Source organism: Bufo bufo, chromosome 6, assembly GCF_905171765.1.
Source record: "Bufo bufo chromosome 6, aBufBuf1.1, whole genome shotgun sequence".
Taxonomy (NCBI): Eukaryota; Metazoa; Chordata; class Amphibia; order Anura; family Bufonidae; genus Bufo; species Bufo bufo.
In genome coordinates this window covers 269,923,964-270,140,392 of record NC_053394.1, presented here as the reverse complement: position 1 = coordinate 270,140,392, position 216,429 = coordinate 269,923,964, and the positions used below count along the sequence as shown (strand labels likewise).

General features: G+C 45.4%; 1 protein-coding gene across 1 annotated transcript; it reads left to right on the top strand.

Annotated features, from left to right (window-relative positions):
* The first annotated feature begins 40,000 nt into the window (after positions 1–40,000).
* On the top strand, positions 40,001–170,076 carry LOC121003667 (peroxisomal N(1)-acetyl-spermine/spermidine oxidase-like). Its single transcript, XM_040435533.1, has 7 exons — positions 40,001–40,260; positions 92,421–92,904; positions 114,423–114,616; positions 143,734–143,989; positions 145,198–145,310; positions 162,700–162,857; positions 169,331–170,076. The coding sequence occupies exons 1-7, from the start codon at positions 40,005–40,007 to the stop codon at positions 169,478–169,480; spliced, it is 1,611 nt and encodes a 536-aa protein (XP_040291467.1). The 5' UTR covers positions 40,001–40,004; the 3' UTR covers positions 169,481–170,076.
* The last annotated feature ends 46,353 nt before the right edge of the window (positions 170,077–216,429 follow it).

The following is a 216,429-nucleotide window of genomic DNA, read 5'->3' as shown; positions in this document are numbered from 1 at the left end:
TAAAAAGTGGTCTGGTCATTAAGGGGGCTTAAGCTAGGGGGGCTGAGGTGGTTAAACTACTGTGGCACAAGAGCTCAGGAATTCTGCTGTAGTTATCAGTAAGGGCCCTAGTGATGGGACCCCCATTGATCAAACTTTTATTGTCTAGACTATTTTGTGGTTAGGTAATAAAGAATAAAAAAAAAAGAACAGAGGGGTGCATCTTTGTGCAATGTCTGTAGAACTGTCACAAATTATACTGAATCAGTTGTTCTAACTATTAGGCACAATGCTAATGTGAACCTTGGTTTATGAAGGTGTGGTTGCCTGCTCCTGCACCTCCTTGATTGATCTCCTGTCGCCCCTGTGAGTGAAGCCAGGGATTAATAGAATTTACAGCTTCAATTTTACTGGTTGTATTACAGAAAGAGATCATACATATTTGCCTGTGATCTTTGATCGCTAACTTCAAAGGAGGTTTACATTATGTAAATGTAATACTTTGTACATTTCTACTTTATTAAAAAGGTGAACAAACATCCTACAGTACTAAGTTTATGTAACAAATTTACTGATGCTTTGACATTTGTTGTAATATTCTTTACTAAAAAGGCTTGGCGCATCTAGGAGATTGATGGCATATTTCTAGGGTATGCCATCAATATCAGATAGGTGAGGGTCCCACCTCTGGGACCTGCTTCTATCTCCAGAACAGGGCCCCCAAAGTGAAGTAGAGTACAGCACTTAGGTGGTGTGCTCTCTATTTGTTATTATTGGCATTCCAAAAATAGCTTAGCAAGCACGCTCTGCTGTTTTCTGAAGTCCCCTAGCAATAAATGGAGAGCACATCATGCAAGTGTGAAAGTGTGACCACCTCTTCAATCGCCGCTATAGGACTGCAAAAAATAGCCAAGCTGGCACTCGTCTATTTTTGGAACTCGCAAAGCAGTGAACAGATGGTGGCCACTAGTGTTGAGCGAATCAAAGCATCTGAAGTGGAATTCGACCAGAAGTTCAGGAAAAATTTGATTCGCCACAAATCCGAATTTCCTTGCACTTTGTGGTAATGAATTGTTTTTTCTCTAAAATGGCTTTTTGTTGCATGTGTTACAAAGTGAAAGTAAGAAGCCCAGGAACGCGATATGACTCATAATGCTGTGCAGGCAGCCAATCCCTGTGATGTCAAAACCCTATAAAAGCCTCATCCCGCTTATGCACTTGGTACAGTGTTGCAGAAAACTATTAATAGAAGAATATTGGAAACTGAGAGTTTTTTTTTAACCTTTTTTTTTAAACCTTTTTTTGCTTCCGAGGGCCATTTTGATATTTGAAAAATCGTTTGGGGGCCGTACAAAATTCTCAGGTTAAAAATTAACCTGCAACTGGGCTACTTCCGAAATATTGGGCATACAAGGGAGTTTCCAATTTCTGGCTATGACCTTCCGGGAGGCAGTGAGGATGTGGGCAACCGCCCATCTGAATTCAGAAGGGATGTCCTCTATTCCTATACTTAATATAGCTAATTCTGGGGTTAGTGGTATAATCAGACCCGTCACCGCCTCAATCAGATCTGAGACTCTGCTCCATAAAGTTAATAAGGATGGGCAATACCACCACATGTGGGAAGGGGAACCTCTGCTTCCACATAAGCGCCAGCATAGGGGAGAGTATGTAGGAGAAAAGTGTGCTATTCTATCCGGGGTCAGGTAGCATCTCATTTGTATCTTTCGGTTTTGCTCAGCGTGGATCATGCACTTGGAGGCGGTTACTGCCCAGTGCAGAGCAGTTAGCCATCTTCCCAGAGGGAATTCTCTACCTAGTTCTTGTTCCCATCTATTCATGTACAGGTATGTGGGTTTAATCGTAATCTCAGTCGGCAGAATAGCTAAGTAGATTATGGATAAGCTAGAGGTTGAAGGGACGCTATCCCCAAAGAGAGAGTTCAGTTTACAAGGCCTATGATTCTGAAGCCCAAGAGATAGTAGATAGTGTTTAACCCTTAGGGTCCCAGAGGTTTTTGCGTTTTCATTTTTCTTTCCTATTTCCCTTGAGCCATAACTTTTTTTTATATTTCTGGTCACATAGCTGTATGAGGGTTTATTTTTTGCGGGACAGGTTGTAAATTCTAATACCACCATTAATTATGGCATAAAATGTAGTGGGAAGCGGTAAAAAAAAACGGGAAAAAAATGCAATTCCTCCACCGTTTTACAGGTTTGTTGCCACGGCGTTTTGTTTACAGCAAAACTGATCCATGTCCTTCATTCTCTGGGTCAGATTACAACGATACCCCATATGTATAGGTTGTTTATGTCTAAATAGTGTAGAATTTTTTTTTAACTTTGATACATTTTTTATTTTTTTTATTACATCACCATATTCTGACCCCCATAACTTTTTTATTCTTATGTCTCCTGAGCTGTTTAGGGGCTCATTTTTTGCAGAACAATCTGTAGTTTTTATTGATACTATTTTGGAGTGTGCATGACCTTTTGATCACATTTTATTACATTTTTTGGGGTAAGAGAAGCAATGGAAAATCAGCCATTTTGACCCTTTTTTCCGTTACGCCATTCGCCGTATTGGATTTTTTTTTCTATTTTAATAGTATGGGCGTTTTCAGTCGCGGTGATACCCATGATGTTTATATTTATTGTTATTTAGGTATTTATTTTTTAATTATACGGAAAGGGGGGTGATTTAAACTTTTATATTTAAAAAAAATTTATATATTTTTTAACATTTGTTTCTTATTTTTTGTGATGATTTTGTGGCTCATATATGAGCCTATAAATTATGTTTTTTAATTTTGTTCTTTTAGGGTTTTTTTAAATGCCATTTAAACTCAGTATTGCTCATTTCTTATCCTGGTGTTCAGCACAACTACCGATGCCCCATTGGCCACACGGGGCTTTGGTAGGAAGCCAGGATTTTGCGCATTTACACATTGCTCCAGCGCCGTACATGTACAGCACTGGTAACGATTGGGTTGATCTGGAGGTATTGGTAAAATACCATGTTAGGGAGGTCAAAAATAGAGTTTAAAGACTCAAAGTCAAGGAGTCTCCCATCCTTATATAAGCAGCTCATGGTTGAGATACCCTTTTCTACCTAAATGGAAAGAGATGTTAGGGATTAGATGTTCTAATGCCACGATTGGGAGGTCCATTCCCCGCAGCTCCAGACAGTTGCTAGTTTGTAAGAGGTATTTCCATGCAAAGATGGAGGCATGCATTGTGTCCAAAAAAGGTGAATTCGGATTACCTAAGACGTGAGCTGCCAAGAATGTCTTCAGGAATTTCCTCTTCACAAAATGTTCCTCTGGATCCATTTTTGCAGGCTAGCAAGTAGCCAGCATTCCCTAACCTGATCTCCTAGACTAGCAATGTAAAGGTTTGGGACCCCCAGTCCACCTTTCCTCAAGGGAGGATATAAGGTAGAGGCATTGACTCTAGGACGTTTGGCTGGGTTGTTATGGAAACCTGAAGTAAAACTGTGTGTATGTGGAGACTAAGGGCCTGCGAGCTTCTATTGGCTGATAATGGACATGTGACCATGTGTATGGCATTTGGGAAATGAAGAGAAAGACTTGCAGGCTTGTATTGGCTAAGTGACCCCCCACAAGATTTGTTTCCAGGTAGCAAGGGATGTGTATACCAAGTTTCTTTGAAATTGATGGTTGCGTTTTTGAGTGATCGCGGAACATACATACACATATATATATATATATATATATATATATATAGAGAGAGAGAGAGATTCTCAGTTTTTTGGCAATTAAAGTAAACTCTGAGGGGTCCAGGAGGGATTTCCCCAGCTTCAACTTTCCCTGCCTATTCCATTGTCCCTTCCTCACTTTCACAGTAGGTGACAAGATGCTAAAACTTTCAGTTCTGCTCTTCTCCGTTACTACAGGCTTATGGCGCCAGACTCAGGGATGGGAGGGGCTTTACATTGTGAGAAGCACTGCATACATCTGGCGGTCTGACAATTAGGAGCAGCACTTGTACACTTCTACAGAGGCCATCACATCTCGCGGTGCTTCTACAAACACAGCGAGAAGTGATGTGACGGCTTGGCTTCTGTAGAAGCACTGCTATTGGCAGACCGCTGGATATAGGTAGCGCTTCTTACAGTGTGTGGGGGCCGGATGGAATGACCCAGCGGACCGTATATGGCCCGCGGGCCAGAGGTTTGCCACCCCCTCTGTAGGGAGAAAGCAGGGACACTGCAGTTTGAGTGTGCTGTGTGCATCTTGTTGAACTGCTGCCACACTCATAGTTAATCTGTTACTTTATACATAGACTTATTGTGCCGCAGTATAAAAGGACGGTCTAATATATCGTTGTGTACATCTTGTTCAACTGCTGCCACAATCACCATTAGTCTCTTATTTCTACTGTATATAGAATTATTGTGCCGCAGTACTAAAGGGCAGTCTAATATATCGCTGTGTATATCTTGTTCAACTGCTGACCCAATCCCCTTTAATCTCTTATTTTATATATACAATTACTGTACCGCAGTATTAAAGGGCGGTCTAATATATCGCCGACTGCATCTTGTTGAACTGCTAATACATTTGCAGTTAATCTGTTACATTACTGGTACAGTTACTGTACACTATAGCCAACAGACAGTTGCCTGGGCCCTCCAAAGGAATGGGCAGTGGCAAAAATGTTGCTGTACCCAGCACAAGTAGCAGCAGAAGAAGGGGGGTTGGTAGCAGCCACAGCAACAGGCCAGAGCTGCCACTGTCATCCAGCAGTCGTGTTTTGACCAACAATCCAGCTTTACTAGAATGACTCGCCCTTCAACATCATCTCTGACCACATATATACAGTACAAAGCCAGAAATCAGTGGGTTCCTCTGACACCAGGCTTAGTTGGCATGGCCCAGGAACTGCCTCTATGTTCTCACCTGTCCTGAACCTGCCTCTTGCTTATGCTGCTGCTTCTGTTAGCCAAGTAATGATTGTCGCTGCCTCGGCTCCTCATTTCAGCAAGGATTAGCTTTGTGGGGACAGTCAGCAGTTACAGGCCAGCCCAGACTTGGAAGAGGGGTCCGCTGTGGACTTCTATAGGCGTTCAACTACCGATGATGACAGTCGGATGCGAGCACATGTTGCGAGAGGTCAGGGACATGCGCATGAGACAGGTGAGGGTGACAAGTGACGACCAAACAGATGTAGGTAATGATGTAGCCAATCGCATGTGGGAGCCAGGTGAAAAGGGGTTATAATCGTCAAGGGGCGAGGGTGGCAGTGTCCCCAAGAGACAGCATGATAGAAGTGAGACAGCAGGCTGATAGCAGTGTGAGATCTGCATCCAAACGTGGGAGGGGTACACTGTCTGCTAATTGGAATACTACCTGTGAGGAACACACTAGCAGTGCACAGGTTCATAAAAGCAATGGCGGGAAGGCCTTACGCAGTATTGGAGGGAAAGTACCATGCCAGTGTGAGAATTTTTCACCAATGTGTGGGCAGAAGGTATGGCACAGCCGGGTGCTTTTTTTAGACCTTCTGAAAGGGATGCAAAAATGGATTACTGTAGACATTCAGTGTAGTCAGTTGTTCGCTGCATAGAAGCACCATCGCCCATCCTCAGGAAGTTCTGACCAAGGGGACCCTCTGCGCTCATGCTCCATTGCCATGACTGGTGGGGGTGGGGGGGAGGTCAGGAGAAGCACCAGCTCCATTTGCAGTAACTTCAGTCGAGCCTATGATGAGCAGTTTTCTTCAGACACCTACTGAAGAAACCACCTAGAGGCAGCAGGACATGCAGCATAACCTCAACCAGCAGGTAGTGGCATACTTGGACTGCACCCTGTCACCCATGATCAAAGATCCTCTGGACTACTAGGCATGCAAACTTGAAGTGTAGCCGCAACTGGTTGAGTTTGCCATGGACATGCTTTCCTGCCTAGCCAGTAGTGTGACATCAGATCAAGTGTTCAGTATGGCAGGGGAGGATTTCCAGACGCCGGTGCCTGATGCAACAGAATAGATCATTCTGCCACTACTGATCATACTGTAGTTTGCAGCCACACCTGAATATTCTGCAAAATGGGACGTTACCTCTCGCCACGTCCTGCTTCCACTATTCTGATGCTGATGCCTCTACTGCCATTCCTACAATGGAGCTTCTTGGCCTACATGTACATGTTAAATTTTTAAAAGAGTATGCATGCACTAGGCCTTGCTATCACACTGCTGTTTATTTTTCAATTTTTCTTATCCGTCAGAAGAGCAGGAAAAAAAAAGATCCTGTATTTTGAGCACCTGTAAGGCCTCTTTCACATGGTCAGTATTTGGTAAGTATTTGTAAGCCAAAAGCAGGAGTTGGTCCAAAACACAGAAGAGATGCAAATATTTATCTCTGTTTTGGACCCACTCCTAATTTTTGACTCACAAATACTGATTCAAAATACTGACTGTGTGCAGGACTTTTTTTTTTTTCCTTGTTAACAAAACATTGCAGACTATTGAGCATAAGGCCTCTTTCACACGGTCCGCATTAGGTCAGTATTTTGCATCAATATTTGATCAAAATTTGTAAGCCAAAAGCAGGAATGGGTTCTATACACAGATGAGATGCAAGTAATTTCAATACATTTTATCTTTGTGGGGGATTCAATCAGCACAACCCTATATGCAGGTGCACATCGCTATGTCGAAATACATTTACAAAGAAAAAGACACAAATGCAATAGCACTCTGCAACCAGCATTCTGCCCTGCCTCTATGCTGGATGAGGCATTGGTGTACATTTTGGCCAAAGCGTAATAAGCCACTCACCACGTCAAGGTCGTCTCTATGGAGTGGTCCCTAACACTAGTTCCTACCTGTTTGTGGACCATGACAGCCACACAAAGTCCAGGGAATGCAGGTGCAGCATGCACGCCAAGCACACTCTGCTTTTAACCACGTCCGGTGCCATTACAGCTTTCATCGGATCCAGGGATGCAAGTACCAACATGCATGCTGAGCCCACTATATACTTCTCCTGGAGCCAAATGGCTACTGGTAGGTGCTATATATGCAGACTCAGTTTTATACTGACTTTAAAACCAGCCTCCAGGACAGATTGACTGGTCAGGTGTGCATGACTGCATGGAGATCGCCACGCCTCCAATATATACTACAAAGAAAAAATGTGGGGGATTCAATCAGCACAACCCTATATGCAGGTGCACATCGCTATGGCGAAATACATATACAAAGAAAAAGACACAAATGCAATAGCACTCTGCAACCAGCATTCTGCCCTGCCTCTATGCTGGATGAGGCATTGGTGTACATTTTGGCCAAAGCGTAATAAGCCACTAACCACTTTGTAGTATATATTGGAGGCGTGGCGATCTCCATGCAGTCATGCACACCTGACTAGTCAATCTGTCCTGGAGGCTGGTTTTAAAGTCAGTATAAAACTGAGTCTGCATATTTATAGCACCTACCAGTAGCCATTTGGCTCCAGGAGAAGTATATAGTGGGCTCAGCATGCATGTTGGTACTTGCATCCCTGGATCCGATGAAAGCTGTAATGGCACCGGACGGGGTTAAAAGCAGAGTGTGTTTGGCGTGCATGCTGCACCTGCATTCCCTGGACTTTGTGTGGCTGTCATGGCCCACAAACAGGTAGGAACTAGTGTTAGGGACCACTCCATAGAGGCGATCTTGACGTGGTGAGTGGCTTATTACGCTTTGGCCAAAATGTACACCAATGCCTCATCCAGCATAGAGGCAGGGCAGAATGCTGGTTGCAGAGTGCTATTGCATTTGTGTCTTTTTCTTTGTACAGTCGTGGCCAAAAGTTTTGAGAATTAGATAAATATTGGAAAAGTTGCTGCTTAAGTTTTTATAATAGCAATTTGCATATACTCCAGAATGTTATGAAGAGTGATCAGATGAATTGTATAGTCCTTCTTTGCCATGAAAATTAACTTAATCCAAAAAAAACCTTTCCACTGCATTTCATTGCTGTCATTAAAGGACCTGCTGAGATCATTTCAGTAATCGTCTTGTTAACTCAGGTGAGAATGTTGACTAGCACAAGGCTGGAGATCATTATGTCAGGCTGATTGGGTTAAAATGGCAGACTTGACATGTTAAAAGGAGGGTGATGCTTGAAATCATTGTTCTTCAATTGTTAACCATGGTGACCTGCAAAGAAACGCGTGCAGCCATCATTGCGTTGCATCAAAATGGCTTCACAGGCAAGGATATTTTGGCTACTAAGATTGCACCTCAATCAACAATTTATAGGATCATCAAGAACTTCAAGGAAAGAGGTTCAATTCTTGTTAAGAAGGCTTTAGGGCGTCCAAGAAAGTCCAGCAAGCGCCAGGATCGTTCAGCTGCGGGATCGGAGTGCCACTAGTGCAGAGCTTGCTCAGGAATGGCAGCAGGCAGGTGTGAGCGCATCTTCACGCACAGTGAGGCGAAGACTTTTGGAAGATGGCCTGGTGTCAAGAAGGCCAGCAAAGAAGCCACTTCCGGAGAAGAAAAGGTGAGCGCTACCATCAGTCCTGTGTCATGCCAACAGTAAAGCATCCTGAGACCATTCATGTGTGGGGTTGCTTCTCATCCAAGGGAGTGGGCTCACTCACAATTTTGCCCAAAAACACAGCTATGAATAAAGAATGGTACCAAAACACCCTCCAACAGCAACTTCATCCAACAACAGTTTGGTGAAGAACAATGCATTTTCCAGCACGATGGAGCACCGTGCCATAAGGCAAAAGTGATAACTAAGTGGCTCGGGGACCAAAACGTTGACATTTTGAGTCCATGGCCTGGAAACTCCCCAGATCTTAATCCCATTGAGAACTTGTGGTCAATCCTCAAGAGGCGGGTGGACAAACAAAAACCCACTAATTCTGTCAAACTCCAAGAAGTGATTATGAAAGAATGGGTTGCTATCAGTCAGGAATTGGCCCAGAAGTTGATTGAGAGCATGCCCAGTCGAATTGCAGAGGTCGTGAAAAAGAAGGGCCAACACTGCAAATACTGACTCTTTGCATAAATGTCATGTAATTGTCGATAAAAGCCTTTGAAACGTATGAAGTGCGTGTAATTATATTTCACTACATCACAGAAACAACTGAAACAAAGATCTAAAAGCAGTTTAGCAGCAAACTTTGTGAAAACTAATATTTGTGTCATTCTCAAAACTTTTGGCCACGACTGTACATTTTATCTTTGTTTTGGACCAACTCCTGGTTTTGGCTAGCAAATACTGATCAAATGCCGACCATCTGAAAGAGGCTTTATGGATACTGAAAATACAGGCTTTATTTTTTTCTTCCGATGGATCAAAAGAACGGAAAGATAAACAGTGATCTGAACCCGCTTCTGCCACACCTCCCCACTCTGTTATGGGGCCAGCATTGTCACTGTTACTGCTGCTGTCATACTCCCCACTCTGTCATGGACCACTGCAATGTTAAGTCCACGGCGATAAATTAGACCTGACGTCAACATTGACCTGTAATACTGACGCACAGTAAATCTACAGCTAGCAGAAGTGATTAAAAAGCAAGTGTTTGGAATGCCACAACATGCATTAAATATGCTACTTTATTGGCGCTGCCTCCATTTCTTTATTTTGTTCCACATGGGCTGAAGGGTGCTGTATTCTTTTTTTTTTTTGTTTAACAAAAGGGATTAGCTATGAATCTTGGTGCACCTGTAATACTGACGGCACAGTACCTATAAAATGGATTAAACCTAAATGTGGGTGCACTAGAACATAATAACCCGCAGGAAAAGGAATGAGGACACTGTCCATGTGTTAAGGGTAGGCACAGGTACGCTTAATTTCAGTCCTACCTATCTCTGTGCAGCCTAGCAGCTTGTAATGTATTAGAGGTGGATGGCCTGTTTTGAGTCTTAGTCTATAAAGACCTTAAATCTCACAGTCTGCTATATGTGGTGTAATTCACACACAGCACCAGGACATCCATACAGCATGCAGCCCCTCAATAACAGCTACACGTTCGAGTGCACACTAAGCTGCCTCAATCTCCACCCCCACTCATGCGTAACTGCACTGGGACTAGGTTTCAGACCGCATTCACACTTGAATTCAGACCAGCTATTGAGCTGCCTTGAACATACATGCACCCTGCCTACAGAACCGTATCCTAAACAGAGATCAACGGCTCAACGCGTTTCTACGTGACATGTTATGCCCCCTGTCATCAGGAGCAAAGGTCTGTCTATTAGATAAGCTGTAAAGGGAAAAGTGCCCCACACTATTGCGTGTTAAGGCTCCGGCACCTTGGGGGAGGTGGGTGCTGGTGCCACCGCGAATCAGAGATGAGCGCATCATCTGACATCCGCCCACTGACCCGTCTAGCACCCAGGTAAGCTATGACACTCCCTAAAGATTGTGCACAAAGCGCTACTGTATGGGGGAATCGAAAACTGCGGCGATATGTCACTCGCCTAGTGCCGATGTGGATACAGGTATCGACCCATCAGGGGAAATAAGTCAGAAATATTACAACATATATCGAACCACTGTGCCGAGGACAGCTCTGACAGTTATCCAACAACCCTCCTCAGATGTCATCTGACCAAATATACTATAAAACCCCGATTTCGCCTCCCTGTGGTCGATATTTAGTCACAGGGAGGGAAGGGGAGGAGGCAACAGTCATATTTTAGATCACTTCTGTATGTGCATATAGACCATAGTTAGAAAAAGTGGCTATTGGGGTATTAACCCCCACTTGCCTGCGTGGATTAAATATTAAATGAAGCAGGCATATGAGATGGCTTCATTCAAACCCTTCGTATGGACAGTTTGCAACTTAAAGATCCACATTGCTTCCTTGCGGAGTAGGAGTGTGTCAATATCTCCGCCGCGAATCGATCTATTAATTAATACGATCCCTTGAACCCACAGAACATCAGGGTTTCCATCATGCACGTCCCGCACATGACGTGCCACGGTTGTGTCCCGCAAATTACGAATATCGGATAGATGTTCCCCTATTTTCCTCCTTAACTCACGGTTGGTCTTGCCTACATACTGTAGGCCACACTTGCAGGTAATAAGATATACCACGCCCACTGAGGTACACCTAATAAAGGAACGAATGCTGAACCGATCACCAGTAGAATGACTGGTGAAGGAATCTCCTGTCATGATGCTACCGCATATTATGCAGGAGCCACAGGGGAAAGTTATTTTAGTGTATTTTTTAACCATGTACCAGACGTGGGACGTGTATACAAGCTGTGCGCCAAACGGTCACGCAAATTGGAGCTGCGCCGATACGTGATAGAGGGACGGTCTGGTATAGATGACCCAATATCTGTACCAGACTGAAGAATTTACCAGTGATTCTGCAGGATCTCACGGACCTGTTGATGAGCTTTATCAAATGTGGCTATAATCCGAGGGGTAGAGTCAACTTTGGTCCTGATGTTTGGGACCAATAGTTGACTACGATTGGCACTCATTGCATGTTGATATGCCTTTTTCAATGTGTGCTGTGGGTACCCCCGATTTACAAATCTTAATCTTAAGTCAGATGCAGCTGCTTTGAACTCACCTAACTCAGAGCAATTCCTCCTGGCCCTGAGGTACTGCCCTTTCGGGATACCACTTTTCAGGGCCACGGATTGTCTACTGTCCCAATGCAGGAGGCTGTTAGTGGACGTTTGCTTTCTGAAAAGTTTTGTGGTGATTCTCCTGTCCATACCTATCGAGATAGTAAGATCCAGAAAGGCAATCTGGCTCTCCTGCACCTCTGATGTAAAAAATAGGTCCAGTTGATTAATGTTCAAGGATGCCACAAACTGAGTGAAGCTCTCTCTTGTGCCCTTCCACAGTACCAGCACGTCATCTATATATCTAATCCATAGTTGGATACAGGATGTATACTGCTCCATCGTATCAGCAAACATGACCTCCTTCTCCCACCAGCCGAAGTAGAGGTTTGCGAAAGTGGGGGCACAGGGGCTGCCCATCACAACCCCCCTGAGCTGGTGGTAGATGCGCTGGTCAAAGAGAAAGATGTTCCGTGTGAGGACAAATCTCAAAAGTTGCATTAGGAAGGTGTTATGGCGGTGACAATGTTCTCCACTCTGTTGGAGGAAGGCCTCGACAGCCTCACACCCAAATTCATGGGGTATAGAGGTGTACAGGGCCTCCACATACAAACTTGCCAGCCATACGCCCTCCTCACAGTAAATGCCATCTAGCCGCTGCAGCACATCCATAGTATCCCAGGCATAGGATGGCAGGCTCACTACAAATGGGAGCAAGATTGTGTCCACATATGTACTGATATTTGCAGTGAGGCTGCAAATGCCCGAGACAATGGGTCTGCCCTTCAGTTGAGTTCCCTGTTTATGTAGCTTGGGCAGACTATAAAACATGGCAAGGACCGGGAACTTAGGTGACAGGTATTCTAGTTATGCCTTGCTAATAAGTCTGTCCTCATATGCACTATTGAGTAGTGTCAGAAGTTGGGCCCTGTAGACAGGTGTAGGGTCCGTGGCAAGGACGGTATAGGTGTTCCTATTTTCCAGCAGTTTAAGGCACATCGTGCAGTATTTACCATGGTCCATGACCACGCTATTACCGCCTTTATCTGAGGGCTTAATGACAATACTGGTGTCCTGCTCTAACTCCTCCAATGACACCCTCTCCTCGTGGCTCCCATTGTCATTCCCCATGGATTGCACTTCAAGTTTCTAAAGATCCCGGGTTACCACATTGAGGAAGGTGTCAATTGGATTTTAGATGTATTCTTTAGGTCCGTGAACAGACCATCACCTATATTCCTGTCTCCTTCTTCGGATAGACCAACCAGAAGATGTAAGTCCTGTAGGTCCTCTACATCAATCCCAAGCTCCTGACACTTCCGTTTATCATGAATACTAAAAAACTTTTTCCACTAAAGTCTACGCACATACAACTGTAGATCTTTGATCCAGTTAAAGAAATTAAACTTCTGTAGAAGCACAAAGGACAAACCCTTCATAAAAACCCTTATCTGGGAAGGAGAAAGGTCACGTTTGGACAGATTAACCACCTGGAGTTCCTCTATTTGGGACCCTTCTTGTGGCGTAATAGGTAGTCGGATACCGGGGGGGGGGGGGGGGTCTGGTCTTAAAAAAAAAACACCCCCGGGATCTCCTACTTAATCTACCTCCCTGTCTAGATCCCCGCTATCTCTGGGGCCTTCTACTGGAACTTCCTCGTCCACGTAACGAAACGCTGCCCCGCTCTACATCAGTGTCACACTCAGAGGAGGACAATTCAATGTCCACCTCAGAAGTGACCTGATGTTTAGGGCCAAAGTCAAGTACCCTGCCTTTCTTAGGCCCCCTGCACACGATCAGGATTGCGTGCGGATTTTCCGCGCGGATTTGCGTGCGGAAAATCCGCACCGTAGGTCATGTCCATTGTATTCTATGAGAATTTGAAATTCTCAATGCACACGATGCGGATTTTTTCCGCGCGGATTTTGACCTGCGGTGCGGATTTTAAAATCCGCGACATGTCAATTAATTTTTTTTTTCCTGACCGGATTTTCTTCATTCACTTAGTGAAATCCGCATGCGGAAAATCCGCACCGAATCCGCACCAAATCCGCACGCAAATCCGTATGCAAATCCGCACCAATTAATGCGGATTGACCGCACGGATTTGCCTGCGAACACCTGCGGATTTCAGTGCGGATTCTCCGCACATGAATCCTGATCGTGTGCATGTAGCCTTAAAGTCACTAGTATCGCTATTAAATTGGAATGTTTCCTTTCTTTGATTTGAGACGTGAAACGCTCAATATTTTGTTGAAATAACGCTTCCTTTTTCGCAAAGTCGGTATGCTCACTGAATTTTTTTGCCTGCGTAATACACTCCTTTGGCTCAATTTCGCTCACTGCTAATAGCCTCCTCTCCTCCTTAAGTAACAACCGCATTAAGCGGAGAGAACCTTCAATGGACTCTTGTTCCCATTTTTTTAGAAAATCATTAGAGCGTACACGTGCTGCTGGGAGGATCGGACTTCTCAGTCCTCTTGCCCAGAGGGGCAGAGGGGAGAACATTGTCGCCGCCATAACACCTTCCTAATGCAACTTTTGAGATTTATCCTGACACGGAATATTTCTTTTTGACCAACGCATCTACCACCAGCTCAGGGGAGTTGCGATGGGCAGCCCCTGTGCCCCCCCTTTTCGATGATCCAGATATTGGGTCATCTATACCAGACCGTCCCTCCATCACGTATCGGCGCAGCTCCAATTTGTGTGACCGTTTGGCGCACAGCTTGTATACACGTCCTACGTCTGGTACATGGTTAAAAAATACACTAAATTAACTTTCCCCTGTGGCTCCTGCATAATATGCGGTAGCATCATGACAGGAGATTCCTTCACCAGTCATTCTACTGGTGATAGGTTCAGCATTCATTCCTTTATTAGGTGTACCTCAGTGGCCGTGGTATATCTTATTACCTGCACGTGTGGCCTGCAGTATGTAGGCAAGACCAAATGTGAGTTAAGTAGGAGAATAGGGGAACATCTATCCGATATTCGTAATTTGCGGGACACAACCGTGGCATGTCATGGGATGATGGGAACCCTGATGTTCCTCGGGTTTAAGGGATCGTATTGATTAAGAGATCCATTTGTGGAGGAGATATTGACACACTCCTACTCCACAAAGATGCAATGTGGATCTTTAAGTTGCAAACTGTCCATCCGAAGGGTTTGAATGAAGCCATCTCATATGCCTGCTTCATTTAATATTTAATCTACGCAGGCAAGTGGGGGTTTAATACCCCAATAGCCACTTTTTCTAACTATGTTCTATATGCACATACAGAAGTGATCTAAAATATGACTGTATCCACATCGGTACTAGGCGAGTGACATTTCGCCGCAGTTTTCGATTCCCCTATACAGTAGCGCTTTGTGCGCAATCTTTAGGGAGTGTCATAGCTCACCTGGGTGCTCGACGGGTCAGTGGGCGGATGTCAGATGACGCACTCTTCTCTGAGTCGCTGTGGCACCAGCACACACCTCCCCCAATGCGGGACTTTTGTGATATCTTTTTGGCATTCATTAGTCCGGGCACGGCCGTCATAGCGCCGGAGCCTTAACACGCAATAGTGTGGGGCACTTTTCCCTTCACAGGTTACCTAATAGAGAGACCTTTGCTCCTGATGACATGTAGAAACGCATTGAGCCGTTTATCTCTGTTTAGGACACTGTTCTGTAGGCAGGGTGCATTTATGTTCAAGGCAGCTCAATAGCTGGTCGGAATGCGGTCTGAAATCTAGTCCCAGTGCGGTTACGCATGAGTGGGGTTGCAGATTGAGGCAGCTTAGCGTACACTCGAACGTGTAGCTGTTATTGAAGGGCTGCATGCTGTATGGATGTCCTGGTGCTGTGTGTGAATTACACCACATATAGCAGACTGTGAGATTTGAGGTCTTTATAGACTAAGACTCAAAACAGGCCATCCACCTCTAATACATTACAAGCTGCTACGCTGCACAGAGATAGGTAGGACTGCAATTAAGCGCACCTGTGCCTACCCTTAACACATGGACAGTGTCCTCATTCCTTTTCCTGCGGGTCATTAGTATCAACGTGCTAGCAGGATTAGGATTTAGTCGAGACTGTTTTAGATGTAGCGGGTCAATACTTATCCTTGACTACATCAGCCCAGTCTGGTGCCTGAAAGTCACGAAAGTGATACACAGAATTTTTCCCATTTTAACCAGTTATTAATAAATACTTTATTATTTTCTTTTAAATACTTTCTTCAGGCAGTGTGATATGTATATTCTTAAGTGAACGTACACCCTAGTATCTTTACCGTGTGCGACAATTGCACTAGAACATAATGCACACTGTGATATACCCTCCCTGCAGTCTAAGTTCCTAGCTTTCACACTGAGATTGGGCCACCAAGTGGTATGACTGTGATTAGGCATAGTGGTATACGTGATTTATTGCAATTTGTGCCAAATTAATTCATAATTAATCAAATTTCTTGTTAAAGTTTCGCCAAATCTGCCAAATTTAATTTTTCAAAACTTCACTCATCTCTAGTGGTCACACATGTGTGGAGTACTCTTTGTTTATTAGGGGGACCACATTCTGAACTATCTGACATATCTGACCTAGGCTAGCGATATGCCATCATTGTCCCAACCTCATGTCTTTTCAACAACCTCTGGATGAACAGGAGTGCAACATCTGTACTAATTGATACTCACCTACTGATGATCTGACAGCCAGTGCAAGAGATTTCTTCCACTAGTTTAAGAATCAGTTGACCATAGGTGACATGTTTGAAAAGGCAGAAATGCTCTAGGAAAAAATTCCTTTCCTCTATTTTGTCAGTTGGTCACTTCTCTTTCAGTAGTTTCAGAAGTGGAAATGTCAGAGGAATTATATTGTTTTACATGAGGACAAGACAAATCCCTTAACGACCCAGGACGAGAATGCTCATCCTAAATTGCCGCCACTTAGCGCTAGAGGATGAGCCTTCTCGTCCTGCAGTCGTCGTCCCCCCCACCCCTCCCCCGCGTGCGGTCCCGCGATCAGCGGCAGAGATCCGGCTGTTACTGACAGCCAGATCCCTGCTGCATCCACCAGCATCGGCAATAACGTTGATGCCGGTGGATTTACCCCTCATATACCGCGGTCAGCGCTGACCGCGGCATATGGGAGGTTTGCGCTCCCTCACCTCATCCATCGGTCCCCGCACTACTGTGCCGGGGACTCGATGGTTGCCATGGCAGCCCCAAGCCATTCCAAGGCTTGGGGCCTGGCATGTACGGAGGCCTAAGAGGCCCAGCCCCCAGGCTGGGTCTCCTAGGCAACTTTTAGCGTCTTACAGTGTAAGACACTAAAAGTTCAATACAGCACAATACAGATGTATCGTGCTGCATTGAAACAGGGATCAGACCCTGTAATGTTGAAGTCCCAGAGTGGGACAAATAATAAAGTGAAAAAAAAAAAGTTAATAAAGCGTCCTTTTCCAAAAATAAAGTAAAAAAGACCTGTAAAAAATAGGGAAACGACATATAGACATATTAGGTATTGTCGTGTCCGTATCGACCAGCTCTATAAACATATCACATGACCTAACCCCTCAGATGAACACCGTAAAAAATAAAAACTGTGCTAAATAAAAAAAAAAATTGTCACCTTACATCACAAAAAGTACAACAGCAAGCGATCAAAAAGGCGTACACCCACCAAAATAGTACCAATCTAACCGTCACCTCATCCCGCAAAAAATGAGCCCCTACCTGACACAATCGCCTAAAAAAAATATATATATATGGCTCAGAATATGGAGACACTAAAACATCATTTTTTTGGTTTTAAGAAGCTGTTATTGTGTAAAACTTACATAAATAAAAAAAATAATTATACATATTAGGTATTGCCGTGTCCGTATCGACCGGCTCTATAAAAATATCACATGACCTAACCCCTCAGATGAACACCGTAAAAAAAAAAAAAAAAATGTTAAACTGTGCTAAATAAACCATTTTTTGTCACCTTACATCACAAAAAGTGTAATAGCAAGCGATCAAAAAGTCATATGCACCTTAAAATAGTGGCAATCAAACCATCATCTCATCCCGCAAAAAATGAGACCCTACCTAAGACAATCGCCCAAAAACTGAAAAAACTATGGCTCTCAGACTATGGAGACACTAAAACATGATTTTTTTTTTTGTTTCAAAAATGAAATCATTGTGTAAAACTTACATAAATAAATAAAAAGTATACATATTAGGTATCGCCGCGTCCGTGACAACCTGCTCTATAAAAATACCACCTGATCTAACCTGTCAGATGAATGTTGTAAATAACAAAAAAAAAAAAAAAAAACAATGCCAAAATAGCTATTTCTTGTTACCTTGCCTCACAAAAAGTGTAATATAGAGCAACCAAAAATCATATGTACCCTAAACTAGTACCAACAAAACTTCCACTCTATCCCGTAGTTTATAAAATGGGGTCACTTTTTTGGAGTTTCTACTCTAGGGGTGCATCAGGGGGGCTTCAAATGGGACATGGTGTCCAAAAAACCAGTCCACAAAATCTGCCTTCCAAAAACCGTATGGCATTCCTTTCCTTCTGCGCCCTGCCGTGTGCCTGTAAAGCAGTTTATGACCACATATGGGGTGTTTCTGTAAACTATAGAATCAGGGTCATAAATATTGAGTTTTGTTTGGCTGTTAACTCTTGCTTTGTAACTGGAAAAAAAATAATTTAAATGGAAAATCTGCCAAAAAAATGACATTTTGAAATTGTATCTCTATTTTCCATTAATTCTTGTGGAACACCTAAAGGGTTAACGACGTTTGTAAAATCAGTTTTGAATACCTTGAGGGGTGTAGTTTTTAGAATGGGGTCATTTTTGGGTGGTTTCTATTATGTAAGCTTCACAAAGTGACTTCAGACATGAACTGGTCCTTAAAAAGTTGGTTTTTGAAAATTTCTGAGAAATTTCAAGATTTACTTCTAAACTTCTAAGCCTTGTAACGTCTCCCAAAAATAAAATGTCATTCCCAAAATGACCCTAACATGAAGTAGACATATGGGAAATTTAAAGTAATAACTATTTTTGTAGGTAATAATATGTATTATAGAAAAAGGGGAAATTGAAACTTGGAAATTTGCAAATTTTTCCAAATTTTTGGCAAATTTGGTATTTTTTTACAAATAAAAATGAATTTTTTTGACTCCGTTTTACCAGTGTCATGAAGTACAGTCGTGGCCAAAAGTTTTGAGAATGACACAAATATTAGTTTTCACAAAGTTTGCTGCTAAACTGCTTTTAGATCTTTGTTTCAGTTGTTTCTGTGATGTAGTGAAATATAATTACACGCACTTTATACGTTTCAAAGGCTTTTATCGACAATTACATGACATTTATGCAAAGAGTCAGTATTTGCAGTGTTGGCCCTTCTTTTTCACGACCTCTGCAATTCGACTGGGCATGCTCTCAGTCAACTTCTGGGCCAATTCCTGACTGATAGCAACCCATTCTTTCATAATCACTTCTTGGAGTTTGTCAGAATTAGTGGGTTTTTGTTTGTCCCCCCGCCTCATGAGGATTGACCACAAGTTCTCAATGGGATTAAGATCTGGGGAGTTTCCAGGCCATGGACCCAAAATGTCAACGTTTTGGTCCCCGAGCCACTTAGTTATCACTTTTGCCTTATGGCACGGTGCTCCATCGTGCTGGAAAATGCATTGTTCTTCACCAAACTGTTGTTGGATAGTTGGAAGAAGTTGCTGTTGGAGGGTGTTTTGGTACCAATTTTTTATTCATGGCTGTGTTTTTGGGCAAAATTGTGAGTGAGCCCACTCCCTTGGATGAAAAGCAACCCCACACATGAATGGTCTCAGGATGCTTTACTGTTGGCATGACACAGGACTGATGGTAGCGCTCACCTTTTCTCCTCCGGACAAGCCTTTTTCCAGATGCCCCAAACAAACGGAAAGAGACTTCATCAGAGAATATGACTTTGCCCCAGTCCTCAGCAGTCCATTCATCATACTTTCTGCAGAAGATCAAGCTGTCCATGATGTTTTTTTTGGAGAGAAGTGGCTTCTTTGCTGCCCTTCTTGACACCAGGCCATCTTCCAAAAGTCTTTGCCTCACTGTGCGTGCAGATGCGCTCACACCTGCCTGCTGCCATTCCTGAGCAAGCTCTGCACTGGTGGCACTCCGATCCCGCAGCTGAATCCTCTTTAGGAGACGATCCTGGCGCTTGCTGGACTTTCTTGGAAGCCTTCTTAACAAGAATTGAACCTCTTTCCTTGAAGTTCTTGATGATCCTATAAATTGTTGATTGAGGTACAATCTTAGTAGCCACAATATCCTTGCCTGTGAAGTCATTTTTATGCAACGCAATGATGGCTGCACGCGTTTCTTGGCAGGTCACCATGGTTAACAATGGAAGAACAATGATTTCAAGCATCACCCTCCTTTTAACATGTCAAGTCTGCCATTTTAACCCAATCAGCCTGACATAATGATCTCCAGCCTTGTGCTCGTCAACATTCTCACCTGAGTTAACAAGACGATTACTGAAATGATCTCAGCAGGTCCTTTAATGACAGCAATGAAATGCAGTGGAAAGTTTTTTTTGGGATTAAGTTAATTTTCACGGCAAAGGACTATGCAATTCATCTGATCACTCTTCATAACATTCTGGAGTATATGCAAACTGCTATTATAAAAACTTAAGCAGCAACTTTTCCTATTTCCAATATTTATCTAATTCTCAAAACTTTTGGCCACGACTGTACAATATGTGACGAAAAAACAATCTCAGAATGGCCTGGATAAGTCAAAGCGTTTTAAAGTTATCACCACATAAAGTGACACTGGTCAGATTTGCCATGGCCTGGTCCTGAAGGTGAAAATGAGCCCGGTCCTTAAGGGGTTAAGGATACATTCTAGCTTGTTACTTAACTAAAACTTAGTGGCAGCAATAAATATGATAAAATAACAAAAGAATTGATACTTCACACTTTTTCCCCCTGCTGCTTCCAGGTCATGTTTTGTTCCTCCCCACCTCCCCCTCCTGGCTGCACACCATGTCACTGCTGCAGCCAATCACTGCTCTCAACAATGATGTCCAATGTACTGTTGAAGCCAGCAATCGGCTGCATGGTCCGCTGTGTGCATGGAACATCGCTGCTGCACCCAGTAAGAGGATGTGAAGACTGCAGGACCAAGGCGTGTTGCTAGAAGTGGCAGGGGAGAATCGGATCCTTTTATTTCCTGCTGCTGCCCAAATTTTAATTAACTCTTACAACTCATAGTAACATTGTTTAGAAGGCTGAAAAAATGTGTGCATCTAGCTCAGCCTGTTATCACACAAGACATGACAATGTTTTTCGTTTTTTCATCTGCACATTTAAAAACCCATTTTTTATTTATTTATTTTTGTTGTTGACATAGACCATGAGTGCTTGCTTTTGTAGAATGAGTTGTACATTTTAATGACATCATTTTGAGATAAATCTAATGTATTATATAACTCTTTACATTTGGCCTCATGCACACGACCGTTTTTTTATGCGGTCCGCAAAACGGATTTCCGTTGTTCCGTGATCCAGTGACCGTTTTTTCTTCCGTGGGTCTTCTTTGATTTTTGGAGGATCCACGGACATGAAGGAAAAAGTCGTTTTGGTGTCCGCCTGGCCATGCGGAGCCAAACGGATCCGTCCTGACTTACAATGCAAGTCAATGGGGACGAATCCGTTTGACGTTGACACAATATGGGGCAATTGCAAACGGATCCGTCCCTCATTGACTTTCAATGTAAAGTCAGGAGTCCCTATTAATATACCATCAGATCAGAGGTTTCTCCAATCCGATGGTATATTTTAACTTGAAGCGTCCCCATCACCATGGGAACGCCTCTATGTTAGAATATACCATTGGATTTGAGTTGGATCGTGAAACTCAGATCCGACAGTATATTCTAACACAGAGGCGTTCCCATGGTGATGGGGACGCTTCAAGTTAGAATATACTAAAAGAACTGTGTACATGACTGCCCCCTGCTGCCTGGCAGCACCCGATCTCTTACAGAGGGCTGTGATCATGGCCCCCTGTAAGAGATCGGGTGCTGCCAGGCAGCAGGGGGCAGACCCCCCCTCCCTCCCCTGTATTTAACTCATTGGTGGCCAGTGCGGCCCCCCCTCCCTCCCCTGTATTTAACTCATTGGTGGCCAGTGCGGCCTCCCCTCTCCCCCCCCTAATTAAAATGACGGACCCCCCATCATTGGTGGCAGCGGAGAGTTCCGATCGAAGTCCCAGTTTAATCGCTGGGGCTCCGATCGGTTACCATGGCAGCCAAGACGCTACTGCAGTCCTGGCTGCCATTGTTACTTAGCAATTTTAGAAGCATTATACTTACCTGCGATGTCTGTGACCAGCCGGGCGCTCCTCCTACTGGTAAGTGAAAGGTCTGTGCTATGAGCAATGCGCCACACAGACCTTTCACTTACCAGTAGGAGGAGCGCCCGGCCGGTCACAGACATCGCAGATAAGTATAATGCTTCTAAAATTGCTAAGTAACCATGGCAGCCAGGACTGCAGTAGCATCCTGGTTTCCATGGTTACCGATCGGAGCCCCAGCGATTAAACTGGGACTCCGATCGGAACTCTCCGCTGCCACCAATGATGAGGGGGTGGGGGGCGATTTTAATTAGGGGGGGGAGGGGAGGCCGCACACTGGCCACCAATGAATTAAATACAGGGGAGGGAGGGGGCCGCACTGGCCACCAATGAGTTAAATACAGGGGAGGGAGGGGGGCCGCACTGGCCACCAATGAGTTAAATACAGGGGAGGGAGGGGGTGCAGCACTGGCCACCAATGAATTTAAAACTGGGGAGGGAGGGGGGTCTGCCCCCTCCTGCCTGGCAGCACCTGATCTCTTACAGGGGGCTATGATACGCACAATTAACCTCTCAGGTGCGGCACCTGAGGGGTTAATTGTGCGGATCACAGCCCCCTGTAAGAGATCGGGTGCTGCCAGGCAGCAGGGGGCAGTCATGTACACAGTTCTTAGTATATTCTAACTTGAAGCGTCCCCATCACTATGGGAACGCCTCTGTGTTAGAATATACTGTCGGATCTGAGTTTTCACGAAGTGTAAACTCAGATCTAAAAAGCTTTCATGCAGACGGATCCGTCTGTGTGAAAGTAGCCTACGGACGCGGATGACAATCTTGTGTGCATCTGTGTTTTTCCACGGACCCATTGACTTTAATGGGTCCGTGAACCATTGTCCGTCAAAAAAATAGGACAGGTCCTATTTTTTTGACGGACAGGAAACACGGATCACGGATGCGGCTGCCAAATGGTGCATTTTCCGATTTTTCCACGGACCCATTGAAATTCAATGGGTCCGCGAAAAAAAAAACGTAAAACGGAACCACGGACGCGGATGCACACAACGGTCGTGTGCATGAGGCCTTTATAGGGGGTGACAGCAAGAAAAAAAAACATCAATACCACCAATGTTTTTTGGGGTTTTGACATTATGGTGTGTCAATGCAATTATACCAATATCAGATTTATACTCTTTTTGTACTTCTGCACAATAGAAATTCTTTTGTGTTGCTGTATTCAAAGATGAAGAGCATTTTGTTTTTTCCATCAATGGAGCTGTATGAGGACTTGTTTTTTGTGGGGCCAAAGTTTTTGTAGTTGTAGTTTTCATTAGTGCCATTTTGTGGTAAATACAACTTTTCTATCATTTTTTATTGAACATTCGGGGGATTTTGGCCTCTTCATTGCTGTATATCAGTTACAAATAAATATAATGGGGGTCATTTATTATCCAGAAATATGCCTATATTAGGCGTATTTCTGGCGCAGAATGCGGCACAAAGGTTATTCTCCGCTCACAGAAGGTCTAAAAAAAAGTGGGCGTGGTGTGGGCGGTGAAGAGGAGGGGCCAGAAGGCCCATCTCATTCATCATTTTCTACTACTGTTTTAGGCGTAGAAAATGGTCTAAATGTAAGACCGCAAGGAAGCTGGCTTACCTTTAGGGTGCGCTGGATGCACCGAAGTTATGTAGAGGCCAACGGCTCTTCATAACTTCGGCAGATCCATCGCCAGATATAGGTGTTATTAAGGCCAGTGTCTTAAACACCTGTGTTAGATGACTATGACCATTCAACCCTGCCAGTTCTCTAGCCAGCTCCATCACAGTGTAATAATAATATGATGATAAAGCCTAACTACCTACTTTCAGTGACTTACTATTACGGCAAAGTGGCTTAATGGGGTAATTAAACATGTCAAGAAGATTGTGGAAATGTATGAGAAGTGTGAAAATCCAGCATTCTTGTTGGAAACCTGACAGATCCGATTACAGTGAATAGGGATCCCTTGGCAACAGCAGTGTCCAGCTATGCAGGATACAGCAATTCCGGTATTCTTTTCTTCTCCCGATGCCCTTAGGGTACTTTCACACTAGCATTAAAGTTTTCCAGTATTGAGTTCCATCACAGGGGCTCAATACCAGAAAAAAACGCTTCAGTTTTATCCTAATGCATTCTGAATGGAGAGCATTCCGTTCAGTATGTCATCAGGATGTCTTCAGTTCAGTCCCTCTTATGGTACTTGGCCGGAGAAAATACTGCAGCATGCTGCGGTATTTTCTCCAGCCAAAATTCCGGAACACTTGCCGGAATGCCGGATCCGGCATTCATTTTTATTGAAATGTATTAATGCCGGATCCGGTTTTCTGGTCTGTGCATGCGCAGACCTTTAAAAATGCAAAAAAAATAAATACCGGATTTGTTTTTCCCGATGAGACTGATCCTGTATTTCAATGCATTTGTCAGCCGGATCCGGATCCAGAAACAAATGCTATCCGTTTGCATATGGATTTCCAGATCCGGCAGGCAGTTCCGGCAAGTGTGAAAGTACCCTAATGCAAATTTAGACAAAGCCTCAATAAGGACTCTTTATTTTGCTTCCCTTTCAAGAACACGTTACCTGTTAAAAATTGCCACGATCACCCAAAATACTTGATAATCTAGTAAAAGCATCACTGATGCAAACGCCAAATCATTGCAACTGGGTCGCAGATTATGCTGTTTAATCAATCTCTCTTTTAGGGAAAGTCCCAAACTAGGGGACTTCACCTTGTTGTCTGTCGGTTTCAAATTGATTAATGGGTTTTTCTCCATGCCAGGGGGTGCAGCCTAAGCATCAAAGACCAAGAAATTTTACAGGTTAATGGATTTCTGTAAATTTCATATCTTGTTTATTTCAGCAGTTCTTCCTACTTGCAAAATATAGGTTCCTCATAAATGATAGTTGTGAAACAGATTGAAGAAAACAACAGACTATATTACTAAAGGAAACATATCTGGAGGAATTAGATAAAAATGGATATCTATTAAGCACAGCTGTGTTCAATAAGACCAATTTTTTTCACAACAGGAATTTGCTGCTCAAAAACAATGAATATGTATGGGGACAGGTGATTGCTTGTCCCCAAAAAGAGGAGGTGAGTACTGCCAGTAAATTTAACTCTCACCTCCTTTGACAAGCAGACCATTATCAGGAAATTGCCTGCTGAGGGGGCCTTAAAGAACAGACAAGAGTTAGGGTCTATTCACACATCCGTGTGTGTTTTGCGGATCCGCGGATGCGCAAAACACGGACAGCGGCAATGTGCGTTCCGCATTTTGCAGACCGCACATTGCCGGCACTAAGAGAATATGCCTATTCTTGTCAGCTATTGCGGACAAGAATAGGAAATGTTCTATTTTTTTTAGGATCGGAATTGCGGATCCGGAAGTGCGGGTCCGCAATTCCGGATCGGGGCCGCACGTCGTGCGGCCCCATAGAAATGAATGGGTCCGCGATTCCGTTCCGCAAAATGCGGAATGGAATTGCGTATGTGTGAATGGAGCCTTACAAGGTCTTCCAGACCTAAAGACCATTATGGAGCAGGACTGGGAAACCCAGGAAAGAAAACTTGACATCCGGTTTCTGGCTCAAATCAATGTATCTCCTGGATTATAATAAAATGCAGCAAAAGATGTTAGCTAAAAAAAAAAATATATATATATATATATATATATAAACATAAGGCTAATTTCATATAAGTGTGTTCAGTACAGGAAACCTGCTCCATGTGACGCCCACTTTCCTGGAGTGAACACTGCTCTTCTAATCGTTAATTTCTAACGATAATTTGTTTTCCCTTAGTCCTAACAGCAGCACAGATGGGGTTAACTGCCCCTGTGGACTGGTAGGACCGGCGGAATTTTAATGAGCCCAAGAGCCAATAAACGATCTTCAGCTCCCTGAAAGGGAGGAGATCACCCCCCAGCCCACCGTGTTTTTAACAAGCATAATGTATTTAGGGTGGGATATTTGTGTGCTGCTGTTAGGACTAAGGGAAAACAAATTATCGTTAGAAATTAACGATTCCCTTACGTCCTACCAGCAGCACAGATGGGGAGATAGCAAGAAGAATCCCCTAGGGAGGGTCCTCATGCCTGGCAGAACTAAGAACAGTCTGCCCAAAAGCCGAAAACTCTGCCATCCTAGCATCTATCCTATAATGGGAGATGAAGGTTGACTCAGAGCTCCAGGAGGCCGCCTTACAGATCAACTCTAAGGGGAGGAGTCTTCTCTCCGCAACCGAGGTGGAGACCGCCCTAGTAGAATGGGCTCTCACAAACTCAGGAGGATCTAAGAATTGGGAGACGAAAGCTTCCATAATGGCCTCCTTGATCCAGCGACTAATGGTAGCTTTAGACGCTTTACGGCCTTTAGACTTACCGGCAAACAGGATAAGAAGATTCTCATCTATCCTGAACTCTCTAGATCTATCCACATAGATCTGGAGGCATCTTGAAATATCCAGCGGGTCTCTAGCTGGAGTATCAGAGGAGGAGGCTGTAAACAAAACTGGTAAAGAGATTACCTGATTGATATTCTGGAAAGTAGGCACCTTAGGCCTGAAGTAGGGTAAAAACTTCAGGAGTACTCTATCCTGTAGGAAAATAATGTACGGGTGAATTGCAGAGAAAGCCTGCAATTCAGAAATTCTTTTGGCTGAAGCTATAGCCAGAAGAAAGACCATCTTTAAAGTAAAAAATTTGAAATTTACCTCCTCCAAGGGCTCCGAAGGGGGGAGATGCTAGCCCCCTGAGCACTACTGAAAGATCCCACTGGGGGATAGGTTTCAGTATAGTAGGCTTTAGTCTTTCAGCTCCCTTCAGGAAGCGTTTAATGAGTGGGTCCCGAGAATGTGGCCTGTTGAGACAGGCCGAGATGGCATAAACCTGTACCTTCAAGGTAGCTGGAGATAGGCCTCTATCTAATCCATCTTGAAGAAATTGATGTATCGCAGGAAGGGGCGGATCTGCGGACGCCACCTGTCTGGAATCACACCATGCCACGAAGATTCTCATGATCCTGGAGTAGGCCTTCTTTGTAGACTCTGCTCGGGAATGCGACAAAGTTCTCAGGACCGACTCGGAAAGCCCTTCTATGTTGGGAAGGGACTGATCAACCTCCAGGCTGTCAGGTTGAACCTGTGCAGATCTGGGCAGAGGTGAGTGTCCCACGACACCAGGGTCTGCTCCGGGGGGAGTCTCCAGTATTGTCCCCGACTCATCTGAATGAGCTGGGTAAACCAGGATCTTCTGGGCCAAAACGGTATGATGGCTATTACCGAGGCCTGATCCTGCCGGATTTTCATCAATACCCTCGGTATCATGGAAAACGGAGGGAAGATGTAAGCCAGCCTGAACCTCCACGGTATTGACAGAGCATCTATCGCCAGGGGGTTGTCTTCCCTGTAGAGGGAACAGAACCTCAGCACCTTGGCGTTGAACCTGGTTGCCATGAGATCCACTTCTGGCATACCCCATCTGTGAACTAGCTGCCTGAAGATCTCCGGATGCAGAGACCACTCCATGGTCGGTATTCCTCGACTTAAGCGGTCCGCTATCATATTGAGGGAGCCTCGAATATGAATGGCAGATAGATGGGAAAGGTTCGTCTCTGCCCACCGAAGAATTCCCCCGATCTCTGACAGAAGGGGCAATGATCTTGTGCCTCCCTGTTTGTTTATATAGAGAACTGCAGTCATATTGTCTGACTGGACTTTCACTGCTTTGCCCCGAATCTGAGGGGCAAAGTGAAGGAGGGCTAGCCGGATAGCTCGCATCTCGCAAAGATTGGAAGAAAGACGCCGCTCCAGAGGAGACCAAGATCCCTGTATTGGGGATCCGTCCAGGTGAGCGCCCCAGCCTACAAGGGACGCGTCTGTAGTCAATATGACCCAAGCTGGTTGGGTCATAGACTTCCCTGGTGGTAGCTGAAACCACCATCTGAGGGAATTCCGGGTTTGACCGGACAGGGAGCACAGGGAATCTAGCCCCGCAGGGCTGCCGTTCCATAAGTGTAAGACCTCCGACTGAAGAGGACGGAGGTGCCATAGCGCCCAAGGGACTGCATCCGCAGCCGCTGACATGAGCCCCAGCATCTTCATGAGAGTCCGGATAGAGACTCGACGAGGGACATAAAGGACCTTTGCCAGGTCCTGAATCTGCGCTCTCCTTTCTGGAGTCAACCGGAGGGACATCTCCACAGAGTCGACCACGAATCCTAAGTAATGGATTGAAGTCGATGGGCTCACATTCGACTTCTGCCAGTTGATAATCCAGCCTAGGCGGAAGAGAAAAGAGATTGCGACCTGAAGATGGTGGGTAAGGATCGGAACTGAAGAGGCTATGAAAAGCCAATCGTCCAGATAAGGAATAATAGTCAGTCCTTGAAGTCTCAAAGCTGCCACCACCGACACCACCACCTTGGTGAAGATAAGGGGGGCAGAAGAGATTCCGAAGGGAAGCGCGGCGAACTGAAAGTGCCTGCGAACCCCTGAAATCTGGACCGCGATCCTGAGGAGTTTCCGGGACGCAGAATGGATCGGAATGTGAAGATACGCATCCTTGAGGTCCAGAGTAGCCATGACGTCCCCAGGGTTGAGGATATGGCTGACTGACCTTATGGTTTCCATGCGAAACCTTGTTTTCCTTATAAATCGATTGAGAAATCTCAAGTCGATGATCATCCGGAGATCTCCCGTCTTTTTGGGAACCAGGAACACTGGTGAATAAATCCCTAGGCCCCTCTCCCCTGCCGGCACCTCCTCTAGGGCTCCCTTGGAAATATAGTCCTGAATGTAAGATTCTAGGACCACTTGTTTGGCAGACCCGAAGTTTTGTGTGGCGATGAATCTCTCTGGGGGGAGAGAGATAAGATCTACCCGGTACCCGAGGGAAACTATGTCCTGGACCCAGGGGTCTTCAATCAACCGGCTCCAAGAGTCTTTGAAATGGGTAAGACGACCCCCCACGGGAATCTGGGGGAGGGGTACGGGAAAATCTAGGGGAGATACTGCAGGGGCAGCAGGGCTTATCCAAGAGCCTCGAAGAGGCCCATAGTCAGGAGGGTTTTGCCTCCCTGGTGGGTTTGCGGGAGCGTCTCGAATATTTACGAGATGGTCCCCCCCAATCTCTGCGCCTAGACTGCTGCCCTGGACGACCTCCGCCTTTCTTCTCCTGCCTGGGGCGTCCCCGAAAGGGCTGCTGGGGGAGGCTCTTCCCCTTTTTATCGGAGAGCCCCTCCATTATCTTGTCCAATTCGGACCCGAATAGCCTATCCGGTTCGAAGGGGAGCCCACAAAGATTGAACTTGGACGCGTTATCAGCGATCCAAGGTTTCAGCCAGAGTGGTCTGCGGGCAGCTGAAACTAGGGCCATAGTTTTGGCGGCCAGCTTCAGCTGCATCTGGGTAGAATCGACCAGAAAGTCCATGGCCAGATTGGCCGACTTGAAGGCTGCCAGGATATCATCTCTTGATACGCTCTGATCGACGTCCGTCTGGATTCGGTTAACCTCCTCACGTCCGCCCATAGCATATAAACGTCCTATGGGTGGACGTCTATTTCTGACAGCACGTTTTAAAACGTCCTGTCAGAAATAGCAGCTGCACGCTAATCGTGCAGCTGCTGATCGGGTTGCCCGCTGTCAGTGACAGCAGTGCAACCCTAAGACAAGGCAGGGACAGTGCCCAGGTGTCCCTGCCTTGACGATCGCTGCAGACACAGCGCTCACCGAGCGCTGTGTCTGCAGAGCAGGAAGCGCTGTGCGCTTCCTGTTCCGGCCCGGCGGTCATGTGACCGCCGTGACCGGAGAGTGCAGGGGCTGTGTGAGGTCTCTCAGAGACCTCGATCAGCCCTGCTCTGAGGCTGTACAGCGCAGGATTGCTGCTGTACAGCCTCTATAGGGGTGCATTTGTCCTGTAACTGGGGCTACTATGTCAGCCCCAGTTACAGGAGAAATCAACAGTGTAAAAAAAAAAAAAAAGTGAAGTAAATGTCCCCCAGAGGTCTTGTATGACCTTATGGGGGACGAAAAGTGTAAAATAAAATAAAAATAAAATAAAGGGTTGAAAAAATAAAATAAAAAAAAGTTTCACATGTAAAAAAAAAAAAATCCCAAGTAAGGAATAAAAAAAAAAAATTAAAATAGAAAAAATAAAATAAAATAGACATATTTAGTATTGCCGCGTCCGTAAAAACCAGCTCTATAAAAATATCACATGACCTAACCCCTCGGGTGAACACCGTAAAAAAAAAAAAAAAAAAACTGTGTCAAAACAAGCAATTTTTGTCACCTTGCATCACAAAAGGTGCAACACCAAGTGATCAAAAACGCGTATGTCCCACAAAATGGTACCAATAAAACCGTCACCTCATCCCACAAAAAATGAGCCCCTACATAAGAAAATCTCTCAAAAAATAAAAAAACTATAGCTCTTAGAACATGGAGACACTAAAACATCATTTTTTTGGTTTCAAAAATGCTATTATTGTGTTAAAGTGAAACAAATAAAAAAAAGTATACATATTAGGTATTGCCGCGTCCGTAAAAACCAGCTCTATAAAAATATCACATGACCTAACCCCTCGGGTGAACACCGTAAAAAAAAAAAAAAAAAAACTGTGTCAAAACAAGCAATTTTTGTCACCTTGCATCACAAAAGGTGCAACACCAAGTGATCAAAAATGCGTATGTCCCACAAAATGGTACCAATAAAACCGTCACCTCATCCCGCAAAAAATGAGCCCCTACATAAGAAAATCTCTCAAAAAATAAAAAAACTATAGCTCTCAGAACATGGACACATTAAAACATAATTTTTTGGTTTCAAAAATGCTATTATTGTGTAAAACTTTAATAAATGAGAAAAAGTATACATATTAGGTATCGCCACGTCCGTAACAATCTGCTCTATAAAAATGTCACTTGACTGAACCCCTCAGGTGAACGCTGTAAAAATAAATAAATAGAAACTGTGCTAAAACAACCAATTTTTTGGTCACCTTGCCCCACAAAGTGTTATAATGAATGATCAAAAAATCATATGTACCCAAAAATAGTACTAATTAAACTGGCACCTTATCCCCTAGTTTCCAAAATGGGGTCACTTCTTGGGAGTTTCTACTGTAAGGGTGCATCAGGGGGCTTCAAATGGGACATGGCATCTAAAAACCATGTGGAGTTCCTTTCCTTCTGCGCCCTGCCGTGTGCCCATACAGCAGTTTATGACCACATGTGGGGTGTTTCTGTAAACCGCAGAATCTGGGTAATAAATATTGAGTTTTGTTTGGCTGTTAACCATCGATGTGTTAAAGAAAAAAATTGATTAAAATGGAAAATCTGCCAAAAAAGTGAAATTTAAAAATTTGATCTCCATTTTCCTTTAATTCTTGTGGAACGCCTAAAGGGTTAACAAAGTTTGTAAAATCGGTTTTGAATACCTTGAGGGGTGTAGTTTCTACAATGGGGTCATTTATGGGGGTATCCACTATGTAGGCCCCACAAAGTGACTTCAGACCTAAACTGGTCCTTATAAAGTGGGTTTTGGCAATTTTCTTAAAAATTTGAAGAATTGCTTCTAAACTTCTAAGCCTTCTAACGTCCTAAAAAAATAAAATGACATTTCCAAAATGATGCCAACATAAAGTAGACATATGGGAAATGTTAAATAATAAATATTTTATGAGGTATCACTTTCTGTTTTAAAAGCAGAGAAATTGAAATTTAGAAAATTGCGAATTTTTCAAATTTTTGGGTAAATTTGGGATTTTTTCATAAATAAAGGTGAAATATTTTGACTCAAATTTATGACTATCATGAAGTACAATGTGTCACGAGAAAACAATCTCTGAATGACTTGGATAAATAAAGGCGTTCCAAAGTTATTACCACATAAAGTGAGATATGTCAGTTTTGCAAAATTTGGCCTGGTCAGGAAGGGGGCAAAGGGCCCAGATGGGAAGTGGTTAAGCTTAGAGCGTAAATAGGCGGCTACCTCAGTGGCCGCAATAGAAGTTGATGCGGAGGCAGCAGCCGCCACGTAACTCCTCCTAAGGGTGCACTCTGCCCTCCGGTCTAGAGGGTCCTGCAGACTAGACCCATCGTCTGCAGGAACTAGAGTGCGCCGGGACAACTTGGCTATAGCCATGTCCACCTTGGGAACGGAACCCCACGATTCCACCAAGGGTTTAGCCATCGGGTACATCAGTTTGAATTTTTTAGTGAGAACTGGACCTTTCTCAGGCTTTCTCCATTCCGTGCGCATCACGGAGAGAAGGGTCTCATCCGCTCTAAAGACACGCTGTGTCCGTCCGGCGGGATCGGAGGACTCCCCCATGTCAACATCATGGTCCCCCGACCTGATGGACTTGAGTAACTTCTGCGTCTTTTCTGGAGGGAAAAAGCAAGAAGTAGATTCTTCTTCCTCAGAAGAAGAAGACCCCGGAGAACAGGGGGTAGGTCTTTCGACCGGTGCGACCACCTCCATGGGAGTCTGAGAGGGTCCTGGTATCCTCTCATTTAGCAGCCGCACCACTCCCTTAATGGAGTCATCCACGTATGTCTTCGTCCACTGAAACATTTCTTGCATCGTGGGTTCCGTGGATGCCGTGCGACAACTCTCACATCTAGAGTACGGACAGCTGTCGTCTAAGGGGGTGTTACATTCGTAACACGCCAGATGCTTCCTCTTGGCCCCAGCTTTACGCTGATCCGGATCCTTAGGGGAAGCCATAGTCTGTAATTAGAAAGAACACAGGTCATAACACCTACAATTTTACCTGGAGGTGGTGAAACAAAACCTTATGGGGGCCCACCAGCACTAGCAGAAAATAGAGCTGTAAAAGAGGAAACCACAATCCCAAGCCAAGCAATACTAAATATCTCAAGGCACAGGGGACTCTGGAGCTAGCTTGTGAAAGCGACGCAACCAGAGCACTGACTGACAGGCTCTGGGCGCTTAAGAGGAGGAAGCCCCGCCCCCTGTAACTAGCCCAGAGGGATAACAGAGCCTAAACAGGCTCAGCAAGCCCTAATTGTCTCCCCCACCTAATCCTGGATCCCAGGGTGACATGGGGAGAAAGTTTTAATAGAAGTAGTGAGGTTTAAACCCTCACGGCATCGCTATGGAAAAACCGGAAGTGACGTAGCGCACCTAGTGCGCGTCACTTCCGGAGATGGCGGCGCCCATAGCGCCGCACACATGCGGCGAAAGAAGGACGGGATACCGCAGCACTTGAGTGGAAGAAGAGGGAAGGGAACACCCCCCTCCCCGACAGTACCCCAGCGGCACCCGACGGCCATAGCGCCGCTCACATGCGGCGAGGGAGGACGGATACCACAGCTGGGTTCAAAGAAGAGGGGAGGGGACACCCCTCACCCCGACGGTACCCCAAATAGAAACGCCGACCAGCCTATAATAAAGGCAAATGAGAGGCCATGGAGGGCAAACTTTAGATTCAAAGAAAAATAGAGCCCCTAGCACTCTTCAGCTCCCTGAGGGGGAGCGACACCGCCAGTCCACCTGTCCAGAGGACAGAAAAAAACACGGTGGGCTGGGGGGTGATCTCCTCCCTTTCAGGGAGCTGAAGATCGTTTATTGGTTCTTGGGCTCATTAAAATTCCGCCGGTCCTACCAGTCCACAGGGGCAGTTAACCCCATCTGTGCTGCTGGTAGGACGTAAGGGAACCTGTATTTAGACTATCGTATTGAATTTTCATGACCACTAACCTATAGCATTATCACATACATGATAGCTAGAATGCTAAAAAATATTACTGGTGGCTTTATAATAATATATTATAAGTAGTAATATGTATACTACCTTTCTAAGCATATTGCAATGTGGTAAGGCTACAGTAAGCAGTATATATGATATGTACATGCTAGGACCCAGCTCTGCCCTCAGCATGCTGATGTCTAGCCCTGTTAATCAAGGGGAGGGGGGAAGTGTGCAGAGCACAGGGCTGTTACAAAGTAGTGCTCCAAGGATTCAGCCCTGCTCTGCTACTCCAACTTGCTCATTTGCATATTGTGGGGGGTTAGCTCTTTTTCGGCCTCTGTCCACAGGTAACACACTCCCCCCTTACTGACACCTTCCCACCGGAAGGTCCTTATTATCCGCATGACTGTCCCACACATCTATCATTTGCGGCGCAGTTTCCAGTCCTGGTGTCTCAACACCTCCCGATTCGGCAGATAGCAACTGCCGCCGATTCACACCAGAGTTCACGGCTTCTGAAGCCCCAGGGCACTGGTCAGCAACCTGCCCAGTCTCCAGAACCGTGCTCACTGTCACTTTGTCTTTTACACAAGAAAAAACCGGAACAGTCTTACAGAAAGACGTCACTGGTTCGGCAGTCTCAGGCGATGAGGGAGAGCCAGGAGAGTCCTTCTCCTGGACATTAGGAACCTCCCGCCTTTGATTCCTGGTTACCTGACTTCTGACCATAGGACAATCGGGTTCAGACTTTGTGACTTGATGGCATCTCCAACAGAGCTCTCTTTGTTGCAGGACAGCTGTCTGCCGTCGTGGTTGGTTGCACCTAGCACCCGCATCACGGCTCCTCCGGATATCCTCTCTAGGACTCTGTACACCTGAGCCGTAAACACTTGAACTCTTAAAAGCCGCACTGCTCTCCGCCTCCTTTTCTTCCCGACAGTTGCCCTTGGCGACGGCACACATCACCTTTTCAACTGGTTTTCCAGCCGCATCACCGACACTTTGGACTTTTACAAATTGTCCACTCAGCTTTGCAGGTTTTTTCTCCAGGGCCCACTGCAATAGCGCCCTCAAAGCATCAGCACAGCTGTTACCCTGGGAAACGCTTTGGGTTAGGAGTTCTCTTTGTCTTTCATACTCCTCCATGAGTTTTTCATGCTCCTGCTGCCACTTCAGGTGCCTTTGGTTAGCCTCCAGATTGGCCTGCCTCAGCTACTCGGTGAGATCCTCCATCAACCCCATATCAACAGACAACCAGGCACCAGATAAATTTTCAGCAACAAGTCCCCTTTAAAACAGAGACCCGGCCTCCAGGTGTCTCACTCTCAAGAGACAATTTCAGCATTCACAGTCTCTTTTGCATCTCAGACATTACAGTTTCTTTCCCAGGGCTGCTGCCCCTTTAAATCCACACAGCAATTTCCTTTGCAACACAGCAGAATTCAGCAGCACCTGCTCTTGCCGTTGCCCCTAGCAACCAGTTGTCTCCTTTCAGCAGGGACGCTTGCCCGCATCCGACACCAATTGTGGGGGGGGGTTGCTCTTTTTCGGGGTTTGCAGCCACACACGTCTTCACGGACACAAAGTTTTAAGGTCCAAACATTGCTTTTATTTGGCACCTCAGCAAAAACAAAACATAATACAAAACAAACACCTGCCCGGCTGGGCTCTAACTAAACATGTAATAACCTGACTCACCTAAAGTATACCTCACAGTTCACACACTGTTTCAGGTGCGGCTTTCTTAGCCAGCAGTGATGGCAAGTTCGCCGTGTTCGCCCGCGAACACATGCGGGCTGCCATCTTAAAGTCCGGCGATGCACAGGTAAGTCCTTGTCTATGTCATGCGCCGCGAGCCGGTCTGAAACAAATGCGGTCACCGGGAGCAGGCCGTTCCGAGAACAGCCTGATGAAGGCCCCCGGTGGCTGTTCTCGGAACTGCCTGCTCCCGGTGACCGCATTTGTTTCAGACTGGCTCGTGGCGCAGGCACAGGTAAGGACTTACCTGTGCATCGCCAGACTTGTGATTTAAGATGGCAGCCCGGATGTGTTTGTGTTCGCGGGTGAACGCGGCGAAGTGGCCATCACTGTTAGCCAGTAGTCCAGCTCACTTCCAGGCTGTAACAAAGTCAGTCTAGGCCAGGCATGCTCAACCTGTGGCCCTCCAGCTGTTGCAAAACTACAACTCCCAGCATGCCCGAACACTCTACCGCAGGGCATTGTGGGAGTTGTAATTTTATAACAGCTGGAGGGCCGCAGGTTGGGCATGCCTGGTCTAGGCTATCTCCCAGCCTCTTGGTCCCTCAGCCTTGCCCAGCTGAGACCACATTCACGGAGCCTCCAGGCCTCTGTCCACAGGTAACACACTCCCCCCTTACTGACACCTTGGGAGGTGCTTTATGCCAGCCTGAGTACCTCCAGCTGGTCTCACCTGTGGTGGAATAGGGGTGTGGATCACACTATCCACCTCTTCCTTGCCTCTAACCTGTGTGAGATCTGTCACTGTCCCACAATATGAATAAAAAGACAGCTGTTTAGCCAGGGGCGTAGCTATAGGGGTTGCAGAGGTAGCAGTCGCTACCGGGCCCAGGAGCCCGAGGGGGGCCAAAGACCCTTGTGCTGCATAAGAAGACACCAGTATTATAGAAAGTGCATGCTGGTCAAGTTACACCTCTGACTGGACGTTTCAATTTTTGCCTCAGGCAGCATGAAGGCTATGTGCCTCCCTGCCCCTGGCCACAAAGCACTGAGGAAAGGGGGGCCCAAGCTGAGCTCTTGCACCAGGGCCCATGAGCATTTAGCTACGCCCCTGTGTTTAGCATATAGATATAAGAAAGGTATTGTCAGAATCAGAATGGTGAGCCCTACCTGGCAGTTTACCTGGTTTAATAGGGTTAATTATGCTGACAGAGCCTCTTTAAAGATGTGACATGTTCTTTCTTGGTGCACTGTCCAGACAGAAGTTGCTGTTAGCCCATGGTTGGTGTCCATACAAGGTTTAGCTACATTCCGTGGTGCTACACCATGAGTGGGTCCACACCATTAAAACTGAAGAAACACGGCAGAAACTACAGCCAAAATCTGTGTCAAAATCCACCGTGTGAACATAGCCTAAGGTTGGTGTCACACAAAAGTTTTTTGTGGCAGTGTTTGATGCAATTTTTGAGTCATATCAAAAGTGAGTTAGAAGGAAGTGAAGAATATAAAGGAAGGTCTTATATAGGTGCATCTCCGAATATCATTGAAAAGCTAATTTATTTCAGCAATTTAACTCAAAAAGTGAAACTCCTATGAATTATATAACACACAGAATGATCTATTTGAATTTAAGCGTTTATTTTTTTTAATGTTGAGGATTATGGCTTACAGCTAATGAAAACCAAAAGTTATCTCAGAAAATTAGAATATTATACAAGGCCAATTAAAAATTTGCATGAATTACTTCATCAATGCAGAGTGGCATGGAGGTGATCAGCCTGTGGCACTGCTGAGGTGTTATGGAAGCCCAGGTTGCATTGATGGCGGCCATCAGCTCATATGCATTGTTGGGTCTGGTGTCCCTCATCTTCCAATTGATAGTACCCCATAGTTTCTCTATGGGGTTTAGGTCAGGTAAGTTTGCTGGCCATTCAAGCACAGTGGTACGATGGTTATTAAATCAGGTATTGGTACTTTTGGCAGTGTGGGCAGGTGCCAAGTATTGCTGGAAAATGAAATCAGCATCTCCATAAAGGTTGAAGAGAGAAGAATGAAGGTCATTAAAATTTCCTGGTAGATGGCTGCAAAAAATCTGCACAGTGGACCAACACCGCCAGATGACATGGATCCCCAAACCATCAATGACTGTGAAAACTTTACATTGGACCTCAAGCAAATTGGATTATGTGCCTCTTCACTCTTCCTCCAGACTCTGGGACCTTGATTTAAAAATGAAATGCAAAATTTACTTTCTGAAAACAGAACTTTGGACCACTGAGCAATAGACCAGTCCTTTTTCTTCTTAGCCCAGGTAAGATGCTTCTGATGTTTCTGGGTCATGAGTGGCTTGACACAAGAAATGCAACAGGTCCTGGATACGTCTGTGTAGTGGCTCCTGAAGCACAGACTCCAGCCACAGTCCACACCTTTTGAATCTCCCCCCAATTCTTGAATGGTCTTCTCTCGACAATCCTTTCAAGGTTTTGGCTATCTCATTTGCTTGTGCAGCTTTTTCTGCCACACATTTTACATCCACTCAAATTTCTTTTAATATGCTTGGATACAGTGGCGCACCGACAGGGGTGGTCAAGCGGGTCTGGACCCCCCCTAGAACAACCAGTGAATAATTTTTATTTTTTTTTAATCCCTCAGGGCCGCACCGCCAATCACCAGGCGACGTGGCCCTGGTTCTAGTTGCCGGCGGCGGTGGGGGGGCAGTAGGAGATGAGCGCCTCCATTGTGGAAGCGCTCATCTCCATATTCATTTGTATCGCCGTCCTCAAGACAGCGATACAGATAGCTGTGCTGCGGCGGGTCAGGGAAGGGAGAGGCGTCTCCCTTCCCTGTTCTTCTGATAGGCCACAGGCACTAATGCGCCACCTGAGCCGGGCAGCACACAGCGGGAGACACATCGCATCACTGCTGATGAAGGTTGTAAGTATTAGTGGTTTTTTTGTTTTGATTTTTTTTTGGGGGGGGGAGAGCTGGCACTATGGGGGCATCTGGTATTTCTTACAGCCCCATTTTTTTGGGGGTGGCACTCTGGGGGCATTTATTTCTTGCCCATTTTGGGGGAGCACTATGGGGGCATTTCTTACTGGCACATTATGGGGGGGCACCATGGGGGAGAGGAGCACTATGGTGGCATCTGGGGACTCTAAAGGGGCTTTTTTTTTATTGGCACATTATGGGGGGAACTATAGGGGAGAGCGGCACTATGGTTCATCTGGTGGCACTAAAGAGGCATTATTTGGGGGCACTATGGGGAAGTGGGGGCTCTAAAGGGGCCTTTTTCATTGGTACATTATGGGGGCACTATGGCATCTGGTGGCACTAAGGGGGCATTTTTTACTGGCACATTATGGGAGGTACTATAGGGGAGAGCGGCACTATGGGGCATCTGGTGGCACTATTGGGGCACTATGGGGAAGTGGGGGCTCTAAAGGGGCCTTTTTTATTGGCACATTATGGGGGCACTATGGAATCTGGTGGCACTAAGGGGGCATTTTTTACTGGCACATTATGGGAGGCACTATAGGGGAGAGGGGCACTATGGGCATTATTTGGGGGCACTATGTTTATTGTATAATGTGAAGCAGGCAGTGCAGCCAGGACAGACCCTCCCCTCTCTGTATGATGTGTAGAGACAGGCCCCAACAATAGAATTTCAGCTGTACAGTGTTTGTTGGGAGTGACCTATTATATAGGGGCTTTTAATAATAGGCGGGGCTAAACATTTTGCGCAGCGCATTTTTACACTGCTACAGGGCTTTTAGAAATGGCCAGACAAAAGTATCGGCACAGCACGTTTCGCGTCCCCGCATTTTTAAATATGAAGGGGGCTTTGAAAAATGGACGAGCAAAAGAATTGGCACAGCGCGCTACACGTGCCACATTTTTTTTACCTTTCAGACCCCCATAGACAAAATTCCTGGGTGCTCCACTGCTTGGATACAACACTCTCTGAACAGCTAGCTTCTTTAGCTGGCTTACCATCCTTGTGGACGGTGTTAATAACTTCAGGACAACTGTCAAGTCAGCATTCTTCCTCATGATTGTGTAGCCTACTGAACCAGACTGAGGGACCATTTAAAGGCTTAGGAAACCTATGCAGGTATTTTGTGTTGATTAGCTAATTAGGATGTGACTTCATTACTCTACAATATTGAACTTTTTCACAATATTACACATTTTTGAGATTAGAATAGATCTCCCTGTATGAAATGAATCTATATAATATATGGGTTTCACTTTTTTTTAACTGAAATACATTTTCAATGATATTCTGTACTTCTCCTTCTTGCTGGATCCACTCCTAGCTTTGGCTCCAAAAATGATGAAATAAGACACCATCCCAATAGGATGAAATAAACCACATGCAGTTTGATGGCTTAAAAAAGACCAAATGTATGTGTGTAGGGCCCCTTAGAATGAGGCTTCTGCATAAGATGCCAAAATCATAAAAGGATCTGGAATCTGTTTACAACTTAAAACTTGGATGTTTTTTATACATTGTGCAGATGTGAAAACATAATTGCTTCCAAAACCCAGACATAAATGTGAGATAAAGCAAGCAGGGACACTCTGCACATCTCCCCTGCATCTTCTACTTTGGTCGCCACTTTCAAGGAAGAAGAAGAATGGTCATCAACATGCAGACGGGGCTGGCTACCAGACTCCTCCTCCTTGCCATCCTGCCGCTTGTGGTACTCTCCGATACCAAGCACGGCTCTACTGACTCGGAAGAACTGAAACCTTTGGGTCCTCAGGTTCCAGTCGTGGTAATTATCGGTGCTGGAATCTCTGGTATTGCAGCAGCAGAGAAGCTGCACAAACATGGCTTCCAAAATATAAAAGTCCTGGAGGCTACTGGGAGAACCGGAGGCCGGATCCGCACAGAGAGTTTCGGTAATTCTTTTCTGATATGTCTTTTATGGTGCAGTAATGGCAGGGGTTTCATCTCTTGGATAGTACAAAGTGTGGGATGTGACACCCGAGCCTGGATTCCTCTTGCTTTGAAAGAACAGCAAATGGACTTTGTTACATAGGACTACAGATGACATGTTTTACATTATCTGTACTCAGAGAGTTACCACTGTTTTATCTGTGATATTACATAGCTAGTTAACACAGTGTTATCTGTGGTGTTACATAGGACTGCAGGTGACATCTACTACATTATCTGTACTCAGATAGTTACCACTGTGTTATCTGTGATATTACATAGCTATCAGGCAGCCAGAGAGACAGACGTAGTCTTACTAGAAGCATGTCACCAAGCGAAGACGTGTCTCTCATTCTCCGAGGTGTTCTCCGGCGGGACATCCCTCACCCCTCGCTGGCCACGAGGGGTGAGGTGTCACCCTATGAGGGTGGAGCTAGTAAATATTTGCGCTACATGTGCGCGTCACTTTGTGAGATCCACATCAGATCTTGGTACTGCTGGAAGATGGGACGCTGTCATTCCCAGCACTGATGCTGAACCCCTAGAGTCAGCTGTTGCCGGGGAACCTCATTTGTCATGTCTCCTGACTTGGACATGTGGTGGGAGGTTCCTTCCTCTGCACACTCTCAGCCCTCACCTGTGCTACCCTGGTCTGATGGTGGAGATTGGGTATGGCCTCAGCAGTGTTGTAACAGTGGCTGCTGTACGCCGCTGTTCTCCCTTTTACCGCCGCGGTCAGGGCTGGTGCAAGGATTTTTGCCACCCTAGGCAAAAGCTAATTTTGCCGCCCCTTGACTCCGCCCATTGACCACACCCTTTTACCCGCCCCTTTTTGAGCCACCTATTGCATGCAACATTTAACTATGGTTGCGTACCCTGTGCCAGTCTGACTATGGTCATGTATATATAATATCCAGCCATTGTCTGCCACCTAGTACCATCCCAGTGATGCCAATCACTCTGCGCTGTTCAGCAGGTTGGCACACCAAACACGAGCAGTGCCACCTATTCACTGCCAGGCGCCATTCAGCCACTGTCTGAAATCCTGTGCCACCAGGGCAACATAAAACAGTATGCTGCCTTGTGCCCTCTGCCAGTCTGGCACTGTCCTGCAACCTGTACCATTCATAGCCCTTTAGACAGTCTGTGCCACCTATTAGGCTCCATGTGCCACTGCTGGGCACCCTGTGCCAGTCAGAATCTATGGCCCTAGGCAAGCAGCAGGTGTGCCCTGACCCTTGTACACAAGTGTGTGTCACCCTGCTGTCAGTCACTGTAGTGCAGCCTCTGACACCCTAGTGCAGGTTGTCAGAGTGCGGTTGCCAGGGGTGCTCACCAGGTTCTGCTCCTCGCTATGCTCCAGGTCCACATTGCCAAGGATTTTTGTCAACACAAGCGAATCTACATTTTGGCGCCCCCCCATCATTTCACATTTCTGCCCCTCATGATTCATGTCCATTTCTTGCCCCCCCCCCCCATCATTTCACATTTTCTGCCCCTCATGATTCATGTCCATTTCTTGCCCCCCCCCATGTGCTAATATCATAGTCAGTATCATGTGCCTCTCTCCTCCCCCCCTCAATGTGCCAGTATCATGGCGCCAATAGCCCCCCCTCCCCCGTGGCAGTAAAGTAACAAAAAAAGAAAAAAAACCTTTCAGAAAAGTTTCTCCTGGGATTTGAACTCACAACCTTTCACACCAGAGGCAAGGCATTTACCCACACAGCTATGAGAGCAGTATAACCAGTTACAAAAAAAAAAAAGTAACAGTGTGGTATTTAGAGTAAATCATTTTTATTGGTATTTTCAATGGTTGGCAAATTGAGCCATAGTTCGCAAAATTGGAAAGCATAACAATATACGCCTATACAATAGGCCTGTTGATGAGACAGTTGGATACATCAATGGTTTGCATAGTACATAAGTAAGGTCCGCAACATTTGGACCATAACATCAAAAGGTAAAAAGGTAAATAGGGGGGGAGGGAAGACCGGGGAGGGAAAGAGGGGGTAGCGAGGTAGTCCAATCACAGTTTGTCTTAGTTCAAAGGGCCCTTTCTGCTTTGCTTATGTTACTACGCTCTAATTTTAATCTAGGCCTGGGGATCTTCTATTGCTCAGGGTGAGTAATTAGAGTTATTGAGCCATGGGCTCCAAGTGAGTAGCCTAGACTTCAGGGGAAGAATCGTGGAAGGTACTAAGCTTTCATATCTACAAGACTTGTTAACCTCTAGAATAACCTCTGCTATGGTTGGTGAAACTGTTTGTTTCCAGTAGCGTGTGATAACCAATTTAGCACTAAGTAGGATGTGCCCAACTAGGTTCCTGCATTCCGGGGGGATATTGTGTATGCTTAAAAACAAAAGAGCCAGTTCAGGGCGGGGGTCAACAACCTGGGAGGTTATTCCCGTGATCAGGTCAAAAACACTGCGCCAGTAGGGGGTAATTACGGGGCATGTCCATAAGATATGGAGTAATGAGCCTCTAGCCCTGCATTCCCTCCAGCAGTTGGGGGAGGATGAAGGGTAGATCCTGCTCAGTGTCTGTGGAGTGAAGTACCAATGCAAGAGGGTCTTCAGCCCTGCTTCATAATGGGAGACACTTTTGAAATTGGAGGTTAGGAATCTAATAGCTTGAGACCAATGCTCATCTAGAAAGGTTTCCCCCAATTCTGTTTCCCATTTTTTGATGGGTGAAGTTTTGGCAAAAGTGGCTTTTTCCCCCAGAACATCATACACATAACGCGTAGTATGTTTTTTAAAAAGGGACGGGGACTGGAACAGTCTCCATATATCGGAGTTTATTGATGGTGGATTTTGCGTAATCTTAGCAATAAAATGTCTGATTCTAAGGAAGTTATAGAATTCTGTATGCGGCAACGTGAACAGGCGATAAATAGAATCAAAGGGGAGAAGACAGCCATTTGACATGATCTGGGAGACAGAAGTAATCCCTCTCTCCCGCCAGACCGCCAAGTTAATGTCAGGGATGGTTACTTCTATTGTTCCTATAGTGGCTTGTGGGAGAAGGGTGGCTACCGTATCCTTCTGTATTTTATGTATAGAAGACCACAGGCTACTAACTAGTCTTATCGTCAGTAAGTCTCCACTTGGCTGAGATGGGTTCCACAACAGATGGATCAGGTAATCCTTCAATGAAGCTCGTTTTATAGTGTGTTGTTCAATCTGGATCCAGGCCTTTTTGTCATCCGGGGACCACCATTCTCGGGCAAAGGAGAGTGCTATTGCTTGAAAATAATCTCTAATGTCTGGGAGGCCTAGTCCGCCAACTTGCTTCTTTTTGGATAATAATGTCCGTGTTACTCTAGGTTTGGTCAGACCCCAAATGTATTTACCCAGGGTCATCTGTGCTTTTTTTAAAAATGTTATAGGGATCGGGATTGGGAGGGCTCGAAATATGTAAATACATTTGGGAAGGGTCATCATTTGAAATTATGCCACTCTACCCACCCAGGATAAAGCCTTCATAGAAAAGCTGCTAAGGTCTTTCAGCATGGTATCGAGAAGGGGAGATAATTTCTACTATAAAGCAAGGAACAAGGAGAGGTTATCTTAACACCTAAGTATGGGATCTCTGAAGTTTGCCAGTCTAAGTCCTGGGAGGATTTCAAGGAGGCAACCTCAGCTGGCGGAATATTGATAGGTAAAGCCTGAGACTTGGCGCTATTGATTTTATAGTCGGAAAGAGACCCATAGTGTGAGATAGTAGCTTGAGCAGCGCCTAACGAGTTACTGGGGTTGGTTAACGTGAGAATGATGTCATCCGCATAGAGTGTGATCTTATGGGATCTACTTCCTATTTCCATTCCGGTTATTAAAGGTGAGTTTCTTATGGATTGTGCTAGGGGTTCCAATGCCAGGATAAACAATAAGGGGGACAGGGGGCAGCCCTGCCTGGTTCCATTGGTAATTTTAAACGGATCTGACACCACACCATTAACCCAGACTTTCGCGGATGGAGAGGAATATAAGCTATGGATAGTCTGCAGAATCTGCCCTGAGAAACCCATCTGGCGGAGAGTAGAGAATGTGTAATCCCAATGCAGGCGGTCAAATGCCTTTTCCGCATCTAGTGTGATCGCGAGCATTGGGAGGTTATGTATTTCGGCATAGTTAAATAAGTCCACAATCCGTCTAGTGTTGTCAGACACTAGTCGACCATTCACGAACCCAGTTTGGTCAGGGTGAATCAGAGAGGGGAGGAGTGGAGCTAATCTATTGGCAATAATTTTGGCAAAAATTTTTATGTCAGAATTAAGCAGCGAGATGGGACGGAAGTTCTGGGGAACATCCGGGGTTTTGCCTGGTTTCGGGATAGTGACTATTAGTGCTTCCAACATGTCTGGGGGAAAAGGATGACCGTCTTGCACTAACTTAAACATTTCAAGCATGTAAGGAGCAAGAATACTTTGGAAGTGGCGAAAGTATTCATTAGAGAGTCCATCAGGACCTGGGGATTTACCCATCTGAAGGGATTTGATAACCTTATTAATTTCAGCGAGTGAGAATTGTGCGTTGAGGGACTGTAATTGTGTCTGAGAGAGAACAGGGAGATACGCCTGAGTGAGGAAGTTTTCCACCAAGATAGAGTAATCACAAGGAAGGGGAGTAGTCTCCTTCAAATTGTAAAGCGACTGGTAATACAATTTAAATTGGTTAGCAATCTCTCGGGGGTCCGTCAGTTTTGCTTTATTCTCGGAGTGTAACAGATGTGGAATCTTAGATTTTGATTGTTGAGTTTTTAGTTGTTGCGCTAAGAGTCTGCCAGATTTATTGCTTTGGTAATAGTATTTGGAACGAAGCCTCAAGAGAGACTTATGATAGTTTTGGAGAAGTAGGCTACTAAGCTTATTACGTGCCTCTCTAAGCTCATTGGAACACTGATAGGTTGGAGCCTGCTTATTAGTTGTCTCCAGTCTAGCGATGTATTCCAAGGTCACTCTGGAGCGCCCGGGGAGCCGCACGGACGGTAAGTACACTGCTCCCCCGCTCCCCGCTACACTTACCATGGCTGTCAGGACTTTAGCGTCCCGGCAGCCATGGTAACCACTCTGAAAAAGCTAAATGTCGGCTCCGGCAATGCGCCGAAACGACGTTTAGCTTAAGGCCGGATCCGGATCATTGCCTTTCAATGGGCATTAATTCCGGATCCGGCCTTGCGGCAAGTGTTCCGGATTTTTGGCCGGAGCAAAAAGCGCAGCATGCTGCGGTATTTTCTCCGGCCAACAAACGTTCCGTACCGGAACTGAAGACATCCTGATGCATCCTGAACGGATTACTCTCCATTCAGAATGCATTAGGATAATCCTGATCAGGATTCTTCCGGCATAGAGCCCCGACGACGGAACTCTATGCCGGAAGACAATAACGCAGGTGTGAAAGAGCCCTAAGTATAAACTCTGCTAGTTCAGCGCCCGAACATAAAACACAGGGAGTCCCAATGTGATGAACAAAGCTATTCAGCTCCATTGCAGAAGTTCCTATTTATTAGGCATCGGGGGTCAGCCCTCCAAAGTAAGTGGAGCATCAGAAGCTATGGTGGTGGGGTCAGCTCCCACGTTGCTAGAGGACAGTGGAATCTGCCAGAGGTGCAGTAATTGCTTCCCTTCTTCCAGGGTCTTGATGGCGTTCGTTTGTCCATTCTTGCGGACGAGGATTTTTAGAGGATAGCCCCATTTGTATGGGAAGTCATTATCGCTGAGGGCTGTTGTGATAGGCTGAAGTGCTCTGCGTCGACGGAGGGTGACCATGGAGAGGTCTGTGAATAGTTTAATCTTCTGATACGGAGCAGGTAATGCAGTCTTATTCCTTGCTGCAGCCATAATTGCTTCTTTGGTATGAAAGAAATGAATACGCGCTAGAGTATCACGCGGAATATTAGGGCCAAGGTGTGGAGGTTTAGGAAGCCTGTGGGCTCTATCAATGATCATATCAGGGATTGGGATCTGTGGCAGGAGAGCCCTTATTAGCCCTTTCAGATACGTTTGCAGATCCTGTGGGGCCACATCTTCAGGGATACCCCTAAATTTTACATTGTTCCGTCTGGAACGGTCTTCCAGGTCCGCCATTTTCCATTTAATAGCCTCCAGCTCATCAGCCATGGCGTTATGGGCATGAATTATGGTGTTTTGTGATGCGGCAAATTCGCCCATTTTCACCTCTACATGCTGCACTTTATCCTCTGTGGTTTGCAGCCTGGCAGATAGGGGGTTAATCAGTCCTGCTATGTCTGCCTCCAGGGAAGATTTCAGGGCAAGAAGCATATTCTTAAGAGAGTCCTCAGTGACTGGCTTATCTGAGGTAGGGAGTAATTGGAAGGGATCCAGGGGTGTAGTGATGTGCGGGGTGTACTCACTCAGCTGCCGTTGGTCACTGGGATGTATCGGTTGCTGGCGTTGGAGGCTGAGCGGCTGCTCTTTCTGCACCAGGGAGCGGGCGCCATCTTGGATCCCCTGTGTAGTGTGCCGCGAAACTCTGGCTTCCTCTGGAGTCGGTGGAAGCGATGGGGGAGACACATGCATGCAGGTCAGTGCTGCCTGGTAGGACCGGTGGGGAGGGTGAGCGGGCTGTGAGCGCTGGTGACATTGTGCTAATGGGGGATCCTAGTGCCGGCCTGTCTGTTCCGTCGGCGCCATCTTTAGCCCGTCCGCAGTCAAAGTAGTTTTCAAGATTCCCATCTTGTAACTTCTGCAGGTGCTTCCTCGTTTTCCCCATTGTGACTGCAGAGGAGTAGAGCATCTGGGAAGGTGGGAGAATGATGTTTTGCGGTGGCTAGAGACGAGCAGGCCAGATTGCAGTCGCTGAAGGTGCAGGAGCTCTTCACTCAAGCGGCCATCTCGTTCGGCAGCCTAGCCACCCCCAACAGTGTGGTATTTAAAAAAAAAAAAACACATTCTGAAAAGTTTCTCCTGGGTTTCAAACTCACAACCTTTCACGTCAGAGGCAAGGCATTTACCCACACAGCTATGAAAGCTGTATAGCTAATTGCTTAAAAAAAAAAAAATATATAAGACTTCTACTGCAGATAACTTTGATAGTGTACAGCCATACACATGACAGCTGCCCCAGTACACTGTGCATCGATGTAGCAGAGCTGGGTGTGTTGGGGCAGCTGTCATGTGTATGGATGTACACTATATAAGTTACCTACAGTAGAAGTTTGTTTGTTTGTTTGTTTGTTTATTTGTTTATTTATTTATATTTTTTAAAGCAATTAGCTATGCAGCTTTCATAGCTGTGTGGGTAAATGCCTTGCCTCTGATGTGAAAGGTTGTGAGTTCAAATCCCAGGAGAAACTTTTCTGAAAGACAGGCTAGGGTCTCGTAGCTGTGTGTCAGCTGTGTGCCGCTCGCTGAACAAACTCATGCTCGCACTCGGCCGGCAAGTACAGGAGTCAAGTAGGGGGCAGGCGGCGGCCAGGTGATACTGCTTGGGATTCGGACTCCAGAGTGTCGGCACCCCCAGGCAGAGCGCGCTCTACGCCCTACTCTGCTTATGGGGGGCGCCGTGCTCAACCGCGATCCTTCCGTCCACCTCTGCAGTCTTGGGCTCTGTCGCTGTAGTGCTGAGGATTCCGCTCCACAGTTTCCACTCAGCCCTGGCCACAACATGCTTGCTGCTGGTTTTGTTTTACAATAGGGACGGCCACTAAAATACTTTGCTATACAACAGTGCACAGTTCTGTTTGCGTCAATGTTCATGTGTACATGGTGATCATGGGCACCACAGCTGTCTCATGACCAAGCTGTCTCGTGACTGCAACCCCAGAATTGAAAAAATCCAACTCTACTGGTTATTTTATTTTCATATTTGTTATATGACCAAGTGGGTGGGGGAGTTGTATGGCGAGTGTGGGTGATCTTGACTAGTTGCAGGAGAGGGGGTTGTGGGAAAGTAGCTGTGGGGGCCTCTGTTCAAAAATGTGCTATGGGACCGTCATTTTTAGTTACCCCCCTGGATGTGTTATTCATTTGATATCTAATCCATGCGCAATTTACACTGGGCCTGAAGGGTTACTTTAGGTTTACACATTTTAATGTTGCTTTAATGACTTTTTTTTTAAGCATGCATTTGTTCTTGGAAAAAAGCTAGCTCCAGATGTTAGCTGAAAATCCTCATGGGAATGAGCCGCAGTTACATACATGCTTTTTTTTATAGTGCCGTTTTTAGTGCCCATAGTGTAGCAATATAGTCTCAATATTCTTCTCTAAAGGTAACAAAAATAGCTAAAAAAAAAAAAGGAAACATGCAATCCAGGAAACATGCTATATGTGACGTCTGCTTTCCCGGAGTGAACACTGCTCCTCTAACCTGTACTGACAGCGTCATAATGACTTATCATGCCATGAGTAGGTTACAGTAGACTCGCTGTCAGGTAATAAGTTGCAGCATCTAAAGTCATTATGATGCTGTGAGTTCAGGCCAGAGAAGCACTGAAATTAGAAATTAGACTATGGCCTCTTTCACACGAGCGTTGCGGGAAAATGTGCGGGTGCGTTGCGGGAACACCCACGATTTTTCTGCGCGAGTGCAAAACATTGTAATGCGTTTTGCACTCGCGTGAGAAAAATCGCGCATGTTTGGTACCCAAACCCGAACTTCTTCACAGAAGTTCGGGCTTGGGATCGGTGTTCTGTAGATTGTATTATTTTCCCTTATAACATGGTTATAAGGGAAAATAATAGCATTCTGAATACAGAATGCATAGTAAAACAGCGCTGGAGGGGTTAAAAAAATAAATAAAATTTAACTCACCTTAGTCCACTTGATCGCGTAGCACGGCATCTCCTTCTGTCTCCTTTGTTGAACAGGACCTATGGTGAGCATTAATTACAGAAACAGGACCCTTGATGAGGTCACTCCGGTCATCACATGATCCATCACCATGGTAAAAGATCATGTGACGTACCATGTGATGACCGGAGTGACGTCATCAAAGGTCCTGTTCCTGTAATTAATGCTCATTTAATGCTGAGTTAATTTTTTTAACCCCTCCAGCGCTGTTTTACTATGCATTCTGTATTCAGAATGCTATTATTTTCCCTTATAACCATGTTATAAGGGAAAATAATAATGATCGGGTCTCCATCCCGATCGTCTCCTAGCAACCGTGCGTGAAAATCGCACCGCATCCGCACTTGCTTCCGGATGCTTGCGATTTTCACGCAACCCCATTCACTTCTATTGGGCCTGCGTTGCATGAAAAACGCAGAATATAGAGCATGCTGCGATTTTCACGCAACGCATAAGTGATGCGTGAAAATCACTGCTTATGTGAACAGCCCCCTAGAAATGAATGGGTCGGTATTCAGTGCGGGTGCAATGCGTTCACCTCACGCATCGCATCCGCGCGGAATACTCGCCCGTGTGAAAGGGGCCTATGGGTTTAAAAGTGCAACGTTGCCAAGAGAGGACATGTTCTTTCTTGGCACACTGTCTAGACGGAAGCTGCTGGAAGCCCATGGCTGGTGTCCATTCACGGTTTAGCTACATTCAGTGGTGCTACACTCTGAGCAGGTCCACGTCATTGAAACTGAAAAAATACGGCAGAAACCACAGCCAAAATTTGTGTCAAAATCCATTGTGTGAAGATAGCCTAAGGCTAGGGCTACACCACAACAATAAGTCGCGCAACAAAAAGGGGACTTGTGTCGCATTCTTGTTGCACTGTTGTCATGCAACATTTATTTTAATGATAGTCTATGATGTCACACTGCAACATGATAGTCGCGCAAAAATCCAACTTGGGTGGATTTTTTGCGACTGTCATATCGCAGTAGTAGCATGTTTCAGTGTGACACCAGAGACCAGGGGTGCAGAACCTGCAACCCGGGGCCACATGCGGCCCTCAATACCATTCTATGAGGCCCCCAGCCATCTGGTAGCAGACATGTATGTCTATGTCTTGTGGCTGCTCACATGAATCTTTTATGTATTGTCCCATTAGATGGGAGTACTAGAAGTGTAACTAGACATTTATAGTAACTAGAAGTGTAACTAGACATAAAAATAGTATTTTACTTGATAATACCCCTTTAAAGTTTATTTTTGGCCCTTGGAATTGGTTCAGGTTGACAATGTGGCCTCAACCAAAAAAGGTTGTGCACCCCTGCTATAGACTATCATTACGATAAAAGTCATGCAACATTTATGTCATGCCACACATGTTGCCTGTGTCAGGCGACTTGTTGACGAAAAGTTGTGCAACATTTTTTATAATACTAGTCAATGGTGTCGCACTGTGACATATTGTGACTGCCACAAAAATATCCAAGTTGGATTTTTGTGCGACTGTCACAGTCGCAGTATTTTGCTGCGCGACACCATTGACTGTCATTTCAAAAAATGTCATGTGACATTGGTGCAACGCAGTGTAGTTGTTCCCTTTCTTTTGCTTCACTTATTGTCGCATGATGTTTTTTGTGCGACTTATTGTTGCATGGTGTTTGAGCTGCAGGCAGCATGTTATAGAGTAGGAGGAGCTAAGCCGATATGATATATAGATTTGTTGGAAAATATTTAGCAAAACTTGTACCGGTAATTTATAGATTTAAATGTGTGCTCATTCTGGGCTTTGAAGTTAGAGGCGGTCCTATCAGTGATGACAGCCTTTCCCTCTATGATGGTGAATTCAGAGATACAGTACCTTGGAAAAGTATTCATCCCCCTTGCCTTTTTTCGTATTTTGGTGCCTCACAACCTGGAATTAACATGGATTTGCATCATTTAATTTACAGAACATGTCCACAACTTTGAAGATGATTTTTTATTTATTGTGAAGCAAACAACAAATAGGACAAAATAACAGAAAAAGTCAATGTGCATAACTATTCACCCCTCTAAATCAATACGTTGCAGAGCCACCTTTTGCAGAAATCACAGACTTTGGATAAGTCTCTATGAGTTTGCCACATCTTACCACTGGGATTTTTGCCCATTCCTCCTTGCATCAAGTTGGATGTTTGCGCTTGTGAACAGAAATCTTTAAGTCTGACCACAGATTTTCTATTGGATTGAGATCTGGGCTTTGACTAGGCCATTTCAACACATTTACATGTTTCCCCTTAAACCACTCAAGTGTTGCTTTAGCAGTGTGTTTGGGGTCATTGTCCTGCTGGAAGGTGAACCTCCGTCTTAGCCTCAAATCACGCACAGAGTGGTGCAGGTTCTGCTCAAGAATATCCCTGTATTTAGCATCATCCATCTTTCCCTCAACTCTGACCAGATTCCCAGTCCCGGCTGCTGAAAAACATCCTCACAGTATGATGCTGCCACCACCATGTTTCACTGTGGGGATGGTGCTCTTTGGGTGATGTGATGTGTTGGGTTTGCGCCAGACATAGCGTTTTCTTTGGCCGAAAAGTTCAATTTTAGTCTCATCAGACCAGAGCACCTTCCTCCATACATTTTGGGAGACTCCCAAAATGCAAACTCACAACGTGCCTTTTTGTTTTTAGCTGAAAGTAATGGCTTTCTTCTGGCCACTCTGCTATAAAGCCCAACTCTATGGAGCGTACGGCTTATTGTCGTCCCCTGTACAGATACTCCAGTCTCTGATGTGGAACTCTGCAGCTCCTCCAGGGTTACCTTAGGTCTCTGTGCTGCCTCTCTGATTAATGCCCTCCTTGCCCGGTCCGTGAGTTTTGGTGGGCGGCCGTCTCTTGGCAGGTTTGCTGTTGTGCCATGTTCTTTCTATTTGGTTATAATAGATTTAATGGTGCTCCTGGGGATCATCAAAGATTTGGATATTTTTTTATAACCTAACCCTGACTTGTACTTCTCAACAACATTGACCCTTACTTGTTTGGAGAGTTCCTTGGTCTTCATGGCAGTGTTTGGTTAGTGATGCCTCTTGCTTAGGTGTTGCAGCCTCTGGGGCCTTTCAAAAAAAAGGTGTGTATATGTAATAACAGATCATGTGACCCTTGGATTGCACACAGGTGGACATCATTTCACTAATTATGTGACTTCTAAAGGTAATTGGTTGCACCAGAGCTTTTTATGGGCTTCCTAACAAAGGGGGTGAATACATACGCAGATGCCAATCTTTTGTTTTCTATTTCTAAACAATAGTTTTATTTATATATTTTCCTCATTTCACTTCACTAACTTAGACTATTGTGTTCTGATCCATCACATAAAATTCAGATTAACAAAACATTGAACTTAAGGCTGTAATGTTCCAAAATACGAAAAAAGTCAAGGGGGGTGAATACTTTTGCAAAGCACTGTAACTGTCAGTCACTGATAGGACCACCTCCTTGACTTCAGTGCCCAAAATGAGCATCATAGGGGCTGTTTACCCAGCTTGGGCCCCCTCCCTCTATTTTCCCCTGACCAATCGCCCTTCTTTGTTCGGTCTCTTAGTTATTTTTTTCTGGTAGAAATGAAAGAAAAATATACCACATCATTGTGGATGTCTCGTACACACCAGGTCACTGAACAGCCATTCACTGGCATCAGCAGTTCACAGCACATGACTAATAAAAGCCAGTGGTTGGCTACAGCAGTGACCTGTGGTGAATGGGAATTCATTGCTCTGGGGAGAACTGGAACATGATTCTGGTAGCGGCAGGGGAGAAAAGTAGTAAGTATTGTATAACAGTATTTTTTTTTTAGACCATTTACTGCTGGTGATCCATTTCTAACTTGAAAAAACCCTTTAATTTTTAACATATACATGCACATATACAGTAAACACACGCACACTTTTCCATATACAGAGGCACACTCATACAGTCATGTCCATAAATATTGGGACATTGACCCAATTCTAAAATTTTTTGGCTATATACACAACCACAATGGATTTGAAATGAAACAAACAAGGTGTACTTTAACTGCAGACTGTCAGCTTTAAATTGAGGGTATTTACATCCAAATCAGGTAAACGGTGTAGGAATTTTAACAGTTTGCATATGTGCCTCCCACTTGTTAAGGGACCAAAAGTAATGGGACAGAATAATAATCATAAATCAAACTTTCACTTTTTAATACTTGCTTGCAAATCCTTTGCAGTCAATCACAGCCTGAAGTCTGGAACGCATAGACATCACAAGACGCTGGGTTTCATCCCTGGTGATGCTCTGCCAGGCCTCTACTGCAACTGTCTTCAGTTCCTGCTTGTTCTTGGGGCATTTTTCCTTCAGTTTTGTCTTCAGCAAGTGAAATGCATGCTCAATCGGATTTAGGTCAGGTGATTGACTTGGCCATTGCATAACATTCCACTTAATTACCTTAAAAAACTATTTGGTTGCTTTTGCAGTATGCTTTGGGTCATTGTCTATCTGCACTGTGAAGCACCGTCCAATGAGTTCTGAAGCATTTGGCTGAATATGAGCAGATAATATTGCCCGAAACACTCCAGAATTCATCCTGCTGCTTTTGTCAGCAGTCACATCATCAATAAATAAAATAGAACCAGTTCCATTGGCAGCCATACATGCCCACGCCATGACACTACCACCACCATGCTTCACTGATGAGGTGGTATGCTTAGGATCATGAGCAGTTCCTTTCCTTCTCCATACTCTTCTCTTCCCATCACTCTGGTACAAGTTGTTCTTGGTCTCATCTGTCCATAGGATGTTGTTCCAGAACTGTGAAGGTTTTTTAGATGTCGTTTGGCAAACTCTAATCTGGCCTTCCTGTTTTTGAGGCTCACTAATGGTTTACATCTTGTGGTGAACCCTCTGTATTCACTCTGGTGAAGTCTTCTCTTGATTGTTGACTTTGACACACATACACCTACCTCCTGGAGAATGTTCTTGATCTGGCCAACTGTTGTGAAGGGTGTTTTCTTCACCAGGGAAAGAATTCTTTGGTCATCCACCACAGTTGTTTTCCGTGGTCTTCTGGTTCTTTTGGTGTTTCTGAGCTCACCGGTGCATTCCTTCTTTTTAAATTGTTCCAAACTGTTGTTTTGGCCACGCCTAATGTTTTTGCTATCTCTCTGATGGGTTTGTTTTGTTTTTTCAGCCTAATGATGGTTTGCTTCACTGATGGTGACAGCTCTTTGGATCTCATCTTGAGAGTTGACAGCAACAAATTCCAAATGCAAATAGCACACTTGAAATGAACTCTGGACCTTTTATCTGCTCATTGTAATTGGGATAATGAGGGAATAACACGCACCTGGCCGTGGAAAAGCTGAGAAGCCAATTGTCCCATTACTTTTGGTCCCTTAACAAGCGGGAGGCACATATGCAAACTGTTGTAATTCCTACACCGTTCACCTGATTTGGAAGTAAATACCCTCAAATTAAAGCTGACAGTCTGGAGTTAAAGCACATCTTGTTTGTTTCATTTCAAATCCATTGTGGTGGTGTATAGAGCCAAAAATGTTAGAATTGTGTCGATGTCCCAATATTTATGGACCTGACTGTATGTACATACATTTCACAAAATACTTACTCAGGGGCATACTTTTACATTCATACATTTCACATACATACAATACAAAAGGTGGTGGTGGGTGCCTGTATGTGAGGAGTGATCTGAAGACAAGTGTGAAAGAGGCAATTGTGGGTGAAGATAGTGAAGATGTGGAAACCTTATAGGTGGAAGTTCAAAGGGATATAAACACTGAAAATATAATACTTGGTGTAATCTATAGACCCCCGAACATCACAAAAGGGATAGAAACGCAACTGTATAACCAAATTGAACGGGCTGGTACAGTGGTCATAATGGGAGATTTTAACTTCCCAGACATTGACTGGGGTCATGGTTCTGCCTCAACCGCAAAGGGGAGAAAATTCCTCAACTTGCTGCAGGACCACTTTATGGGCCGGTTTGTAGAAGCTCCCAATAGGGGCGATGCTCTGTTGAATCTGGTAATTTCTAATGATGCAGAGCTTGTTGGTAATGTTACTGTTCGAGAAACACTAGGTAATAGTGACCAAAATATAATTATATTCCCCTAAACTATAAAAAGCAAACTCTGTCAGGCAGAGCAAAGACACTGAATTTCAAAAAGGCTAATTTCCCTGGGTTGAGGACAGCATTTCAGGGCATAGACTGAGAACAGCTACTGTCACATAATAATAATACTGAGGATAAATGGGAGAGCTTCAAATCCACATTGAGTAATTGCACTAAAAAATGTATCCCTTTAGGTAACAAGTATAAACGGCTAAAATTAAACCCCCCATGGCTTACAGCTACTGTAAAAAAAGCAATAAAAGACAAAAAGAGGGCATTTAAAAAATACTAATCTGAGGGGTCAGCTGTAGCATTAGAAGATTACAAAGGGCTTAATAAAATCTGCGAAATGTAGATAAAATTAGCAAAGATACAAAGCGAACAGCAGGTAGCAAAAGAAAGCAAAACAAATCCCCAAAAGTTTTTTAAATATTTAAATGCTAAAAAACCTAGGTCTGAGCAGGTAGGTCCCCTAAATAATGGTAAAGGGGGGAGAAGGGGGGGTAGTCACTGAAGATTAGGAAAAGGCAGAGTTCCTAAATAGTTTTTTTAGCTCTGTATATACAAAAGAAGAGAAAGGAGCTGATATCTGTGGCGCCGGGGCTGTTAGTACATCCAGTGATATACTCAATTAGCTAACTGTAGATATGGTCCAAGAGAAGTTAAATAGGGTAAATGTGAACAAAGCTCCGGGTCCAGATGGATTACACCCAAGAGTGCTTAAAGAGCTCAGTTCAGTCATTGCTGTGCCCCTGTTTATAATTTTTAAGGATTCTCTAGGGACTGGTACAGTGCCAAGTGATTGGCGCAAGGCAAACGTGGTGCCCATATTCAAAAAAGGATCAAGTTCCTCCACAGGTAATTATAGACCAGTTAGTTTAACTTCTGTTGTGGGAAAAATGTTTAAAGGATTAATAAGGGACTATATGCAGGAGTATGTGACTATGAATAATATTATAAGTGATAACCAGCATGGGTTTACCAAGGACAAAAGTTGTCAGACTAACCTGATTTGTTTTATAAGGTGGTGAGTAGTAGCCTGGACAGAGGGGCGGCTGTGGATGTAGTGTTTTTGGATTTTACAAAGGCTTTTGATACTCTCCCTCATAGACGCTTGGAAAGTATAGTTTGGCTTGGAAAGTATAGTTTGTAATTGGATTGCAAACTGGCTGAAGGATCATGTCCAGAGAGTTGTGGTTAATGATTCCTATTCAGAATGGTCCCAGGTTATAAGTGGTGTACCGCAAGATTCAGTGCTGGGCCCTTTATTATTTAATGTATTTATTAATGATATTGAGGACTGGATTAATAGCACCATATCTATTTTTGCAGATGACACTAAGCTGTGTAGAACTGTACAGTCTATGGAAGATGTCCACACACTACAAGCTGACTTGAACACTCTGAGTGATTGGGCATCAACTTGGCAAATGAGGTTCAATGTGGACAAATGTAAAGTTATGCATCTTGGTAGTAATAATCTCTGTGCTTCATATGTTCTAGGTGATGTAGCACTGGGAGAGTCACTTATAGAGAAGGATTTGGATGTCCTTGTGGATGGTAGATTAAATTACAGCATACAATGTCAATCAGCTGCTTCTAAGGCCACCAGGATATTGTCATCCATTAAACGAGGCATGGACTCGCGGGACAGGGATGTAATACTACCACTTTACAAAGCGCTGGTGTGGCCTCATCTGGAATATGCAGTCCAGTTCTGGGCACCAGTACATAGAAAGGATGCACTGCAGCTGGAAAAAGTACAGAGGAGAGCGACTAAACTGATAAGGAGCATGGAGGGTCTTAGTTATGAAGAAAGATTAAAAGAATTTAATTTATTTAGTCTTGAGAAGAGACGTCTAAGGGGGGACATGATTAACCTATGCAAATATATAAATGGGCCATACAAAAAATACGGTGAAAAACTGTAAAATGTAAAATGAGCTCAAAAGACAGGGGGGCACTGCCTCTGACTGAAGAAGAAAAAGTTCAGTCTCCAGAAGCGTCAAAGCTTCTTTACTGTAAGAACTGTGAATCTGTGGAATAGACTTTCTCAGGACGTGTTCACAGCAGGAACAGTGGACAGTTTCAAAAAGGGTTTAGACGAATTCTTAAAAGTAAAAAACATTAATGCTTATGAAAACGTGTAGAAATCTGAGTATCACTTCCTTCTGGGATTCGCGTCCCCTCGTTTCCCTTAGTTGAACTTGATGGACGCAGGGGCGTAGCTATAGGGGGTGCAGAGATAGCAGTCGCTACCGGGCCCAGGAGCCTGAGGGAGCCCAAAAACCCTTGTGCCACATAAGACACTGGCATTATAGAAAGTGCATGCTGGTCTATTTACACCTCTGGCTAGAGGGAAGGTGTTAGGTCAAGAATTTGGCATGAGGGGGTGCCCTTTCAATGTTTTCCTCTGGCAGCAGGAAGGCTATGTGCTACCCTGCCCCTTGCCAACAAGCACTAAGGGAATGGGGGCCCAAGCTGAACTCTTGCACCAGGGCCCGTGAGCCTTTAGCTACGCCCCTGGATGGACGTATGTCTTTTTTCAACCGTATTAACTATGTAACATTCACATACATACATACATACATAGGGGCATATTTTTACACACACACATTTCACATACATACATACATACATACATACATACACAAGGGCATACTTTTACATACATACATCTCACATGCATAAATACACAGGGGCATACTTAGGCTAGTTTTATACTAGTGTTAAAATCGTCCGGCAGAGGAACACCCTGCTGGAGTTCATTATACCCAGCATAGCCAGAAAGGACCAAAGAACTGCCAGACCCCATTGACAATAATGGTACCCGGCAGGGATCCAGACTGTTTCCTGCATTAGTGCTGAGACTTGGACAAAGAAATACTGGTGTTTGGAGTCATATTCAGCAGTTGGCTTGTCCACAAGGTACAGAAGTATTTGGTCTCCTGTTATTTTCTCCCTTTTATTTTATTCTTTTGCCATGTGTCATTTTATTTTGTCTCTTTTTTTGTGGATTTTTATAAGCGTGGTTCTGTTTTGTATTAAAGTTTATGTGTCACTTTTTGTTGTATGTATTATTTTTTTTATTAAATGATTGTGTTTAATAATAAAAAAGATGGTTGAGCAAAGAGGCACCTACAATTGATAAATAGGTAGATAAGGTGAATCAGATGTGCAGGTTGAAGAGCTGGCTGGGTGAGAAGAGAGGAAACATAAAATCTTGTAGGTATAGAGCGCCTGGAAAACATATCGCGGATTGATACCCACCTAGGTAGTTATATATCCTGGGATCAGGGATTTCTTTCCCCCAGCGAAGATCGGGGAAGCGTTCTATGCACTTAATGAGCCTGAGTCTGTACTAGGCTTCCACGCTCATTTACCTGTATAATACAGCTCAGGCCATCAGGTGGCAGCACTGAACTGTAATATACCTGTTTCTGTATAGAATAATGGAGCAAATTCTATATCTATTTTATTAATTCTCTTTTTTTGGGGTCCAATTGGGGACATAAAAAAAAAAATATTAAAAAAGTAAAAAAAACAACAAAAAAACACACACACACATATATATATATATACACACATATATATATATTTATATATATATTCAATTCACCCCCCTTTCCCCAAAATCAACAAAAAATTTCATGGCATCACCGCTTGCCAAAACGCTCATACTGTTAAAATCTAAAAAAACTTATTTCATACGGTGAATGACGTAATGGGAAAAAAAATGGCCGCTTAGCTGTTTTTTCATCACTTTACTTCCCAAGAAAAATTTAATAAAACTTGATCAAAAAGTCATACACTCCTCAAAATGGTATTAGCAAAAACTACAGATCACCCCCCCCCCCCCAAAAAAAAATAAACATGAGCCTTCACATCTCTGTAGACATAACTATATAACAGTTATGGGTGTCAAAATGCAGCGATGACCAGAAAAAAAAAGTTTATTTTTGTTCAGCATTAAAACACAAGAAAAACTAAACAAGTGTGGTATCGCTAGAATCGTACTGACCCGGAGAATGAAGAGCACAAGTCAGTTTTACCGCATAGTGAATGCCCTGAAAAACAAAACCCATAAAACTGTGGTGGAATTGAGTTTATTTTTCCAATTCCACTCCATTTAGAATTTTTTTGCAACTTCCCTCTACACTTTACACCATATTAAATGGTGGCCATAGAAAGTACAACTTGTTCCACAAAAAACAAACCCTCATGCAGCCATGTGAATGAAAAAATAAAAAAGTTATGGCTTCAGGAAGGCAGGGAACGAAAATGCAAAAACAGAAAATCGCTGCATTAAGATAGGGTTAAACACTTTAATGTTCAGTCCTTGTAGCTCCCATAACCTCTAGATCAGTGGTTCTCAACCTTTCTAAAGCCGTGACCCCTTAATACAGTTCCTCATGTTGTGGTGACCCCCAACCATTAAATTTTTTTGCTTGCTACGTCATAACTAATTTTGCTACTGTTATGATGACCTACCAAAAACACGCACAGACACCAATGCACCAAATGTTAATTCAAATACACAAGTATTCATTCACAACCACAGAACTTTAGCATAAATACAAAATATTTGTAAACCAAAAAAAAAACTTTAAAATAAATAATAAACAACAAATACCCCCTAAAAAATAAATCAGTGGTGCGCACAGTACCCCTCAAATAAATAACTCAGTGGTGCTCACAGTACCCCCCCCAAAAAAAATAAAAAAAAATATATCTGTGGTGCTTCAAGTCCCCCCCAAATAAATAAATCAGAAGTGCTCAGGGTCCCCCAAATAAATAAATCAGCGGGGCTTCAGGTCTCCCCCAAATAAATAAATCGGCGGTGCTCAGGGTACCCCCAAATAAATAAATCAGTGGTGCATCAGGTTTCCCCCAAATAAATAAATCAATGGTGCTCAGGGTCCCCCAAATAAATAAATCAGAAGTGCTCAGGGTCCCCCAAATAAATAAATCAGCGGGGCTTCAGGTCTCCCCCAAATAAATAAATCAGCGGTGCTCAGGGTACCCCCAAATAAATAAATCAGTGGTGCATCAGGTTTCCCCCAAATAAATAAATCAATGGTGCTCAGGGTCCCCCAAATAAATAAATCAGAAGTGCTCAGGGTCCCCCAAATAAATAAATCAGCGGTGCTTCAGGCCCCCCCCCCCAATAAATAAATAAATCAATGGTGCTCAGGGTCCCCCAAATAATTAAATAAATCAGAAGTGCTCAGGGTCCCCCAAATAAATAAATCAGCGGTGCTTCATGTCCCCCCAAATAAATTAAGCCTTGCTCAGCCAAATAATTAAAATAAAATTAGCCAGGCTCAATTAAATCATTGGTGGCAGTGGTGCTCAGCGGCGGTGTCATTAACGAAAAAACTCGGACCTCAGCAGACAGGCGGCCCGACTTACCCGTCCAGACGTCAGGCTCCTTCAAGCACAGGCAGTGATAGGACATCACTTCCTGTGCGCGAGGATAAGGGGCCGCTGCCGTTGTGCGGGCGACCCACAATAGGAAGCCTCAGGCGACCCCCCGGAAAGGGCCGATCGACCCCCAAAGGGGTCGCTACCCCTAGGTTGAGAACCGCTGCTCTAGATCCTCAAAGAGTGATGCCTTCAAGCAGTGTGTGTATTTGCACATTAACAGATTGGCATTAATCAGCAGTGTGTATTTGGGGCGTATGGACTGTGGTTTATGCTCGATTTGCAGCCTGAAGTGGAAAGTGTATGCAGCACTGAGTGAGTGGAGACAGAACAATCCCTTAGGCCCCTTTCACACGGGCGTTGCGGGAAAATGTGCGGGTGCGTTACGGGAACACCCACGATTTTTCCGCGCGAGTGCAAAACATTGTAATGCGTCTTGCACTCGCGTGAGAAAAATCACGCATGTTTGGTACCCAAACCCGAACTTCTTAACAGAAGTTCAGGCTTGGGATCGGTGTTCTGTAGATAGTATTATTTTCCCTTATAACATGGTTATAAGGGAAAATAATAGCATTCTGAATACAGAATGCATAGTAAAATAGCGCTGGAGGGGTTAAAAAAATAATAATAATAATTTAACTCACCTTAGTCCACTTGATCGCGGCCCGGCATCTCCTTCTGTCTCCTTTGAACAGGACCTATGGTGAGCATTCATTACAGGAACAGGACCTTTGATGACATCACTCCGGTCATCACATGATCCATCACCATGGTAAAAGATCATGTGATGACCGGAGTGACGTCATCAAAGGTCCTGTTCCTGTAATGAATGCCCACCACAGGTCCTGTTCAGCAAAGGAGACAGAAGGAGATGCCGGGCCGCGATCAAGTGGACTAAGGGGAGTTAAATTATTTTAAAAAAAATTTAACCCCTCCAGCGCTGTTTTACTATGCATTCTTTATTCAGAATGCTATTATTTTCCCTTATAACCATGTTATAAGGGAAAATAATAATGATCGGGTCTCCATCCTGATCGTCTCCTAGCAACCGTGCGTGAAAATCGCACCGCATCCGCACTTCTATGGGGCCTGCGTTGCGTGAAAAACGCAGAATATAGAGCATGCTGCGATTTTCACGCAACGCACAAGTGATGCGTGAAAATCACCGCTCATGTGAACAGCCCCATAGAAATGAATGGGTCGGTATTCAGTGCGGGTGCAATGCGTTCACCTCACGCATCGCTCCGCGCGGAATACTCGCCCGTGTGAAAGGGGCCTAATAGTCGTAGCCCTGTGATTAGTATTTCTGGCATTAATTAATTATTGTGGCCTTAATTTGTCAGTTTAGGTGCAATTTTGTGGGTTACATGAGCTCTGATGGGGTCCTAATTTGCAGTCATCTGTTTTTTATTATCAGATTCCTGTTCATTCAGATAATTTTTCCAATAAACATTGTTACACCTCATCTTTCCTCTTTACAAGGTAAATGTGTTAGATGTATTAATGATGTGTAAAGCTATAAGAAACATATCAGAGGCCCACGTATGAACACAATCACCACTGGTGAACCTTCACAGACATATTGAGATTGTGCTAGCATTAATGTTACCCTTCACAGTGCACATAATATAAATTGTAATAATATAATTCCCACTAAGTATATATGCTTTTTACAGGTTCCTAGGATGTGGAATATAAATACCCAAATCAAAGACAGCTAGGTTTAGAAACTGTTGAATATGTAAAATATTTTAGTTTCAGCAAACTAAAATAAAATGGTGTCTGTCCTTTCAAAAACATCTGAAATATCACAGGGGCATATCAGAAGCTTTGATCGATGGGGCTTTAAGTGCTGAGACCACCACCAATCACTGGTGGTCTTGGTACTGCTGTCACTCTTCAGTGTGCGAGGGAAATACCACACTGAGCATAGGAGGGAAGGGGGAAACAGGGAATCAGGCCTGAGAACTAGGGAAGGAAGATGGACACCTCCTAGTGAAATCCTAACTAAAATCCTGACTGACTACCAGTATGAACAGACCCCAAAGATAGGTGAGTTCATACGCAGGAATACCTAGAGTCCTATATAGCCCTATAGGACCCTGGTACTAATGGCAGGGACGAGACTACCTCTTTCTCCAAAAGGAAGGATGAACAGGAGTCTACTTCAGGCCTAATACAAACAATAGGGAAATGCAACACACAGAACCCAAACAAAATACAAAAGGGAAGGGAAAGACTTAACTTCAAAGAGGCTATGGAAGCACCAGGAACTCAGCTGACATCCAACCACAAACAATCCACAGGCAAAGAAGCTATAAACCGCATAGCCTAGTGGAAGAAGCAACTATAAATAAGGAAGGTTAAATAACCACATAAGCAACAACTGGAGGCAAGGGGTGTGGCCATTTCCAGAAACCTATTGATCCACAAGGAAAACCTGTCAGATCAAACCACGTGTTGCCAGTCTCACAGATCTCCTGCCACTCACTGTCGCTGGAACGTCTGCATGTCTCAGTACGTCCGTGACAACTGCCCAGTAGAGGTGACCGAATGGCGGTGCTGGATCAGAAGGGGCTCAAGAAGGTGACAAAAAAAAAAAAAGCTTATGTAAGCTTTATAGAGCCTCTGTCAGCATGCTCAACTATAATACACCAGCCATACTGCCTGGTAGTGTTGATCATGCTGATTATAATGATACCGTTATTTTTGTCCGTATATTAAACAGCTTGCAGAGCTGTGTTTTCATGCATATGTTAATGAGCAAGTTCGAGCACCAGGGGGCAGGCCTGAATCCTTGGGCACTGCTTTTGTAAAGTCCCTGTACTCTGTACACTCCCCTCTTCTCCTGATTCACAATGCTATAGCCGTACTTTGTTGAAAATAGTGGTTTTCTATACTTAGAGAGCTAATACATATTACTGGTTTCTAAACAGGCACAATATATGTCTGTGACAAAACCAGTAATATGTATTAACTTTCTAAGCATAAGAAAAATCACTATTCTCCACACGGTAGGACTATAGCCTGAGGTAAATGTTCTGTTTTCCATATTGAGGGTCTCGGGTTTAAAACCCCAAAGAGACTTGTATATTTTGTCTCCAGTTAATGTCTCCCTCATTATACCTATAATAAAAGTTAATAGAAATTAAAATCTTATGTATATGGCAATGTAGCCTGATGACAGTAATGCTGTACTTCCTAGGCTGTAAGTAGTGTAAATGATATCATGCTATGACACAACCCTGTCAATCAAGGGGATGGGGGGAGCGTGCAGAGCATCACCGAAGCAGTGCTCCAAAGATTCAGTCCTGCCCCTGGTGCTCCAACTTGCTCATTTCATTTGCATATGAATAATAAAACTCAGATACAGTTGTGTTCAAAATTATTCAACCCCCACTGAAATTGAGTGTTTTGGCCAGTTTGACATCGATTTTGATCATTTCAGTCATCTTGTTTACAATTAAATCAAAGAGGCACTTGTAAGTCAGACAAATATAACATAACATTTATAATGAAATAACCACAAATGTATTTTCTGTGCTCACATCATTATCAGTTTTATTCAACCCCCAAGTGACATTCAATCTTAGTACTTAGTACAACATCCTTTTCCAGTTATAACAGCTTTTAAACGTGAAGCATAGCTTGACACAAGTGTCTTGCAGCGATCTACGGGTATCTTCGCCCATTCTTCATGGGCAAAAGCCTCCAGTTCAGTTACATTCTTAGGCTTGCGCGCTGCAACTGCTTTCTTTAAGTCCCACCAGAGGTCCTCAATCGGATTTAAAGAGGACCTTTCACCGATTCTTACCCTATGAACTAACTATACAGATATGTAGAGCGGCGCCCGGGGATCTCACTGCATTTACTATTATCCCCGGGCGCCGCTCCGTTCTCCTGCTATGCCCTCCGGTATCTCCGCTCACTAAGTTATAGTAGGCGGAGATACCAGTCCCTAAGTTATGGTAGGCGGAGTCTGCCCTAGCGCTGGCCAATCGCAGCGCAGAGCTCACAGCCTGGGAGGTTATTTTCTCCCAGGCTGTGAGCTCTGCAATGCGATTGGCCAGCGCTAGGGCAGACTCCGCCTACCATAACTTAGGGAACGGAGATACCGGAGGGCATAGCAGGAGAACGGAGCTGCGCCCGGGGATAATAGTAAGTGCAGAGAGATCCCCGGGCGCCGCTCCACATGTCTGTATACTTAGTTCATAGGGTAAGAATCGGTGAAAGGTCCTCTTTAAGTCTGGTGACTGCGATGGCCACTTCAAAATGTTCCAGCCTTTAATCTGCAACCATGCTCTAGTGGACTTGGAGGTATGCTTGGGATCATTGTCCCGTTGAAAGGTCCAACGTCTCCCAAGCCTCAGGTTTGTGACGGACTGCATCACATTTTCATCCAATATCTCCTGGTACCGAAGAGAATTCATGGTACCTTGCACACGCTGAAGCTTCCCTGTACCTGTAGAAGCAAAACAGCCCAAAGCATGATTGACCCCCCACCATGCTTCACAGTAGGCAAGGTGTTCTTTTCTTCATAGGCCTTGTTCTTCCTCCTCCAAACATAGCGTTGATCCATGGGCCCAAACAGTTCTAATTTTGTTTCATCAGTCCACAGAACACTATCCCAAAACTTTTGTGGTTTGTCCACATGACTTTTGGCATACTGCAGTCGACTCTTCTTATTCTTTGGAGACAGCAAGGGGGTGCGCCTGGGAGTTCTGGCATGGAGGCCTTCATTACGCAGTGTGCGCCTTATTGTCTGAGCTGAAACATCAGTACCCACATCTGACAAATCTTTTTTCAGTTCCTCAGCAGTCACACGGGGACTTTTCTCCACTTTGCGCTTCAGGTAGCGCACAGCAGTCGAAGTCAGCATCTTCTTTCTGCCACGACCAGGTAGAGTTTCAACAGTGCCCTTTGCCTTGAATTTGCGAATGATGCTTCCTGGTCTCTTGGTATGTTTAACATCTTTGCAATCTTCCTATAGCCATTGCCCTTGCTGTGAAGAGAAATAACCTCTTCTCTTGTCTTCCTGGACCATTCTCTTGACTTCACCATGTTTGTAAACACACCAGTAAATGTCTAGAAGGAGCTGAGTATCACAGTCCTTTTAAATCTGCCTAATTGGTGCTTATTATGCTTGATTGCTGCTCCTTGACATCCACCGGTGTTTTTAATACCTGATCGAAAACACTTGAATGAACCTCTGTTCTTAAGAGTGGTAGTCTTTAAGGGGTTGAATAATTGTGTCAATGAAGAAATCACAAAAAAAACTTTTAATACTGTATTACAAAAACAATTGATGTCATTTTAGTTGCATTTGGTTCTTTAAAAAGTCCTTGTAAGATTTCATTCTGAACACAATTACAAATGTACACTAAATTCCCTAAAACCCTTTACAGCATTGGGGGTTGAATAATTTTGAACACAACTGTATCACTGCAGCTGTTTACCAAATAAACTAAAGAAAAGGGTAATTTTAATCAGTATGATCAACCCTACCAGGCAGTATGCTTGGTTTAATAGGGTTGATCAATCTTAACCCCTTCCCGACTGCAATCCGTTTATATACGTGCTATTTGCACATGCCCCGTGCAGATAGCACGTGTATAGACGTCAGGCAGCTCTTTAATCCAAATGCTGCAAAACGCTTGGATTAAAGCTCCTGCCCCTGCCCTGCCGCTGTCACGGTGCAGTAATGCCGGCAAGGATCCAATCAGAGTGGTCCCTTGCCGGCAATCGATCCGATTGGTTAGTCTGTGCAGACTAACCAATCGGATCGCGGCAGTGAAAAAATGCCTGTTCCAGGCTCTGATCTGCGCTCTGCAGATCAGAGCCTGAAATCAGGTAGTGTCCTCGTGCCCCCCGATCTGTGCCCCCTTCCTGTACGCCTCCAAGCCCCCCCTTGTCCCCGCCTGCCCCTGATGCAGTTCCCCCCGCCCCTATCCATATTCATGAAGCCTGCCCCTGATGCGGTCCGCCCCCTCCCCGTCCCATACATTCATCCTGCCCCCATTTGTGCCGCCTCAATGCTGGCCGTACCTTCAGCCCTCCCCCTTTCCAGCGCTGCCCCCTGCCCTCTGCCCTCTGATGCGGAGCAGTCTCCCTGCTGTGTTTGATGGTGGCGGCTCCATTCCTGAGCCGCCGCCATCAGCCTCGAGTGTCAGCTCTATGCTGACACTATGCTGTAACCCCTTAGATGCCGCGGTAGCGGCATCCATGGGGTTAATAGAGGTAGGGGGCTCCCTCTCTCAACCATCGGGGCTGCCGCTCTGCGAGGCGTCCGCTGTTGCCACCTACAGGACATCTGATAGTATTATACTTTGCAATGCAAGAGCATTGCAAAGTATAGTACAGCCATCAGCCCCACTGGACCTTCAAGATCCAAGAGGGACTTGACAACAAAAAAAAAGTGAAAATAAAAAAAGTAAAAACAAAAAAATAAATAAAAATGTAAATTAAAAAAATAAATTGCCTTTTCCTATAAAAAATGAAAAAAATAAATTACACATATTAGGTATCACCGCGTTCATAACGACCGTCTCTATAAATATATCACATGATAGACCCCGTCCGATAAACACCATAGAAAAATAAAATAAAAACTGTGTAAAAAAAGCCATTTTTGTCACCTTACATCACAAAAAGTGCAACACCAAGCGATCAAAAAGGTGTATATCAAACAAAATGTTACCAATAAAACCGTCACCTCATCCCACAAAAAATGAGACCCTACATAAGAAAATTGCTCAAAAAATTAAAAAACTATAGTTCTTAGAACATTGAGACACTAAAAATTAATTTTTTTATTTCAAATATGCTATTATTGTGTTAAAGTGAAATAAATAAAAAAAGTGTACATATTAGGTATCGCTGCATCCGTAATAACCTGCTCGATAAAAATATCACATGACCTTAGATGAACACCGTAAAAAAAAAAAAAAACTGCCAAAAAAGCTATTTTTGTCACCTTACATCGCAAAAAGTGCAACAGCAAGCAATCAAATAGGCTTATGACCCGCAAAATAGTATCAATGAAACCGTCACCTCATCCCGCAAAAAATGATACCCTATTTAAGACAATCGCCCAAAAAATAAAAAAGCTATGGCTCTCAGACTATGGAGACACAAAAACATCATTTTTTGGGTTTCAGAAATGCTATTATTGTGTAAAACTTAAATAAATAAGAAAAAGTATACATATTAGGTATTGCCACATCCGTAACGATCTGCTCTATAAAACTGTCACATGACCTAACTCCTCAGATGAATGCTGTAAAAATAAATACATAAAAACTGTTCTAAAACAGCCAATTTTTTGGTCGCCTTGCCCCATAAAGTGTAATAATGAATGATCAAAAAATCCTATGTACCCAAAAATGGGTCCAATAAAAACCTCAACACTGTCTGCAAAAAACGAGCCCCCGCATAAGACGATCAGCAGAAAAAAAAAACATATGGCGTTCATAAAATGGACACAAAAAAAAAAATTATTTCTTTTTCAAAAATGCTTTATTATGTAAAACTGAAACAAACAAACAAAGAAAGTAGACATATTTGATATCATTGCGTCCGTAACAACCTGCTCTATAAAAATAGCACATGATCTACCCTGTCAGATGAATCTTGTAAAAAAAAAAAAAAACCTTGCCTCACAAAAAACTTAATATAGAGCAATTAAAAATCATATGTACCCCAAAATAGTACCAATAAAACTGGCACCTTATCCCCTAGTTTCCAAAATAGGGTCACTTTTGGGGAGTTTCTACTGTATGGGTGCATCAGGGGGGCTTTAAATTGGACATGGCATCTAAAACCAGTCCAGCAAAATCTGCCTTCCAAAAACCGTACGGCATTCCTTTTCTTCTGCACCCTGCTGTGCGCCCTTACATCAGTTTACGACCACATGTGGGGTGTTTCTGTAATTCGCGGAATCAGGGTAATAAATATTGAGTTTTGTTTGGCTGTTAACCCTCAATGTGTTAAAAACAATTTTTAATAAAATGGAAAATCTGCCAAAAAAGTGAAATTTAGAAATTTCATCTCCATTTTCCTTTAATTCTTGTGGAACACCTAAAGGGTTAACAAAGTTTATAAAATCAGTTTTGAGTAACTTGAGGGGTGTAGTTTCTACAATGGGGTCATTTATGCGGGGTTTCCACTTTGTAAGCCCCACAAAGTGACTTCAGACCTGAACTGGTCCTTAAGAAGTGGGTTTTGGAAATTTTCTTAAAAATTTTAAGAATTGCTTCTAAACTTCTAAGCCTTCTAACGTACTAAAAAAATAAAATGACATTTCCAAAATGATGCCCACATAAAGTAGACATATGGGGAATGCTAAGTAATAAATCTTTTATTAGGTATCACTTTCTGTTTTAGAAGCAGAGAAATAGAAATTTGGAAAATTGAAAATTTTTCTAAATTTTTGTTACATTTTGGATTTTTTCATAAATAAAGGTGAAATATATTGACTCAAATTTATGACTATCATGAAGTACAATGTGTCACAAGAAAATGATCTCAGAATGGCTTGGATAAATAAAAGTGTTCCAAATTTGTAAATTTTGACCTGGACACTGGGGCATCAATGACCCTTGGTCATGAAAGGGTTAAAGAGGCTCTATATGTTTTTTAATTATGTTACAAGAACCTTGCAATTAGCCTGCCCCTCTCTTCCCCTGTGTTGATTGAAACTTCTGACTATAACACCTGAGTTTCTTTGCGGGTATGTTCACACTGCTAAAATCCACAGCAGAAAAATCAGTAGCTAAAAATTGGTGGTCTTTAGTGGCAAACTTCTAGATTGGTGGAGGTTTTAGAAGAGTTTTTGGATAAGGTTTTCCTGCTTCCTAATTGACCTCTATTAAATCCATAATCAAATCTGTGTTGAAGAAGTAACATATCACTTCTGAAGCATTTTCCCCTAGTCGTCTCCACAATGGCACCCATGAGATTTGCCCTGCCCTATCAGGGAGAGGAAAAACACATAGAGAGATTAAATTGCCCCTCCCTACCTAAGGCCTCTTTCACACTTGCGTTGTCCGGATCCGGCGTGTACTCCACTTGCCGGAATTACACGCCGGATCCGGAAAAACGCAAGTGTACTGAAAGCATTTGAAGACGGAACCGTCTTCCAAATGCTTTCAGTGTTACTATGGCACCCAGGACGCTATTAAAGTCCTGGTTGCCATAGTAGGAGCGGGGATCGGGGGAGCGGTATACTTACAGTCCGTGCGGCTCCCGGGGCGCTCCAGAATGACATCAGAGCGCCCCATGCGCATGGATGACGTGATCCATGTGATCACATGATCCATGCGCTTGGGGCGCCCTGACGTCACTTTGGAGCGCCTGGGGAGCCGCACAGAAGGTAAGTACACTGCTCCCCCGCTCCCCGCTACACTTTACCATGGCTGCCAGGACTTTAGCGTCCCGGCAGCCATGGTAACCATTCAGAAAAAGCTAAATGTCGGGTCCGGCAATGCGCCGAAACGACGTTAAGCTTAAGGCCGGATCCGGATCAATGCCTTTCAATGGGCATTAATTCCGGATCCGGCCTTGCGGCAAGTGTTCCGGATTTTTGGCCGGAGCAAAAAGCGCAGCATGCTGCGGTATTTTCTCCGGCCAAAAAACGTTCCGTTCCGGAACTGAAGACATCCTGATGCATCCTGAACGGATTTCTCTCCATTCAGAATGCATTAGGATAATCCTGATCAGGATTCTTCCGGCATAGAGGCCCGACGACGGAACTCTATGCCGGAAGACAAGAACACAAGTGTGAAAGAGCCCTAACTCTTCAGTGTCCCTATCAGGAGAAGACATGTAGAGATAGCAGGCAGTAATTGTCTACCTATGGAACCTATCTATGGAGTATGGCAGCTCAGGAAGGCAAAGCCCATAGCTCCCTACCTTCCTGGCCGGAGTATGGCTGCTGTTGGGGGTGATATACTGTGTGAAAGGCCCAACGTTCTACTCCCTGCAGATGGTATAGGCGGACGCTGGAAGAAGGGCACAGGGTGTCTGGCGCTATCTTGGATATGGGCACTTCCGGTGCGGGCGATGCAGCCTTCCTGCAGGCCGCAAGTAATTGATTCCCGGGCGCACAAGGCCAGAATTCTATTGGACAGGCCAGCGATGAGGCCAGAATTGTGCGCATTTGTCCTCAGTTTTGCCCATACTCGTCCTGCGTTCCGCTGGAAGTGACGAGGATAGCGTCACTTCCGGTTTTGGCGTATATTTGGCGTATATAGCTAAAGCTACTGTGGTTAGTAGCCGAGGAGGCTGTAGATCCTATTCCTGGATAACTATGGATCGCAGTCCAGCTAATACAGGCCCAGCATCTCTTCAGACCGTGTGCTAAAGAGATCTGGGGTCTGTTTTCTTTTTCTTACTTACAGTTGCAAGAAAAAGTATGTGAACCCTTTGGAATGATATGGATTTCTGCACAAATTGGTCATAAAATGTGATCTGATCTTCATCTAAGTCACAACAATAGACAATCTCAGTCTGCTTAAACTAATAACAAACAAAGAATTAAATGTTACCATGTGTGTTTTATTGAACACACCATGTAAACATTCACAGTGCAGATGGAAAAAGTATATCAACCCTTGGATTTAATAACTGGTTGAACCTCCTTTGGCAGCAATAACTTCAACCAAACGTTTCCTGTAGTTGCAGATCAGACGTGCACAACGGTCAGGATTAATTCTTGACCATTCCTCTTTAAAGAACTGTTTCAGTTCAGCAATATTCTTGGGATGTCTGGTGTGAATCGCTTTATTGAGGTCATGCCACAGCATCTCAATCTGGTTGAGGTCAGGACTCTGACTGGGACACTCCAGAAGGCGTATTTTCTTCTGTTTAAACCATTCTGTTGTTGATTTACTTCTATGCTTTGGGTCGTTGTCCTGTTGCAACTACCATCTTCTGTTGAGCTTCAGCTGGTGGACAGATGGCCTTAAGTTCTCCTGCAAAATGTCTTGATAAACTTGGGAATTCATTTTTCCTTCGTTGATAGCAATCCGCCCAGGCCCTGACGCAGCAAAGCAGCCCCAAATCATGATGCCCCCACCACCATACTTCACAGTTGGGATAAGGTTTTGATGTTGGTGTGCTGTGCCTCTTTTTCTCCACACATAGTGTTGTGTGTTTCTTCCAAACAACTCAACTTTGGTTTCATCTGTCCACAGAATATTTTAGCAGTACTGCTGTGGAACATCCAGGTGCTCTTGTGCAAACTGTAAACGTGCAGCAATGTTTTTTTTGGACAGAAGTGGCTTCCTCTGTGGTATCCTCCCATGAAATCCATTCTTGTTTAGTGTTTTACATATCGTAGATTCGCTAACAGGGATGTTAGCATATGCCAGAGACTTTTGTAAGTCTTTAGCTGACACTCTAGGATTCTTCTTCACCACATTGAGCAGTCTGCGCTGATCTCTTGCAGTCATCTTTACAGGACGGCCACTCCTAGGGAGAGTAGCAGCAGTGCTGAACTTTCTCAATTTATAGACAATTTGTCTTACCGTGGACTGATGAACAGTAAGGCTTTTGGAGATACTTTTATAACCCTTTCCGGCTTTATGCAAGTCAACAATTCTTAATCGTAGGTCTTTTGAGAGCATTTTTGTGCGAGGCATCATTCACATCAGGCAATGCTTCTTGTGAAAAGCAAACCCAGAACTGGTGTGTGTTTTTTATAGGGCAGCTGTAACCAACACCTCCAATCTCATCTCATTGATTGGACTCCAGTTAGCTGACACCTCACTCCAATTAGCTCTTGGAGATGTCATTAGTCTAGGGGTTCATATACTTTTTCCACCTGCACTGAGAAAGTTTACATGGTGTGTTCAATAAAAACATGGTAACATTTAATTATTTGTGTGTTATTAGTTTAAGCAGACTGTGATTGTCTATTGTTGTGACTTAGATGAAGATCAGATCACATTTTATGACCAATTTGTGCAGAAATCCATATCATTCCAAAGGGTTCACATACTTTTTCTTGCAACTGTATATGCTGGTTCTTAGCACAGCTTATATCTTCTCATTTTTTAGGGAGAAAAATAAGCTGTTTTAAAACAAAAAGGTATATCTACCAAATGTGCTATTTGCAACAAAAAACAGGACCCAGCATATAAAAACCTGTGTGTCCTTCTTGTACATCAAAGATTGTGCAGGATGAATGCCCTGTTTTGATGAATGATATAAGATCTATGGTTAAGGAGAAAATACAATCCGCTATGTCTGGATTATCTGCATCACTATCTAAGAAGAGATCTAAGAAGAAGACTAGAGAGCCTCCATTTTCTGATTCGCAAGATTCGTCCGATGCATTTTTTTTTTTTCAGAGAGGAAGGTGAACATCTAGATTAATCCTCTGAAGAGGAAGACAATTTTTTTTTAGTTTCCTCTGAGGATATATATCCATTAATCAGAGCCATATGTAACACCATGGAGATTGAGCAAGTCAAAAAGGCTAAATCAGTTCAGGATACTATGTTCGGAGGTCTTGTCGAAAAACAAAAAACTGTTTTTCCAATCCATGAAAATATTCATAGTCTAATAAATAAGAAATGGAATACTCCGGATAAAAGATCCATTTTTTTCATGGGCCTCAAGAGAAAATACCCTTTTAATGAATCAGAGTAAGAAAACTGTGATTCTGTACCTATGATAGATGCCTCAGTAGCAAAGCTTATAAAAAATACCTCTATACCCTTTGAAGATGCAGCACAACTTAAGGACCCTATGGATAAAAAAGCGGAAGGGTTGATCAAGAAAACGTAGGAGATGGCTACTTCATTGTTCCGTCCAAATGTGTCTGCAACTTGTGTCGCTAGAGCACTTTGTATTTGGTTAGCTCAATTAGAATTCCACATTAAAGAAAAAACTCCTAGAGATGAGATCCTATCCTTCATGCCAATTCTTAAAATGGCAGCCGGATTTTTAGCGGATTCCTCAGATAAAGCTGTTTCTATGGCAGCGAGAACTTCAGTTTTAGCTAACTCAGTTAGGAGAGTTTTATGGCTGTGATCATGGAAAGGGTATGTAACATCTAAAAGGAAATTATGTTCCATACCCTTCCAGGGAAAATATGTATTTAGGTCCGACCTGGATAAAATATTAGAAAAAGCCATAAGAAAAAAGGTTTCCCTGAAGATGATAAATTTCGCAATGATAGACCCTATAAAAATTTTCTGAGCCAAAACAGGTCAGACAAATGGAAATATGAGAGATGGAGTTATAGAAAGGGGGGATAGATCTTTTCTTTTTGAATCCAAACAGCTCCCCTCAATCTATAAATGACATCAGAAGAGTGGGAGGAAGGCTATACCTGGCTTTATACATCAATGGCGGTTAATCACCAACAACAGTTGGGTTATTCAGGTTCTACTAGACGGATACAGAATAGCATTTTCGGCCTCTCCTCCTCCAAAATTTTGTCTCGCGTCCTTTCCTCCAGGTCCAGTTTTAAAAAATCTGCAAAAAGGGGTAGAAGAACTGGGGGAATTAGGTGCCATAGAACCAGTCCCAAAGATAAAAATGTTGCCACTAAAAACAGTTATAGTAAAGTTTGGAAACAATTTTTTTCTTGGTGTACAAGCAAAAATATTGATTTTTATTTTCTTAATGTTCCTACAATTGTAGAATTCTTTCAGGAGGGGCTGGATCTTGGGCTCAGACCTAGTACCTTTAGAGTGCAGGCTGCAGCATTAAGTGTCTTCTATGACAGATTATGTGAAGACAAATTTATTTCTAGATTTCTTTTAGATGCAGAGCGTTAATGTCCCAGCATTCATAATTTGGTTCCTTCTTGGAATCTAAATCTGGTCCTGACTCCTGAATGCTTTAATGGGGCCCCCCTTTGAACCCATTGACAAATTTTTTCTAAGATTCTTAACCTTGAAGACTATATTTTTGGTGGTCATCACTCCTGCCAGAAGGGTATGTGAACTTCAGGCACTATCTACTGTCTCCCCATATTTCCAATCCTTCGAGGATAGACTTGTTTTCAAATTAGAACCCTCTTTTCTCCCAAAGGAAGTGCCATCTTTTTTTTATAGATCCAAGGACAAAATCATTCCCTCTTTTTGTGATAAGCCCAGTAATGAAAAAGAGGGAAAGTTTCATAAGTTAGATTTCAGAAGATCTGTTTGTCTTTATCTCCAAAAAACAGAAGCACGGAGGAGGCATAGAAATCTTTTTGTTCAATTTTCAGGGCCTAACAAAGGTAAAAAAGTGACAGCAAGTTCCATATCAAGATGGATTAGACAAACTATAGCAGAGGCTTATAGAGTCTCGGGTAAGCCTTTTCTAGAGATGAGCGAATCGAGGTTGGCGAAGTGGAATTCAGTCCGCATTTCATGAAAAATTTGATTTGCACCGAATCCGAATTTCCTCACGCTTTGTGGTAACGAATCTCATTTTTTCCTAAAATGGCTGCTGCACATGTGAGGACATTGAGCAGTTATATGTTCTAAAGCATTTTTGGCTTGTATTAGTGGGGGGAAAAAATGCATATTAGCCGTTGTGTGGTGAATTGCAAAAATTACAGCCCTTTTTGTTGTGTATTAGTGGCAAAAGAAAAATATATTTGCCGTTCAGCCGTGCAGTTATATGTTCTAAAGCCATTTTTGTTGTATATTAGTGGCAAGAATAAAATATATTTGCCGTTCAGCGGTGCAGTTATATGTTCTAAAGCCCTTTTTGCTGTGTATTAGTGGCAAAAGTAAAATATATTTTCCATTCAGCAGTGCAGTTATATGTTCTAAAGCCCTTTTTGTTGTGTATTAGTGGCAAAAGTAAAATATATTTGCCTTTCAGCGGTGCAGTTATATGTTCTAAAGACCTTTTTGTTGTGTATTAGTGGCAAAATAAAAATATTTTTGCCGTTCAGCGGTGCAGTTATATGTTCTAAAGCCTTTTGTGGTTTGTATAAGTGGGAAAAAAATAAAGGCCTATTTGCCGTTCAGCGGTGCAGTTTTATGTTCTAAAGCCATTTTTTGTTGTGTATTAGTGGCAAAATAAAAATATATTTGCCGTTCAGCGGTGCAGTTATATGTTCTAAAGCCCTTTTTTGTGTGTATTAGTGTGTGGTGAAGTGAGAAAATGACAGACATTTTTAGGGTGTTTTTATTTCTTTTATTTACTTTTATTTATTTATTGGATCTAACAGTATATCAGACAGAGAAGTGCCAGACCCTGCACAGGGGAGTGGCAGAGGCCTAAATGTTTCTGGCACAGGCACAGGTCGCAGCAGAGTAAGGGGGCGTGGCAGCAAGGGTCACTTCGAGAGGCCTGAGCTCCCAGTGTCAGTTAGTGGTCGTGTCTTAACCAGCAACCTAGTGGTTCTTTAATGGTTGACTCGATCTTCGACTTTGTCGCAAGTGACATCCGACACCCCCAGCCAAGAGTCAGTGGGTTCGTCAGACACAACCCTTAGTTAACATGGCCTGGGAGCAGGCCCTGTGCCCTCACCTGTCCTCAACCTGCCTCTGTTCTTTTCTGTTCCCTCAGCCAGAAAAGTATTGTATGCTGTGGGCTCAGCTCCACTATACAGTGAGGACGAGCTACTAAAAGACAGTCAGCAGCTACTGGAAAGCCAAGATGTGGAGGAGACATCTGTGTCACGACCATGGTCATGGTCGTGACTCCTTGAGCCGCATGCAGTTGCCCGCAGTCTGGTCTTGTGGTCAATCACAGGTGAGGGCTGTTAGTCTGATGCCTCACGTGTGGTTGCCGCTGGCAACATTCTGTTATTTGGCAGTATAGCAGCCTGAGCTGGTTGCTAGGCAGCTTGCTGTCAAGTGCATGCGGTTGCACCTGGTAACCTGTCTTTGTAGGTGTGTTTGGTGTGCACAGGATTTTAGTTATGTGTGCATTTTCCCATTAAGTGACACTTACCTTCTTTGGTGTTGGAAGGGTTAATTCCTTTCCTAGTATGTCTGTGTGGGTGTGGCTACTTGGGCTATTTAGCCTCTGCTGGAAGCCTGTAGCTGAGGGGTACTCCAGGCATGTTGTGCTGAAGTCATCCTCCTGGTATCCTGATGCCATCTATCCAGTGAGGGCCACCCTTGTGGTCATAAAACGAATGTATTGATGTTATGCTTATGTTTGTGTGGAGTCGCACCTTATTGCAGTTATGGATCTGGTTTCCTGTCTGAGTTATGTTGTGTGCTGTGTCCTTTTGTCTTTTGTGTGGATAACAGCTATTGAGCACGGGTTCCAGTCAGTGTGTCTGTGGCAGGTAGGTGTGGAAGTGGTTTCACTCGCCTGCCATATCCATATGCTGTTGATGTTCCCTTTTCCTTGCAGCTTGGCCAGGGAGACTCCTGTTCCTCCGTGTCTAGGAGGAACAGGTCGTCTTACCCTGCTCCTAGTCCAGGGATCTCTTGAGGGCTAGTAGGGACACTTACCTTCTTTGGTGTTGGAAGGGTTAATTCCTTTCCTAGTATGTCTGTGTGGGTGTGGCTACTTGGGCTATTTAGCCCAAGTATGAGCCATCTGGGTTGGCTCATACAGTTAGGAGTCAGGGTCAGAGTTAGGGACGCTTTAGGAGGTTACCTGCTCCCTAATTCTGTTGTCCAGGCCTAGCAGCCTTCTTATCCTTAACATCGCACGGATGAGGGTTTCCCCCACTCTGGTCCATGACAATCTGCCGCTTTCTCCACTAGGTGGGCAAGCAGTGTTGAGGAGAGTGGCGTGGGAGCTGGTGTTGCAAGCGGTCAGGCTCTTGACCCAGAAACGGTTGAGGAGGACATCAGTAATGTGCAGACAGTACTTGATGATGATGATGTAGCTTATCGCACTTGGGAGCTTGGTAATGAATGGGCTTCATCATCGGGAGGAGAGGGTGGCAGCCTGCCCTTGAGGCAGCGGCAGAGCTAGCAAGTCGCTAGTGTGGCTGGGAGTCAGCAGGGTGGCAGCAGTGGGAGGTCGGTAGCCAAACGTGCCCGGGGAAGACCACCCACTTCGCAGGAGCCTACCTGCCCTGGGAAGTAGCGGTGCACGGGTTCACGGAGGCAGCGGTGGTAGCAGTCAGTGCGTGGTGTTGGGGGTAAAATCACCTACTCGGCGGTGTGGCATTTTTTGTTAAGCCGTCGGAGGAGGTGAACATGGCCATATGTAGAATCTGTGGACAGAAGGTGAAGCGTGGCCAGGGTGCCAATGTTGGCACCACGGCCCTGTGTCAACATATGGAGCGTCACCATAAAGTGGCCTGGGAGAACCATGGCTCCGATGTGGTGGTACAGCCTGCCATAGCAACCGCTGCATCACCCAGTGGCACGCAGCCGATTTCAGGCAATCAAGGCTCCACCACCTCAGCCGAAGGGAGCTGTCTGTCCTTCCCATAATCTGCCGGTCCTGATGCTCCTGCTCCTCGTCACTCATTCCGTCAGCAATCGATCACCGAAGCGATTGCCAAGAGACAACAGTATGCGTGCACTCATCCAACCAGGGCCGGTTTTAGACAAAATCAAAAGTAGAGCCCCAAATCTTGTAATGATGTACTAACAACACAGTTACATTCTGACGATTCCGTTCCTCCCTTACAGATTTACACCCCATAAAGCTCCTCACACAGTTTTTCACCCTCATGGCCCCAGAATATGCCAAATGCCCCCTCCACTCACAGCAATGAGTTCCCCTTACTCACGGCATCTGAGAGTGTTAAAAACCGGAAGCACAGGATTCCTATTCAGGCGCGCTTTCCCCCAGAGGAGATCACGGAAAGCACCCTGTTCTAAAAATGAGTCGCAGCCTGTACTAGGCTTCCAGGCTCATTGTTAGTATATCCCAGTTCAGGCCACTAGATTGCAGCACTGAACTGTGATAAAGTGATTTCTATACAGAATAATGGAGCAATTTACATCTGATGATTGTAAGTTGTGGTCCACTTGGAGACTTAACAAAAAGAAAGAAAAATGTAAAAAAAAGTTTTGAAAATATAAAAAAACATAAAAATTAAAAGCACCCCATTCCCCAAAAGAAAAAGAAACAAAAAAAAAATAGAATTATGGGCATCACTGCATGCGAAAGAGCCCATACTATTAAAATATTTTTAAAAAGTTAGCCTGTATGGTGAATGGCATAGCAGTATTTTTTTTCAAAAAGGCTGTTTCGAGTTTTTTTCATCAATCTATCTCCCAAGAAAATTTAATAAAAAGTGATCAAGTCATACACAACCCAAATGGTATTGTCAAAAACATCCCGCAAAAAATGAGCCCCCACACATCTCGGTGGACATGACTATAAAAATGTTATGATGGTCAGAATATCGCGATAAAAAGAAAATAATAATTTTTTACGAAGTGAGTCCTAATGAGGATTAGCTTGCTGCAGTGAGATGGCCTATAGAGGTCCTGAGTGGGGGGGCTGTTCGGTTTGCCACCTTTCACAACAAAAAATACTGGTTACACAAGTTAAAAAGGTTGGTGTGGGTTAATACGGGTGTTATTTGATCATATTTTTCGCTTTGCTCCATATTTTTTCTCAATGAAATCAAACTTTTCACTGTTAGGGACACCTTGTGTATTTAAGTTTTAATTAGCCTTTATTTTTAAAATGTTTCTGTGGAAATTCAAACTCACAACCTTCTACATTAAGGGCAAAAACCTTAACTACTGGGCTGTAGAGCTCAATGCTATGTTTCTGCTGAAAAACCTCATAGAAGTTTCTCTTGTGTTATATAAGAAGAAACTTCTATGAGGTTTTTCTGTACTAACTTAGCATTGAGCTCTATAGCCCAGTGGTTAAGGTTTTTACCTGTAATGTAGAAGGTTGTGAGTTCAAATCCCCACAGAAACATTTTAAAAATACTGGTTACACAAGTTAAAATGGTTGGTGTAGGTTAATATGGTTGTTATTTGATCATATTTTACGTTTTGCTCCATTTTTTTCTCAATAAAATCCAAATTTTCACTGTTGAGAACACCCTGTGTATTTAAGTTTTATTTAGCCTCTATTTTTTAAAGTTTCTGTAGGGATTTGAACCCACAACCGTCTACATAAAGAGCCAGACGCTTAACCCCTGGGCTATAGAGCTCAATGCTAAGTCAGGGCTGAAAAACCTCATAGAAGTTTCACTTCTGTTAAAAACAGCATACTGTAGAAGTTTCTCTTGTATTACAAAAGAGAAACTTCTATGTTGTTTTTCAGCAGCAAATAAGCATTGAGCTCTATAGCCCAGTGGTTAAGGGTTTTACCTGTATTGTAGAAGGTTTCCAGTTAAGAAACCCCACAGAAACATTTTAAAAATACTGGTTACACAAGTTAAAAAGGTTTGTGTAGGCCAGGGATGGGCAAACTGCGGCTCTCCAGCTGTTATAAAACTACAACTCCCAGTATGCCCAGTCTGCCTACAGCAGGGCATGATGGGATTTGTAGTTTTACAACAGCTGGAGAGCCGCAGTTTGCCCATCCCTGGTGTAGGCTAATACGGGTGTTATTTGATCATATTTTACATTTTGCTCCATTTTTTTCTCAATAAAATATAAATTTTCCCTGTTGGGAACACCCTGTGTATTTAACCACCTCAGCCCCCAGTGCTTAAACACCCTGAATTACACTTTCAGTTGTAAAATTTTGCAAAAAAAAAAGAGATCCATATAGAAATTTTGCTCTAAATTTATAGTTCTACATGTCTTTGATAAAAAAAAAATGTTTGGGTAAAAAAAAAATGGTTTGGGTAAAAGTTATAGCGTTTACAAACTATGGTACAAAAATGTGAATTTCCGCTTTTTGAAGCAGCTCTGACTTTCTGAGCACCTGTCATGTTTCCTGAGGTTCTACAATGGCCAGACAGTACAAACACCCCACAAATGACCCCATTTCGGAAAGTACACACCCTAAGGTATTCGCTGATGGGCATAGTGAGTTCATAGAACTTTTTATTTTTTGTCACAAGTTAGCGGAAAATGATGATTTTTTTTTTGATTTTTTTTCTTACAAAGTCTCATATTCCACTAACTTGTGACAAAAAATAAAAACTTCTATGAACTCACTATGCCCATCACGAAATACCTTGGGGTCTCTTCTTTCCAAAATGGGGTCACTTGTGGGGTAGTTATACTGCCCTGGCATTTTAGGGGCCCAAATGTGTGGTAAGGAGTTTGAAATCAAATTCTGTAAAAAATGACCTGTGAAATCCGAAAGGTGCTCTTTGGAATATGGGCCCCTTTGCCCACCTAGGCTGCAAAAAAGTGTCACACATCTGGTATCTCCATACTCAGGAGAAGGTGGGAAATGTGTTTTGGGGTGTCTTTTTACATATACCCATGCTGGGTGAGATAAATATCTTGGTCAAATGCCAACTTTGTATAAAAAAATGGGAAAAGTTGTCTTTTGCCAAGATATTTCTCTCACCCAGCATGGGTATATGTAAAATGACACCCCAAAACACATTCCCCACGTTCTCCTGAGTACGGCAATACCAGATGTGTGACACTTTTTTGCAGCCTAGGTGGGCAAAGGGGCCCATATTCCAAAGAGCACCTTTCGGATTTCACAGGTCATTTTTTACAGAATTTGATTTCAAACTCCTTACCACACATTTGGGCCCCTAGAATGCCAGGGCAGTATAACTACCCCACAAGTGACCCTATTTTGGAAAGAAGAGACCCCAAGGTATTCGCTGATGGGCATAGTGAGTTCATGGAAGTTTTTATTTTTTGTCACAAGTTAGTGGAATATGAGACTTTGTATGAAAAAAAAAAAAAAAATCAGCATTTTCCACTAACTTGTGACAAAAAATAAAAAATTCTAGGAACTCACCATGCCCCTTACGGAATACCTTGGGGTGTCTTCTTTCCAAAATGGGGTCACTTGTGGGGTAGTTATACTGCCCTGGCATTTTCCAGGGGCCCTAATGTGTGGTAAGTAGGTAAATGACCTGTGAAATCCTAAAGGTGCTCTTTGGAATGTGGGCCCCTTTGCCCACCTAGGCTGCAAAAAAGTGTCACACATGTGGTATCGCCGTATTCAGGAGAAGTTGGGGAATGTGTTTTGGGGTGTCATTTTACATATAACCTTGCTGGGTGAGAGAAATATCTTGGCAAAAGACAACTTTTCCCATTTTTTTATACAAAGTTGGCATTTGACCAAGATATTTCTCTCACCCAGCATGGGTATATGTAAAATGACACCCCAAAACACATTCCCCACCTTCTCCTGAGTACGGCGATACCAGATGTGTGACACTTTTTTTCAGCCTAGATGCGCAAAGGGGCCCAAATTCCTTTTAGGAGGGCATTTTTAGACATTTGGATACCAGACTTCTTCTCACGCTTTGGGGCCCCTAGAATGCCAGGGCAGTATAAATACCCCACATGTGACCCCATTTTGGAAAGAAGACACCCCAAGGTATTCAATGAGGGGCATGGCGAGTTCATATAAATTTTTTTTTTTTGGCACAAGTTAGCGGAAATTGATATTTTAAATTTTTTTCTCACAAAGTCTCCCGTTCCGCTAACTTGGGACAAAAATTTCAATCTTTCATGGACTCAATATGCCCCTCACGGAATACCTGGGGGTGTCTTCTTTCCGAAATGGGGTCACATGTGGGGTATTTATACTGCCCTGGCATTCTAGGGGCCCTAAAGCGTGAGAAGAAGTCTGGAATATAAATGTCTAAAAAATTTTACGCATTTGGTTTCCGTGAGGGGTATGGTGAGTTCATGTGAGATTTTATTTTTTGACACAAGTTAGTGGAATATGAGACTTTGTAAGAAAAAAAAAAAAAATTCCGCTAACTTGGGCCAAAAAAATGTCTGAATGGAGCCTTACAGAGGGGTGATCAATGACAAGGGGGTGATCAATGACAGGGGGGTGATCAATGACAGGGGGGTGATCAGGGAGTCTATATGGGGTGATAACCACAGTCATTGATCACGCCCGTGTAAGGCTTCATTCAGACGTCCGTATGCGTTTTGCGGATCCGATCCATCTATCAGTGCATCCGTAAAAATCATGCGGACGTCTGAATGGAGCTTTACAGGGGGGTAATCAATGACAGGGGGGTAATCAATGACAGGGGGGTGATCAGGGAGTCTATATGGGGTGATCACCACAGTCATTGATCACGCCCCTGTAAGGCTTCATTCAGACGTCCGGATGCGTTTTGAGGATCCGATCCATCTATCAGTGCATCCGTAAAAATCATGCGGACATCTGAATGGAGCTTTACAGGGGGGTAATCAATGACAGGGGGGTAATCAATGACAGGGGGGTGATCAGGGAGTCTATATGGGGTGATCACCACAGTCATTGATCACGCCCGTGTAAGGCTTCATTCAGACGTCCGTATGCGTTTTGCGGATCCGATCCATCTATCAGTGGATCCGTAAAAATCATGCGGACGTCTGAATGGAGCTTTACAGGGGGGTAATCAATGACAGGGGGGTAATCAATGACAGGGGGGTGATCAGGGAGTCTATATGGGGTGATCACCACAGTCATTGATCACGCCCCTGTAAGGCTTCATTCAGACGTCCGTATGCGTTTTGCGGATCCGATCCATCTATCAGTGCATCCGTAAAAATCATGCGGACATCTGAAGGGAGCTTTACAGGGGGGTAATCAATGACAGGGGGGTGATCAGGGAGTCTATATGGGGTGATCACCACAGTCATTGATCACGTCCCTGTAAGGCTTCATTCAGACGTCCGGATGCGTTTTGCGGATCCGATCCATCTATCAGTGGATCCGTAAAAATCATACGGACGTCTGAATGGAGCTTTACAGGGGGGTAATCAATGACAGGGGGGTAATCAATGACAGGGGGGTGATCAGGGAGTCTATATGGGGTGATCACCACAGTCATTGATCACGCCCCTGTAAGGCTTCATTCAGACGTCCGGATGCGTTTTGCGGATCCGATCCATCTATCAGTGCATCCGTAAAAATCATGCGGACATATGAATGGAGCTTTACAGGGGGTTGATCAATGACAGGGGGGTGATCACCACAGTCATTGATCATGCCCCTGTAAGGCTTCATTCAGACGTCCGGATGCGTTTTGCGGATCGGATCCATCTATCAGTGCATCCGTAAAAATCATGCAGACATCTGAATGGAGCTTTACAGGGGGGTAATCAATGACAGGGGGGTGATCACCACAGTCATTGATCATGCCCCTGTAAGGCTTTATTCAGACGTCCGGATGCGTTTTGCGGATCGGATCCATCTATCAGTGCATCCGTAAAAATCATGCGGACATCTGAATGGAGCTTTACAGGGGGGTAATCAATGACAGTAGGGTGATCACCACAGTCATTGATCATGCCCCTGTAAGGCTTCATTCAGACGTCCGGATGCGTTTTGCGGATCGGATCCATCTATCAGTGCATCCGGAAAAATCATGCGGACATCTGAATGGAGCTTTACAGGGGGGTGATCAGGGAGTCTATATGGGGTGATCACCACAGTCATTGATCATGCCCCTGTAAGGCTTCATTCAGACGTCCGGATGCGTTTTGCGGATCGGATCCATCTATCAGTGCATCCGTAAAAATCATGCGGACATCTGAATGGAGCTTTACAGGGGGGTGATCAGGGAGTCTATATGGGGTGATCACCACAGTCATTGATCATGCCCCTGTAAGGCTTCATTTAGACGTCCGGATGCGTTTTGCGGATCCAATCCATCTATCAGTGGATCCGTAAAAATCATGCGGACGTCTGAATGGAGCTTTACAGGGGGGTAATCAATGACAGGGGGGTAATCAATGACAGGGGGGTGATCAGGGAGTCTATATGGGGTGATCACCACAGTCATTGATCACGCCCCTGTAAGGCTTCATTCAGACGTCCGGATGCGTTTTGCGGATCCGATCCATCTATCAGTGGATCCGTAAAAATCATGCGGACATCTGAATGGAGCTTTACAGGGGGGTGATCAATGACAGGGGGGTAATCAATGACAGGGGGGTGATCAGGGAGTCTATATGGGGTGATCAGGGGCTAATAAGGGGTTAATAAGTGACGGGGGGGGGTGTAGTGTAGTGTAGTGGTGCTTGGTGCTACTTTACTGAGCTACCTGTGTCCTCTGGTGGTCGATCCAAACAAAGGGGACCACCAGAGGACCAGGTAGCAGGTATATTAGACGCTGTTATTAAAACAGCGTCTAATATACCTGTTAGGGGTTAAAAAAAACACATCTCCAGCCTGCCAGCGAACGATCGCCGCTGGCAGGCTGGAGATCAACTCTCTTACCTTCCGTTCCTGTGAGCGCGCGCGCCTGTGTGCGCGCGTTCACAGGAAATCTCGGCCATCGCGAGATGACGCGTATATGCGTGACTGTGCGCAGCGCTGCCACCTCCGGAACGCGATCCTGCGTTAGGCGGTCCGGAAGTGGTTAAAGAGGGCCTTTCACTAGAATACAAAATCTAAACTAAGCATACAGACATGGAGAGCGGCGCCCAGGGATCTCCCTGCACTTACTGTTATCCCTGGGCGCCGCTCCGTTCTCCCGGTATAGGCTCCGGTATCTTCATATGTTTGGCTCCACCCAGTTGAGCCTGCCGGCGTCTCCTTCTCCCAGAGAAAAAAAAAACCTCTCAGGCTATGAGCTGAGCGCTGCGATTGGCCAGCGCTACAGCCTGGGAGAAGGAGACGCCGGCAGGCTCAACTGGGTGGAGCCGAACATATGAAGATACCGGAGCCTATACCGGGAGAACGGAGCAGCGCCCAGGTATAACAGTAAGTGCAGGGAGATCCCTGGGCGCCGCTCTCCATGTCTGTAAGCTTAGTTTAGATTTTGTATTCTAGTGAAAGGTCCTCTTTAAGTTTTATGTAGCCTCTATTTTTAAACAATTTTGTAGGGATTTGAACTCACAACCTTCTACATTAAGTGCAAAAACCTTAACCAATGGGCTATAGTGCTCAGTGATATGTCAGTACTGAAAAATATCATTTAGCCTCTATTTTTAAAATGTTTCTGTGGGGATTAAAACTCACAACCTTCTACATTAAGGGCAAAAACCTTAAAGTGTTACTGACATTTCACTACAGAAAATTAAATTCCTAACATATGTGATGCTGAAGAGAAGATATTCATGAAGCTGCATTTTTCAGCTAATTTTACCTTTCTGATGTCTGTATTCAGCCCTTAGCAACCATATTTCTCTGTGCCTCTATTTCAGCAACTTCCTCTGCTGCTCTTCCTGTGATGATCTTTGCCCTTCCTTGAGGACATCCTGTATTTCCATCACTTCCCATAAGCCCTTGCTCTCCTTACATAAACTAGCAGGACCAATCAGAACGCAGATAACTTCCCACAGTCCCAGAGCAGTGTGTATCCTCACATACAGCTTACCAGAGACAAGCCCTGAAATTACATTAAATCAGTAAGCATTTCTTTTAACCTCTTAATAGCCAGCTGTCCCTCATGCTCTTCCAGACTGACAGGGAGGGGGGGGGGGGAGCTACTTTAGCTGCTTATATCTCTGGTTTGGTATGAGCTAGAAATATGGGCTTTCTGTTGACATTCCAAGCTTTCAGACAATACCAGAATGACATAAATCTGTTCAGTACAGGGGAAGATATCAATGACAGAAATCAGGATGCTATGAATGAAGCTGAAAGTAAAAGCAGATTATACCCACGATTATTCCCTACTCATTGTCATTCTGGTCATGTATGAAAGCCTGGACTCTCAGCTTTCAAACAAGACCAGTTGCATACAATTGAGAAGATATCACCATCTAAAGCATCTCTTCCCCCTCCACTTTCTGCCTCAGCCCAGCTCCAGGCTGTCAGGGCTGAGCTCCTCCTCCCAAAGCTCATCAGTCTATTGTTATAATACCGAGAAGACGGAATGCACATGGCAATGCTGTGAGATGAGAGCTGCTGAATAGGAAAGTAGCATGCATTTGTGGGAGTTATTAGCAGGTAAAACTGAAAATGATCAAATGTTAGAGCACAAAAGCACTTATACCGCAGGGTGTACTATACCATTAGGGAATAAAAAATTAAACTGCAGTTACACTTTAACCACTGCGCTGTAGAGCTCAATGCTATGGTTCTGATAAAAAACCTCATAGAAGATAAGATAAATTGTATTATACAAGAGAAACTCCTATGAAATTTTTCAGCACTAGCTTAGCATTAAGCTCTATAGCCCAGTGGTTAGGGTTCTTACCCTTACTGTAGAAGGTTGTGGGTTCAAAGACGTTTCAAAAATAGAGTGTAAATTAGATTTATATACACAGGGTGTCCCTAAGCATAATGACAATGCTTGGGAATACCCCTTTCATTTTCATAACACTGACTCCTTATATGGAAATATGCACCTTTCAGAGAACTGATGGCTTGTGGAGAGTCCCAAGTCATAATTTCTTTGCTAAAAACGCAGTACCATCCCTGCAATATAAGATCTGTCCTATCGTGATGGCGTCCTCACACACCTCTGATGCCATATATTTTTCAATGTTGATTCTAAACTATTTGAGAACCAGTAATCCTATCTGTCCTTTCCAACACAACCGGCACACTCCTGAAATACTCTGTACCAGCCCTGCACACGCATATAGAACAGAAGGTGGGCCAGTACTTGAGCCTGTCAGTGTCTGCAAAAGTGCACGGCATCGCCGACGTGTGGAGCTGTAACTACTGACAGGGACAATACATTTTATGGCCCACTGGGTGAATGTGGTTCCTGCATATCCACACCAGCAACTTGGCCAGGTGACGCCGCTTTCACCTCCACATTGTCACGCTGTTGGTCCTGCGACAATGTCTGCCTCTGCCTTCTCATTCTCCACCGTGTCCTCAGCCTCCACTGCAGGAACAATTCACAGTGCCCCTCCAGAATATCAGAAGTGCAGGGCACGGCGGTGTCACGCCGTTCTGAACCTCGTTTGCATAGGCGAACGGAGTTCCAAAGGGGAGGAACTGCTCCGTGTGCTTCATCAAGAAACATCGACAACTGAAAATCGGAACCATGGTGACCGACAACGGGAAGAACATGGTATCAGTGCTGTGTCAAGGAGGGCTGAGCCATGCGCCCTGCATGGCACACATGTTCAATCTGGTAAACGGTTCCTGAAGTCTTCCACCCATCTGCAAGATATCATAAAAATGGCCAGGAAACTTTGCATACACTTCAGCCACTTGTACATCGCAAAGCACACCCTCCTTGAGCTGCAGTGGCAGAACGGCATCCCCCAACATAGGCTGATATGCGACGTTTCCACCCGTTGGAATTCCACCCTCCATATGTTGGACCGACTATACGTACAGAGAAAGGCCATAAATGATTTGTTGATGATCCAAGCGGACAGGAGTACTCCTCTGTGTGACTTCGATGTCACCCAGTGGCAGCTCATGCGTCACACCTGCCATTTGCTCAGGCCCTTTGAGGAGGCCACGTTATTTGTCAGTCGCCAGGTCTACGGGATGAACAATGTCATTCCACTGCTTCATGTCCTGGAACAGGTGCTGGTAAATCTGGCTGGTCAGGGGACTGGCGCCTAGATCTCACGCCCACATCAGCCCTGTGGGGACTGAACTGGAGGAAGAGGAGGAGGAGGACATTGGAGCACAAGCAATGTGTAGCTAAATGGATAGTTTGTATACATAGGTGACAGGAGAAGGAGGAGCAGGAGCAGCTAGAGAAGCTACAGGGCGATGAAGACGAGGGAGAGGACCCAGACACACCGTGGCAGTATGCAGTGGAAATGGAGGCAGGGAGTCCCTCCAAGTCACTTGCACAAATGGCCCGATGCCTGCTCACTTGCTTGCGTAGTGACCAGTGATGAGCGGCAGGGGCAATATTGGAATTTGCGATATTTTGCGAATACTTGGGCGAATATTCGTTATATATTCGCAAATTCGAGAATTCATGATCTCCAGTCATTTATTTCTTGATTGCAAAAATCGGCAATCGGAAAATTTGCGATAAAAAATTTGTGATACGAAAATTCCCGATCAACACTACTCCTAAAGTCTAAGATATTGCAGCCTTCTCATTGGACCACAAGCAAGAAGCAGTGAGGGATCATAGGTACTGATGAAAAAAAATCTAGAATATTCATGATTACGAAGATATAGCACTATATTCTAGATATTCTCGAATTCTCGAAGTGCCAATATTAGTGATTAAAATTCGCTATTAAAATATTCGCGATCAACACTAGTAGTGACAGCCGAATTGTCACCATTCGGCAGAGGGATGACTTCTGGCTCTCCACCTTGTTGGACCCTCGCTACCGGTCCAAAACTGGGGCCTTTTTTTTTACACCCGCTGAGCGGTAAGACAAACTGAACTACAATAGACATCCTATGTAGTCAGTTGGCCGCTGCCTATCTGTGCCATCGTCCATCCTCTCGCAGGTCTGACCGGGGGGGAGGGCTCTGCGCTCACGTTCCACTGTCCTGGCTGCTGGGGAGGGGTGTGGTGGCAGGAACAGTACCAGCTCCATCAGCAGCAGCCTGAGTCTAGAGTCGCTGATGAGCAGCTTTCTTCACCCGCCTAGTGAAGAAACTACTCACCAGCAGAAGCATCTAGACCTGGAGCAGAACCTGAACCAGCAGGTGGTGGCATACTTGGACAGCACCCTGCCACCAGGCCAGTAGTGTGGCTTCAGAGTGGGTGTTTAGTGCGGCGGGGGCCATAGTTAACCCAAGAAGAACTTGCATGTCCAACCAAAATGTGGAGAGACTGACCTTTGTCAAGATGAATCAGGCGTGTATCAGCCAGGATTTCCATCCACCAATGCTTGATGCATTAGACTAGATCATCCATGGTGCCACACCAACACTTTGACAAAAGAGACCGGTTTCTTCTGGCTACCTGCCTCAGCTACTATTCTGATGTCACCCGCCTGATGACACACATCTGATGCCAAGTGCTCCTTCTTTCACCCACCGTCTTCAGCTGGTACTGGTATTGCCACCCTCCTCCCCACTATGTCACTGGGTCACTCTGTGGTCTCCTGATGCTGCTGCCACCTCCACAATATGTCACCTTGCCACTCTGTGGTCTCCTGATGCTGCTGCCACCTCCACACTATGTCACCTTGCCACTTTGTGGTCTCCTAATGCTGCTGCCACCTCCACACTATGTCACCTTGCCACTTTGTGGTCTTTTGTTGCTGCTGCCACGTCCACACTGTGTCACCTTGCCATTTTGTGGTTTCCTCATGCTGCTGCCACCTCCACACTATGTCACCTTGCCACTCTGTGGTCTCCTCATACTGCTGCCATCTCCACACTATGTCACCTTACCACTCCGTGGTCTTCTGATGCTGCCACCACCCCCCACACTGTCATTGTGCCACTCTGTGGCCTGCTGCTGATGCTACCTCCACACTCTGTCATTGTGCCACTCTGTGGCCTCCTGATGCTGCTGCAGCCACCTCCACACCGTCATTGTGCCCCTCTGTGGTCTCCTCATGCTGCATCCACCTCACCACTATGTCATAGGGCCACTCTGTGGACTTCTAATGCTGTTCCCACCCTCCCCACTTCATGACTGGGCCACTATTCTGCCTTTTGGCCTGGCTGACATCATCATTTATTTGACCCTTCTTCAGATGTCTGTGTAGCAGCTGTAAGGCCTGTATGGTCCCATCAGAATTGGCTTGTAATTTGGTAGCCAAAAGCAGGAGTGGGTACAAAACACAGAAGACATGCAAATATTCCATTCACATGTCATCTCTGTTTTGGATCCACTCCTATTTTTTGGGCATTAGCAATGCTGATGGATTACTGACCAAATGCTGACCGAGTGAAGGCGGATGCTCCACAAACAGGATCCTTTTTTTGGGGTTATTGTTCTGACGGATCAGAGGAAGGGCAAAAAAATCTGTGATGTCAACACAAACTTACTGCTGACACCCTCTCCACACTGTCGGCTCTACTTGTATAAGAGTTTAATAGAACAGGTTCTGTAGACATCTATGTGGAATCAGCTGACGACGGTGTAAAAGGAGCTAACATTGACCTGTAAGGCTGAGTTCATACTTGAGTTATTTGGTCATTTTTGGCCTCGTGACTGCCCAAATAAGTGAAGTGTGCAGTGATTCTAAGAGCAGAAACCCTCAGGGATTGGCAGCACTTCTTATCACACATACTTGGGTACAGACCAGTAGACAGACTTCAAGCCGGGTGGTGCACGCAGATAGGGATCTGGCTGGGGGTCCCGACTCGTCCAGATACTTCAATAATCCGCAGCACTTGCCAGTAGTTGGTGTAAAACGGTGATTTATTCACTCAGACAGCTAGATTACAGCGACGTTTCGACCTTGGTTGGTCTTTATCAAGCAATGAAATCCCATATCCCAGAGTGCCTTAAATAGTGTATGGAGGTAGGTACATTGGTAAGTGTGTACAGTCCCTCCTCACAAGTGGGAGTATATTTATGTCTGCACATAACATGATTCCGGTGAGGAGAAGCTCAGAAAAAACATCAGTGACAACAGGGTGATATACCTTAGAACACAAGTGGTTATTCAAGCAATACATTCCACTATACCTTATTTAAAGATGATGATCCCTGCAATGGCTGCGCAATCCACGCTACTCCCAGTAAAGCGCCAAATACTGGCGTTCCCGTCTCCTCATTGCGCATGCGTCAGTGGCAGCTAAAAGGCAAATAGGCAACTCTGTTGCCATATTAGCTGGGATAGGGCGCTGTCTTAATAAAGAAATCACTGTTTTACACCAACTACTGGCGAGTGCTGCGGATTATTGAAGTATCGTGATTCTAAGAGCGATGCCTGTCATCTGCATGTCATACTGACTCACAGTGTTATTTCACTACCACAGCAGACTCCCTATGAGTGTTACTGCAAGGCACAGTGTTCTACACCACTATAAAGGCTCTCTGCAGTCAGGAAATAGCCAATTTTTGAAAAATTCCCTCATCTCTAGCTTAGTTGAATAGGCGTCAAACCCCATTCAACTCGAGGCATGTCTGTATAATGGGCTTAAACAGGCTCAGCCTCTCTAGAAAGCATTTTCAAGGCTGCTACCTGGAAATGTGTTCATACCATTACTCGTCATTATAGGGTAGATGTTTTTTCTTCAAAAGATCTGGCTTTAGTCCTCCAGGAAGCAGTCCCTTCGTAATTTTATTGCATCTCTGTTATGGCTCATGGGTGTCGTCGTGTAGACGACTAGAGGAAACGGTAATTACACCGGAAATTGTATTTCCTGAAAGTCTCCACAACGGCACTCTGGGTTTCCCCCCCCCCTCAAAAAAAAAAAAAAGTATATATATATATTTTTTGTATTTAATAGATTATACAAGATAGAGCATATATATATATATATATATATATATATATATATATATATATATATATTAGATTATGGAGTTAATATTCGGGGAGGGGGGGGAAATACATTTATATACTTCTCCACTGAGGAGTTAGGTAGGGAGGGGAGATTTAATCTCTCTACGTGTTTTTCCTGTCTCTGATAGGGTGGGGCTAAGCTGATGGGTGCCGTCGTGCAGACTTCCATACAAATACCGGTAAGTGTAATTACCGTTTCCAAATCAACAGCTGAAAAAACCCTACCATTTTTGCACTGTATGCACTTGTATTTTAAATTAAAGTGAACGGGAAACTGTTGGTCGATTTCTGAATATGGATTTAGCAGCAGAAAAGCAGTTTGCTAAATTAGTGGCAGATTTTAGCAGAGTGAATATACACTGAAAGGGCAGCTACCCAGTAAAAATTGTGAAACAATAGTGAAGGTTTAACTGGAAAATAATCAGTTGCCTTACAACTGTGTTTTTTTTTTCTCTTGTAGCGAAAGGTCTGGTTGAGATTGGCGCACAATGGATTCATGGACCATCTCCAGGCAACCCAGTCTTCCAGCTGGCATCTCAGTTTGGCCTTTTAGGACCAGATGCCTTGCTTGAGGAGAATCAAAAAAATAACTGGGACGGCCATCCCCCTTCCATCGTGGTTACCTACAGTAGTTCAGGAAGAAAAGTCGACCCAGAAGTGATGACCAACATTACAGAGTTGTTTAACACATGGCTGGCACAAGTCCGGAATTTCACCAGTGATGATTGCGATCCTGAAGCTAGTGTGGGAAAATTTATGCGAGAAAAGATTGTCCACAGCTCACAAGAATGGGAAAAGGAAGAAGTTGAAATTAATATGGCTTTGTTGAGGGGGTTTCTCAATGTAGAATGCATTGTATATGCAGCACATAGTATGGACCAGGTGGCACTCTGCCCTTTTTGGGAATATACAGTGCTTCCAGGACTTGATTGCACCTTTCCTAAGTAAGTAAAAAAAAAATACAATTTCATTGTATATTAACTAATGACAATAAGCTTGCACTATTGTTTAACCCCCTCAAAGGGTATCTGTCAGCAGATTTGCTCGCTCTGCAACCCTCTTCACTTTGACAGTACCAGGCGTGATCACGTCTTCACTGCCTGGCCCTGTCAATTAACCCCTTCAGTGCCGAGCCACTTTTCACCTTAAATCCCAGGCCGATTTTGGCAAATCAGACTGTCACTTTATGTAGTAATAACTTTGGAACGCTTTTAATTATCCAAGCTATTCTGAGATTGTTTTCTCGTGACACATTGTACTTCATGACAGTCATAAATTTGAGTCAATATATTTCACCTTTATTAATGAAAAAAAATCCCAAAGTTACCAAAACATTTTCAAAATTCACAATTTTCTACATTTCAATTTCTCTGTTTTAAAAAAAGAAAGTGATACCTCATAAAATATTTATTATTTAACATTCCCCATGTCTGCTTTATGTTGGCATCATTTTGTAAATGTCATTTTATTTTTTTAGGACATTAGAAAGCTTAGAAAGTTAGAAGCAATTTTTCAAATTTTCAACATCATTTCCAAAACCATTTTTTTAACTACCAATTCAGTTATAAAGTGATTTTGAGGGGCTTATGTAATTGAAACCACTCATAAATGACCCCATTTTAGAAACTACACCCCTTAATTAAAACTGATGCTACAAACTTTGCTAACCCTTGAGGTATTCCACAAGAATTAAAGGAAAATGGAGGGGAATTTTAAAAATTTCACAATTTCATGTTTTGTTAGATTTTTTTTATGTTAATCATTTTTTTCTTGCAAGGGTTAACAGCAAAATAAACCTCAATATATTACTCTGATTCTACAGTTTACAGAAATACCCCATATGTGGTGGTAAACTGCTCTATGGGCACGTTGCAGTGGTCAGAAGGAAATGAGCGCCTTATGGATTTTGGAGGCAAATTTTGCTAGAATGGTTTTTAGGCGCCATTTAGTATTTGAAGAGACCCTGACGTACCCCTACAGTGGAAACCCTCAAAAAGTGACCCTATTTTGGAAACTACAGCCCTTAAGGGCTCATGCACATGAATGTATTTTCTTGCCGTGTCCATTCCATATATGGAACCATTCATTTCTATGGGTCCTCCAAAAAAACATAAATGCTTCAGTGTGCGTTCCGTGTCCGTAAGTCCGCATTTACATTCTGCATAAAAATAGAACCCGTCTTATTATTGTCCGCAAATCACGTTCCGGGGCCCCATTCAAGTCAATGGTTCCGCAAAAAAAACGGAATGCATCCGTAATGCCAAGCCCACTTTTGCCATGTGTTTACAAATATTGGCTGAGCAAATGTGCAGGAAAGAGACTCAGGCCTAGTTAGCTGCTAACCAGAGCTTGGAAGATGTACAGTACAGACCAAAAGTTTGGACACACCTTCTCATTCAAAGAGTTTTCTTTATTTTCATGACTATGAAGGCATCAAAACTATGAATTAACACATGTGGAATTATATACATAACAAACAAGTGTGAAACAACTGAAAATATGTCATATTCTAGGTTCTTCAAAGTAGCCACCTTTTGCTTTGATTACTGCTTTGCACACTCTTGGCATTCTCTTGATGAGCTTCAAGAGGTAGTCCCCTGAAATGGTCTTCCAACAGTCTTGAAGGAGTTCCCAGAGATGCTTAGCACTTGTTGGCCACTTTGCCTTCACTCTGCGGTCCAGCTCACCCCAAACAATCTCGATTGGGTTCATGTCCGGTGACTGTGGAGGCCAGGTCATCTGGCGCAGCACCCCATCACTCTCCTTCATGGTCAAATAGCCCTTACTTTCAAAGTTTTCCCAATTTTTCGGCTGACTGACTGACCTTCATTTCTTAAAGTAATGATGACCACTCGTTTTTCTTTACTTAGCTGCTTTTTTCTTGCCATAATACAAATTCTAACAGTCTATTCAGTAGGACTATCAGCTGTGTATCCACCTGACTTCTCCTCAACGCAACTGATGGTCCCAACCCCATTTATAAGGCAAGAAATCCCACTTATTAAACCTGACAGGGCACACCTGTGAAGTGAAAACCATTTCAGGGGACTACCTCTTGAAGCTCATCAAGAGAATGCCAAGAGTGTGCAAAGCAGTAATCAAAGCAAAAGGTGGCTACTTTGAAGAACCTAGAATATGACATATTTTCAGTTGTTTCACACTTGTTTGTTATGTATATAATTCCACATGTGTTAATTCATAGTTTTGATGCCTTCAGTGTGAATCTACAATTTTCATAGTCATGGAAATAAAGAAAACTCTTTGAATCAGAAGGTGTGTCCAAACTTTTGGTCTGTACTGTATATGGAGAGCCTAATTTCTCTGATACAAGAAAGACCCCAAATCTGGGACACCGGCAGTGAGGGCTACCATGATTGGGTAGCCAAGGAGCGTGCATGGGAGGAGGTTGCGCAACCCAATGGGAGAAGGACAATTCCAAAAAGCGCCGTGACCTAGGTAAGACCACCAATGCTAAAGATTTGGTTTATGACAATTTATTTGTGTCTACATTTTAAGCAGCTGCGTAGCTATAGGGGAAGCAAGGGTAGTCCATGTTTTGCTTCACAACTATGATTGGGGACACCCAGGAGGATTTAAATTAATTGCAAAGATGTATCTCCTCCTCAGTACTTGTTTTGACTGTTACACTTAAAAATGCATAATTTGTATGAAGTCTATGTTACTTTTCACATTTTTACGCTATTTTAAAGCATATATGTTATTTCGCCAGTCATATAATATTATGTTTAGAAATCACATGTACATGCTTCAAAAGTTAATGAAGGTCAGTCCCCAGTAATGTATGAGTTAGCAACAACTACTGTGCCATACTTGGCTTTGATAATATCAACTAATACATGTGTTTTTTTTAAAGATATACATTACTTATTTATTTATTTTTTTTATGCTGTGTGTTAGTACAAAAAGTCAAGAAATTATGGCAATCCTGCTGTGACCAATATCGGTGGGAGTTACGGTAGTACTGGCCAAGGGACATAGTGGAGATGGCGGACTTAAAGAACAAAGCCCTATATGTACACTCGGCAGCTGCAGTTTCTGTGCTCCATATTGGATTTAAGGCCGTAAGTATATTCTTTCTGGGTTTGTTAAGAAGTAATTATATCTTCCACTATTTCTTTATTAAGAGATAATGTGTGATGCTTCCAAAATAAAAATTTCTTTGTCATCCTCCATTTATTTCCATCTCAGCACCGTTCACAATCTGGAGGATCAAGGCCCAAATTCCAGCAGCTCAACTGAGGAGCAACCTGCTGTCGGACCCGATTCACTACCTCCTGTGCCCGGTGAGGAGGAGTTCAGCACCCAGGAGCTGGCCAGTCAACACCAATGCTTCCGCTGTGGAAGCAGGAGGAGGACAGGCTTCCAGTCCTGAACCACATCCCAGGCAATGACAGCGGAGAAGGGGTGCTAGGAGCAATCCTTTATCTCGCTCAGATACTCAAGCTCTGTTAGGTAGTCAGGTGCTTGAGTATTTGAGCGAGAGAAGGAAGGAAGGGAAGGAGGAGAGGATGATTAATGGCCTAGCTCCCCTCATCCAAAACTGGGCCCCTGAAAAAATCCGGGTGTATGTAAATTTTATTTCATCAGTGGCCACAATTAAGGAATCAAAACCTGTAACCGTGGACCTGCTTCGTATGGTGGACGCCATGAAGCAGAATGTTTATGCAAGGTCTTTAGAGCTTCAATTGGGACCCAGTATGACCCCAACTCAGACCCGCCCAAGCTCATGTTCCCAGCCCCTGTATTCACAAGACAGGCAATCGGTTTGGCACCCGCAATACCCGGGACAAAGCTCAGTCCCCCCACAGTACCATCCACCTGGTGATGTGAGTGTTCATCCAGGCCAAGTGCCTGGATAATTTAAATTTACCCGTGAGCTTTTTGATATGTGTTTTTTTTTATTTTATTTAGATCATGGCTGAATGTTAAGCCAAAATGATGTTTTATTTTTAGTAAATATACATTATGAAATCCAATATTGTGTGGTCCTGTTTCTTACATATTGTCAACATCTTGATATATGAAATGATGTTTTATTTGAATAGTCAATGCTAACATGTGTAAATGAAAAGACATAGTGATATTTTATTAAAACACATTATTTTCAAAATGGATTGTATGTAGTGCAAAATCCGTCTTCAAACATAAATAGACAGTTGACATCTTCATCATTGTGTGAACATCCAAACCAGGAAACTTCTACACCGTCTTTACGTCTCATCCAGTCAAACCTAAGAGAAAACAAGGGCAGATAATGGGAAAATTAATAAAAACATTTTCCATGATACACATATAAACATTTAAGAACTGAAATCCAAAAGAAATATCCAATTTACGGTGAAAGAGGTATTAGAAATTTTATGTAATGTGGGGATTCGCTCTGGTAGTTAGGATAAGCGGGCGCAGTACAGAGGCAAAATACAAGTTCGGAATTCAAACTTCAGTGTTTATTCACACATGATGTCAAAAACAAAATGTCACTTTTGCAGTGTTGGTGTTACTTCACACACAATGGCAAGTTAATAAAACAAAAGTCACCCACCCAGCACTTTGACTATTCCCAGTAAGAGCCATTCCGGATCAGCTATTACAGCCATGCTTAGTACCAAGGTGTCAAACAGCAACTGCTGCTGACACATAAAAACAGTCTCTTACTCCACCGAGGCCAGGAACCTCGGTGACACGTACCTATCATCCACGATGATTCCTTGTACCTTCTTAATAGCTACTTTGGCTAATAACATAGTTTTTACTACAATACACCCCAGCCCGCAAGCCCACGTCAAGGGTGCTCTCTGTCTTTCGAGTCTCTACACTATCTACATACAAAGAAATAAAAAATAAAAAATGACTCCAAAATAACAACATACTAAAATGGCCCGAGTCCAGATCACATCATTGTCTGCTGAGCACTACGTCTATATGCCACAGTAATGCACCCTCAGGGCTGGTAAAGTAATTGGGATAGAGGTCTCGAAATGCAAGTCCTGAAGATCCAGGCCGTCCATGACGAGTCTGGTCCAATCCTGTGGATGAAGAATAGGTACTAGACTTCTCTAAACCAGCATATAAGGGAGCATTATGAATCCTGACAAAGTTGTGCAGGATCACACATGCTTTAATAACCAGGGTGGCATTGTCCGGCGCTACCTGTAAGGATGACAGGAATACTCTCCACTTGTTGATAAGTATTCCAAACGCACACTCAACATACCGACGGGCTCTAGCCGATAGTTAAAAATACATCACCTGTCATCCATGTTGTGTCTGGGGAAGGGTCGCATGACATGTGGGGCCAAAGCAAAATCTTCATCAGCCACTTTTACAAATGGGCCGGGGACCCGCAGAACCTGGCAGCATTCTGGGCTCTGGGAGGGCTAGTTGGTTGGCTTGGAGTCTCACACAATCTGGAAGAACTGAAAATGCGTGCATCTGCAGTGCTCCCATAGGCCCAGATATCCACAATGATAAACTTATATGTAGTGTCAGCTAAAGCCGACAGCACAATTAAAAAGTATTGCTTAAAATTGTAGTACCGGGACCCTGTACTACAATTCTTAACACTAATGTGTCATGTGCTTAACACTAATGTGTCATGTGCCATCCAGTGCCCCAATGCAGTTTGCAAACTGTGCATCAAGATGAAAGCCCTCAGCAATTCTGATCCAATCCTCTGCCTTGGGCTTGCGCATCACCGCTTCCCGGAGTCACTGCCAAATCACTTCACAGGTTTGACGAACAATCCAAGAAATAGTTGAGACTCCCAGCAGGAACTCAAAATGCAGAGATGCAAATGAATTCCCAGTAGCCAGAAACCTGTGGAAAAAACTAAACATTAGGTCAACATATTTACCAGACACTACTGGGGTCACTAATCATACTGGTGTAAAGTAGAACTGGCTTAGTCGCCCATAGCAAAGAATCAGATTTCACCTTTCTTTTTCTAAAGATGCTGTCCAAACTGAAAGGTTTTATATGGTTGTTTGCTACGGGCAAATAGGCCAGTTCTACTTTACAACAGTTCAATTAATGACCCCAGACACTTACACATAACAAAGTGAGTCTCGAGTAGTTCCTGCTTCCGTTTCTGATCCACAAAAAACGGATGACATACGGAAACAATAGGGACATGTTTTTGCGGGAAAACGGAACGGAAACGGAGTATATACGAAAACAAAAAAAGGAACAACGGTTTCATAAAAATACGGACCGTCAAGCCCAACGTTCGTGTGCATGAGCCCAAAATAATATATTAAGGGGGGTAATAAGCACTTTGACCCCCTTAGCTTTGACCCAGTTGTCATGTTTGGTTGAAACAAAATGCCGGAGATAGTTCTCTAATATTTGACTGACCCGCTTTATTTGCCTGTTGGTCTGGGGATGATAATCGTAAGAGAAGTCCAGCTCAATTTCAAGCAGCTGGAAAAGAGCTCTCCAGAGCTTAAAGGTAAACAGGACTCTGCGAACGGAAACAATATGCCAAGGTAGACCATGCAAGCGGAATATGTGTCTCACGAACAGTTTAGCAAGTTCAGCAGCCAAGGGCAGTCCAGATAAAGGAACGAAGTACGCCATCTTGAAGAACCGGTCCACGACCACCCAGATAGCTGTACATCCGGCAGAAGTGGGCAGATCTGTAACAAAGTCCACGGCAATGTGTTGCCATGGGGCATCAAGAACAGGAAGTGGTAATAACAGCCACTGTGGTTTGGTCCTGGAGACTTTACTCTGAGCACAGATGATGCAGGCAGACACATAATCAAGCACATCCTCAGACAATGTGCGCCATCAGTAGTGGCAAGACAAAAAGTTTTGTGGTCTTGCGGATCCCTGGGTGATCAGCCAGTTTGGAGTTGTGCCCCCAATCTAGAATAGTCCATTACTGCATTTATTTTTTTAGGATCCATCTGCAACCCGGCATCAGAGATTATGTATCTGAGGAACGGAACGGTAGATTTTTCAAAGATGCATTTCTCGAGTTTGGCATAAAGTCGATTCTCTCTCAACTGCTGTAAAACTAAATGTACATGCTTCCGGTGAATGGTCAAATCTGGAGAATAGATCAGTATATCGTCCAGGTACACTATCACGCAGACATAGAGCAGGTTCCGGTAGATATCATTTATAAACTCCTGGAATACCAAGGGAGCATTGCAGATACTCGTAATGTCCATCACTAGTGTTAAAAGCAGTCTTCCACTCATTGCCCTTTCGAATGCGGATAAGGTTGTATGCGCCGTGCAGGTCGAATTTTGTGAAGAACTTAGCTCCCCGGACGGATCCTGTCAAAGAGTTCGGAGATTAGCGGAAGAGGGTATCGATTCTTGACTGTGACCTTATTCAGACCTCAATAGTCAATACAGGTCAGTAAGGATCCATCTTTTTCTGCACAAAGAAGAACCCGGCACCAGCTGGTGAAGTACATTTCCGGATAAACCCCCTCTCGAGATTCTCTTTGATGTAACCAGACATTGCTTGGGTCTCAGGAAGTGAGAGTGGGTAGAATCGACCACGAGGAGGAGTATACCCAGGCAGAAGGTCAATCGGACAATCATAAGGACGATGAGGAGGCAGGATCTCGGCCTCTTTCTTACTGAAGACGTCCACAAAACTGGTATACTGCTGCGGAAGTCCGGGCAGGTCTACAGGTACAATAGGCGAGGAAGCAGGTCGGACCTCTGATAAGCAGGTGGACTGACAGGATTATCCCCAATGCAGAATCTGACCAGAGTGCCAGTCAAGAGCTCGAGTGTGCTGACGCAGCCAGGGAAGAACAAGGATAACCAGATTCACGGACACTGGCAGCACATAGAAGGAGATCGTCTCTGAATGCAGAACCCCTATTTGCAACTTAAGGGGCATAGTAACAGAAAGCACACGTTCAGTGAGTGGCAGTCCATTTTCGGAAGCCACTGACAGAGGCCTTTCTAGACGGATGGTAGGAAGCCAGTACTGATGAACTAGAGCTTGCTGAATGAAGTTACCGGCTGACCCAGAGTCCAAGAATGCAGGCACAGACAGTATGACTCCCTTGTGAGATAGAGTCACCGGAAATGAAAGTTTCGGAGAGGACTTCTCCTTGTCTAGGACCACCTCTCCAACTGATCCTAGACATTGGCGTTTCCCGGCTTCTGTGGACAATTACGCACAAAGTGGGCCTTGCCTCCACAATACAGACACAGGTTCTCTGCTTTACGGCGTAAACATTCCTGATCAGACAATCGAAGGAGCTTTATTTGCATGGGCTCTTCAGATGGGATGGACACTAGAGGAAGAACCGGCCTCTGGAAGGATGTAGCCAAACGAGGTGGTCTTCTGGTGCCTGCGACCACCTTAGAACGTTCCCTAAAACGCATATCTATCCTTGTGGCCAAGGTAATCAGATCATTCAGAGTAGACGGACGGTCCCGACCAGCTAATTCATCCTTAATCCGGTCAGAAAGGCCCTCTCAGAACACTGCTGTCACGAGTTGGAGGTCCCAGGAGAGACCACCGCGTCATCATGCAATCAACAGAAATCAGGTACAGACACATAAGAGTTTATTGCACAAACAAAAACATGAAAGGCAGCACAGAGAAAACATGAGCTCTATGTACCGTCAGCACAGTGGGAGAAAACCCCCACTGCGCCACTGTCTAGTAATACTCCAGAGGGGCGTGACTAAGCAACTCCTGGTGTTCACTAGAGCCCTAGATGGTAGGGTTAGACTTTGCCGCAGGAAGTTGCCAGGGTCCACTCTGGAGCATGAACTAGACGGTGACAGCAGGGACGAATGGACAACAGGTACCGGAAGGTACCGACGGCACATAGGCAAACATAACAGACAGGTAAATACAAAACAGGGCAACTAATAATACAAGCAGGAGTTCACGCAAGGGAGCAGGAGTGGCAATGAGCAGAGAAGGACTTGCTCCACCAGTAGTAAACTGCATGGCCTTGTCATGCCACTCTGCTGCAAAGGCTTGCTGAACACAGACATATGAATACAAAACAGGGCAACTAATAATACAAGCAGGAGTTCACGCAAGGGAGCAGGAGTGGCAATGAGCAGAGAAGGACTTGCTCCACCAGTAGTAAACTGCATGGCCTTGTCATGCCACTCTGCTGCAAAGGCTTGCTGAACACAGACATCAGAATAAACACAAAGTAACTAAAACATAACAGGCAGAACAGATAACAGACAGACGACGTTAATGAACAAGTAGGGAAACCCACAGAGCACAGACAGACAGACAGACAGACAGACACGGATCCCATGGGTCAGCAGCATGGGAGAGAGAGTACAAACCAATAGCAGGACAAGACAACACACACCAGGAGAGCTGACACAGAACTGAGGAAACCTCAGCCTTATATACAGGTTCCATGGGTGCAGCAGAGAGACCACACCCATGGAGCAGACAGAGGATTAACTCCTAATAGGCACACAGGGGAGTTAACCCATAAAGAACCACAAATGACACACAGAAACAGAACTTCAGCGAGGAGCGCCGAACGAGCAAGGACGGAAGGTCACAGCCAGAGGTAATGACTGTGACAACTGCCAGTTAAGCTTCATTGTTCCATGCAAGTTCGGCAGCCAGGGTACGAAACTGGATGGCGCACTGAGCCACAGACGAGGAACCCTGTCATAGACGTAGCAGAGCTGAAGCAGTGGAGGATGTGCGGCCGGGCTCTTCAAAGACCGGCCAGAAGATAGCCAGGAAAGACTGCAGATTAGTGGTCTCTGGACTTCAATGTTCCCAAATAGGATTTGCCCAAGCAAGGGCCTCATCATACAAGGACACAATGAAGGCAACCTTGGACCGCTCAGTGGGAAACTTGTGCCCATGCAACTCAAAGTGGATCAGACACTGGTTCATGAATCCACAACAGGTTTCTGGATCTCCACCATAGCATGATGGCAGAGGGAGTTGCACACCAACGGCACACAAATCGCAGGAGTAGCAGCGACTGGCGACCCTGCAGTAGCTGGAGAAGATATGGCTCTGATGCCTCACTTCATGTAACAATTCCTGAAAGACAGGCTTGGGGTGACCAGCGGGGTCCATGGCCTCAGTGTACTGTCATGAACCAGTGGGTGTGAACCCACTGTGCCACGTGTCCTACCTCCTCTAAGGGCATTGTCTAAGTGAACTCCTCGATCTTCACAGTATTCCTGATGGTGGAGATAGACTTTCCCAAGGGGTACACCAGGTTGCTACCTCTTTAGCAGGATTGGCACACGAGGCAGCTGGTCCAGGCGGACCAGGAGGTACCTGAGCAAGGTACCAGAGGTACAGGCGTTGTCAGCAGGCTGAGTCGTAACCAGGACAGAAAGATGAGGCAGAGGTGAAGTCAAACAGGCAATAGGTCAGGGCAGGCGACACAGGTACAGGTCAGGCAATCCAGATCGGCAACAGGAGAGTCGAGGCAAGCAGGCAGGTAGCAGAGTCCAGGAATACCAGTACAAGTCAGGAACACAGGAACACAAGCAGATATCAGGAACCTTAGCAGGACACAAGGACCTTGAAACTGAGGCATCTGGGAATGGGGCTTAGCCACTTATATAAGTGCAGGAGGGCTAGGATCGGTCAGCAAGGTCACATGACCTAACCCATAGTACAGGAAGCGCAGCAAGTGATGTGCGCCGGCCCTTAAGGATGTGCTGCAGGGAACAAGCAGCAAACACGCTGTGGCCAGGGATGAGAGGAAACTGTGGAGCGGATCCCAGAACAACAGTACCTACACAGACCGAGCCCAGGACTGCAGACGAGAATGGGAAGCACTGGCAGCAGATCACCACTGAACACGGCGCCCGGGACCGCGGCGGTAAGCAGGGGAACAACGGCACACAGCAGCCGCTGTTACAGATTGGTTTAGGGGGCCATTGGTTTTTATTTTTTAAGTGATTGTCTTATGTGGGGGCTCATTGTGAGATGAGGTGATGTTTTCATTGGTACCATTTTGGGGTACATAATACTTTTTGTGAGGCAAGGTAAAAAAAAAAGGCTGTTTTGCATAGTTTTTTTATTTATTTTTATTTTTACAGCATTCACCTGAGGAGGTATATAATGTGATTTTTTTTATAGAACAGGTTGTTACAGACACGGCGATACCTAATATGTCTATCATATTTATTTTTAAGTGTTACACAGTGAAAGCCTTTTTGTTTAGTTTTTTAGTTCTTTTCCCAATATTTTATTAAGAATCCAACAAATCAATTTTACAGACATATTCATATCAACATTATTACTTTTTTTTTTTTTCATTTTTAACCCCACCCTTAATACCCTCCCTTACCACCCCTCCCCCTAGCGATGCGTCTCTCTAAGGCCTCATGCACACGAGGCCTTATGCGTCCACAAATTGTGCGTCTGCCATAAAAAAAACTGATGCAGCATCCATTTTTTTGGGAGGATCCGTTTTTTTTCCACAAATCCCTTGTAATAAATGACTATCCTTGTCCGCAAATGTGGAAAAAGTAGGACATGCACTATTTTTTTTTGCTGAAGGGAAACACGGACAACGGACATAGAACACAAACGGATAAACTATCAGCATTTTTTTGCTGACCCATTGAAATGAATGGGTCCCCATCCTATCCGCAAAAAAAAAACAGAATGGAGGCCGAGAAAAACAACTGTCGTGTGCATGAGGCCTAACTGAGGAGTTGAGGGAGGAAGACTAATATTTCCATGCACCCCATATCCTAGTCCATTTTTCCTCTATATTTCTTGGTTTATACAGCACCTTCTCATATCTCTTGATCTTATTAACCAAGTTTAACCATGAGTTTACACTTGGTGTATTCCATGAAAACCAAACCTGTGTAATCAAAAGTCTAGCCAAAAACATTACTTTTGACAAAATTTGTCTGACAGCTGACGCGATGATGTAGATACGCTACGTTGCGCCTCCTGCTTCACCCTGCCACGCTGTGAAAGATATGCTCTGCTCCGACCAACCTGAGAGATCCATCTGCTGCTGAATTTTCCACGTAGGTGAGCCCTCCATGCACCTGGTTCTTTCCTGGAAAGATCTACACATTTCCCATGCTGCCGTCCCATTACCAGCTGTCTTCACATGGTGCACCCTGGAGGTCTCTGTCTCAGTTCTTGGCTGCTCCCTCTGATTCCTCCTCTCCTTACTCCTCCATTTCCTCACTCTCAGTTCCCCATTGGCTCCTGGATAAGGTTTGAAGTGTCTGCCTTGTGTCCTTTCCTGATTGTATGTCAGATCCAGCTTCCCTCCCGCTCCCTGTTATACCGATCCCCCGCTGTCTTCAAGGTTCATCTATATTTGTGCTTCCCTTATTCTGACAGTGAACTGCGCTACCCGTACTCTGGAGAACTGTGCTAGCTGTACCCTGTATGAACGGCTGTTGGTCTCTTTTTTTCTTGCTATTATAAGAAAGCCAGATCAGACTTTTGTACATTTTATTGATGGGGAGGAGAATGTAACAGGAAAATAGACAAAGAAATAACTGAGGGGAGGATAAGGAAGAAAAGAGGTAAAAAGAGAAATAAAACAACAGGGGGACAGAGAGAAGGAAAAAGGGGAAAAAAGGAAGAAAAAGGAAATAAGGAGAGGGAGAAAAAAGAAAAACCCAAAATTTTCCCAGAGAGAAAAAGATGAAAAAATTATGGGTCCCAAGCAGAAACCGCTCAAACACAAGGTTGAATACGTGGGCAAGGCATTGGATGTATCTAGGGTTGCCCAGCTCTAAAGCCGCCACCAAGTTACAGCCATTATCAGACACAGCCATGCTTGGTTCTAGGTTGAGCGGCGAGAGCCACAGCTCAGTCTGGTCTCTTATCCCCTGTCACAGCTCTGGGGCAGTGTGCTGTTTGTCACCTAGGTAGATCAGCTTCAGCGCGGTCTGTTGCCGCTTCCCCACTGCAGTGCTACACTGCTTACAGCTACTGACTGATGACTGACTGGTGAGGCATGCAGATAATTCAGAGGTGGAAGTGGAGGAGGCGGAGGAGGAGAAGTGGGGATTGGAGCCACTAACGTAGGTGGTGGCGGAAACCCTGATGGAATTGGGGCCCGCAATCCTTGGCGTCGGTAGCACCTGTGCCATCCCAGGGTACAAGTCGCTCCCGGCCTCCACAACATTCACCCAGTGTGCAGTCAAGGAAATGTAGCATCCCTAGACGAAAGCACTTGTCCATGTGTCCGTGGTTAAGTGGACCTTCCCAGTAACTGCGTTGGTCAGGGCACGTGTGATGTTAAGGGACACATGTTGGTGTAAGGCTGGAACGGCACACCTTGAAAAATAGGGGCGACTGGGGACTGCGTATTGTGGGACGGCCACCGACATCAGACTGCAGAACATGCCTACAAGTCTAAATGACAAAATTTCCAGGGCCAGAATTTGGAAAGCTGCGTATTTAGTGCTATGGCATGTGGGTTGGTGGCTGGGTATTTGCACTTGCGTTCAAATGTCTGGGGTAATGACATTTGGATGCTGCGCTGGTACAGGGAAGTGGATGTGGTCGCTGATGGTTCTTGCAAAGGTCCAGGTGCAGGGCGGGAGGCATCCGGGCCTGCGCCTTCGACAGAGGATTGGCCAGCATGTAACACAGGGGAAGAGGAGGCAGTGGTGCGACCTGCAGACACAGATTGTGGACCCAGGCGTTCGGCCCACCTATTAGGGTGCTTTGATGTCATGTGGCGGATCATGCTGGTGGTGGTGAGGTTGCTAGTGTTCACGCCCCGGCTCATTTTGGTGTGGCACAGGTTGCAAACTACTATTCTTTTGTCGTCCGCACTTTCACTCAAAAAAGCGCCATACTTCCGAACACCTACCCTTTGGCAAGGGAGATTTGAGCAAGGGGGTGCTCCGTGGAACAGTTGCGGGCATGTTCGGTGGTGCCCGCCTTCTACCTTTTGCCACCCCACTGCCTCTTCCAGCCTGTTGCAGTGCTGCAGATGCCTCCCCCTCTGTACTGCTCTCTTCGCTCGGCTTGTTGCCACCTTCCCAGGTTGGGTCAGTGACCTCATCGTCCAGCACCTCCTCTTCCACATCCTCACTCCGATCATCCTCCTGATTTGTTGACCAAACCACAACCTCAGTGATTGACAACTGTGTGTCATCCTCTTCCTCAACCTCTTGAGACAGAAATTGCGGTTGAGTCATTGGCAACTGTGTCTCATCATCATCCACCTCATTAAACACTAATTGACGTTCCCCAGCGTCATGTTCTTGTGACTCTGGATGCTCAAGAGGTTGGGAATCTGGGTACAAGATCTCAGGTCCCTCTTCAAGTGTGCTTGGCGATGAAAAGAGGTCCTCAGAATATCTGAGTTTGGGATCACTTGTTTGGCCAGACTGTAAATGGTGGGAGGAAGGAGGATTAGGGTGAGGATTGTGTGGACCAGACTCCTGGCTACTGAGACTGGACTTGGTGGAAGACAGGGTGGTGCTTAACCAAATGGAAGCACTGTCTGCTGCAATCCAACCGACCACCTGCTCGCACTGGGCTGACTTCTAGAGTGGTGTCCTGTGCCGCCCTGCAAACTAGGACATGAAGCTAGGTATCTTGGATGATTGTTTTTCTTGTGCTCTGGCAGCAGGCACAGTTTAACCATGCCCAGGGCCACGGCCTCTGCGTGCACCATCAGCATCACGTTCACTTCCCCGTCCCTTAATGCTCACCTTCTTCATATTAAATGTTATATGTTATAAGGGACCGTTGGATAAATTATGGAAAAAATATAATTGTTTTTGATAAAATTTTGCCAATATCTGGGCCTGACACACACAAACGCTATTGCAGCACAGATGTGACAATTCACTGCAGGGACCATTTATAGGAAAATTATGGATAAGTTATGGAAAAAATATAATTGTTTTCGCTAATATTTTTCCCAATATCTGGGCCTGACACACACACACACACGCTATTGCAGCACAGATGTGACAATTCACTGCAGGGACCGTTTATAGGAAAAATGTGGATAAATTATGGAAAAAATATAATTGTTTTCAATAATATTCTTCCTATCTCTGCCCCTGACACATAGAAGGTATTGCTGAAAAGATGTCACAAGTCACTGCAGACACCCTCTATAGAAAAAGAATTGCAAAGTATGAAAAAATAAAAATCAGACTACTTTGCAAGATTAAATTGCTGCCACCACACACAATAGTCCTTAAAATGACTTTTGGGTCTTTGAAACGTTTTAAAATTGAATAAATTGCGATCACAAACTCCCTACACTATCTGTCCCTTCCTAACCGCAGCTCTCCCTGACTCGCAATGGGCCGAACCCACTTCATCGGGTGCTATATAGCGACTGGCATTACAGTAATGGTAGTACTTACCTGCACGTTTATTGGCTGCTTAGCAGCCGCGAAACGTGCGGGAAGGAGACTCGAGCATGGCGCTCGAGCACATGCGGTACTCGGCCCGAGTACCACCATGTGCCAAGCATATCGATTCTTGAGCCAAACAGGTATTCGGCCGAGCATGCTCGCTCAACACTAATAACTGTCTTTTTTTTTTTATTTGCTAGTTTATTAGAGCTAGGCATGTATACCTGAGTTAGTCTGTCAATGATTGCCAAAAGATCTGTAATTACCTTATAATAACAGCTTTCATTAATGTCTCCTGTCCCTTTCCACTGCTCCCTTAAAAGATCGTTGCTATGGCTCATCTGTCTCCGGCTAGGAAGACAGAGGGGAGGTCCTTCACACTGCATGCCTACATTAGGCTTCAGAGTCAGGAGGCGTGTCTCTCAGTAATCCAATCTGATTGGCTGGCAGGAATCCGCTGGCTACAGCAAGTTTGTATGTGACCTGAGGGAATGTAGTTTTGGCCTCAGAGAACTGGCAGAGGAGCCATCTTGAGAAGATCCTCATAATGTAGGATTCAAAGCAGTCGTAACTAAGGGGAAAACTCAAGGAAAACAGTAGTAAGTGAAGAAACTAAAGATTGCTTTATGCATAATGCTGCTGCAGCAGTAACATATGCTAAAACTGATATTTTCTATGAAAATATGACAGTTATCCTTTAACATCTTACCAAAAAAAAGCGGTGGAATTGGAGTGAAAGCCTTTTTGTACAGAATAAAATCTTGTTTTTGTGTCGCCATTTTCTGAGAGCCATATTTTTTTATTTTTTGGGCGATTGTCTTAGGTAGGATCTCTAGGTTTGATTGGTACAATTTTGGGCTAAATATGCCTTTTTGATCGCTTGGTATTACACTTTTTGTGAGGCAAGGTGACCAGAAAATGGCTGTTTTGGCACAGGTTTTTTTTTCGGTGTTCATCTGATAGGGTGGATCATGATATTTTTATAGAGCCGGTGGATACGGACACGGAGATACCTAATATGTCTACTTTTCTCTTTTTCCCCATTTTTTCCCCATTTTTTTAGCTTTATTTTGGGGAAAGGACGCTTTTTTTTTTACTTGAAACTTTTAATTTTTTATTTGTAAAACGTGATTTTTTTAAACTTTTTTTTGCTTTATTTCTTGTCCCAACTTTTGGGGGTCTGATCCCCTGTACAATGCATTACAATACACCTGTATTGTAATGCATTGGCTGTAAGTGTATTACACACTATAATATACTTACAGCCTGCTTCCTGTGAAGACAGGGGGCTGGATCTCACAGGCTAACAAGTATGGCAGCCACGATGCCTAAGGAAGGCATCGGGCTGCCATCCAAGCCAATGGGTCCCCGTCACAGCAGCGCGGGGACCCGATGGACATCGGGACCCGTCAGGATACCGCACTTACTGCGGTCAGCGCTGACCGCGGCAGTGCGAGGGTTAATGCGCCGGCATCTGTGTTTTCACCGATGCCGGTGCATACAGCAGGGGTCCGGCTATTAGTGACTGACGGACCCCTGCTGCTGATCGGGCAGGCAGAGCTCCTGCACAGCGCTGGTATCCTACGGGTTGAAGTGCAGATGATGTGGCAGTTGCAGAAGGAGCAAAGCCTCTACGAGTAATTGTAAGACCCCTGTTGCTCCTAGAGGCTCATTTGCATATATTAAAAAAAAAATTCTCTACATTTTGGGCACATATGAATATGGGACCAACACAGATGCCTTCAGCTGCCAAGCGCACATTCAGCAGGTCAGCCAGTTTCATAGGTACAAATTTGCTGACAGATGCACTTTACGTACTGGGCCCATTGTCATTTTTGCATTCTCGTTTTTTCCTCCCCATGTTCCAATAACCTTTTTTTTTTTCATTCATATAGCCATATAAGAGGGCTTATTTTTTAAAGGAATAAGATGCATTTTTAATGGCACTATTTAAATTACCATGTCTTTGTAGGGTAAAATTGAAAATGTATGTAAAAAATGACATGATGTCCTTATTCTGCGGCTCAATACGATTACAGTATTACCAAACTTTCCAATTTTTTTTTTAAGGGTGACGGTGTCAAAAAACAATACAATTCCACCATTGTTTTTAGGGATTAGTTTAAAATTGTGTACACTGTGCAGTAAAAATTAAAGGGGTTGTCTCCCTTCAGCAAATGGCATTTATCATGTAGAAAGTTTTTGTCTGCTTTTTACTATTAATGAGCTATCAGATCAGTGGGGGGCCGACTTCCAGGACCCCCCTCGATGAGCTGTTTGAAGAGAAGGCAGTATTCATTCGAGAGCTGCCTTCTCTGCTCGGGTTTACCTGCTCGCCACAGCAATTGCAGTGGTATGGCGTCCCCATTCACTTACATGGGCCAGCTTTGTCTGTTCAAGTGCATAGGAAGGAGCTGTTTCATAAAAGTGAATGGGGGCGCCATACTTTTAATTACACCTGCTCACCACTGCAATTGCTGTGGTGAGCAGGTAAACAGAGCAGAGCGCTGCCTTCTCTTCAAACAGCTGATTGGCAGGGGTGCCAGTAGTTGGCCCCTCACTGATCTGATTCTGATGACCTATCCTGAGGTCAACAACAGTGATGGCCAGTTCGCATTGTTCGCCCGCGAACACATGCGGGCTGCCATCTTTTCTCACAAGTCCTGCGAGGCACAGGTAAGCCCTTACCTGTGCCTGTGCGTGAGCCGGTCTGAAATCGAATGCGGTCAGCGGGAGCAGGCAGTTCCGAGAACATCCGCCGGGGGCCTTCATCGGGCTGTTCTCGGAACTGCCTGCTCCCGCTGACAGCAATTGATTTCAGACCGGCTCGCGCACAAGCACAGGTAAGGGCTTACCTGTGCCTTGCCGGACTTGTGACAAAAGATTGCAGCCTGCATTTGTTCGCGGGCGAACAATGTGAACTGGCCATCACTGGTTAACAATACTAAAAAGCGGATGTATTGTGATTGTCCACATTGCCTCCTTTGCTGGCTTGATTCATTATTCCTCTGTGTGCATCCAGCAACTGATGAGAGGAAAAGCACACACAGCTATATGTACCACCTAATCAAGGCGGCCTGTTTGATAGGAGAATACTACTCCCAGGATAAAATAGAAGCGCATTCACACTTGAAGGTGCCACTCCCTCAAATGTACACTACAAACTAAGCAAAAATCACAGAGAAAGGATAAAAAAACAAAGATAAAAACATCCTGCACAATATGATAAATATGCGGATGTCCATGGCTACATTTATGAAACAAAATCACAGAAAACAGATAATAATGCACTAACACAATAGATGCAAGCATTATTCACTGCTCAAAAAAATAAAGGGAACACAAAAATAACACATCCTAGATCTGAGTTAATTAAATATTTTTCTAAAATACTTTGTTGTTTACATAGTTGAATGTGCTGACAACAAAATCACACAAAAATAAAAAAAATGGAAATCTAATTTTTCAACCCATGGAGGTCTGGATTTGGAGTCACACTCAAAATTAAAGTGGAAAAACACACTACAGGCTGATCCAACTTTGATGTAATGTCCTTAAAACAAGTCAAAATGAGGCTCAGTAGTGTGTGTGGCCTCCACGTGCCTGTATGACCTCCCTACAACGCCTGTGCATGCTCCTGATAAGGTGGCGGACGGTCTCCTGAGGGATCTCCTCCCAGACCTGGACTAAAGCATCTGCCAACTCCTGGACAGTCTGTGGTGTGGTGACGTTGGTGGATAGAGCGAGACATGATGTCCCAGATGTGCTCAATTGGATTCAGGTCTGGGGAACGGGCGGGCCAGTCCATAGCATCAATGCCTTCGTCTTGCAGGAACTGCTGACACACTCCAGCCATATGAGGTCCAGCATTGTCTTGCATTAGGAGGAACCCAGGGCCAACCGCACCAGCATATGGTCTCACAAGGGGTCTGAGGATCTCATCTCGGTACCTAATGGCAGTCAGGCTACCTCTGGCGAACACATGGAGGGCTGTGCGGCCCTCCAAAGAAATGCCACCCCACACCATTACTGACCCAATGCCAAACCGGTCATGCTGGAGGATGTTGCAGGCAGCAGAACGTTCTCCACGGCGTCTCCAGACTCTGTCACGTCTGTCACATGTGCTCAGTGTGAACCTGCTTTCATCTGTGAAGAGCACAGGGCGCCAGTGGTGAATTTGCCAATCTTGGTGTTCTCTGGCAAATGCCAAATGTCCTGCACGGTGTTGGGCTGTAAGCACAACCCCCACCTGTGGACGTCGGGCCCTCATATCACCCTCATGGAGTCTGTTTCTGACCGTTTGAGCAGACACATGCACATTTGTGGCCTGCTGGAGGTCATTTTGCAGGGCTCTGGCAGTGCTCCTCCTGTTCCTCCTTGCACAAAGGCGGAGGTAGCGGTCCTGCTGCTGGGTTGTTGCCCTCCTACGGCCTCCTCCACGTCTCCTGATGTACTGGCCTGTCTCCTGGTAGCGCCTCCATGCTCTGGACACTACGCTGACAGACACAGCAAACCTTCTTGCCACAGCTCGCATTGATGTGCCATCCTGGATAAGCTGCACTACCTGAGCCACTTGTGTGGGTTGTAGACTCCGTATCATGCTACCACTAGAGTGAAAGCACCGCCAGCATTCAAAAGTGACCAAAACATTAGCCAGGAAGCATAGGAACTGAGAAGTGGTCTGTGGTCACCACCTGCAGAACCACTCCTTTATTGCGGATGTCTTGCTAATTGCCTATAATTTCCACCTGTTGTCTATCCCATTTGCACACCAGCATGTGAAATTGATTGTTACTCAGTGTTGCTTCCTAAGTGGACAGTTTGATTTCACAGAAGTGTGATTGACTTGGAGTTGCATTGTGCTGTTTAAGTGTTCCCTTTATTTTTTTGAGCAGTGTATATAGACCAAGCCCTCACTCTGATATGATAAAATCCGAGACTCTCAGACAGTATATTTTGATCATGATATAATGCTTGCATCTATAGTGTTAGTGCATTATTATCTGTTTTCTGTCATTTTTTTTATAAATGTAGCCATGGACATTCACTTATTTTTTTATCATATCGTGTAGGATGTTTTTATCTTAGTTTTTTATCTTTTCTCTGTGAATTTTGTTTATGAAGGGTATATCCAACTGCAAGACTTAGGCCTCATTCACACGTCCGTAGCGCGTTTTGCGGATCCGCGGATCCGCATAACACGGACACGGCAATGGGCATTCCGCATTTTGCAGACCGCACATCGCCGGCACTAATAGAATATGCCTATTCTATTTATTTTCGGGAATGGAAATGCGGACCCGGAAGTGCGGGTCCGCATTTCTGGGGCCCTATAGAAATAAATGGGTCCGCAATTCCTTTCTGCAAAATGTGGAACGAAATTGCGGACGTGTGAATGGGGCCTTACCTGGCGCGAGAGGCGTGGAGAACATTCTTGAAATTATCATGTCTTCTCCCCCCTCAAGCAATGTGAGTAAAATGTTGATTTTAGCCTGACTACTTTTACCTCAATCCATGGTTTGAGCAGCTCTGCTGAATCATTTTTTTAATAGTTTGTTACTTGCGGTCTATGGTGCAGCTGACCTGTGGAAGTTACTGGATTATATTAAAATCCACTGGATAAGACAAGAATATCTCTACCACTATCTAGGGGTGGGTTTGTTAATCTATTATTATTTTATTTCCAATTTTACTTTTAATTTAATTCACTCATCTGGCACAACAAGTGAGGAGTTGTTATTGACTTCTGCTAATACCCCTTCCCCCTTTTTTTTTTTTGTGTGTCTTTTGTGTCTTTGTTTTGTGTCAGACAGGTCAGGAGAGTTTACATGTCCTCTTTACATTTTACTACTTTTAATAAATTAAAAGGCTCTTTCAGAAAAAAAGATTGCCTTGTGTTACCATATTCTGACATCCATATCTTTTTTAATTATGTTCCGCAGACATAGCTGTGTAAATGCTTGTTTTTTGCAAGGCAGTTTTTATTGATATCATTTTGGGAGACAGGTACCTTTTCATCATTTTTTTTATTCTTTTTTAAATAAATGTGAAATGGGAAAAAGTTGTTCTTTAAATTCACATTTTTAGACCCCATAGTGTGTTACCTTTAAAGAGAATATTGTTGTCTTTTTTTTTAGAGGATTTGAAAGTCTTGTGAACCACATGAAGGCACCACTTCCAAGTGGCACTGTATTACTGAACAAAGCAGTAAAGAGCATTCACTGGAATGGATCCTTTCCTGGCAGCAACTCTCATGTGTATCCTGTGCAAGTGCAGTGTGAAGATGGTGACAGCTTTGTGGCAGATCACGTCATTGTCACTGTTCCTCTAGGTAAGTGAATATACAATATGCAGATGTAATACTAATACTGTCTAATATTTAGACTGTGTAAGGCCTCATGCACACGACCGTTGTTCTGCTCCGCATCCGAGCCGCAGTTTTTGCGGCTCAGGTGCGGATCCATTCACTTCAATGGGGCCGCAAAAGATGCGGACAGCACTCCGTGTGCTGTCCGCATCGGTTGATCCGTTACGTAGCCCCGCAAAAAAAATATAACATGTCCTATTCTTGTCCGTTTTGCGGACAAGAATATGCATTTCTACAATGGGCCGCCTGTTCCGTTACACAAATTGCGGAAGGCACATAGGCGGCTTCCGTGTTTTGTGGATCCGCAATTTCCGGACCGCAAAAAACGGAACGGTCGTGTGCATGAGGCCTAAGGCACGAGCACAGTTCATGGGGCAGCCGCAGCGGATCGCGGACCCATTCAAGTGAATGTGTCAGCGATCCGGCCGTTGCGCAAAAAGATAGGACATGTCCTATCTTTTTGCGGAACGGAAGTACGGGATGAAACCCCACGGAAGCACTCCGTAGTGCTTCCGTAAGGTTCCGTTCTGTGGTTCCGTTCCGCATCTCTGGATTGGCGGACCCATTCAAGTGAATGAATCCGCATCCGTGATGCGGAATGCCCACGGAACGGCGCCCGTGTATTGCGGCCCGTGTATAGAGGCCTAAGGATGTGAAAAAATTTATCTAGGTCCATGCTGGATGATACATTTGGTGCATCTTTGGATACATTAGGCTAACTTTACATTACCTATCGGTTAACTTTTTTGCACCTAAATTATATTTTGGCGCATGTTGGGGCTTCTTAAAAGGGTTGTGCCACTAATATAAATGTATCCCGCCCAAGAGATATCACTTTTATATCACCTTCGCCAAGTACCACCAATCATCAAAACTGCCGTATTCTAAAGTTGTTAGCCTACCACTGCATTCTGGCAAATCTGTGTTGATAAGCATTATTCGTAAGAACAAGTGGCATGGTTAGTGTCATATGTCCTACTGATGTTAGGACACGTCTCATTTGTAGGGATGAGCGAACACCTGGAAGTTCGAGTCTGACGGGTTCGGCAGAACTTCAGCTGAAAGTTCGGGTTCAGGAAGACAATGGGGACCCGAACTTTGGGTGTCACAGATGGTGTTGCAGAAAGCTGGAACTTATAAATAAACATCCGACTGGCTTGATCCCAAACTAAGGAGCATAAAGGTGACCCCTGTAAAACCCCTAGAGCTCTCCCTGACTGCTATGCCCATGCAAAGATCTTTATGGTAGAGGATTGCATGTCAATGTACCTTATACTATCTGACACCTGAAAACCCTATAATAGTGAGGGGACACGACCACCGGCTCCCTGCACTTAATACAGACGGAGTCAGGGTCACCTACAATCAAGCCAGCAAGTAAACACAAATAAAGGAAACAGACTTATCTGAGGAATCAGGAGAAGGAGCATCCAGCAGTGAACAACTCATCCAGGAAGAAGTATAAACCGCAAAGTGAGGCAGTATGGGAGGGAATATAAAGGGAGACAATCAGTGCAAATAGATGCCAGCTGGGAGAAGAAAAGGAGATGACAAAGTGAAACCAAAACAAAGAACTTCATGTAAGAGGTAGAGAAGAACGTCTAACAGACCTTCTCACAGAGCTGGCGGTGACAGTACCCCTCCCTCTACGGGTGGACTCCGGACACTCAGAGCCCACCTTCTCAGGATGAGACCTATGGAAAGCCCTGATGAGACGAGTGGCCTTAATGTCCGCCACTGGGACCCACATCCTCTCTTCAGGACCATAACCCTCCCAATGAACGAGGTACTGGAGAGAACCGCGGATAATGCGAGAATCCACAATCCTAGAGACCTGAAATTCAAGATTACCATCAACAACAATCGGAGGAGGAGGCAAAGAGGAGGGTACCGTGGGTTGGACATAAGGTTTTAATAGGGACCTGTGAAAAACATTATGGATCTTCCAAGTCTGAGGAAGATCAAGACGGAAGGCAACGTGATTGATGACGGACAAGATCATGTAAGGCCCAATAAACCTAGGACCCAACTTTCAGGAGGGAACCTTCAATTTGATATTCTTAGTAGACAACCACACCAGATCACCCACATTCAGGTCCGGACCAGGCACACGTCTCTTATCCGCCACACGCTTATATCTCTCACTCATCCTTTTCAGATTACCCTGAATCTTTTGCCAAATAAATGACAAAGACGAGGAAAATCTCTCATCATCAGGTAAACCAGAAGACCCCTCTCCAGAGAATGTCCCAAACTGCGGATGAAACCCATATGCACCAAAAAATGGTGACTTATCAGAGGACTCCTGGCGACGGTTATTTAAAGCAAACTCAGCAAGGGACAAAAAAGAACACCAATCCTCCTGATTCTCCGCCACAAAACAGCGCAGATATGTCTCCAGATTCGGTCTGACCATTCGACTGCGGGTGAAAAGCAGAAGAGAGCGACAACCAAACCCCCAAGCGAGAACAGAAGGCCTTCCAGAATCTGGAAAAGAAATTGCGTTCCCCTATCAGAAACGATGTCTGAAGGAATGCCATGCAATTTGACAATGTGATCAACAAACGCTTGCGCCAGCGTCTTAGCATTGGGTAACCCAGGAAAGGGAATGAAATGCGCCATTTTGCTAAATCGGTCCACTACTACCAGAATCACAGTCTTCCCCGAGGAACGAGGCAGGTCCGTAATGAATATACACTGGAACACCTTCCCAATTAAAATATACCTTTTATTATTAGTCTACTAAAAAAATGGCCTACAGCCGGACTACATGTAACAAGAGAGTCAGGAAAAACATATACTATACATATTAGGTCATAATGTATAGAATCAAGAGGTATAATGGTAATACACGTGAGTACACCCACATAAAGTTGCTCCGTATGTGATTCACAGATAGCTACGGAGTAAATCAAATGCCAAGAACCAATGTTAGAGACTCATTGATCGCCCAGTACATATAGGACCATCATAGAGTGACATTTATACAACATGGTCAGTTTGAATATGGGGTGTTTTGTGGTTACTCACGGTTAGCTGAAACACCAAAGATGAGATATTTCTAAACCAGGTGGTAATCCAACACTGGTGAAAAAAATCAATCAGGTGGTCATTGAGCACTGATGGAATCCGGAGTGGTCCAGAGGCAGTCGTGATGAAGGAAAAAACTTTTGAGAAATAATATCCAATGGATTCAGACACTCCCGGGGGGACACCGGTCATCTATTGCCTGCATCTGGGCTCATACTCCTGGAGGGTCTCGATTGAGGGACACGATATCGGAGATCTCTAATATGAGACATTGCTGTAGGAGCATCTCTCTCCTCTTCCCCTGACGAACCAGTCAGAATTCATACTGGCTGGGGAAACGTAAAGTTGGGATTTGTTTGTTTCGTGTATTCCTTTATGTTTTAGTTTTGTTATCTGCCTGTGAGTCAGGCTAGGCACGAGGACAGGGAGCTTCTACCCTCAAGGGGTATCCCTGGGCTGAGTCCAGTTAGGGTAACGGAGGGTAATGTGTAGGTAGGACACCCCATACTGACTTCCCAAGGGAGTGTCTGAATCCATTGGACATTATTTCTCAAAAGTTTTTGCCTTCATCACGACTGCCTCTGGACCACTCCGGATTCCATCAGTGCTCAATGACCACCTGATTGATTTTTTTCACCAGCGTTGGATTACCACCTGGTTTAGAAATATCTCATCTTTGGTGTTTCATCTAACCGTGAGTAACCACAAAACACCCCATATTCAAACTGACCATGTTGTATAAATGTCACTCTATGATGGTCCTATATGTACTGGGCGATCAATGAGTCTCTAACATTGGTTCTTGGCATTTGATTTACTCCGTATCCAGGGCTTTTTTTCTCAGAGAAAAGGTGGTGGAACTCACCCCCCTCCCCTGGTCACGCCCCTACCCAACCCTAGGACCGCCCCTACCTGCCCCTAAGACTGCCCCTATCCACCCCTAAGACCGCCCCCTACCCACCCCTAGGATCGCCCCCCTACCCACCCCTAGGACCACCTCCCCTACCCCCCCTAGGACTGCCGCCCCTACCCAACCCTAGAACCGCCCCCCCCTACCCACCCCTAGGACCGCCCCCTAAAACCGCCCCTTTAGAGAACAGGGATGCAAGTAAAATTTGTGGGGGGGGGGGCTATAAAAGTCCAGCCCAGCAAAGAAACCCCCCAGATGGGGATGGCACTGTTAATGGGGGATCTGGGGATGGCACTGTTATGGGGTGGAGGATCTGGGGATGGCATCCACAGATCCCCCATCCTATAACAGTGCCATCCACAGACCCCCCATCCTATAACAGTGCCATCCACAGACCCCCCCACCCCAAAACAGTGCCATCCACAGATCCCCCCACCCCATAACAGTGCCATCCACAGACCCCCCCACCCCATAACAGTGCCATCCACAGACCCCCCCCCACCCCATAACAGTGCCATCCACAGACCCCCCCACCCCATAACAGTGCCATCCACAGACCCCCCCACCCCATAACAGTGCCATCCACAAACCGCCCACACCCCATAACAGTGCCATCCACAGACCCCCCTCCACCCCATAACAGTGCCATCCACAGACCCCCCATCCTATAACAGTGCCATCCACAGACCCCCCACCCCATAACAGTGCCATCCACAGACCCCCCCACCCCATAACAGTGCCATCCACAGACCCCCCCACCCCATAACAGTGCCATCCACAGACCCCCCTCCACCCCATAACAGTGCCATCCACAGACCCCCCCCACCCCATAACAGTGCCATCCACAGACCCCCCCACCCCATAACAATGCCATCCACAGACCCCCCCACCCCATAACAGTGTCATCCACAGACCCCCACCCCATAACAGTGTCATCCACAGACCCCCCATTGCCGCTCCAGTACAGTTATACAATGTGTAATTAAATGAATAATGATTCATGCTGCTCCCTCAGTAGTATAACTTTCAATATATTGTACTCACAGGGCTACTGCTATCGTAATGCAGGCCGGCCGGGCAGACGAGCGGCAGCGTCACTGACTGACGTCACGTGCCTGCGCCGCCTACTTTATGAATGAAGTAGGCGGCGCAGGCACGTGACGTCAGTCAGTGACGATGCCGCTCGTCTGCCCGGCCAGCCTGCATTACGATAACAGTAGCCCTGTGAATACAATATATTGAAAGTTATACTACTGAGGGGGCAGCATGAATCATTATTCATTTAATTACACATTTTATGTCTCTACTAGAGCTGCGGGGCCGGAGCACAGTGAACGTACCGGCCCCCAGCTCCTCCTCCCAGTCCCTCCCCGCTGATACATCGCAGGTTGCGATGTCAAAAGGTGGCGGAACGCCGTTCCGGTGCGTTCCGCCAGAAAAAAAGCCCTGTCCGTAGCTATCTGTGAATCACATACGGAGTAACTTTATGTGGGTGTACTCACGTGTATTATACCATTATACCTCTTGATTCTATACATTATGACCTAATATGTATAGTATATGTTTTTCCTGACTCTCTTGTTACATGTAGTAGACTAATAATAAAAGGCATATTTAAATTGGGAAGGTGTTCCAGTGTATATTGATTGTTTCTTCCCTTACATATATTTACTGCAAAGTGTTTTTTTGATGTTGTAGGTCCGTAATGAAGTCCATTGACAGATGCGTCCAAGGACGGGAAGGAATGGGTAACGGGAGGAGAGAACCCGATGGCCGTGAATGAGGGACCTTGGCACGAACTCAGGTCTCGCAGGCTGCCACAAAACCCTCAACCGTCTTACGAAGAGCCGGCCACCAGAATCTCAGAGCAATGAGATCCATTGTGGCTTTGCTCCCCGGGTGCCCAGCAAGGACAGTATCGTGGTGCTCCTTAAAAAAATCCCAGGGGGACAAAGATCAGGAGCCTCTGCCTGGGCTGCCTGAACCTCTGCCTCCAAATCAGGATAAAGAGCAGAGACGACCACCTCTTTAGCCAAAATGGGACCCGGGTCTTCAAAGTTCCCCCCTCCTGGAAAACAACGTGACAGGGCATCCGCCTTCACATTTTTAACCCTAGGGCGGAACGGAACACCAAAATTAAATCTAGAAAAGAACAGAGACCATCTGGCCTGTCTCGGGTTCAGACGCTTGGCCGATTCCAAGTAGGCCAGATTCTTATGGTCTGTAAACACGGTAATAGGGTGTCTGGCTCCCTCTAACCAATGGCGCCATTCCTCAAAAGCTAATTTGATGGCCAACAACTCCCTATCTCCCACATCGTAATTTCTCTCTGCAGAGGAGAGTTTCCTTGAGAAAAAGGCACACGGTCGCCATTTGGCAGGAGAGGGACCCTGAGATAAGACCGCACCCACACCCACCTCAGAAGCGTCAGAGACATCAGGTTGTACCAAAATGGGAGCGGAAGAAAAACTCTCTTTGATACTAGAAAAGGCTTTAAGCGCATCTACCGACCATGAAGAAAAATCTACCCCCTTTTTAGTCATATCAGTGAGTGGCTTAACAGCAGTGGAATAATTCAAAATGAACTTTCTGTAATAATTGGCAAAACCCAAAAACCGCATCAGCGCCTTCTGATTCTCAGGAAGCTCCCAATCAAGCACAGCGCTGACCTTCTCAGGGTCCATGCGAAAACCAGAAGCGGAGAGAGGAAAACCAAGAAATTTAATCTCCGGAGCCGCAAACACACATTTTTCCAGTTTAACGTACAATTTATTATCCCGCAGAATCAGCAAGACCTGACGTAGGTGGTCTCGATGAGTTTTGAAATCAGGAGAAAATATCAAAATGTCATCCAGATACACCAGTACAAATTTCCCCATTAAATGATGAAAAATGCTGTTCACAAAATGTTGGAAAACGGCCGGAGCATTCATCAAACCAAAGGGCATAACCAAATCTCGAAATGACCCTCAGGGGTATTGAAGGCCGTCTTCCATTCGTCCCCTTCCCTGACCCTGACTAGGTTGTATGCCCCTCTTAAATCCAACTTAGAAAAAACCTTAGCCCCAACAATCTGGTTAAACAGGTCCGGGATCAGAGGAAGCGGATATGGGTCACGAATCGTGATACGGTTCAGCTCCCTGAAATCCAGACAAGGTCTTAAAGAACCATCTTTTTTCTTAACAAAAAAACAGCGGCAACAGGTGACTTCGAGGGTCGGATGTGTCCCTTTCTCAGGCTCTCAGAGATATAAGTACGCATAGCGACTTTTTCAGGTTGGGAGAGATTGTATAAATGTGATTTTGGCAGTTTGGCGCCTGGGATGAGATTAATAGGGCAGTCGTAATCCCGTTGCGGGGGCAACTACTGGACACCACTCACGGAAAACACATCCGAGAATTCAGAGAAAAAAGATGGCACAGTCTTGGTAGAAACCTCTGAAAGAGATGCCGTGAGGCAATTCTCTCTGCAAAACTCACTCCAACCATTTATTTGCCTTGCTTTCCAATCAATGGTGGGGCTATGTTTAGTGAGCCAGGGTAGCCCCAACACTAGAGGAGTAGGTAATCCGCTTAAGACGAAACATGACATATCCTCAACATGAGCGTCACCCACAGTCAAACGGATATTGTGAACTATGCCCTTTAACGATCTTTGAGAAAGTGGAGCGGCATCGATAGCAAAAACAGGTATATCCTTTTCCAAAGTGCATACCTGGAAACCATGCGTTATTGCAAATTGATTATCAATGAGATTGACAGCTGCTTCACTATCTACAAAAATCTCACAAACAATGTTCTTGCTGTCTAGCGCCACCTTGGCAGGTAGGAGAAAATGGGAACTACAAGTAAATGGCAAACCTTCAATTTCCGCATCAACCTTGCCAATAGTAGCAAATGGAAAGTTTTTAGAGGGGTTTTTTCTTTTTGTTTTTGTTTTATTACCCTCAGAAAACTCCATGAATCTCCTAGAGGGGCAAACATTAGCCAAATGATTTATACCCCCACAACAGAAACAAACCCTCTTCTGAGAGCTGAATCCTCTACTATCAGAGGCAAGCAAACCCAGCTGCATGGCCTCCTCCTCAGAGGGGATTGAGAGAGACTGAGACCCCTGCGCACTGAATGAGATAGTCCCACTGTCCTTGGACTGAATATGACAAGAAGGAGTAGTCTCCTCTCTCTCTCTAAGACGCCTGTCAATACGAACAGCTAGAGACATAGCAGATTCTAACGAGGCTGGTCTCTCATGAAAAGCAAATGCATCTTTTAATCTTTCCGAAAGACCATGGAAAAATTTACTTCGGAGTGCAGCATCTATCCAACCAGTATCAGCTGCCCATCTCTGAAATTCTGAACAATATATCTCTGCGGACTGTTTACCGATTCATCATATATCTGCCCCAAGGCTACAAAAAATTCATCCACCGATCGGAGGGGCCGTGCCCCGACCGGCAGCGAAAAGGCCCAAGACTGAGCATTATCCCTGAGCAGCGAGATGATGATCCCCACCCTCTGCTCCTCATCACCAGAGGAATGGGGAAGTAGGTGTCACGGGGTTCCGAAGGTGCACTCGGTCCCCCATCGCCCGCAGACCTGTTGCTTAGCTTTGGGAATGAGGATCTGTGTTTGACCTCATTCCCAGGGCGGCTTTACTAGCTGGGTGGCTCCCTGCTCCTAAGTCTGCCTTGAGCGCCGAGCTGATCACTCGGTGCTTGACTGGTTGGTCTGTCGGTCATGTGACGCTGGCCACGTCACATGACCCTCACTCCCCACTATAAATACAGGCAGCCTGCTGGCTACAGGTTGCCTGTTAATTTCTAGGTTCCTGGCTATTTGTTGGACTGCTGAATACTTACCTGATCCTGTTCCTTGACCATCCTTTTGCCTGATCCTCCTGTACTGCGCATCCGTCCTGGTATTGTGACCTCGGCTCCCACCTGACTACTCTCTTAGGACTCCTCTTGTACTTCTCTGCTCTCCTGGTATTTGACCCCGGCTTCTCCTGACCATTCTTTGCTTAATCCTTTGTACTTTGTAGCTTTCCTGGTATTGACTCGGTCCGTTCACATCCTGTTGTTTGTCTGTCTGTCATCCCTGCACTTATTTCAAGTTAGGGATTGCCGTCCAGTTGTCCCCTGTCATTAGGACTCGCGAGGCGAGTAGGCAGGGCCAGGGGTAAGGGTGGAGCACAGTGGTCACTTCCCTTCTCCCCTGTGTGTGTGTGTACGCGACCGTTACAGATTAACAGGCCCAATAACCACTGTATTATGAATCCTCTGGTGACCCTGACTGACTATGTCTCTAATCTGACGCAGATGGTGCAGGAGTTAGGGGAAAAACTCAGCTCTTTTGAGTTAGGGCAAGGCTCTTCCACTCCTCAGGCCTCCAGTCCGCATTTTGAGCCCCAGATTAAGCTCCCAGAAACCTTTTCTGGAGACCGGAAGAAGTTTCTCTCTTTTAAGGAGAGTTGCAAACTTTACTTCCGTTTGCGCCCCGTGTCCTCTGGGCCCGAGAGTCAACGCGTGGGCATTATCATTTCCCGATTACAGGGTGATCCCCAGGACTGGGCGTTCTCTTTACCTGCTGGCGCCAGTTGTTTATATTCTGTGGAGGGGTTCTTTCAGGCCCTAGGTACCCTCTATGATGAACCAGACAGGGCTCTAGTAGCCGAGACGGCTCTAAAGGCACTGGTTCAGGGCAATTTACCAGCGGAGGATTATTGCACCCAATTCAGAAGGTGGTGTGTCCCCTCAGGATGGAACGAACCAGCCCTGAAGAGTCAGTTCAGGTCAGGTCTGTCTGATAAATTAAAGGATCTTCTGGTCAGTTATCAACTTCCAGAGACCTTAGAGGACATGATGACCCTTGTTGTCCGACTTGACCGACGGGTTAGAGAGAGACGACAGGAACAACAGTTCTCTTCCCAGATGGTGGTCCAGCCAGAGGCCTATCCCAGAGACAATGCTGAGGTCTCCACCGAGGAACCCATGCAGGTTGGCATGACCCGAGGGAATCTTCGCCGCAGACGTGGAGAATGCTTTTACTGTGGAGATTCTGACCATTGGATCAACCAGTGTCCTAAGAAGGTCCTCTCTGTCAAGTCTCCTAAGGCAAGGCAACCTAAAGACCAGGTACACCCTGAATTTTCTAAATGTAAGCTTTCGGTACCCATTAAGATTTCTCTGGGAGTAGATAAATGGCCGGGTAAGGCCTTTATTGATTCTGGATCAGCGGCTAGCTTTATTGACTCTGAGTATGCTGTAAGATTGGGTATTCCTATGTTTGCCTTACCAACTCCTATCCATGTCATGGCTATTGATGCTACTCCTCTTATTGGTGGTACGGTGAGCTTATGTACCTCGGAGATTTCTCTAACCGTGGGTGTGTGCCACTCAGAGAGATGTTCGCTTCTAGTCCTGGAGAACCTACCTGCTGAGGTGGTACTAGGGTTGCCTTAGCTCCGACTACATCACCCCACTATAGATTGGTCCAATGGGGAGTTGGTGAGATGGGGGCCTAAGTGTGACTCGTGCCTGTCCGTGGTACAGGCTGGGGTCTCAGTAAAGTTTGATACTTTACCCTCTGTTGTTAGAGAATATTCTGATGTATTCTCATCACCAACCCCGGAGGTTCTACCCCCCCATAGACCTTATGATTGTACCATAGAGCTAGTAGAGGGGGCCAAGTTTCCTAAAGGACGAATTTATAATCTTTCTATGCCCGAACGCAAGGCCATGGAAGATTATATTAAGGAGAGCCTTGGTAAAGGGCATATTAGACCTTCTGTCTCTCCTATGGGGGCGGGGTTTTTCTTCGTTAAGAAAAAAGATGGTGGTCTTAGGCCATGTATCGATTACCGGAGATTAAATAAAATCACTTTCCAGAATAGATACTCCCTCCCATTGATTCCGGATTTATTTAACCAGGTCCTGGGGGCAACCTGGTTTTCCAAAATTGACCTGAAAGGGGCATACAATCTAATCCGAATCAAGGAGGGAGACGAATGGAAGACGGCGTTCAATACTCCGGTAGGACACTTTGAATATCAGGTGATGCCTTTTGGACTCAGCAATGCCCCAGCTGTGTTCCAAAACTTCATGAATGACATTCTTAGGGAGTTCTTAGGTAAATTTGTTATTGTCTATCTTGACGACATTTTGATATTTTCTCCTGACTTCGAATCCCATGTGTCTCATGTTAGACAAGTATTAGAGGTGTTGAGGGAGAATCAGCTATCCGCTAAACAAGAGAAATGTGTCTTTGGTGTGCAGGAGATTCTGTTTCTAGGGCATGTTCTGACTCCTCACGCCTTCAAGATGGATCCTGGTAAGGTACTAGCAATTAAGGAATGGGTAAGACCTTCATCCTTAAAGGCCTTACAACGGTTCTTAGGTTTCGCCAATTACTATCGTAAATTTATTATGAATTTTTCCGTAATTGCTAAACCGTTGACCGACCTTACTAAGAAAGGGGCGGATTTGGAGAATTGGTCTACTGAGGCCATTTCTTCATTTGAAAAATTAAAAAAGGCATTCAGTAGCGCTCCCATTCTGATCCAGCCTGATCAGGAGAAACCTTTTATTGTGGAGGTGGATGCGTCCGAGGACGGCGCAGGAGCAGTCCTTTCACAAGGTCCTGCTAGCCTCACTAATCTGAGACCATGTGCCTTCTTCTCCAGGAAATTCTCTCCCACGGAGAGAAACTACGACATAGGGAATAGGGAGCTGCTGGCCATTAAATGGGCATTTGAGGAGTGGAGGCATTTTCTGGAGGGGGCAAGGCATTGTGTAACTGTTGTCACTGACCATAAAAACCTTATGTTTCTCGAGTCTGCTAAGAGGTTGAATCCCCGTCAAGCCAGATGGGCTCTGTTTTTTACTCGTTTTGATTTTTCCATCACGTTCAGGCCGGGAAGTAAAAATGTGAAGGCGGACGCATTATCTCGGAGCTTCCAGGCTTTTCAACCTACTGAGGTACCACCTGAATCCATCCTACCAGCAAAAATCTTCTTAGCAGCTCTTACCCAGGATATCTCGGCTCGCATTAGGTCGGAACAACATCTGGCACCGGTATCCACCCCAACAGATAAGTTGTTTGTTCCCGTACAATTTCGTCTCCAGCTGTTGGGTGAGTGTCACGATTCTGCCTTTTGTGGACATCCGGGTGTTGAGGGCACTAAGGATCTGGTTTCTAGATCTTATTGGTGGCCCACTCTAACTAGGGATGTCAAGTCCTATGTGTCAGCCTGTGAGGTTTGTGCCAGGTCCAAGACACCTAGGACTCGCCCTGCTGGTAACCTACGACCCCTACCCATTCCCAGTAGACCCTGGTCCCATATCTCGATGGACTTTATAACTGACCTACCGCCGGCGGAAGGTAAGACTGTAGTGTGGGTAGTGGTGGATAGGTTTAGCAAGATGGTCCATTTCATTCCCCTGTCTAAACTCCCGAATGCCAAAACCCTGGCGTCTATTTTTGTGAAAGAAATTGTTCGATTGCATGGTATCCCGGAAAATATTGTTTCTGACAGGGGTGTGCAGTTTGTGTCCAAATTCTGGAGGGCCTTCTGTCAAAAATGTAAAATTTCATTGTCTTTTTCCTCTGCCTACCACCCTGAGAGTAATGGGCAGACTGAATGCCTTAATCAGTCTGTCGAACAATTCTTTAGGTCGTATGTTGCTGATGACCAGCAATTATGGGTGAAATTTCTTCCATTGGCTGAATTTGCTTTGAATAACCGTGTCAATTCTTCTGCTGGGGTCTCCCCTTTCTTTTGTAACCATGGTTTTCATCCCCGTTTTCATTCTGGGTCGTCCGTCTCCTCCTCTAACCCTGAAGCGGATAAACTCTCCTCCGAACTGTGCACAGTTTGGGCCCGGGTTCAATCGAACCTAGAAAAGGCTCAATGTTCTCAAAAACTCAAGTCCGATAGGAGACGTTCAAGGGGGGTAAACTTTCAGGTTGGGGATAAAGTATGGTTGTCCTCCAAGAATCTATCTCTCAAGGTAACTTCTAAAAAATTTGCTCCTCGTTTTATTGGACCATATAAGATCACGGAAGTGATTAACCCGGTATCTTTTAGGTTGGAGCTGCCCGAGTCATTCCACATTCATAATGTGTTCCATAAATCTCTGCTTAAAAAATATTTTGAACCGGTAGTACCATCAAAAGCCTCGCCTCCGCCGGTTCTTGTTAATGATGCTGTCGAGTATGTGGTGTCTAAAATAGTGGATGTCCGGAAGGTGCGTAATTCCTTGCAGTACCTGATTCACTGGAAGGGGTATGGACCTGAAGAGAGATCTTGGGTACCTGCCAGAGAGGTTCATGCTCCTAGACTTTAGAAAGGAATGACTGGGCACACCTAAGATATTGGGAGCTATTATTTATTGTGATAAAATAGTAATATAAATAAAATGCACGTGTAATTATTAGAATAATCTAAACCTTAGAGGTGCTGCCTGGATTGGGCAGTGGTAAACATCAATTGATCCACGTGCTGATGGTTTGAGATGGAGCTAAGTCGGTCACTCAAATTGAAATATAATAGCCCGACAGCCTCACTCCAAACTCATCACACGCTAGACACCTGGAGCTAGTAAATTGTGGCCACAAGCAATCAAATAATTATAAAAGCGATAAAATAGACAGTGTGGATAGCCCTAATGATACTAATAAACCATATTAATTATGTGACAGTAAGATCAAATAAAAGCATATAAATAGGTGGATGAATGTGACATTGGATGAGTCCATAAGTCCTAAAACTATCCAAATGTAACAAATGGGGTCCCGATGTTGATAAATAGTAGTTTGGAATATCGAGGTAATAATAGTGTGCAGTAATTTGTCCCGTCACTGACTTAGCGGCGTCCCGCTTACAGTCAGGAATGGATCCAAAAATAGAGCAACAGTTAGTACAGGAACACTCTTACCAGTGTTGGAGGGTTCTCAAGTAAAAGAGACACCTCTGCCGTCTTTCGGAACTTGAACCCGGGTATATTAGTAGCGGTTCGGTGAATCCCGTATTCCGTAATGTGGGTCACCTGTTTGCAGTTAGGTTCCTGCACGAGGTCCCGCTCGATTGACTCAGCTGTGCTGGCTCGATTTTTCGGGTATGGGTTTCAGACCGGCTATTTCTTCGTAAGTGGCTTCAGAGTTGTTCCTTAAAGATCAATGCGGTGCACTCGCATAGGATGTATACTTGGGGGGTCAGACCATTGGTGGATCAATTGATGTTTACCACTGCCCAATCCAGGCAGCACCTCTAAGGTTTAGATTATTCTAATAATTACACGTGCATTTTATTTATATTACTATTTTATCACAATAAATAATAGCTCCCAATATCTTAGGTGTGCCCAGTCATTCCTTTCTAATTTCTGCCTTCTTTTAACAGCGGGGTGACGCTGTTAGACTGAGAGCACCCTTTGTGGGGGTATCAACTATCCTGTGCGTCCAACTAACCCACTATTAATGCTCCTAGACTTGTTCGTAAATTTCATTTAGAACACCCTGAAAAGCCATTGCCTGAAGTCTTGGGTCCGGTGGCCCCTCGTAAAAGGGGGGGTACTGTCACGGGGTTCCGAAGGTGCACTCGGTCCCCCATCGCCCGCAGACCTGTTGCTTAGCTTTTGGAATGAGGATCTGTGTTTGACCTCATTCCCAGGGCGGCTTTACTAGCTGGGTGGCTCCCTGCTCCTAAGTCTGCCTTGAGCGCCGAGCTGATCACTCGGTGCTCGACTGGTTGGTCTGTCGGTCATGTGACGCTGGCCACGTCACATGACCCTCACTCCCCACTATAAATACATGCAGCCCGCTGGATACAGGTTGCCTGTTCCTGGCTATTTGTTGGACTGCTGAATACTTACCTGATCCTGTTCCTTGACCATCCTTTTGCCTGATCCTCCTGTACTGCGCATCCGTCCTGGTATTGTGACCTCGGCTCCCACCTGACTACTCTCTTAGGACTCCTCTTGTACTTCTCTGCTCTCCTGGTATTTGACCCCGGCTTCTCCTGACCATTCTTTGCTTAATCCTTTGTACTTTGTAGCTTTCCTGGTATTGACTCGGTCCGTTCACATCCTGTTGTTTGTCTGTCTGTCATCCCTGCACTTATTCCAAGTTAGGGATTGCCGTCCAGTTGTCCCCTGTCATTAGGACTCGCGAGGCAAGTAGGCAGGGCCAGGGGTAAGGGTGGAGCACAGTGGTCACTTCCCTTCTCCCCTGTGTGTGTGTGTACGCGACCGTTACAGTAGGCAAAAATGGAGTTTGCAAGCCTCTCTAAAGCAAACAAAATTCTCACTACCCCCGGAGAACGTATCCGGAAGCGAGATCTTAGGCTCGGAACAAACTCCATGAACGCAAGGAGAACCGGTCACCTGAAACTGAGACACAGTTTTACGGAGATCTGCTACCTCCAGTGAAAGACCTTGCATGCGGTCAATCAAGGCTGAAACCGGATCCATGCTTAAGACGGTTACGGCGGTTTATAATGTCACGGATGGTGTTGCAGAAAGCTGGAACTTATAAATAAACATCCGACTGGCTTGATCCCAAACTAAGGAGCATAAAGGTGACCCCTGTAAAACCCCTAGAGCTCTCCCTGACTGCTATGCCCATGCAAAGATCTTTATGGTAGAGGATTGCATGTCCACGTACCTCATACTATCTGACACCTGAAAACCCTATAATAGTGAGGGGCACAACCATCGGCTCCCTGCACTTAATACGGACGGAGTCAGGGTCACCTACAATCAAGCCAGCAAGTAAACACAAATAAAGGAAACAGACTTATCTGAGGAATCAGGAGAAGGCGCATCCAGCAGTGAACAACTCATCCAGGAAGAAGTATAAACCGCAAAGTGAGGCAGTATGGGAGGGAATATAAAGGGAGACAATCAGTGCAAATAGATGCCAGCTGGGAGAAGAAAAGGAGATGACAAAGTGAAACCAAAACAAAGAACTTCATGCAAGAGGTAGAGAAGAACGTCTAACAGACCTTCTCACAGAGCTGGCATTGGGGCACTAAAATGACTGTAAAATAGTCATAGTAAGGGCTAGAGGGCTGCAAAAGGAAGCAAAATGGGGGTAAGAGCAGGAAAATTGACGTGCAAACAAATGTGGATAGGGAAATGACCTAAAAAAATAAAATGACAAAAAATAACAAATAATAATAATCTTGAACTAGGAGGCAGAGGTCAAAGCGGAGTAGGAGGCTGAGGAGGCAGTGGACATGGCGGTGTAGGTAGAAGTGGTGGTGTAGGAGGAGGTAGCCAAAACTGTTTTTGTTGTTTTTTCTTTTTTTTCTTTTCGTTTCTTTTTTAATAAATTTGGGAAGACCACAAAAATTTGGGAAATAGAAAAGAGAATGCAAAGAGAAAGTGCGCTGGAGTATAACAATGGCTTGGTGCGGCCGGTATACTTGTCTATTCAGCACAAGGTACAGACAAGTCCTGTGGGATCCATGCCTGGTTCATTTTAATGAACGTGAGCTTGTCCACATTGGCTATGGACAGGCGGCTGTGCTTGTCTGTAATCACCCCCCCTGCCATGCTAAACACACGTTTGGACAATACACTGGCTGCAGGGCAGGCCAGCACCTCCAAGGTGAAAAGGGCAAGCTCAGGCCATGTGCCCAATTTGGAGACCCGGAAGTTGAATGGGGCAGACCCATCAGTCAGTACATGTAGGCGTGTGCACACATACTGCTCCACCATGTTGCTGAAATGCTGCCTCCTGCTAAGACATTCCATATCAGCTGGTGGTGCTGGTTGTTGTGTTGTGTTGACAAAGCTTTTCCACATTTCGGCCATGCTAACCCTCCCTTCTGAGGTGCTGGCAGTGCCCCAGCTGCGTTGGTGACTTCTTCCTCCTCTTCTGCCTTCGCCTTGCGCTTCCACTGAGCCCCCGCTGTCAGGTGGGAATGCCATCAGCAGCGCGTCTACCAGCGTGCGCTTGTACTCGGGGCATCTTCCGATCACGCTCCAGGGAACGTGGGTGGGTAGGGGGGTACTTCCTCTTTCTCTCCAGTGTTTGGGAGATGGACAGCTGAACACTTCCATGGGACAGTGTGGAGATGCTTGGTGACTGTGACGGAGGTGGTGGCATTGCTGCCACATCCTCTGTTTGGGGGGTGGCAGGTGCCACTGTCACTCCAGAGGGGGAGGAAGAGGCCGAGACTGCAGCAGAAGAGGGAACAGGAGGAACCTGAAATCTTTTGTGGTTTTTGAGGTGTTTACTCCACTGCAGCTCGTGCTTTGTTTTTAGATGCCTGGTCATACAGGTGGTGCTCAGGTTTAGAACATTTATGCCTCGCTTCTGGCTCTGATTGCACAGTGTTCAAACCACTCGCATCTTGTCATCAGCACATTGTCTGAAGAACTGCCACGCCAGGTGTACTGGCTAGGGGACGGCCACTCTGCTTTTGCACCCTGCTCTCACTTTTGCTGTGCGGCTGGCGCTGTGTGACCACCTCCTATTCCTCTGAACTGCACACGTCACTCACATAACCTTGATTCCATGTGGGGTCTAGGACCTCATCATTCTCCACATCATCTTCCACCCACTTTTCACCCCTGCCCTCCTTGCCGGTCTGCACACTGCAAAAAGTCGCAGCAGTTGGCACCTGTGTTTCGTCATCATCAGAGACGTGCTGCGGTGGTCCTCCCATGTCCACATCCTGAAACATAAGTGGTTGGGCATCGGTGCACTCAATCACTTCCACTTCTGGGGCAGGGCTATGTGGACGGCCCACGGAAACCCTACCAGCAGAGTCATCAAAAAGCATAAGAGACTGCTGCATGACTTGTGGCTCAGACTGCTTGGCTGATTTTTAAGGGGGTAAGGTGAAAGACAGATGCCCAGATGCTTTCAGCAGGGGACCGAGTGGGAGACAATGTGAAGGAACTGGAGGCACTGTCAGCCACCCAATCTACTACCGCCTCTACTTGTTCTGGCCTCACCATTCATACACCGGTATTCGGGCCTACAAAATAACGCTGAACGTTCTGTCGCCTATGTGCACCTGAGGAAGGTGTTTCATTTGGGCGTGTAGCTGGCTCAGATCGACCACGTCCTCTCCCTGCAACAGGAGCTCCACCAACACCAGCAGCACCACGACCAGGGCCATTATGTCCCTTATTTGATGCTCTTCTCATTCTCTGAGGTCAACCACCGAACTAACAGATGGATTAACTATATTAATTTCCCTTTCACATATCTAATGCAGGTGTAACTCACACAAAAATTGGGTATATTTCACCCACAAACTAACAGACGGATTAACTATAATTATCTTTCTGTCAGGTATGCAGTGCAGGTGTACCTCACACCAAGAATGGGAATATTTCACCCACCAATCTAACAGACGGATTAACTATATTAATTTCCCTGTCACGTATGCAATGTAGGTGTACCTCACACAAAAATTGGGTATATTTCACCCGCCGAACTAACAGACGGATTAACTATATTTATTTCCCTGTCAGGTATGCAGTGCAGGTGTACCTCACAACAAGAATGGGAATATGTCACCCACTGAACTAACAGACAGGTTAACTATTATATTTTTGTGTCAGGGGTACAAAGATGGTGGATTGCACCCACAAAAAAATCGCTATAGGTCACCCACAGAATTAACAGCCAGATGAATTATTATGTTTCTGTGTCAGGGGTGCAAAGATTGTGTATTGCACCCACAAAACAATTCACTATAGGTCACCAACAGAACAAATAGCCAGATGAGATTCCCAACACTGTCCCTCACTTCAGCTGCCTGCTTCCTGTCCCTGCACTACTCAGAGGGGATGGGCTGTGCTACACGTGATCCAGCATTTATAGAGACTGGGTCACATGATGCACCGGCCAATCACAGCAATGCCATTACTAGGCATGGCTTTGATAGCTTCTAAGTGCCCACAGCTTAAAAGCTTGTTGATTGGCTGCCCTGCAGCCTTTCAACAAGCTTTATTAAGTGCCCGAACACTGAACTCGAACCCAAACATTCCCGGCAAAGTTTGGGTTCGGGTTCAGGTCCGGGTCCCCAAAATCGTAAAGTTCGGTACGGACCCGAACTTTACAGTTCGGGTTTGCTCAACATTACTCATTTGCCTAAGGGCTCGTTCACACGACTGTTGATGTCGCCTGGTGGTCATCTCGGGGTCCAATCACCGTCTGCGGTGCAGGCTGGTCCAAAGCCTGGGCGACTGTATCAGCGGCATCCTCCGCGGGAGCAGGCTCAGCATCGGCGGCCATCTTGGTTTCCGGGTTGGCGCATGCAGGAGGTGAGGGTGGAGCCCAGAGGGAGGAGTCTTCACTCCCTTGGCTCGCATTGCAGAGTTTTTGGTGGGCAGGTTTTAGATTTCCTGCTTCTAGGGGGGCGTATTCGGCATCTTCGCGCTCTTGAGAGGGCGTTCCTGAGTTTTCCCGCTTCTGGGCATGAAGAAGCAGCGCCATTTTGCGAATATGGTGAATTAACCCTTTGAGTTCTGGTGCGCACATTTAGCGCTTTCTGGCACAGCAACAAAGCAATAAAGTCAATTTTCTGTTTTTTTTGTACAATTCTCAGATCTTGCAGTACTGTGATCCGGTTAAACACACAATTGGATCCGGTTCTGTTGTCAGGGATAGGCACACAATTCGATCCGATCCTGTTCCCGTGACGCCACTTATGCAATGAGCAGGACCGTGGTACGGTGGCCAATTATGCAGTGGGTCAGAGCTTGTGTATATAAGTCTAAGGTTTGTTTGTGACGCCAATTGCAGCGTCCGCAGGGTACTGTTGCAGGGCCCTTTAAGATGTTGTAACTCACGTACCAGGTGAGGAATGCCAGAGTGGGGATAGTGTCTCTGTGTAATGTCAACTGTGTCTCCTACCTTGGTACGGCTGGACTCCTGGATCCTGGCTCACTTGCAATAAATTGAGTGTTGTTAGTAGGAGTAACTGAGGGATTTTGGTAATAAGGAATGAGATCCAGACAGGTACTAAAATTCAACTTGTCTTTACTGGTTGCAGCTTTAATCCATACAAGATACAGCATTAGCCTTAGGTCCCAGCAGGTATTTGGCAATGTATGGCAGGGATCAATATCTCTTCTGCTCCTATACTATGTGCCTGGAGAATATGGCAGGAATCTGTCTTCTGCTCTATCTTCTGCCTGGTGTGGGCCTGACTAGCTGAGGAGGAATTTGGCTTCTCCTGGTCTCTGGATAAGTACTCACAGTTCCGCTCGCAGGGAATGTTTCGTCCTGGAGATCTATAGTTCTGGAGGTGCTGCTTGCTTGTCAACCAGCTGAGGCTGAGGGCTCAGTCTGGGGTTGGTGATCTTTGGTCTCATCCGAGACAGATCCTGGCTTGGGATCCCTATTTCTGGGAGCTCCTACCTGCACAGCCTTCCCCTAGCAGGGGTAGCTGGCACAGTACTTAGAACTTCCCTTCCTCCCCATGAGGCAGGATGTGGGAACATTGCACACCTCCTCAAAGAGGGGGGAGCTAGACTGGAATGTAGTATTCCAGTCTAGATATACTAAACTGTTACTAAGGCCTGCTGAATACATTGCTGCCACCTGCTGGTGTACATGAAAATTACAGCAAACATATATATAACAGGCTTGGATAATGCACATTATGAAGAAAGTGATGTAAACTTATACCAGATGACAATACACATACACCTAACATGTTGTAGCGGGGAGAAAGAGCTTAGTGACATACTCCGGGATGTTACACACAGGCTCAGTGATTATACTCATTCAGATTAAAAGCATGTAACTGAGATTGTGGCACAGGTGACGGCAGACAAATTGGAGTAGTAGTGACACAGGGGACAGTGATGGAATGGGAGTAGTAGTGGCATAGATGATGGCAAAGGGATGGTCTGCTGGGGGCAGGGAGGTGGAAGGATAATGGTGAGCATGGGGAATGGGGGAAGCATTGTGATAAATTTGGGGGTGGGTGTAGGATTGTGAGTCTGTATATGATTCCTGGAGGACAGGAGGACAATATAGAGCAAGCTTTTGACAACTTTAGTGGGTGGTAGGATCGTGTGCCTGCATTAAACTGCTGGGGATTATGGGGAGCAAGCTTTTAACAAAGTTGGGGGGTGTTGGAAAATAATGAGCCTGCATGTGATTGCTGGGGGGGAATAGGGGGACAATAGAGAGCAAGCTTCTGACCACTCTGGGGAGTGTTGGAAGATAGTGAACCTATGTTTGATTGCTGATATGGTGCTGGGAATGATGAGGATCAAGCTTCTTATAACTTTGGGGGGTGTTGGAGGACAGTAAGCCTGCATATGACTTCCAAAAAGACCTGAAAGTTTTCTTGTATGAACCACAGCTGGATCGTCTTTGCAAAGGAAGTCAGGGAGAAGGGTTTAACTGATAATTTGGTTTATGTCACCTACAGTTTGTGTTATATGACATTTCTGAGTTATATGACATTCCTGAGCACATCCATCTTGATTTTTTTTAATTGGCACTCTGCCCAAAAAAGGTTGGCGAACCCTGGTCTAGAGAGAGATATAGATTTCTATTAATTTAGAAGTAGTGAGGAATGAATAAAAATGGTCTCAGCCACTTTAGTATTAGATCATCACATTGTCACTGAGAGGAAGAAGGAAGCATTAAAGCTACTGAGTAGAGATGAGCGAATCAAAGTCTAATTTGATCCGAATTTCCGGAAAAATTTGTTTTGCACCGTATCCTAATTTCCTCACGCTTCGTGGTAACGAATCACATGTTTTCCTATAATGGCTGCTGCACGTGTGAGGACATGGAGAAAGGAACTCTGGAAAGGCGGGATCACCCATAATGCCATGCATGCAGCCAATCAGCAGCCAGCCAGCCCTGTGATGTCACAGCCCAATAAATAGCCTCATCCATCTTGGATTCTGCAGTTTTCCAGTGTACTTAGTGCAGGGAGAGACGTAAGCAGGCGCTAGGGACAGTGCTAGAAAAAGCTTCATTGTCCTAAAAAATCGATTTACAAGTGCACGGAAAGATTATTCAAGGTGTAGGGAAAGGATAGGGAGGAATCATTCCACAGCATTTATGTTGACCAGGGTTCAGTAGGGGAGGTTACAGCCTGGGTAATAGAAACAATACATTGCACCTTGCTGCACTGACTGGGTACCCAAATTGCCATTATACAGCTCTGTAATTCCAGCAAACCGTTCTTATTAGTGTGCAAGTGCTGTTTGATACAGGCATTAACAGGGGTTATTACAAGGAAATATTTATATGTCTTATTTTCCCCTGTGCGGTGCAGTTATATGTTCTAAAGCCTTTTGTGGCATGTATTAGTGGAAAAAGTCAAATATATTTGCCATTCAGTGGTGCAGTTATATGTTCTAAAGCCTTTTGTGGCATGTATTAGTGGCAAAAGAAAAATGTATTTGCAGTTCAGTGGTGCAGTTATATGTTCTAAAGCCTTTTGTGGAGTGTATTAGTGGCAAAAGATAAATATATTTGCCGTTCAGCGGTGCAGTTATATGTTCTAAAGCCTTTTGTGGCATGTATTAGTGTCAAAAGAAAAATATATTTTCCATTCAGCGGTGCAGTTATATGTTCTAACGCATTTTGTGGCGTGTATTAGTGGCAAAAGAAAAATATATTTGTCGTTCAGTGGTGCAGTTATATGTTCTAAAGCCCAGAGAAGTATTGTATGCTGTGGGATCAGCTCCACTGTACAGTGAGGATGAGCTACTAGAAGACAGTCAGCAGCTACTGGCAAGTTGTGGAGGAGACATCTGCCGCTTACTCCACTAGGCGGGCAAGTAGTGATAAGGAGAGTGGCATGAGAGCTGGTGTTGCAAGCGGTCAGAGAAGGTTGAGGAAGACATTAGTGACGTGCAGACAGTACTCGATGATGATAATGATGTAGCTGATCTCACTTGGAAGCCGGGTGACAAAGGGGCTTCATCATCATCGAGAGAAGAGGGTGGCAGCTTGCCCGTGAGGCAGCAGCTGAGCCAGCAAGTCACTAGAATGGCCGGGAGTCAGCAGGGTGGAAGCAGTAAGAGGTCAGGAGCCAAACATTCGCAGGAGCCTACCTGCCCAGGAAGCAGCGGTGCACGGGTTCACGGAGTCAGCGGCAGTAGTAATCAGTCAGTGCGTAGTGTTGGGGGGTAAAATCACCTACTCGGCGGTGTGAAAGTTTTTTGTTAAGCCGGCTGAGGAGGTGAACATGGCCATATGTAGATCTGTGGGCAGAAGGCGGAGCATGGCCAGGGTCTCAATGTTGGCACCACGGCCTTGTGTCAACATATGCAGCATCACCATAAAGTGATGCTGAGAACCATGGCTCCGATGTGGTGGTCCAGCCTGCCGAAGCAACTGCTGCATCACGCAGTGGCACGCAGCTGATTTCAGGCGGTCAAGGCTCCACCACCTCAGCCGAAGGGAACTGTCTGCCCTTCCCATCATCTGCTGGTCCTGATGCTCCTGCTCCTCACCCTCCTACTCCTCATCAGTCATTCCATCAGCAATCGATCACCGAAGCAATTGCCAAGAGACAACAGTAAGCAAGCACTCATCCAACAGCACAGAAGCTGGTGCACCTTTCAGAGAACTGATGGCTTGTGCCGAGCCGAGGTGGACAGTCCCATTTATTTGCCAAAAAGGCAGTACCAGCCCTGCACAGACGTGAAGAACAGAAGGTCCTTGAGCCTGTCAGTGTCTGCCAAAGTGCACGGCAGCGCCGACGTATGGAGCTGTAACTACGGTTAGGGACAATACATGTCCTTTACAGCCTCACCTCCTATTGCATCCCTAACCCTTGCCCTAACTCCTCACCGTATGAGTGGACCTGGATGGTGGGATGGCTCATACCCAGGAAACCTAGGACCCTGAGTCGCCCTGATAATCCCTCAAATAAAGAAAGGGCAGAGACGACCTGGTTATCCCAGACACGGATGAACAGGAGTCTCCACCAGCCTAGCTGCAAGGAAAAGGTGGAGACTGTATGCAGTAACTAGATCGGCAGGTAAGCACAACATACAATACACTTACCTGCCGCAGCAACACCGACTGGAACCCGAGCATGAGTACTGGTGCCCACACACCATACAGAACACAGTACAAACAACCACAGCCAGGTATCCAGCACACCAGTTACTGCCTGGACCCCCATGAAAACAGGACACATGACGGCCCCAGGCAGAGCAGCATACAGACTTGTAGTTCCCCCTCCGGGGAACTCTGACACCCCCTTCCGGAGGAAACAACGATAGACAGGGGAATGTCTAGCAAACATGCTAGACATCAAACACCACCAGACATGTAACAACGATCAGACATAACACCTGCCCATACAAATGACACCACTCATAAAGTAGGGTAGAGAAGGGAATGAGACACCAGGATGACATAGGAGAGACATTGCTGAGACCTTGATGTTCCACAAGGTGGCCCTCAAGCACTGGGCAGATGGAATAAGCTGGAAAAGAGCAAGCTCCAGCACACACCAAGGCTGGAGGACAACTGACTCCAGCCTGCCAGCCACAGGCAATATAAACACCAAGTGGCCACACCCAGCCAGGAAGTTAACCCCTCCTGCACCAGACAGGGAAGGAAACTAAGATAAAAAGGGCAGTGCACACACATGCAGACATACCGACAAGTTGCCCCTGGCAACAGCATGCACAGCTAACATGTCACGGCATACAGCAACAAAACCATGACACAGCTGTGACACCAGGTGATGCCGCTTCCGCCTCCATGTTCTTATGCCGTTGGTCCTGTGACAATGTCCACCTCTGCCTCCTCATCCTCCACCATGTCCTCAGTCTTCACTGCAGGGACAATTCACAGTGCCCCTCCAGCATACCACTTGTTCAGGGCATGGCGGTGTCACGCTGTTCTACACCTCGTTTGCCTGGGCAAACTGAGTCACACAGGGGAGGAACTGCTCTGTGTCTTTCATCAAGAAATCGAATTCTGGCTTTCTCCATGACAACTCAAAATCGGAACCATGGTGACCGACAACGGGAAGAACATGGTGTTGGCACTTCATCAAGGAGGGCTGAGCCATGCGCCCTGCATGGCACATATGTTCAATCTGGTTGTCAAGCGGTTCCTGAAGTCTTCCACCCATCTGCAAGACATCCTAAAAATGGCCAGAAAACTTTGCATGCACTTCAGCCACTTATACACCACAAAGCACACCCTTCTTGAGCTGCAGCAGCAGAACAGCATCCCTGGCTGATATCTGACGTTTCCACCCATTGGAATTCCACCCTCCATATGTTGGGCAGACTATACGAACAGAGAAAGGCCATAAACGATTTCTTGATGATACAAGCGGATAGGAGTACTTCCCTGTGTAACTTCGATGTCAGACAGTGGCAGCTCATGCGTAACACCTGCAGTTTGCTCAGGCCCTTGAGGAGGCCATGGTATTTGTCAGTCGCCAGGACTACGGGATGAACGATGTCATTCCACTGCTTCATGTCCTGGAACAGATGCTGCTAAATCTGGCTGATCAGGGGACTGGAGCCGTGGCACCTAGATCTCACAGCCACATAAGCCCTGTGGGGGCTGAACTGGAGGAGGAGGAGGAGGACATTGGAGCACAAGCAATGTGTAGCGAAATGGGTGGTTTTTATACACAGATGGCAGTAGAGGAGGAGCAGGAGCAGCCAGAGGAGCTACAAGGCGATGAGGAAGAGGAGGCAGAGGACCCAGACACAACGTGGCAATATGCAGTGGAGATGAAGGCAGGGAGTCGCTGCAAATCACTTGCACAAATGGCCCGATGCATGCTCACTTGTTTGCGTAGTGATAGCCGAATTGTCACCATTCGGCAGAGGGATGACTTCTGGCTGTCCACCTTCTTGGACCCTCACTACCGGTCCAAAATGGGGGCCATTTTTTACACCCGCTGAGAGGGAGAACAAACTGTACTACTATAGAGACATCCTATGTAGTCAGTTGGCCGCTGCCTATCTGCGCCATCGTCCATCCTCTCGCAGATCTGACCAGGGGGGCCCTCTGCACTTACATTCCACTGCCATGGCTGCTGGGGTGGGGTGGCAGGAGCAGTACCAGCTCCATCAGCAGCAGCCTGAGTCTAGAGTCGCTAATGAGCAGCTTTCTTCACCCACATAGTGAAGAAACTACTCACCAGCAGCAGCTAGACCTGGAGCAGGACCTGAACCAGGAGGTGCTGGCATACTTGGACAGCAACCTGCCACCCCACATTGAAGATCCGCTGGACTACTGGGCAGCGAAACTGGATTTGTGGCCACAACTGGCAGAGTTTTCCTTGGAAAAGCTGCCCTGCCGGGCCAGTACTGTGGCATCAGAGAAGGTGTTTAGTGCGGCGGGGCCATAGTTACCCCAAGAAGAACTCACCTGTCCACCCAAAATGTGGAGAGACTGACCTTTGTCAAAATGACTCAGGGGTGGATCAGCCAGGATTTCCACCAACCAATGCCTGATGCATCAGACTAGATCATCCATGGCGCCACACCAACACTTTGACAAAGGAGACTGGTTTCTTCTGGCTACCTGCCTCAGCTACTATTCTGATGCTGCCACCCACCTGATGCCACACATCTGGTGCTTCTTCTTACACCCACCATCATCAGTGGGTACTGTTATTGCCACCCTCCTCCCCACTCTGTCACCGAGTCACTCTGTGGTCTCCTGATGCTGCTGCCACCTCCACACTGTGTCACCTTGCCACTCTGTGGTCTCCTCATGCTGCTGCCACCTCCACATTATGTCACCTTGCCACTCTGTGGCCTCCTGATGCTGCTTTCACCTCTATACTATATCACCTTGCCACTCTGTGGTCTCCTCATGCTGCCACCACCACCACACTGTCATTGTGCCACTCTGTGGCCTCCTCTTGATGCTGCGGCCGCCACCTCCACACTGTCATTGTGCCACTCTGTGGCCTCCTAATGCTGCTTCCACCTCACCATTATGTCATAGGGCCTCTCTGTGGACTTCTCATGCTGTTCTCACCCTCCCCACATCATGATTGGGACACTATTTTGCCTTTCGGCCTGGCTGACATTATCATTTATTTGACCCTTCTTCTGATCTGTCAGAAGGAAGGAAACATCTGTATGGTCCCATCAGAATTGGCTTGTGATTTGGTAGCCAAAAGCAGAAGACATTTAAATATCCCATTCATCTATGTTTTGTATCCACTTCAGTTTTTTTGGGCATTAGCAATACTGATGGATTACTGACCAAATGCTGACCAAATGTGAAGGCGGATGCTCCACAGACAGGATCCGTTTGTTTGAGGTTATTGTTCTGATGGATAAGAGGAAGGGAAAAATAATCAGTGACGTCAACACAAACTTTCTGCTGACACCCTCTCCACTCTGTCGAGGGGGCTCTACTTATATAAGCGTTTAATAGAACAGGTTCTGTAGACATCTATGTGGAATCAGCTGACGACATTGTAAAAGGAGTGCGCTTCTTCTTGACACTAACATCGACCTGTAAGGTTACATGCACCCGCCAGTTGTTTTTTGCGGTCCGCAAATAGCGGATCCGTGTTCCTGTTTTTTTTACATCCACATCCGTTCCATTTGTCTGCAAATTTTGTAGGTTGTGTTTCCGTGTGTCTTCAGGTTTTTTTTGCGGTCCGCAAAAAAAACCTGAAGGCTGTAATTCTTGAAATTTAATATATACAGGTTTCTCAGCAACCATCCGCAAAAAAAAAACGGATGCGGATGACATACGGATGGCTTCCGTTGGTCATCCGCATTTTTTTGCGGACCCGCAAAAAAACACTGCCGTGTGGATGTAGCCTAAGGCTGAGTTCATACTTGAGTTATTTGGTCAGTTTTGGCCCTGTGACTCCCCAAATAAGTAAAGTGTGCAGTGATTCTAAGAGCGACAACTGTCATCTGCATGTCTTATGGACTCACAGTATTATTTCACTACCACAGCAGACTCCCTATGTGTGTTACTGCAAGGCACAGTGTTCTACACCACTATAAAGGCTCTCTGCAGCCAAGAAATAGCCGTTTTTAACACGATCCGCCGCAAATAAATTCGGAATTTTTCAGAAAATTCGGCTAATCGATCGAATCAAATTTTTAAAAGTTCGCTCATCTCTACTACTGAGCATGTCTTTCCAACCCTGAATGCAGGAGAAAGTGGACGAGAATTTCTAAAAGTATTTCTAATGCGTGTATTTTGCAGGAATACTTTATTTTAAACTAGCTGATGACCAGGTGTTGCTCGGGTATTTATTGCAATTTTATTTTAAATAACAGTGACTTTCATAATGGCCACCCCTTTAACGGTGACCGCCCCTTTAACAGTGACTTTCACAGTGTCCGCCCCTTTAACGGTGACCGCCCCTTTAACAGTGACTTTCACAGTGGCCGCCCCTTTAATGGTGACCACCCCTTTAACAGTGACTTCCACAGTGGCTGCCCTTTTAATGGTGACCGCCCGTTTAACAGTGACTTTCATAGTGGCCACCCCTTTAACGGTGACCGTCCCTTAAACAGTGACTTTCACGGTGCCCGCCCCTTTAACAGTGACCTCCATGGTGCCCGCCCCTTTAATAGTGAACTCCACGGTGCCTGCCCCTTTAACAGTAAACTTCACAGCGCCCGTCCGTTTAATAGTGGCTCTTGCCCCCCATGCATGTAGCAGTGTAGTTATGCCGTTATACGTCATATGACTAAATATTTAAGGACCTGCGAACTGCTAAAACCTGTGATCAGTTGTTATGGCAACCTGGCATAGTACCTGCAAGCTTCTATTGGCTGATAAGGGACATGTGACCATGTGTATGGCAGTTAGCATTTAAGTGACAGGCTGGCAGGCTTGTAGTGGCTAATGCAGGTCATTTTGGGGAATATCTCGGGAACGGTACATCCTAGAGAGCCGAGACCCGCGCAAGAATTCTTTCCATGTAGCAAGGGAAGCGTTTTTGAGTTTTCGCGGAACATACATACATATATATATATATAGATGCCCTGTTCATTGCATAGTAATACTTATTATGAGCTATTTGCTTTCATGTCCACCATACATGTCCACCATACTACAGTTTACCCATGGTTTAGCCCGACTCACAGCGATCAGGGTCATCTTTACTGTAAAAAGTGGTTGTTATTAATTTATTCTGCGTATGACTTTTAGATGGTTTCCTATGGTTTCAGGATTTTTGAAGAAACGATCAGTGGATTTCTTCAGCCCTCCTCTTCCACCAAGCAAAATGCAGGCTATTAGGAATTTGGGATTTGGAACCGTTAATAAAATATTGCTGGAATTTGAAAAACCTTTTTGGGACTCCAACAGTACTGTGATCCAGATCATGTGGGAAGGTGAATCTCCTCTTACTGAACCAAAGGAAAACCTGAAGCACAATTGGATGAAAAAAATTCCTGGATTTTTTATCCTGGAGCCACCTGGACAGTAAGTCAGACACATAAAAACACATAAGAGATGTCCGCGATTTTTTACAATGATTGATTTACTGCAACAAAAAGGATTAAAGCATGGCGGAAATCAGAATACCCATAGTATGTGTTGGTCAGAAGTGGTTGGAGTTATGGGAGCTAAGGAAGCAGAGTAGCACCGCAAGCGAAAGTTTTTTTCCATAACTGCTGCACTGTTGCTGCAGTTATAGAAACAATGGGGGTCGTTTATAAACCTGAAATATGCCTATATTAGCACAGCCAGCTCACATGTCTCTGTAACTATCGCTAACTTTGGCTGCTGCATACTATGAGGTACATTTATTAAGACCAGTGTTTTAGACGCCGGTCTTAATAAAGCCCCCTAGCCGGCAGAGGATCCGCCAAAGTTATGAAGAGGCTGAGGCGTTTACATAACTTTGGTCTAAATGTAAGACCACTTTCTAGCTTACATTTAGAACATGTCCGTTCCGGGTTTTTTTGCGGACTGTATGCGGAACCATTCATTCCAATGGGTCCGCAAAAAAAATGGAAGTTACTCCGTGTGTATTCCGTTTCCTTATGTCCGTATTTCCGTACCGCCCAAAAAATAGAACATGTCCTATTATTGTCCGCATGATGGACAAGGATAGTGCTGTTCTATGAAGGGCCAGCTGTTCCGTTTTGCAAAATACGGAATGCACAAGGATGTCATCCAAATTTTTTGCGGACCGCAAAATACATAGAGTCATGTGCATGAGTCCTAAATCAGATGTAGAAAATGGTAAATGGGACGGGCTCCGCCTGCGCCCACAATTTTAGGCCTGGCGTGAGCATGGGAAAAGTTGCAGATAGTTGCACCGCCATCTGCACCTGAAATACGCCTAATATAGGCGTATTTCAGTATAATAAATGACCCCCTATGTGTATTTTCTTCCCATCCATGAATGGCTAAGATTGGAATACCTCTTTAATAGTTTTACTGAGCCTTTTTATTAGCATTTAAAGGTTCCTAAAGAGTGCAAAGAGACTCCTGAACGTGGACTACAAGTCCCTGCCACCAAACAGCATAAATGCATAATAGGAACATGTCCTATATTTGAGGAAGGATGGTTTGAGGAAGAATTGCTGAGGAAAATGAATTGTCATGGTGTAACCTCAAGCTTTTCCATTTTTTGGGGAAAATGTGGGTAGAATATAATGTTCTGATATGTTTTGTTCTGGCAGGATGGGGCATGTGCTCTGTGGATTCATGGCTGGAGAGCAGTCTGAATATATGGAAACACTAACAGATGAAGAAATTTTATCGGCAATGACTGATCTTTTCAGAAAATTCACCGGTAAATGACAATACATGACTCTAAATACTCTATTATAGGAGAGATTTATCAAAACTGCTGTACTGTACATGAAAACTGGATTAGCTGCCCATATTAACCAATCAGATTCTACTTTTCATTTTTCAGAACTCCTTTGGAAAATGAAAGGTGGAATCTGAATGGTTGTTATGGGTAACCAAGATAGTTTTCCTTTCCACAAAGTTTCATAAATCTCTCCTTTTCTTTTTTTGACGGGTTTCTTTTAATTACATCATCTTTTGTAGGTTTAAAAAAAAAAAATCTTGGTATATGAAGAGAGATAAAAAAAATAAATAAAAAAGTTGGAATGGATGAAAAGTTATTTGGATGAATGGATGAAAAGAAAATATCTTATTATTCACCTTAAGGCCTCTTTCACACGGGCGTTGCGGGAAAATGTGCGGGTGCGTTACGGGAACACCCGCAATTTTTCCGCATGAGTGCAAAACATTGTAATGAGTTTTGCACTCGCGTGAGAAAAATCGCGCGTGTTTGGTACCCAAACCCGAACTTCTTCACAGAAGTTCGGGCTTGGGATCGGTGTTCTTTAAATAGTATTATTTTCCCTTATAACATGGTTATAAGGGAAAATAATAGCATTATGAATACAGAATGCATAGTAAAACATCGCTGGAGGGGTTAAAAAAAATAATAATAATTTTTAACTCACCTTAGTCCACTTGTTCGTGGCCCGGCATCTCCTTCTGGCTTCATCTGATCTCTGTGCAGCAACAGGACCTTTGGTGACGTCATTCTGGTCATCACATGATCCATCACATGATCTTTTACCATGGTGATGGATCATGTGATGACCGGAATGACGTCACCAAAGGTCCTGTTGCTGCACAGAGATCAGATGAAGCCTGAAGGAGATGCAGGGCTACGCGAACAAGTGGACTAAGGTGAGTTAAAAAAAATTTGATTTTTTTTTTTTAACCCCTCCAGCGATGTTTTACTATGCATTCTGTATTCAGAATGCTATTATTTTCCCTTATAACCATGTTTTAAGGGAAAATAATAATGATCGGGTCCCCATCCCGATCGTCTCCTAGCAACCGTGCGTGAAAATCGCACCGCATCCGCACTTGCTTGCGGATGCTTGCGATTTTCACGCAACCCCATTCATTTCTATGGGGCCTGCGTTACGTGAAAAACGCACAAAGAGGAGCATGCTGCGATTTTCACGCAACGCACAAGTGATGCGTGAAAATCACCGCTCATGTGAACAGCTCCATAGAAATGAATGGGTCGGTATTCAGTGCGGATGAATGGGTCGGTATTCAGTTCACCTCCCGCATCGCATCCGCGCGGAATACTCGCTCGTGTGAAAGGGGCCAAAGGGTCCATTCAGACATCCGTAGTGTTTTGCGGTCCGCAAATTGCGGACCACAAAACACTGACGCCGCACATCACCGGCACTTAATAGATAATTCCTATTCTTGTCCGTAGCGGAATAGAATAGGACATGCTCTATTTTTTCCGGAGCCACGGACCGAAAGTTCGGGGTCGCGGACCGGAAATGCGGACAGCACACTGTGTGCTGTCCGCATGTTTTCCGGCCCCGTTGAAAATGAATGGGTCCGCACCCATTCCACATAATTGTGGAACGGATCCGGACACATTTAACCGCCTCCGGACCGCCTAACGCAGGATCGCGTTCCGCAGGCGGCAGCCCTGCGCAGAGTCACGCATATATGCATCATCTCGCGACACGCGAGATTTCCTGTCAACGCGCGCACACAGGCGCGCGCATTCACAGGATCGGAAGGTAAGCGAGTGGATCTCCAGCCTGCCAGGGACGATCGTTCGCTGGCAGGCTGGAGATGCGATTTTTTTAACCCCTAACATGTATATTAGACGCTGTTTTGATAACAGCATCTAATATACCTGCTACCTGGTCCTCTGGTGGTCCGTTTTGTTTGGATCGACCACCAGAGGACACAGGCAGCTCTGTAAAGTTGCACCAATCACCACACTACACTACACCCCCCCCTGTCACTTATTAACCCCTAATTAAACCCTGATCACCCCTGATCACCCCATATAGACTCCCTGATCACCCCCCTGTCATTGATCACCCCCCTGTCATTGATCACCCCCTTGTAAGGCTCCATTCAGACATCCGTATGATTTTTACGGATCCACTGATACATGGATCGGATCCGCAAAACACATACGGACGTCTGAATGGAGCCTTACAGGGGGGTGATCAATGACAGGGGTTGATCACCCCATATAGACTCCCTGATCACCCCTCTGTCATTGATCACCCCCCTGTAAGGCTCCATTCAGATGTCCGTATGTTTTTTACAGATCCACGGATACATGGATCGGATCCGCAAAACACATACGGACATCTGAATGGAGCCTTACAGGGGGGTGATCAATGACATGGGGGTGATCACTCCATATAGACTCCCTGATCACCCCCCTGTCATTGATCACCCCCCTGTAAGGCTGCATTCAGATGTCCGTATGTTTTTTACGGATCCACGGATACATGGATCGGATCTGCAAAACACATACGGACATCTGAATGGAGCCTTACAGGGGGGTGATCAATGACAGGGGGGTGATCACCCCATATAGACTCCCTGATCACCCCCCTGTCATTGATCACCCCCCTGTCATTGATCACCCCCCTGTCATTGATCACCCCCCTGTAAGGCTGCATTCAGATGTCCGTATGTTTTTTACGGATCCACGGATACATGGATCGGATCCGCAAAACACATACGGACATCTGAATGGAGCCTTATAGGGGGGTAATCCATGACAGGGGGGTGATCACCCCATATAGACTCCCTGATCACCCCCCTGTCATTTTATCACCCCCCTGTAAGGCTCCATTCAGACATTTTTTTGGCCCAAGTTAGCGGAAATAATTTTTTTTTTTTCTTACAAAGTCTCATATTCCACTAACTTGTGTCAAAAAATAAAATCTCACATGAACTCATCATACCCCTCACGGAATCCAAATGCGTAAAATTTTTTAGACATTTATATTCCAGACTTCTTCTCACGCTTTAGGGCCCCTAGAATGCCAGGGCAGTATAAATACCCCACATGTGACCCCATTTCGGAAAGAAGACACCCCAAGGTATTCCGTGAGGGGCATATTGAGTCCATGAAAGATTGAAATTTTTGTCCCAAGTTAGCGGAAAGGGAGACTTTGTGAGAAAAAATAAATAAATAATCAATTTCCGCTAACTTGTGCAAAAAAAATTAAAAATTCTATGAACTCGCCATGCCCCTCATTGAATACCTTGGGGTGTCTTCTTTCCAAAATGGGGTCACATGTGGGGTATTTATACTGCCCTGGCATTTTAGGGGCCCTAAAGCGTGAGAAGAAGTCTGGGATCCAAATGTCTAAAAATGCCCTCATAAAAGGAATGTGGGCCCCTTTGCGCATCTAGGCTGCAAAAAAGTGTCACACATCTGGTATTGCCGTACTCAGGAGAAGTTGGGCAATGTGTTTTGGGGTGTCATTTTACATATACCCATGCTGGGTGAGATAAATATCTTGGTCAAATGCCAACTTTGTATAAAAAATGGGAAAAGTTGTCTTTTGCCAAGATATTTCTCTCACCCAGCATGAATATATGTAAAAGACACCCCAAAACACATTGCCCAACTTCTCCTGAATACGGCGATACCACATGTGTGACACTTTTTTGCAGCCTAGGTGGGCAAAGGGGCCCACATTCCAAAGAGCACCTTTAGGATTTCACAGGTCATTTACCTACTTACCACACATTAGGGCCCCTAGAATGCCAGGGCAGTATAACTAACCCACAAGTGACCCCATTTTGGAAAGAAGACACCCCAAGGTATTCCGTGAGGGGCATGGCGAGTTCCTAGAATTTTTTATTTTTTGTCACAAGTTAGCGGAAAATGATGATTTTTTTTTTCTTTTCTTACAAAGTCTCATATTCCACTAACTTGTGACAAAAAATAAAAACTTCCATGAACTCACTATGCCCATCACGAAATACCTGGGGGTGTCTTCTTTCCAAAATGGGGTCACTTGTGGGGTAGTTATACTGCCCTGGCATTTTAGGGGCCCGAATGCGTGAGAAGTGGTTTGAAATCAAAATCTGTAAAAAATGGCCGGTGAAATCCGAAAGGTGCTCTTTGGAATATGGGCCCCTTTGCCCACCTAGGCTGCAAAAAAGTGTCACACATCTGGTGTCACCGTACTCAGGAGAAGTTGGGCAATGTGTTTTGGGGTGTCTTTTTACATATACCCATGCTGGGTAAGAGAAATATCTTGGCAAAAGACAACTTTTCCCATTTTTTTATACAAAGTTGGCATTTGACCGAGATATTTCTCTCACCCAGCATGGGTATATGTAAAATGACACCCCAAAACACATTGCCCAACTTCTCCTGAGTACGGCGATACCACATGTGTGACACTTTTTTGCAGCCTAGGTGGGCAAAGGGGCCCACATTCCAAAGAGCACCTTTCGGATTTCACCGGCCATTTTTTACAGATTTTGATTTCAAACTACTTCGCACACATTTGGGCCCCTAAAATGCCAGGGCAGTATAACTACCCCACAAGTGACCCCATTTTGGAAAGAAGACAACCCAAGGTATTTCGTGATGGGCATAGTGAGTTCATGGAAGTTTTTATTTTTTGTCAAAAGTTAGTGGAATATGAGACTTTGTAAGAAAAAAAAAAAGAAAAAAAAAATCATAATTTTCCGCTAACTTGTGACAAAAAATAAAAAGTTCTATGAACTCACTATGCCCATCAGCGAATACCTTAGGGTGTCTACTTTCCGAAATGGGGTCATTTGTGGGGTTTTTCTACTGTCTGGGCATTGTAGAACCTCAGGAAACATGACAGGTGCTCAGAAAGTCAGAGCTGCTTCAAAAAGCGGAAATTCACATTTTTGTACCATAGTTTGTAAACGCTATAACTTTTACCCAAACCATTTTTTTTTTACCCAAACATTTTTTTTTATCAAAGACATGTAGAACAATAAATTTAGAGAAAAATTTATATATGGATGTCGTTTTTTTTTGCAAAATTTTACAACTGAAAGGGAAAAATTTAATTTTTTTGCAAAAAAAATCGTTAAATTTCGATTAATAACAAAAAAAGTTAAAATGTCAGCAGCAATGAAATACCACCAAATGAAAGCTCTATTAGTGGTAAGTTGCATGACCGAGCAATAAACGGTGAAAGTAGTGTAGGTCAGAAGTGTAAAAAGTGGCCTGGTCATTAAGGGTGTTTAAGGTAGGGTGGCTGAAGTGGTTAACAGACGTCTGAATGGAACCTAACAGGCCTTTCCTGGAATTTCCTGGCTCAAATAGGGTAGTTCCATATTTCCCACATAAGTCATATAGAAAGGGTGGTACAGATGGGCAAACTCCCTTATACTCATTTAATGGTCTTTATTACCTTAAAGAGGTTGTCTGGATTTTACCAAGTGATGGCCTATCCCCAAGAAAGTTGCCTTCGGATCTACACAGCTCTGTCAACCTCGTAGTTGTGATGCTGACTTCCCGTGACAGAGCTTTAACTGGACAGCTGATTGTTAGGCTGGGTTCACACTTGAGCGTTTTACAGCGCGTTCAAACGCGCTGTAAAACGCTCAACACATGAAAACCAATGCTTCCCTATGGCCCTGGTTCTCACTTGAGCGTTTTACAGCGCTGAAAAACGCGCTGTAAAACGCCCTACGCTCAAACAAGTACTTGAGCTTCTTTGGGGCGTTTTGACGCGCGTTTGTGGCCATAGGACATTGCAGTCAATCACACAAATGCGCGTCAAACGCGCGTTTACTATTGCAAAAAACGCGCGTTGAACGCGCATATCAAAGACGCTCAGGTCTGAACCCAGCCTTAAGGGTGTCGGATCAGCTATTGACAGTCTATCATTAGTAAAGCCTGGACAATCGCATTAATACCCCCTGCAGCCCAACATTAACATATGAACATGCACACAAATGTGCTAGTGAACTAGTAAATATACCCATACTCATTATTATAAAATGTATTTAAAAAAAAAAAAATTAAAATGATAATTTCGACCAAAACAATTTATTGTGCATAGTTAAATTTCACCAGGCAAATGAAGTTGGACGAAATATCTTTCATGTAAAGAAAGATTGTTTGTGGATGACAGAATGTTGAATGGTGTCACTGAGAATGGCCAGTTTGAAAGACCTTAATGGATAATATACACTAAAATTAGTGTTGAGTGAAGCAAAGCATCGGAAGTCGAATTCGATCCGAAGTTTAGGAAAAATTTGATTCGCAACGAATATGAATTTCCTCGTGCTTCATGGTAACGAATCAGTTTATTCCTACAATTGCGGCTTCACATGTTTGCAAAGTGAAAGTAAGAAGCACGGGAACATGAGATTACCCATTATGCCGCACAGACAGCCAATCCACGACTAGCCAGCCCCCGTGATGTCACAGCCCTTTAAAATCCTCATCCCGTGCGGTCTCCTCCATTTCACTGTGTGTTGAGCATAGGGGGAGATGTGAAAAGCGCTAGGGACAGTGTTCAAGAAAGCCTTTAATGGTAGAATATTGGAGAGTGACAATGTAGGGAGATCGTAGGGAGAGTTTTCAGGCACTGTAGGGAGAGTCTAGGTAGAGCGTAGAGTGACTGCAGGGACAGGCCAGGGATAGTGCAGGGACTGTAATCTGAAGCTGAAGGGATCCTTAGGAGACAGCACAGTTTGCATCAATCCCTGTTCAGGGCACAGAGCTTTCTAATTGAACGGTCTTCACCTTGTTTAATAGATAAACAATTCTATTAGGCCTTGATTTTCAAATTGGGCTGAATAACCCATCTAGTACTACTGTTATTGGGGTGTCCATCTTGTGTAATAGATAAACAATTCCATTACACCTTGTATCTCAAATTAGGGTGAATAACCTGTCTAATTCTACTGTTATTGGAATAGCCACCTTGCTTAATAGATAAACAATTATATTATGCCTTGATTCTCAAATTGGGGTGAATAACCTGTCTAATTCTTCTGAGGGTGACATAAGTGACAAGCATATTTACAAAGATCACAGCAGATAAGTAGGATATTCTTTGTGTTTTTCTTTTTCTTTTTTTTGTTTCAAAATAAAGTATGGTAACATACGGCAGTACGTGTGTAAACGTTTTCGGCTATGCAAAGCCTTCCTCAGACACTGTGCCGCAGTGTGACGTGGATATGGTGAAAAGAGGGTGATGGTTGTGCCAATAGAAACGGAGCTATGCTTCAAATACACCAAAGTTGGGTCTTTGGACCCAACTTTGGTGTATTTGGAGCATAGCTCCGTTTCTGTTGGCACAACCATCACCCTCTTTTCACCATATCCACGTCACACTGCGGCACAGTGTCTGAGGAAGGCTTTGCATAGCCGAAAACGTTTACACACGTACTGCCGTATGTTACCATACTTTATTTTGAAACAAAAAAAAGAAAAAGAAAAACACAAAGAATATCCTACGTATCTGCTGTGATCTTTGTAAATATACTACCCGGGGTGGGAACCCTATACACAGCAGCAACCGACTGTTTGCGAAAACAAATTTTTGTATAAAATAAGTGACAAGCAGACAGTAGTGGATGATGATGTAGCTGATCGCACATGGGAGGCGAGTGAAGAGGGGGCTTCATCATCATCAGGGGGTGGCAGTTTTTCTGTGGGACAGTGGCAGGGTCGCAGCATGCCGCTGAGACAGCAAGGTGCAAACGTGGCTGTGAGCCAGCATGGTGGCAGCAGTGTGAGATCTGGAGCCAAACGTGCCCGGGGTAGACCGTCTTCTACTCAGGAGCCTACCTGTCTGGAAACAACTAGCAGTTCACGACTTCATAGAAGCAGCGCAGGCAGTCATCAAGGAGTGGTGGGGGGAAAATGGCATACTCGCCGGTGTGGGAATTTTTTTATCAAGTTGCTGGAGGATGTCAGCGTGACGGCAATGCTGCCTCTGCGCTCTCATGCTATGATTCCGATGCCAATGTCCTCCTCTGCCTCCTCATCCTCCACCTTGTCCTCAGCTTCCACTGTAGGCACAGTTCTGAGTGGTCCTCCAGCATACCACCTATGCAGAGCATGGCGGTGTCACGCTGTCCTGCACATGGCCAATCTGGGGGAACAGAGTCACTGCTCCACGTCCTTCATCAAGAAATTGAATCCTGGTTGTCTCCTCGCCAACTGAAGATCGGAACCATGGTCACTGATAACAAAAAGAACATTCTTTTGGCGCTGCGTCAAGGAGGGCTGACCCATGCGCCCTGTATGGCGCACATCTTTAATATGGTTGTAACTCGGTTCCTGAAGTCTTCCTCCCAACTGAAGGATGTCCTGAAAATGGCCAGGAAACCGTGCAATACACACTCTCCTAGAGCTGCAAAGGAAGAATGGTGTTCCCGTACATTGCCTCATATGTGACGTTTCCACATGTTGGAACTCCACCCTCTACATGTTGGACCAACTATATTAGCAGAGGAAGGCCATAAACGATTTCTTGATGATGCAGGCGGACAGGAGTGGCAGCCATGCGTAACACCTGGCTTTTGCTCAGGCCCTTTTAGGAGGCCACTTTATTTGTCAGTCGCCAGGACTACGGGATGAATGATGTAATTACTGGTTCCTACATCTCATGGCCACCCGAGCCCTGTGGGGGCTGAAATGGCAGAGGAGGAGAATGTGGATAAGGAGCAGGACATTAACACCAGAAATTGTATAAGAAATATGTGGTTTATGTGCCCAAGCGACAGGAGAGGAACAGGAGGAGGAGCAGGAGGAGCTGGAGGGAGATGAGGAAGATCGTTGCACTATGCAGTGGAGATAGAACCTGGGAGTCCCTCCGGGTCCCTTGCGAAAATGGCCAGATGCATGCTGAGTACTTGTGTAGTGACAGCAGCAGGACATGGAGCAGAACCCGAACCAGCAGGAGGTGGCATACTTGTATTGCACCCTGTCACCCCAGATCCAAGATCCCTTTGACTACTGGGCAGTCAAACTAGAATTGTGGCCACAACTGGCCAAGTTTGCCCTGGGCTACCTTTCCTTCCTGGCCAGTAGTGTGGCATCAGATCGGGTGTTTAGTGTGGCCGGTGACATAGTTACCCGAAAGAGAACTCGCCTTTCAACAAAGAATGTAGAGAGATTAACCTTTATAAAGATGAATCAGGCTTCTATCAGCCAGGATTTCCACACACCAGTGCTTGATGCATCAGACTAGATCATTCTGGCAGTAATATTCTGACTGCAGTGTGCTGCCACAGCAGAATATTGTGAAATATGCCACCTGCCTGATGCCAAACACCTGCTGCCTCTGCTGCCATGTTCTACTACTGTCACCATCTTGTGCAGTTACTGCCACTGCTGTTGCCCCCTCCCCACTCTGTGACTGGGCCACTATGTTGATTTCTCATACTGTTGCCACCCTCTCCATTCTGTAACTGGGCCACTATGTTGACCCCTCCTGCTGTTGCCACCCTCACCACTCTGTGACTGGGTCACTATGTTGACCCCTCATGCTGTTGCCATCCTCACCACTCTGTGACTGGACCACTATGTTGACTCCTCATGCTGTTGCCACCCTTACCACTCTGTAACTGGGCCACTATGTTAACTCTTCATGCTGTTGCCACCCTCTTCACTCTGTGACTGGGCCACTATGTTAATTCCTCATGCTGTTGCCATCCTCACCACTCTGTGACTGGGCCACTATGTTGACTTTTCATGCTGTTGCCACCCTCACACTTTTTGACTGGGCCACTATCTTTGACTCCTCATGCTGTTGCCACCCTCGTCACTTTGTGACTGGCCACTATTGATGACTCCTCATGTTGTTGCCATTTTCACCACTCTGTGAATGGGCCACTATGTTGATCCCTCATGCTGTTGACATCCTCACCACTCTGTGACTGGGCCAATATGATATGTCGAATCATCATGCTGTTGCCAACCTCTCTGCTCTGTGACTGGGCCACTATGTTGACTTTTCATGCTGTTGCCATCCTCATCACTCTGTGACTGGGCCACTATGTTGACTCCTCAAGCTGTTGCCACCCTCGCCACTCTGTGACTAGGCCACTATTGTTGACTCCTCATGATGTTGCCACCCTCGCCACTTTGTGACTGGGCCACTATTGTTGACTCCTCATGCTGTTGCCATTTTCACCATACAGTGAATGGGCCACTATGTTGATCCCTCATGCTGTTGACATCCTCACCACTCTGTGACTGGGCCAATATGTTGAATCATCATGCTGTTGCCAACCTCTCCACTCTGTGACTGGGCCACTATGTTGACTTTTCATGCTGTTGCCATCCTCACCACTCTGTGACTGGACCACTATGTTGACCCCTCATGCTTTGACACCTCACCACTCTGTGACTGGCCACTATGTTGACTCCTCATGCTGTTGCCAACCTCTCCACTCTGTGACTGGGCCACTATGTTGCATCCTCAATCTGTTGCCACCCTCACTAGTCTGTGACTAGGCCACTATGTTGACTTTTCATGCTTTTGCCACCCTCACACTTTTTGACTGGGCCACTATCGTTGACTCCTCATGCTGTTGCTGCCCTCGCCACTTTGTGACTAGGCCACTATTGTTGACTCCTCATGTTGTTGCCATTTTCACCACTCTGTGACTGGACCACTATGTTGACCCCTCATGCTTTGACACCTCACCACTCTGTGACTGGCCACTATGTTGACTCCTCATGCTGTTGCCAACCTCTCCACTCTGTGACTGGGCCACTATGTTGCATCCTCAATCTGTTGTCACCCTCACTAGTCTGTGACTAGGCCACTATGTTGACTTTTCATGCTTTTGCCACCCTCACACTTTTTGACTGGGCCACTATCGTTGACTCCTCATGCTGTTGCTGCCCTCGCCACTTTGTGACTAGGCCACTATTGTTGACTCCTCATGTTGTTGCCATTTTCACCACTCTGTGAATGGGCCACTATGTTGATCCCTCATGCTGTTGATATCCTCACCACTCTGTGTCTGGGCCGCTATTGTTGACTCCTCATGCTGTTGCCATTTTCACCACTCTGTGACTGGACCACTATGTTGACATCCTCACCACTCTGTGACTGGGCCACTATGTTGACTCCTCATGCTGTTGCCACCCTCGCCACTCTGTGACTCGGCCACTATTGTTGACTCCTCATGCTGTTGCCATTTTCACCACTCTGTGACTGGGCCATTTTGTTGACCCCTCATGCTGTTGACATCCTCACCACTCTGTGACTGGGCCACTATTGTTGACTCCTCATGCTGTTGCCATTTTCACCACTCTGTGACTGGACCACTATGTTGACATCCTCACCACTCTGTGACTGGGCCACTATGTTGACTCCTCATGCTGTTGCCAACCTATCCACTCTGTGACTGGGCCACTATGTTGACTCCTCATGCTGTTGTCACCCTCTCCACTCTGTGACTGGGCCACTATGTTGACTTTTCATGCTGTTGCCATCCTCACCACTCTGTGGCTGGCCGCTATGTTGACTCCTCATGCTGTTGCCACCCTCGCCACTGTGACTGGGCCACTATGTTGACTTTTCATGCTGTTGCCATCCTCACCACTCTGTGACTGGGCCACTATGTTGACTCCTCATGCTGTTGCCACCCTCGCCACTCTGTGACTGGGCCACTATTGTTGACTTTTCATGCTGTTGCCATCCTCACTACTCTGTGACTGGGCCACTATGCTGACTCCTCATGCTGTTGCCACCCTCCCCACTCCTTGACGGGGTCACTAGGTTGACCCCTCATGCTGCTGCCATCCTCACCACTCTGTGAATGGGCCACTATTGTTGACACCTCATGCTGTTGACACCCTCACCACTCTGTGACTGGGTCACTATGTTGACCCTTCATGCTGTTGCCATCCTCACCACTCTGTAACTGGGCCACTATGTTGACTCCCAATGCTGTTGCCACCCTTACCACTCTGTAACTGGGCCACTATTGTTGACTCCTCATGCTGTTGCCACCCTCGCCACTCTGTGACTCGGCCACTATTGTTGACTCCTCATGTTGTTGCCATTTTCACCACTCTGTGAATGGGCCACTATGTTGATCCCTCATGCTGTTGACATCCTCACCACTCTGTGACTGGGCCAATATGTTGACTCCTCATGCTGTTGCCACCCTCGTCACTCTGTGACTGGGCCATTTTGTTGACCCCTCATGCTGTTGACATCCTTACCACTCTGTGACTGGGCCACTATGTTGACTCCTCATGCTGTTGACATCCTCACCACTCTGTGACTGGGCCACTATGTTGACTCCTCATGCTGTTGCCACCCTCGCCGCTCTGTGACTGGGCCACTTTATTAACTCCTCATGCTGTTGCCAATTTCATCACTTTGTGACTGGGCCACTATGTTGACCCCTCATGCTGTTGACACCTCACCACTCTGTGACTGGCCACTATGTTGACTCCTCATGCTGTTGCCACCCTCGCCACTCTGTGACTGGGCCACTATGTTGACTCCTCATGCTGTTGCCACCTTCACCGCTCTGTGACTGGGCCACTTTATTAACTCCTCATGCTGTTGCCAATTTCACCACTTTGTGACTGGGCCACTATGTTGACCCCTCATGCTGTTGACACCTCACCACTCTGTGACTGGCCACTATGTTGACTTTTCATGCTGTTGCCAACCTCACCACTCTGTGACTGGGCCACTATGTTGACCCCTCATGCTGTTGACATCCTCACCACTCTGTGACTGGGCTACTATATTGACTCAAAATACTGACTACTGATTTTGACCCGAAACTGACCAAATAAGTGTGAACTGAGCCTAATAGTGACACACAGTCATTCTGCAGCTAACAGAAGTGATTCAAAAGCATAAGTTTGCACACATGGATTAAAAGAACCTTTTTTTTCTCCACTACTTTATTGGCACTGCCTCTATGTCCTTCTTTTGTTCCACAAAAGAGTCATTGGGAAACAGCTCCTGCAGGGGGCGCAGTGTTTGTTTCCTTAGTTTTTTTTCCTTTCTTTCCTTTGCTAAAGCCTGTTGTATGCTTTTTCTTTTCTTTTTTAGATAGGAATGAGCTAAGACTGTAGGTGGCCAGCTCGATAATGCATATGTCCATATACTGTATGAGACCTCCCTGTCATACTGATGCACAGTAACTGTTTCACCACCAGAAAAGACTAGCTATGCATGTTGCTGCAATGCACAGTGATGTATGACATTTATGACATTTAAAAACCTTATCTCTATAATATTTCATTAGTTTGGACAGTGATCCGAAACTCCTCGCTGTGCATATTTAATTTTTACAATCTTGTAAATTGCGATTCTATTAACTATAGCCATATCAATCCGTGAGAATACTTTATGTGTTTTAGAAAAGCAAGAAAATTTCCTTGCACTAGGGTTTAACAACCTCCATATATCCACCCAATCTAATTCTTGCATAATTTTTTTAAATCTAGACTTCAAATGTGGAATCCTTGTTGATCCTATTCTATACCTATCTACACCCTCATCCATAACCATATTGAAATCCCCCACTAACAAATGTGCCCGATCCCTTCTATACATTGAATATTCATGAAGTTTCAAAAATACCTCCACTGCAAAGGGAGGTGGAATATATGCACTCGCATTATCCAGGGTTTATTGTTGAAGATACAATCCAAAATCACAAATCGCCCCTCTCTATCCAGTAATGTCCCCTTCACAGTGACCTCTATATCACTATGGATCAAAATACTAACTCCCCTGGAATATGTAGAAAATACCGAGTGAAATGCTTGTTGTACCCAAGGCTTCTCCAAGGCTTTGGTATTTTCTCTAGTCAGATGCATTTCTTGGAGACATATAATTGCTGGCAACTGTTTGTTTATCACATTGAACACTGTAATTCTTTTGACCCCAGTTCCTAGACCCTTAATATTCCAATAAACTATTTGCATCTTATATTAGTAGCCATAATAGAATAGGATGCTCCAGCCCGCAGTTAAAGGTAACCCTGATCGCATTGGTAGGGTTGAACAGGAAACCAGGAAGGAGGAGAGAGCGCGCGAGAAAAAAAAATAAGTGTACAGCTCCAAGGAGGGAGGAAAAAAGAAATAAAACCACCCCTAACCCATCCCTGCCCCAAACCCTTACCATTTGACCCATGAGACAATCAGTCCCTGGCTCTCTTAACCTAGCATTGCCTCCCTCAGGACTCCCGGCTTACTCTTGTTTCTCAAGGTACATTTTTGCCCATCCATTCTTTCACCTCTTCAGGGGGGTGAAAAAAACAAGTTTTCCCTTTCCATTCCACTCTTAATTTAGCAGGAAATATCATTGAATATTGAACCCCCTTCATGCGGAGCTTCTTTTTCATTTCAATGAATCAACCTCTATCCTTCTGGGTCTCTCTCGCATAATCCGGAAATAACATCACTGGGGTCCCCTTATAATCCAGTTTCTCTTTCTTTTTTGCCCTGTGGAGGATTTCATCTCTATCCCTCGAAGATAAAAACTTGACCAATAGTGGCCTGGGCCTTGCTCCAGGGGGTGGTACTCTGGTGGATAATGTGCATGTTCTACAAAGTCTGGATGCCTTATCACCTCCTGTCCATCTCTTCCCTCTACCCCCTCGGGGAAAATAATGCATTTTATATTGGTTCTCCTAGATCTGTTTTGCATATCAAGTAACTTGGTTTTAATTTCTTTGTTTTCATTCCTTACCTCCCGGATTCTCTTTAACAGTTCTCTGTAGTAAATCCTCTACATCTGAAACCCTCTTTTTGGCCTCTTCCAATCTGTTCTTATATTTATGCAGATCCGCTCAAAGTAGTCCTAGATTTTCTTTTACATTTCCCACCTGAAGAGAGAGGTCCATTATTGCAGAGTTACACTTTTTTATCTCTAAAAAGATGTCTTGCAGGCTAGGTAATTTCCCTATAACTGTTTTACTAACCTCTGCTCTTGAGTTTAAAGAGGACCTTTCATGGGTCCAGACTTTATAAATTAAGTATCGGGGTATGTAGAGCATACAGCGGGGATCTAATAGCACTTACAATTTTTTCTGAGCGGCGCTTCGTTCGCCAGCTGTGGCCCCCGTTAAATTCTCCCATTCTGTATGCTAATTTTTGCATCGGTACAGGGAGGAGGAGACTGCCCTGTTTCTCAATGGACGTCTCCTTCTCCCTGGCTGTCCAATCGCAGCGGAGAGCCTCACAGCCAGGGAGAAAAAAAACGTACCTTCTCCCTGGCTGTGACGCTCTCCGCTGCGATTGGACAGCTCACAGCCAGGGAGAAGGAGACGCCCATTGAGAAACAGGGCAGTCTCCTCCTCCGTGTTCCGATGCGAAAATTAGCATACAGGGCGGGAGAATTTAACGGGGACCACAGCGAGGGAACGGAGAGGCGCCCAGAAAAAATAGATGGCAGCGAATGTACAGTGTTTGCACAGGGAGGGGGCTTCCTCTCCGACCCCGCAGGCACCCCTGTGCTGTTGTTGATGCAGTAACTTCATGCAGTTTTAAACTGTATCACAACTGCGCTCTGTGCCAGCATCCTAATGCCACATGTCACTGCAATCCTCCCTTTTTGGTGCAGCAAAAAGACGCATTAGGTTTTTTGCAGCAACATATATGCGTTTATGGTGTTTTTTCTTCCAGCAAAAGGAAAACACAACAAAACTAAAAAACTGCCATGTTTTCTCCCTTTGCTGGAAGCAAATGCACCATAAATGCAGGAATGTTGTTGAAAACGCATGTTTTGTACTTTTTCAAATAAGCTGCAGCGTATGTACATGAGAAATAATAATATTTCTGACCATTATATGAACTTAACACATTTTTCCATTTCTGTGAAGGATCAGTGATAGATCTGTGTGTCCGGTTTTTCCCTCTGTGCATCATCCGTAATTCACGGATGTTGCTCAGCTGAAAATTAATTTCAAGAGCATTTTCTGTCTGTCTTCTGTGAAAAGCGGACGCACCATGTTGCCATCCATGTTATGTCTGTTTTTTTCACGGACCCATAGATTTCAATAGTGCATGTCTCCTTGATTTTTTTTATTGACCCACGGTCAGTAGAAAAATACTGAAATGTGAGCAGACACATTTAAAGCAATGGATACGTGTGCTGTCCGTGGAAAATGTGGACAGCGCACGTCCGTTTAAAACGGAAGTGTGGACTAGACTTTCCAAACAAGCATCAATCTATCTCTGTCAGTGTCTCTGCCTTTGGGCTTATGCACACAAATGTATTTTTTATCTGCATCTGATCTGTATTTTTTGCAGGTCAGATGTAGACCTATTCACTTCAATGAGGCCACAAAAGATGAGACATTATACTGTATGGCCCGGCCACAAGGAGACATTATAATGTATGGGGGCAACAAGGTAGCATTATACTGTAGGGGGCAACAAGGAAACATTATACTCTATGGAGGCGACAACTTGTACCCCAGATACAGTAAAATGTCTCCTTGTTGTCCTTATACATTATAATGTCTCCTTGTGGCCCGACACATAAAGTATAATGTCTCCTTATTGCCCCCATACATTATAATGTCTCCGTGTTGCACCCTTACAGTAATATCTCCTTTTTGCCCTACCGCCCCATACACTATAATATCTCCTTGTGGCCCCAAGTGTTTTTTCTTCTAAATGGGTATTTATTGTGATAACATATATATATATATATATATTATTATCGTGATAAATTTGTTAATATAGTTATTGTGGGAATATTTTTAAAATAGCCCAACCCTACTCTCACATGTGGTGGCCAACGGCCATATGGCTTTGTGCATAAAGTCTTACGTTCATAATCCTGAGACTATTGACCTTGTCAGGTGGGCATAGCTTCAGCCGCTTGCGGCAGCAGCCCCATGTAAATCAAGCCCAAAAAGTTATTAGGAAGCAATTGATTGAATAACGTTGAACTTGATGGACTTACCGTATGTCTTTTTTCAACCGTATTAACTATGTAACTATGTGAAAAAAAACGTTTCAAAACTAGGATCTGAAACAGGTAAAAAGAGTTCACGTCTGTCAATTCTTTTTTGTATGAAATATATTTTTAACATAGGAATTATTATTGAAGAAGAAAAAGAATAGCTATAGCCTCATGATTACCTTGACCTGATATAAAAAAATATATTTTTTAACTCAAATGATTATTTTTAACCTCAAAGGGGTTATGCACATTTGAAAAGAGTGCGGGGCACCACTAGCTCCTCGCTCCTTTTCACCTTGGCTGCTCCACTACGCTCCCTCACTGTAAACATCTGGTTTGACACTGCCTGAAACCCCCCACCCGTTCACCTCAACGTGCACAACCCCTTTAAAACACTGGTTGAAATCTACATAAGTAAAAGATGATTATTTTAATTTAATGCAGGGGATCCTGAACTGCCTCCACCAATCAGCATGGTGCGTTCTCAGTGGCATAGCCAGCCATACACTGGTGGCTCTTACAGTTACGTAGCAGTGGGCAGCTCTGGTATTGATGTGGACAATCTAGCAGAACCGCTACCCACAGACAAAGAAGTTCTCAAGGTGAAGTATATGCTTTGTCACTTTTGATTTTTATTGTATCTGCTATATAGAGTACTGTACTTTTTGCAAACTTTGCTCATCTCTAATTACAGTATTATTACAAATTGTATATTTGTGTGGATTTTTTTGCATTATATGCATTTTCTATGAATTGCTTATGGTTTGTAACACAGAGAAGCCTCATCAGGCTGCACAAAATACTGGTTCTAACAGAAACCACATTTATGCTGTGTTCAGAATGGACTGTGGTTCTGTTGGGCTTCCTGAATTTTAGATGGAAAAAAATACAAGGTAATTTTCCTTTGTTGAATTTCTCAAAGCTTTAATAGCTCTTAAAGTGGTTAGCTCATCAATATCAGATTGGCTATGGCCCGACTCCCGACACCACCCGCCAATCAGCTATTTGAAGAGAAGGCAGCGCTTGTACAAGCATGTGTTCTCTTCACTGTTTTCCTACTCACCATTGACATCGCAGTGGTGAGCAGGTGTAATTGCAGCTGCTCCGCCCCATGTACTTCTATTTACTTGAATAGAAGAGAACTGTCCCATTGAAGTGAATAGGATGGAGAAGCTATAATTACAGCTGCTCACCTCTGCAATGTCAAGCCACAGTGAGGAGAATATACAGCTTGTTACAGCTGATTGCCAGTGGTGACAGCAGTCGGGGCCCCCACCGATCTGATATTGATGACCTATCCAAAGAAAAGCAGAGAACTCCTTTGAGCAGTGATACTATTGGTTTTATACATACAAACTGCTCCAAATGGAACAAAGTATCAGTGTTGCCCAACACCACTAGTGTTGATCGTGAATATTCTAGTCGCAAATTTTTATTGCGAATATTGGCACTCGCGAATTCGCGAATATTTAGAATATAGTGCTATATCTTTGTAATCTGTAATCTAGATTTTTTTTTATCAGTACCCATGATCCCTCACTGCTTCTTGCTTGTGGGACAATGAAAAGGCTGCAATATCTTTGACTTAGTAGTGTTAATCGCAAATCTTTGTATCGCAAATTTTTATCACAATATTTCAGTTTGCCGCTATTCACTTTTCAAGAAAATATTGACTGGAGATCATGAATTCTTGAATTCGCAAATATATGACGAATATTCGCCCAAATATTTGCAAAATATCACAAATTCAAATATTGCCCCTGTAATATGCAAATTTGCAATATTTGGGCAAATATTCATCATATATTCGCGAATTCTAGATTATTTTCTTGATCGCGAAAAATCGTCACTGTAATATTCACGTAATACATGCAAAATACAGGCGTGGGTCACTATAGCTACATTTTTCAAGCTGCTAGAAGTTTCCTGAGACTGGAGAAAATGGTTGGCAATAGCTTTATATGCAGATAGAGTGCTCCAATATATTCGCAATTGCGAAATCGGCACTAATGATGCGAATATTTTGGTGCAATATGTGAAACTCCACATTTTAACAGGTCTGACTACTTATTAGTGATTGGTGCACTAAGTATTGTTGTAAACTTGTGACATCACAGCACTATGTCTGTAGCATGTATGTATGGACAGCAGAACCTCTCAGCTACACTATATCAGGATATAACCTACACTGACTATCTCCCACTAACTATCTGTATTATTTATATAAGAGACTAACTAACTAATGTAATAAACAGTAAAGCACAGAGCACAGCAATGACACTACTCTCTCTCTCTCTCTCTCTCTCTCTCTCTCTCTCTCAGATCTGCAAAATACTGCATACAAGGGCTGCTGGGGAGGTTCTTATATAGTAAGGGGTAGGCAACTTTCCTATTGGTTGCTAGGGATGTTGCTAAGCTCAAAGACATTGCAGCCTTCTCATTGGCCCACAAGCAAGTAGGGAGGTTACTGATGAAAAAAATCTATAATATTCGAAATTACGAATATATATTACTATATTCTAAATATTTGCGAATTCTCAAAGTGCCGATATTTGCGATTAATATTCGCTCATCACTAAACACTACCTCTCAGATCACCGATTTCATTTTCCAAGGTTCCAAAAAGCTGGAACCAGACACTTTTTTTCTTAGAAGCAAAAGTAAAGGGGCAAATGGATCGGTGTTGTCAGTCTCAAACATGATGGCTAGGAGAAGTTCAGGTGGTGTATTATGCAAGTTAATAAATAATTTTGAGCAACTCATTTTGGCGACTGCACGTGCATTGCTGCAGCCAATGACTGGCTACAGTGGTGACATGTCCCCAGAGAGGCATGTGAAGACAGTGGTAGACCCACTGAGACAGCACCATGCATCGGGGAGCAAGTAAGTATGCTTCCCTCAACAGGTAACTCTGGGCAGGGATGGGGTATTTAAAAAACAATCTGAAGTTGGAGTGAACCTTTAAAGGGAACCTGTCATGTGTTTATCACCCCATGAACAAACTAGCCCTTATTATAATTACTAATTTCAATAGTATATTCCTACACCTTTTATTTACCTTAGTAATATAGTACCTTTGCATTTCCTGTTATTCATTTTCCCGCCAATTATTAAAATGAATGAATGATGTAATAAACCACACCCCTTTCACCATCTACAACTTAAAATTTTATTTCTGGCCACAAATTCTCGTCTCAAATCCCGCGCATGCGCAATGTCTGATCAGTGTAATGTTCTAAATGCAAAACCAAATAAAGTGTGGGGCAGCAGGGAGAGTCTGTGTGAACAGTAAAGCTGGCTGCTGCCCCGCCCACTGCACAGTACAAGTCAAGCAGGAGAACACTTACCCGAGATGTACACTCTGCCCACCAAATAACTCCTGCTTGTACTGGTCCACCGGAAGTGAGGATGAGCCAACACATGCCCAGTTTACTTTCAGCTATGAATGTGCATATTTACACTGATCAGACCGCGCGCATGCGTGGGATTTTGAGCTTCTGAACAAGTGAATAGGAGAGTGGCTACAGCACTGAATAGAAAAAACGCTGGACTCATATCAAAGTTAGACATCACGCTGGACTCAAATCAGCTCATTAGCATGCGGCGCGTGGCATCTTTTTGTGTATATTATGAGGCTAACCATCTGTCACACCAGTAAGTGAATACATCTAAGGTACTTTTTAATAGTTAATGATTGTATATAATGAGTTATATTATAATCAAATACCCACATGACATAATACATTGATCCAGTTCCACAGAAACAGTTGTAAAGTCACATACAACAAACCACAAATGTATACCCTCCAAACCAACTCACCCAGCAAACCCACCACAGGAGAACCAGAACAGCAGAAAGGTCAGGAGAGGATACTTACTGACTGGAAGCACTTATTTCTGCAGATTCGGACAGCAAACCTGAGGGGGGGGGGGGGGGGGGAGGGAATAATAACTTTGGGAAAACTCAATATGTGCATGCATACAACATATGTTCTCCAATCAATAATAAGGCAACTTACACCAAAAACATACATCTGATGATCAAAAAGGTTACAAGGTTTTGAACTTTTAACTTTCAGGCTCCATATCTCACCATCTACTACAGCTTTGAATTGGAGACTACCATCATTTTATAGACAATCATCTTGGCTACCTCATACAACTATTTAGCATATGATTAGTTATGCAGATTCTTGTCATGTAACTGCATTGTTACTGTTTTGCTCCTAAAATTCTAAATGTTAATTTTTATTATTTTGTAAATCCACTTTTGACTTTCAACACTGCCTGAATCCTTCTGGGCATGCTCTTGATAAGATTTAAGCATGTCTCAACCAAAATCTGTTCCCAGGTCTCTTCTACACATTCCCAATGTTGGTTCATACTGGTTGACTCACTTGGGTATGAATACAGCTTTTTCTGCAACTCTACCCACAAGTGTTCAATTGGGTTTAGGTGTGGAGATTGATGGGGACAATCCATCACCCCTACTTCATTGAACCATTTCTTCGCTAATCTTTACATATGCTTCAGGTCGTTGTCCTCTTTGTACCCATAGTATTCGAGTGTACAAAGAAACTCGTCTTGATACTTACATATAGCTCAGCAATGAGACCACCATCAATCCTGGTCAAGTATCCAACGCCTTTGATCGTGAAAGAACCCAATATCATCAGGCTTCCTCCACCAAACTTGACAGTTCCTTCAATTTCTTGATCCATTAGCCTCCTTTTTCCTTGTTTCTTCCAGACCCATTTGCACCCATCAGAGCCCAGTCTATTGACTTTTGTCTCATAGCTCCCAATTTCCTGTTTCCAATCCTCTACTGTCCACTGTTCGTACTTTTTGCAAACTCAAGCCGACAGTTCTTATGACAGTATTGAAGTCGAAGCTTCTTCACCTTTTTTCAGGCCACCATTCCAGACTTGTGTATTATGCGTCGCACAATGCTTACATGAACATCTGTGATCTCACTATTACAAAGCATAGAAGCCACCTCCATACCTCCACCGATATTTTGCCTAGATGTCCATCTCTTGACTTTGGAATGGATGGACGGATTTCATTTTGTATTCTTCCAACTGTCATGAAAGACTTCAGAAAAATCGCAGCACTCCCAATCTTGAATCAAATCCTTCTCTTTATTAGCACCGAAAAAAGCAATGTTTCGACACAACAGGTCTTTTTCAAGCTACAGGCAGTGATTCAAGATTGGGAGTGCTGCAATTTTTCTGAAGTCTTTCCTGGCATTTAAGGGGCCCTTATGTTATTATGTATATTCCCTTTTAGATGTACAGATAGTGTTTTCAAATAATTAATAATAAATAAATAACCCATCACTTGTAAAATCTCGGACAACCCCTATAATATCTTTTCAGAATTTGTAGTGCTTGCACCTGTTAATAGTAACAATTTCTCATTACATAAAATGCTGCAAATATTGTTGAACCAATATAGTTTTTTTTATAGTGTCATTTGTGATCCTTGAACATTGCAAACTCAGTATCTCTAGAGTTGATACTATCTTCCTACAAATAAGATCCAGTATAAGTCCTGTAAGGGTGGTGTCCTGTGACCTCCAACGTTCCCTGCCCCCGTAACAGAGACCTCCACAGCGCCTGCCCCTTTAACAGTGACCTCTACACTATCCTGTCCCCTTAACAGTAACCTCTATAGCGATGCACCCCTTTAACAGTGATCTCCACATCAGCTGCCCCTTTATTAGTGACCTCCACTATACCCTGTCTCCTTAACAGTGATTTCCACAACACCCCACCCCCTTAACAGTGGCTCTACAGCAATCTGCCCCTTAACACTGACCTCCATAGCTGACCATCCCCTTAATTGTGACCTCCACAGCAGCCTGCCCCTAGGATGACCAGAGGTCCGGTTTTAGGCTGGAGAGACCGGCTTTCAGACTCCATGTCCTCTGTCCGGCGCAGGGCCTGGGGGGACACAGGGATGTCCTTTTGAACAGCTCATTTTCAGACAGCGCCACTGTGCTGTCTGAGCGTGAGCTGCAAGGGGAAAGTCACCCTCCCTCGTGGCCTAACCTGGTTGGGGGCGTGGCTTAGCGGGACCTGGGGGTGGGGTTTTTAAGTCCGTATTTTGAGAGTGGCCTGAATGGCCACCCTACCTGCCCCCTGAATGGTGACCTCCACAGCACTCCGTTCCCTTAACAGTGTCATCCACAGCGTTCTGCCCCTTTAAAGGAAATCTGTCACCAAGATAATCGCTATTGAAGTACAGCCATAGGCTAATAGCACTTAGTACCTTAATTCCAGAAGTGCCTTTGTTCCAGCAATAGATGTTTTCTATCTTCTGTAAATCCAGTTTATTTGGAATGCAAATGAGCAAGTAAGGTGCCCAGAGGGGCGTCACTCTTGCAGGAAGGAGCCCAGACACGCCTGCTGCTAGTGCCCAAGCCCACCCTCATGCTGGGAGCAGGGAAAAGGGGGCAGAGTTATGGCTTGAATGTGATGTAGGAGTGATGGGTGGACACATTGTGGCAGGAGGCGTGCCTGGGCTCCTTACTGCAAGAGTGACGCCCCTCTGGGCACCTTACTGGCTCATTTGCATACCAAATAAACAGGATGTTTTTTCATCTATTGCTGGAAAAAAGGCACATCTGGAAATAAGGTACTAAGTGCTATTAGACTATGGCTTTACTGCAATAGCGATTATCCTGGTGACAGATTTCCTTTAAAGCTGACCTACAGCAGTGAAGAAAAATGGCTGGGTTGTTATGGAAACCTGGAGTAAAACTGTGGAGACTAAGGGCCTGCGAGCTTCTATTGGCTGATAAGGGTCATGTGTCCAAGCTTCTATTGGCTAATGCATTTTTTTGGGAATATCTCAGGAACGGTATGTGCTAGAGAGCGGAGACCCGGTCAAAACCTTCCAGGACACCTGATATACTTGTGTGCCAAATTTCGTGATTGTAAATGCGACTGTGTGGATTCCTTTAGCGGACATACATACATACAGACACACACACACACATACACTCAGCTTTGTATATTAAATGTAAGCAAAAAAGTGGTTTATAATAGTCCTAACTCTATGTCTTCTTTAGCCGTTGCAGGTTCTTTTTGCTGGAGAAGCCACAGAAAGAAACTTCTATTCGACAACACATGGAGCTCTTATGTCTGGTTGGAGGGAAGCAAAGCGCTTGATTGACAGATATATAGATCTTGGGGTCAATGTTAGCAAAGCAAAGCACTAAATGTACATAATCATCTGTAACACTCCACTAATATCTTTATGATTTACAGAAAAAAATTATAAAAAATACAGTTCACTACAATACTTATACTAGGCAATTTAAAGTGACTATCACGTATCCACAGGACAGGTCATAAATGTATGGTTCTTGGGCCCATAACACAGGACCCCACAATCACTAGAATGGGGGTCTTGAACTCCCATTCCAGCGGCAATTGAATGAAGTGGTGTTCCGTGACACTCCATTCATTCTCTGAGAGATAGCTGATCGTTGTGCTTGACTATCTCACTCATAGACTTTGAATGGAGAGGCAATTTGCATGTACTGTATAACCACTGCTCCATTCAGGCTAGGGCTACAAGGCGACGCTGGTTGTGGCCAGGATCGCAGAGTAGCAGTGATGCAATTGTATTGAATGTAACTGCAATGTGAGTGGCAAAAAATCCAGCAAAGTTGGATTCTTTGCAACTCGTGCTGCGATCCCCTTCGCTTCCATGGGGTCATCGGTACTCTGCAATCCTGGCCGCAACTGGTGTTGCCATGTAGCTCTAGCTTTAAACTACTGTGGAACAAAAGCTCAGGAATTCTGCTCTAGTTATCAGTAATGGTCCGTGTGGTGCCCACACGATCATGCATTTATCGCCTAGGGAATTCTGTGGGCAGGCACAATAATGTATGGAGAACTGTCACAAATAATACTGACATGTAGTACGCTAGCCTGAATCAGTTGTTCTAACTATTAGGCACAATGCTAATGTGAACCTTGGTTTATGAAGATGTGTGGTTGCCTGCTGCTGCACCTCCTTGATTGATCTCCTGTCGCACCTGAGAATGGGACCAGAGATTAATACTTGACATAGAAGAGGGACCCTAATCGGGAATTCACATATTCAAAGAGCTATTCCAACATGTTTAATCAAAGGCCACAAGCAAATGTGATGTTGAACCTTCTTTAATTTTAGTAGGCTACGTATTTTACAAACCTTGTATCATGGCCTTAGGAACGGAGTGGCCCAGTGATGAAATCCAAAGCCAAACCAAATAGGATCCCTTTTCATGTGTCATGTGGATAGGCGATAAATGTGGTTTCAATGAATAACCCATTAAAAAAATGACTTCTGTTTTACTGGTTGTGTTACAGGAGGAGATTCATTATATACATTTGTCTGTGATCTTTGATCGCTAACTTCAGAGGAAGTTTACATTATATAATGCAATACTTTGTACATTTCTTGTTTATTAAAAATTTAAAGCAACATCCTACTTACTTTATGTGATGAATTTACATTTTTTATTTTTATTTTTTATCATTTGTTGTAATATTCTTTACTTAAAAAGGTTGGCCAATCTGGGACATTGATGACATATTCCTAAGGTATGCCATCAATATCAGAAAGGTGCAGGTCCCAACTCTGGGATCAGCTCCAGTCTCCAGAACGGGGCTCCCAAAGTGAAGTAGAGCACAGCATGGCTTGTTCTCCATTCGTCGCTATGAGAGATCCAAAAATAGCAGAACAAGGGTGCTCCACTGTTTTCAGAAGTCCTCTAGCAGTAAATGGAGAGTGCACCACTCAAGCAAGAACACCCCTCTGTTCACTGCTATGGGACTGTCAAAAATAACCAAGCTGACTCCCACATAGAGGGGAGAGGAGGCTGCACATGTGCGGCGGCTCTCTGCTCACTCCAGGGGCCCCATTCTGAAGAAAGAAGCAGTTAGAGGACACAATTCTGGCAAATCCTAGCAATATGCTATGAATGTACCAACCTCATGTTATGTCAGCAACCTCTGGATAAACTTAAGTGTAAAACACTTGTACTAATTGATCCTCACCTATATATGATCTGACATTCAAATGCTCTAATAAACACCTAGAAAGGTGTAGAAGTCTAGAAAATCCTTTCCTCTGTTTTTCTCTTTTGGATAGTAGTTTCAAAAGTGAAAGTGATGCTTGGCACTTTAGGCATAAATAAAGATAATTCCAATATAAAGACACATATTTATAATACAATGCAATACAAACAATTCTTAAAAATTTTTAATATGTAGAATAAAATATTATGCATAAAAATTTACTAAATTATTTAAGCTGCTGGGTCCTAACAGTGTATAGAGAAAAATTGTCTTACCTGTAATTTTGCTTTCCTCGAGTCCGAATGCATCAATATCTGATTGGCGGATGTCTAACACTCGACACCCCTGCTGATCAACTGCTTGAAGAAGAGGAGTTGCTTCCTGTTCATTATGCTGCCTGTTGTCTCAGAAGTTTCGGCGGTGCAGTGTAGTGGCAAGTATTCACTGCATTCACTTGAATGGAGCGATCACTTGTCATTACACAACTCCACCGCTCCACAGGAGATGACGTATAGTGTAATGTCCAGCTGATCGGCAGGGGTGCCGGGTGTCGGACCCCGCCAATCAGATATTGATGACCTATCCTGATGATAGGTCATCTATATATGGCTAAACAACCCCTTTAATTGTTTGCACAATATGAACCCCTTTCTTACAGCTCACATATGATTTGTAACTAGAGGAGAACAGTCGCAAAGATTGGGAGAGTATATGTTGCTTTAGGAATCGAGAAAATCGAAATTAAAGGCTGCCTCTTCGTCCTCAGGCAGCACAGAGCTGTGTGTAAATGTCATGGTCTTACCTTCTTGCTGTTCTCCTTCATTTGACATGTGCTGGCGGCCATCTTGGTTTCTGGGTTTCTTGTAGCCTCCCACCCTGCGGCTCCTCCTTCCCACTGGGAGGAGCTGGATGCCTAGCTCATATATATAGGAGGTCTGTGGCTTCAGTTCCTTGCTTGGTCCTCCTGTGTTCACATGCTTCTAGACTGCTGCTGCTTCTGGTTCCTGATCCTGGTTTCGTCCGACTACCCTGCTGGTTCCTGATCCTGGCTTCGTCTGACTACCCTGCTGGTTCCTGATCCTGGCTTCGTCTGACTACCCTTCTGGTTCCTGACCTCTGGCTTCGCAAAGACTCTGCTTCGGTTTCGCCATCCGTTTGGACTTTTGCTTTACAGCTTTATTTTCAATAAAGCCTTCTTATTTTCACTTATCCCTTGTTGTACGTCTGGTTCATGGTTCTGTGACATTAGGACCAAGCCATGAATTCTGACGGTACAGGGCCATCCTCGCTACCCACGCTGGTTGCCAGACTTGATCAGCAGGATCACCTGTTGGGTCGGTTCGCTGTGGCGTTGCAAACCCTGCTTGAACGCACGGCTCATTTCGCTCCCGTTGCCGATGGGTCGGTTGTCGCTCCTGGGCCCGCTCCTACTGCCGCTCCGGTTGTTGCGCCAGAGTCTACCCCGACACCTGTTGTTGCACCTGCGGTGTTTCGGGGTATGACCGGTTCTGCCCCTCTTCCACAGCGCTTTGGGGGAGAGCCAACTCAGTGCCGAGGTTTCCTTAACCAGGTGGGCATTTATTTCGAGTTGCTGCCACATGCCTTTCCTACTGAGAGATCAAAGGTGGGCTTCTTGATCTCGCTGCTCTCGGACAAGGCCTTGGCCTGGGCCAGCCCTTTATGGGAGAACAACAATCCGATGGTTGCCGAGTTTTCCGGTTTTGTTGCTTCTCTTCGGAAGGTATTCGATGTGCCGGCTCGTGCTGCCTCTGCTGCGAAGCTCCTTATGTCCATCAGACAGGGTTCACGATCCGTAGCTGAATACGCCATTGAGTTTCGTACCCTGGCAGCAGAGGTGGGCTGGAATAATGAGGCTCTGGTCGCTGCTTTCTCTCATGGTCTCTCGGATGCCTTGAAGGATGAGGTTGCAGCTAAGGACCTACCAGTGGAGCTCGAGTCTCTTATTTCTTTCCTGATTTTGATTGACACCAGACTCAGGGAGAGACCTTCCTTTAAGGAGAGCCTGCAGAGGTTTTCTAACAGATTGGCGCCTACGTTTGCTGTCCCACCCGTGCCTCCCTCTCCTCCCACGCCTCCTGGGGATGACTTGTCTGGGGGTGAACCCATGCAGCTGGGGTTTGCTCGCCTGTCCGAGGGGGAGAGGGTACTCCGGAGACGCGAGGGCCGATGCATGTACTGTGGTCTCGGTGGGCATTTTTGGTTGGCATGTCCGAACCGTCCGGGAAACGCTCGCACCTGAGATCCTGTCGGGGGCAGATCTTGGGTGGAGTCTCCTCGTCCCCGGTTTCCCGTGTTGACAAACCACTGATCACTGTTGTCCTCTCCTGGGTCGGGGGCTCGGTGACGACCCAGGCGTTGGTGGACTCTGGTGCTGGTGGTTTGTTCATTGATAATGTGTTCGCTGCCGCCAATTCCATTCCTCTGCAGGCTCGAGGTTCCCCACTGGCTCTTGAGGCGATAGACGGCAGACCCCTTCTGCCGCCACACGTGACTCATGAGACCCTTCCAGTGGGGATAGCCATTGGTGCCGTTCACAGAGAGTCGGTCTGCCTCCAGGTTATTTCGTCTCCACACTACTCGGTGGTCTTGGGGTACCCCTGGCTCCGGAAGCATAATCCGACTTTCGATTGGAGATCGGCCGAGATCCTCTCGTGGTCACCGCAGTGTGGGGCTAGTTGCATCCATGGGTCTGTCAAGTTGCTGTGTACTTCCTCGGACTCTCTGTTGCCTCCTGAATACGAGGAGTACCGGGATGTATTCGATAAGGTGCGCGCGGTTGCCCTACCTCCGCACCGCCCATACGATTGTGCCATAGAGTTACAATCTGGTGCCGTTCCTCCTCGTGGCAAAGTCTATCCACTGTCGGTAGCGGAGAATGAGGCCATGGAGGAGTACGTGAGGGAGGCGCTTTCACGCGGACACATTCGCAAATCCTCGTCCCCGGCAGGGGCTGGATTTTTCTTTGTGAAAAAGAAGGGCGGTGAGTTGAGGCCTTGCATCGATTACAGGGGTCTCAATCGCATCACGATCAAGAACGCTTACCCGATACCCTTGATTTCCGAGCTGTTCGATCGCCTTAAAGGGGCCACGGTCTTTACCAAACTCGACCTGAGGGCGGCATATAACCTGGTAAGGATCAAGGCGGGCGATGAGTGGAAGACCGCGTTTAACACCAGGACCGGTCATTATGAATCCTTGGTTATGCCCTTTGGGTTGTGCAATGCGCCCGCAGTCTTTCAGGAATTCATCAACAATGTTTTCCCCTCACCCATGACGGCACCCCATGCGACCAGGGACCTCCCATCCGGGACAGGAAACCTGAGAAGATAAAAGGTTCACACCCCCACCAAGCACCAGTTCAGGTTTCCTGTCCTCCGGATGGGAAGTCTCTGGGAAGCTCATGTTGGTTCACGTTGGTTCTTACCTACAGCCGGGGGGAGGCCCAGGTTCTTATCCGGTGGGTGGCCTCCCCCAGGTGGCGTCAAGCTCTCCGGGGCTGCTGCCTACAGTCTGGGCCTCTTCCCCCACATTCCGGCGCTGGCCTGAGGAAGCCGCCGTGGCCGTGTTCAGGCGGCTTCTCTCCTTGCTCCCGGGTTGCCTGTCTTCCTGTCGGCGTCGGAAGGGGCGTCTGCGCATGCGCACGCCCCGACGCGGGGGGGCGGGGCTTAACCCGGAAGTCGGGTTGAACGCCGATGTGTGCCCTGGCGCGTCTTTTAAAATATAAATGGGGCAGAGGGGGGGAACCCAGCCGGCTGATGTGGCACACAGTGTGGTGCTGAAGAGGCTCTTTGCGGTCAGCAAGATGTCGGAGCCTACAGACGGACGCGCCGAACCCCTGGAACCCTCAAGGCCCGCGAGTCCGGTACCAGTCCTGAGGAGTGGGGGCTAAAGAAGGCTGGTGAGATATATCCTTCTCTATTAATGGGGTGTTATCTGCTTGATTTGTGTAGGTGGCAAAGCCCCCCAAAAAAGCGGCCTCAAAGACGAAGCATAAGGAGTGTGCAGGATGTAAGACCCCCCTAGCTTCCTCCTATTCTAAGCCGTTATGCACCCCATGTATTGATAAATTGGTGGCAGAGGAGTCACGGAGTCTTTCCAGGAATATGCGATCTTTAATAAGATCTGAAGTGAAAGCATCCCTTAAATCCTTAACTACGAATCGCCCGCAGTCTCCGGGAAGATCTCCGGATATGAGGGGTTCGGATATAGACCGCTCTGACGCGGAGGAAAGAGAAGCAGGCCAGTTACTCTCTGATGATAATACTTCATCAGCAGAAGAAGAAACAGGGGGATCCCTTTTCTCGCCTGAAGATACCCAAAACCTCCTTAAAGCGGTCAGAGCGACGATGCAATTAGAAGAGGTGAAACAGCCTAAATCAACTGCAGACGTTGCCTTTCAGGGGTTAGGTCCCAGAAAGCAGAGAGTTTTTTCCGTTCATGAGAATGTGCAGGCATTAATTAAAAAGGAATGGAAGAATCCTGATAGGAAATTTTTTATTCCAAGCTCTGTCAAAAGGAAATATCCCTTTGATGAAAAGGTAGCAGCCTGTTGGGACAAGGCCCCTATTGTTGATGCTCCGGTGGCAAAGATTGCCAAGAAGTCTGCTCTTCCGTTCGATGACCTGGGTAACTTATCCGATCCTCTGGATAAAAAAGCGGATTTTTATTTGAAGAAGGCCTGGGAATCATCCTCTACCTGCTTGAGGCCGGCGGTTGCAGCGTCATGGGTCTCTAGGTCACTACATATCTGGCTGGAACAGCTGGAACAGCATCTCAGTGAGAAGAAACCAAGAGAAGAAGTTCTGGCCTCTCTTCCCACCTTTTTTAAGGCTGTTGATTTTTTAGCCGATGCCTCCACAGATATAGTTAGGTTTTCAGCCAGATCTTCCGCCTTATCCAATGCAGCTAGAAGAGCTATTTGGCTGAAGTCCTGGAAGGCGGATCAGGGTTCTAAGGCTAGGTTATGCGCTATCCCCTGTGAGGGTGACAGGCTCTTTGGGTCTTCCCTTGATGATATACTTGAAAAAGCCTCAGATAAGAAGAAGGGTTTTCCAGCTCCTCAACGCCCCCCCTTTTTTCGTAGATACCAAGGCAAAAGGCAAAGGGGTAGGCAGTATGATAAAAGGGAAAAGGATAGATTTCCTAAGAAATCCGGAGGTTTCCTTTTTAAACCCCAAGATCAAAGGCCCAAAGATAAGCAATGACGCCGAATCCCAGGTAGGGGGAAGGTTATCACTCTTTCTCCCAGCCTGGAAAAATATAACCAAGAACGGCTGGACCCTGGGGGGAATTGGAGAAGGGTTCCGGCTGGAGCTTGTGACCCGTCCCCGGGACTCGTTCAGGCTAACAGATTACCCCAAGGATCTAGTCTAGAGACAGGCCTTAGAGTCAGAAGTCCTGCTACTTCTGCGGAAAGGGGTGGTTGTCCCGGTTCCGCAGGCAGAGAGGGGCAGGGGTTTTTACTCTCCTCTTTTTTTAGTAAAAAAACCCAATGGATCCTTTCGGGTAATCCTGAACCTGAAGAAATTAAACAAATTCCTCAGCTACAAAAGATTCCGCATGGAGACCATAAGGACGGCCATAGATCTACTATCAAAGAATTGCTGGATGGCGACTCTGGACTTAGAGGACGCGTACTACCACGTGCCAATACATGCGTCCTCCCAAAAATATTTAAGGACAGCAGTCTGGGTTCAGGGAGAATGTCTACACCTGCAATACAGAGCCCTCCCCTTTGGGGTTTCTCAAGCCCCCAGAATCTTCACGAAGGTGATTGCGGAAGTAGCCTCCTTCCTAAGATTGTCAGGGGTTCCGTTGCTGCCATACTTGGACGACTTCCTGTTTATTTCCCAGACCAAAGAGGGCTTGATTCAAAACATCGAGGGTTCCTGCGCCCTGTTAAAGAGCCTGGGCTGGAAAATAAATTGGAAGAAGTCTTGCCTATCTCCATCCCAGAGTTGTGTATTTTTAGGCATCCTTTTAGACTCCCGAGTAGAAAAGTCCTTCCTCCCGTCCGCCAAAATATTCTCCATCAGAGAGCATGTTTTGGATCTTTTCAGATCCTACCTCTGCTCGTTCAGGAGGGCAATGGCAGTGCTGGGCCACCTGACAGCAACCTTTCCAGCGGTCCTATATGCACAGGCTCATACAAGGAAGCTACAGTCCTGGCTTGCATCCTGCGCCAATGGGACGGCTGCAAGCAGTCGTTGGACCGGCTTTTCCACTTATCCGCAGAGGCGAGAATGTCTCTTCTTTGGTGGACTGTGACAGAGAATCTCTCAGCAGGAGTACCATGGGTCTTTCGGGATCCCATTGTAATAACAACGGACGCCAGCCCGTGGGGTTGGGGGGCCCACTCGGAGAACAAGGGTTGGCAAGGGAGGTGGGATTTAAACACCAGGAAAGCCACCTCGAACCTCAAAGAACTGAAAGCAGTAGAGATGGCCTTAAAAGCAATAGCTCCAGACATATCCTTCAGAAACATAGTTCTATACTCAGACAACTTGACTACAGTGGCATACATCAACCATCAAGGCGGAACAAGAGTACCTTCTCTGGCAATACTCTGTCACCAGATCTTTCAGCTGGCGGAGCAGAGACATCTATCTCTGTCGGCAGTCCACATAAAGGGGAAAGAAAACATAGTAGCCGATTTTCTGAGTCGCACCCAGCTAAAGCAGGGGGACTGGTGCCTAAACTCAGAAGTCTTCTCCCAGTTAACACAGAAGTTCAGCCTCCCTACGATCGACTTATTTGCCTCCAGAAAGAACAGGAAAGTGGAAAGGTTCTTCTCCATAAATCGTCTGGACGATCCAACAGCTTTAGACGGTTTAGCACAGGACTGGACTCAGGAGGAGGGTTACGCCTTCCCTCCATTTTCCCTAATTCCGCAGGTCCTGAAAAAAGTCCAGAGGGAGAGAGCAACGATTACCCTAGTGGCCCCAGTGTGGCCGAAAAGGTCCTGGTACTCCTGCCTCCTAGACCTAGCAATAGCCCCCCCTTGGATTCTCCCCCCTCGGGAGGATCTATTATATCAAGGCCCGATCCTGCATCCCAGTCCAGGAATTCTGCATCTGGCAGCATGGAGGCTGAGAGGGAGATTTGGTTAGGTCGGGGTCTGTCCCAATCTGTAGTTTCCACCATTTTGGGAAGTAGGAAGGACACCACGGCCAGAAAATATAATAAGATCTGGGAAGTCTTTTCCTCCTTTTTAGGGATCAGTCCTGACCCCTTTTCTCCTCCAGATGTCTCTAGGGTTCTAGATTTTTTACAAGCTGGCTTGGATAAGGGGCTTAGGGCTTCCACCCTAAGAGTACATGTGGCAGCCTTGAGTTACTTCTTCGATTCCCAGCTGGCCCTGCATCCTTGGGTTAAAAGGTTTCTATCGGCAGCCTCCAGGATCCGCCCTTCGATAAGACCCTTGTCCCCTCCTTGTGACCTAAACACGGTCTTGACGGCCCTGTTACAGAAACCTTTTGAGCCCCTGTCAGATTTGCCATTGAATATGCTCTCATTTAAGATGTCCTTTTTACTGGCCATTACTTCAGCTAGGAGGATCTCAGAGATTCAGGCTTTCTCGGCTTTTCCTCCTTATACCCAGGTCTTGGATGACAAAGTTATCATTAGGCCTCTCCCGTCCTTCCGGCCAAAGGTGGTTTCGGACTTCCATAGAAGTCAGGATGTTGTCCTTCCATCTTTTTGCCCTAATCCCTCTAATAGTTTAGAAAGGGAGTATCATTGCCTAGATGTCAAAAGATGTCTGCTTGCTTATTTAGAGTCTACCTCGGCCTGGAGGTTGGATGAAAACCTCCTTATTCAGTTTTGGGGTAGAAATAAGGGGTCGGAAAGTGTCCACGGCGGTTATTGCCAGATGGGTTAAAAGGGCCATTTCCGAGGCCTATTCAGCGCAGGGTCTCTCTCCCCCTTCAGGGTTTGGAGCCCACTCCACTCGAGCGGTAGCTACGTCCTGGGCCGAGAAGGCGGATGCCTCCCTGGCCCAAATTTGTAGAGCAGCAACTTGGAGCTCTCAACATACCTTTTTAAAACATTACAGGCTCCATCTTCATGCGGATTCCGCCTTTGGTAGGAAGGTGCTTCAGGCGGTTGTCCCCCCCTAATTTCTCATTAATAGTCTATCTCGCATGGGGTGCCGTCATGGGTGAGGGGAAAACAACATTGCTTACCGGTAATTGTTTTTCTCGATACCCATGACGGCACCCCCGAAATTTTCCCTTCCCTATAATAGAAGTATATTTAAAAAAATAAAAAATAAATAAAAAGCCTTTAGTTGTCCTTTATTAGATTATATGCGGAGTAGCCCGCTACTTCCTTATTGGTTTCTGAGAGTTCTCTCTCAAGTATTGAAGAGATATAATGTACCGTATTGGATCTCTCTCTCTCTATTTTTCTTACGTGTATTCACCTCCGGAGTACTGTTTATTACTATCACTGGTGCTTGGTGGGGGTGTGAACCTTTTATCTTCTCAGGTTTCCTGTCCCGGATGGGAGGTCCCTGGTCGCATGGGGTGCCGTCATGGGTATCGAGAAAAACAATTACCGGTAAGCAATGTTGTTTTCCGTGACCTGTTGCAGCAGTGTGTGGTGGTCTATTTGGATGACATCTTGGTATATTCTGAATCCATGGAGGCCCACATTCTGGATGTCAGACGAGTGTTGCAACGGTTACGAGAGAACAAGCTGTTCGGTAAGCTTGAGAAATGCGAATTTCACTGATCCCAGGTAACCTTCTTAGGTTACATCATTTCCGCTGAGGGGTTCTCCATGGATCCTGAGAAGGTTTCGGCTGTCTTACAGTGGCCCCAGCCCAGTGGTCTTCGTTCCCTGCAGCGCTTTTTGGGCTTCGCCAATTATTATCGGAAGTTCATCAGGGACTTTTCCATGCTAGCCAAGCCTCTCACGGATCTGACCAGGAAGGGCAGTAATTCCCAGGTCTGGCCGCTCGAGGCCATCCGAGCTTTTGAGGCTCTAAAGTCCGCCTTTGTGTCGGCTCCGATTCTGTCGCATCCCAACCCTGGGTTGCCCTTTGTCCTCGAGGTGGACGCGTCTGAGACGGGAGTAGGCGCCCTTCTGTCTCAGCGTAGAACACCAGAGGGTCCTCTGCTTCCTTGTGGGTTTTACTCCCGGAAACTGTCTTCCGCGGAGTGCAACTATCAGATTGGTGACAGGGAGTTATTGGCCATCGTGCAGGCCCTTAAAGAATGGAGGCACTTGCTCGAGGGTTCGGTGGTTCCGGTCCTCATCCTGACGGACCACAAGAATCTGACCTACCTTTCTGAGGCCAAGAGATTGACACCACGTCAGGCCAGATGGGCTCTGTTCTTGTCACGTTTTAATTACGTGGTCTCCTACCTACCCGGTTCCAAGAACATCAGGGCGGATGCCTTATCACGGCAGTACTCCGAGCTGTCCAGGGAGGAGTCGATTCCGACTTCGGTCATACCTCCGAATCAGATCTTGGCCGCCATTCGCACCAGCCTGACCTCTCCCCTGGGTGAGCAGATTTTGGCGGCTCAATCTGGTGCTCCCTCTGGGAGACCCAACGGCAGATGTTTTGTGCCTGAGGAGTTGCGCACTCGGTTGTTGCGAACCTACCATAACTCCAAGACCGCGGGGCATCCTGGAAAGAATCAGCTGTCCTGGGCTGTTTCACGCCTGTTCTGGTGGCCTTCCCTACGTTCCGACATCGCCGCATATGTGGCGGCATGCTCCGTTTGTGCCCAGAGTAAGTCCCCTCGGCACCTTCCGTTGGGCCTTCTGCAACCCATAGCCACCGGGGAGCGCCCATGATCACACCTGGGGATGGATTTCATTGTGGACCTCCCTGCATCCCGAGGCCATACGGTCATTCTCATGATTGTGGATCAGTTTTCCAAAATGTGCCACTGTGTTCCTCTCAAGAAGTTACCCTCTGCACAAGAGTTGGCCACGATTTTTGCCAGGGAGGTCTTCCGGTTGCACGGTTTGCCCAAGGAGATTGTGTCGGATCGGGGGAGTCAGTTTGTGTCCAGGTTCTGGCGCGCCTTTTGCTCCCAGTTGGGGATTCATCTCTCCTTCTCCTCGGCCTACCACCCTCAGTCCAATGGGGCCGCAGAACGATCCAATCAGGCCTTGGAGCAATTCCTTCGTTGCTATGTCTCCGATCACCAAGACAATTGGGTTGACCTCCTGCCTTGGGCTGAGTTTGCCAGGAACACGGCGGTGAACTCTTCCTCTGGGACGTCTCCCTTCATGGCCAATTATGGGTTTCAACCTGCCGTGTTACCGGAGGTATTCTCTCCCCAGGATATTCCGGCTGTGGAGGATCACCTTTCCGTCCTACGTGCTTCTTGAGTACTGATCCAGAAGTCCCTTGAGGTCTCTGCGCAGCGCCAGAGACTCCAGGCTGATCGCAGACGAGCACCTGCTCCTTCCTACCAGGTCGGAGACCGTGTATGGTTGTCCACCCGCAACCTCAACCTTCGAGTGCCCACTCCCAAGCTGGCGCCTCGCTTTGTTGGTCCCTTCCGAGTGCTTCGCAGGGTAAACCCGGTAGCCTATGCCCTTGCGCTTCCTCCTGGCATGCGGATCTCCAACGTGTTTCATGTCTCCCTGTTGAAGCCACTGGTGTGTAATCGTTTCACTTCCTCGGTTCCTCGGCCTCGTCCGGTCCAAGTGGGTAATCGTGAGGAGTATGAGGTGAGCAATATCCTGGACTCACGCCTGGTCCGCGGTCGGGTGCAGTTTTTGGTCCATTGGCGTGGTTATGGTCCAGAGGAGCGTTCCTGGGTTCCCTCCGCAGATGTCCATGCTCCTGCCTTGCTCCGAGCCTTCCACGCACGCTTCCCTCAGAAACCGTTCTTTACTCCGCGGAGGAGGGGCCCTTGAGGGGGAGGTACTGTCATGGTCTTACCTTCTTGCTGTTCTCCTTCGTTTGACATGTGCTGGCGGCCATCTTGGTTTCTGGGTTTCTTGTAGCCTCCCACCCTGCGGCTCCTCCTTCCCACTGGGAGGAGCTGGATGCCTAGCTCATATATATAGGAGGTCTGTGGCTTCAGTTCCTTGCTTGGTCCTCCTGTGTTCACATGCTTCTAGACTGCTGCTGCTTCTGGTTCCTGATCCTGGTTTCGTCCGACTACCCTGCTGGTTCCTGATCCTGGCTTCGTCTGACTACCCTGCTGGTTCCTGATCCTGGCTTCGTCTGACTACCCTTCTGGTTCCTGACCTCTGGCTTCGCAAAGACTCTGCTTCGGTTTCGCCATCCGTTTGGACTTTTGCTTTACAGCTTTATTTTCAATAAAGCCTTCTTATTTTCACTTATCCCTTGTTGTACGTCTGGTTCATGGTTCCGTGACAGTAAATAGCTAAAAAAGAATGGAAAGGTAAATCTTGCAGAAGAGCACTGGAACTTAGAAGCATTTACATAAAGCCTGTAGTGCTACACATGGGTAGACAGTCGAGGCCAAGAGGCTGCACTGCAGATATTTAAAGATAGACTTGGGCACTCTTTGTTGATGGGGTTGGAGCTGAATTGGCAAATCAGTCCCTTAATGGAGCAGGAAGAGAGGATCTCTTGTTCTGGACAATAGTGCTCAAAGGGTCTCTTAACATCCAAAATACCTGAAAATCTTTCCATCTGCCGTATAGGGAAAACAGTAGGCAGACATGATTTCCTATTAAGGTATTCTATAGAAAAGACTAGGGATGAGCGAATCGACTTCGGATGAAACATCCGAAGTTGATTCGGATGGATGTCTGATATGGCATGGAGACATGATGGCATGGATGCCCCTCCATGCCATGTCCCCCAGTGCCATCAGCCCCTCCATGCCATGTCCCCCAGTGCTATCAGACCCTCCATGCCATATCCCCCAATGCTATCAGACCCTCCATGCCATGTCCCCCAATTCCATTAGCCCAACCTCCCCCCCCATCCCCCGTAGTACTTACCTTTCCTAGCAGGGTGCGCGGCTGGCCAATATGGAGTCCGCAGGAGAAGGACCACAGTGTCTTCTTCCTCCCAACATGCACTGGGACCTGACGTCACACAGCGGTGCGGTGCCGACGGGAGACCATGGAGCGGTGAGTGAAAGGCTTCACTTTACTAACGCTCCATGGTCACATGATCAAAACTAATCCTCGATGCAGGAAAACTGCAGGATTTTTTGTGTTGATTACATCGAGTAATCATTGCATCCCTAGTAGCAAGTGTGTGTGAAGTGAAAAGAAAATGACACATTGTTTTTAAACAATTTTATAAATAAAAATCTGGAAAGTGTGGGGTGCATTTGTATTCAGCCCCCGAGTCAATACTTTGTAGGACTACCTTTAGCTGCAATTACAGATGCAAGTCTTTTGGGGTACATCTCTACCAGCTTTGCACATTTAGAGGCTGAAATTTTTGCCATTCTTCTTTCCAAAATAGCTCAAGCTCAGTGAGATTGGATGGAGAATGTCTGTGAACTGCAATTTTCAAATCTTGCCACAGGTTCTCAATAAGATTTAGGTCTGGACTTTGACTAAGCCATTCTAACACATGGATATGGTTTGATCTAAACCATTCCACTGTAGCTCTGGCTGTATGTTTACTGTCATTGTCCTGCTGTAAGGTGAACCTCCACCCCAGTCTCAAGTTTTCCGCCACACATAGTGTTTTGCATTTAGGCCAGAAAGTTCAACTTTGGTCTTATCTGATCAGAACACCTTATTCCACATTTTCTGTGTCTCCTACATGGCTTGTGGTAAACTGCAAGTGGGTCTTCTTGTGGCTTGCTTTCAAAAATGTCTTTGTTCTTGCCACTCTTCCATAAAGGCCAGATTTGTGAAGTACACAATTAATAGTTGTCCTGTGGACCGATTTTCCCTCCTGACCTGTAGATCTCTGCAGCTCCTCCAGAGTTACCATGGGCCTCTTGGCTGCTTCTCTAATTAGTGCTCTCCTTGCCTGGGCTGTCAGTTTAGGTGGATGGCCATGTCTTGGTAGGTTTGCAGTTGTGCCTTACAACTTCCATTTTCGGATGATGGATTGAACAATGCTCCATGAAATGTTCAGAGCTCGAGATATGTTTACATATCTCCATGCTTACACTTCTCCACAACTTTATCCCTGACCTTTCTGGTGTGTTCCTTTGATGTTGTTTGATCACTGATGCTTCACAGAATAGCTTTAGTTATACTAAGAATATTTACTAATTTGGCGACTTCTGAAGGCAGTTGGTCACACTGGATTTTATTTAGGGGTATCAGAGTACAGGGGGCTGAATACAAATGCATGCCACACTTTTTGGATTTTTATTTATTAAAAATGTTGAAAACCATGTATCATTTTCTTTTCACTTAAAACTACTTTGTGTTGGTTTATCATATAAAATCCCAATAAAATACATTTAAGCTTGTGATTGTAAAATGAGAAAGTGTAAAAGTTCAAGGGGTATGAATACTTTTTCAAGGCACCGTATGCTCATCTATATGCAGGTTAGTTTTGTAAGTGTATGTCCCACATACTGAAAGCCACAATGGCACTCCAGCATGTAGATGACGCCTATGTTCCTGCACCAGAAGGTCCCAGACACCTTAAAACTGATTTTTTATTTTTTTTTCCTTGAGAACACACCACCATTTGTCATTCTGTCTCCACACTTTCGATTCTTGCAGCCTTTTCAAAAGCTTAACCATATGAATTTGCTCTGATCTTGCATTATGGTATTAGGTTTTAGACAGTTCTACCTAATCTATTACTGATATTAGGGGCTTTAGAAAAAAAGAATTAAGGTATTCCACGTTTTCTGTGTCTCCTACATGGCTTGTGGTAAACTGCAAGTGGGACTTCTTGTGGCTTGCTTTCAAAAATGTCTTTGTTCTTGCCACTCTTCCATAAAGGCCAGATTTGTGGAGTACACAATTAATAGTTGTCCTGTGGACCAATTTTCCCTTCTGACCTGTAGATCTCTGCAGCTCCTCCAAAGTTACCATGGGCCTCTTGGCTGCTTCTCTAATTAGTGCTCTCCTTGCCTGGGCTGTCAGTTTAGGTGGATGGCCATGTCTTGGTAGGTTTGCAGTTGTGCCTTACAACTTCAATTTTCGGATGATGGATTGAACAATGCTCCATGAAATGTTCAGAGCTCGAGATATGTTTACATATCTCCATGCTTACACTTCTCCACAACTTTATCCCTGACCTTTCTGGTGTGTTCCTTTGATGTTGTTTGATCACTGATGTTTACTAACAAACCTCTGAGACCTTTACAAAATAGCTTTAGTTATACTAAGAATATTTACTAATTTGGCGACTTCTGAAGGCAGTTGGTCACACTGGATTTTATTTAGGGGTATCAGAGTACAGGGGGCTGAATACAAATGCATGCCACACTTTTTGGATTTTTATTTATTAAAAATGTTGAAAACCATGTATCATTTTCTTTTCACTTAAAACTACTTTGTGTTGGTTTATCATATAAAATCCCAATAAAATACATTTAAGCTTGTGATTGTAAAATGAGAAAGTGTAAAAGTTCAAGGGGTATGAATACTTTTTCAAGGCACTGTATGCTCATCTATATGCAGGTTAGTTTTGTAAGTGTATGTCCCACATACTGAAAGCCACAATGGCACTCCAGCATGTAGATGACGCCTATGTTCCTGCACCAGAAGGTCCCAGACACCTTAAAACTGATTATTTTTTTTCCCCTTGAGAACACACCACCATTTGTCATTCTGTCTCCACACTTTCGATTCTTGCAGCCTTTGCAAAAGCCTCACCATATGAATTTGCTCTGATCTTGCATTATGGTATTAGGTTTTAGACAGTTCTACCTAATCTATTACTGATATTAGGGGCTTTAGAAAAAAAGAATTAAAGTTTTTAGGAACAACCTCCATTATCAGTGATAGATTGGTTAGAAGCTGTCTGAAACCTAATACCATAACACAGGGTCACGGCAAATTCATATGGTTTACCTAACCAACCTGACCTTGTATATATGACCACACAGCACCTACAAACAACATGTGTATATACCCCAAAAAAGGAAAACAATTCATACATGAACTAAAAGTCCAAGCACTATAAAGAAACCATTCAATTAAAAGAGGAATCCACACAACAGTCAATAAAGTAGCAAGAGGGACACCTTGTGGACAAGAAATTGTACGGCATCACAATACATGCATACCAATATAACATACCAGAACCTAGGAAGTACGGAAGTACAAAAAGGTATATAATCCTGTGCTCAACAATATAATATTCAGACAAGCTAGTGCAATGAGCTAACTTGCAAAAGGAAATAATAACCTTACTAACAAGCACCAGAAAGTGATGTGTCTACAATAAACCCGATGTAAAAGGTGATGACATGGGCATGCACTATGGGACACAGCGTCTACCAGGTGTCCCTCTTGCTAATTTTATTCAGTGTTGTGCGGATTCCTCTTTTATTATAGGTCTAAAAGGAATTTTTTCAAATTCATATGGTGCGGCTTCATCTCCCTGCTGTGCTGAAATCAACATTCTGTTGAAATCAACATCCGCAGTGGTGACCTGCAACCCTGATGCAAGTAAAGCAGGTCATCGCTGTGACCACCAATTGGCCGCAGTGGTCAAGTGGTCATTCCCTACTCCCTGTAAACAGAATGATTTCAGTGCAACAGGGAGATGAAGAGCCAGCCCAGCCGTGGAAAGGGAGAGACTGAGCCCAGCATGCACATTCAAGTTAGATCTTTATCGCGGGTTGGCCACTCTGGGAGGATACTCCCTCAGGGCTAAGATCATACCTGATGTGTGAAATAGTTGATGTCAAAACATCCATTATGGAGTGCAACAAGCTAAGGCCAGGGAAACTCCCAGGCACAAGCTATGCTTAATGACATTGGAGTTCTACATCACATTGTTTATACATAAAGCTAGGGAACCCCCCAGACATGCACTGTATATTGTGCCTCACTTTAAGTGGTCTATGCACGGAACCCCACAAGCATGAGGCGTGCAGAATTTTACCCCACATCATTTTGTCTGTACCTTCAGCCAAGGACACACAAAAGGCATGAGCTGTACATGGTGCCATAGACGCCTCACTTTATAGTCTGCACATGGAGCCAGGGAACTCCCTCAGCCATGAGCTGTACATGGTGTCATAGATGCCCCACATCATTTGGTCTGTACTTGAAGCCAGGGACATACATATGTCATAAGCTGTACATGGTGCCATGAATGCCTCACTTTACTCGGCCAGGGAACCCCTCAGACGTGAGTCCTACTTGATGCCGCAGATACCCACATAGTCAGCACTAGACGCAAATACCAATCCACCTGCATAGACACGACTTTCTGCTGAGAGCAAACCACAAGGTACTGTATTTGCTGTAGAGAGCGACTATATTGCATGGGATGTATTGCAGCAGAGGGCAGCCATATTGCATGGTCTGTAATTGCTGCTGGAAGCAACCATATTGCATGGTCTAAATGTGCTCAAGGGAGCAATCCACGGGGCAAGGTTTGCATTTGCTGCAGGGGGCTAAAATAATGCACAATGTACTTACTGAATGGAGAAACGATATTGCATGGTCTATATTTGCTGAAAGGCGCTATATATTCAGATATGATTCAGATATTAAATGCTTTAAAGGAGTTGTCTCATCTGAGACAATGGGGACATATCACTAGGATATGCCCCCGATGTTTGATAGCTGCGGGAGCTCCGAAATTGGTGGAGGGCGCACCGCACATGCACAGCTGCCCTCCAGTAATTTCTATGGGGCCACCGAAAATAGCCAAGCACTGGCTTGGCTATTTCTGTCGGGCCCATAGAAGTGAATGGGAGCAGTGGCCGGTCGTGTGCGGTGCGCTCCCATTCACATCTATGGGGAGATCACTTGGTGGTCGCCGGACTGGAGTCCTCCAGCCACCATTTTGGCCCGCACCTATCAGACGATGGAGGCATATCCTAGTGATATGCACTGATTGTCTCAGATGAGACAACCCCTTTAAATTCCATACAAATAAGTATCAGTCTGATATATATCCATTTCCATCAGTAGACGTTTATATTATAGACTTAGACTCTTCCAATAACGTACTTTGTTATATCAGTGTTAAAGCCGCTTAAAAAGCAAAGCAGCTATTATTGCACTGTAAGTGTGCTCTTAGAAATGTTGATAGATGGACCGTATATATGAAAGCCAGTCTATGTTAGGGGTCTCAGGTATAAACAGCATCCACACTATACAGTTGTATTGCCAATAATCCTTGTTAATCCCTTAAGGACACAGCCTTATTACACCTTAGGACCAGGCCATTTTTTGCAAATCTGACCAGTGTCACTTTAAGTGCTGATAACTTTAAAACGCTTTGACTTATCCAGGCCGTTCTGAGAATGTTTTTTTCGTCACATATTGTACTTCATGACACTGGTAAAATGAAGTAAAAATTTTTTTTTTTTTTTCCACCAAAAAATACCTAATTTAACAAAAATTTGGGAAAATTAGCAAATTTCAAAGTTTCAGTTTCTCTAATTCTGTAATACATGGTAATACCCCTAAAAATTGTGATGACTTTATATTCCCCATATGTCTACTTCATGTTTGAATTATTTGGGAATGATATTTTATTTTTTGGGGATGTTACAAGGCTTAGAAGTTTAGAAGCAAATCTTGAAATTTTTCAGAAATTTAGATAAAACCCAATTTTTAGGGACCACTACAGCTCTGAAGTCACTTTGCGAGGCTTACATAATAGAAACCACCCAAAAATGACCACATTCTATAAACATCCACAGAGCCCCCATAACAGTGCCATCCACAGATCCCCCCATAACAGTGCCATCCACAGATCCCCCCACAACAGTGCCATCCACAGATCCCCCATTACACCTTTTGGTTCAAAATATTTTTTTATTTGGCTATTCCCCACCCCTCTTGTAATTGTCCGCTACTTGTGGGCTGCGCGGGAATGAGTTGAGTCACTTCGGTTGCCAATCCCGTCCTGCAGCGCGTGATCCCGCAGGACCTGCCGCTGTAGGTCACGGGTCTCGCGGGATCACGCGCCTCAGGATGGGATTGCGCACCGAAGTGACTGAACTCATGCCCATGTAGCCCGCAAGTAGTGAATCAGTGGAACAAGTACAAGGTGGGTGGGGGGATGATCTGTGGGGTACCCAGACGGCTAGGCCCTTCACAGTAGTTATTAACCCCTTTCAGCAGTCCCCCATTCACTGAAGGGGAGACTGTTGAAAGGGATTAATAACTACTGTGAAGGGCCTCCCCCCCTTTCACAGTAGTTATGCCCAGATATGTGCCCCCTTCACAGTAGTTATGCCCAGATATGTGCCCCCTTCACAGTAGTTATGCCCACACTGCTTCTAACAGAGGCTCACTAATGGACGCTGAGATTAGATCACCCCATATGAGAGCATTGAATCAATGCTTTCCTATGGAGAAAAATCTGACCCTGGAGGTCATCATGCAGGGTGTGAGGATGTCCAGCGTCAGATACCAGACCAAAGGTCTGTTTTACTCCAGGAAGCCCTCAGGTGGCTGCCAGCCACTAGAGGCCGACTTATTGCTGGAACGTAAACAATGCAGTTTCTCTAGAACATTGCAGTTCGATTTGCAAGGGACACTGTACCCAGACCACATCAATGAGCTGAAGTGGTCTGGGTGCCTTTTGTGTCACTTTAACTTTGAAATCTTATTAAAGATTGTGTAGGGTGTGGCTGGAGGCGGGGCATGGAGGCGGGACAAGGGTGCGGCTTGCAGCAGAACATGAGTGGGGCCTGTAAGGGGGCCCTTGATTTATTTTGCCCGGGGGCCCTGAGGGTTCTCAGTCCGCCCCTGCTTGCTCATACTGTCAGCAGCCAGGGAGAGGCTCAGGGATTGTTAGGAGGTTACCATTCCCTCCTCCCTAGCTTTGGGGCCTAGTCTGGTTACCTACTATTATTAACAAACAAATGGATCCCACAGGAGGTTGCCACGCTAATCATTCGGAAGAGAAAAGAAAAATCAGGTGGTCTCTAGGACCTTAGCGTGTTGTTGCAACCTCACCGGCAGTACATTAAAACTAATCTTTATTATAGTTACTAAAATGAACATGTAAATCTTGGGATCAAACAATTAAAACTATCAAGAGTAGGTTATGAACGGGGTACAATCTTTAATACTGAGATGTGATTCACTTATTCAACTAATGTCACCCCAAAGGGTTTGAACCGCACACTAAGTGCTCACATACTTTGATTCCAAATCCCTACATAACCTTCCTGCCTAAAATCTGAAGCCTGCTTCCCTACATGTTTCGCCGAGCGATTCGGCGTCTTCAGGGGAAACTCACAGGTTAGTCTGGTTACCTGTCACTGTTTGTTTACTTGGTGTTTCTCTTAATCCCAATTTCCGTGACAGTGACTGATGGTAGCCATAGTTAGTGTCTATGGGCTCAACCCGATGGGGACAGTCAGCCCTTACATGGCCAGGCTCCTGACACTGCCAGAAGACTATCAGAGCCAGGTCAGCTGTAGGTACATCCCGGGTGGGTTTTATCGGCTCAAATCTCCAGGCCTGGGGTGGATATTTACGGGGTTTGCCGATCCCCCTCCCGACAGAACCCTCCTTTAGATTCCTGATAGCTTCATATCGTTCCACCAGGTCCACCATCTCAAGGGCATTGCCAGGAGACACCTGACCGATCCAGTGCTGGAGAGGGTATGGCAAAGCCCTCCAGAACATATCGGCTAATAGTCGATCCAGCATGGCCGGGGGACTCAGCACATCAGGCTGTAGCCACTTTTGCAAGAGGTGGAGGAAGTCATAATACTGGGTCCTCGCAGGCTCAGCCAGCTTAAACCCCCACTGATGTACCCGCTGGGCCTGGACCAACAGATTCACTCCGAGTCTTGCCAAAATCTCACCCTTTACTTTTTGGTAGTCGGCCGCTTGATTGTCCGGCAAGTTGAAATACACCCGTTGGGAATCGGATGCCAGGAATGGAGCAACAACCTCAGCCCATTGGTCACAGGGTAGCTTTTCCCTGATGGCTACCCTATCGTACATCGCCAGGTAGGTTTCGATGTTGTCTGCGGGGGTCATCTTAGGAACCGCGGCACAGACTGCTTTCCGGGCATCGTGGATGCTAGAGGGGTTGCTCCTGCTGTCTGCAAAGCCATCACATGTTGTAGCAGCAACTGGTTAGTCTCCTGCTGCTGCTTATTAGCCTCGCGTTGCTGCAGGTTTGCCTCCATGAGGCCTTCACAACAGCCTCCATTTTGTCGTAGGGCACTGGTTGTAATACAGCTAGTTTAATGTACGACATACAACCGTGCCTGAAAAATGCAGAAACCAAAAATATTGGCGTTCACGCCAGCCTCACTGCTCTTGCCCCCATCCTCCACCAATTGTGAGGACTCGCTTTGGTAGACAGGATTAGTGGACGCAGTATAGAGGCAACAAAAAGTTCTTTGGATCAAACAGTTCAGTGTTTTATTCACACTTTAGGCAAGTGACAAAACAGTCATATTCAAACAAAAAGTCACCTTGCGGTGTTGGTGGTAATTCACATCATACGGCAATTCTGCCTCAAAGAGTCCTTGCTGATAGCAGCGCCATCCTGTTTTCACACCCAAACAGGTAGCAAGCCTTCATCCAGAAACAAGGCTCCCAGATCCCAATACAGAGACATGGCTTCTGAGCCCAGCTGCCTATTTAAGGACAGCCAGGTGCTGCAAAACCCGGGCCCGCATTTAAAATTCGGTCCGGCATTTGACCTCGCCTGGCTGTAAATCAGCCCAGCAGCCCATGCTGGCAAGACCAAACTTCTCACTGTGTCACAATATATATATTTATTTATTTATTGCAATTTTATATTAAATAACAGTGACTTTCACAATGGCTGCCCCTTTAACGGTGACCGCCCCTTTAACAGTGACTTTCACAGTGGCCGCCCCTTTAACAGTGACTTTCACAATGGTCGCCCCTTTAACAGTGACTGCCCCTTTAACAGTGACTTTCATGGTGGCTGTCTTTTTAACAGTGACTTTCACAGTGGCCTCCGCTTTAATGGTGACCGCCCCTTTAACAGTGACTTTCACGGTGACCACCCCTTTAACGTTGACCGCCCCTTTAACAGTGACTTTTAAGGTGGCCACCCCTTTAATGGTGACTACCCCTTTAACAGTGACTTTCACGGTGGCCGCCCCTTTAACAGTTGGTTCCATGGTGACCGCCCCTTTAACATTGACTTTCACAGTGGCTGCCCCTTTAACGGTGACTGCCAGCTTAACAGTGACTTTCATAGTGGCCGCCTCTTTAACGGTGACCGCCTCTTTAACAGTGACTTTCACAATGGCTGCCCCTTTAACGGTGTCTGCCCCTTTTACAGTGACATTTACAGTGGCCGCCCCTTTAATGGTGACCGCCTGTTAAACAGTGACTTTCACAGTGGCCGCCCCTTTAACGGTGACCGCCCCTTTAACAGTGACTTTCACAGTGGCCGCCCCTTTAACAGTGACCGCTCTTTTAACAATGACTTTCACAGTGGCTGCCCCTTTAACAGTGACCGCCCCTTTAACAGTGACTTTCACAGTTGCCGCCCCTTTAACAGTGACTTTCACAGTGGCCGCCCCTTTAACAGTGATCGCCCCTGTAACAGTGACCTCCACAGTGCCCGCCCCTTTAACAGTGAACTCCACGGCGCACGCCCCTTTAACAGTGAACTCCACAGCGCCCGTCCATTTAATAGTGGCCCCTGTCCCCCATGCATTTAGCAGTGTAGTTGTGCCGTCATACTGTCACCGACAGTTCTGTGAGAGGGTCTGGCAGACGTTCTTCTCTACCTCTTGTATGATGTTCTTTGTTTTGGTTTCACTTTGTCATCTCCTTTCCTTCTGCCAGGTGTCACTTATTTCGACTAATCGTCTTCCTTTATATTCCCTCCCATACTGCCTCACTTTGCGGTTTATACTACTTCCTGGATGAAGTGTTCACTGCTGGAGGGTGCTGCTGCTGTTTGCTCAGATAAGTCTTTTACTTTATTGTGTTTCCTTGTTGGCTTGATTCTAAGTGACCCTGAATCCGTCCGTATTAAGTGCAGGGAGCCGGTGGTCATGTCCCCTCACTCTTATAGGGTTTTCAGGTGTCACACAGTCTTAGGTACGTGGGCATGCAATCGTCTACCATTGAGACCCTTGCATGTGCATAGCAGTCAGGGAGAGCTCTTAGGGTTTTATAGGGCTCACCTATATGCTCCTTAGTTTGGGATCAAGCCAGTCGGTCGTTTATTTATAAGTTCCAGCTATCTGCAACTTCATCCGTGACATTATAAACCGCCATAACCGTCTTAAGCATGGATCCGGTTTCAGCCTTGATTGACCGCATGCAAGGTCTTTCGCTGGAGGTAGCAGATCTCCGTAAAACTGTGTCTCAGTTTCAGGTGACTGGTTCTGCTGGCATTCATGGAGTTTGTTCCGAGCCTAAGATCTCGCTTCCGGATACGTTCTCCAGGGGTAGTGAGAATTTTGTTCACTTTAGAGAGGCTTTCAAACTCCATTTTCCAGGACGTCCCTCCATGACAGTACCCACTGGAGGATGTCCTATTGGATATCTGTAGGGACAGGAAGCGTGAAAAGGTTAAAAGGCCCCTTCCCTACCCTCCCACCAGTGTTCTTCCTGTCCCTACGGGGATAGGAGCTGTGAGAAGGGATCTCTGCTACTTGTAGGGATCAGTACTAGGCCAGGCTGGTCGTGGGGCTCATGCCTCTCCTCTTCAGCCTCCGTTTGCGGCCTAAAGCCAGCACCCCTCCGGGAAGGGGTCCCCTAGCTTTCCGGGTACCTTTTTTTCTGACGCCGCGGTACCAGGACGCTGTTGCGGCTTCTCCGATGGAGCTCTGCGCACAGCAGCGGCTCCGTCCTCCTCCGATGATGCGTTCCACGTCACTTCCTGTGCGACCCGGAAGTGACGTGGCCAGGATACCGGCGCGCATTCAGGCTGGAGCCTCAGCCGGAGGCTTCGCATGAGGGGTCGACTCCTCTTAGGATGAGTCCCCCGGAAGAGGAGGCGGATCCGGCGGCGATGAGGGATGGGCCAGTAAGGTAAGATCCTTTAAAAAACGCTGTGATGTGTGCTCCAGGCAGGTACATCATGGAGGCCCAAGGGTTGAGCAGGCTAGATGCGGTAGCTGACCCCCTCATCCAGACTACTGTAAGTAGTATCCGGCTGGTTAGGTCAATAAATCCTTTAGACCAGTTTTTATATCTCCTTCTCCCCCTATTAAGGTGGAAAAGGAGACGGGACACAAACCACATGGAGACTCCAGGAAAAAAGCTAGGAAATGTGCTACGTGCACTAAAAAGCTTTCTGAGTCGTATAAGAAGGCCCTCTGCACGGATTGCTTGGCAAAAATCCTGAAGGAGGAGCAACCATCTTTTCTGGAAGAGCTGAGATCCATTGTCAGAGAGGAAGTTCAGGCGGCAGGAATGAGTCAGCCCCCTTCCCTTCCAGTTCCCTCTTCCCCTCCATCCAAGCGTGCCAGAGTACATGTGGTATCAGAGTCGGAGGAGGGAACCGGGTATCCTTCGGACGAAATGGAGGAGGAGATCCCCCCTTCCGTGTCAGAGGAACCCAAGAGATATCTGTTTTCCTCAGAACATCTGGACTCGCTCCTTACAGCAGTGAGGCAAACCATGGCTGTTGAGGAGGAGGAGCCGAAGCGTTCTGTACAGGACGAGATGTTCGGCGGTTTAAGGGCCAGGAAAAGAAAGCTTTTCCCGGTAAATTCGTACTTACAGGACCTTATCAAAGATGAGTGGGAAGAGGGGCGATAAAAAGCTCTATGTACCAGAGAGTTTAAAAGCAGGATGGCTTTCAACCCGGAGGAAACAAAACTTTGGGATGAAGTTCCAAAAGTCGACATCCAGGTCGCCAAAGTGGTGAAGAAGACGTCCATACCATTCGAGGATTCCTCACAGTTAAAGGACCCCATGGATCGGAAGATGGATGCTCTTCTGAAAAAAGCCTGGGAATCTTCAGCGGCTACTATTAATGCTAATATTGCAGCAACTTCGGTTGCTCGCGCCATGTGCCTATGGCTTGAGCAACTGGAAGAACATCTCAAAATGAAAACTTCCAGGGAGGAAATACTCGAGTCCTTACCTTTACTAAAAATTGCAGCATCCTTCATGGCAGACGCTTCGGCAGAGTCGATTCGTTTCTCAGCCAGGAATGACGCCCTTACAAATACTGCAAGATGGGCCCTCTGGCTCAAATCCTGGATGGGAGAAATTGCATCAAAAAATAAACTATGTGCAATCCCCTTTACTGGAGCATACCTTTTTGGCCAGGTCCTAGATTCCATCTTGGAAAGTGCAGCGGACAAAAAGAAGGGGTTTCCAGAAGAAAAGGCAAAGAAACCAGTACAGCCCTTTCGTAAGACCTCTAGGCACTTCACATCCTCAGAGAGAGGAAAAGGTAAAACGGGTAGATGGAGCTACCCTAAAGGAGGGAGAGGTAGAGGGTTCCTCTTCAATCCTAACTCAGGCCCAAGCAAACAATGACATCAGGCCAGTAGGGGGCAGGCTCCGCCTGTTTTGGGAATCCTGGACTCGGATTACCCAAAATCAGTGGATCCTCAATTCCATCCGAGAAGGGGTAAAATTAGAATTTCGCGGTCCTCCCCCGGAAAGATTCCTAATCACCAAATTCCATTCAGGGGAGCAACAAGATCAGTTAGGTCTGGACTTGCAGAAGCTTCTAAGATTAAATGCTATAGTCCAGGTTCCGGAAGATCAAAAATACTTGGGACACTATTCAAGCCTTTTTCTAATAAAAAAGCCGGATGGTTCTTACAGGACAATTATCAACCTGAAATCCTTGAACAAGTCAATAACCTATCACAAGTTCAAGATGGAATCCATAAGATCAGCATCCCGTTAATTTCAGTTGGAGATCTACTATGTACCATGGACCTGAAGGATGCGTATTATCACATCCCGATTCATCCTTTACACCAGAAATATCTCAGGTTTGCAGTCATCCAGGAGGGGACTCTCCTTCATTACCAATTCCAGTGTCTCCCCTTTGGAATTTCGTCGGCCCCTCGCATCTTTACAAAGATCATTACAGAGGTAGTGGCGTATCTGAGAGTACAGCAGATAAAGATTGTTCCATACCTCGACGATTTTCTCCTAATAGCAGACACCAAACTGAACCTCGAGAGCAGCATCCATCAGACCCTAGCTCTTTTCAAGGATCTCGGCTGGATAATAAATTACCCCAAATCCGACCTAAGACCAAGCACCAGAAAACAATTCCTGGGAGTTCTCTTGGACTCAAGAAATCAATTTTCCTTCCTTCCAGAGTCCAAGCAGGAGATCATAAAGGGGAGGATAGTGGCGTTCCAAAAAAGGATGGTCCATACTCTAAGAGAGGCTATGAAAATTCTGGGCCTGATGACATCATGTATATCAGTAATCCCGTGGGCTCAGTTTCATTCCAGGATCCTACAGGCCGCAATCCTGTCATCATGGAACAGGGATCATCATTCCCTAGACACAAGGATAGCGCTTACAAAGCGGTGTCTAAAATCCCTTTCGTGGTGGATCAACCCCGAAAATCTAAGGAAGGGGGTAGCCTGGAACCCGTCTCCTTCCATTGTCATCACCACGGATGCAAGCCAGTGGGGCTGGGGTGCCCATCTGAAGGGTCATGTCTTCCAGGGTCGATGGTCCAGCCTGGACAGCCACAGGTCCTCAAATTACAGGGAATTGAAGGCTGTATGGAAGACCCTAGAATCGGCCGATTTCCTTCTCTCCAACCACCACATCAAAATCCTGTCAGACAACATGACTACGGTGTGTTACCTGAAGAGGCAAGGGGAACCAGGAACCCTCATCTTCAGGTTCTGTCAGAAAAGATTTTTCACTGGGCAGAGAGGAAGATCCTCTCTGTGACGGCCGTTCACCTGAAGGGGGCAGAAAACTCAGCAGCAGACTTTCTAAGCAGACACTGTCTCGACGCAGGCGAATGGTGCCTAAACCGGGAGGTCTTCCTTCAGATCTGCCACCAGTGGGGGTTCCCACAGATAGACCTATTTGCTTCCAGGAGGAACACCCAAGTAAATCAGTTCTTCTCTCTGAACCCCAGAGACAATCCACTAGGGGTAGACGCCTTATCCCAGGTTTGGGACATAAACCTGGCATAGGCCTTCCCTCCATTTCCCTTGATTCCTTTGGTCCTGAAGAAGCTAAAGGCTTGCTCAGCGACCCTTATTCTGATAGCCCCGCCTGGCCGAAGAGAGCTGGTTCCCGCTGCTAAAGGATTTACTCATAGACGATCCAATAACCCTTCCAGGAAGGAAGGACCTTCTCGTACAGGGGCCCCTGGAACACCCGAACCTCGAGAAACTGAAACTAACAGCCTGGATCCTGAAAGGCAAATCCTGAGAAGTAAAGGCCTATCAGATAAGGTAATTTCAACCTTGCAGCTGAGCCGCAAACCTGTAACCTCAGCCATATACTTAAAGATATGGAGGAGGTTTACATCATGGCTCTCAGATACTCATCCAGGGATCTCGGTCCCATCCATAGGCTGCATCCTGGACTTCTTACAGGCAGGGTTCGATTTGGGTCTGAAACCCAGTACCCTTAAAGTCCAAATTTCGGCTTTGGAGTAGTTTCCTGGATACCCCTCTGGCAGACCACAGGTGGATTAGAAGATTTGTTAAATCAATCTCAGGTTGAGACCTACTATTAGGCAGACGGTCCCCCCATGGGACTTAAATATAGTCTTAGACGGTCTTTGTGGTTCTCCCTTTGAGCCTATTGACCAGTTATCAGATAAATTACTTTCCCTAAAAACTGTCTTTCTTCTAGCCATTACCACAGCTCGTAGAATTGGGGAGATTCAAGCCCTCTCCATCAGGGAACCATTCTTGAAAATTCTGGATGACCGAGTCATTTTAAAATTAGATCAGTCCTTTTTACCAAAAGTGGTATCTTCATTTCACAGGAACCAGGAAATAATCCTTCCCTCCTTTTGTGCCTCCCCCAAGAATACGAAGGAGGAAAGATTCCACTGCCTGGACGTAAGAAGATCCATTCTCGCTTACCTTCAGAGGACGGCGCCATGGAGAAAATCTCAGGAGCCTCTTTGTTTCGTTTGGGGGAAGGAACAGAGGCAGCAAGGCCTCGAAACAGACTCTAGCCCCGTTGGATCAGAGACTTGATTCGAGAGGTTTACATACAAAAAGGTCTTACTTGCCCTTTATCCATAAAAGCCCACTCCACCAGAGCAGTGGCATCGTCATGGGCAGAAAAAGCGGATGCTTCGGTAGAGCAGATTTGCAGGGCCGCTACCTGGTCCAGTTTCTCTACATTTGTTAAGCATTATAGACTTGATTCTCTGGCCAACCAGGACCTAGCGTTCGGTCGTAAGGTCCTTCAGGCTGTGGTCCCCCCCTAGTTATTTAGCTGGTAGTTCTCCAGTGGGTACTGTCATGGAGGGACGTCCTGGAAACTAAAGTTTAGTCTTACCGGTAAACGGTTTTCCAGAAGTCCGACATGACAGTACCCGTTATTTTCCCCCCCATATTTCTTTTCGATTATTGCCAGGGTCCCTAATTACATTTCCTATGTGAGATTAACATGGAAGTTCAATAAATGGTTTGGATCCTATCTGGTGTAGTAATTGGAAAGAACACTGGTGGGAGGGGAAGGGCCTTTTAACCTTTTCACGCTTCCTGTCCCTACAGATATCCAATAGGACATCCTCCAGTGGGTACTGTCATGTCGGACTTCTGGAAAACCGTTTACCGGTAAGACTAAACTTTAGTTTCGCCTACTTCCCCATTCCTCTGTGATGAGGAGCAGAGGGTGGGGATCAGCAGCATCTCGCTGCTCAGGGATAACGCTCAGCTCTTGGCCTTTTGCTGCCGGTGGGGGCACGGCCCCTCCGATCGGTGGATGAATTTTTTGTAGCCCTGGGGCAGATATATAATTACCGGATCGCATTGCTCTGGCTGAATCTAAACTGCGTCTTTTATGCCAGGGTAAACAGTCCACAGAGAAATATTGTTCTGAATTTTCGGAGATGGGCAGCTGATACTGGTTGGAATGATGCTGCACTCCGAAGTCAATTTTGCCATGGTCTTTCGGAAAGATTGAAAGATGCATTCGCTTTTCATGAGAGACCAGCGTCGTTAGAGTCTGCCATGTCTCTAGCTGTTCGTATTGACAGGCGTCTTAGAGAGAGAGAGGAGACTACTCTATCCTGTCATATTCAGCCCAAGGACAGTGGGGCTGTCTCATTCAGTGCGCAGGGTCTCAGTCTGTCTCAATCCCCTCTGAGGAGGAGGCCATGCAGCTGGGTTTGCTTGCCTCTGATAGTAGAGGATTCAGCTCTCAGAGGAGGGTTTGTTTCTGTTGTGGGGGTATAAATCATTTGGCTAATGTTTGCCCCTCTAGGAGATTCATGGAGTTTTCAGAGGGTAATAAAAACAAAACAAAACAAAAAAAAACTCAAAAAACTTTCCATTTGCTACTATTGGCAGGTTGATGCGGAAATTAAAGGTTTGCCGTTTGCTTGTAGTTCCCGTTTTCTCCTACCTGCCATGGTGGCGCTAGACAGCAAGAACATTGTTTATGAGATTTTTGTAGATAGTGGAGCAGGTGAAATGCATGGTTTCCAGGTATGCACTTTGGAAAAAAATATACCTGTTTTTGCTATCGATTCCGCTCCACTTTCTCAAAGATCGTTAAGAGGCAAAGTTCACAATATCCGTTTGACTATGGGTTGACGCTCATGTTGAGGATATGTCATGTTTCGTCTTAAGCAGATTACCTACTCCTCTAGTGTTGGGGCTACCCTGGCTCACTAAACATAACCCCACCATTGATTGGCAAGCAAGGCAAATAAATGGTTTGGAGTGAGTTTTGCAGAGAGAATTGCCTCACGGCGTCTCTTTCAGAGGTTTCTACCAAGACTGTGCCATCTTTTCTCTCTGAATTTTCGGATGTGTTTTCCGAGAGTGGTGTCCAGAGTTGCCCCCTCACCGGGAGTACGACTGCCCTATTAATCTCATCCCAGGCGCCAAGCTGCCAAAATCACGACTATACAATCTCTCCCAACCTGAAAGAGTCGCTATGAGTACTTATATCTCTGAGAGCCTGAGAAAGGGACACATCCGACCCTCGAATTCACCCGATGCCGCTGGGTTTTATTTTGTTAAGAAAAAAGATGCTTCATTAAGACCTTGTCTGGATTTCAGGGAGCTGAACCGTATCACGATTCGTGACCCATATCCGCTTCCTCTGAACCCGACCTGTTTAACCAGATTGTTGGGGCTAAAGTTTTTTCTAAGTGGATTTAAGAGGGGCATACAAACCTAGTCAGGGTCAGGGAAGGGGACGAATGGAAGACAGCCTTCAATACCCCTGAGGGTCCATTTCAAGAATTTGGTTATGCCATTTTGGTTTGATGAATGCTCCGGCCGTCTTCCAACATTTTGTGAACAGCATTTTTGATAATTTAATGGGGAAATTTGTACTGGTGTATCTAGATGACATTTTGATTTTTTCTCCCATGATTTCAAGACTCATCGGGACCACCTATGTCAGGTCTTTGCTGATTCTGCGGGAGAAATAAATTGTACGCTAAACTGGAAAAATGTTGTGTTTGCGGTTCCGAGATTCAATTCTTGGTTTTCTTCTCTCCGCTACTGGTTTTCGGATGGACCCTGAGAAGGTCGGTGCTGTGCTTGATTGGGAGCTTTCTGAAAATCAGAAGGCGCTGATGCGTTTTGGGGTTTTGCCAATTATTACAGAAAGTCATTTGAATTATTCCTCTGTTGTTAAGCCACTCACTGATATGACTAAAAAGGGGGTGGATTTTTCCTCGTGGTCGGTAGATGCTCTTAAAGCCTTTTCTAGTATTAAAGAGAGTTTGCTTCCGCTCCCATTTTGGTACAACCTGATGTCTCTCTACCTTTTATTGTTGAGGTGGATGCTTCTGAGGTGGGTGTGGGTGCGGTCTTTTCTCAGGGTATCCATATCCTGCCAAATGGCGACCGTGTGCCTTTTTCTCAAGGAAACTGTCCTCTGCAGAGAGAATACGATGTGGAGATAGGGAGTTGTTGGCCATCAAATTAGCTTTTGAGGAATGGCGCCATTGGTTAGAGGGAGCCAGGACACCCTATTACCTGTTTACTGACCATAAGAATCTGGCCTACATAAGAATCTGGCCTACTTGGAATCGGTCGTCGTTCTCTTCTGCTTTTCACCCGCAGCCGAATGGTCGACCGAACGCGTCAATCAGAATCTGGAGACATATCTGCCCTGTTTTGTGGCGGAGAATCAGGAGGATTGGTATTCTTTTTTGTCCCTTGCTGAGTTTGCTTTAAATAACCGTCGCCAGGAGTCCTCTGATAAGTCACCAATTTTTGGTGCATATGGGTTTCATCCGCAGTTTGGGACATTCTCTGGAGAGGGGTCTTCTGGTTTACCTGATGAGGAGAGATTTTCCTCGTCTTTGTCATTTATTTGGCAAAAGATTCAGGGTAATCTGAAGAGGATGAGTGAGGAGATATTGGTTAGAGGGAGAGGGTGCATATGGGTTTCATCCGCAGTTTGGGACATTCTCTGGAGAGGGGTCTTCTGGTTTACCTGATGAGGAGAGATCTACTTGGCAAAAGATTCAGGGTAATCTGAAGAGGATGAGTTAGAGTATTGGTTAGAGGGAGCCAGACACCCTATTACCGTGTTTACTGACCATAAGAATCTGGCCTACTTGAATCGGCCAAGCGTCTGAACCGAGACAGGCCAGATGGTCTTTGTTCTTTTCTAGGTTTAATTTGTTTGTTACGTTTCCGCCCTGGGGTTAAAATGTGAAGGCGGATGCCCTGTCACGTTGTTTTCCGGAGAGGGGAACTTTGAAGACCGGGTCCCATTTTGGCTGAAGGGGTTGTCGTCTCTGCTCTTTATCCTGATTTGGAGGCAGAGGTTCAGGCAGCCCAGGCAGAGGCTCCTGATCTTTGTCCTCCTGGGAGGTTGTGCCTCTCGCTTTACGACACAAGGTTTTTAAGGAGCACCACAATATTGTCCTTGCTGGGCACCCGGGGAGTAGAGCCACAGTGGATCTCATTGCTCAGAGATTCGGGTGGCCGGCTCTTCGTAAGACGGTTGAGGGTTTGTGGCAGTCTGCGAGACCTGCGCTCGTGCCAAGTCCCTCATTCGTGGCCACCGGGTTCTCTCCTCCCGTTACCATTCCTTCCTGTCCTTGGACGCATCTGTCCTTGGACTTCATTACGAACCTGCCTCGTTCCTCGGGGAAGACTGTGATTCTGGTGGTAGTGGACCGTTTTAGCAAAATGGCACATTTCATTCCCTTTTCCTGGGTTACCCAATTCTAAGACGCTGGCGCAAGCGTTTATGATCACATTCAGGTCCGGACCAGGCACACGTCTCTTATCTGCCACACGCTTATATCTCTCACTCATGACTCTTTAGATTATCCTGAATCTTTTGCCAAATAGATGACAAAGACGAGGAGAATCTGTCCTCCATCAGGTAAACCAGAAGACCCCTCTCCGAGAAAGTCCCAAACTGCGGATGAAACCATATGCACCAAAAAATGGTGACTTAATCAGAGGACTCCTGACGACGGTTATTTAAAGCAAACTCAGCAAGGGACAAAAAAGAACACCAATCCTCCTGATTCTCAGCCACAAAACAGCGCAGATATGTCTCCAGATTCTGATTGACGCGCTCCGTCTGGCCATTCGCCTGCGGGTGGAAAGCAGAAGAGAATGACAACCGAACCCCCAAGCAGAGAACAGAAAGCCTTCCCAGAATCTGGAAACAAACTGCGTGCCCCTATCAGAGACTTTGTCTGAAGGAATACCATGCAATTTGACAATGTGGTCAATAAATGCCTGCGCCAGCGTCTTAGCATTGGGCAAACCAGGAAAAGGGATAAAATGCACCATTTGCTAAACGGTCCACCACCACCAGAATCACAGTCTTCCCCGAGGAACGAGCAGGTCCGTTATGAAGTCCATGGACAGATGTGTCCAAGGACGGGAAGGATGGGCAAAGGAGGAGAGGACCTGATGGCCGTGAATGAGGGACTTTGGCACGAGCGCAAGTCTCGCAAGCTGCCACAAAACCCTCAACTGATTACGAAGCCCAGGCCACCAGAATCTCCCGAGCGATGAGATCCAGTGTGGCTCTTGCCCCGGTGCCCAGCAAGGACTGTATCGTGGTGTTCTTTAAAAATCTTGTGTCTCAAAGCGAGAGGCACTAACAACCTCCAGGAGGACAAGATCAGGAGCTTCTGACTGTGCTGCCTGCACCTCTGCCTCCAATTCAGGAAAAGAGCAGAGACCACCAACCTTCAGCCAAAATGGGACCCGGGTCTTCAAAATTCCCACCTCCCGGAAAACAACGTGACAGGGCATCTGCCTTCACATTTCTTAACCCCAGGCGGAACGTGACAACAAAAATTAAACCTTGAGAAGAACAAAGACCATCTGGCTTGTCTCGGGTTCAGACGCTTGGCTGACTCCAAGTAGGCCAGATTTTATGGTCAGTAAACACGGTAATAGGGTGTCTGGCTCCCTCTAGCCAATGCGCCATTCCTCAAAAAGCCAACTGATGGGCAACAATTCCCTATCTCCCACATCATAATTTCTCTCTGCGGAGGAGAGATTTCTTTGAGAAAAAGGCACACGGTTGCCATTTGGCAGGAGAGGAACCCTGAGACAAGACCGCACCCCCCCTACCTCAGAAGCATCAAACCTCAACTATGAAGGGTTAACCAAATATCAGGTTGTACCAGGATGGGAGCGGAAGCAAACTCTCCTTGATATTAGAAAAGGCCTTAAGCGCCTCTACCGACCAGGAAGAAAAATCTACCCCTTTCTGGTCATATCAGTGAGTGGTTTAACAACAGAGGAATAATTCAAAATAAAATTTCCTGTAATAATTGGCAAAGCCCAAAAAACGCATCAGCGCCTTCTGATTCTCAGAAGCTCCCACTCAAGCACAGCGCGGACCTTCTCGGGGTCCATTGCGAAAACCAGAAGCGGAGAGAAGAAACCCAGAAATTGAATTTCTGGAACTGCAAACACACATTTTCCAGTTTTGCGTATAATTTATTCTCCCGCAGATGAGCAAGACCTGACGTAAGTGTTCCTTATGAGTCTTGAAATCAGGAGAAAAAATCTAAATGTCATCCAAATACACTAATACAAATTTTCCCATTAAATGATGAAAAATGCTGTTCACGAAATGCTGAAAAACGGCTGGGGCATCAAAACCAAAAGGCATAACCAAATTCTCAAAATGGCCCTCAGGGGTATTGAAAGCCATCTTCCATTCGTCTCCTTCTCTGACCCTGACCAGGTTGTATGCCCCTCTTAGGTCTAATTTGGAAAAGACTTTAGCCCCAACAACCTGGTTAAACAGGTCCGGATCAGAGGAAGCGGATAAGGATCACGAATAGTGATACTGTTCAGCTCCCTGAAATCCAGACAAGCTCTTAAAGAACCATCTTTTTCTTAACAAAGAAAAAGCCAGCGGCAACAGGTGACTTCGAGGGTCGTATGTGTCCTTTTCTCAGACTCTCAGAGATATAAGCACGCATAGCGACCCTCTCAGGTTGGGAGAGATTGTATAAACGAGATTTAGCAGCTGGGCGCCTGGTGATAGATTAATAGGGCAATCATACTCCCTGTGCGGAGGCAAATCCTGAACTCCACTCTCAGAGAAGACATCCGAAAATTCAGAGAGGAAAGGTGGTACAGTCTTAGTAGAAACCTCAGAAACAGATGTTATGAGGCAATTCTCTCTGCAAAGGTCACTCCAACCATTTATTTGCCTCGCTTGCCAATCAATGGTGGGTTATGTTTAGTGAGCCAGGGTAGTCCCAACACTAGAGGAGTAGGCAAACCCCTAAGGACAAAACATGACACATCCTCAACATGAGCATCACTCACAATTAAACGGATATTGTGAACTATGCCCTTTAATGATTTCTGAGAAAGTGGAGCGGAATCAATAGCAAAAACAGAAGATCCTTTCCCAAAGTGCATACCTGGAAACCATGAGTTATTGCAATTGATTATCAATGAGATGACAGCTGCTCCACTTATCCACAAAAATACTCACAAAAAATGCTCTTGCTCTCTAGCGCCACCCTAGCAGGTAGGACAAAACGGGAACTACAAGCAAACGGAAAACCTTCAATTTCCGCCTCAACCCTGCTAATAGTAACAGATGGAACATTTTTAAAAGATTTTTTCCTTTTTGTCTCTTTATTACTCCCAGAAAACTGCCTGAATCTCCTAGAGGGACAAACATTTGCCAAATGATTTATACCTCCACAACAAAAACAAACCCTCCCATGCGGGCTGAATCTTCTATTGTCTGAGGCAATCAACCCCAGCTGCATGGGTTCCTGCTCAGAAGGGGCTGACAGTGACTGAGACCCCTGCGCACAGAAAGACCGCTGCACTGTCCCGGGACTGAGTATGACAGGAAGGAGAGATCTCTCCTCTCTCACTAAGACGCCTGTCAATACGAACGGCCTGAGACATAGCAGAGTCCAGGGAGATTGGCCTCTCATGAAAGGCAAATGCATCTTTCAATCCCTCTGAAAGACCCTGGCAAAATTGACTTCGGAGTGCAGCATCATTCAACCAGTATCAGCTGCCCATCTCCCGAAATTCTGAGCAGTATATCTCTGCGGATTGTTTACACTGGCATAACAGACGTAGTTTAGACTCAGCAGAGCAATACGATCGGATCATCATATATCTGACCCAGGCTAAAAAGAATTCATCCACTGAACGAAGGGGCCGTGCCCCCCCCCTGGTAGCGAAAAGGCCCAAGACTGAGCGTTACCCCTGAGCAGCGATACAATGATCCCCACTCTCCGTTCTTCATCACCAGAGGAATGGGGAAGAAGGCGAAAATGGAGTTTGCAAGCCTCTTTAAAACGCACAAAATTCTCACTACCCCCAGAAAACGTATCCGGGAGCGAGATCTTAGGCTCAGCACAAACTCCATGAACGCAAGCTGAACCGGTCACTTGAAACTGAGAAAAAATCCTACGGAGATCAGCTACCTCCAATGAAAGACCCTGGATGCGTTCAGCCAAAAGTGAAACCGGATCCATGCTTGAGACGGTTTTGGCGGCTTATAATGTCACGGATGGTGTACAGGAAACAAGACAATACAATATAAACAATGACTCACTGGATCCACAACTAAGGAACAAAAGGGAGACCCCTGCATGAGACCTGCCGCTCTCCCTTATTGCTCAGCCTATGCGACCACCCCAAAGGTGGATGGGCGCATATCCACGTACCTCGACTATCTTACACCTGAAGACCCTACAATAGTGAGGGGATACGACCACCGGCTCCCTACACAGACACGGAGGGAGTCAGGGTCACCTGGATCCAGAAAACAGAAAATCATAAATACATAAACAGCACTTATCTTGCAGACGACTGGGGACTGTGGACTGAGAACTAGGAACAGCATGCACACACACTCCAGGAAGTTGTATAAGCCGCACACTACTGCATTCTGGGGAGGAACTTAAAGGGCAGCAATCAGTCCAACTGCATGACAGCTGAGATAGACTAACGAGATGAGGAACTCAACCAAAACAAAGAAATTCAAGGAGGAGGATCTGAAAGGCTCCTGTCAGAGCTTCTCAGCTGTCTGGCTGTGACAATATTTTAGGACCTGCGAACTGCTAAAACCTGTGATCAGTTGTTAAGGCAACCTGGAGTCTGCGCCCGTGCGGACTACAGGTAATGGCATCGTCGAGCGAAGTGCGCATGCCGGCACTTATATATATTATATTAGAGGCGGCGCTGGACTCAGGAAGGCGGCGCTGGGCAGCCGACTGACGGGTGCGGCTGGGCACCAAGTTAGGAAAGGACATCCCCTTGGGCACCTTATGTAAGTCGTTAGCATATCACTAAAATCGATTTTATAAAGAAATAACTCAAGACTATTAGTTAATAAGGGCATCATTTAATACAGCTCAGGGAGACCTACAAGTAGCTATGTTTTACTTTATACTGCAGGGGTAAAATGTGGTGACAGAATCCCTTTAAGTGAAAGGCTGGCAGGCTTGTATTGGCTAATGCAGGTCATTTTTTGGGAATATCTCGGGAACAGTATGTCCTAGAGAGCTGAGACCCCCGAAAGATTTATTTCCAGGTAGCATGGGATGTGTATAGCAAGTTTTCGTTGAAATGGATGGTTGCGTTTTGAGTTTTCGCGGAACATACATACATACACACATATGTCCTTTTTATATATTCAGTGTGGTGAAGCTATAGTACATAGTGTATATGATATGTAGATGCTAGGACACAGCTCTGCCCTCAGCATGTCTCTAGCCCTGTCAATCAAGGGGAAGGGGAAGTGTGCAGAGCACAGGGGTAATACAAAAAAGTGCTCAAAGGATTCATCCCTGCCTCCTGGTGCTTGAACTTCTCATTTACATATGAATAAAAATGCAGTTATCGTACAGACAAAATAAAGGTATGTTTTAATCAGCATGATGAGTAATGTTTAATAGGATTGATCCTGGTGACAGAGCCGCTTTAAGACTACTTAGTTGAGAGGCTGACCACCCTGGGCACCACAGCTAGTTTAAGAAGTACCATTTGTGCTAACCTCAATCGCATAATGTTGAAATTATTGCTAGTTTAATAAATAACTTCCTTGGTATCAGGTAGGTATATATCAGTAATAATAAAGTTCACATGTAATTTTATGTTTTCATTCAGCATATGCAACTTCGCTTTACGAATAGGCCCCTATTCTCCTGGTAGCCTACTAAGAATAGCTTTTTGGCCTCTATTGATCTGGTATGTATTGGCATATCTTTTTATGATAGAAAAGTATAACCTGCACTGTAAAAAAAAAATAGTGCAGTAACTTTTTTCCTTAAAGGGGTATTACCATCACATACAATGGGGACATATGGCTAGGATATGCCCCCATTGTCTGATAGGTGTGGGTCCCACCTCTGGGACCCACACCTACAACGAGAACGGAGCGGGGAGAGCTGTGGCTGGAGGACCCCGGATTTCCTGGGGTCCGTCCACCATCAAGCGCTGCTCCCATGGAAGTGAATACGCCTTGAGCACGCGCAGCCCCTGCTCCCATTAATTTCTATGGGGCTCGGCTATTTTCGGCGGCCCCATGGAAATAAATGGAGGGCGGCTGCGCATGCGCAGTGCGCCCTCCTTTATTTTCCCGCTCCGTTCTCATTGTAGGTGCGGGTCCCAGAGGTGGGACCCGCACTTATCAGACAATGGGGGCATATCCTAGCGATATGTCCCCATTGTCTGAGGTGGCAAAACTCCTTTAATGCTGGGGCATATGTTGGAGCTATTACTGGGGATATTACCACTGTATTCAAATGACAGAAGGATCAAATGTTATGTATAATCCTGGTGTGCAGTTGGTTAATGAAAATATCCCTGGCGGGTGTTCAGCAAGTTAACAGATGCCCAATTGCTCCTAGAGGCTCATTTTCATATATTAAAACATAATTTTTCTCAGCAATGCGGGCACATATGAACATGGCACCAACACAGATGTCTTCAGCTGCCAAGCGCACATGTAACAGGTCAGACAGTTTCATAGGTACAAATCTGCTGACAGATGCCCTTTACAGAAAATTTTGATTATTCAAGCAGTGCATCCCTATAATTCCAATTGAACACCAGTATTTTTTTACCCAGCTGCACACTGGAACTAAAAGGGATGGAGGATGTCACACAAGTGCTTATGTTTTGGTGTAGTGTTGTGAATGAACACTGCTGGAAGGCAAACCTCTGTTAACCTGTCAAGTACAATACAAAAGTCAATCATCCTAACAAAAAATAAAAAACATAAAAAAAAAAAAATCCCTACTGATCCTGTTTCTCAAGAAAGTAATTTGTTGTACATTGATCTACTGAAAAGGACGTGCTAACCTTATTTGGTGGATTTAATACTTATAGTCTAGTAAATAATTAGACATTAACCAAAGAATTATATACATTACATATATTATTATCTAAATTGTTTTAATGTAAAATTATTTCATCAAAAATTAGATATCTTGGCAAGGGCGGCATTAATTGCGCATTGCGATTTGAAGGGTCACAAATCCAGTGAATTTGTGACTTTTCTATGCCCAAAACATGCGTCGGGCAATAATAAATCAGGGCCTATGCGTGTATGTGGGGGGGGGGGGGGGGGGGGGCACATTTTGCCTTAACTACCTAGGGCACCAAAATACCTTGTCCTGGCCCTGGATTGCGGGATGCCGATGTCAGTGCAGGCAGGCTGGTGCCTAGTGAAGGTGAATGGTAAATGTCAGTATAGCACTATAGGAATAGTATAATACATAGGAATGTATACATAGGAATGTATTTTAGAAGCTATCAAAATATCATCTATTATAGTCCCCTTGTGGGGGAAGAAAAATGTATTAAATAGGAAAATTCTAATAAAAAATACACCCAAGCATTCTGCTAGCATTTCCTGCTCTATGACATTGTCTGCTGAAATAATGACCCCTAAATCCCTTTCCTCAGATACTGAGGTTAGGACTGTATCACTGATTTTATATTCTGCTCTTGGGTTTTTACGCCCCAGGTGCATTATCTTGCACTTATCAACATTAAATTTTAGTTGCCAGATTTTTGACCATTCCTCTAGTTTTCCTAAATCCTTTTCCATTTGGTGTATCCCTCCAGGAACATCAACCCTGTTACAAATCTTTGTGTCATCAGCAAAAAGACACACCTTAGGCTACTTTCACACCTGCGTTTCTGGGTCCGCCTGTGAGATCCGTTTCAAGGCTCTCACAAGCGGCCCCAAACGGATTAGTTTAGCCCCAATGCATTCTGAATGGATAAGGATCCGTTCAGAATGCATCTGTTTGGCTCCGTTCCGCCTCCGCGATGCGGAGCCAAACGGATCTGTCCTGACTTACAATGTAAGTCAATGGGACGGATCCTTTTACATTAATACAAATATGGTGCAATTGTAAACGGATCCGTCCCCCATTGACTTTCAATGTAAGTCAGGGCGGATCCGTTTGACTTACACTTAGACTTAGATTTTTTTTGGAGAGAATAATGCAGACGGATCCGTTCTGAACGGATACCAGAGTTTGCATTTATAGGTGCGCGTCTGTGCAGATACCAGACGGATCCGCACCTAACGCAGGTGTGAAAGTAGCCTTACCATCGAAGCCTTCTGCAATTTTGCTTATAAAGATTTTAAACAATATGGGTGTCAAGAGCCACGTCTGACTCCGTTATACCCGGGTCAGGAAGTCGCAGGGAGTGCTGCTGCTCTATATCTAAAGATCGCGCTGTTACTTAACCCCTTAGGGACTTAGGACGTACCGGTATGCCATGTTTGCCGAGTCCTTAAGGACCCAGGACGGACCGGTACGTCCTAACTTTAAAACGGCATTGCAGCGCGGCGGGGGTTAATCGCAACAGGATGTCCGCTGAAATCATTCAGCGTGCATCCTGTCACAATGCCCGGGGGGGGGGGGTCATGTGACCCCCCGCATCGGCGATCGCCGCAAACCGCAGGTCAATTCAGACCTGCGGTTTGCGGTTTTACCTTATCTGGCGGGCGGCTGCAGGTGCCATCGGGTCCCCATGCGGCTTTAGGGGGGACCCGATGGCATGGAAGGCAGCGCGATGCCTTCTTGAGGCATCGCCGCTGCCTTCCTGTGATGTGCCTGTGAGATCCAGCCCCCTGGATCTCACAGGCCGGAAGCTGTATGAGTAATACACACTGTATTACTCATACAGCCAATGCATTCCAATACAGAATAATTGGAATGCATTGTAAAATTAGACCCTCAAAGGTTCAAGTCCCAAAGTGGGACAAAAAAAAAGTGAAAAAAAAGTGAAAAAAAAGTTTTCCCCCCAAAAAATTTAAAGTTTCAAGTAAAAATAAACCAAAACATCATTTTCCCCAAATAAAGTAAAAAAAAATAATGCATATTAGGTATCGCCGTGTCCGTATCAACCGGCTCTATAAACATATCACATGACCTAACCCCTCAGATGAACACCGTAAAAAAAAAAACTGTGCTAAATAAAACATTTTTTGTCACCTTACATCACAAAAAGTACAACAGCAAGCGATCAAAAAGGCGTTTGCCCCCAAAATAGTACCAATCTAACCGTCACCCGCAAAAAATGAGCCTCTAACTGAGACAATCTCCCAAAAAATAAAAAAACTATGGCTCAGAATATGGAGACACTAAAACATAATTTTATTTGTTTTAAAAAAGGAGTTATTGTGTAAAACTTACATAAATAAAAAAAAAGTATACATATTAGGTATCGCCGCGTCCATATCGACTGGCTCTATAAAAATATCACATGACCTAACCCCTGAGAAACACCATAAAAAAAAAAAAAACTGTGTAAAAAAAGGCATTTTTGGTCACCGTACATCACAAAAAGTGTAATAGCAAGCGATCAAAAAGTCATATGCACCCCAAAATAGTGCCAATACAACCGTCATCTCATCCCGCAAAAATCATACCCTACCCAAGGGAATCTCCCAAAAACTGAAAAAATTATGGCTCTCAGACTATGGAAACACTAAAACATGATTTTTTTTTTGCTTCAAAAATGAAATCATTGTGTAAAACGTACATAAATAAAAAAAAAGTATACATATTAGGTATCGCAGCGTCCGTGACAACCTGGTCTATAAAAATATCACATGATCTAACCTGTCAGATGAATGTTGTAAAAAACAAAAAATAAAAACGGTGCCAAAACAGCTATTTCTTGTTACCTTGCCTCACAAAAAGTGTAATATAGAGCAACCAAAATCATATGTACCCTAAACTAGTACCAGCAATACTGCCACCCTATCCCGTATCCCGTAGTTTCTAAAACGGGGTCACTTTTTAGGATTTCTACTCTAGGTGAATCAGGGGGCTTCAAATGGGACATTGGGAAAAAAAAACAGTCCAGCAAAACCTGCCTCCTTCCTCCTGCCCCTGCCGTGCCCGTACAGCTTTACGACCACATATGGGTGTCTATTCTTAACAAGAATCAGGGCCATAAATATTGAGTTTGGTTTGGCTGTTAACCCTTGCTTTGCAACTGGAAAAAAATTATTAAAATGGTAATAATTTTGCGTTTTTCATTGATGGTTAGAGATGTAGATTGTTCTTTTTTTTCTTTTTTTTTTCACGCATGTGAAAAACGCATCCAAAACTGACTAACTTGCATGCAAAACTATCAGTTTTCTTCCTGAACAGATCCTGACACAATCCGTACCGTTCGTGTGAAAAATGCTTTAAACAGAGCTAAGCTGCAATACCAGACACAGCCCAGAAGTGGTGCTGTTTCTGGAAGAATGCGCCCGTGTACTTCTAATCCTATAAATCCCCTTCGCTTTAAAGGGAACCGTCACCTGGATTTTGGGTATAGAGCTGGGGACATGGGCTGCTAGATCGCCGCTAGCACATCCGCAAGACCCAGTCCCCATAGCTCTGTGCTGCTTTAATGTGTAAAAAATACGATTTGATACATATGCAAATTGACCTGAGATGAGTCCAGCGTGAAGGAGCCTCGCATACTCAGATCTCATCCTTGCTCCACGTCACAAAAGCTAGAGCGCCGTATCTCGCTGCGTGAGCTAGCGCATGCGCAGTGTCGTCATAGTGTCCCCCCCCCCCTGGGCATCATCCCCAGGGAATGAACTGCGCATGCACTAGCTCGTCATTGCGAGATTACGCGCTCTATAGCTGTATGCGGGAGCAAGAAGGAGATTCGAGGATGCGATGCTGGCTCCTTCACGCTGGACTCATCTCAGGTTAATTTCCATATGTATCAAATTGTTTTTTTTACACAATAAAAGCACACAGAGCTATGGGGACTGGGTATTGCGGATGTTCTAGCGGCCCATGTCCTCAGCTCTATACACAAAATCCGGTGACAGGTTCTCTTTAACCTTTCTTACTAATATTTACTGTTAAACACTGAATTCTATAGACTACCCCGTCTGTATCGCTGGCAGTTACGCTTTATCTCTGTTACCAGCAGTGACAGTCTTGAGCAAACCAATGCTGATCTTTCTTTTACATATTGAACCTATATATTTTCCTGCACCTTGCATTCTATATTCTTGGCAATTCTACTTTGTAGTGTTCTGTTATGCACATAGGTTATGCCGTTTACTGGAGATAAAAAAGAGGAGATTTACTATTGCTGTTTTATAGCTAAAAATGATGTTTGATTTGCTAATTTGGTACACGCCGTATTCTTTTTGGCACAGAGTGGCATAAATGCGTCGACGTGACTTGACGGAGATTAAAACAAGATAGATTCTTATACAAAACAGGATAAATGGATGAGGGATAAAATGCATAAAATTATTTCTACAAACATGAGGCATTAATTCAGGAGTTTCTCCAAAGTTTCCAAAGTCTCCAAGTTTAAGTGCTCATGTACGGCCGTGCCGTATTGTGGCCTGCAAACAACGGTGCGCAATATGCAGGCACCAGCCGTATGCTCACCGCTACAGATGCGGACCCATTCACTTGAATGGTATGCCATCCGGAAGCAGTGCGGAACGGAGGCATGGAACCCCATGGAAGCACTACAGAGTGCTTCCGTGAGGTTTCTCTCCATGCCTCCGCACCCAACATATGTACATGTTCTATTTTTTTGAAATGCGGACAGATCACGGACCCATTCAAATTTGTCAGGATCCATCTGCGGAATCGGCATGGATTTGCCCATGCATTGGGGAATGCCCATGCATTGGGAACGGCCGAACAACAGCCATGTGCATGAGACCTAATTATGGTGTAGTAATCTTTGCAGTACAAAAAGAGTATCGACCACACTCAACAATAAAATGGTCAACATTAGCTACTTAACCCCTTCCCGACCAACGCCAAACATGTACGGCACTGGCCAGGTCTTCAAAGATGGCACGATTGCAAGCATGGCGGGCTCCGCAGCCACCAGTGCCTGCTGTTTTAAACAGCAGACACCCGGGCCTAATTTTCACAATGGCGGTAATTCAGATTGGGGACTTATAACACTTCAGTTACTATGGTCAAATGTGACCACGCATCTGGACTTGCAAAAACTTGAGGGTGCTCTGGTATCCCCTCCGGGAGGATTGTGGGGGCCGGATGAAGTGTGCAGCAGCCCCTGCCTGTGGCAGGGCTCCGTAGAATACAGTAGCATTGAAGTGTATAGTGTATGTAAAAAAAAAATTTAAACCTTTTTAAAAACAAAATATAAAAATTCAAATCATCCTTATTCCCCAAATTGAAAAAAAATGCATAAACAATAAAAAAAAAATACACAACACAAGCATCGATGCATGGAGAAACGCCTGTAAATAAAATGTAATTTAAAAGTCATACACACCCCAAAATGATATCAATGAAAAGTACAGATTGTCCCACAGAAATGAGCCTCATACAGCTCCGTATATATAACTACAAAAAAGTTATAGAGCGATGAATAGAAAAAAATATTTCTTCAAGGTTTTCTTCTTTTTTTTTTTTTTTTAGTATTAAAACACAAGAAATACTATACATATGTAGTATTGCCATAATCAGCTCGACTGGCCCACAAACATGCAGATTTTTCTAACACGCGTGTAAAACTCATTAAAATGTTTTGCACTCGCGCTGAAAAATCGTGCATTTTCCCGCGACGGACCCGCATCTATCCGGCCCTAAAACATGACGCCCGTGTGAAAGAGGCCTTACAGAATCAGTGGCCAACATTATCAATAATAACACTATATAAAAGCCAAATAAACTGCTACACACATGACTATACCCAGGGCCGACTGGCCATAGCAACCGCATTTGCCCGTGGGCCGGGCCGCCTGGTGGGCCGCCGAACACAATCAGCCGGCCGCCGCTGAGTTTTTTTTTAAAATTAATGTGGCAGCAGGAGTGGAGATGAGCTCTTCCCAGTGCGTAACTATCAGGGAAGCAGCTGCTTCGGGCCCGAGAGCATCACTGTACTTCGTCACTCGGGGCCCGGCCCCTGTCAGAGCAGCTGACTTCTCCTGGGTCCAGATCCTGCACTTGCACTCTGTCACTGACCTCGCCAGTCCTGACTTCAGTGACATTGCTCCGCCTCTCCCCTCTATAGTTCTTGTGATGGACAGTGGTGACCAGCAAGTTCAGCAACAGAACGGCCCGATGTGGGTAGCTCCGCCCCCTTTTCTGCCGCGAAGCGATTCCTGCAGCCTGAACCTTTCCTGGCCTGCATGATGAACATCAGTTGGATGTCACAACTGCACCAGTGATGTGAGTAGCACAGGGGAACACTCGTTATATTCACTTTCCCAGACTGTGCACATGTGACCTGCAGTACAGTAGGAAAGCTGGGTGAATTATATCATGAAATGTCATCCAGCTTCCCTGCTATCCTGCATGGCACAAGTGCAGAGGCATTAGTGTATGGGGAGAGGTACAGCAGAAAGCTGGGTGTCTATATGTGTATTGTATATGTGTGCTCCATGTATGTGGTGACTGTGTGTATGCGTCCATGTATGTGGTGACTGTGTGAGAGTGCGTCCATGTATGTGGTGACTGTGAGTATGAATGCATCCATGTATGTGGAGAGTGCTGTATGATGCGTCCATGTATGTGGTGACTGTGAGTATGAGTGCGTCCATTATGGGTACTGTAGTAGAGTCGTCCATGTATGTGGAGTGTGTGTAGAGTCCATGCATGTGAGACGCTCCATGTATGTGGAGAGTGCGTGTATGACTGCATCCATTTATGTGGAGTGCGTGTATGACTGCGTCCATTTATGTGGGAGTGCGTGTATGACGCGTCCATGTATGTGAGAGTGCGTGTATGACTGCGTCCATGTATGTGGAGAGTGCGTGTATGACTGCGTCCATGTATGTGGAGTGCGTGTATGACTGCGTCCATGTATGTGGAGAGTGCGTGTATGACTGCGTCCATGTATGTGGAGAGCGTATGTGCTCTCCATGTATGTGGAGAGTGCGTGTATGACTGCGTCCATGTATGTGGAGAGTGCGTGTATGACTG

Excerpts from the sequence above, each read along its gene's own strand:
- LOC121003667 (XM_040435533.1), top strand. The coding sequence starts at position 40,005 with ATGCAGACGGGGCTGGCTACCAGACTCCTCCTCCTTGCCATCCTGCCG. Across the intron at positions 40,261-92,420 it reads GATCCGCACAGAGAGTTTCG|CGAAAGGTCTGGTTGAGATT; the intron begins GTAATTCTTTTC and ends TTTCTCTTGTAG. Across the intron at positions 143,990-145,197 it reads ATCCTGGAGCCACCTGGACA|GATGGGGCATGTGCTCTGTG; the intron begins GTAAGTCAGACA and ends TTGTTCTGGCAG.